A 288,358-nucleotide genomic window follows, 5' to 3' on the forward strand; every position below is an offset into this window, starting at 1 on the left:
AGGTGAGATCAAGGAATGAAATGTCCCAAGCTCTGGAACGTTCTGTGTAAGAGGACAAGAAGGATGGGGCACAGGAAGCACAGAAGAAACAATCAGGGAAGTAGGAAGAATCTTAACTAATGTGCATTCTTTATATGCTAGTAAATAAAATGCTTAGAAGAAGAGCAACAGTTCATCAACTGTGTACAATATAAAAGATTGAGCAGGCTGTGAACTAAGACTCAATTGTTGATTTAACAGTATGAAGTCATGGATGACCTTGACCCATGGTTTGGGTGGAATTGTGAGAACAAAAAAAAGTGGGAATTGGAATAGAGAAATTAGATACTAAAATATATACAGAATATTGATGTGTTTTGCTACAAAAGTAAGATGAGAAATGGGGCAATATTTAGAAAGAGAAGTCATATTGAATAATCTCATTTTAATAGTAGGAGAAATGGTAGCATGTTTGTATCCTAATGGAATGAGCCAGTAGAGAAAGAAACATGGAAAAGTAAGGGAAGAATTCTTGGAACATTGCTCTTGGGATGGCAAGAAGGTTGGAATCATGCAGAGCCAGGGGGAGGAATTTGCTCTAAGTAGGAACATGGGTAGTTCATCTCTCATAACAAAAGAGATGCTGAGTTCATGAGCACAGAGGCTGAAAAGCATGCCTATGTGGTGGTGGAATCTGTTGACATTCTTTCCCAATTACTTAAATGAGGCTTGAATTTTTCATGTCATCAACTGAGAGTGAAGATGGCAGAGAACATATGGAATAGTGAAGAGAGCAATACAGCCATTGGACAGGGAGTCGAGACTAAGTCCTAGAGCCTTAGTTTCTTCATCTGAAAAACAGAATTAACAATAATGTCTCATGCAAAATAGTGCTATTAAAACCCTTGAAAAGTGAAAAATATAATACAGATGTTAAATATTAACTTTGATCAAATCTATACAAAACAATATCAAAATACCTTCTTAGTAAAAAATAGTCATGAATACATATAACTTGAAATTTTCCTAAAAATATGATAACATGAAAAAATCATTTATCACTTGTCAATGGAAATGCATTTTAAATTGACCTATTACACATGCATTCTCCAGGAACATACTCTAGCAGTATTTAGGTTAAAATTAAATCATTACATGGAAATTCCTTTTAGTCAGAGATATCTTGGTAAGCCTTCAGTATTAAATGACAGCGTCTCATATGTATTGAATAGCAGGAATTCAGTACATATTTTGGAGTAAATTAGTATAACAATGATAGTCTGTCAAATGTTATTTATGAGATAGTTGGGGAGGGAAAGAAAAAGACAGAAGTGGAGGGAAAGAGAGAGAGGGTGTCTCACATTCTAGATATTCTAGGTATTATTGGCACATTCTAGGTATTATTGACATTCCTTTTCTGATGCAGTGAAATGTATCCTCATGTCCCTGAAGTTATTTCTAAGTCTTGTAACAAAATGTCTGACAACTAAATATATAAGAATTCTCCCTCTCTTTGAGCTATCATTGGATTTAAACTATGAGCACACAGGCAATACTGAATAATTACTAGTGAGATAAATTAATACTTCAGGTTTAACTTTCTCATTTAAAACTTCCTTATGAAGAGGACAGATTTTTTATTTTGTACATCTGTGTCTTAAGTGAGATGCTGAAAAAAATAGCAACTGAGATTAATGAACAAATCATAGTCTCTGTTCAAGAACTAACCTGGGAAGACAGTGTGACTGTTTTGATGTTTGGACTGTGTTAATGCTGTCATTTCTGCTAACTGAGATCTAGCTGCATAGGAATTATATGCTCAGTCTTAAGGCAAAAGGACTTTTCACAATTAATGTATAATTCTTAATATTTTTCTTGTTAGATGCCCCAGACCATGTCTATATCAGATTGTTCTTTGGAAAAAAAAATAATTTTTCATCGGATAATACTGAGGACTTGGATGAAAAAACTCAGGAATTTTTTTCTAAGTCATCTGACTTATTGTGTAGTATTGAAGAAAAAGAATGTCAAATATCTTTTATTTTTAACAATTGTATTAAAGTATAATTTATATGCCATAAAATTCACCCATTTTAAGTGTACAATTCAATACATTTTAATTTATAGGGCTGTGCAACTATCATTACAATTTTCAAACATATCTGTCATCACTGAAAGAACACAAATGTCATTTAGAATCAATTCCCATTCCTACCCCCAGTCCCAGGAAACCACTAATGTCCTCCGCCTCTATAGATTTGACTTTTCTAGACATTTCATGTAAGTGGAGCATATATACTCTTGGAGTCTTTTTTTGCCAGGCTTCTTTCATTTACCATAATGTTCTGAGGTTCATTCATTCTTTAGAGATCTGTTCATGCATATTTAGATTCTTTAAAGGTCTTTTTACAGGGACGTTATAGTACTTATTTTATTTTGATTCTCAGTTTTCATGCATTCAGAGTCTTCCTCATTGGATTGTGAAATCCTTGGGACAAGGACTCTATGTCATTCCTTGCAAAGTATCACAATTTAATTTGTATGTAATTGGCACTCAATTAGCGCTCATTGAGTTAATGAATGAGTGACAGAGAAGGTGATTTTTACCTTCTGCCATTTGCTCCTGGTTGCACAATGTGTACTTGGGAAGAGAAGTACGAGATGGAATTTAGCGTCCAGGATGTTTATTAGAGAATACCCTTGGAAGGAAGGCAGAGGAAGTGGGTTTGGGCCCAGCGAGAGCCGAGCTGTGATATATACCCTATCATAACCCCGGTCCACCCCAGAGGGAGCTCCGAAGCTTAAATGACCTGTCAGAGTTGTCTCATGTTGGGTTGAAATGGCCCGGCCCTTATAACCCCTTCCCATTAGTCAGTCATTGGACGTGGGCCAGCCTGTGAAGGGTGCAGCCTGGGCCCAGTGGCTTTTTGCAGCTGAGGAAATCCCTGGAGGAGCTGACCGGATGTCCTTCCTTGTAGGGGTCCTTGGCTGTGCAGCTCTGCATCCGTCGAGTCTCTGCATTTTCTTTTTGCCAAAACCTTAGTTAAGGCAATGTCATAATCCCATTTTGCTGTATCTTCCAGATTTTCTATTTCTATTACAAAAAAATCACTGCAATATGTATTAAATTCTGCTGCTAAAATAGTATTTTTGTGTTTAACAAACATTTTTTTTAAGTTGCATGAAGTCCTCGATAGGAATGTTCACTAATTTTAGTTTAGAGTTAAGAGCGAACGAGACTTCAGAATACGAACAGGTTTTTAAATAATTTTAGAAGAATCCTAAAATTATTCTGTTTCACATTTTTTGAAGGATAATTCTTCCCCTGTCAACATATGTGGGAGAAGTTGTTTTAGATTATTAAAATTCTTGGATGAATAATTTATCAAATTCTCAACAGCTGCTTTTTCTAACAATAGATTTGAATGGACTAGTCTTTCATTTTTCAAACTTTTAAACGATTTAAAAATTTTCCAAAAGTATATTCATGAACGTTTTCTACAACTGCTATAATATCAAATGTGAAGTAAGGTATCAGAGCTGAGAGAATTTTTTGTAAATATTTAATATTTTATTTTCAAAAAATAAAATTCCCATTTACCTGCAACCTGCTGACATTTTGACTTCAAAACACTTCTCCCTTTTCTTCATATATGACAATTAGTTGTAAAGTTATTTCTAATCCAAGGAGTGCTTTGTAATTCTTTATTAGGTGTTTTTCAAAAGTGGTAGCTAAGCAACAAAGAGAATTTTGTTCCTCTGGTGCCAACTCAGTGACAATGTTGGCCATTTCCTCCCCAAACCTCATCAGTTCTCTCAACTCAACGAGTTGGTGTATATAGAAATTTTTATGGGCAATATATTAATTCTCACATCAGCTTTGTAAAGACAGTACTGCACTCTTTTTTTCTCATGTACTCACCCCTGTATACCTACTTTTTAAAATGTATCTATCTTTTTTAAAAATTTATTGTTGTTCAAGAGCACTGACTCTTTAGATAAGAGAAATTTGAAGTTCAGAGAAAGGTCAAGTGATTTGTCCAGGGTTTTAGAATAAAGAAAGAGTAGTTCTATAGGCCAAAGCTGAGGCCAAACCTCTAGTTATCATGTTCTTAGAATTTGAGTTTAATCACTATAGTTACATTTAGAAAAGTTACAAGTATTGTTCTTGTCATAGCACAGTGTAGGTGGTAGAGCTTGATCACTTAATCCATTGAGTAAGTTTGAATTGTGTTTTAGAGGGTAATAAGAATTAAAAAGTAAATATAGGATATAGCACTTTGTTACTTAATTCAATCCCAAATTCCCATAGTATCAATTCTTTTGAAAAAAAAATGCTTTGATAAGGAGTTATACTTCAACAGGACCAATTGAATATGTGCCTTTGTTCTCCCTAAAAAGTCTACTAAAAAGAGAGTGAATGAACCAAAAGGTATCATTTCCTAAATAGAGTGAAGGGAATAGAATGATATATGGTAAGATACTATTTATCTTGTATGCCTTTTAACACTATTTGACTTTTTTTTAAAAGAATGTGCAAGTATTATTTAAAAAATGTAGGGCATAAGGGCTGAGAAATACCATTTTCAGGTAAGTTGGAAGATTTTACTGTGTAGATTTAAAACATTTCTATGAAGATTTAAAATAATTTTATGACTCCAAAGAACTGGGGCATCTTGTCTGGTTGTACTTCTATATTTGCTGAAGCTTCTCCTTCTCAGGCCCAGAAGAGACACAGTGTCCTCCAATGGCCTGAGTACTAACTTGGGACACATTGCATAGCAAGGACATTATGTTTCTCCTGGTGAAGCCATGGCCAGAGCAAGCAGCTCTTACTCCAGGGACAAAAGGTCAGGTGTCAGTTAAACTCTAAACATGACCTCAGCTGGTAGTCCATAGAAGCAGGTAGAAAAAGGTATTTTCTGTTCTCCACGGCAGGTTCTGGAGCTGGTTTCACTGAAAGTTCCAGCATGGACTCATTATTTGGATGGAGATTAAGTGCTAAATGCAATTGTCAGCTTGAGGTTTTGTTGGAAATCAGAGAGGGAGAGCTTGGCTTTGTATGTAGAGATTATAGAAAGAACTATGTGGAACTTATTTCACATCCTTAAGTGATAACTGGCAAAGCTTGGAGAAGCTTTTGCTTAAACAATCTTTTTGAAAAAAGGTGACTTTTGGAGTCGAATTAACTGACCTTTATTGTTGTTGAAGGGTTTTTTCCCTACATATTAACCAAAAGCAGTTCGGCATAGAAATGAGAAATTTTTCAGAGAAACAGAATTGCATAATGTATTAAGCGTGCATGTTTCATAAACAGACTCTCTTGGTTCAGGCCCTTCTGCTGACTTTTGTTAACTAAAGTTTCCCCAAATTGTTCCAGTTAAATATTCATTTCTCTTGCCTATAATAAAGTGGATACTCCCTATATCATAGTATTATTAGGAGGATTCAAAGACCTGATAATGCATATAAATTGCTTAACAAAATTTACAGTGTATAAAATGTTAGCTCTTATTACTATGAATATATTTTTTTTCCAAAATATATCATGCAATAATATATTTTATTCAACGTGAGGGAGAACGTGTATGTGCGCGCTTGTGGGCTTGTGTAGGTGAGAGCTTAGGAAATTTAAAATCATGACATGGCACTATTCAGACTCTTATCTTTTAGTGTTCTTTGAAGGGTAGATGATGGGAACACTGCACAGTTGCTGAAAGGAACAAATTAAGTCATATAAATAAAGTTGCTTTGCAAATCTGCGGAGACTAACACAATGTAAAGAGATCTTACAGAGTTGCCGTTGATAGTATCGAATCAATAGCATCTACTCTCTTCAACGCGCTTGAAAGGCTAGGATGAACAGTGACATAGTTTCCCCTTGGAGCCTTGAAGAGCTGGAAGGGGCAATGGTTTTAGCATCCTCGTGTGCCAATGCCCTGACAGGAATGACATGCTCATAGAATGCATCAAACAAATTATTATCATTATCATTATTATAGAACAGAACAACACAAGAGCAAGAATAAACAGAATTCTCATAGCCCAGATGTTTTCTTTCACTGATAAGCATGAGACTTGCTCAAAGTCACAAAAGAGTTAATCTCAGAGCCTGCAATAGAACAAAGGACTGCCCATTTCTAGTCTCCCCTCTTCTCCATGTTGATGCTAACCTACTCTACTACTTTGTTAAGGCTGCTGTAACAAAATACCACAGATGGGGCGGGGGCTGGCTCAAATGACAGAAATGTATTTTCTCATAGTTCTGGAAGCTGGAAGTCCAAGCGCACCGTGCTGGCGGGGTTGGTTTCTCCTGCAGCTTCTTCTTTTGGCTTGTACACGGCTTCTTTCTCAATGTGTCCTCCCATGGTCTTACGTTCATAGCTGAACGTAGAAATAGAGATTGCAGCAGTAGAGATGGAGGTAAGAAATAAAATAGAGATAGACACAGATGTAGATATTTCTTTGTGGGTTTAAAATTTCTATTGTACAACAAAACATTTTATTCTTATCCGTGAACATAAATAAAAGCAAGCCATCTCTTTTTACAAACTTATATCCACGACATAAGACAAGTTACCTCCAGAGCCTGCTGAGGGTCCAGATCTCAGACTTACTTAAGGAGAAATATACGCAAATGGTCTAACTGCTGAGAATCATTTTTTATACACAGTACGTATTTTACATAAGTAGAATAATTTATGTTGTATTTGAAATGCTTAGAGTTTTGATGACTTGGCCCATTTTGCAAAACAGGAAACTGAAACCCAGAAAGATGAGTGACTTAAAAACCAATTTAATTAATGAGGAAGTGCTAGAGATGGAGATGGAAACGAGTGTGCTGGATTCTCTCTCGCTAAATAAACTGAGTTCCCTCTCAATCCATGTCATTGAAAATGAGGGTCTGAGGAGAGCTAGTGATTTCTGAACTGGAAACTCTGTTTTTGTCTGGCTATGTTGAAAACATTGGACATAATTCTTTTCTCATACACAACTGTCAGAGGGTACAGAGATTCCCTTCTCTCTTTGGGTTCATGCCGCTAAAATATAAAACCAAAACCAAAACCAAATTTTTAGCGTCTTTCCCTGAAATGTGCTACAATTTAGTGCCATTGATATTGATTTCTTTAAGTCATGGAAGACAGATGTTTATTGCATAGGTGGACCACGTGAGGAAAGAAAGAAGAGTCAGGAATCTGCCATCAACCAAAGATACATTTTTAGTGCTTGGGTTTAACCTTCTCTGGTAAAACATTGCTCATAAATGCAGCCGTTCACCAAGAACTATTACTGGGCTTTCTCTCCCCCGCCCCTTTCTCTAAGCTACGTACTCTCTAGTGCAAATCCTGCCATCCTAAGATAGTTTAGCTTTTGGAAGAAAAGTTCTAGATGAATTGTAGACAGGGAAAAAGGAGCACCCCTACAAAAACTGGGTGTGATTTCAGCCACTTTGCTCTTTGCTTCTCTGCACAAGCTGTGTAGTGTTAAATGCTAATGTGATGCCAGTATTTTCTTTACTATTTAGACAAAAGAAATCCTAATGAGATATTTCTAAGCCTGCACATGAGTTTCCATAGCAATCCTTGCCTTGGAATAAAATTAGGATAAAGAGCTCCTCAACATAACTTTAAAATCTCAACTAACTCACAGCAACAGGTTTTCTACCACAAGACAGACATTTCTGTTGGGAATACTGATTTGATTAAGTGTCCGCAACAGAGAACTTTATTTAGCGGTACCATCTGCAGCCATAATTAGTTTGAACTTGTGAAAATGAAGAGTTTGACAGGAGATATGACATTAATTTCTGAGCAAGGAGGACTTCCCTGTTTTGCATGGATGAAAGCACAGAAATGTAATGAAAAGGCATTCACAGAGATGCTACAGGAACTCGTTAGGAGCTTTTAAAGGTTAACAGAGAGAGAGAGAGAGAACTAGAAAATTAACTTGGGACTGCAAGTCGAGTTAGCGAAGTAGCTGACTTAACACTTCTTACTAATAAGACAGCTTCTTTTCTAGTGGGAGCCAAATGGATGGTTTTCTTGTGAGCCCAGGAACTAGAGCTCCCCAAGGATGTAGAGGTGCTAACCAATTGTCTGAGCTCCCTTGGGCACCTGGATTTCCCTGATGCAGACCCTGAGAAGAGCTTTTGAGAAACAACTCATGGATAACCAGCTAGCTCTCCACCACTTCTGGAATTCCGATGGGTGCATCCATCACCTGAGAATCCTGTGAAAATGCAGGCCCTGAGTGGTCTGGAATGCGGTGCAGTTCAAATCTGCATTTCTGCCTACCAGGTAATTCTGGTCCCTAGTTGAAGGAACAACCTGGACCATTGGAAATAAGAGAACCAGGAGGCTCATCTACGGGCACACCCTTTCCCAGCCCTCACCCCAATCACCAAGTAGGCAAGAGAGCACTTTTCTTTTTTATCCACTTCTTACTCTCTTTGTGTCTTTCATGCCCCTGCCTCACTTGACATCTGTGCTATCCGGAGTTTTCCTGGGATCTCTGGGGATGGGAAGGGACGAGAGAGTATGGAAGGATCACAAGTGGTGATTCTCCGAAGACCCAAAGAACCCTCCCTAGCAATACTCAGAGCCCATTTCTTATCTCTTACATGTTTCTGGGGACATAAATTTTTGTCCTTGGATTTAATCTCATATGCCAGGATATACCAGGACAACACTCTGGACAACAATCCCCTCTAGAAAGAAATTCTGGTTCCTCTTTTAACATCTCATGCTAAGTTTCACGTATTATGGGCATTAAGTTCTGTGTTTGTTGTTCAGATAAGTCACTGCTTTAAGAAAGACGCATTTTCTTTTCTTCTTTTAAAATCATAGCTGAACCTCTTATGTGAGATACTTAAGTATTTTAAAAAAAACAGGTTATCTAATTGACTTTCTATTGGATTGGGATTCAGATCTGGCTTTTGTTCCTTGCTTAGTCTATCACTTCCTCCATGACCTGAGGGGAAAACATTTAACTTCCTGGGCCTCTATTTCCCTATTTTGCAATGTAAAATTTGGATGAGGTGATTACTTAGGTGCCTTCTGCAACTATAATTCTAGGGTCCTAGTAAATACAGCAATTGAGTTAATATACTGCAAGAGTGAATTTCATTTTTTTCTCCCATTGCATACTTTGGGGAATTACTAAACTTTTGCTGCCTTTACTTTCACATTCATGTGGAGAGCTTACTTAGCACTATGTGTAGCTCGAGAACAGGTCAGTTAATTCTGGTCTTATTATTTGACCATTTCTTTGTACGTGAGCATTCTTCCATTTTGGGGAGAAATGTGCAGAGTTAGGCATCATATTGTGCAATAATCTCCATTAAGAACCTTTACTTTAAAAAAAATGGCAGTTTTATTGAGATATGATTCATGTATCATATGATCATATAACTAACTCATCCTTGTGAAGCATACAATTCAATGATTTTAAGTATATTCATAGAGTTGGGTTATTGTCACCGCACTCAGTTTCAGAACTTTTATTTTTTTCCTCAAGTATGAAGTATTTATTGATAAATTAAGATAAAGGCATAAGTAAAATACAGTAGAAAGATAAAAATAAAGTGCTTTGTTTATGAACATGCGATATTTAAATATTCATAAAAATACATATTGGGCTTAAAAAACCTCATCTACCTAAGAAGTGAAGATTATGCATGAAAAAGACACTCAAAGACAAAAATGAGACAAAATGGCTGCTTACACCAAAGAAAATAAGTAAGAATTACAACCAAAATTTTATTCTTAAGGACATTGGGTATTCTTACTTTTCAAGTAACAATAAATCATCCCGCACAGAGGCTTCAGACCAGTCAGCAGTGACTCCTCCTTTTTCCTCAGGTTCCCCCAATTCCCACCCCTAGACATCCCTAAACTACCTTCTGTGTCTATGGATTTGACCATTCTAGACATTTCATATAAATGGCATCATACAGTATATGGTCTTTTGTGACTGGCTTCTTTCACTAATAGTACGATATTTTCAAGGTTCATCATGTTGCAGCATGAATCAGTACTTCATTTCTTTTTATTGCCAAATATTTAATTACATGGATGTACCATATTTTATTTCTCTGTTTATTCATTGATGGACATGGGGATTTTTCCACTTCTGGTTATTATGACTAATACTGTTATTGTAATACATATGTGTTTTTGTATAGATATGCTTTTATTTCTCTTTAATACCTAGGAGTGGTATTACTAGTCCTATTATAACTCTCTGTTTAACTTTTGAAAGAATTACCAGACTGTTTCCAAAGAGGCTGCCTCATATTACATTCCCACCAGCAGTGTACAGGATCCCAGTTTTCCACATCTTCAATAATACTTGTTTTCTGTTGTATTGATTATAGTTATTGTGGTGGGTATAAAGTGGTATCTCATTGTGGTTTTGATTTGCATTTCCCTGATGATTAATGATGTTGGGAATATTTTCATATGGTTGTTAGTCATTTGTATATCTTCTTCTGAGAAATGTCTATTCAGATGCTAGGTGGATTTTTAAACTGGACTGTTTGTCTTTTTATTGCTTAGTTATGAGTTTTTTAATATACAGTCTAGATATAAGTTCCTTATTAACTGTATATTTTCTCCCAGCCTGATGATTCCTTTTCACTTTTGTAATGATATCCTTTGAAGGACAAAAATACTTAATTTTGATGAAGTCCAATTTATCTATTTTTTCCTTTTGTTGTTTGTCCTTTTGATACGATATCTAAAGAAACCATGGTACAAAGATTTATACCTATAAATAACTCCTACTCTTGATAAAAACATTTTTCAAATCACCTGAGAATTTTAGAGTTCCAGAAACTGATATTGATAAACACTTCAGAGCAGTTTGACAGAAGGACAGCAGGTCACTTGGGAAAATTTTATATCCATAGGCCATATGACATTGTCCGTTCCCTCTGTCACATTGGTAGGCCAGACTGCAAAAACACATTAAAGATGTAAGCGTGTAATTATTTGGGGAACAACTTATCTTCTAAAGAACAGAAGTCCCCTGGAAAACATGCTGAGCACAAAATTCACAGAGCAGGCATCTTGAGTGTCGTTTCCCTGTGGCTGGCTTATACTGAGAATCTTTATCATCACATCTAGAACTTATTGAATGTTTTTAAAAACTTAATTAACTGAAGAACAGCTGGATGTTCATTTAATCCTGTCCCTCTCTTGAAATCTCTTAGACTTCTGTAAAGCGATACCTATTAATTGAGATTACCAGCATTATATCTCATAGTGCTTTACAGTGCCTAGCCCGCATGAAATACTTCAAATGAAAATCAAAGTTACTTTCTATTTTTTAAGTGCTGAAAGATTTTCTGCCCAGCTGCAAATGTATGCTTTGATATTCTGAGAGCCAAAAATTGATTTTTTTAAACTATAAAGATGTTATTATACCAACATTAAAGAAGGAAACGAAATATTTCCAATTTGTACAATCGGAACAAAATGTCACATTTTGCACATTGCCTTCCACTCTTTGCTTCATACATATGTGTATATTTTCACTCATTGTAACCACAAAGAACAAATTATTTTAAAACAGGATTTTAGGATATCGTCTTTCCAATACCCTAATGCATAGAGAGTCTGATGTCTACTTGTGTGAGAGGGTTGCAGGGTTGCAAAGTGACTTTGCTCAAGGCCGCACTGTCCTATTTTTAGAGATAGAGTCGAGGTGGAAGCTGTATCCGATGACCTCCTTCTCCCTCTGATCTGCATGATCTTTACACACCTTCAGACTTCTACACTCCTCCTATCCTTTTACAGAGAGGGCAAGTTGGGTCCATGTTCTCCCCTAAGGCTATGCAATTGGCCCCTGGCTACCTCTCAGATTTCTTCCCACACCACTCCCCCTGAGCTGGCTCCGCTCCAGAAACCATAGCCAAGATCCTTCTTTCCTCAGAGCTTTTCAATAGCTGTGCCTCCCACTAGGAACACCCTGTGCCTGGATCTTGCACATTTGGCACCTTCTTAACCTTCATGTTTCAGCTAAACGTCATCTCCGGCAGATCTTTTCCTCGCTGAGAGTTCTCTCCCTCCTCCCTCCAAAACACAGCACTCTGTCTTTTTTCTTAGAGCTTATTCTTGCCTATGAGAATCTATAATCTAAAATCTGATCTGTATGTATATTTATTGTTTACTGTCTATCCTTCTCAGGTGACAAATGGATACTACACAAAGCAGGGATCCTGTCTTTTTCTCCACTATAAACTGGTACTTATTGGCAGTCTTGGCATAGGAAGCCCTCCAATAAATATTTACTGAATGAACAAGTGAGTGAAATCGGGCACATAAGCAAAGTTTGTTCCCGTATGAGTGTCCTTTCTTCCTCACTTTCTCTTCTGAGCTGAGTGGGAGCAGAATATTTCTGTTTTTATTTTCTGTAATAGGGGTGGAAAAAAACACAGCAAAAAGGAAAGCATTGAAAAATACATGGATGGAGGGAAGTGAAGTGAACAAGTGGTCTTTGAGGAAAAGCTCTGATGTCATACATGGCCAGAACACATTCCCTTGGGAAGCATTTTTCAATACCCTTGGTCACGCCAAACGAGGGTGTAAGAGCAGCTTTCCTGACGGATGGTTTGCCTCACTAAGTGTTATGGTATGATGTAACAGTCTGTTTCAATAGCATTTGTTGCATTTTCTGCCTGTTTTTCAGCTGAGAGAAAAATTTCGGAGTGGTAAGAAAGAAAATGAAAACCCCCCTAGTACTTTGATTTAAACTTGATGGCAAAAATAAATTCAGTTGTGAGAGGGTTTGACTGGACTGAAGCTCTGTGAGTGGGTCATTGTCTCTGATAACTTTAGGTAAAGAATCATGTACTCTGATTTGGGCTCTTCAAAAACCAAATTGTCACTTCTATGCCAATTTTAACCTCACACTGTATAGTTCAATATGTTGTCATTCTAGATCAAGCGAATCTCTCAGAAAAAGGCTTACATTAAAAATGGAAGAAAGTGTCTGGTGTGGTCAAACTGAAAAAAGAGCTAACAGTAATTTTTGTTTTTGAAGAACAAGGTCTCCTTCCTTCCCCCTGGGGACCCTGGTTGCCTTTGAACACAACAATCATCTTCACTTTTGCCTCCGGAGTTCTTTCTTGCACTGAGTATTACTTCCCATCATCCTGTAAGCCTTTTCCTCTGCCTTATTCAGGCTCTTCAGTGGGACAAGGGACCAGTTGAAGAGAATTCTGCAGGTGTCTATTTCATCTTCCATTTTAAAGTGGGGGATCCGTGGCAACAGGGAGTACCCTACAGAGACTGAAAAATAAAATGGCAAATTATAGGTCTACATGCTCAGCTCTGACGCTCAGTTTTTCTAAACGTGGCAGCTGGAGATCAGAGAACAATTTAGCTGGGGATGCGAGGGGTGAAGGGAGCAGGGAGAGGGGAGAACAACATACTGTCGAGAGGCAGCAGGTAAGAGTTTCAAACCAAAGTATTTTACTCTGTTCTTGATCACATGGGATTTTAATCCTAAATTAGTATGTGTGGTACAAATGTAAGAATAGGTAAAATGAAAGACGAAAGAAAGAGAGAGAGAGAAATAGCTACTAGGAGGCCATTGGTATACTGAAATATACACAAAAATGAAGCCTCCACCCCATACCTTTTATTCAGAGAGTGAGTTCCCTTCCTGATATGTTATCCAGAGAGCATGAGGGAATGGAGCAAGTACCGTACATTGCACACAATGCTCATTTTTAAAGCAAATTTCTTCAGTTCTGAGAGAAATTTTCCAAAGACACAAGAGTTGGTTATTTACAAACCCATATCTATGTAACTATAACCCTAAAATCCTCTAATGTAAAATATTTAAATGTTATCATAATATTTAAATGTTATTAATTGTTTCTTGCTGTTTTGACAGTCCTGCTTGCATTACTCATTTATTCCTTAAACCTTCCCTACTAAGTAGGCCCTATTATTTTCTCCACTTTATAGATAACAACACTGAGCTATGGAGTAGATAAAGAATTTACTCAAAGATGATAAGTCTCTAGGAATAGAGAATTATGGCTATATGTCCATCAGGAGATAGGAGACATTATTGTATCCAAGAAATTTGACATTGCTCTAATGATATTACATAATATGCCATCTATCTAGACAAGGAGGTGAACTCTGGAGACAGAGTAAAGTTAATCTTTGAAATTGGCCAGGCACTGGATTTATTTTTTTCTTCGACTGGCTATATTAGGAAAGATTGTTTCTTAGAATCTGCTTTGTCGCACCCAAGTGTAAAAAGTGACCATCCAGTTTTCTTTTAATTTTTGGAAGAGTACTTTTCTTGTTGGAAAAATAGACACTCAGATTATCCAATGCTTGGTCACACCCATTCAAGAGCAAATTGCCTAACAAATGAGTCATTTCTTTCATTTGTCATGTAATGTTTGGACACATGTTATGTATGAGGCACTCTTTTAAGTAAATACTAGGAATAAAAAACAAATAACATAAACATATTTATAATTGTCATAATCTGTTCTCTTATAAAGCTCAGTTCACTGAGGAGATGAACTTGGAAACAAAAAGTCACCACAGAATTTGGCGAATATTTTTGTAGAGACAATGGGAGAATGAATGAAGAGTGAAGAACATCTGACCTCAACAAGAACGTCAGGGTGGTTATGAGAGGCAGAAGGCACTTTAGGGCATCAGGACAGTTATAGGAGAAGACAGTGATGAGAAACTGTGTGAAATGACTGGAGATCAGTTAAAAGGGACTCGGTAATTTTGGAGGTGACTCATCCATTATTGACATTAAACTTGGCATTCTAGAGCCCCACCTACTATTATCCTATTATATAAGAAACTCTATTTGAGACATGTTTGTTTTATCACCAATATTTCCTATCACCAAAACAAACCTGGAGCAGCTCCTTCCCTTCCCCACGGCGCCTTTGTTTCTAAAGTGCCACATCATTAGGGTCTCCTGTGAGCCAGGCACAGAGCGAAGCACTTTTACCCTTCATCTCATTTATCTTTGGAGAACCTCTAGGAGGTGGTTTTCATTATGATGGGATGATGGAGCTGAGGCCGAGCGAGGGTGAAGTTCCAGAGATGACTTAGGTAACGAATGACACTCCTCTGTCCTCCTTAAGAAAAAGCTGAACCTTTAGTAATAAATTGCAGCTTGCAGGCTATTACGGGAGAACAACTTCACAGAGGTCAGCGGGCAGCCTGAGAGCTGATGCTTGAAGAGAGGAGCAAATTCTCTCTTTTCAAAGAGAACCGTGTTGGGTTTTTTATCCAATTTTACCTGGTTAAACTATGGGAATGATTTATAGTGTAAATCTCTTCATGCAGCATGTCCCCACCAGAGAGGAGGGGCCCTGCTTCCCACAAGAAGACACATGGCAATTTTTATCTTATGCTTCATGCCCAATGTTCTTCATTATCTAATGGATAGTCTCTTATTTTGTTGTAAAAAATATATAGAGATTATAGATATAAATATATCTTCTACTTCTACTGTATCTTTTATTATCTGATATGTATACGCCAGAGACTCAAATAAGAGTGATTTGCTTTTGGGTTATCTTGAAATTCAAAGCCTCAAAAACTATTGAAGACTTGAAGTCAGAATATATTAATACAAAAAGAAAGGGAGACCTGAGTTCTGTGTCCAGATCTTCAGGTGACCAGCTGTGTAATATTAATTGGCTTCTTTGAGCATCAATTTCCTAATTGGTAGGAAGTGAAGAATATACAATTTCTAAGGTCTTTTCCATCCATATCCAGAATACAGTGTATCTAGTGTTTAAGTGGTTTCCATTCCCATGCTAGTAAAAAGAAATTCATAGCCTTTTTATTGCTACCATTGACAACTGTTAACTCCTTTCTTTAACCCTTAGCCAGAGTGGAATGAGTTGCTAGTATCTAACAAGGCTGAGACTGGTAAGTTTTAATAGGTACTGACCAGTCTATACAACCTTGTCTGAATAGGTCCTGCAGTAAGTGTCCTGGTGGTTAGCAAGCAGGATGAGGACGCTGGGAAAATTATAAATCTCTGCTTCCACTTGGTTGGCAAAACTACAGTGCTGCCCTGACAAGCCAGATGAGCAAGAACCCAGGAGCATTTATGTGCCTGAAGAGATATATAGCAGGTGCATCCAGAAAAAATGAAAGAAAAATTCAAATTAGTTGAATAGCGAGACTCCCTTTTAGTGAAGGGGGAGAAAAGTGAACACCCTTAAGTCTTTCAGTTGTATCCCAAGGCAAGGAGTATTTATTATGAGTCCAGGCAGAATTTCCTATCTTTATGCTTTGGAAAAAAATGTGCAACGTAAATGAAAGATAAACTCCCTTTCTCTCATGGAGATATATGCTATAATTAGTAAAAGTTGATGGAGCAGCCTTAAAGAAGTTATAATTGACCTGAACCAATAGCACATAAAGCACAGCTCCAGCTTCTATATCTATAACGTAATTATGTGATAAATTTCAGGCTCAGTGAAGAAGCTTGGGGCCATAAACAAGTATTGAGCTCAGTCCCATTCACAGCAGAGCTCACAAATGGGGTTTATAGCCCCTATGTAAAAAACGGTAAGCATGGTTTCTTGGTGCATGCAAGACATCATTCAGCAGCCTGAGAATGCATGAAATTCAGGCTGACGGCAGATGCTTAAGCAATGCACAAACAGTACCACAAATCCTTCATGACATTTCAGGTTTTGCATTAAGGCAGGATCTTGTTATTTAGTGATGTAAGTTTTAGAAAGAGACTATCATTTCCAAGTTAAGCCTTAAGGAGCACTTTCGTCGATCATTTAGCTTAGAGTTCACATTCAGAGACGTGAAGAGGTTCACTATTTCATAAACGTTGGAAACCAACAAAATGCTTTAGTAAAAATAGCAAATTACGCCCTTTTTAGGTGAATGATTTGACCAAGGTGAATGGGTAGCCAAAATATCATTGCCTGGTGAGGGGAACACAGTCTCTTGTTCCATTTTATGGAAATGCTATGATGTGGAGGCATTTAAAAATATGTAAGTTGACCTTTGCATAACAGGTTTGAACTGCATGAATCCACTTACATGCAGATGTTTTTCAATAAATACCTGTACTGTTTCTATCTGTGATTAATAATCCATGGATGTAAAGGGCTGACCTTATGCTTGTTCTACAGCATTTTATATAGGAGACTTGAGCCTCCATGAGCTTAGTTGTCCATGGGATCCTGGAACCAATCCCCCAGAGGCAACTTAAGTGTTGGGGGAGTCAAAAGCTTTATGGGAATTTTCAATTGCGTGGAGTATCAGTGCCCTTAACTCCAGTGTTGTTCAAGAGTTAACTGTATTTGTATGTGCTATGAGTATTTTACCTTTTACTCTACAATGATTTGACATTTACACCATAAAAAAGGGATTCACATTAGTATTATCGAAACAAAACATGAAAGTAACGGGAAAGAGAAAAACCTGTGTGACAACCTAAGGGTTAAGGGAGTTCATGTGACCAACTTCAAGTCAGGCACTAGCTTTGGGCACTGAGCTCTCTGGCTCCGCCGCAGGGCGTGCTTGCTGTCTCCTCTGTGCTGGCTGTGTGCTACCGCGTGACTGCCGCTAAGCGCCATTTGGCTTAGGCCTTCTCTTTTTGCCTCTGTGTAAATAGTTAGTTGTTTTACTCTATAAATACTGCTACAAAGAGAGTGAGGGTTTACAATAAACTATGTGCTGCACTAAACACTAAATATGCTTTGTTCTTCTGGAGAAGATTTAGCTTATTTTTGCAATAGGTAATACACGCTATGGCCATGTATTCAGGAGACACAAAGCACTATGCCGCCCAAATACCAGGGTTTTAAAATAATACTTTGAGGGATACTCTCTGCATAAGCAAACATATACATATGGGTGTATATAACCCGTTAATTATTTTGCACCGACAGTGGAATTCCACATATACATTCTATGCCTTACTTTTTTTCGTTTTAGCTTATATCTGGAGGACTGCTCCATGTCGGTATCCAGAGAGCTGCCTCGCTTTCATTGTAAGTCGCATCATATTATTAATACCATGATGAGACAGCATGATGTGGTGATCAAGCTCAGGGAGTTGGAGTCAGGCTCTCCTGGGTTCATCTGGCAGTCTTGTCCCTCACAGTGGGCATCGTCTTGGGCATCTTGCTAAACTTCTTGTCTCACATGTAAAATGTGTGGGTCATAGCATTGGTGGAAAACTGTGTAAGATTAATAGATGTAAAGCCCTTAGAATATTGTGTGGCTCAACCAAACACCATATGTTGTTTGCTTTCTTCATGGTATTGTAATGCACATGCACAATGTAATTAATTTAACTGCATTACCTTTGATGGATGCATAGCATTTTAAATTCCTCTGCTATTTCAATGTTGCAGTCAATATCCTTAGTCTGTTCATTAGCAGTGTATCTGTGTGTGTATATCTCAAAGATAAATTCTTAAGTTTGGATTTTCTCACTCAAAATTGTGTACATTTTCAATAGGGGTTGCTGCAATTTACATTTCTCACAAGTAGATACCAATGGGTCATAATAATTTTCCTCCCTCAGCAATGCATAGCAGTGCTGATTCCTCTTACTAGGGCAAACCCTGTATTACATGCACTTTGATCATTCAAATTTGACAGATCAAAAAGAATATTTCCTTGTAATTTTAATTTCCATTTCTTTTTTTAAAAGTGAGGGTCACAAAATTCTACTTTCACTAACAGTCTCATGGCTTATATCAGACCAAACTTTCCACAGATAGCAATTATAAAGTGTCAAAACAATTACAAAATCTGTAAAAAAAAACAAACCCTATAAAAGCCTATCTAAAGGCATTGGCATATTGGCATGTAGAAAAGCAGACAGAAGCTGGATGTGAGTGGATACTTTGGAGAAAGAAAAAAGCACAACGACTGTGCTGTACCTGGGGCTCTTTGACGTCTGAGACACCAGATAGTACCTCCCAAGGTAATGCCTCTAAGAAGCAGATCACATTACAGAATTAGATAGTCAAGAGATTTAATGGGTAAAATGCCTGTGAATGACAAAGGGGAGAGGAAGCGAGATGGAACTCTATGAGGTCCACAAGTGGCATACTTTACCATGACACAGAAATAATGTAAATAGGCAGAAAAAGATATATTCTGCAAATGCTAATAATAACAAAGCTACAGTGTCTATATTCATATTAAAGTAGACTTAGTGACAAAAGATTTTCTTCAAAAAAGGGATATTTCACACTGAAAATAAGTCTTCAGTAATATATAACAATCATGAATGTGTGCTTATAGAGTTAATAGAGTTTTAATATTTAGGACATACGTATTGAAGGAATTAAAATAGGTAAAATCAAATCCCTATATATTTGTGTACAAATCTACCACTGCATTTGGAGATTTTAACACCTGTCTCTTAGTAATTGATAGAATAACTAGACAAAACATTTCTAAGGGCATAAACAACCTTAACAACCCTATTAATCAAATCAGTCTTGCTGATATTTATAGAACACAAACACACAAAATATTCCTTTTCAAGGCACATAGTACAGTCATCAAGATAGAACACATCTAGAGCCATAAAATAAGTCTCAATAAATTTTGAAAGACTGACAAATTACAGAGTAGGACTTAGTAAAAGTGAGAGATCTGTACAGCCTCCAATATTTGAAATTATATAGTGAGCATCTATAAAAACATGAGTCAGAGAAGTGATTGCATGGGAAATATAAAATATTTTGAACTAAATGATAATAAAATACAATATAAAAATATAAAATTAATAATACAAGTTTCTACTTCAAGAAGCTAGAAAAAGGAGAGTAAACAAAGCTGAAAGTAGAAGGAAGAAAATAGGAGCAATAATCAATGGAATAGTAAAGGGAGATTGAGTATCTTTTCAATATGTGTATGAGTCATTTGAACATTCTTTTTTGCTCAGTTATTTATTAAATTAGAAATTTTACATTTTTTGACTTGCATGGGTGTTTTTTAAACATTAATAACCATCAATTATTATATTTATTGGTCTTTCTGCATTTTCTTGAATTGTATCTTTAAAGATATTTTTAAATGTTTCATTATTTTAGTTTTCTTCACTAAGAATACCAAATAACCATTTTTGGGAATACCTTTACATTACTTTTATCAATATTATTTTCTCTTTATTTCTTACTATGTTCACTTCAGTTTTTTCTTATTGTTTTTCATAATTCGCACCATCAATCTCTTTGCTTAATGTTTCAAATAAGTATTTGAAATACTTATTCTCCTCTGCTGCTTCCAATAAGCTTTGTTTCTTAGACATTCTTCTGCATCTTTTATGGCTGCTCTAAGTGCTTATTTTAGGACAGTATTTGGTTCATGACATTTATTTATTAAGTTTTTGTAGTTCATGGTGATAAATTTACCATGACTTTAATCTGTTCCATTTCCACATTATTCAGAATTTGCTATTTCTCATTTCCCAATTCTTTTTCCTTTGGAGGGGGCACATTAATATCTTTTAGGTAGGTAGTTTTTTGATCATTGTGCATAGTTAAACCAGTTAAATTGCTCCTATTTCCAGGAGGCTTGTGGAAATAAGTGCAACTTCCATAGTTAGGTCAGCAGAAATCCTTTTATGACATGCAGCTTTACTGTGGGAGTGACCTATGTTAGGACTATTTTCCCAGCTGCTAAAATTGGTGGCAGCAACATTGCTTCCTTGCAGAGTGTCTCTCCTCCCCCTTCACGGGCAGACTGCTCTCTGCAAATATGGTGGATCGGCGGTGATGTCTCTTCCTGCCCACTCTTCTTTCATCCCCTACGTGTCATCCTGGGTTTAGGGCAACCTCTGCCACAAGCCTGTTCCACTCCGGCTGTTCTTCAGTTGTTGGTTTCACTTTGTCCACTTTCTCCAGGTCTGTGTCTGATCTTCTCTTGGCTTCTTGCAGCGACCCTGTGTGACCTTCTCTTCATCTGGCTGTTCCTCCCTCGTATTTTGTCCTGTGTTATGAGAGATGCCTCTTGGTTTCTTCAGACATCAATATGTACTGTTTTTTGTTCTCCTGGGTGTCTGGCCAACATCATCTTTACCACCCCGGTCAAATCACAAGAGTAATATTTTTGTTGTTACTAATTAGTAATTCTGGCAAACAATTTTGATGTTGGCAAGTGACTCTGTGAAAGCAATAGTTCCTTTCCTTGTCAGCGTGAGCAGGCAAGTCTCATCAGATTCCCTTTTCTCTGTCATATAACACATTAAAGAAAAGGATTGCCTCATTAATCATGAATCAGTCAGCTCTAGTCCCATGTTCTGTTCCTTTCCTGCCAAGGGACCTCTGCCATGGAGACACTACCTCCCCTTGTCCCACTCCCCTACTGATGCAGCTATTTATATCTTGATGCAATATTTATAAGATAAAATGTCAGCGGCTTTTGATCTCACTCGCCCTGTAAAGAATGTCACCAAAGACTGGACAAATACCTCCTCAGGCCCCATCATGCCTGGCGGCATCAGGCTTGTCTGAGATGCCCTTCTTCCCTCCTCTTTTCCAAAGCTTCCCTATCTTTCAAGGCTCAGCAAACATCCTGTCATTTTTAAAAGGCGTCTCTTAGTGCCAAGCACACAACAAAGTCTCTCTTCTTAGAACTTTTTAACTCCTTTCTCTTCCCTTCTTATGGCAGTTTGCTGTGGGAGTTAAATCACGCTTCTGGAGAAGGACTGTGTGTGCTGAAGTGTCAGTTCCTTGAGCCACCAGTTGTGTGACCTTGGGGACCTAGTCTCCCAGTGTCTTAACGTAAAATAGAAGACACTTGTGCCTTATTTATTTTTAAAGTGAGTGAGGATAATAAAGTTCACCTTATATGATTTTTTATTAATTAACAAATGATGCTGGTACTTAGTAAGCAGTATGTAAGCGCTAACTTTTATTTGCAAATACACATATTTCAACAATGATACATTTATCACCAACATGTACCAAACACTGTTAAGTGTTTCAGCCAGTGCTTTTTCTTGAGGGAAGATAAGCTTCCAAAAGTTTTTTCTTTTCTTTTCTTTTTCTTAAGGTAAATTGTACAGTGTATCTTTTCTTTGACAACCTTATTGAGGCACAATTTTTGTACCAAGAAAATGTGCATATTTAAAGAGCACACTTTGATAAGTATTGGTCACCGTATACTCCTGCAGAGCAGCACAATGAGGAGAAATACTTGCGTCACTCTAAAAGGTTCCTCATGCATTTTTACAATCCATTCTTTCCTCCATCCCTTTCTCCAGGCAAAGACTGATTGGCTTTCTGTCCCTACAGATTAGTTTACATGCTGGAACTGCCTTAGCAAAATCAAGAATGAGCCTTACCAGCTCCTACTTGCAACAGTGCTGGGGAGCTAGCAGTAATGGTTGCTGGGGCTACCCATACATTTTGATTTCAAAATACGCTGTAAATAAAAATCAAGGTGAGTGCTTCAGTGTATAAATAATACACGCAGGCTATGTGTGCCTGGACAGCCTGTTGAAAGGGAGTAGTTCTGCACTGGATCCACAAATCCAACCATGTGGTCGTGGACTTCAGATGACCTTTGGTCAGTTAATTTGAGCTACAGAACAAAAGCCAACAGGGGCGGACCACTCAGACTTCTCTTGAGTGCTCCTAAGATGTCTGGTTGTTTCAGGATCTCATGTCTGTTTTAAAAAGATTAGTTTTGCAATCATAATAACAAATATAACTGTGATCCCTTTAAAAAAACTTGTGCTCTAAGAGATGTATTAATCTGGAGTATAATGAGCTTTTTATTTTAACATCACTCATTTTATAAAATAGAATTTGGGGCAGACATGAAAAAGTTATTGAACTCTATGTCCTGAAGTATACATTTAAACAAGAAAGAATCTAAACTTCATTATGTGAGGTGATACTCTGTTGCTTTGATATGGCATCTTTGTTAAACTTGTAAGCTTTCAAAAAGTTTTACACTTTTTACAAATCAATTGTGATGTGCTCCCTATGTTTACCTTATATAGTTCCTGTTTTTTAATTTTTTCTTCTTTAATTTAAAATTTAGTCGTGAAAACTCCCAATCCCTGTTAGCATTCATAGTAAACAGAAGTAATTCTATACTTAGAGTAATGTTGTTTTCAACTCTATCTTCCAAAAATTTTCTACTTAAAATGAAAAAAAAGTAAAGAAAGAATTTAAAGAATTTCCAGAAATTGCAACAAGGTCTACTTCTGTGCTGATGAATGGCTCCTTGAAGAAAATCAACTCTCTTATTAATATAACATCTGGCTTGCATCTTGCATAAATAAAAACACAAGAACAGGATAGAAGGAACGGAAGAGGGAAGTGGGAGGAAGGAATGTGGGTTTTCTAGAATAATAATCTCTAACAGCCAAGAAATCTAATTAGAAGAAATGTCATCTAATGAAACTCTAGTCAAGAAAATTCCACAGGAGAAGGCAAAGCCTCATGGGACCACGAGAAAAATATTGAATCAGTTAGGTAATTAAAAAACAAAAACTAAAACAGCATGCAGCGACTACAGGACTCCATTCAGTCAAAATGGTGATTATCAATGGCTTCTCTGGGGACCATTTATGACTTTAACCACAGAAATTCCATGGCTTGGTTAATCTGTTTTAGAAGAACTCGACTGTTCTCATTGGCACGATCAGATTTCTGTTTTTCCTTTTGTGTGTTGTCAGTCTGGAAGAAAAGAACCTGCCTAATTAAAGGTATAAACAGAGGCTAATTCTCATGCAAGTGTGGAATGGTTCCTCCTCTGCAGAAAATGTCATTTCCAACAATTTTGTTAGACATCCACTTGATATTAAAGTTGAGCATCACTGATTCTCTAAGTAAATCTTGTTGGATTTTTCCAGATCTGAAAACTGAAGCAGTGAATTCAAATTGTGTAACATTGGAACTGACTAGTGTCAAATAGTAGAAAAAAAAAAATCAAATGGTAAAATAAAATAAAAACTAGACTGAAGGTTTTTGATGGTATTAGTTTTGTTGTTTTAAGAATCAGTTAGCTACTTTCAGCTTGACAAGGTATGCCTGGTATTAATTTTCATCTACCTTAGCTCCACATTATCTGGGAAGAAAGTGTGGCAAAGGAAAAGTCAATTTCTGTGCTGCTTAGAGAATTTCCAAGATTCTGGAGATATTTAGAAGAGTCATACAAACTAATTCCTTGGAAAAATATGGGAAAATTTTGACGTCATAAACAAAGACACGATCTTAAAAGTTCTCATCACAAGAAAAAACAACATAACTTTATATGGTGATGGGTGTTAAATAAACTTATTACAGTGATAACTTTGCAATATATACCAAATCATTATGTTGCACACTCGAAGTTAATATAATGTTATATGTCAATTATACTTTAGGTAAAATAAACAAATAAATGAAAAGGAATAAATAAAGACAACTGCAATACTTCAAAATACGATGCCTATGTTCAAAGTACACACGTTTATAGGAATACTCAGAACAAAACCAGAGTGCTTCTTAGATGACATTTACAGAATCTGAGGAATCAGCCTCAGCCTGAAAGCTGGTAAATAACTGGAAGGAAGCATTTATCCTCTCTCACATGGGAACTGTCCTCAGGCTAATCATTTTGAGAAACCATCTTAGTTATAAAAATTTTTCTCAGTGATAATTGCAGAAGTAATAATGGAACTAGAATATAACCATTTTGTTTGTCCTAATGCAATATTGGGTGTAATTAATGATTATGTGTGGCTGCCCAGAGCATTAGATGGAAAGTGAATGGAAATCTTTATAATCAATGAATTGGGCTGATAGCACCGCAACTCACTGATCACTCTTATCCTTCAAAAAAGGTGCAGGGCATGGAGGGAAGACAACCGTCACAAAAGCTACCACATGAATTCAAACAGGAAAATCCAGAATTTGGGAATATTACAAAACAAAATACCCAGTTTCTTCAAAAAATAAATTGCAAACAGGATAAACAAGAAGAGAGAAAATGATAGAACTGCAGAGACGTATGAGACATACTAACCAAATGCCATGTGTGGAATTTTTTTGGATCCCTAATTAAAAAACTTAAACCACAAAAACATTTACGTGATAATATTCATGGGATATTTGGGGGAAATTTGAACACTAACTATTTGAGGATAATGGCTTTATTGGCGGTAATTTTAGGTGCAAAAATAATATTGTGTTTATGCAAAAAGAGTACTCTTATGTTTTATAGGTGGTTTCTTAATTGTCTACAGAGGAAATGCTATGATATGTTGAATGTGCTTCTAAATATTCTGGGGCCATAAGAGAAGTGGGTGGGAAGCATAATAAAACAGAGTTGACAATGTGTTGAAAGTTATTGAAATTGGATGATTGAAATTGATGTTTGGGATTTTCCCCCAGGAGTGTTTTTATGACATCCTGGCAAATCCTAAAATGGTGACTTGCTGTTCAGCTCACGGGCCTCTCTGTACTGCAAAGCCTCTTAGGGATTATTTAGATGATGATTATGTTGATGGGTGGCTCTATTTCCCCTCCTTCATTTAAGACAAGTTTTAATGACAGTTAAAAAAATATATATGGGCCATTGTAATTATTTCCAGGAGTCAAAATCTGTAATTAAAAGAAACCATTAGCATGAGCCATAGAAGGAGATGCATTTTTAAAAACAAGGTTGATTTTGGAGATCAACCAAAGTAGCCACATGCTTAATATTTTTTAAGTGTATCCATTTTCATGCATCCAATGCTTAGCATTTTAAATTTGGCTTTTAACATAGGTACTTTATTTCCATGGGTCACTTAACAATAATTATTTGCAAGCTTGTTTTGAGCAGCGGTCCAAATTTGGTAGAATAACTTTACTCCATTTATTTCTCCCCTTAGTCTTTGGTCTTTGCAAAAAATAAATAAATAAATAAAAATTAAAATTACAAAAAGGAAAGTAGAGCTAGTAAAACAGATGCAGTTCAATGGCTCAATTCTCCTTCCCTGTTGCTGCTGACCACACCCAGTGTGGAAACCATTGCCTTTCCTGGGCCAGGGAGGATTATTATTGTTCCATTTATTTTCAGTATTCACTGCAAATTGTTGGACTTGCTGCTTAAGACAACACCTCTTAAAACACCAGTCACCGACCCTACAAAGAGCCAGAGGGTATATCAGAAGGTACATACGCTTTCCCACCTTGGTGAGTAAGTAATGTACAATAAACTTTGGAAAGATTGATTTATGTTTTATCAAAGTGTATAAAGTATACATGTGTACTTTAACATGTCCAGGAGTACTAAAAGAATTTTAACAAAACCCAGTGGTTTTCCTCCCCATACTTCCTGTAATTAAGTGCCCTCCAGCCAAAGACCACCAGGAACACACCTGTGGTTGAATGAGGTGGCCTATTGTTCTTTGTAGCAGGGAGACCACACACAATGGGAATCTGTGGGGAGCTTCCTTAAGAGGGTGTTAGAAAACCCTGTAGGATTTGAGCTTGTGTTAGGTGATTTGGGGAAAGGTCTGAGGAAGCGAGTCTCTGCTCTGGATCCGATGTTATCTGCAAGTGGGGGCGATTCTACACCAGGCTGCCTTCATAATTTTATCTAGGAGAGAAGGCTAGAGGGAGGCTAATGCTGTAATTGGTAAAGGAACAGCAGTCACTACTAGTAGCCAGGAGCGGGGACATTCGGTCCATCTTGTAGCTCGAACAATGTCCATGCTGCGTCTCTGCTGAGACATGGTTGTGGAGTGGCCTTGTTTTTATCTTGGCACTTCACGGGCGCAGAGCGGTGCCCGATGTCGGTGTTCTGTGGAGTTTACGTCCAACGGGAGGGTGCCATGCCTGCCAGGGTATGGGGGCCGTTCTTCTTTTTCTCTCTCACTCCGTACTCCCTCGACTCTCCCTTGTTCCCGCCCCTTTTCTGAAATTCACAAATATCCTTCTGGCTCATCGGCACGTATAACCTCGCACTGACGTCCTCTCGTGCGCGATGGGAGCTTTAGTTCTCTCCTGCAGCCGCCCCTCTGCTTCTCTTTATGCCCTTTGCAAAAGATTTATATGATAATTTTTAGTTAAATGAACATTCAGTGTTTCTTTCATGTTTTTGCAAATATTATTCACAGTTGAACATTTCAGAGAATTACATACGATGTTTTCCTTCTTTACTTTGTGTTTTTCTTGAAATTAAAATAGTTGCTTTGTTGTTTCCATTCACTAGGCTTTCTTTGTACTTCATGCTAATTCTTCCAGACTTCCAACAGCTTCAGGGGATAGTTTTGCATGAGGTCAACGTGATCAATTCATCTCTTCAGACTTTTCTTTCTTCACAACCCCCATCCCACTCCTAGAGACCACGCCAGCCTCCGTAGGCTGGTTTTGCTCCAGGTCCGCTGAACGCTGTCGTTGGGCTACTTCTCTGAACTGTTCTCCCTGGAATTTTCTGAACTGCCGTTGGATTCCCTGTTTTATAAGTGACATGCCTTCTTGTTTCCTGGTTTACTAACCTGTGGGGGAGCACGTCCCCTAGAAGTGACAGCAGGTTAACAATGAAGCCTTCGCAGAGGGCGCGGAGCTGACAGTCCCCACACGCCTGCTCCCTGTGTCCCACTGTCCCAGGAATGCCTGTGTCGGCCTGCGGGGGCCTCCCTGGGAACCCCCCACCGTTCCCCTGGAGATGCTCACCCCGTCCCTCCTGGGCTGTATCTCCTCTGTTACAAAGCCCTCCGGGCACCTCTGTTTTGGTTTGTTCCCTTGTCAGGTGGGAACCGTCTTCCCGCAGCCGCTTTAGAAAGGGTGCACAGGAAGTAAATGGCTTGACAATCTGGATTTTAAAAATATATTTTATTGTACCCTGAAAGTTGACAGGTAGTTTTAATATGGGATATTAGATTGTAAATAGCTTTGCTTTGACATTGTAGAGGCATAATTCCATTGCCTTGTTGTTCTTCTTGTGGCTATGGAGGAGTCTAAAGTCACTTGGATTCCTGATTCTTTGTAGGAATTTGCTTAAAAAAAAAATAACAAAAGTGTCCCACCTGCGCCCCATGGGCCACATGCAGCCCAGGATGACTGTGAATGTGGCCCAACACAAAATTGTAAATTTACTTAAAACATTATGAGATTTCTTGTGTGATTACATGTCACAGTATATTTAATCTGTGGCCCAAGACAACATTTCTTCTAGTGGGGCACAGAGGCACCAAAAGTTTGGATACACCTGAGCCTAGAAGATTGTAGAATTGTTTTGTCCCTGCTAATGTTAAATTTCACAATTTATTCTTTTATGTGGATAAATTTTATTTCACCATGCTGCCCCATTTCCATCTGGCATTTCGAGTCCTTCCAGTATGGCAAATGTTAGTAAATGTTTAATTGGTAATAGTGGCCCCTTTATGGTTTGACTGTACAAAATAACTATCCTGTAACTTTGCAAAGCGTAAAGGACATGAAAATCAAGATAAAAGTAAGGAACTGCTGAAGAGACAGGGCGACAAAATGTGCAAATATTTTTCTGAAGCGAATCCGTTTGCTCTAGGTCACTTTACCAGGGTAATTGGCCAATCTTACACAGCGTATCAGGATTAGATTGTACTATTTTATTGATGTTAACTTTCTGATTTTGATGGTGGTATTGCCATTATACAGGGGGTGTCTTCCTTTGCGGGAAATACATCCTGAAGCTTTGGGAAGGGACAGGTGTCAGGCCAGCAACTTGCTTCCCAACAGATCCAAGGGAAAAAAGATCTTTATATTGAACTTAAAAGTTTTCTAACATTTTGATATTGCTGGGTACTAGATATAATAAGAAATATAAATGTGTATTTAACCCAGTGCTTTAACCTGGAAAAGTCCAAGCTGGATTTTTCATCATGATGTGATCATGTACACAGTGATATCTTTAGCTACTATTTATTAGTAGGGAGTGTAATTGCCAAGGTTTCCTTGTCTTCCCATGGCTGGGAGCTTTACGCTGCCCTGTTACCTTTCTTTCTTTCTGGAGGAGCTTTATCGTGCTACGACTCCCCTGCTCTGGCACATCATGAGAAGCGGTGTCTTTAGAGTGGTCCCATGGTGTCCTATACTATTTTGAGATAAATTTATTGGTGATGCTCAATTAAAGCATTACCGTGCCTCTTTGTTTTTTCAAGGATCTCATACTTTACCATTTATGGTGAAAAGCAGTGCTGTCTATATTAAGTACAGTGCACAAACGGTGGCCCAAAATGAGAAGAAAAGAGTTTGGGAACATAACATGTTTTTTTTTTTTTTGTCAGGAGAAAATTGTTTTCTATACTTGGTAGTTCAGGTATAAGTTGGCAAGTATGTGTTGACTTAGTTTTCAAAGATCTTTCAGAATTTTTTCAGTCTAAGAGATTTAAGGATTAATCAAGACCATATAAAAAAAGGCAAACAGGCACATAATTGGCTAATTCCCAAGATGTGAGAAACTAGGGGAAAAATATTTGCTGGACAATAATTACATGCTGACCACTATGAATAATGTCAAAATGACCTTGTAAATATTATTATCTCCATTTAAAAAGTGGAGAAATAGGTTCAGAGAAATTAAATAACTTATTCAAGGGCTTTCAGCTCATGCAAGATAAAGTGGTGATTTAAACTAAGGTTTGTGAGTCTCCCATTCCTTGTTTCCACCAAACCTTAAAATTGTCCTGCGCTGAAGAAAATGAAGTTTTACTATGTGGCCTAAGTTCCAAAACATGCCTGGGAGTGGGATAGGTTCCCAGCTTCTGAAAATAAATTGCTTGACATATGATTGAACCCATAATCTTTAAAATTGAAAATAACAGACAACCAATTAAAAAAGTAGTCATTTAATTGAATAAATTAATGTCTTTATTGAACATTTGATATGGTTAAAAGGCAATGTAATGGAGGTTATTGCTTCTACTTTTTAATAAGTACTCAAAATGAAAGTTACAAACATGAAAGATATATGTATTTTTAAAGTTTATATTGATATTACATATATGTACCAACATAGGCTAAAGATACTGGCAACAAAAAACTCCAGCATGAAAGAAAATCTTTGACATGTAAACCAAAATTAAACTTTGAAGTTCTATTTAAGTTACAAAAATGTAAACATATTTTTTAAATCCTCTGTTTACTTAAGCTAAATAATACATCCTTTGGATGGTGCTCTCTAGCAACACTATAATTGAGCTGAGGTATCTAAGTATTGTGTCTTGACTGACTACTTAGACCAGAATCTAGAGAGCCTTCTTTTCCTTCAGCCTTTGGAAAGAGTTTTAAGAGCAGATAAAATCAAAACTTTTAAAACAAGTCATGATCATAGAAGAAATGATGAAATAGGACTGGTCACACATTAGATAATGTATAATTTTATTTGTATGTGTGAATTATAAACTGTGGGACAGTTTTGACTTGTACTGGGCAAACACATTTTGTCCTTAGTTTGTGCAAACAATAGTAGAAAGCATAAAGCCAGGCTTGATCCCAGTTGGCCTGTAACTACTATTTTCATTTCCAAGAGGATTATGATCTTACATTCTTGGCTCTGAAGCCAGCACAAATTATGCTCCTTGTGATGAAAAGAAGATATTGGCCATCTCTCTCTTAGCCTTGAGGTCACCTTGTCTGGGCTGTAAGCATGAGACAAAGCTTATACTCATTTGCATTAATATTTTACCATTACCAACACACTTTTTTGTCTTGGGAGAAAAATGGCAATAGTCTTCCCACCAGGTTAAAGGACAATTACAGATGCCAGTGTTTCTTTTTTGAAATAACTTTGAACTTTTTATTAGAGAATTTCTATTTTAGATTCAAATGAGCTACGATGGGTCAGTTAGATTAATTAAGACCAACTCTAAGGATCTCATTTTAACTTAATCACTATTTTAAGATTTTATCTCCAACTAGAGTCACATTATGAGGAACCAGGGATAAGATTTTACCAAGTGAATTTTGAGAAAGCAACTCACCCAGTAACAATTGGAATGCCCATTTTTCAAGTCATGTGAGCGATACTGGAACAAAATCACTTTGAGTCTCTTTGACAAAATATTGGCAATTCCACCAGAGTTTAGCCAGTAAAAATGTTTCTAAATATATCTGTATGTTTCCTTATCAATAACCAGTTACCTATATTCTTACTTAATCCTTGTAGTGGATTTATTCTCCCAAAAATTTTGTAAATTTTTATCAATGCACATGCTCCATTCTCCTCTAATCCCATCCCACCATTTTGTTAACACCTTGTTATTTAAAGTGTGGTGGGCAAACAGAAGTCTAAGTAAACAAAATTCCAAACAGAAGATAAACCCTTCATAGCAGAAGAAAGAATAGCAGCTACTTTCATACATGGAACCATTCCCAGTTCTTGGTACTGATTGGAGCTAGAGGCCTGTTCTAGGCAGAAGGACTTCTGGGAAAAGTGGAATGAGCTAAAGTTTGATTGACAGAATGTCTTGACATTATACTGAGGTCTGGAGAAGCACAAGTACAAAAACAAATCCCCCATTCTGAAAATTCTCATACTTTGGGAATCCTGCTGATTGAGCAATCGTGGGGAAATAGCTGGGGAGCAGAAATAGGCTTTGTATCACACGTACTGGAATTTAATCTAGAGGTGGACTGAAACTAACCCACCTCCTCCTAGCTCAGATTCTGACAAGACTCAGAAATGAGCACCCCAGAAGGCAGTAAGGGAAGCTCAGGAACTGGGCCCTGAAGGCAAAGAGAGATATATGTAATTTCAGTTGAAACCAGATAGAAACTGAAACTAATTAATGTTATGGCCCATGATGGTATCTAAGTGGTCAGTCTTCACCCTCACTACCTAGCAGAGAAAAGTGTGAATTCCCTCTCAGAAAAATAAACAAAACAAAATGTGTCATCTACTTTAGTTTTTACTGTTTTTTATACAAAATGTTCAACATACATTGAAAAATGACGAGGTTTACAAATAAACAGGAAAATATGACCCATAATAAGAGAAAAGATGATCAACTGAGAGAGACTCATGGGTTACCCTGATTTTGAATAAACAAGAAATTTAAAAATAATGATTATGAATTAAACATTTTGAGGAAAGATGGATAAATTGAATCAAGAGATAATTTCAGCAAAGAAATGAAAATTTAATATCATACCAAGTGGAAGTTCTAGAACTGAAAATTAAAATATATGAAATAAAGAATTCATTGACTGTATTTAACATAATTCTCAAAGGCATAAGAAAAAAACCCTGGAAATCAGATATAAATCAATAGAAATTCAAAATACACAAAAATGGACCACAACTAGGCATATCAAAGCAAAGCTACTGAAAAACAAAGAAAAAGAGAAATATAATAAAAGCACCCAGAATAAGTAGTGACTACACATTCAGATGAACAATAAGCAAGATAACTGGCTTCTCAACAGAAACAATGGAAGCCAGAAAACAGTGCAAAGCAACAACAATAATTAACCCATGTTCTACATCTAATAAAAGTATTCATCATAAAGATAAATAGAAACATTTTCTGGCTAACAAAAACGAAGGCAAGTTATTGCCAGCAGGTCTGTATTAGAAGAAATGCTGAAGGAAAATAATTAGACAGAAGGTAAATAATATCAGGAAGAAATGAGGAGTACTGGAATTGGTGAATATATTGGTAAATAAATTTATTAAAATAGAGCACTGATTGCTTAAAGGTAAAATAATGATCTGTGGAGTTTTCAAAAATATAGAAGTAAAATATGTAACAGTGATAGCAGAGTGAGAGTGTAAAGAAAAAGATATTTTTATGAAGTTCTTAAATTATACATAGGTGTTATAATATTTAAGGTGGAGCATGATGATTTAAGGCATGTACTGCAATCTCTAGAAAAACTATTAAAATTGGCACAAAATGGCAAAGCTAAAAAGTCAATAATACAAAAAAAGAATTAATGTTTAAAGAAGAGGAAAGGGGGAAGAAAGGAACAGAGAATTAATGTGAAAGATAATTAACCAAATAGTTAGATGATAGATTTAAATTTAATTATACTGGTAAGCACATTAACATAAAAGAACAAGCACTTTAATTAAAAGCCATAGACTTAGGAGTGGATTAAAAATACCCTTACATATGCTGCTTGTAATGGAGACACTTTAAATATAAAGACATTTACACAGAATATAAAATTATGGAACATTCACCAAAGTAAACTCATGTCAGGTCATAATGCAGATCTCAATTTTAAAAAAAATGAAGAAAGTACAGATAGGTATTCTGAGACCAATGAAATTAAATTGAAAATCAATAAAAAAAGATAAGCAGAAAATCCCCAAATACCTATAGATTAAAACTATACTTCTGAATAGTCCATGTGTCAAAGAAGAAATCCTAAAGAAATTAGAAAATATTTTGAACAGATGGTAATGAAAATTTTTGCATACAGTTGGATTAGTGCTCTGTGGGAGGTTTATAGCTTTAAGTACATATCTTAGAAAAGTTTATGAATCCAAAATCAGTGATCTTAAAAACAACAAATTAAAACCAAGTAAGTAGAAAGGAGGGAATAATAATAAGAGCATAAAGCAATGAAATAAAAATAAAGAGGACTTTAGAGAAAATTAAAAACAACTACAAAAACAGAAACACAAGCTGATTCTTTGAAAAGATTAATAATATTGATAAACCTCTAACAAGAATGATCGCAAGAGGAAGAGAACACATAACGCATAGATACTATTTTTATCTGGGATGAAAGAAGGGTTTTAATACAGATTTCACAGATTTAAAAGGGTAATAAGGAGTTATTATGAACAACTTCATGTCAATAAACTCAACAATTAGATAAAATGAATGAATTCTTTTGAAACCATCTTATAAAACTAACACAAAAAGATATTGAAAAATTGAATCATTTTATAAATTGTAAAGATATTGCATTTGCAAAGACCAAATCATTCATTGTAGAAAATTCCAGGTCTTGGTGACTGTTGGTGAAATCTCTACTCAACATTTAAGGGAAAAATAATAACAAAATATCAACAATAAACATTTGTAGAGATAGAAAAAGTGGAAATATTTTTCAGCTACGAAGACTGTATAAGCCTGACACTAACACATGTGTAGAATATTCCATGGAAATGACATTATAGGTCAACAACCTTATGATCATAGGTGCAAAATTTCCTTAAAAATATTATTCAACTGAATCTAGCAACAAGTAAAAAGGGTACTATCTTACGATAGCCAAATAATATTTATTCCATCAGTGAAAAGCTTTTTAGGGGTGTGTGTGTGTGTGTGTGTGTGTGTGTGTGTGTGTTTTGGTAAGGAACTTTTTTTAGCATTAAAAAATTAACTGGTTGAAACCATCACACACACACACACACACACACACACACACACACACACACACACGACATCTATCCAGAATGTTTCCAGCCATGTACTATGAAAAACAGAGACATTTATTGAAAAAGATACAAGATACAAGAAACATTGTACATAGGATAATGATGCCTCAGTCTCTTTCAAAGTAGGCACCTTGGGACCTCACAAGGTTCTCTGGATCACTATCAGCTGCCCCATTGTATTTTCCTGAATCTCATTGACAGCCTGAAATCTCTTCCCTTTCAAAGGTGATTTTAGTTTTGGGAAAATCCAGAAGACTCAGGGCACCAAATCTGGGCTGTCAGAGGGCTGAGTCACCTGGGTGATTTGTTGTTTCACCCAAAAACTCTGCCTGAGACATGATACATGAGTGGGCACATTGTCATGATGGAACGGCCAATCACCAGCTGCCCACAGTTGCAGTCTTCTGAAGCATCTGAACGGTTTTGGTGGAGGAAAGCTTAACACAAAATTTGATGCAGACTCATTGCTCTACTCACTCAGTCATTTTGAATGAGACAGCCACCCAGTGCACAGGCTCACTCAACAGCGTCTACCGCTCCCACTGACCAGTACAGTGAAGTCATCGTTATTCACACATGCACATTCCAGTCCACTCTCCTTGGCTGCCAGGTTTTATCAATGTCACACACTGTTCTCATTATATTAACAATGGCTGGATTTTCTATGGACAGACCTCAAATACACACACACCCCCATACACACCCCCACACACACCCACACACCCACACACACCAGAATAAGTGAAATAAGTGTTCATTTCACTAGATGCAAAAGATCTATTTGATAAATATCAACACTCATTTATGATGAAAACCTCTCAGAGGGATAAATGGTAATGGAAAAAAGACAATAAAAAAAGAAAACTTCTCAGTAAAGTATAAATAAATGGGAACTTCCTACTCTGATAAAACATATCTACATAAAACCTACAGCTAGGATCACATTTAATGAGAAAATATTGAACACGCACGCTTTCCTTAAGATCTTGAACAAGTCAAGGGAGTCCATTTTCACCAGTTGTATTAACAGTAGGCTGAGGTCCCAGGACTTCAATGAAGAAAGTAAATAAATAATAAGCATGGAAATTTAAAAAGATGAAGCAAGATTGTATTTATTTGTAGACCGCATAGTTGTATATGTAAAAAATTCAAAGTAATTCTCTAACAAAATACTATAGTAAGTGAATTTCATAAGGTCCTAGGCTACAAAGTCAATAGAAAACATGTATTTCTATATACTATCAAGAAGCCACTGGAAAAAGAAAGTTTGATAATGAAGCCATTTACTATGTCATCAAAAAACATCAAATCCTAGGGGAAAAAATAGTGAAAAATGTTACATCTCTATATTTACAACTGCAAAATATTGCTGAGAGAAATTGACGGATACCTAAAGAAGTGGTTTGGAAGAATCAATATTGTTACAGTGTCACTTTGACTCAACGTAATTCAAATAAAAAACTCCCAGCAATCTCTGTAAAATTCAATATACTGATTTTAAAACTTACGTATAATCCCAAGGATCTAGACGATAAAACGATCGTAAAGACAAAGAACAAAGTAAGATTTACTATACCTGATTTACTCTGATATCATTTATAAATTGAAAAAATGAGAAATCAGAAGAATGGTTGCTTAGAGAAAAAAAGAAGAAACATTGTGGGATGAGCCATATAAACTTTCAGTCTTGTACACCTAAAATTAACTTTTTCTTCCTGTCTGGGATTAACCCAATAATTTTAAAAGAAATGATAAGTAAGGAAATGATAAAGAACAACCACAATGCCTTAGTTAATAGACATGGTTTCAGTGGAGTCCTTGTTTTCTTTGAAATGTGCTCCAGGACTACTTTCTCTCTGCACCAGTTTGGCCCTTTTTAGTCTTTTGTTTCAATGTGAGGGAGAAGAGTAGTTTCTCTAACTTTCTGAATCTCTTTCTCGTCTGATGTCTTCTAAAACAAAGTAGGCTTTTGTGAATTTTCCTGTTGAAGTATTTCAATCGAAGGTGAGTTTTATTTATAGCAGACTTCTAGTAACCAATTAGGGCTGAATGTAGTATTTACAATAGCTATTATTCAATGCCCCTCCCCACCAAGGGTAAATTAACATACGATTGTACATGCTCATGGCAAATCACAGGTTGAACTAAGACTTAAATCAAGAGTGAGGGCAGGGAGCAAAAATTATATATGAAATTAACATCTGACCAAAACTTAGGGAGTGTACTAAAGGAATTACAATAAATGTTTTGTTCTGTTTTTAGGAAAGAGTTTAGCAGAGTTAAAAGTTTATATTGTCCTGCAGCTCTAGAAAATGTCCTTGGTAACTTTTTATTAGTGAATGTATCTCCTTGGTGGTGGTCAGTTGCTGTACATCACCACCAACACTTTTATGCTTGGCCTGTGCCTATTTGTAACAACATCCTTAAATCATGGTAATTGGGTTCTCTGTGTTTTCCCTCAGAAACCTTGTACAAGAGAGCACGATTCCCTTACTTCCACTCATGTCTTTCTTTAGGCCATTCTTATCTCAGGTTAGACTAGATAACTATCCCAAAGATTTGATTTGGAAATTTTACATTATATATGTATTATATACATTATAATACATATTTATTCTTGGCCAGGAAATACTTGGGCATTTGACAATCAGATCTTTAATCTCTTCCGTCTTGCTCTAATTTCTTTAGACTATCCAAAGCCAATGTTTTCAATCAGGGGTCATGCCTAAACGTTACGATCGGCGCTCTGTTTCCTTTTTTTCACATAAACTTAAGGACTGATATGAATTCTAGTGAGCAAGTTAAAGAAAATAATGAAAAGAAGAGCATCAGGCACTCCTTATCTTGAATTCTGAATAATAGAATCATTTGACAAATTCCATCTAATGAATTCTTGTCCAGATTATGTGCTCAGTGAATCGCAGAAAGTGTAATCCATTATAATAGATGCCAAATGACTGTTAGAGATGGCATGTGCTGTAGTACGATTTCAATTTTGATTTAAAATACCGCCCAATTTACGTCCCCTCATGGTATCCTGTTTCTTCTCTTTGCTGCCTGTCTATAGTTGAGATCGCAGAAAAGCCCCTGCTAGATAAGAGGGGGAGAGCTCAGCCCTTCCCTTAGGGATCTAGTAAGAAGAGAGACAGGTAGGGAAGAAAAGACACACAGTGACCTAATGAGGTGAGGCCTTTAGAAGAGGCCCCCACATAGCCATGAACATTAAATCAGGGTTGCTGGCAAGAAGAGGTTGACTCTGAGCCTGAGACAGGGCTGTTGCCTTTTTCACGGCCTATGAAGGGAGGTCATGGAACTTAAAATATACTGACTGCTCTGGGAGGAGGTGCAGAGAGCTAGAGAGAGATGGCAAACCAGTTGGAGCCTGGATCTAGGACAAGGAAGTGTCCACTTGTGAGAATTTACAAGTGGACAATCAATTAGCCAGGATCACAGAATCTGGTAGCATGTGCCCCGCAAAATCTCAAAGGCCAGCCCTGACCAGTTATCTCCCAGTGCCCACCATTTCAGAGAGCAAACTAGACCAGCTACTCCCCCACTACCACTACATGGGACCTCAGCCCTAACTCCCACAGACAGCCTGACATCATCTGGAGAGGACAGGGCAGGAGATAGAACCAAAAGAAACTGCTTGAGAGCCAGAGAGAGGGAGACAGATTGTCTTAGAAGACATTGAGATAGTATATACAGGCAATTCTAACCTCTTTATTGTTCAGTGGGGTGGGGACTTGTGAAAAAGATCAGTAAAATTACATGAAGTAAACAAAGCTATATTTTCTCTGGACAGCTAACTATAGCATGAGTGAACTTATGACCTGCATGTGTAGAAGAGAAAACAAAAAACGTCCCCAAACTGGTAGACAATAGTCCACATTATTAACACAGTAAGTATTTGGCCTGCAGGTTCAGCAGGGGTTTTTTTCCCCTTCAATTTTTTTTCTAGAGAGTGAGGCAATGCAGCATGTAGAGGCTGGCGGCATGGGCTCTGGAGACAGTTGCCTCATCTGTAATGTGAGGCTACAACGCTATGTATGAGAATAGGAGGAGTTAAAATGTGCACAGAATATAAAAGTCAGTACCTGTAGTAAGCACTCAATAAATATTAACTGTTGACATTTGCAAACAAGATAAATGCTCTAGGAGTTTAGATGACTATGAGGTCGCTATAGAGTGAAATGGTTCAGGAAGACTTCCTAAGGGTGTGGAGCTTAAGCTGTACTTTAAAGAGGGGAGGATACATGGGCAGAGTTGGCAGGAGGGGAAGTCTTTCCACTCAACAGAGAGCTAAGACGTAGGCACTGGCGTGAATAAACAGTCTTTCGGAAAGACAAGTGCCACAAGTGTCTGAATCTTCAACTGCCTAGGTATACAATGGCTTCTGGAAGAATGTCATGGCTTTGATTTTTTTCCCACCCATTTGTCCCCGAAGCCTCAGAACATATACCCTAGAAATATTTCACTGGATCAACAGGGACCCTGGGAAACTAAACCTCTGAAATAAGAGTCAGGCTGAATTTGTCCCACATTATCCGAGGTCTTAGGGTAACAGCAGAAGTTTTCCCACCCCAAGGTTTTGTGGTTCTTACCGTGCCCCACAACCTGGAATTCTACCTGTACATAAGCCAGCAGGGCATGTCCGCAGGTGATTGTAAGGTCATCTTTTCTGACAATTCAAGGCACGCATAAAAGGATTAAGAACAAAAATGGAATAAATTCATTAAGAATCAGGTTAGGCAGAAAAGGATCTCTGTTGCTTCATGTTTCTTCCTCATCATTTTTTCTTCTTCAAATTATATGCTGACACAGTGTAATGAGTATTTGTTGGATGAGTGAATGAAGGAGTGGGGGGAAAAGAAAACCAAGATAGGAAACAGGTCTCATGAATCTAGTATAGTAAGTCATCCTATTTTACATTCAGTTCAACTTGCCTTTATGGATGCATACTATGGGCAGGTTAATAAGATACACACAGTTCTGACCTTCAAAGCTCTTGCAGTTTGCTCTGCCTTGGTCTTGGCACTTTAAATGCAGGTCACGCACACTAGCAATGAGCTCTCTTTCTCTGGGATTCAGCCAGGCGATCCTCCCATGAAGCCTCCTGTGCTGCTGCTCTTTGAGTTGATCATTCTGCCTGTTCAGTCATCTCTGGTGTGTGCCCTGGCTCCTGATTTCATGACCTTTTTGGACATAGGTATCTCAATTTTTGACCTTATTTCCTCTGTACTCAACTGCTGATTTTAAATGACATTTGCAAATATAAAGAAAATAAATAATGCTCTGGTGAGGAGGGAGTGAAGGATATAATAAATGACAATTTTTTAGGATATACAGGTTGACTGGACATGTAGTATGAGCATTAATGAGCTGTGCAGCATTTAGGAGCCTTATTGATAAGAAGATATTGGTAAAAATAGGAGGAAATGTTTGAAGGTAGGAAGAGATGATGGGGTGGGAGAGAAAAAGAGGGAGAGACTAATAATCTGATGCAGGAAATAAATTATGTCTCCCCTTGTATCATATTTTAGTTAATCTTTTTATATGCATTAACTCATTTCACAATGTTTGTGTGAATTCAACCACGTTGTAACTACTTTATAAAGGAAAAAACTTAGGATAAGAGACCTTAAATGATTCCAGGACTAGCAAGTAGTAGATGCAGGTTTTATTTCCCCTTCATTGGGTTGGCCAATTGACTCCAAGTCAAGTACTGTAGTAGGTGTTTAAAGGGAGTAAGGAGCTTATATCTCTGTTCCAACATCAATTCACATCTCTCCACCAGTTCAAAGATACACAAGGATGTGTTGGAAAGAGTTAGGAAACCTGGTTTCCTCTTCAGGCTCTCTGCCCCCAGAGTGTTTGATCTTATCATTTAACTCCTCGTTCTGAGCAGGAGAATTCTAAATGCAGCCTGTGACACAGCTCTCCTGGACTCCCTTATCTCCAAGTCCTCTTCCTGTTCAGCAGTCCCAGATTCATTAAGCATGATGTCCAATAAAAGTTGTATGTGCAAGAGCCAGCATACCAGGCAGGAGAAAGCTCATCAGCAGGGCTACGAAAGACCTCCTTGTAGTTCTAACATTGTCAAGACATTAATAAAGATCAGAAATCCCTAAATAATAAGGAAACCCATGAGAGGTGAGCGACTTGTCCTGGATGACACTCTAAGTCAAAGGAAGAACTTGGCACGCAACCCGAATCAGAATTCAGAACCCTGCTCTAACCGCCGGAACTCACTACCACTGATATATTAGCCATCAAAATAAAAGCAGCTGGAATCTATTGATATTTGGACTCAGTTTGGAATTCCTTCATTTCTAATGTATTCTAAAAGTATGTTTTGAAAGCTCTCTTAATAATGCAGTTCACTTAAAATGTTTTCTGTGGCCTCTTTGTAAATGTGAGTTATATGTTACGCGTCTGTGAGCTACAATGATGGAGTATTTTGTATTGTATGCTCCACATTTATCATCTTCGTAATCTGATGTTTTTGGGGGAAAAAGAAAGGACTGTGTAAGGAGGTCTCATGCGTTTGCTGGTGCTGCTCAGCTTGCTTAAATTATCAGATGTTTTCACTAAATTATAATTACCTTTAATTGAGGCCAAAGCACAGTTTGGCTTGCGGCAAGCTTCATCTGGCCAGTGAATCACGAGGACGCGCTTTGATTCAATAGATTACAAAGAAGCCATTTATTTACAATCATCGTAACTCACACATTTGGTATTCGTTAATAGCATTGATAAGTTAAAGTTTGCAACTTATGAGGTGTTAATGTGCCTGAACTTTATGCAAAAGACTTGTTCTAAACCCAAATCATACTTGTTTTAAAACTCTAAAGATTTTTAAAGGTTCTGGCAGGAGAATGAACCCACTCTTATCCTTGACCGAAGAACAGTCCTTTAATTGAGGAGTCTTTGTTTGCTCGTTTTGTTGTTGTTTCATTTTATGAGGAGCAGCTTCCTGAGTGCAGTATGTATGCAAACAGTGTCGCGAGACAGCAACCCGTCCCCTCCAGGCGGCCTGAGGAGCCAAGTCAGGTCTGGCAAGGAGACGTGAATCCTAGCCTTGGAGTCAGCTTTTGTACAAACATGTGTACACGGAGGCGGCTTTCTGTCCTTGTTAGGAAGTCCTTATCTCATGCATTTAGTAGGTATGTGTTGAAAACAAAGTATAGGTGAGGCATTGCGACAGGAGCGCAGGGTGAAAGAGGTGTCGGTATTAGCCTGGAGGGTAAGAGGATGACTCCAGGAGAAAGCAGTAACAAAAAAGGCCAAGTCACAGGACTACATGACAAGTCAGAAATGTATAGTAATAGTAAACATTTTATTTTGCTCATAGATCTCAGTTCCTTTACAAGCACCCATTGCAGCTCAGCAATGAAAATCATGTAGAATGTAATCTTAGGTAAAAATTCAATGCAAAGTACCTATTTTTTCCAGTCCCCTTCAGTCTGCCGTTGAATTCCCAGCTCGCTCAGGCCTGGGCTTGTGTTGTCCAGATGCCTGTGCCCACTGTATTCACTCCTGTGTGAGTGAGAAGGTGTCTGGCATTCACCTTTGCATGGGGCACATTAAATGACCTTGAACCCAGCCAGATTCCCATCAGCTTCCTGGGGGATAGGTGCTGTCTCAGGAAGAATCGTTTCTGTCTTCCAACCCCAGCACAGTCCTTCCCAGGGCTTCCTGCCGGGCTATGAGCTGGTTCAGGATTTTAGCCAACTGCCAAGGTCCCACATTTACCCATGGAAAGCTCTGAAACCCCAGGGAAACTTGACAAATACAGCTTTCTGGAAATCAGGGCCCAACCTGGCCCTCCCCTACCTACCTAGGCTACTCTTCTACTTCTCTGGTATTTCCCCCTATATCCAAGCTATATCCAAGCTATATCCAAGCTCCACCAACTAGGCCTCTGCACCTCCAACCACTCGGCAAAATTGAGACATGAAGTAATGCTGAGTCTCCAACGTTCAGCGTCACTGTAAAAGGTAAAGGGAGAGTCTCTCAGAGGCCTCCCATGCCTCTGTCATCGCCAAGGGGGAGGACAGGCATGTTGTTGTCACTCTCCTTCACACATTCTTCTGTTGCTCCCAGAGCAACGTTCCTGGTGGTGACAGAGAAATTGTTTTTGTTGATTTCTCCTTGCTGGATAGGTCTTTGTTAAATGTAGTAGTTTTCGTTCTTGGTTTTGGGTTGTTGCCATAGCAATCACAAACATGTAGCTTGTCTGCCAGAATTAGGTGAGTGGGAAGATAGGGTGAGTGGTAGAGAGAAGGGAACAACCTTCTCTCCAATACAGGGAGCAAGATAGGGAATCCTCCATTGATATTTCACAGGATTGTGTTATGATAGTAATTTCTTGGGGCTCAGTGGTTGTGTGGTCTTACATTTTTATTTGCCTGGGAGAGATGCAGCTTATTGTAGCTTTTGTCCCAGTATTTTCTTTTATTTAAAAAAAAAATGTTTTATTGTGGTAAGAATGACTAACATAAAATCAACCCTCTTAAACTTTTAAGTGTACAATACAGTATTATTAAGTATAGGGGCGGTATTATACAGCAGATCTCTAGAGCACATTCATCTTTCATAACTAAGGATTTATGCCCATTGATTAGTAACTCATTTCCCCCTCCCCCAGTCCTCATTCACTGAGCGCTGCTGTTTATAATTTACATGGCTTTGATCCCGGACAGTCTGATTTGAAAAATATTACACGCAAGCGGGGATTGATTCACATGTATTCTAAGCTCAAAAGCTAAAACTATAGAGACAAACTTAAAGTCTCCTTTCCTACTGCATCTAACTAATTTGTCCATCTAGCTGCCCTACTATTATATATGTGTGTATGTATGTGTGTATATATATATATATATATATATATATATATATATATACGCATTCTATCTACCTATTTATCATCTGTCTTTCTATCTGTCTGTCACCTATGTATCTGCTGCTTTATTTCTCCTGATTAAGGGCAACAGGATTCACCCAGTCACAGAAGTCTAGAAATCTGGAATTATTTTCTACTTTATTCTTTCTGTCATTCCAGTGTCAAGATTGTCATGATGGCCTGTGGATCTTTATCCACAATTAGGTGTATCAAGAACTCACGCTCTGTTACGCCCGTCTCAAAGACACATCCAGCTCAGACCCTAATATCTCTCACTAAGACCGCTGGCAAAGGCCTTCAAAATTTTCTCTACTCCCTCCCACTATAGAATTCTTTATACAACCTATCACTGAAGTGACCTTTCAGAAACAATCCTTTTTATCTCATCCTCTACCTTAAAATGTTTAGAGCACCGCAAATGTACAGAGCGGTGGTTCTCAAAATGTGGCCCTGGACCAGCTGCGGCAGTGTCTCCGGAAATGCAGTTTCTTGGCCCCAGCCCAGGCCTACCCCGGCTCTGTGCCCGGGGGCCCAGCCATCCAGGCTCCAACAGGTTCTCTGTAGAATTCTGATACACACTGGTCTACATGCTAAACTATCCGCTATACAACCTCCCCCAAACTGTTTTTTCCTATTTTTCCTGTTCTTACAGTGAAACTTCTCTATGTATTTGCACATGCTGTTTCCTTGTATAGAATGGCCTTTCCCTCTGGGTCATCCACTACCGTCCTCTCAGATGAAATATGATTAGGATCCTCTCTCATTGTGCAGTCCTTGTGGGCGGGGGGGTGATGCAGTCAACGTAAAACCTCTCCTCTTACCCTCCCCACGTAGCTGTCCTCTGTCTTTGTGGCCCAGTGGGTGCTTGAGCTTCCTCCCCAGGTTCTGGGATGTGCGCAGTGGTGTCTTGTCCGTGGAGAGTTGTAAGTTGGTCTTTTTGTGAGAGGGCCTGGAGTTGGGAACCAGCTCTGTTGCTATCTTGATGACATCACCTTAATCTAGGTTCAGTCCGTTTGAGTCTCTTGTCCAGGACTTTGCATGGGGAGCCAAGGATGTAAACACATAAGCCTGGGGAAGTAGTAGCTGTAGCAGCATTTGTGGCCCAGAGTCGCGGGCCATAGGACTCATGGGAGAAGCCGTGGGCCATACTTGCTGCATGGCGAGGCTCAGTGTGGTGACAAAAGCAACCTCACAGGCAGTTCAGTGGAGTGACTGAGGCTGTGCTTTGTCTGCCTTCCCTTCTTTGTTCTTGCTCATTTGTCCAGCCTGTTCCTCTAATTCACCCAGTGATACTCTCTGAGTCTGCATGCATTCTTTTACAGCTTCAGTTGACCAGTTATTTCCTATTACTTGCAAATAAAAACCCTGGCCAATATATTTCTCACTGAATGTTTTAGGATATGTACTTATATTTTATTCCATTATGTGTATTTATTCACTTTTTAAACTTTTGCATCTTAGAATGGTTAGCAGGTTTACTTGGAAATGAGAAATGAGGTAGGAAATCCATGTTTTTCTTCTTTTATTTTTTATTCTATGTCAGCATTGTCCCGGCTCCCCTTATTAAACATTACATTTTTGCCCATTGATTTTAAGTGCAAATTTAAACATATGTAAAATCCCATATGTACTTCTATACTCAGTTCTGTTTCATTGATTTTTCTGTGTGTTCTTGTAAAAATATGTAAATTTTCCATCTCTCTGTCTCACTCTCATACTTTTTAGAATTCTTCAGGTTATTCTCATTACCTTATATTTCTCAATATGTTGCTAAATCCTTTATGATTTCACATAGCTCTTTATATGAATTACATTCTTTTCATAGATTACAGTAATAAAGATCTGAAGACTTGACATCTTTATAAATGTTTAGTCTTATTTAAGTGCAAGATAATCCTATTTATAACTCTTCTATTTAAGTACAAGGTAAGTCCTTTCATATTCTTCTGTAAAGAACATTCTTCTTCATTACTCAATCTACCCTCTCTCTTTCTGATTGTAACAATGGACTCATGGGTTTTTAAAAAAATTATGTGTGCTGTAATCCATCACTATCATTCTATTTGACACATATAGTTCCCCATTTGGCCAATGGGAGCTCCTGCAAGCCAGTCCCTGTGTCCTTTTGACATCATTCCATTAATCTTTGAACACTGGTTCCATTAATCCTTCAGGCAGCATTCCTACCATGGGTGGGACGTTGAATTATGTATGACTGAATTAGAGAATGGGGTAAAATGAAATTGGCTCCTCCTGTCACCTTACCTTGTATAATACCACATCTAATACCCTCGCATGTTTCTCAAGATGGTCGTATCCTATTGGGTCCTAACAGCTTCAGCATATTGAAAGACTGAGATTACTTCTATTTTTGCTAAGATTCACTATATCTAAGCAGTCAGCAATAATACTAACTTCTCATTTAAAGAACTTTGTAACTTATAGAGCCTGGATTTCCTGGGATTTCCCCTGATGTAGGGTCAATCTAATCATCGTCTTCAAATTTGCTGAGAGTTTTCTGTTGGGTAAACTGAAAGCTGTAACTTATATTTGTACATAGTGTAGAAATCTTTTTAATAAAATCAACACTTGTTTACATAGGACTTGAGCCCCCTACCCCCAATAACGCTGACTTGAATATTTTTACATTAATTATAAAAATTAGTTAAAGAAATATATGCCACAAATTAAAAGTTCATTCATAAGGAAAGAATAATAATGAAAAGCAACATTCCCTGCCCCATTATTTCCTACCTCACGTTCTGTCTTCAGCAGAAATTGAGTCTGTGTCTGATAATTATGAAAGTTACTCCAAACTCTCTAAACATGGGTTTAATGCTGCTTCTTTGTTTATCAATGTTAGGTATTTTCTCTTGGCTTTTTTCTTTGACAGAAAAGGATCAAGTGACTGTAAAAGCACTTCTCTTTTTCTCTACTTTATCCCAATTCAGGGACACCACTGCTCTCAGGTTCTCTATCGGACCAATTTATGACTTAAAGCAAAGTTGGCTGAACTGGTTTCTTAGGGCTGCTATAACAAAGAACTACAAATGGGCAGCCTTAAGCAAAAGAGATTTATTGTCTCAGAGTTCTGAAGCCTAAAAGTTTAAAATTAAGGTGTCAGCAGCGCTAGTCTCTTTAGTTTGTAGATGGTCCTCTTCTCCTTGTGCCTTTTCACATCGTCTTCTCTCCACTGACTTTGTATGCTTTGGGGTCCACCCCGATGACCTCATTTTAATTTGATTACCTCTGTGAAGACTCTATCTCCAACTAAGGTCACATTTTGAAGTACAGGGAGTTATGACTTCAACATGTCTTTTTGGAGGTGACACAGTTCAACCCATAACAATGTTTATATCTTTATTTCCCATTTCGTCAAGCTTAGAAATTCTCTCTGGACACTCCACTTTGCAAGATGACAGTGTTAATATCCTGCCCTTCTCTTAAGTTCTTTTAAACTCTCCATCTCTCACCATCTGCCTTCTGTATTCTACCTTAAAATTGCTAAAGATGATTAAGTTTATAGCCTGTTCTATAAACATATTTAACTTCCACGTTATGTCTATAGCTTGACTCCAAAATTTGAAATTTCATAAACAGTATGTTTAATATTGCAGTCCTATAAAAGTTATTCACTGTCCAACCAGGGAAAGTGCTGTGATTACAGGTTCTGCTGGGCAGGTTGCATTCCAGGCTAGTTGCAGCCTTTCTGCATGTTTTGTAAGACGTGGCTTCCCTTAAACTCTTCACATCAGCACTCCTCCAGCCTTCAACTTCTTGCCCTCAGATGGCTATTCTCTAGCACTTTGTATTGTTGCAGGTTTATAGCTTTTTTTTTTTCATCATCTACTCTCTTCATTTTGCTGCTGTAACCACCAACCACACTAATTCATCTTTTGCAACATAGGCTTACTTCCCACTTATGTTGTATGAAGGTTTGGGTCAGCTCCTGTTCTGCTTGACAGCACTGGCTTGGCTGGCTTTCCCAAGTCTGCTCATGGTGGCATCCAGGGTGAAGTATCAGCTTGTTCTGGGACATACTATCCTCGAAGCAGACAACAGGAACACAAGAGAGGCACTGTCATACCCTGTAAGCCCACTTACAGTCTCTGCTTGGAATGTGGCATTAAAACTTCCACCCATATTCTATTGGCCAAAGAAAATCATATGGCCTAGACCAAAGTCAGCAGGGAGGCTAAATATATTCTATCTAGAGGGAAGCATTGCCACAGCTCAGCTGGGAATAAGTAATTGTGTACAAATAATAAAGATTTTTATATCATTTTAGTGAATCTTGGGAGGGAAGGAAATGAAAAGAGTATGCAATCCATGATTCATATGAAATTGATCAAGTTACTTAATTTCTCTCTGTCTCAGTTTCTTTCTATGTAAAATAAAAATGAAAATAACTTGTTCATCAAAGGGAGGGTGTGAAGATTAAGTAACTAATGTAGGTAAAGGGAGTAAATAATGTTGGCAAAGGACTTAGTACAGTGCCAAGTGCAGAGTGAACTCTTAAGTGTAAGCTGTCATGATTTCGACTCTGACCATAATTGCTATACCCAAGAAGGTCTTTTTGGGAACCTTCAACCCTTTCCTTGTAACAGATATTCCTCCAAAAGGACAAGAATGCATTTCAATAGTGGAAAACCATACCACTTGAAATGTATATAAAGCATGCATGCATGCCCGCACTGTGAAAGCCGCTCTGCTTTCCGTCGCCACTGGAATTACAGTGGGAAGCACTAAAAAAAAAAATCTGGGGACTATGAAGATTTATATCTATTTTCAGAATGTGCAGTGATCAGTTAAAAATGACTCAGATTCAGAACCCTAGCACTTGCAATAATTTTGCTTCTTTTGTTTGTGTTGTATGAAACTTACATATTAAACAAAGTTGACAGTTTGGCAGGGAAGCAAAGCTTTATTCTGCATCTGGCTTCTCTGAACAAAAGTATGTAAAGGAAAAGGAATGTGATTATTTTTTGCTCCATTATTCTTGGAAAGATAGTATCAAATGTTTGAGAGTTTAAAATGATTTTTCCCAGCTTGAGGGTATATTTGCTCCTTTTCATTTTTTGTTTGCTTTTGTTACGTAAAATGTATTTATTGTATTTTAATGAGTTTACCATTTTTGGCATATGTTTTAGGTTATATACACAGATATCTGACTTTGTGATAAGTCTCTGGGAAAGGTGTGTTCTTACCACTGCCTACTGCAAAGTTCAAAGAAACCATGAAGCTCACAAACCAAACGAAAACTCTACACCTTCTCTAATTCCTGCTCCAAAAGGAAACATATATTTTTAAACACTATATGTGTGCATGTATATGTGTGTGTGTGTGTACACAAATGCTTTTATGTAATAATAATAAATTTACATGTGGAGCCCTCCCAGATAGATTTGCTTATTCCTGATAACACATTATTTTTTCTTGGGAAAGTATGATAAATTGTTTGTAAATAGTCTAAGTTAATAATGAAACCAAATATCATTAGCCTTGGAAGTCATTGTAGATAGGGCTAAAATTGATCTTCTGGTATTTAAAATCCAGAAGATTTTTCAGTAGGTTTGGAGAAAAGGAGGCTGAATAAATGTGGGGGAGAGAGAATCTGAAATTCGAAACAGCAAAAACCAAGTCCTAATTTAGCAATTTCTGAAGTCTAGAGATTATTTCATTCACTAAATATCCTGAGGAATTAGCTAAGAAAAATTAATAACAGCAGAAGCTACTGACAGCATGCAAATCATCTGATCAAATCTCAAATTCTGTGAACTTTGAGTTTTCCCTGGAAATGATCATGGTCCTGGACCCCAGTAGAAATTAACACCAGAACATTTTGTTTGTAAACATGAAGAGGATGGGGGAAGAGTTGAGGATTATATCTGGGCAAGGACAACACAGCTCTGGTCTTCATACTGAACTGTCTTGCTAAGCAATTCTCATACTTCATTCCTCAGCTGTATTGTCAAACATGACCATTATTCACGTTTTAAATTATTACAATATCAATAGTACTTTCAAATGTCCTACATGCCATGTAGCTTAATTTTTTCATTGCAGATATGAGTTTTACTTTACTAAGAAAATCACTAAGTTACGTGGATTCATAGTTTTACTTAGTTCACAGGCATACCTAGCATATGTCATTCTGCACTACTCATTGATATCGCTAGTATATTTTTCTTGACATAAAATGTGCACTTTATTATAAGCTCCGTCTGTCACAGGTATTTAAGTTAAGCTGGTTACAACAGTGCTATCATCACATTTTCTCATGCACACATCCATTACTCCCCTCAAATGAAAAGATACATATTTAAAATAACCACAATCAAGGAGATACCACACTCCCCCTCGACTTGAACATTTCCCTCAGTTGATAGGGACAGAGAAACACGTTTGAGTTGGTTGTCGACATCTGGTAATTTGTAGAGTCTTGAAACAATCACATGAGCCTCGCAGCAGAATAATTGAACACAGACAGTGTTCTCTCACTGCACAACTATGCATCCCATAGTCAAGTTTGCTTTGCAGAAGAGGATTCTGGCAGCTTCCGACCAGGATGAAGCTTGTCAGCTGCACTTGTCTAAGTGCTTTGCTAATGGAGACCTCAAAGACAGGATGGCTGCCTTGGAGGCTAAGGATGTGGACAATCAAAGAAGGCAGAGCTACTGTACTTAAAGAACATGGAACACAAAGTGCCTCTTGGAATGGAAGGGAGAAAAAAGAAGCTTCTGTTTATTTTATACCGTGCTGGGTCTACTTGAGAACTAGCCCCCTGATCCTTTGCATGGGTCATGTGGGACAAGGAAGGAGGCTGTGTGCCTCTGCTTGTAACATGTGTCCCCATTGAAACACCCAGCCCTCAGGCTAAAGCTGTTTGCTTCAGGTGATGAGCATCTGCTGAAGGCCCACTATGTCCTAACAGTGCGAGGCTCAGAAGGGCACAATAAAAGAGACCTAAAAGATGCTGACAATATGAAGTATAAGGCACATGGCGCTGTCATCCACTGGGGGTGGAAATACGTAGGATGGTGAATGCATTGTAGAGTGGCTACATCTGGTAAAACAGAAGCGTGCCCATGTACAAAGGACCAGATATTTCATTTTTAAGGGCTTAATCTAGAGCAATTATTGCATCTTTAGTTAAGGAAACATGGACAATGATACTCATTTAGCATTATTGGTATGAGGGAACAATTTACATGTCTTTATCTAGAAAATGAACAAGTAAGACATGGCATTACTAGGTTTATAAGTAGCAATGTGGGTAGATCTCAAAAACAGGATTCTGAGTTAAAAAGAAGTAAGATGCATAAAACAATATTAACGTAAGGAAAACTCAAATCAATACTGGATAGTGTATACAGATAACCTTGTATAAAAGTATAAACACTATAACAACGACTACCTACTTCATTATTCTCATTGTCTCTCATGGTGGAAAGATGTTGAATGAGACAGAATTTCAAAGCTTAGATTGTTTTATAATGACATATTTATTTAAGAAACAATGGAAGGGGAAGGGTCAAATCAAGGAACATGTATAAAGGACCCCTGGAGAAAGACAACCGGGGCAGGGAGGAGTGAATGTGGGAAGTGGCAGCGGACAGGGCAGTGAGTAGTGGGGGGAAATGGGGACAATGGTGACCGAACAACAGTAAAAAATTTAAAAAAATGAAATAATGGAACTTTCATACTTGATAATCCTGTGTTATGGTTTTGTGGTAGTATTGATAGCAAGCTTTGCACTCTTCTGTATTTTGTAAGCATTCTTTGTGCCTGCTCTCATAGTATTGAAAATATAGGTTGGGAACCATGTCTACTATACATAAAACAATTGGAGAATATTCAAGTGGTAAATTCTGTCATCAGGTTTCCTAAACAAAGGCATTGCAGAGAAGAAAGAGAGGGACCCCTGAGAGCCCCCAAGATCCTTTCAGGGGTGAACAAATTCAAACCACTTTCCATAATAACATTAAGATGGCATTATTTATTTTTGCTCTCCTACCCTCACAAGTATACAGTGGAGATTTTCAGAAGATCTATGACGTGGGATATTGCAACAAATTGAATGCAGAATCAGATAAGAGAATGCAGCTGTTGTCTATTAAGCCAGACATTAAAGAGATTTGTGAAAATGTAAAAACAATGCCTTTCTCAGGAAAAATGTTTTTGATTTGAAAAATAGAGATTTTTTCCATAAAACTATGTTGTTTACATTCATATGTAATGGCTTTTACTGTTAAGGAAATAAAAGTGTATTTTTTAAAAATTTTTCTCACTTTTAATTTAGAACATGATAAATTAACTATAACTCGTATGAACAAAAGCTCTCTAAAATTCTCAGTAATTTTTAAGAGTTAAAAGTGGTCCTGAGCCTGCAAGATTTGAGAACCCGCTTGGGATAATTATTCTTAAAAGAGATTCTAGAGGAACTGATAGGAAATCCATCAGAGGGAAGAAAGGAGCGCATTTCAAATGGGGAGAACAGCAGATGCAAAACGCGTTAGCCTGAGGAGCCCGAGAATGAACACAAATTAAATTAGAAAGATAAGGTAAGTATCATATTGCTTGATGGAATTTTGTACCTGAAGAAGTAACCTAGAACAAATATTTTCAGTAGTGATTATCCAGCAAATTTCTTGTTTTGAAAGTTCTGTGGTAGGCACTAGGATATCTGTAAAAAAAGGAAAATTCTCATTCCCTGTCCTGTAAAAACTCGTAGTTTAATACATATTGAATTACTAAGTGTGGTAATAGAGATAGGTACATTGTGAAATGAAAGAATCCAACACATTATGGATTTTTTTTTATTTTTCCACTAGTTTTTTTCATTACTTTATAAACATTTCTATAAAAATAAAACCCTATGGTATAGCTTTGAAGATAGGAATATAAAGTTGCCTGTTTGTTGCAGTTCATTTGCTGTATCTCCTTTATATAAATCTGTTGCATTCCCATCTATAGCTATGAGCATTGTATCAGTCAGGACAAACAAGACAAGTTAGCTGTGGTAACAAACAACCCCCAAATTTTAATTGCTTAAAACAACAAATGTTTATTTCTCCCTTATGCTGTGCGTCTGTCCAGTGCTGGTTGGTGGGAGACTCTGTTCTATTTATTCACCCATTTTGTCACTACAGTCTCAACATGTATCATCAGGTTCCCTGTGACCGGGAGAGAGAGGCTGGAGAGTCAACCTCTAGCAATTATGCTTGTTCAAAGTTTTCCTGGAAGAGACACATAAAGCTTCCTCTCCTGTTTCACTGGGCAAAGCTAGTTTCATGGTCTTGCCTAAATCCTGAAAGCAAGGGGCAAGGGTACTAACAGGGAGGTGGCGTTTCATTTAACTGGAAGTAGAAGTTCACCAGATATGGGAGAAATCTAGAATTTCCCACCACAATTGCTGCTAAGAAGGATAAGCTAGAGCAAATGTCTAATTCTAGACCAGAGAATTTCTCCAGTTTACTCAAATTCAGGAAGACTGTTTTGCTGGCTGAATTACATTTCTTCAAACTGAACCAAGCTCTCTATAGGGTCCGTTTCCTCGCTTCCCTAACCCTTTCAGCTTCGTTTCTTGGCTTTCTCTTATGATGTAATCACTCTTGGATTTATTAGTCCAGTTCAGATTATTTACGCTTGTTCCAAATGGACAAATTTTTGTGATACTTTTTATGTTAATTGCCTCCCAATTCTATGAGTTAAAAATTGTGGGCAAGAGGTACTGAGCTCCCTGTCCAAGCCGAGCTCTGTGTAGCCCCAGGATTTCCCCCAGCCAGAACCATTAATGCCCAGACTCATCCTGATCTCATGGACCAGAGATTAAGAAGCTTCTAAAGTCACTGGTGCATATATACATCAATTTGTCTGGAGGTATGCACATTTAATTAAATACTTCCAATGTGGACTTTTTAAAACATAATAATGAAAGCATATCTCATATTTAATTATGGCTAGAGCCCGAGAACCTTAACTATATTTTTGCTTATATACCTTCATGGTAAATATGGGTCAGTACCTATTTGCTGAATAAGGGGACAGGCTGAGAAGTCTAGCTTCTAAGCCAGTCTTGCCTGGCAGTGGACAAATACATCTGGAAAGCTGTGTGGGGCAGCGGTTCAGTGCAAAGGCTCTGAAGCCAGATAGACCTGGGTTTGTCACTTGGACCTGCTTTGGATTTTCTCACCAGAAGTAAGAGAGCCATGTAAAACTGCCAGTCTCTAGTGAGCCTAAACAGGTCGGCCTTTGCCAAACTGAAGCTACTTTCGTTGGGATCCTCTGAACCTATCCGTTGAGCTCCTCAGAAAGGTCAGCTCCATAGCTGCTGGGCAGAGAGGGCAAGTTGCTGTTGTTTTCACTTTTTATTCATTCGAGGAAAAACTAGAATAAAAACTCCATCCAGAAAGAGGGCATGAGACATGAATCACGGACCAAAATAATTGAACTCGAGGAGAGGATCTTGAAAGTCAATTAGTCAGCTTCCCAGCTGAAGCTTGGATCTCTTGTGCATTATTCTGTCCAAGTGATCATGAGGGTCACACTCGCCGATGGCGGCAGTCACGACTTCCCAATGCCACTCACCCTGTACTGGAAACCTCTGACGGCTGGAACTGTATTTTATTCCGTGCCAACACCTGTGACTGAGTAATAGAGATAGGCTTTCAGAGTGTAAAAGAACTGTGCTATTCTGATTCCTGGAATGATGCATTTCATTATCCTGTTTGCTTCTCTCATCAGCCCCAGAAAGTAACTGTTAGTATTAGACAGGTGAGAAAACTGAGGCTTGGTAAGGCGGCAGTGCTGAGTTACAAACTGGGAATGAAAGAATGACTATGTTTTTAGATATCATTGTGGTAGAAAAAAAAATACAGCATTAATCTACTCCGCCTGAATACACATTTTGTGCATGACAACCCTTTGCTGGTAATACAACATTTTATCAAGAATGTGACATGGTCTCAACTAGACCTTACATGGCTACCATTATTTTATCTCCTACTGTTGGCTAGCTTTTAGGTTTCCTGTGGATAATTACTATCTTTCCAATCTTCTGGTGAAGCTCAATGCCAGCCAAACAAGTGCACAAAATACTGTAGATTTGATGAATGAGTACATGTTTAAACATTCTTCCCATACACTTTAACCAGGGGGCTATTATTTTTGCAGGATAATTTTTTTTTTACTTTAATAAAATCAGAGCCCATACTTAGTCTGGGGACCATGTGTCCCAGAGAGCAGCCATTTTCAGCTAAATATGTATGAAATCACCAAGAGATGCAGCCTTCTCAGGGGTCATTTCTCTAACACAACATGTCCAACAAACCAATCAATAACCAATCAACCAACCAAAAAAACAAACCAAGCTCTGGGCCGCAGAGCAATTCAATCTATTAACATACTAACCGACCGCCCTGTGCTCCTTGCCTATGACAGTGGCATTTTGCTTTCCTTGAAACACGATATTAAATCAACATTCTTATATTAAGGATATTTTTTAAATGGTGGAAAATGTAAAGTCTGGCTTCCTTTTCCTGGGACAAAATCATTTTCTCCCCACTAAGACTTAGAAATTGGATCACTTTGGCTAATTCCCCAGGAAAGCAACAACAGGTGTGGAAGGGACCCGCAAAAGGAAAGAATGTAACACACATCCACTTTATTCTGGCATGCAAGGAAGGCTCTGGGATTCTCACTTCATTTCTTCTTGTTTTTATTACTTCTAACATTCCTCCTTTACAAATTCAAGTTTCTGCCATGAATTACACACTCCTAGATGCTTATATTCAGAGAGGTTTAGATTTACATGCAATAGTGACCCAATGTTTCGATTTCATCCAGCACAGCCTGAGCCTAGTGAATGCCTATATTGTCTGGAGCCTTTTGAGCCCATGAACTTCTCAACAGAAAAAGCCAGGTTTTTCCATTGTTCTGGACCAGAGGCACCGAATCCTGTAAGTATATGAGGCCATAGCTATTCTCTTTACTCGTGTCCTTTTGTACCACAAATGATCCAAATTCAATACCCTCGAAGTTTGAACAAATGCCAAGGTGAATCAGAAAAGTACACAACATTTCAGTCCCTATCGCCCTAACACTCCTTTTGAAAATGAAGATGGTTTGGGTTACAGAAAGCTATAATCAATAATAATAGAGAAATTCCACTTAAATGCTTATCTGAGCAGAAATAAAAGGCAAAATATATTCTAGCACACACTTGATCTACATGTCAATGCATGGGGTTCTTTTTTTATTTTTTATTTTGTGCCCACACTTTAAAGAATATTTTTTTAAAAGCCATATAACCAATTATTTTCTTAAGATGACAATCTGTAAATAGCAACTATGTTTTACTATCTTAATGTTCTTCCATTTATCTAACTCTTAATGTCAGATAACTTTATAATCTAATACTTGCTTTCTCCTTTGTGTATATATATATATATATATATATATACCATTAGTTGCCTGTATTTTTGTCCTTTGGAGATTTTTCTCATTTTCCCTCTTTCCCTCTATCTTTCAACTGTCATTATGTGCTAAACCAATGCTGTAAGACCTCCAGAATTCACTGACAGGCTCATTAGAGAAAATAGTTCAAACAATGAAGAGATTTGTTTTTACATGAACAAATTACTTATTTTCTCTTTATGCCTTTGGTTCCTAGTCTGTAATTAGACTAATAATAGCATCTATCTCAAGGGGTGAGGCTTAAATAATTTGTATCAAGTGCTTTGTATAATGCTGGGGATGTAGTAAATGCAGATAACTATCAGGCTTACTACTAACATCATTTTTGTCTTTGTTATGCAATAAATGCAACATAAAGCATTGTGAGCTAAGTGCCATTAGTAATACAAAAGATCAATAAGTCATGGCTCTTGCCTTCAAAGAAAATACCATCTAGGGGTAAAGGGGAGACCAATACACAGGAGCAGGAAATGCTGGCAGCTACGAAGTGCTGGGGGGTTGAAAGAAGGGTTAAGAGTCATTGAAATCTTTAACAAAGTGATGACATTATTTATCTGAATCTTCACAGAGAATTTAAAAACACCTTAGTATTATTATTATATATCATCTATAATTTTATAGTACTACATGCTTTAATTTGTATTATCTTGGTTTACTGAATAAGGGTTGTCTATTTTTCCATTGGTTATTTGTATCTGTGTGTCGGTGTGACTTATCACTTTATGTCCTTAATCTGTTCAACATGAGATTCTGCACACTTTTCTATTGTTTTAAAAATCGCTCTAAATTTTATGGGTGCCAAATATTATGTTAGTAGGTTTCTAAACATCAACCCATCCTTGTGTATCTAAAGTGAACTAAATCCAGTAAATTTGGCTATATTTCTCTATGTGCTGCTGAATTCTACTTTCTGATTAATGAGATGTTTAAGGGAGACTGTCTGCATTTCAGTAGTCTCCCCAAGGGCCAAGGGTGAAAAAATTTTTCATCCCAGAACTCCCAAACTCAGATGCTACACCACTTATACAAGATTTGCAAATAAAGACCTGTTTTGTCTCCTTATCCCCATGCCCACTAAGACACTCAGAAGGTTAATAATAATAATTAATAATAATAATAATAATAAACCCAACTTGGAATTGGAAGGAAAAAGACAATTTCTTTGGAGAGTGTTGATATTTGTGGCATTTTTTCCTCCCTGCACTCTCCACATGGAAGAGAGTGTGGAGGTACATTTTCTTACCTCAGGCTAAGTAAGAAGAACTTCAGTATGTGATATCTTTCCCTAGAAGTTTGGGGAGGTGGGATAGGAATTTTGGGCATATTGTGTTTTCCTGAAAAGGCCACAGTGATATGTTCTTCCAGAACATGACCGGTTGCCAGGCAAGGGAAGGGTCTCTGCCCTCCCATTGAACCCAGATGGGATGTGACTGCTGTGTTAGGCTACAGAGTGATGTTTTGTGACTTCTGAGGCTAGATTACAAAATAGTGAAGCTCCACCTCACTCCCTTTCCTTGAGATGCCTATCCTGGGGGAAGCCTGACCCGGGCAGTGAGGAAGACCAACTTAGAGCCCACACACAGAGGCTGCAATGGAGAGCCAGGCCAACAGCCTGCACCAGCCAGCTAGCACACGTATGTGCTCTGCATTATTTAGCTGGGGCTGCACAGATTGAGTGGCTTAAGGAACAGAAATTCATTTTCCTGATGTTCTGGAAGCTGCAAGTCTGAGACTGGGGGGCCGGTGTGGTCGGGTTCTGCTCTCTTCCTAGCTTGCGCATGGATGCCTTCTTGCTGTCTCCTCCCAGGGCAGACAGAAGGAAAGCAAGCTCTCTGAGGCCTCTTCTCACAGGGGCACTAATCCCATCAGACCAAGGCCTCACCCTCAAGCCCTCATCTAATGCTAATTACCTTCAGAAAAAGCCCCATTTCCAAATACTATCATATTGGAGAGGTAGGTCTTCAGCATATGCATTTTGGGGGGATGCACACATTCAGTTCACCATGTGCAGGTATACATCAAGGATGACTCTCCAGTAAGGTGGCATTTGATTGGGCTAAAAGAATTCAGATAGTGAGTCATGCGGAAATCTATGGGAAGAACATTCCAAGGAGAAGAAAAACAGGCTCAAGGCCTCTAAGCTGGAGGAGTGCACTTGGTGCATTTAAGGAAGAGTGCAGAGGCCAGATGGCTGGGTGGAGTGGAGAAAAGAGGGAGGTAAGGGCAGCAGATGAAGAGATTAAACAGCAAATAGAGACTGGATCATGTAAGACCCTGCATCTTTCACTATGTGAGAAGGAAGTTGCGGGAGGCTTTTAAGCAGAGGGTTGATATAGTACAAAAGACAATTTTACGCAAAATGATATGACAATTTCTGAGCATATAGCATTATAATATGGTACTTTTGAAGCACTTTAAAATAGAAATATAGGCGTTGTGTGTTAATGGAAATGTTTATGGAGTCACAGCTTATAGATATTCAATATCTTTGCTTACAGATAATCCATGCTGACGTTTAGCCACTGTTCTCTTTGTTAACATAATGCACCCTGCAATGTACACTCTCTACACGATCTCTTGCCACTATTGTGAGATTTTATTACCTAAATGCAGTTTGTCAGAAGTTCAATGTTTAATTTAAAATAAATGAATGATTAACCTCTTGACATAAATATTAGATATCGATTCAACTGTAAAGATGAAAACTATTTAATTTTATAACTAATTGCCTACATTTTATCATAAGGAAAAACAGAGAAATACTCCCTACAAGAACCCATTCACCTCGGCCATGCTCTTGGATAAAACCATGCCCTCTGGTTTTCTGTTTACTTTTAGCATTCGTCGGAGTATTGCCCTTGTAATAGCTACTTCTCAACATGTTTTTAAAGGGAGAGGGTCAGAAGGCAGACTCACAAAAGAAACCCTTCTTGATTGGATATGATTCTCCCACGTGAGAGCACGGAGCTGGATGGGACACTGAGATGGAGCTACTATTATATCTGGAAACGCTCACTGTTAATAAAATATGAAATCCGCCGCTGCCGCTTCACTCTCCTTCTTGTCCAGGTTCCGCAGGTGTCACCAGAGATGCAATTCTTCTTTGTCCTACAAACCAAAGAGGACCTGGAGTGTTGACTTAAAAGAAAAAGACAGTTCTCTTAAATACGTGATAAGAAAGAAAAGATACATTGTAAACATTTTATTTTTGATGTGCGTATTACATTTCATCACTGTGTAGCATATTATAACAGGGTCTGATAGCTGCTTTTCTTTTTTCTTAAATACAGTTTGGATGATATCATTCTAAGAAAAGGGTTATAAAATTCAGCATCATTCCTCTACTCAAACAGCACTGACTAAGTTAACCAAATTAGTCTGATAGACAAATAGTTACAGATCATACAGATATTCATTTCATAGTCTTCTGTTTTTATGAAAAAAAATGGTGGCAGCATTTTAACAATGTGATAAAACAGGCTCAGATGACAACATCTTTGTCCTCTGTCAGGAGATGACATTTTCTCTAGCACCACGCCTGCCGGGGGTCTCCAAAAATACTCAAAACCTGGCTGCCCTGTTGATGAAGGCTTTGCTGCTCAGAGGAGACATGGGTTAAAGATAGTGTGTTTGTTTTGTTTTCCAACATAATCAACTTAAAGAATTGTCTGTTATTTTCATATTACATGTTTCCTTACATTTTTTTGGTATTAAAATGTCTTTTTCCTTTAGAAAATAGTTAAAAATAATTTTTCTTTGGAAATTTTTCTCAGCTGACTATCTCCAAGTTCTCCAATTTGGTAAGATTTTCAGTGAAGACCATCTCATTAGTAAGGTGACATCTGGGCTTCCACTTTTGTTTACAATCTCCTTTGCTCTGCTTCCCGGTAGACCATTTCAGATCAGGAGCCTGTAAGAGTGAAGGAAAGGTAACACTCTTATCTCTTGTCACCCTGGATTTCTTGTCAGAAGATTATATTTCTCTTGGTAAAATAACAATTTTCTCTCCTCCTTCTTCTTCTTGTCTCTGTAAAAGTTTAAACATTCCTACCCTGCTAAATTCAGAAGAAGCCATATGATTTACTTATATCAGTGGAAAGTGAGTGGAGGTCATATTTGTTAGTGAGAGCCATTCCCTGGTTAACTTTCTCTCTCTCCCCCTCTTCCTAAAGTATAGTTTATCATTTTCTTTTCTCTCAATTTAAAAAGTCTTTGCCTGAGTTACAATAGCTCTGCCCCCAGGAGGCTCTGCCCAGGCCCAGTAGTGCTAAAGCCTGATGGGCTGAGTACAGAGTGGCAGCCACAGATAGTAGATCCCTGGCTAAAGGGGGCACAGAGTGGTCTAGAGACACTTGAGGAGAGACTGGAGATAAAGGCTTTGGGGAGAAAATGTAGAAAGCAGTCAGCAGGATCCTGGTGCTGACTCATCCCCCTTATAGCGGCAGCCATCTGGCTCAGGCAGACCACGCCCCTGAGTGGCAGCAGGGTGAGAGGACACAATAACCCTGCCCCCAGGAGGGACTCTGTCCTGCACTGTGGTGTCTCTAAGTTGGCCTGCTGAGTGCAGAGTGACTAGGCTAACAGCTAAAGGAGAGTGGCTACAGATAGTAGATTCCTGGAGGACTAGAACAGGCTGCCTAAGCTCAGACAGGGTCAACATCTGACATCATCAGAGACAGATCCAGAAAGTAAAAACAGCGGTCTCCTACCATAGAAGTTCACACCACAAAGTCAGGAAATCCAGACAGTACAATCTAAGAAGCAGAAGCAAAAAACAAGAGTCTCACATATAATGGGAAGACAAAGAAACACCCCACAGTCAAAGGGAAAGGATGAATCCCCAGAAAGAGAACTAAATGAAATAGAGGCAAGTAAACTATCAGATAGTGAGTTCCAAACAATAGTTCTAAGGAAGCTCAATGTGCTCAGTGAGCTCAGAGAGAATAACTACAGAGAAACTACGAGGAACTTACTGTAAACTATACCAGCATGAAAAAGGACATAGAAACTATCAATAAGAGACAAGAGGAAATGAAGAATACAATTTCTGAATTGAAAACCCCAGTAGAAGGAATGAAAAGCAGCCTAGAGGATGCAGAGGATGGAACCAGCAAGCTGGAGGATAAGGTAGAAAAAAAGCTCCCAGAAAAAGCAAGAAAATGAAAAAAGACTCAAAAAGAATGAAGAGGCATTTAGGGAAATGCAGGACAACCTGAAACATAATAATATCCGTATAATAGGTATACTAGAAGGAGAAGAAGAGGAGCAAGGAATAGAGAACCTGTCTGAAAAAGCAATGATGGAAAACTTTCCTAATTTGAGGAGAGAAAAAGTCACACAGGTCCAGGAAGCACAGAGGGTCCCATTCAAGAGGAACCCAAAGAGGCCCACTCCAAGACACATCATCATTAAAATGGCAAATATCAAAGACAAACAGAATCCTAAAGGCAGCAAGGGAGAAAGAGCTAGTAACATACAAGGGAGCCATGGTACAGCTAGCAGCTGACTTCTCTACAGAAACACCACATGCCAGAAGGGAATGGCAAGAAATATTCCAAGTCATGAAAAGTGAAGACCTGCAACCAAGACTGCTGTACCCAGCAAGGCTCTCAATTCAGATGGAAGGTGAAATAAGGAGTTTCCCAGACAAAGGAAGGCTAAAAGAATACACCTCCACCAAACCAGCATTGCAAAATATGCTAAAGAGACTGCTTTAGGAAGATGAAGAAAAAGAGTCTATGAATACCCAATTCCTCTCACAGTCACCATTACCTGATATTACCAATATTTTTAATACGTCGTAATCTGATTGTGACAATGAAGTTATTTTAATTGTTCCTTTATTATTTGTTGAAACTAAACCTGTTTTTGTATATTTCTCACCTATTTCTATTATTTTTAAAAAGCTTTAAATGACTTTTTTGTATTCTTTATCCATTTTTTGATTAAATGTTTGTAGAATTTTTTCCCTAAAAAACCCCCACAAGCTATTAACCCTTTTTTAAATGTGTGGCAAATACTTTCCTATTCTATTACTTGCTCTTTACCTTTTTTTACATGTATATTACTATATAGTCTTAAATGTTGAATATGGTCTTATCGTCAATATCTTACTTTATAGCTTCTGGGTTTGAATATATGACTCAGAGCAAGAAAAATATTATTTTGTATTTTCTTTGAAAACTCCTTAGATTCTACATATTGATTTTTAACTCACCTGAATATTTTTCTATACTGCGTGAAATAGGGCTCTATATTTGTTTTATTTCAAGTAATAGTAATCCATGCACCTTATTTGATGAATAAGCCTTATTTTCTCCATTGATTTGAAATATCATTTTAATCATATATTACATGGTTAGACAGATATATATGTTTGTTTCTAGAATTCTCATTTTATTTCATTATCTACTTGATTTTTTCTGTGCTGGTGTCATGTTTTTTTAATTGCTGAGACTTCATAATAATTTAAATGCTTTAATATTTTATAATGGATCTTGACATTTAAAACATAAATAAATAAAATCAATCTGCATTTAAAAAGAAAAGAAAGAAAGAAAGAACTCCTACCTTTCGCAACAACATGGATGGAACTGGAGAATATGAGAATATTATGCTAAGCCCATTGGTGAAAGACAAATACCGTATGATCTCACCTCTAAGTGGAATCTATTCAACAAAATAAACTAACGAACAAAGTAAACCACAGGTATGGAGACATGGAGCAGACTGAAAGTGACCAAAGGGGATGGGGAGGGAGGACAATGGTGGAAAGAAGGAGAAGGCACTAGACAAAGAACATGTGTGAATGACCCGTGGACATGGACAGCAGAGTGGGAACTGACTGTGGGAGCGGGGGGCTGGGTGGGACGGGGGGAGGAAGGCAAAGGGGGGAAAACTGAGACAACTGCAATAGAATGAACATGATTTAAAAATAAAATAAAAAAGTGTCTTTGCCTGAGTTAAAGTAGCGAACACATTACCCTATATTTTCTTCTAGAAATTTTAAGTATGTTTGGGTCTATATCTGAAAATTTTTAATTTAATTTAAATTTAATGTTGTTATGGGATGAGGTAGATGCCAACATTCTTTTTGTTTATATAGGGATATTTACATGTTCTAGCACTATTAACTGAATGTTATTCAGGCCTTGCATTTTCCTTGCATCAGCAAATAAGAACACTATATAAATCCTCACTTTTTTTAGCAATAGCATTTTCCTTTGGTTATACAAATTAATGATACACAGCTTGGCATTATTGGATCTCGCTTCAATACCACGGGAGTCTTCAGTAGAAAATGAATTTCAGAAATTGTGTCAAAGTAAATAGATTACGTACTGCAGTATGAGAGGAGAGAATGAAGAAAAAAAATTGGAAAGAGTAATTGTATAGGAAAGCTAGGTGTTAATCTACAATAATAGGAAGTTGGTAGACAACATCTAAAATAAATCAATAGCCAGAGAGGAGGAGTGTTGGCGGACTGGGAGAAGGAGGTGAAGGGATTAATTAAGAAGTACAAATTGGTAGTTACAGAGTAGTCATGATGATGTAAAGCAAAGCACAGGAAACGTAGTCAATAACATTGTAATGCCTATGTACGGTACCAGGCAGGTACTAGAAATATTGGAGGGTACACTGTGCAAAGTATATGATTGTCTAACCACTAAGCTGTAAACATGAAGCCAATACAAAATAGTATTGAAAGTAAACTGTAATTAAAAAATAAACAAACAAGCAAATAAATAAATGGTATGAACAAATGTATGGTTTAAAAATATAGACTTAAGTGGTAGAAAATATAACTAAAACTTGAAAGATCCTCCTGCTGCCTATGAAAATCAGAGGCAGTATTACTATTTTTCAATGAACATCTTACAATATGTTGACATTTCTATGGCCATTTGCAAATAGTTTTCAAATGTTTCAAATATTTTCAAACATTTGCAGGGATGCATCCCACATTATCAGAAGTGAAGTCCTGTGGGGATGTGAGGAGAGAGACTTATGGGAAACAATATTTTGACTCTGTTACATCTGTTGCTATGGACTGAATTGAGTCTCCCCCAAATGCATATATTAATATTTTAATTCACAAAGTGACTGTGCTTGGAAAAATGGCCTGTGAGGAGGTGATAAAGGTTAAATGAGGTCAAAAGGATCGGGTCCCAATCCAACAGAGTCAGTGCCCTTATGAGGATAGAAAGAAACATCAGAGCTCTTTCTTTACCATGTCAGGGCAAAATGGGAAAGTGGCCACCTTCAAACCAGGAAGAGAGCTCTCACCAGAAATCAATGCTGCTGGACTTTAATTTGAGAATTCCATTCTCCAGAACTGTGAGAAAATAAATTTCTGTTGTTTAAGACACCCAGTGTATTGTATTTTGTTATGGCTGCCTGAGCTAAATGGTTTGTTTACATGTAATTTTCTGTTTCCTTCTAACAAGCATATATCATTCTATGATGAAAATATTTAACTGTAGGAAAAAAAGAGTTATGTTATAAGAGTAGCATCTCCAGATTTCAGAAAATTGGGAAATTGAAAAAGGAAGAAGAAATCCTTTATTTCTTCTTAGTCCTTTGTGTTGCAAATTTATATCTATCTGTATACATTTTACATAGCTGTCATTATATTCTTTTTGAGTTTGATACAAGATTTTATACTTTATATAATAAGGTGAATATCAATGTTTTTACTAATTTTTAAAACTATCATTTAAATGACTACAAAATATTTAGTTGTGTTGACATATTTTGTTTAACCAATTTTTTATGGCTGAACATTTTTGTTGCTTATACTTTTTGGCTATTATGAAAAACAGTACTAGCTATAGTCATGGAAATGGCTATTTAAAGTTAGGCTTTTTTCCTTGGGATAGATTCCCAGAATTGAAACTACTGAGTCAAAAACTACAAACATTTTTTAAAATTCTTGATAAATTTTGCCAAATTGCAAATTTGACTGTATTAATCAATTCAAAATTCTAACAGCATTGATGAAAAAGTTGTTTGTATTTTGGGCATTATTAAGCATTAGGTATTGAACTTTGTCACTATTTTCATAGACAGAAATCCGATTTCAATTTTTAAACGTGCATTTCTTTTATTGCTGCTCTAGTACAGTTTAGGGTGGAGTTTCTTAGAGATTAGATCTTTGTGGTCTCATTTTATTTTCCCTTTCATAAATGTGTATAAGGCACCAAAGGTAAGCTTTGTGTTTTATGTGAAGGGGTATCTGGTTGATAAAAGAATGTTGGCAAGTTAGTCATGCATCTAAACTAACCCTACGAAACATTGTGAAGGAGATTAGAAATGACAGTGGAAGTACTACTTTCCTTCTTAGCAGTCCTTCCCCTGAATTATCTAACAACATTTATGCTAGTCAGTCACTCTATTTAATATCACACCCTGTCCTCACTTCCCTGTTGAGTTTAAAATAAGTTGAAGCTGCATCATGAAAATTGACATTCTTTCCAATATTTTAAGAAGGAAAAAAAAATTACCAAGCTATAGATGTTTGCAGAACTATCAGAAGGTTTGGGGAAGTGAAGGTCAAGGACAACCGCCACTAATGTTTAGGAAGTCAGGAACTTTAGGAATCATAGGGTGTTCCCTCCAATTATCTCAGCTGCCTGCTGTGGTGAGTCATTCGCAGAACACCTGGAGCTCCTTGGGACTGCAGTGGTCCACAAGGCTGCATGCAGCCGCTGCCAGGGGAGAGTGATAGCTCCTGCTTCTCCTCTGCCATCCGCCTTCCACAGCATTGTGTCCCTTTGGAAGAATTAGTACCAGTATCCTATGAATGAGGGTTTCTGGGAAATGTGACTATAGGATTTTAACTTTTGAAATGTAGGGAAGAGATAAAGAGACGGGAATGGTGCTGAACTGACATTTCATTTATTTATTTTAAAAGATTGCATTTATATATTTTTAGAGAGAGGAGGAAGAAGGGAGAGAGGGAGAGAAACATCAACGTGTGGTTGCTTCTTGTGCCCCCCGCACTGGGAACTTGGCCCACAACCCAGGCATGTGCCCTGACTGGGAATTGATCCAGCGACTGGTTCTCATGTTGGCACTCAATCCACTGAGCCACATAAACCAGGGAGGGATTTTTAAGTGCAGTTGCCTACCTATTAACCTTTCCCATTTCCTTCCTTATAGCAGAACCCTAATTGTGTTCACATATCCACTCCACCCTCAGCTTTAGAAAAAGACAGAATTCGGTCGACATGGCATACCTCTGTGACAGGGAGTGGTCTAGGGGTAAGCACATAATTTATAACCTTGAAGTTGATGTGTAAGGAGGTGTGTTTCTATGCCTCTGCCTTCTATTTAACATGCGCAAGAAAGCATGTAACTAAAATTTTGACAAGCAGCCATTCTGAAACCATGAAGAGACCATCATGAAGTTGATGCTAAGGGGAAAATATAGAGGAGACCGAAATAAAACCTGTTTTAAAAAATAACACAATGGTGCAAATCTATATAATATGCCTGACGAATGCCCTACTTGTGAGTATCATATGTGTATAATAATTTTCAGTATTTTTTAGACTAGTTTATATCCTGGTTTTTGTTTCTTTTGAAAGCACCATAGCTAGTACACCTGACAAGTTTCTGTACTTTGGAACCTGATAAACTATACTCCAGGTGATAAAGGAGGTAGGTAGACAGGTATTTTCAGGAATTTCTCCAAATGATTATCTTCATGATGGAAAACCAGATACTACAGCAAACCGAGCTTTGTGGGGATCATTTAGCTCCTTGGTGCTCCTCATACTGTATCTCACAGGCCACTGCCGGCTCCAAGTGGACACAAAGTCACATCCCTTCATACCTGTGCTTTGAAGAAGTTTCTTCTATGAAATCTCCTGTGTTCTTGCTAAGCGGACTGAGCTTGAAGGCATCAATGAAACTTCAAGGGCAAGATCTGATGATAAATGTCACCAACAGGAGACTAGAACCCAGTCATTTATGGAATGCCTTTATAGATGTCCTATGCCACCCGTGTTGTGACACTAGAAGAATATTTTTATAGTGTTTAGGTGTGGTTTAGGAGTTAGACATTAGGCAACCTAGTCCAATGCATCCTGGTTTGCATGAAACTTTCTTGGCTTTAGCAGTGAAAATTCCAATCCTGAACAATCCCTCTATTCCTGGCAAACTGAGATGGTTGGTCACCCTACCTGGGTCATAGTCCCATCTGTCATTTGCCAATCATGAACCTTTGCAGACACGGGTTCACCTCTCTGGGTCTCCACTCCTTATCTGTTAATTAAGCTTGAAAACTGGCCTCAAGATTCACTACTAACTCGATTCTTGAGATTCTGTACTTCCTTGAAGTATTGATTACTCTATGAGAATAGATGAAGTTAGACTCTTCACAATCACTTAGACATAACCATCATATTTTGTAAACAAAGAGGCTGAGGCTTGGGATGTTAAGTGACTTTCTCAAAGTCATTTGGTGGACGTAGTGACTGAGCCTTGGTTTTTGCACCCTCAAGCTGGCATTGCCTTGATTCCAAGCTCTTCTGTCTCCATACCAAGTAAAAGTTTAGAGTTGAATCATTATTCCTCTGACAAATACTCATGGACATAAAAGGCTGTTCAACTGTGCTGAACACCTCCACATTTATCTTCAACTCCTTAAATGCACCTCCTCTCTAGGCTACTCTTCGTGTGGTTGCCGATCATATTTACTTCCTGAGTGACACTATCTTGACTCTTCATGTGGGCACAGGCTGACTGAAGTCAGCCATATGACTGTGCAAAGAACTATTTCCTTCTCTCTCCAGGCTTCTTGTAGCTGTCATTTAAAAAAAAAAATATATATATATAGCAGCAAAACACCCTGCATAATGGCATGTATTTTATTTCTTCTGAACCCCTGAAAGGTTTGACGTGCTGTTGCTTATTGTACCTCACAGTTTCCAGTTTCCTTTGCTAAATGTCACAAATATGATGATGCATTATGTTAGTGCATTTTGCCTTAAAAAAAAAGCTTCATTAGTCATAGTTAATTTCAGGAATGGAAAAAAGTTTTCTAAGTTTTTCATATTTTATAACAAAATCTTTAAGATGTTAGATGTTTTCCTGTGAAACAGGAAACGTGGTGCCTGTGAATATAATTCTTACTTGGAGTATTGATGAAATACATTCGGCTGTGGGTGACAGAGTTCCTGATGCACACGGCTTAAACAGCAGTTATTTCCTAACCTCACATAACAGACTGTGGGAAGGCTGGTCATTCCAGGTTGGGTGCTGGAGTCTGCCACTTGGGCTCTGGATGTCATCCTGTTCTGCGACCTTCAGTGGTTTGTCCACTTCGAGGCTTCAGGATGGCACGTATTACATTCTCTGGGACATTCTGTGGTAAGCAGAAAGGAAGGCAGCAGGAACAAGAGGGCTTTTACTTCTTGTTTTCTTTGTATCAGAAGGAAAGTACTTCCCAGAAACCTCAAGCAGACTTCCTCTCACATCTTTGCCAGAACTTGGTGCCTTACCCAAACCGAGACCAAACGGAAATCGACTCACCACAACTGGGCTGGGATGACATGCAATTAGGGTGGCTATTGCTATCGAGACAAAATTGGGGGTCAGTTGGCAAGTGAGAGTAACAACTGACAGCTATACCCTTTTGGTTTTCAACTATTCAAGCAGAAATTGGGGCTTCGTGAGCCTTTTGATCTAACCTCATCAGGTGACTTTTTAAAAATGTGTGTAAACGTCTACTTTTCATGACTGGGTCAAGGCAAGTATTTTGTGTGCAAAATGTGTTGTGATTCAGGAGCGGAGACCATAGTAAACAAAGAAGTTTAGGGCTCCAAAGTCAACATGAATGGGTACTGCTGGTCGCTTCAAAAATACATCACTTATCTGAACTCTCAGTGACTCCAATTCTTTATCAGGAAAACAGTTTCCTTTATCATCCCCCTGAAGAGTAGTAAGGGATGCCTAATAGTTTTGAAGTGCTATGTAAATGTTCATAGAATGAGGAAGAGGAGAAAAGCTTGCGTTTGCAAAGGCACTGGCAAACTTGAGTGTAAAGAACACAGGTGGAGGGCCAAAGGCTTTCGACCCGAAGCAGGGGGCTGGTGCTTTCCCATGACAACTGGGGTCCTCCTCCCTCTCCCTCTTCAAGTCTATGTCTCCTAGAGCTCATTTGCATTTTGAGCCCAATGGTCAGATGGACTTCCAAACCGATATTCAGAACAATCCCAAGTTATTGTTATTACTCATAAATAATCAATAAGAGCAATGATAAAAAACCCAGTGGGGTGCTCTTTCAGGCAGCCACTGCCTTCAGTTTCAGGGCAAGGGCTCAGCCTTTGCGACACAAGGCCATTCCATCGTGGGAGCGTAAACACAGGTAAAACGGGGTCTCTCAAGGGAGGGACTGAGGCTTTTGAATGTTTCTTAAATTACTAACTTCAGACTGACCTCTTAAGGATGTGTAGCATCCTTATCAGCCTTGTTTTAGAAACCAGCAAAATGAGGTATGTGTTAAAATGCATCTAACAGGACTTACCACCATGCTGGGAGCCCTTCCTTCTAACAGCCGTGCCTCTGGCAGGACATCGCTCCCCACACTGTGCTGGCAATTACGGAATCTGAATACCACATTTCCTTATGCAAAGTGCTTCTCTTCCTCACTCTACATATTTATTAAATCTCAAATTCCCAGAGCAAAGGCCACGTCATCCCCCTACCTCTCTATTCCCTTGGAGGTGGCACATTTGCCTGGAAGCCTGCTCTCATTTGGAGACGGAAGAGTCTCAGCAGAGTATCTCGCCAGCTTTGTGCCTCTGAAACCTCTTCAATGGCCAAACGTTGGTGTGCATCACCCAGAGAGCTTGTTTCGTAGGTCCTGTCCCCAGAGACTCTGCTGTAGTGGGACTGCTGGGGGGCCTGAGGGACTGAGTCTCCAACAGTTCCTCGGTGGTGCTAACACGAACTGTCCAGGAACTGTGGCCATGGAGGTCACAGACTGACTTTCCATCTGGGACTTGAAAGGGTACGGAGCTGGTGAGCCCTTTATTCTGAAGTGAGCAGAAGCTAGTCCAAGCAGCGCGCACTGGCACGGCTGCACTGGGTCTCTTTCTGTGCCATCCTGCACTGCCGGAGGCAGGAGCCAGTCGTGTGAATGTGTATCTGCATCCGCATGACCCCAGCCAGTTGAGTTCCAGAGCTCATGGTGCGTTGTGGGACTCTCTGAGCTCATACTGGGACTCAGCGTTGCATTTTTATTTCATTGGTGGATAAGTCAAAAAAGTAGCCAAATGCAGAAATAGGGATGTAGACTGCTGGCGAGTGCTTTAAAAAATTAAATTCTTATTTTATGTGTGTGTGTGTGTACACATGTGCTTATACATATATAAACAAATATATATACACATATATAAGCATATATAAATGTGTATGTGGTATTGTATATATACAATGATCTATAAAATGTATAATCACATATAAATATATATAGAATCATATTTATAAATATCTACATATACAATCATATACATATGCAGTCCTATATGTGTGTATGAAAATGTACTAATGGGTTGATGTGTGTGGTGTATATGTTATACATACATATATAATTGTGAACACACACAATATACAGCTATTTTAATTGCCAAAGCACAATGTAATCAAAGTATTTCCATAGAGGAAAGAAGCAAATAGAGATTTTCTCAGATTATTACTAACTATTCTTCTACCCGTTTCCTCTTGTGAAAAGTTCATTTCGGCAACAAAAAACCATGGGAGGGAGAGCTCTCAGTTTTCCTTGACACTTACAAACTCGGCTGCTTTGTGGAAAATCAGGTGGCCTTCTAGTCAGGTCTATGGCTTTATCCATCTTAGCTCTCAAAAGAAGCTCTCACCTGGGGTTTGGCTCTGCTCCCCAGGATGTGTCAGGGCCTTGGACCACGAAGCCTTGATTCTCAAAGCCCAACTCAGGGACTCTTATCTGAGAACCTTCAGAACAATATGTTTTTTTCGTTATCTTCAGACTCTTGAAAATCTATTGTTGATATACTAAAATAAACAGAGAGCCATTATTACATCAAAATACTGGTAACATGACTTCAACCCAACAACACTTTTTATATGCCACACATTATTTTATTTTCTAGTTTGGGATACAATAATAAGATCAGAAAGGGTCCGTTTAACCCACTAGTTGCATCAGCATCAGTGAGAACAAAGTTCTGAAGGGCATCCTGGGAGCTCTGCAATAGAGTATGTTCTCAGGGTTCTCTCCTTTTGATTGGACTTTTGACTTAATAAGACTTAATTTTTTATTCACATTTCTAAGCCCATCATGTGAACTTTGGTGAAGGCAAATAAACCCATGGGAATGGATTAGGAATTAATAGTATTTTCATTACGCAACTCATGAAATCCAGGGCTCCAGAAGGCCCTGAGTTGTTGTGGAGCCGTGTTCATGGAAACTGAAATGTGCCGTAACGCAGGTAACGGTAGAAATGCAAATCTTTTAAGTCTTTTGGGAAAAGACCTAAAAGGGAAGTTTGCTCTTTGTGCACTGTACACTTTCTCCCAATCTTTTTTCTGTCTCAGTATTTCCACACTCTTGAAAAAACAGTAGCGACAACAAACTCTCTCCACTGTCCTCTTCTGTTTCTTTCATTGCCACCACCCAGGTATGAGGCCTCCTTCCCTCTCTTTCCCATAGAACTTCTCCCCACCACACTGTGCCCCTCAACAAGGGGTCCCTGGCTACAGGACGTTCCAACACCTGGCAACCTGCCCCCATTGGGTACAGCCTCCTGGGAATTGTAGTTCCTTCCTAGTTCCAACTGCTTTTCAGAAAAGAAAGCCCCTCTGGAATGCTGGAGTAGCATTTTCCCTGCGGAACATTCTGCATGTCCAGCCTGCTGAGCTGGCTTCAAGACTGTGCAACTAGGTAGGTGCACGGCACTCACGCTCAGAAGGACCTGGCGCTTGGTTTAAGGCTCTGTTGCCACCATCTTGAAATTATTAAAAATTGTGAAAATAGGGTCCTGTATTTTCATTTTTTTTACTGTGCCTGGCAAATTCTGTAGCTGGCTCTGCCAACGTGGCCTCCTTGGATCCTAACGTGTTTGAGCAGTGAGTTAGCAACCACGTGTTTATGAGGCAAGGGAGCTGGGCTGGAAATATCACCAGCTCTGGGTTCAAGGAAAGGGACGGAGTGGGGAAGGGGAAGATTTGTCCATGTCTCATCATAGCCCTCCCCTACAGCTCTCCTGAGCTCCCTTTACGTGCTTCAAGGACTAGAACACGGAAGTTTTTTCTCCTTATTCTGCATCTCAGGCTGAATATTTAGACATTTATCAAGAATTATTAGGATGTGAGAGTGACTTGGAAGACTTTGAAGTTCTTGATGAAAGTCTCCTAGGAAATGCTGGTTTGAATTTTTACTGAAAAGGCCGAAGGAATCTAGCTTCCTTTGGTATTTATCCTTCCAGCTCACATTACAAAGCGCTTAAACATCATAATAAATTCTCTGTAAGCTTCCTTTCTTAGAAATAAAACCAAGCAATTCCTTCACCCCCAAATTTTATTTGTGAGTTGAAATTTTTGTTCTTGTTCCATTTTTTTGGAAGGAGATTAGATGTAGATATAAATATAGTTATATAGGTATATAGATGTGATCCTGAAACAGTAAAAGGACATGTGGTTAAAACTAAAACAAATATCTGAAAAAGTTAATAATGTATCAATATTGCTTGATTAATTGTTACAAATGTAAGATGTTAAAGTAGGGGACTTTACTTATGTGCTTCATAGGAACTCTTTGTACCGTCTCCGTAATTTTTCTGTAGATTTAAAACTCTAAAATAAAAGGCTTCTTTTTTTAAAAAAAAGTAAGAGTAAGTCTTAACCTATATTTAGTCATATTAAATTACTGGAAATCTCTCTTGATTAAGTTGTTTTGGCTCAGAAACAGAAAGATGTGCTTGGTGAACATTTCAAAACCAATTTAATGATGATTACCTTCTATAAAATGAGAGAGACCAGGCTGTCCCATAATGAACCTGCGGCCTCCAGTAAGCACTCACCTCCAATTGGGCGCAGGGAGCCAGAGGCATTTGGAGCAGCAGATGGTGTCTGATAACCAGGCTGTGACTTCAGGTCCCTGGAGCACCCAGCTGCCCCCCGAGTGCCTACCCTTCCTGAGGCGAGGGCTGAAAGAGCCCGTGGCATTTAATTATTGTGCTCTAAATGAGTTAACGGGTGACGGGTATCAGTGAGTGGATTCCATCACATGAATTTTAATGTATTCTACTTGTCCAATGTGAAAGATTCAAAATGACCTTCCAATGCTTCTAATTAGTGCTCTCAACTTCTTTACTATTTCTTAAAATTGGCTTATGTTTCCAATTGTAGCAAATATTACAATTTATAATTTTTGCATATGTAATTGGGAGTTGAACTAGTGGATATCCATGTGAAATCATCATAAGTAAAATAATCCATTGAAGTAACAGAGTGTTATAAAAGGTTTCACGTGACAATCTTGAAGACATATACATACCTTGCTGATAGAACAGCGATTGAAAGATCTATGCAAAATGCAAGATAAGAAAGCTGTCCATGTTTTTAACATCAAAATCTAAAATTCACACTGACATGTCAATAATCTCAATTCTAAAAACAAATATTGTACTTTTGTCAGATATTTAAACATTATTTTAAGAATCTTTCAGTGACATCTTAACTCCCATGTTGTCATGCCTTGTACTTCTTTCTAAACTTTTGGAAACTGGTTGTCCTCATTTTTCTGTGGCTAAAAGAATACACATCTTAAAAACCCTGATTTTGGTTATCAATATCAGAAAAAATGCATGGTCTGGCAGTAAGTCAACTCTTTGAAAACTGATCTAGTGTTTCCCATTTTTTCCTGTTCCTAATAACAATGAAACATAAGCAGAGAGAATATTCTCAAAGGATACAGACCTCAGCATCTTCATGGTGATTATGTGTGAGTTATGTGGTTAAGAATGATTCAAGGTAATTTTTGTACCTCTTTTCTTAATGTTATCTCAATGTTTTTGTGACGAACATATATTACTTTAATAATTGTAAAAAACATCACTAGTTCCATAAATCACAGAACATATCACAACTGAAATTTGTGCTATTTAATTAAACATTTATTCTTTGTTATATTTACCATAAGAAATACCAGGAAAGTGTGAGTTTAATCATAACAAGTTATATTACTAATACAATAGTAATTATTACGATGAGCTGGTATAACCTTATTAACCCTGAATCAATTATTTTCACGTTAGCAAGGAGATTATCTTTGCCTAGTTTTTAATAAAAAAAGAATTTTCTAAGCAATCTAATAGTATTCCTAAGTTAATCAGAGGATGCTAATATACTCAAGAGAATTTTGGGCTTATTAAAATCCTTAATAACCCTTATTTGCATGTAATTATTGTATGTACATTTATTTTGTGTATTGAAGAGTATGCCAAAACACTTTCCCAAGTCTCATTTTTCCCATAAAGTGCTAATGACTCTGAAAATGTGACAGAAAATTGTGATTTTTCATATATTGTAATTGAATAATAAAGGGTCTAATTGTACTTACGCATGGGCCATGGAGTAATTTTTAGGTTTCCAGAAAATTTCCCTTGCCTCCAGCATTATCTTCTACTTCTGCCTGATTTCTTTTCTACACGATGATTATCTTTCATCTAGAATTAGTACTATCGTTCCAATTGTAACTCTCTCAGGGACAGTAGATGAGTAGGAAGCGTAGCAGAAAAAATACAATTAGGGAGGAAAACAAAGGAAAATTGGCAATTAGCATAAAGAACACATTTAGGCTTCTGCACAGGTTTACTTGGGCCTAACTGATCGACTTGGAACCGAAAAACGCAGGTTCAGCTGCAAGGAAAGAAACTCATGAGACAGGTGCTGGTGCAAAAGGAAAGGGGTTTATTTAGGCCTGTGACCCAGGAGAACAACAGACTTGTCTCAGGGACCATCCCATCTTCCTGCCCAAGCCTCCGGTACTTACAGGAATACGGCTGTTCTTCTCTCCAATTACCTTGCCAGTTCTTGGTGTGTTTGGGCCCTATCCACTCATCTTTCTTGCCTTTGGCAAGGCTCAGTGTAAAAACCTCCCCCTGTGCCCTCTGGGCCCATGGAAGAGACTTCCCAGAGCTCCCTGACTATCTACAGTAACACACTTGCTCAAGAATTCAAAGCAATTGTTAAATAAAGAAAATGGAGCAAATGCGTATTTATTTACTCCACCTTAAACTTGTGCCAAATAACAAATAATGGAAAGTACCAACCTCAATAAAATAAGGAAATGATCATAACCCAAAATCATACCCTTTTTGAAGACTCTCTTCCAAATAATGTGAAATCTACACAAAACATGGAGAAACTCAGCACCACACATACATGTTCAGATCCTGAGCAGGAACAGAATCAAGTTCAGCAGTCATGATCGCCATCGTCAGAGCATCGGTTAGAAAACGGAGCTCTAGAATCACTGTCATCCTTTGGAAGAACTGGGAAGTGTCCTTCTAGATACCACAACACTGGAGGGGAGGTTCTACTAATGAGAATACACATCAGTAACGTAATTTCTACCTGTGTAGAACCCAACCATAGGAAGAATGACAGAAGAGGCAAAAATAGCAGGGAAGAGGTGGAGTCTGTCATCTCAAATACAGTACTGGCTCTTGGATGCTCTAAATTAGGAAATACCTCTGTAACTCACTGAAAAAAACAAGAAAAATAAAAATGACATTTCATCATCTCAGAGTAATCACAGGCAACATGATTCACTGCTCTAGTTTTTTCCCTTGGTTTCACTGTTGTGCAAATACAGTTCCCATTTCCCCCCATTTTTCTCCCCTGCCCTACCCGTCCCCACCTCCCACATTCAGTCCTTCCCTCCACCCCATTGCCCTTGTCCATAGGTCCTTTATTCACATTCCTTGACAGCCCTTCTCCTTCTTTGCCCCATGATCCTCCTCCCCTCTCGTTACTGTCAGTTTGTTCTTTATTTCTATGTCTCTGGTTCTATTTTGCTTGCTTGTTTTTTTGTTGATTAGGTTCCACTAACAGGTGAGATTGCATGGATGGAAATGGAAAGCTTTCTGCTAAGTGAAATAAGCCAGGTGGAAAAAGACAAATATCATTACTCTAGTTTTTAAAGGTACAGCTCAAAGAAAAGACTCAAGGATTTGAAGAAGAGAATATAATACAACTCCAGAAGATAAGAATCAAATTGGCTGTGCACTGAAAAGCCACAGAAGCATAAAGCAAAAAATATTAGAGAGATGAAAAAGTATGCTAGAAGCAACAGAAAATAGAACAAGTATAACTAAAACCTTTCCTCTTAACCTCTCACTGCAAACTCAAAATGAATAAAGAACGAAGACATAAAACTCATTATGGAGAATCTATAAATATATGACACAAAGATCCAACACATAAACAGAACAAAAGACCTGGATAAATATTCTTAGGTAGGAGAAAATTTTCCTGAAATATTTTTGTAAAAATGTAGACTGAAAGTACCCGGTGTCTGGGAGAAAAATAATTGAAACGGGATGATCAGCAAAGAGATAAACCCTGAAATCTGAGAACAGAGGAAAGCATTATACAGACTTGCAGGCTGAACACAAAAAGTCACCTATGGAAAAAAAATAAAAGGAAAACTATCAGATTGATTTCAGAATTCTCCACAACTGCAGTCACTGCTGGAGAACGGCGTTAATATTTATAAAACAAACTCTGACCATGTGGGAAGGGGGCAAGGAAAAGTAAAACAAGAATTTTATAACTAACCAGGCTTTCAAGTATAAAGGCAAAGGACGGATCCTTGAGCAGGGAATAATTCAGGGTTCGGGGACTACAGCACCAAAGTGCGTTTGAGAAAGAATGCTGCTGGTAGACGGACGCCAGTCAGAAGTGTTGCACCAAATAAGGGGTTCAGGAATGAAAAAGATGAACAGTGGGGATGGGCTTTTAAATGTAGCTTTAGGTTTCAATCACTTTGGGAATTGCGATTACAGAACAGAATTTAAACGCTACTGATAAAATCAGGATGGGGAGTGGGAGAAGAAAAATACCTTTATTTCCTCTTCACTCACAGCAGGGAATCAACTGATATGCACTAAAATAATAAACGCATGGCAACCTCTTAATTTTGTCATGGACTCCTTTTTACTTAAAGTTCAGGGACACTTTCAGGAACAATTTTTATCACTTATGATGAAGGAAGGTGTATCTGCCTTTTAACAAGTCCTTTATTTTTACTTTAACTTGTTTTTTTGCTTCTGTTACATTTAAGTACAGTTGAATTTAAGACTCTGGAAAGTAAAAATGGCAGGGCTAGCTTGATCTGAGTTTCTGGCCAGTCTTTCTGCCTTTGTACAGGGGGCCTTGGGATGCCGTGGATAATGGCATAGAGGCCGGAGATGTTCGTCTTCTTGCACAGCTACTTCACCTTGCTGTGTTTCGGTGTCCTCGTTAGAAAAGTAGGGGTCGAGAGAGTACTCACCTCATAGAATTTTTCAAAAGATGACAATATGCTACCATCATGCCTGGCTTTTTATAAGTGCTAAATATGTCACTTTTATGTGTTGTTTCACTTTTTTTAAGTTTAGCTAATACATATTTGGAAAACAACATCATTATTTATAGAAAAAAATAAATATTTTTAATCGAGTGAGAGGCTGAACTAAACCGCCACCAAATCTCCTGGCACTAGGGCTCCTGCTCTATTGCATTTGTAATCCTTCACAGAAGCCGTCGCCAAGGTTTATGGGTACACAGCAGTTCAGCACAGTGGGAAGTGAAAAATCCCTCAGTTTCATAATTGTTTCTTTTGATCAATTGCATGTTTTCCATCCATCTGTATGGTTGAGAATTTAACAGAAAGTCAGTGCTTATTTTGGAGTAGTTTACTTTGCATTTATTTTACTTTTATTTTATATTTTCTTCCTCATAGCACTCACTAAACTGATCCCCAGTGTTTTACAAAGATGAGAGGTAAACTTTGAGACAACAAAGTTAATGGAAACCTTAACTCTCTGTCTACATGATGGGTGTTTGAAAAGAAAATAATTCAAAACTAACTTAAAAGCCATTTATAGTTCAAGTATAGCTGTTCATTAAATGAGACTTTGAGATAAATTCCTTTTCTTTTAAATTATAGAATATTTTTTAAGATTTTATTTATTTAGTGTTGGAGAGAGGGAGAGAAACATCAATGTGGGGTTGCCTCTCACGCGCCCCCTGTTGGGGACCTGGTCGGCAACCCAGGCATGTGCCTTGACTGGGAATTGAGCTGGCGACCCTTTGGCTCCCAGATGGGCATCAATCCACTGAGCCACACCAGCCTAGGCTAGAATATTTTTACTTTTATTTTCATTTTTATTTTTATTGTTAGTCAATTACAGTTGTCCCCATTCCCCCCCATTACTCTCCTCCACCCTACCCACACCCATCTCCTGTTCACTCCCCTGTTGTCTTTGTCCATGTGTCCTTTATGCATGTTTCTTGACAAAGTGACATTGGTTAATGAGATTATATAGGTTTCAAGTGTTTCTTTCTTTGATGCATGGACTATATATTGCATTGTGTGCCCACCACGCAAAGTCAAATCATGTTCCATCACCTTTATTTGACTTCCTTTACCCTTTACTACCCCCACCTCACCAACTATACTGTTGCCTATGTCTGTGAATTTCAGTTTTATATCCCACATATGAATGAAATCATATGGTTCCTAGCTTTTTCTATTTATTTCACTTAGCATGATATTCTCAAGGTCCATCTATGTTGTTGCAAATACCAGTATTTCATGTTTTCTACAGCTGAGTAGTATTCCATCATATATATGTACCACATATTCTTTATTAATCATCTATCGAAGGACACTTTGATTGTTTTCATGTCTTGCAAATTTTAAGGGTACATACCCAGAGAAGGGGTTGCTGGGTCATGTGGTAACTCTATTCTTAATTTTTTTGAGAAAACATCTGACTATTTTCCATAGTGGCTGTACCAGTTTACATTCCCACCAGCTGTGAATGAGGGTTCTTTTTCCCCACAACCTCTCCGTCTCTTGTTATTAGTGATCTTATTGATAACAGCCATTCTATCAGGTGTGAGGTCGTATCTCCTAGTTTTGATTTGTATTTCCTTAATGGCTAGTAAAGTCCACCACCTTTTCATGTCTATTGGCCATTTGTATGTCTTCTTGGAAGAAGTGTCTGTTAGATCTTCTGCCCATTTTTTAATTGGATTGTTTGTTTGTTTTGTGTTGAGTTTTTCGAGTTCTTTATGTATTTTGGATATTAACCCCTTGTCAGAACTATTGTTTGCAAGCATCTTATCACATTTGGTTTGTTGCCTTTTGTTTTGTTGTTGGTTTCATTTGTTGTGCAGAAGCTTTTTAGTTTGATATAATCCCATTCATTTATTTTCATCTTTACTTCCCCTGCCTTTGGGCTCAAACTCATAAAATCTTCTGTAAGACCAAGGTCCATAAGTTTACTACTTATGTTTTCTTCTATGTAATTTGTTGTTTTATATTCTTATATTTAGGTTTTTTAATTCATTTTGAGGTAATTTTTGTACATGGAGACAAATTATAGTCTGTGAGTTCAACTCTAATGCTGAGAAATTTCTATTTTTCTAAACAGCACAGTATCAAATTACTGTATTTTGACAGCTAGGGACATTTCAAGAATGGCACCATCATTCTCTTGCTAATTAGATATGAAACAACCCACATATGTTTAGCATTTGCAGATACCTGCCCATCTCATGAGAAATTCTAGAACTAATAATTGGTTCAGCTTGGAACAGAGTATTCATACAGGCTAATGGTATAAATAGATGACAAGGGGTGTAAGTTTGCTAGCCTGACAGTGAAGCTGTAAAGTTCTGAAATAAATTGAAATTGGAATGAATGTGACAAACCATAGACCTTAATGTTTCATCCCGTTCAACTCTAAATGCTCTGAAGTAAAAAGGTCTTGGTTGCATTGATATAGTAGAATTGTACTAATGGACAAAATATAAAGAGGCACAGTTAATGAAGGAGAAATTGCAGCAGAAGGAAAAAAATGAAAACTAAGTAACAAGCAGTTTCACATCCTAAAACTACTTCTTATCTTTTTTAACTTTCTCTACCTTGAAAGAAGTTTAGGTGGGGAAATCATAATCTGAAGTATATAATGGCCTCTCTGCTTTAGAGAAAAATGAATAAATAATGGAAAAGAGTGACCCTGGAAAAAAACAGTGGAAAACCCATGTAATAAAACAAAACCTTAGGCATCTGAGCCTTTCACAGGAGGCATTTAGATTCTGAGCTGGCCTTGTTATTTATTATACTTTTTAAACGGACAAACTTATTTTTTAGAACTTGGCAAACCTGTGTACCCCATTTGATGGGCATCAAGATTAGTATCTTTCGGTATCATTTCTAAGACGCTTATAAGTATTCACAAAATCACCAATGTTCAATTAACTTGGCACCTTTCATTGAGGATCTGAACTCTCCTCTGCCTAGACTGGAAGCTGTAACTCCTCTCAACTGTCTGGAAATGCCCATATTTAGTTTTCTATCAAGTATCTTCCTCTAATATCTCTCATGCCCATATGGTATATCAACACCAGAAAAAAAAAAAACAAAACAAAAACCCAGCCATCTCTGTGGAAACAAGCACAGATATTTTGAAATACGCCTGTAAAAAGTATTTGCCAATGAACAACACTGTATTTTTTTAAATTAATTCAAATATTTTGCTGTCAGCTCTTTCACTTTGAAGCCACAGATTGTTTTTCATTCTGAGATATACTTTCTTCTTAATGCCAGAAACAGATATGTCTCTTTGGTCCTACTGTCTCAAGATTCAGAAATAAGATTCCTCTCGAAAATCCCGGGATACAGAGTAATTCATCTGTAATCACCATTTAGTGCCTTTTATCCTCTCAATAAAGGCCATGTCATAGTAATATGAGTACCATCACTCTTCTTTTGCTATATCAAGCATTTTCTTCTAGAAGCATTTCTCTTATATGAGCCAAAACATACATTTCCATTGAATAAGTGTTCAGAATCTTACATAGCTCTGTTCTATCAATTATGCAAACACCACTTATTTTTCTTGCATTCATGCAGTATGCATGTTTTCCTCCAAATATTACTGCATACCACTATACGACAGAACTTTTATTTTTCTCTTTATTTTATTGCTCATGTGGATATAGTGTCTAAAATCTGGCATGAGAAAGATTTTACCTGCCTGGATTCTACTTTGAGAATGGATTGCATTTTTTTATACCAACTCTTAACCTGTCTTAAAGAAATATTAATCAAGCTATAAGACAAGTTGACTGAATCTTAACACTGAAGGAAATTACCATCTACATTTATTTTATAGCATGAGAAAGTTATTTTAGAGGGAATATAGTTTTATTAGTAGTCCATTAGAAATATTAACATACAACATTGATTATTTGTAAAAGTTTACTGATAAAATTTACATAAATTAAAATGAACTTGAGACCCCTAGATGTCACATGAATGGGGATAAAAAGAGGCTTAAAGATCATGCAGGTTAATGTAACAAGTAGTATAAAGCTTAAATAATGTCATTCTCTTTGTCAGATTGTAATTTTCTGCAGGACTCAGCAGTAGGAAGACAAGCCGCTCAAACTCAGAGTCTAAGAACACCCCATCATCTGTTCTCAGTCCCGAGATGAGTTGAAACAAAAAATAAGAAAAGATAAAAGTCAAGTCATGTTTCTCCTGTGTGGCTGGTTCCTGTGCTATGGAAAACAAAGCAAAGCAAAACAAACAACAAAAAACGAAGGGCACAATTCCAGGTTATGAATTTTGTTATGTGGTAGAGAAGTTGAAATCTAATCACATGAATCAGACTCATAATACTTTTTTCTTTTCTTTTTAATTATTGGTCAATTATAGTTGTCCCACCTTGTCCCCCATTGCTCTCCCCTGCCCCACCCCGCTCCCGCAGCCAATCCCCGCCCTGTTGTCCGTGCTCTTGGGCCCTCGGTACAGGCTCCTTGACTTGCCCCTTCCACGTCTTTCCCTCATTATCCTCCTCCCACCTCCCCTCTGGTCCATTTGTTCTTTATTTCCATGTCTCTGGTTCTTGTTTTGCTCAGCTAAATATAATCATGGTACTTTTAAAGTGGAGATGTTTGTTATAAATTATAACCCATTATTTATATAATAATTCTTAAAATTTTCAGAATTTGGTATAGTAACTAAATTCTTATTAAATGAAAGGTCATAGGTCTTAAGGCAATCTTATAACTCAAATTATTATTTCACTAGAAGAAATCTTATCTTCAAAGTATATAAACAACAGTTTCAGTTTGGTAGGACAAAAATGCTGACATGTACTTATGGAGTTTTACTAATATAGCTTGCGTATAAGTCAAAACCCAGAGTCAGTGGTATTTAGGAAAGATGAGACATAATTCATTCTTTATTGAGATTTTACCCCACAATTTCAGTGCTGTCATGATCAAGGAATCCGCAAGTTGCTGCCTTCTGGGGCATCAGGAACTATAAGTCACGCTTCTGGATTTGATTCCTTAACAAATGTCTGAAAATTGTAAAGGCCATTGTATGACTATGTCCCAGAATTTCTAAATATTTAGCTCCCAGACGTCTATGTACTGACACCACACTGATTCAATGGCAAACAAAGCCTAACCCTGAGAATTCTAGGAGATCAGGCAAAGATGAAAACTCTTGTAAGGATTTTCATCGTTTGAACTCTTCCTATTGATTGAAAAAAGATACAGGTTATGTTTACTATTAAATGGCCATGTTACAAGGCCAATACAATTCATGATGAATAGTTAGCACTGACACTTATTCCACATAGTCACATCTTCTATCAAGAAGTGAACAATCACTATTTACCCCAGGTTTGGGGACTGAATTGAGAGGAGAAAGATGGATCATGACTAGCTAGTAGTGTCTGAGTAGATGGAAATCAGTGTGACCACAGACATGATAAGGAAGCTGGATGAGGTTGCGGGGGTGAAGGAGCTGCCAAATTAGGTTTGTCATGGGAGAGAAAGCTCATCTCCAGTCAGCATGGTCTGTTACGGTGGCAGGCGTGCAGAGAACATCATAGGCGAAACTTTTCTTTGACCCTGAACTATCGGCCAAGGAGCTGGGGTCTAGAGTGCTCTGGGTCCCTGAAAGAAAGTTGTGGCATGCAGCTGTCTTGGCTGGGGGATAGTGTTGTCCACCAGACCAAACAGACATTTTAGAGCATTCAAAAAAACACCAATTTATCCGAGGCTGCAAGATCACCTCACTGGTGGAGACATGGAAGTAACAAACTACAATGTCCTAAGCTAAATAAAGACACTGACTCTGGAGAGTTTAAATACCCAGCCTGCTTCCACTCTTGCCTCTACTCTCTAGTCTGTTCAAGGCAGTAAGAGAGATTCTTTGGGTTTGTTGGTGGTTTCTTTTGCAGTGCTGAAGCTTTTTAGTTCGATATAGTCCTAATCATTTATTTTTGCTTTTATTTCCCTTACCTTTGGGGTCAAGTTCAAAAAATCCTCTCTAAGAGAAAAGTCATTAAGTTTACTATGTAATTTATTGTTTCAGGTCTTATATTTAGGCGTTTGATCCATTTTGAGTTAATTTTTGCACATGGAGAAAAACACTAGTCTAATTTAATTCTTTAGCATATGGCTTTCCAATTTTCCCGGCACCATGTATTGAAGAAGTTTTCTTTTCTCCACTGTATGTTTGTCAAAAATTATTTTCCATATAGATGTGAGTTTATTTCTGAGCTCTCAATTCTGGTACATATATATAATGAAATACTACTCAACCATAAGAAAAGATGAAATAGTGCCATTTGTGACAACATGGGTTGATCTTGAGATTATCATGCTAAGCAAAATAAGTCAGAGAGAAAAAGTCAAGAACTATATGACTTCATTCCATATGTGGGATATAAAACCAAAAGCAACAAATAAGAAAACAAATAAGAAAAACAAACAAAAATTCAGACACAGACAAGAGTATGGTGGTTACCAGAGGGGAGGGGGGCGGGCAGGCTGGTAAAGGGTCAAGGATGTCAAATATATGATGACAGAAGGAAATATGACTTTGGGTGGTACACACACCATGGAATTTATACTGATGTATATTCATAGAACTTGGAACCTATGTTTTTATTAACCAATGTCACCCCAATAAATTAAATTTAAAAAATAAAAAAAGAAAGAGAGAGTCTTTTAAAAATTTAGACCTGATCCTGCCTCTGCTTAAACCCGGCAATGACTCCTTGTTCACTCAGAGTCGCCAAGGCCTCCACATGAGCTGGCTGCTGCCCCTCCCCCACCTAGATCAACGTGCTTCTGCCACTCTTTCTGGTTCCCAGGTGACCAGTGCAGAGCTTTTGCAGGGTTTTTCCCCTTTGCTTGGGCTGCTCTTCTCCTGGATATCTGCTGGCTACATCCGTCACCTTCTGTGTCTCTACCCGAAGGGCACCTTCTCAGTCATGTCTAACCTGCCCTCATGTTTTAAAATTGTAACCTGTACGCCCTTTCCCCTTCCTGTAATTACCTCCTCTGGTTTTCCTTCTTTCTGCCAGCTTACACCATCTTCAAACAAACTATGTAATTTGCATATTATGCTCGTTGTGCTCCTCCCCTAGAATATAAGTTCCCTGAAGCTAGAAATATCTATTTTATTAATGTTATCTGCAGTACCTGGTGCTTAAAAACAAAAGGGACAAAAACGAAAGCTGAAGGAATGGGCCCTGGCTGGTGTGCCTCAGTGGACTGAGCACAGACCTGTAAACCAAAGGGCCGCTGGTTCGATTCCCAGTCAGGCACATGCCTGGGTTGCGGGCCAGGTCCCCAGAGGCGGGTGCATGAGAGGCGACCACACATTGATGTTTCTCTCACTCTCTACCTCCCTTCCCCTCTTTCTAAAAATAAATAAATAAAATCCTTAAAAAAAAATTGAGTGAGTGGAATGGATAGAATGATTACCCAGTAGGTGAGTGGCGGCCACAGGGTTCAGGCTGCTTTCCTCCATTCATTCATTACATGTAGGCTCTGAGCTATGCTTTCTGGTGCTGGGGAGAAAAGAGAGCCAATGCCTAGCCTTTCCTACTTCCCCTGAACACAGCATTGGCTACAAACTGAAAATATAGCAGCTTAAAGAATGAAACCTTTGTTCTTGTCAAAGAGTATGATTCCTTTACGAATCCCATGTAGTCCTGTTCTTTCCCATCGATTGTACTTGAACCTTATCAATCAGAGGCATTTCTCCCTGGCAACTCCATTAACTAATGACATTGGTTCCAGATGCAATAATAAAACTGTCATCAGCTGAAACCTCCAGGCTGCTAGTCCGTGAGTGCCTTCCTTCCAGTGTCTCCTGGTCACTGAGTCAGCCTCCATGCCGTCCAGACGTGACGGTGTGCGTGCATGGTTAGGTGGTGGACTTCACGAAACCATTAACCTTCCTTGCCAGTTTTTTTCAAACTAAGAAAAAAATTCCCCTGACATGTAATATGTTGTTAATATGAAATATGGACCTTTTAAGACTTCCTCATTCCATTTTTAGAACACAGACATACTACTCATGCCTAGCTGAGCATGCTCTGGAAGGGGAGCTAATGATGGCGCTAGAAGGCATGCATAATTGGGATTAAGCTCTTTGAGGAATGTGAGGATGATTTTTCTAATTCTGCCCAAGTGTGAGTCTCTCCCTGTCAAGCCAGGGAGCCCGCCTCACAAGGCCTAAATGAGATTACTGGCTCAAGAAAACCAAGGCTCCCTTGCCAATAATGCTTAAGTCACTTAAGCCATTTGGAGACTCTTCAGCCAAGGTCGTCATCACTAGAGATGAAATTTCACCTAACAGAGAGGTCTAGACCTTTGATGAGAGAGAGAAGAATACGATGAGTGGTCACCAGCCAAAGCAGCCCTGCTGAGTTCAGGCTGTGTAAAGGCAAGGAATCCCAGCCAGGATCCTGCAACCTATTCGCAAAGAGGAGTCTTAAGCACCAGGTTTTCCCTTAGGCTTTCTAAGTGTTAATTTTGGGGATCTGTGCTGTGAGATTAGAATAGAGAAAGCTATGAAGAGGTGAAAATAACTGGCAGTAAAACTAGAAGGAAGGGTTGGTCTGGTCGCACAGACTGAGTGTGCCCCTCAAAGCTTCGTCCAAACAGACGGATTTCTCGGTTCCATTCCTCTAGCCTCATGAAGCAGAGATTTATTTAGGCTGATGAGCATCCACACTGCAGAATGCAAGCACCTCCAGGTGGTTTAATGGGCTACAAGTCATGCATCGATTTTAGGAGATTGCTTCGAATGTCTACGTGAGCTTACATGCATTGGGGGGTTGGAGTCAGATTTGGACAGAGAGGGATTTGAAGCATGAAATACACTGAGTTTCAGTGGAATTAAGTGGCATACGTGTCCCCAGCCCCAGGAAGGCTCTGCCTTCCCAGGAGTAGCAATGGTACATAATACCTGTAGGAAATTTGTAGTCAGAAGAGAGTCAAAACATATTTGGCCTAGCAATGGTCAATGGTCTGGCATGAGAAAAAGGTGAACCACCTTTTCCAAATGAGGAAAGAAGCCACATGTCCTTGGGCCTTGCATGGAGCAGTGCTGTCCACACATTGGGAGGATGACTGCAGCAACCGCTGACCTTGGGCGCTGGCCCAGCCCACCTACTTGCATAACCACCAGCCTTCCGTATCTTAGTTGCACAACCTTTGCTTTTCTCTCTGTAGCTTCAAGTTCTGTGCCTTCAGGCTCAGGCCCCCAAAGCCCACCTCCCCTCAAGTTTCATTTCTGGCTTCTGCATCTTGGCCTGCTCTGTTCGGGTTTTAATTTGCTTATACCCTTGATTTGAACATACCGTGCCAGAAGACCTCCTGAGGCAAACAAACTTCAGCCTTACGACCGCTTCCCCGTGCCATCAGAACTTAACATTTCCCAACAGCCAACTAAGTCCCAGTCTTCCCCATGTGAGGGTAGAAAACTCTGCAAGTTCTCTTTCCAACTAGTTCTCTTTCTTCTTCCAGTCCTTGTTACGTGCCTCCTTTGTCTAGTTCCATGAGTACCTTTCAGGCTTAAAAAGACTTCTGTGGCTCACCTGGGAATGAAGTGTTTGTGATTCTATGGGGAAATGTGTTCCAAGTAAAAATAACTGACATTGAAATAATTTTTCTGATAAACCTGGTTGTAAGTCAAAGTTTATCTGTATTCATTTCCTAGGGCTGCTATAACAAAGTACCACAAATTGCGTGGCTTAAGCAATGGAAATTTATTTTCTCTTAGTTCTGAAGGCTAGAAGTCCAAGATCAAGGTGTTGGTAGAACTAGTTCTTTCTGCAGGCTGTGAAGGAACGACCTGTTCTAGGCCTCTGTCCTTGATTTGCATGGCAGTCTCACTGTGAGCACTGTTTTCATGTCCAAATTTCCCATTTTTAAAAGGACACTAGTGATATTGGATTAGGGCCCATCTAGCAACCTCACTTTGGCTTGATAACCTCTGTAAAGACCATATCTCTAAAAAAGGTCACATTCTGAAGGTACTGTGGGTTATAATCCCAACATGAATTTTGGGAGGATGTAATTCAACTCATAAGACAATCTGTTGATGATACAAGTGTCTTCACTCCAAATTATGGATTTATTGATGGTAGAGAACAGCAATTTGTAGATGACAGCTATAGAAACACCTTAACTATAACTTGCCACCTTACAAAGAGATCAGAATTTCTCCAATACTTATGTGTAAGAATGGATTTGATCCTGCATTTTTGTAGAGGCAAAGCTTGTATAAGTAGCATAAATAAATATCCATAATTTTACACCAAAATATCTTCTTTATCTTCTTTGGCATCCTCTCATTTGGGGATTCTTTTACAATGTTTTCCAAGGTCTCAAAGAAAAATTCCTTCTAGGTTAGTATTTCCCAATCTGGCTGCACATTAGAATCACTTGAGAGAAAGTGTAATTAAACACAGACAACCCGAGATTCTCATGTAACTGGTCTGTGGTGGGATGAGGCATTGGTATTTTTTTAAAGGCTCCCCAATTGATTTTATTGCACAGGCAGTACTGAGAGACAGTGTTCTAGCCTAAAACCATGTAAAGCTAAGCATTAGTTATTGAGTAAAGGATCAAAATGTTGTTTTTAATCCAGCCTCAGCATGTGAACCTAAAAAGTGCAATACATTTCCTTTGTCAATGGAGAAAACACCATCGTGGGCAGGGGAAATGTCAGTGCTTTCAGAATGCAAGAGGTGGCACCCAGCGCTAACAAATTATGGCAGAGGATGTTGGGGCAGATGTGCTTTTGATTAGACTGCGTTTTCTAATCATTGGGTGGAAATTGTGTTCAGCAGACTGTGTCTGACTATATCAGAGGATGGAGTGGTACGTGGAATGAATATGTGAGAATCCTGCCTCCAGGAAAGCCAGAAAAGAATGAGACATACAGTCAACATCTGGGATAAATGTAAATAATTGTGAAAACATATATATATATGTATATGTGTATGTGTGTATACATAGATGTATATGTATATGTGTATGTGTATATATGTACATACACACATACACACCTCTATATATATACATGTGTATATGTATACATATATACATATACATGTATATCTCTATATGTGTATACACACACACACACACACACATATATATGTATACCCCCATCTGATACCACACATAGTTATTGAAATGTTATTGACTATATTCCTTTAGATTTATCAGGGGCACTCACTTTACAAAGTACATAAATGTCTAATCACTATGTTGCACACCCGAAACTAATATAATAAGTCAACTGTAATAGAAAAATAAATTTTAAAACTGTATTGAGGCACACATCCTGTTGTTTGGGAGCCCTTCCGTTACTGAGGGATAGACAACTACACAAATAAAACATAAGGTAAAAGAAAACATACTACCTGGAGACACACAGAGAGAAATGAAGGAATAGTTAGAATGCTAAGAGAAAAAATACAGAGAAGCAGCTTCAGAGCCACACACACCTATGCTTTTATCCTGCCAGTTTCAGACACTTAGTATATATGTGGCCTTAATTAAGGCAATTAACCTCTACCTGAACCTCAGTTGTCACATGGGGACAAAGAAACCAACCTCAACGTACTGTTGTAAGGATTCGTAATCGTGGATGCGATATGCTTAGGCACTTTGGGAACGGTAACTTTTGGGTAAACACGGAAAAAGGGGACTAGCATAAAGTTCGTGTGACCGATTTATTATTCAAATTGGGATTGTTTTCATTATAAAAGAGGATGCTTTAATAATTATGCTCCAATAATAAGCTAATTTGGAAGATCCTAGACAGCCAAGACACACAGTCACCCTATAAATGACACTGATGGGGCGGCTGCCAGGTATCGTTTACCAGGAATTAAGGGCACAGGGTTTAAATCAGACTGCCTAGGTTCAAAGCTTGTGTATATCACTCAGTAGCTGTGTAACCTTGAGTCAGTTAATTAACCCGATTGAACCTCAGTTCCCTCAGTTACAAAAGGGGGATGATAATAGTACTACTTCATAAATACGTATGCACATTAATTGTATGATACGTATAATATCCTCAAGATGATGCTGTAAGATATAATAAGCAGTCAGGAAATTTTTAGTCAATGTTATTACAACCAGGAATGGTGAAAGATTTACAGTCAGGAACAGGAGAAGCAGAAGAAAATGGAAGTCAATTGTTGCAAAAGAAATAAAAGATTCAGTTCACCAGATGTGGAAACTAGCAGAGCAATGGTGGCTTACGAGAGAATAATATACTGGTGTAATGGGATCTAAAGACTGATTGTAAACATTTGCAGAATGAGTGAGCAGGAACGAAATGAAATCTTTGCCTGTAGACAGGTCATCCCAAAATCGTGGCAGTAAAAAATAGAAGCCAGATGGTTGGAAGCTGACGGGCAAGGTAGAATTGAGGAAAAGACAGTAGGATCTCTTAGGCTTTTGTGAGACCAAGAGAAAAGTATGAATGAAGTGGGTGGGCTGGAAGACCCAGGAAAGGGAGGGGTAATTAATGATCAAAGTTCTTGAGGCAGGGAAGAATCAAGGTCAGGTAGATGGGATCTAATCTCAGAAAGATGGGAGAAACTGCCCTTATGTCTTTTTGCTGTGTTTTCCACTATTGGAACAAGGAAGCAAAGAAAAGGAGTGGACACAGAGACATGTTCGTGTGGAAGTCTTTCTTCCGTAGGTTGCTGATCTTCTGCTGCTCTCTTTGGGAACAGGGAATGTTTCTCCGTAACCAGCCTGATTGTTATCGTCTCCTTCTCCACAGGCAATTTTATACAGTCTATTTAATTTCTGTCACCCTCAATAGACCCATAGATGAATAATTAAAAGAAAGAAACTCCTTCGAGTTCTACATCGTTTAGCAGTCATCTTGTCACTCTCCTTTTTTTGAAATTGAATCCAAATTTGATTTACCAGTTGGCCACTTCCCATTTGTTTCCAAGTCTGTTGCCACTTGGCTTCTGCCTCCTCCACTCCCCCATGTTTTTGTAGATATATTTTGATGGATCCCCAAACACATTCTCACTTGGAAGTGCATGGTAGCTTTTCAGTGCTTATTTTTGCCAGATCCTCCAGCAGCATGAGCTCTCAACTCCCTTCTAGAAACCTTCTCATCTTACTCTCTTGGTTCTTCTTCTACACCCCTGACTGTTGCTTCCTCCTCTTTTACAGGCTCACTTATTCTAACCATACCTTCAATGTGGCTACTCTGCAGGGTTCTGTCTTCAGCCCACTTTAATTCCCACTCTCCACAGTGCCCCAGCTGATGCCACACTCTCGTATTTTCAACTTCTCCCCTACTATGTGAACGATTCTCAAGCCTCTCAGTGTATCCAGAGTTTCAAACTTTCATCTCCGACTCAATGCTTAAGGAAGACTCTAGAATCCCATACAGGTACCTGACACCCAGTATCTAGAAAATGGAACTCATCCTCAGATCTCTCTTTATCTCCCCACATCCACATAAACCCTGCTTACTAAAAGTCTGAGCACAGGTTTTGGAGCCAGAGTGGCCTAGTATGAATTCCAGCTCCATGATGTCCCACCTGTGTGACATGTTGAAGCTAGTTAACATTTCTGTACCTCTCATTTTATTCTGAAAATGAAAATAACACATTTTATCCTCTTTGAGATGTTGTGAAGATGAAGAGGAAAAAAGGATCACGTTGAAGAATACCTGGTATGTAAGTGCTCAACTAATGATAGTTGTTACTGATATTTCAGCATAACTCTCTCTATGTATTGGGGCTCCACTGCATACCCACTCACTGAAATTAAAAGCCTGGGGGAATGTTTCTGATTCTGCTTCCTCACTTTCTGTGTCTAATCAGTAACTAACTCCCCCTGACTTTACCATCTAATAAGCATCTCTTAGTTTTGCGCTCCTTTTCATTTCTGACTACTCCCTTAATTTAAACCTTTGTCAAATATTTCTTGGATAACTTACAGTCTCCCCATGGGCCTCCTGGGGTCCAGACAGATCCCTCTCAAATCTGCTTTACACCCAGCCTCTAGCATGATTAACTTCAAAGTCAAACATGATACTGTCACACTCATGTTTTAAACCCGTAGATAGTTCCCATGTCTATGTAAGTAAATTCGACCCCCAGCCTGGAGTAGGGACCAGGAATTTGAAGGCAAATCCCTGATGTACCTGTAGGAATGGCATGGAGTCGGAGGCCTGAATAAACAATGCAACTAAAACAAGGCTGATTCAGGTAGAAAAGAGGCTGATGGTTGATGTAGAAAGTGTACGAGGGAGTCCAGCCTTTTGGCGTCTCTGGACCACACTGGAAGAAGTCGAGATGTGTTGGGCCACACATTAAATACACAAACACTAAGGGAAACTGACAAACAAAAAAAGGTCCATGCATAATTTTCATGATATCCGCCACAACAGATAAGCCAAAAAGTCCTCGCTTGAGACCCACAGGCTGCGGGTTGGCACTCCTGAGGCCCTTCTTGCCTCACTTTCTTCCTCGTAATTTCATGCCCCACCCCCCACACGACATGAAGTAGAAACAGTGGAAGATGATCACTCCAACTGATAGTGAGAGTAGTGATGTCACGGCAGGTTTTGACTAAGAAAAAAGGTTAAAACAAATAAAAAAAACATTGGGAATATAGGAAAGTTCATACTAGAAGCAAAAAGAGATGGTGGAGTGAGATCATTTGGAAAATAAATAACGATCATTTCTGGCCTCAGAAAAACTTTTAAATATAAGATATACATATATTATGTATAATATAAACATAAATCTGAGGAAAAAACATAGTAGATAATTTTTAAATAGAGTTTTCAAACACAGAGATGTGTTATCTAATCATTGATTTTAAAATGCTGTAAGAACAGAATAAGATTTGCATTAAAACACCCTCATGTAGATCAAAATAACATGTTGGAGACCAAGATATAAGAAGAGGAAAAGGAGTTGGCTCACAGTTTTAGTTGGATAATTAATGAACACCTAAGACAATACAATGTCAAGATTCATGCTCTAACAGTAGTGTAATGTCTGGTTTTAAAAACTCATATCTCAGACAAGTTCTGGTTAAAGGTTTATGATCTTCAGATACTGTTATGTGTTCTGGGGTGGAAGCTGAGGACACAGAGTGCTTTGGATACTGCCAAAGTTATGAGTCAAGCTCAAAATTGGGAACATATCATGCTGGTGTGTGGACGACAATGAGAGGAGACCACATCGGAGAGTCTGGGGTTGTATGAAGAACTAGACAAACCAGAAAGGCAAGGGGTATGGTACACAGAGGTCTAGGGATGCGGTGGTGATGCCTAAGGAAGTCAGCAGAGGCAGCAAAGAGACAGAGGTGTTGCTCCTGACTCAGGGGGCCAGGAGGTTTGTAGGGTTGATGGAGCAAGTAGCATGAATGGAGCTCTAATTCTAGGATACAGTATGTTGCTATTTTTTTCTATATTTATGTTACTTTATATCTCTTTGAAGTGAATCTGTGGGCACTCGCTTCATCAAGAAGCCAGTCAAAGGCCTGCCAATGAGCCCTATTTTCATGAGAACAAAAGGTGGAAATCGCCTCCTGTAACATTGATTAAGCGAAGTGCAAGGTGCTTTCGGCTGCAAATAACAGTAAGTCTAGATGCAGCTGGTTGCACAATTAGTTTGCTTAGCAATATGACAACATCAAGGACCCAGTTTCTTCATATTTCTACTCCACTGTCTCTCTGTCTTTTACAGAAGCTGTCTGCATTCAGCAGAGCAAACCTCAACTTCTCCATTTTATAAAGGATCAAACAGAGGCTTGGGTTGAAATGCATTTTTTAAAATTATACAACTACTAATTGGTAAAATTGAGGTTTAAGCCCAGGTATTTTATCTCTAAATAAAGAATTGTTTCCACTCATGGCAGAAAAAATCGATTTATACGGTCCAATCCCAATGTTACATGTTAGGTTGAAATTACCATAACTGCTCCCAAACTTGTAAGAACACGAACATGATTTCTTTAGAATGCAGAAGTGCTGTGATAATAAGCTGTCACTCTTCTCTTTCTCAAAGCATGGGAGAATTTCTACCAGAGAAATCAAGGAGGTACTTAATTGAAGTGTTGTCTCCCATTACCTCCCACCGCTTTCGTGGTAAGAGCTAGACATTGGACAGTTTTTTGTTTAAAGTACATGGAAATTGGAAACACAGCAGCAGGACTGCACGGAATTCAGAGCTCAGCTTTATAGCTACCGAATGTCGCCCAACCCTACACCCCCAGCTAACTTTGCCCCACCCCCACCGCTACCCCAACCTAAATACTCCTGTTTCATCCTCACAAAATTCAGCTAATCATAACCAACCTATTGTGCTTCGATTCACAGCACTCAACCAATGTAGTTTGCATATTAGCACAAAGGAGTTGAAGCACATGGACTAGCCTCCAACTGCAGGAAAAAAAGCCATCTGATAAAAATTCCCAACAAATCTACCACCTTACCTGTGTTTGTGGTGCACCCTTTCTTCCGTCTCTCTGGAAGTAGTATAAAAGCTATCGTTTTATTTTTTAATGCTTATCCTTCTAAGTTTCCAACTCTACCTCCTTCTTCCTTCTCAGAAACCTCTTTTTAGACATCACCTTTTCTTTGTATATAGGTTCTATTCTCTAAGGAACATTAGCACAGGGTCCTTTTAAACCCCCCCCCTGCCCCGCCCGTGACTTCCTCAGCTGGTCCCCTTCCCTCTCTGCTCTCTGTCACAACCGGGTCAAAGAACCATCTATGCTGAGTGCATTGCTACTTTAATTTCTACAGCTCAGTCCTGTACCTACTGCCTGCTAGTTTTTGTGCTACCCCACTAAAACTAACCCTACCGCTTACCATCCAGAATAGGACATTTTTTGAGAATGAAAGCTACTCTATTAATAATGATACCTTTAAGACATAAATCAGGATTTTCCTGAGAAAACTGGTACTTAGAGGAATTTTACAAATAGGCTCCTCTCAGTTCTTATCTGACTTGATTATTTGGGCATATGGCACACTTGACCCTCTTTTTCTTCAAAACATTCTTTCCTGCTGCCTGTGACAATATCCCTCTGGTTTTCCCATGTACTTCCAGTTGTTCTTTATCATTATTTTGGGGCTCCTGCTCTTACAGCTGTGAAGTTCTATGTTTCTCTGGGTGTGTTGTAAGTCTTCTTCTCTCCCTCTGCCCCGGGGAATGACTGACGTTCCCTCCCATGATTTAAGTTGCCATCTAAAACTGATTCACCAATTCGCCACTGACACTCAGAAGGTTCTTTTGATATTCAAGCCTTCTTTTGATAGCCTACTGTGTGCTTCATTCAACTCTTCTTTTGGCTTTCCCACAAGTATCAGAAATTTAACACGCCAACGTCTAAAGCCATCTTTCCCTCAAACATTACTCCTCCCCCTGTGTGTTCTCTCTGGGCCTCCCAGCTAACCCATCGACCAGGTCACAAGACTGGAGATTATGCTTCAGTCCCTGGTCTTCATGTCCGGCACACCCTGCACACCCTGCACGAGCTAAGCCTGTGTTCCATAATTCAGTGTCTCAGGCCTCCTCAGTTCCCTTTCTTGCCAGGCCACTTCTCCAATTCAGGCCAGCATCCTTTAGCATTTGGTCTTCTGTAAGAACCTCCTACTCCAAGTTCGGCTTCCTTTGATCAGATTTCCTCACAGCAGTTGAAACTGGTATCTCACATGCAAATCTGATACAGACACCGTTCTGCGTAAACTGTTTCAAGGGCTCCCTGTTTCTTTCAGGATGGAGGCCCTGCTTGATCTGATTTTCTCCCAGTTTCCAAGCCTCAACTTTGCTTTAACTTAGCTGGTCATTACTAAGTGTTTTTAGTTCCTTAAAAGTTCTATGCTCTCTCAGCAACAGATTTCTCACATAAGCTTTTCCTTCTGTTTGGATCATTCCCCTGTGTTCCCTACCTTCTTTCACTTATCTCCGTTTCAGCCTAAATGTCAGTGATTCCAAAGCCTTCCTAATTCTAACAAACTGGTATTCTCTCTCTTATGGAAACTCAGAACACCCTAACATGGTAATCATCGCATTGTAATGCAACTGCCTGCATATTGCTCTTTCTCCCCAACTAGAAATGTAAACATGATGAGATTTGAGAATATATAATAATATGTATAATACCTAATATTATATATAATATTCCTGGGCCCTAATAGAGAGCCTGGCATAAAAGCGTTTCAGTTGACCCCTGAAGAATTGGTAAACTTTAACACTGCAAGGTAGGCAGGAAAGACATGCCACGAGAAAGGAGAGCATGTAGCAATGCACAGAGACAGAAAATTTGGGGACACAAATAAGAAGCTGTGAAGACTCTATTTTGACAAGTATAGTAAGTGGGCTAAACTGCAGGAGGAAGAACCCAGTCAGGAATCTAATGGAGTCATAGGGGTGAGAAGAATCGACATTTTTTTACAAGAATCTGAATATTCCACAGGACGTTGGAAAACATACAGCCATTACTATAGGTAAGACAAGCCACTCTGACTGATATTCTGAATATGCCAGTGAAAATAAATCAACAGACAAAACAGCCAAATCATTTATTTTTTGTGGTTCTCTCCTGGCTGACAGCTTGACGCACTGATGGAAGCTGAGAAAGGACAGTCTGTATTAGCTAGCAAGTATCCAGCGACTATTCTTTCTTTCTTTCTATCAGCGACCCTTTCTTTCTGTCAGCAAAAGGCCAATGAAGTAGTTTTGTTTTCCAAAGTGCAAGTAAGGTGTTAGAAATTCATGGACAGGTAGGCCCAGGTGATGGGTTGTGTATTTTGATAGCTGGTTTGCAAAGACTTGGACACAAATGATATTATTGTAGGTTTCTTCATATGTACATCCATCTTCCTTCTCAGGACTAAACTGAAACTTGAAAGGCACACAAGTTAAATGAATTTATTTCAATTAGTTAATAACATTCTTAACAAATTACTTTTTTTCAAGTCACTGAAAATAATTCTAAAATAGCTTCCTTTTTAGATAAAGTGCTTTTATTAGAAAAAAGGAAATCACTGAAAAGTAGAAAAGAGAAAATAATCACCTAAAGTTCTTTCTTAAAGAACAAAAAAACAGGCTTGGCACATGCTGGACACTTGATACACTTCTATTAAAGCAGTAAATGGAAATCATGATGATTTTCAGGTGTCAGAGATGTGGTGAAGAAAGGTTTGGATTTCCTGGTGCTTCTGAAATTGCATTGCACACAGGAAATCTGTGCACCAAAATCACTGATTATGCTTGCCCAACCCAATCCCATCCCTTCCAAAAAGGCAAAACTTCACTACCAAAGGATGAGAAGGGTAAGGCAGACCCACCATCACTCCCAGAATATTTCCCCTCACATAGTTTCCAAATGGAGGCTCATGTCCAATGCGTCTGACCTCATCATCTTCTATTAAAAAAAAAAAAAAAGAAACTGAAATAGAATAAAATAGAAAATGCAAACCCGAATCCTATGTTATAAGGCCAAATATTGCTCTATAAACCTTTGTTTCAGGAATGTGTGTGTTTGTATCTGTGTGTTGTGTGCATGGTTTTATTGGGTCAGAATTCAAAATGCAATGTCAAATACATTTCTTTCCGTCAGTCATAGTAAAAAAGGTTGAAAGTCCTTGTGCATCCCCAGCCAGCTCCTTGTCCTGCTTCAGATCCAGCAGAGTGTGCTGCCGCCAGAAATTTCCACCCCCATGGAAACATTCCTGTCTGGTGTCAGTGTCCCTGAGCCCTGCTGATGAGCACGGGCTCGCTGTGCGGCGCGTCTGCCTCTGTGTGCATGGACTAACAGGAGCCAGTCAGCTTTCTGTTCCTCCCTCCTGTGTCCTAATTTGATCATTTTCAGCCTTTCAGTGAAAATGTGTGCAAATGGCCTGTCCTTGCATCAAGAGAGTTGGTTGTCACAGGATTTTACTCTTTGATATTTTTAAACTTAAACAAACCCTACACTGTATTTCTATTTGCTGCCTGCCTATTCTCCTCCTTGCTTCCTCCATCCATCCATTGGCTGGCTTTGTATAGGCTTTGTTATTCAGTTTCCAAAGACAACTTGGCCTTGAAGATTGCAGTGGCACAGCCGCACAAGCTCTCAAGGTCATGAGGAAGAAAAATACAAATTACTAATGGGAAAATATTTTTTAAACACTTAAGAATTTGAGGTTAAGGTATAAATTGCTTTATGAGTGGCATAATGGCACAGAGTCCCATTCTCCTAATAATGGAGGATTCCGTTAGTTTCCTGATTCATAAAGAATTCTGCTCTTTATTTGGTATAACAGTCCAATTGTGAGTGGCCACCTTCTCTTTGTTTCCCTGAGTTGACCCTTCAAGGGTGTCCAACACGCGGCCCAGGATGGGTATGAATGCAGCCCAACACAAAATTATAAATTTACGTAGAACATTTTGAGATTTTTTTTTGTTTTTGTTAGTGTTTGTGTATTTAATATGTGGCCTGAGACAACTCTGCTTCTTCCAGTGTGGCCCAGAGATGCCAAAATGTTGGACCCCCTCCCAGGTCATTTTGGGGGCTCTGCCCAGCGTGCCAGAGCTGACCCAGTCATGGGCATCTCTGAGCCACTCCTGCCAAGCCCCTTTCCGGGCAGAGGTGCGTCTCTGTGGAGCGGTCCATGAGCCTATCTGCTGTGCCGATGGTCTACCACCTGGCTCTCTTCCTCTGTCTTAGTCTGCTCTGGCTCTTATAACACAATACCACAGACTGATATCTTATAAACAATAAGAATTTATTTCTCCCAGTTCTGGAGGCTGCAAGTCTAAGATCAGCATGGTCTCTCTTACAAGTCACACACTTCTTGTACCCTCACATGGTGTAAGAGAAAAGGGATCTCTCTCGGGGCCTCCTTCATGAGTGCTGGTCTCCTCCCAAAGGCCGCAGCTCCAAACGCAATCGCCTTGGTGGTGAAGTTTCAGCTTCTGCATTTGAGAAAGGGGACACATTCAGACTATAGTGCCTTACTCATGGGTTCTCTTGGCTGTCAACGTAGAAGAAAGCCAGCTGGTTCACCAGAGAGTGGCAATCACCAAAGAGTTATAGATCCCTCCTTTAGCCCACTCAGACCAAGAGCACCATTTGCAAGTGGGAATGAACACTACAAACAATGGAAATAAGTTAAAGAAAGAGCTATCGAAGCTGCAATGATGACAGACCATGTGAGGTGACCCACCTAAGACCTAGGGAGTGATGAGGACAGTGTTTGCACCTGGTTCTTCACCTACAGCAACCACATGCTTGTCTCTTTGCATTCTAACAATTACATCAGAATAGTGCTTTAGTTTGCAAACAATGCTAACACATTTTATTTATTTCACCCTCTCAGCAACACTGGGGAGCAACTTGAGGATGGTTCTACCCAGGTTTTACAAACTAGAGAGTGAGAATCTAGAATCGGAGAGATTCAGCAGGTTGCCCAGTGTCACAAAGTCCGTTGGTTTCAAAGCTGAAATGCAAATGAGAAGCTACGTAAAGTGAAATGCCTTGCAAAATACCAAGGGAGCAAGGATGCCAGAGTCATTAAGATTGCATTCAAATACAGGACAGGTTGATTAAAAACTCAGGAATAGCCGAAATGGGCTAGGAAAAGAGGAACCTATCTTATCACTGACCCCTGGATAGGGGGTCAGATTGAGGAACAAGTTCAGAATGTGTAAGAGTAAGAGAAATCAGAAATGAGCCACATGCTAGAGAGAAGGCATGCCAGGTTAGCCATCACTCAGGTAATAAAATGCTTCAATTATTCAATGCCAGCTTGGATTTCCCTCTACTTCCCAAAGCAGCCTGACAACAGAAACCTTTCAAATCAATCCAACTCTCCTGAAGATCTGTCACGGTCTCATTACAGATGGCTGAAACGGCAAGCCTACCCCTTTTGGGCATTCAGTGCTAATGAGCAAAAGCTTCAGCCCCCTCATGGGCTCAGCTTCATACAGAAGCTGTTATACTAAAAGAATCTCAGGACCCCAAAGCTGCCCACTGGAGGACCGTACTGCATGTCTGAAGCTGAGTCCTCAGCCAGCACCACAGACATTCCCCCAGCGTGGAGTCAAGGAATAATTGCACAGGTTCATGGTTCCTAAATTTATCAGAAGCAAAGCCGCTTCTGGGAGTGGATGTGTGGAAGGAATAAGGAGGGGCTGGTTGCGTGTGTGCTTTGTGTGCACGACTTTCATGTCATCAAACATTTGTAGCACTGGGTATTCATTACTTTGAGAAAAATGTAAAATTAACTGTAAAAGGTAAAAAAAAAAAAAAAAAACAAGGAGAGTAGAGGGCAAATGAATGGTGAGGTGAGTGAAAGAATTCATCACGGAGCAGTGCTGGAGAGCAAGTTCTCGCCGTCCCAAGTGCAAATCCTCAGAGGACAGAGGACTGTAGGACTGCAGTCTTGAAGGAGAGAGGAACGGATGTGTGGAACTTCGTATTCTTGTGGGGAGAGTGTGGGAAAAGAATACCTTATTAAGATGTAAAAAAACCAAACCAAAACCTCGCATTTTTGACTCCTTGTTTAATCCTTCACTCATTTATTTGTTAGTTTACTCAATTAACTAGTATTTATTGAATGCCCAGTATGTGCAGGCACATCTTTGTGGGGGACAAGAGAGACAGAGTCTCAGCTCCAATGAAGCTGAGATGCTAATGGGAGAGATAATTAAAAAATAAGTAAACAAAGAAACGATATGCTGTGAGTCAGTGAATACTACGAAAGCAATTGAGCTCCGTAAGGAGGAGTTTTGTCTGGAGAAGGCCTCTCTAATGTGGTCAGAATGGTGTGGAAGGCAGAGTTCCAAAACGACCCAAGACCCCCGTCCTGACGCACACACCCTAGGTTACCTCCTTCCCTTGAGTGCTGCTGGGACTCGCGAGAATAACGAGATTTCACTACTGAGATTATGTTACATTAGATGGTGAAATGGACCTTGGAGATATCATTAAGATCCCGAGCCAGTTGACTTTGAGAAAATCAAAAGGGAGGTTCTTCTGGATGAACTTGACCTAATCAGGTGAACCCTTGAAAAGGGTCCAGGCCTTTCCAGAAATCAGAAGTCCTCTCCTGCTGGCCCCAAAGGAAGCAACAGCCATGCTGTCAACCAGCTATGGAGGGGGCTGCATTAACTAGGACCTGAGGGGGCCTCTGGTTGTTGAGTGCTACCTTCGTGGGAGGACAGTTGAAAGGGGGAGAGGTGGCCCCATTCTACAGCCATGAGGACCTGAAGTCCTGAGAGAGGACACCAGTCTCCAGTGCGGCCACAGCCAGCCGACGCCGTGATGTCAGCCCTGTGAGGCGCCGAGCACAGAGCCTAGTTAAGCTGTGCCTGGATTTTGGACCTAGAGAAACTGGGATTATCAACGGACATCATTTTAAGCCACAGCATTTGGGTGATTTGTTATGAAGTGATTGAACATGAACATAGCATTATATTAGCAGGTACCAATTTTGTTTTCCCCCAAAAAGCAAGCCAAACAACTTCACACTCCCTGCCAAACGCCACCTCTCCAAGCTTTCAGAATTTCACTTTCAAGAGAAAAGGCAGGGCAGGCAGAGCAACCAGAGCTCTGATGGCATGCGTTTTCCATCCCTGCCCTGGAGGACACTGGGTGATCAGTGTCCTTCTCCTGTGAAAGAAGCCCTGGCTCCCACTTCACGGGGCTGGGCTGGTCCTCAAGCACAGGAGCACAATGATGTCACGTGGACCCGAGCTCCTGATGCGAGGAGAAGGTGTGTTGGCTTCCTTTGTCTCAAAGCCTCTTAGTCTAATGATGTTTTATGGTTCTTTATGACAGCCCATTACCCCCCAAAAAGGGAGGACAGCAGAAAATGAATATTTTATTGGCTTCCATACAGTGGGCATGGCCTGAAGTAAAAATAAATGTTCTATGACATTCATCTTTATAAATGCATTCTCTCCAGCCATAAAAGGGATCCAACAATTCATCTTTTTACATGACTCTCAGCTATAATGAGAGTAAATAATTGTGGTCATAGTCTTAGACAGCCCTTGTGCTGGGAAAAGTTTTGTTCAGGGAGTGACAATTTTCTCTTATACAAAGAAATATAATGAACATACTGGATGGGGATCTGCTTTATTTCAATATTGCTGTTAGATTTCCTCTGCCAGACAAGGATTTAATTTCTTTAAGGGAAGATTTAGGATTTTCTGCAGAATAATGACTTTTAGAGCCTCACTAGCTCAGAAAAAAATATAAAACAATCAGTTAAATGTTTCAAACATTAGATATTTATTTTTCTGCAAGTGAGTTACAAAAGACATTGAGAGGGTGTAAATGATACTGTGGTGGCACCAGTGACTAACTGGCCATGACATTGAGAGGATTATCCAGAAAGGTGATAAAACAAAGAAAAAAATAGAGCAGTAAAATCACGGGAGAAAAAGTAACATCCAAAAGGCATTTATGTTGCAGGATGGGTTGAAGATTTCATTGGAACAGATTTTGATTTTTTATTCCATGTCTGATCACCTTACTGAAATCTCCTCTACATTATATTAATTTTTACTTGTTGATCTTGTATTTTTAGGTGAAATATTAATCATTTTTATTAGTTTGTCAACATAATTTGTAATGACCGACCACTCTTCTTTGTTGAAATATCTCTTTTCTCCTCTCTCCCTCCATATTGTCATTTTTTTCCCCCAGCATCTTTGGTTATACTCATTCTCATTTATTTCTTCTAGCACTTTCTCCTCTAATCAATCACTCAATTTTAAAGTTGCTAAGGATTTGTCTTTGAATATATTTGCTTCTTGCTCTGCCTTCTTTCTGTTTCTCCTACATTTTATCCACTCCCTTCACTCCAATCTCCACTTACATTAGGAAAATAGTGGCAATATAATTCTGTGTCTCCAGATACATAGTGGGTCCTCAGGCAGAAAGGAAGTGGAAGGGCAAGGGGGCAAAAGACTAATGCATGTGTCATGAAAGCAAAGACCTTCCTTGCAGTTCCTCAAAACGTCCCTTTTATGTCTCACTGGAGCTAATTGAGTCATGTCGTTAACCCCAAATGATATTAGGTCCAAGAAGGTGTGCATTTTTAGTGGGACATATTATCTCTTTGCACAAAATTAGAGTCTTGTTAGCAATGGAGAAGGGGGAATAAATATTGAGTAGACAATGTCTCCCAAATTTGTATCTTCAGTCTTGACCTGATTTTGGAAATCCAAACCAACATATCAAGTGGCTCTTTAAGATGTTCAGGTACGATCTTTGAACATCTCAGAATGAACTAGTTCAAAGTGATGTTTCCCATTCAATATTTTCTGCCTTTCATGCGTCCAGTGTCAGCAAATGACTGTGTCAATTGTCTAACAGAGAAAACGTTAGCATTGTCTTCACTTCTCCTCTCATCAGTTCCCTCCATCCAAAAATTACCAAGTCCCGTTTCACCCTGAATATGTCCACTTCTCCCTAACCCTAATCCCCCTGCCCCACTCCAGGTGACCATCCTCTCTTGCCTAAAACATTGTGATAGTCTCCTAATTTCTTTTCATCAATTTTGCCCATCTCCAATATACTTTTTTATACTTTTACTTTCAATAATTTTCAAAAGCGTGAATTTGATCTTAACTCTGCCCTGGCTGAAGTCAATTAATAGTTTGCCAAATCCTTAATGAAGCCTAAAACTCTGATCTAATCTGGCTTTTACTTTGCTTTCCAAACTCTTACGACCCTATGACTTACTTTCTCCACTTGAACTACATGGGACTTTCTAAATTTTTTAAACATGGTATGAAAGGTTTTATTAGTAAGCTAGTTACTATAAGAACTAAGGATATATGTTTTGTAACCAATAACTATACATATTGCTATTGGCAGCTTACTATTGAAGTACTCGCTTTAACTCACTTGTGGCTGTCCCCTTGTGGGCAATCTGCAGTCCACAGTTGAAGCAACACTCAACATTTTGTCATCTAACCACACCTTCCACAACCACTCAAATATACACACACACATTTGCTCACACTTATCAAAAAATTACTGAACAATATATATTTTTGAGGAGAAGTATGAGAGGACATACACTGACTACCACACAGGAAACTGCTTAAGAAATACCCTAGATGTACATGTCAAAGTTGTGTCATCTGCAACTCAGGAGTCCTCTCTGACTAGGAGACCACGCTGCACTCACCCAGCTTTACCTCCCCTTCCTCCTTTGACTGTTTACAGTGCCAGCCTCACCCCACATGAGGCTCATCATCTCAACAAAGCTTTCTTTATCTTGTTCTTCATGGTCACAGTCTTGTTCCAGTAACGTCTAAGTTGTTGTGGATTACACTCCTGCTGCAAAGATAAAGTCTTCCTGGAGGCTGCTCCATGCACATTGCCCTAGCTGCCTTTTCTTGCTCAGCTAAGAAGGTGAAGGTTCTTTACATGTAGTGCTGGCCATAAATTATGTGAAAGATCTTTGCAGTTTTGATCATCCAACTGAGGCTTATGAAATATTCAAAAATGGTAGACCAATATTTTAGCTAATGTCTCTAACTCCCTGATGAAGCACCATACAGTTACAAATCAATGGCTAATTGTAAGCTAAAAGATGAGTTACCACTTTCTGACAATAAAATAGGTCATGGGCCGTATGGGTGGGATAATATTCTATCCAGTCGACTATACTTCTAAGCTAGTTAAAAAAACACAATTGACTTTATTATATTTTAAAATTCAAGTAGGAGAAACAAGCTTTAAAATAAGGTATTTTTTATTTAACTTGTATATCCTAAATCAAGTGAATAAATTAACTTTTGGAGATATGGAGGAGCAGATGGCTGCCAGCATTAAGCCAAGGGGAAGGTTGGAAGTACTTAACTAGCAATTAATCTTAACTCTAAGCTCAGAGTTTTAGGGGTCTGATAAAGAACTATATGAGGATGTCTAAGCAAGGAGTTCAATGATAGATTACAGGGTGGCATCAAAGGTATTATAAAACAACTTTCAGAGAAAAGAAACTATGTAAATAAAGGCATCCTAAAATATTAATGTTGACATTAATGTAGGTTTGAGATATTGTTTAAGCTGAACGATTCTGAGGAGTTAATTTGTGCTGAAATAGGTATTCACACTCATGATTATAAATCTCTGGAGTTTTCAGTCTAGGTGGAACATACCCATTGCTCATGCTTTGGGACCTAGATCATAAGACCCATATGGATCCCAAAGCATGAGCAACATGTTACCAAATTGTAAATTCAAAGTTCTTCATCCAGAACTATATTTCTGTTGGGAACTGACAACAAACATCTTATTTTAGCCATTCTTCTCCAGTTATTTGCATTACTAAGAATGTTTGACTTTATTTCCCCACTTACCTCTTTTTTTCTCAACTAAATACTTCATGTGCAACTAAAAGATAACGTTTTCAGACACTTTTCTATCCATACATATATCTCTAGTGGATGTAGGTTTTGGGTTCTTAGGTGGTTTCCCTAGAAGGTCTCCATTCTAGAAATTACCTGACACTCAGCCATTTCAGTAAGTGAGAGGTTAGCATTTGCTTAAGTAGTGAGACAGATCTGACAGACCCTTGGACACCACCATAACTTTAGTCATCTAAATGCTCAAATGAGTGGTCTTCTTCTCCTCATTGCCCTTTCATTTTCTTCCACAACCATTTCCTCCCTTTAACGATTATTTTTAGTGCTGCTTTTAAAACATATCCAGACTATGGCATTCCCCATCACTCACAGTGACACCACCCTTATGTAAGCCACTGCTCATACTGATTATTGACATAGCCACCTCCTGGGTCTCCTTCCTGCCCTTGCCTCCCCACAGCAGCCAAAGGGATCTTGTTAAAAGAGGAAGGCAGATGATACCACTCCTCCATTCACAACTCTTTGTTTCCTCCTCATCTCATTCAAAATAAGAGCTCAGTCCTTATCATGACCCGATCCACTGCTGCCTCCTGGACCACATCTCCATCCGTCACCAGAGTCTTGGTAAGAGACACTGGGCTCTTGTGTTGGTTCAGTTTCTCCTAGAAGAAAACACCAAGATGGAATGAGATGGTCAAGAGATTTATTGGTAGAAATTATCAAAGACAAGCCCAGTGGGATGTTAGTTAAAGCAGCGAAAGCAGGTTTTACTCAGTCACTGCTGACCATAGGGGAAAGTGCTCAGCTCCATTTCGATTTGTGCAGAGGTGCCTTGAACTTCATAAAGGGACATTGCGAAAGGGGAGAAGCGGTGTCCCCCAGAGAGAGAGAGACGGGAAGGGTTACAGAGGTTTGGCTGGTGTCAGTGTGACTGGGCCAGCCGTGTGTGCTAGGCGGCAGTTACTGAGGTTAGAATTCTATCCTCCCACAGACGGTGGGAGACAGAGCCCATGTGTTTCCTGATGATAATATTTCGAGAGAATGGTTCTCAGGTCCTTGGGAAAGATGCTTCTGAGTATGAAGAAACATATTCACAACTGTAAGTTCTTTTTAGTAAATGTTCTAAGAGAAGGAAATCTGGGCTTATTAGTCAGAGGTTGGCTAAAAAAATAGCAAATTTTCCTGGCAGCCTTGAACTTTCTTAGGGAGGCATTTTAACAGAGTTGGGGGCACAGGGGCAGGGCCTGGGTCATCCTAGGACACAGCCTTATGTGGCTCCAAGTCCTGCTAGAATTTGGTCAAGTTGCTTCATGCAGAGGTTTAAGCAGTTCGGGATGTGCCAACCGCACTCTGCGGTTCTCAAAATGCCTGCGAATGAGAGGGAGGAAGTGGGAGAGTGTTCACAGCGCCATGCGGCTCTGACCCGGGACAGGGTGCAGGAGACAGGGAAGGAAGGAAGGAGGGCCGGGCTCCAGCAGGGTCAGGCTGCCGCGTCAGCCTAAAAGTTTTGACAAAGTTAATGGAGAATTCTGGAAAGTCATTAAATCTCCAATGTCACGATGAGAGGTGTCCCCTGCTCCCCAGGAAATGGCCCGCCCTAGGGCCCTCGCCGTGGCCCGCGTTGGCCGGCATCAGCCTACGGGCGGCGCGGCCGTGGCGTGACCTTGGTAGTGAAGCCAGTGGGACTGACCACCAGGGATGCATAGCCCGCGGTCCCTCCCACACCAGGAAATCCAAGCGGTGTGGTGTCATGGCTGTCGCACCCCTTGACTGTTGCTCGAGGGCACTCCAGAAAAGGCCAGCCTCGGGGCCCCTGCCCTGGCGCTTTCCTTTGTGTGGAACCGACTCGTGCTGACCTAAAGCTCGTTCCACTGGAGGGGACTCAGGCTGTACTCAGAAAACCCCGTCGCAGGGAAGCCTTTAATCTACCCTGTCTCAGAGGTTACCCACTGACATTTTGTATACCGATTCCCCGATGCATTTTTCCTTTCTTAGCACCTATTAACATTTAATGTATTTTATATATTATTGCTTTTTTTCTGTCTTCCCCTGGCTACAATATAAGGGATTTTTGCTTTCATTAGGACTATATTCCCAGCCCCTAGAATGCTATCTCACACATAATTTGTGCTTAATAAATGCCTATAAACTAATTCTAATGAAAGCAACATGATTGTACTCTTCACCTCAGAGCATTCTGGTCCTCCTTGTGTAGTTTGGTGAAAGTAAAGTGGTATTTCCTCATAGATCTCAGTGTTGGCACTGAGATTACTTTCAGGCTAAAAACTTTGGCTGTGTCCTAGGTAGGATCTTTATTACTTAAAAAAAAAAAAAAAAAAAAAAAAAAAAAAAAGATTTATTTTTATGTTTAGAGAGGGGAAGGGAGGAAGAAAGAGAGGGGGAGAAACATCAATGTGTGGTTGCCTCTCGTGGGCCCTCTCCTGGGCACCTGGCCCACATCCCAGGCATGTGCTCTAGACTGGGAACTGAACCAGCAACGCTTTGATTCACAGGCCGGCACTCAATCCACTGAGCCACACCAGCCAGGGCATATTACTCTTTTTTAACCTTCGGATCTGTCTCACCAATTAAGCAAATGCTAACCTCCCACTTAATGAAACAGGTGAGTATCAGGTAATTTCTAAAATTTCTAGGGAAGCCAACTGAGAATCCAAAACCTACATCCACTAGAGATCTTATTCTAGGATTATTCCAATATTTGTCATCTTCTTCTGATATTAGAGGTCAGAGGCAGGGTGGGGAAGGTAATTTCAAAATGCTTGCTCAGTTTTACAGTTCGCTTGCAGTTCTCCATTTGCTAGGCTTTGCACAACCTTGTTTGTTAGGTTGTTAAAAAAGAAAACCTACAGAGGCCTGAACAATTATTCCACAGAGTAGTGCTTTATGTCTACTGCTATTTACTACTTTAGGATCTGCTGACATTCAGCATCGAGGTTTAAAATACTGTTCCATTTAGAATTCAGAGAATACATACATAGCTGACTGGCCCAGATAATTGATGAGAAGAACAAAAATAAATAAATAAATAAAGCCCAGAACAGTTGGAAGAACTCTTTTTCTTTTTCCTAATTTCCAGAATGAAATATGCAGAGCAAAATTGATCTGTGCCAGACAAACGAAGATTAAACAGTGACCTCTGGAAGAAAATACTGTTCTTTCACATTTTATTCTCAACTTCCAAAGCAGAATTGAACCAAGACAATAAAGTAAGTTTGACATGTATACTACCAGTCTGTTTATGAATCCCAGTTTTTTCACAACCAAAGTAGATAAATAATAGAAGTCCATAACACTTGTCTCTGAAATAGTAGTTAAACAGAAACTCAGTATGCAGGAACAAAAGATGAATGGTCTTTCATAAACATGTTTTGATAACATAATCGGCTCATATAAACAACTGGCAGTGCATCCTTTTGGGATTCTTGTTAGCCAGGATTGTCAAAGCTACAATGAATGGATTGAGTTTCACAACTATTTCTCAATTTTGGGCTGTTTAGAGGAAACATCTGTTTACTGTACATAAATAAACAAGACATTCTGTTCTTTTAGGGACCCAACAAAGAGTCCGTAAAGTAGGTCATTTTGGCAAATAAGGAAATACAACCTCTTGAAAGGATTGCAAATGAAGTCTAGCAAGAGATATATTGTGACGATCACGGTTATTTTTCTCTCTTGAAAATTTCTATATTTGGATCAAACAAAGAATGGGCATTTCGCTTTGATTAAAATCCTGTCTGGAGTATTTTGCCCTCTCCTTGCTTCTTCTTTGCTTCTCTACCGGTCATCAGACAGACTGAAGTCAGAAAACAGATGGGCCTCATGGAAGAAGCGTGCGGCAGACAGTGAGGAGCAGCCAGGTAGTAAATCTTAGTTCAATTAATATGTCCACATGTCTGGCAAATACCCTTGGAAGGCCAGAAGTCCAGACAGTTCGAAGGTAGCGCCTCAGCACGTGCCTTCCCTTCCATTCCCTTTGACCCCTTTGCACCAAATTGATGTGCTCGCCTCGTACATACTAAGTTTTCATAAGCTGAGCCTGGCTTGGGGGCACAGGGCAGTCCTTACTGCCGCTGGCTGCGGACCTCCACGGGAGGCTGTGGGAGTCGGGCAGCGAAGGCTCGCGCAAAGACTAACAGAAAACTCTCACAGAGGGCTTGCAAACGCGGTTTCCTACCACAAAGGTGGCTGCTGGCTTTCTTAAATTATAACTCTTTGAAAAAAATCCTAAAAATTAATATCATAATGATGCCCAAGAATTCTGACCTATATTCATTACATATAAGTATCTCAATTGCTTTTTATATATTTTTTAAAATTTCAATTACAGTTGATACTCAATATTATATTAATTTCAGGTGTACAGTATAGTGGTTAGACATTTATGTAACTTAAGCAATCCCTCCAATAAGTCATTACTCTTAATATTTAATATTAATATATGGATACTTCTGTGTTCTGAGACTATAGACACTCTTTTATATAATAAATACAATGTACTATAATGAGAAACTTATAACACTTTTTCAACAAATATTATGGGTATCTAATTGATAATTCCCTGGTTTTTACATTTAAGAAGACAAGTTTGGTGGCCATATCATAGAATAACATTTTATTCATGGTTTCATTTTTTAAAAATTATTTATTTATTTATTAGGCATTTTTTTAAAAAATTTTAAGTCACGTTTATTCTATTACAGTTGTCGCAATTTTTCCCCCTTTGCCCCCTCCACCCGTCCCACCCCCATCCCCCGCTCCCACAGTCAGTTCCCACTCTGCTGTCCATGGCCATGGGTCATTCACACCTGTTCTTTGTCTAGTCCCTTCCCCTTCTTTCCACCATTGTCCTCTTTCCTCCTCCCCTCTGGTCACTTTCAGTCTGCTCCATGTTTCCATGCCTGTGGTTTATTTTGTTCATTAGTTTATTTTGTTGAATAGATTCCACCGAGAGGTGAGATCATATGGCATTTGTCTTTCACTAACTGGTTTATTTCACTTAGCATAATATTTTCCAGCTCCATCCATGTTGTTGCAAAAGGTAGGTGTTCCATCTTTCTTTCTTTCTTTCTTTCTCTCTCTTTCTTAAATGCAGGTTGATTTTATTTATTTTTTTAAATGTCAAAGTTAATTATAAAATATTAAAAAATTTAAAACCATTATAAAATCTCAGCAATTAAAACAACATGACACCAGCACAGAAATAATCAAGTAGATCAATGAAATACATTGAGCATTCTAGAAAAATATATATATATATCTGTCAAAAAATGTAATATATGATTAAATTGATATTTCAAATCAATCAGGTAAAATAAGGCTTTTTCAACTAATAAGGTACATGGGCCACTATTATTTGAAATAAAACAAATATAGAGCCCGATTTCACACATTGTACAAGAAATATTCAGGTGAGTTAAAAATCAATATGTAGAATCTAAGGAATTGCAGGGGGAAATACAAACTAATATTTTTCTTGCCCTGAAGTATAATATTCAAACCCAGAAGCTATAAAGTAAAATATTGACAATATGGCTATATTAAACATTTAAGACTACATAGTAATATACATATAAAAAAGTTAAAGGACAAGTAATAGAATAGGAAAGTATTTGCCACACATTTGAAAAAGGGTTAATAGTTTTTTTTTCTTTGTTTTTTTCTTTTAGGGAAAAAAATTCTACAAACCTTTAATCAACAAATGGCTAAAGAATACCAAAAAGTCTTTTAAAGCTTTTCTAAAAAAATAATAGAAATAGGCAAGAAATATACAAAAACAAGTGTAGTTTCAACAAATAATAAAGGAACAATTAAAATAACACATCATTGTCACAATCAGATCAATACATATTAAAAATATTGGTAATGTCAAGTAATGGTGACAGTGAAAGGAACTGGATATTGATAGACTCTTTTTCTTCATCTTCCTAAAGCAGTCCCTTTAGCATATTTTGCAGTACTGCTTTGGTGGAGGTATATTCTTTTGGCTTTCTTTTGTCTGGAAAACTCCTTCTTTTGCCCTCATTTTAATTGAGAGCCTTGCTGGGTAGAGCAGTCTTGGTTGCAGGCCTTTGCTTTTCATGACTTGGAATATTTCTTGCCATTCCCTTCTAGCTTGTGGTGTTTCTGTAGGGAAGTCAGCTACTAGCCATACCGGGGCTGCCTTATATGTTACTACCTCTTTCTCCCTTGCTGCCTTTAGGATTCTCTGTTTGTCTTTGATATTTGCTATTTTAATGATGATGTGTCTTGGAATGGGCCTCATTGGGTTCCTCTTGAATGGAACCCTCTGTGCTTCCTAGACTTGTGTAACTTTTTCTCTCCTCCAATTAGGGAAGTTTTCCTTCATTACTTTTTCATATAGGTTCTCTATTCCTTGTTCCTCTTCTCCTTCTGGTATCCCTATTATATGGATATTATTACATTTTAAATTGTCCTGTATTACCCTCAATGCCTCCTCATTCTTTTTGAGTCTTTTATCATTTTCTTGTTTTTTCTGGGAGCTTTTTTCCTATCTTGTCCTCCAGCTCACTGATTCAATCCTCTGCTTCATCTAGCCTGCTTTTGATTCCTTATACTGTGTTCTTCAATTCAGAAATTGTATTCTTCATTTCCTCTTGCCTCTTATTGACAGTTTCTGTGTCCTTTTTCAGGCTGATATAGTTTACAGTAAGTTCCTCATAGTTTCCCTGTAGTTTTTTATAATTTTCTCTGAGCTCACTGAGCTCATTGAGCTTCCTTAGAACCATTGTTTGGAACTCACTATCTGATAGTTCACTTGTCTCTATTTCATTTAGTTCTCTTTCTGGGGATTCGTCCTTTCCCTTTGACTGTGGGGTATTTCTTTGTCTTCCCATTATTTGTGAGACTACTCTTTTCTTGCTTCTGCTTTTTAAATTGATCTCTCTTGATGTCCTGACTTTGTGGTATGAACTTCTATGGTAGGAGACCGCTGTTTTTACTTTCTGGATCTGCCTCTGATGATGTCAGATATTGACCCTGTCTGAACTCAAGCAGTCTGTTCAAGACTTCCAGGAATCTATTGTCTGAGGCTCTCTCCTTCAGCTGTTATTCTAGTCACTCTGCACTCAGCAGGCCACCTTAAACAGCTCAGGGTAGGGCGGAGCCCCTCCTGGTGGCGGGGTTATTGTGTCCTCTCACGCTTATGCCTCTCAGGGGTGTGGTCTGTCTGTGCAAGATGGCTGCTGCCATATGGGAGATGAGTCAGCACTGGGATCCCGCGAGCTACTCTCTCCCCAAAGCCTCTGTCTCCAGTCTCTCTTCAAGTGTCTCCAAATCACTCTGCACCCCCTTTAGCCAGGGATCTACCATCTGTGGCTGTTACTCTGCACTCAGCAGGCAGCTTAGACAGCACAGGGTGGGGTGGAATCCCACCTGGTGCCAGGGCTATTGGGCCCTCTCACGCTGCTTCTGCTCAGGGGGAGTGGTCTCTGCCTGAGCAAGATGGCTGCTGCTTCATGGGGGATGAGTCAGCACCGGCATCCTGCAGGCTACTTTCCCAGTTCTCTCCTCAAAGCCTCCTTCCCCAGTCTCTCCTCAGGCATTTCCAACCCACTCTGCCCCCACCTTTGCCAGAGACCAGGGTAAGTGGCTGCAAATAAAAATTTATGTGTTGGTTCTTTAAACGGCCTTTTGCATCTTCAGTCTCCCATCTCTGGCAGAGAGCAACCCTGCCACTTTTCAGAGCTGGCTGTTTTCTGTGTACTTTTTGGGCTCTGGTGCTATAGATGGAGACCCTGCTTTTGGCTTAGACCCCTCTCTTCTCAGGGGGATCCAACTGGCCCTTTCAATATACCTCTGGTGCTGCCACCCATGGGTGCCCTGACCACCTTCTTGAGTCTCTGCCACACTCCTTATCAGTTAGGTTGTGCTAAAGCTGATTCTTCTCTCTCCGAGGTTATAAGGCTCCTCTCTCGCTATTTTTCAGTTGTTTTTTCCAGGTGATTTCTCCAGATTGTTTAGTTGTAATTCCGGATTGGCCCTGGGAGGAGGTCAGTGTGACTTCCACTCACTCCTCTGCCATCTTGCATGGTTTCATTTAAATTGGAGGTGATGCGTGTTATCGGTGCCCTGACAATTTTATGAATTTTTCTGATAAATGTCTCTTGTTCTGCCCTTCCTAGTTGTCCTGCCCCCAGCACCACTTTCTTTTGGAGCTGACTATATGAAGAGCTCTGATTATGAGCTTCTGGATTGACCCCATTCCTCTGTGATTTAGACAAGTGTTCATTCCTTTTGTGGTACTGGAAACTCACCCCAAGTTATATTTTCTTTCCATATTGATAAACTTGACAGATCTCTCATCTTTTCATGGCCACATTCCATGACACTTAACCTAAATTTTGGTCTTGCTATGTATAGTTTTTAGTTTCTAATTCTGAATCTCTTCTCTGAAGGAACTGTATGAATGATCTTAAAACACATGGATATCAATGATGAACCAACCAAGAAAGAGCATGTGTATAAAATAAGTAGTATACATGTCTCCTGCACCTCAAATAAAAGGTAGAATTTGGGTAGAGAGGGAAAAATGAGCAATAGTTGATGCACAACTCTCTAGAAGTGTATGTGTATTTAGGTGTTTTGTTTCAAAGTTCTGCTATGACCACTAGTTTCCCAGAAATATTGGGAAAAAGAATAATGACCTTTCTTTGTCTTCCAGGAAATATATGCCAGTTTTGAATACACAGAACTAAGAAGGCCAAGTTAAAGGTGGTGCCATCTTTGTATCAGCTGTCATAGTCTTGTCAACAGGTGGCGCTTGGTTATCAGAGTCTAGCCCTGGTCATTATCCTTGTCTTTCTATCTAGAATTCATGTACCTGTCAATTTCATTTAGTTCCACCTGAAGCCTTGAATGCAGATCCAGACAACCTTATGAAGAGATAACATTCCTTCATGTGTCCACCTTTTATTCAGAATTTTGCAGGTTGATCTTGCCCTCTCTTTCAGAGTCTATCCCTTCCTGGTGCCACCTGGTTTTTATAAATGATGAGGTCTTAGTGCCAACTATTTATAGGATATTCTTTCTGCTTCTTTGTTTTCTGCTTTATGAAAATGCAGAACACTTTGACTCAGGCACATTGATTTTTGGATTTTATGAACATACCCTTTTCTATGTTAATTGATGTAATAGCTAAACAACTTTGCTTTAGCATCTTATTTATATGGCATTCTCATCAGTCTAACAGATCCTCCTAATTTTGTAACCTTGTATAGATAGCAAGTAATGTTCTGTGAACTGGAAAAAAATCAAACTAACTTTAGTAGCAAAATTATACTGAAGAGTAATGGTGTATATGATTAATGCAATAACTTCAACCAAATTGGGGTGAGTATTGAATGCTAGGGTTAAGAATTCAAATTTTATCCTGACAGAAAAAAGAGGATGACAGAATGAAACCAACACAGCACAGTAGAGAGATCAGAATAAATACCAGGCAATTTATTCCACAAATGTGATTTTGAGGAAGTCATTTCTATTGTTTTAATGCTCTATTCTCTAAAATTAAAAGTTTAAATCAGATTTATTTCTAAGGTCCTTTGCAGAATCCAGTGACTGTATTATATTTTATCCTTGATAAAGTTATAATGTAATTAATCAAGTTCATGATTTCAATTGGACAGAAATAAGTCTGGGTAAGCACACCATGTGTTTGGAAGGAAGAGCAGAAGAAATCTTTTTAAAAGTAGAGAAAAACATAAAACCCATTGCATGAAAACACTTGTTGATGGATGTACCTGATATCATAATTTCTGCATCCAAAAGCATCACCTCTAAGTTGGCTTAACTTCAGGGAAGTTTTATAAGCAAAAACAATGCATTATTGTAGGAACAGTGATTGCTCACAACTTTTACAGGAATGAGTCATTGTAATTAGAGGGCCACTGGCAATCTAGCTGAATTTGAGCAGCATAAAATAAGTTTTCTTACTGATTAAAGATGCACTTTGGTGATGGTTGTAACCTGTATAATAATTATTATTGTGTTTGGTATCATCAGCAGATAGTTTAAAAATAAATAATTATGTGACCTTGGGTGAGCTACTTACTGAGTTCATTTAACACAACATATTTTAGACTAAAATATTTCCTATGGTTTATAGTGTAAATTATAAATTGAGATACATATTTTCATATGTCATAATATGTAACCTTTCAATGAATAATTTGAACTTTAATGTTGATTATTCAGACTTTACTTATCAAATAAATGGATTTATTGAGAAAATGGTCCATGTCTTAAGAGGCTTCATCACTTAAAAAACAAAGATGTTCAAAGGCCACCTTCTCTCTTCTCATGTCAATAAGTGAAGATTTTCCCTTTTTTGAACCTTATTTTTAAATGTATGGAGCCAATACCATTCTTTTTAGAGGATACATTCCATTGTTTATTTGCAGAACTTATCTGATTTTAAAAGGGAGCATCTGTGGAATTTCCTCTTACATGAGATGGGAGTTATTTTCCAATGACTACCTTAAACCATCCTCTAAATTTCTTTCAAAATACATATTTCATAGATACAATCATGGAACCTGGATAGTGATTCTCATACACCCTGTTTTTTGAGAACCACGGCGCTAAATTAAAGGACAGGACAAATCTACACGTCTGGATGTATTAGTCAGGGTTCTGCAGAGAACAGAACCAGAGGAATATATAGAGATACATAAGAAGAGATTTATTATGGGAATTGGCTTATGTGATTATGGAGGCTGAGATATGTCATGATATGCTGTTGGCAAGCTGGAGAACCAGGAAAGCTGGTGGTATAATTCAGTCCAAATCTGAATTGATGGTGTAAATCCCAGTCTGAGACCAAAGGCCTGAGAACCGAGGATGGAGGGAGAGGTTGGGTGCTTGGTTAAGCCCCATAATTTAAAGGCTTGAGAACCAAGATCTCCAATGTCCAAGATAAGGAGAAAATGGATATCCCTGCTTGAGAAGAGAAAATGAGGATTTACCCTTTCTCCACCTTTTTGTTCTATTTGGGTTCTAAATGGGTTGCGAGGTGCCTACCCACACTGGTGAAGGTGGTCTTCTTTACTCAGTTACTGATTCAATTGCTAATGTCTACAAGAAAGTCCCTCACAGATACAGCCAAATACAATTTTAGTAGTTATCTGAGCATCTCTTAGCCCAGTCAAATTGACACAAAAAGTTTATTATCACACTGAGCAGTTGAACAAATGTGCCCTTAAAGCAATTGTCAGGTACCTAATAACAAATTCAGATACAAAAGCAAATTGACTGTAAGGCCAATGAGATACAGGATACACCCCCTTCCACCTGCAGGGGGCACCCTTTCAAGGCCCTGGAAAGAACCTTGGCAATATATTCATATAGTTTTGTATAGTTTTTCCATGTAAGATGTTTCATTCCAACTGGTCAAGACTGCTGCTTCTTTCCACCTAATTTATCCTCTGTCACACTTCCCCTATCACTTGGAAATATCAGAGTGGCCAAGGACATTTTTGAGATTGGGCTAAGGGGAAATTAATTTGGGGCCCGTAGTGTTTGAATTTGTCACTATGTAGTTATTATGGTGTTCTTGGTCATTTCTGGGGTAGAATCAAGTTATTGCCAGCTATTGCAAGAGCAGGAATGGCTTTCAGGAATTGTTCTACCATTCATTGAGCCAACTTACCAAGCATCAGTTATCAGCATACTAGACCAGAATATGCACGTGAATATGCAGGTAAATGTGTATGTGAATCGTGCACCTGGCACTATGAAAAAGTAAATAAAGGAGGGCAAACAAGGCTTGATGTTCACAAAGCCTGGAGTTAATCTAAATAAAATCCTTCCAGTCATCAGACATGTAAAATTTTAAGCAAAGCATTCGTCTCTCATTGGCACTTGGTCAAAGAAGTGTGTTTAAATACACACACAAACATATACATACATGGAACTCATGTGAAATCATGGGCAACAGCTCCACATAATTTTTCTCAAATTCAGCAATACTAAACGTTTTCATCACATTACCAATGATGAGTTGCTAAGTTAAAAAGCATGTTTTCTAAATTCTCTGTCAGAAAAAAAAGTGGTCATCCTAGATGGATTGATTTCCCAGGACTTCCATAAGAAAGTGACCCAAACTGGGTGACTTAAAACAACAGGAATTGACCGCCTCACAGTTCTGGAGAAGCTCCAGAAGCCCCAAATCAAGGTGTCGGTAGGGCCATGCTTCCACTGAAGCCTCAAAGGCAAGATGCTTCCTTGCCTCTTGTAGGAATTGGCAGCCCCAGACTCTCCTTGGCTTGTAGCAGCATCACTTCGACCTCTTCCTCCACCTCCACATGGTCTTCTCCCTGCATCTGGTGTCTTCACATGGCTGGCTGGACTCTTGCCTTAGGGGTCCACCCTATTCCAGTATGACCTCATCTTAATTAATTACATATGCAACAATCTTATTTCCAAATAAGATCATTTTCTGAGATACTGCGGGTTAGGATTTCAACATACTTTTCTTGGGGGACACAATTCAATTAAAAAAACTAAAGAAAAGACTAAATCATCTCTTAATTCTCTCAATAGAGGAAATGTTACTAAGTTGTCACGTGAGGTGATCAAGAGTATTCAGTCAAAAATACTGTTCCCCTTCCCCCCTAAAAAGTAACAAACATGTGTCTCAGGCACTTAAGAAAGTGATCTTTTAAAAACCATTTTTAACATTTGTGTTATTCCAAGCCTTCCAAAGTCTTACAAAGCTGTTTGCCATCTATTTTCCACCTTTAGATTTGTGCTCAAGTGTGCACTCATTCCAGGGTGACATTGGAGCCACCCCATGCCTGAGCCCTGCGCCAGCTCACTGTGGCCCTACACCATTCGTGCTTTAGCCACAGGCATACCATGCATCACCAGGTGCAGCACCGGAGGTATACCATGCTCTGGTTTGTGTCGCTGGGGACAGTCTCTCACCCGCTGCCCTGCAAGTGCCATGAAGCAGGTCTGCCGGTGCCTTGCAGAGCAGCGTGAGATGCATATTAATAGTTGTCGATGACTGAATCATAGATGTTGTTGTTGGGACTGTTGCTAAGACTAAACCAGGGATAGTTGCTGAGGACTGAATCACAGACTTTGTTGTTGTTGTTGCTGCTGTTAATATTAAATCAGAAATAGAAGCCTTATCTTATGTGGGTATTAGGTCTAAAGTCAGAAAATGAGTTGAAGTGAATTGAGATGTGATCTACACGATGCGATCTCATTGTAGTCACACTCCACCTAAGCTGGGTGTCATAGGACTATTCCTTTTCTTTGTTACAGGGGTTTTATTTTGGCACTTTTCTGTAACATTATTATTTTTTATTATTATTATATTATTATTATGTGTGATGTCTGAAGGGAGTCTGAAGCAGAATAGGGTCCTGGGCTTCCCGGAAGGCAGGAGTTAATTACCAGAATGAGTAACTGTCACTACTGGAAGCCGAGACTCACACAGAGAGCAGGATTATAGCTTCTCTGTGCTGCTCACACTCCCCAGGAGAGCTCTGGTCCAGGATTTGTGGCCGAGCTGCCTTAGCAGACACAGTTGTCTGAAGCAACAGGGCTCCCCTAGGTGTGGCCTCTGGCTAGTGTCCTACTGACTTGAATCAGCATTAATTGCTTGGAAAATGAGAGTTTGATTTGAAGAGAGACCTGCAGGGTTTCTAATGCTCATTTTGGTACCAACTCAAGCTGCTTTCATCCCTGGATTCCAGAGAATAGTTAGGCTTCCATGCGTGGTCAGGCTTCACCATCATTCATAATGCCAGGAAAGAGATACAGTATCTATTTTTGCAAACACTTTTCATCCCGGTGCAAAGTCGTCCATCTTCTAAGCACTGTGACATAGAACTGAAATAAAAATTTTTGTATGATGAACACCCAGTCTCCTGTGATTATCCCAACTCTGCTTTTTTGCTAAGACAGCTTTGTATCAGAATCATGGATCTTTAATGCCTGTGAAATGAAAGAGATTTTGCTTTCATTTATTTTTTCCACCCTGGGGTCAAGTTACTTAATTTTCCCTGCTCATGCTGACCAATTAATTTTGTGTCAAGTTGTCAGTAGTGTGTACATTTATTTGTGGTCCCTGCGACTCCAATTCCAAACCTTAATTGCCATTCTCGGGTATCGTCTCTGAGTGAACCAGACTGAGACAGCAGCAAGAAGACTGGGAGTGCCCTGTGACAGATTATGCTCCTAGAAGGGGCCTGCTCATACTAACGGTGGGGAAGAGCCAGCTGGTAGCACACACAGGTATCAGAGAGAACGGAAGGGGCCCACTGCATGAATCCTAGGCTCGAGATAGGGTGTTTGGTTTGTTTTGATCACATTCTAAAATATTTAACTGAAACGTACTTCTACCTTTCCAGAATGGCTGGTCTCACCCTTCTTCAGTTGGTTGGAGTGTTGTCTCATACACCAAAAGGTTGCAGGTTCTATCCCTGCTCAGGGCACATACCTAGTTTGTGGGTTCCATCCCCGGCGGAGGCACATACAGAAAGCAACTGATCAATGTTTCTTTTTCACGTGATTCAATGATTCATCCTATAGCCAAAGTTTTTTTAAAAAACTTTTAGAGTTGCTAAAACGTTTTGAAAACCTGGATGTGCTTAATGTGGCACCACTGCAGTCCAGGCTGGGATGACCAGTCAGGAAGTTAGTGGCCTGTCACTGAGGCACCTTTCCTGATTTAGGGGCAAGAAATGGTCCCCAGATTTGTTAAGATCCAAATTTTATGCAGCATGCACTATGTCTGTATAGTGCATGTATGTATGTATTTTCCTTTTTTATTTTCTGTGAGGAAAAGGAAAAGAAAGAGAAACATGGAAACATAGTGATCATAAAAGCCAAATGCTTTAAACACTCCCTAGAAATTAGCAAAGCTATCCATTCTCTGTTAGAGAAACTTGCCCCACAACAGTAGAAAGAACTGAACCGTCCCTGGTAAAGCCATCAACAGCCATCAGTGCAAACCACGAAAAGGAGAAACTAGCTGCGCCGAGGGCCAGGAGATCTGGAATGGCTGTGAGTGCACTTTTATAGACAGGGTGGGTGAGTGCTGTTGGGAAGGGGGTGGGGGAGGAGAACCTTCTCAAGAAGTCTCAAGAGCCCCTGCTTTCTTGGGCCGATCACTTTTAGGAAAGAACTCACTGCGAAGAGTCAAGGAGCTGGACGTTGATTCCATATGCCTGTCTGTGTTTCTGTCAGCCTTGGAAAGTTTTGGTATATGAACCCCCAATCTAGAAGCCTGATGTTACCTATTTGGTAGGAGCCCAGATACTCATTTAACTGGATGTAGGCTTTGATCTGACCCCTGCCAAATTCTCAGTCCGATGTGTTGAATAACGTATTTCATTTCTTTAAGATCAGTGAAAAGGAGATGGTGATATCCACCCCTCAGGATTGTTGGGAAGTTAAATGAAACAATCCACATAATACATTTAGCACAGCAAGTGCTCAATAAATTGTTGTTAGCACAAACAACAAGTAAAACTATAAAGAGAGACAGGTAGACACACACATACAAAGTGTGTATATTTATGTTGGTATATATATAAATTCTTAATATGCCTCATATCTTCAAAAGCACCTGTTATCAATCAGAGGTAGGCCTGATATACAAGTGATTTTACATTCACTCATGTTTTCTAACCAAATGTTCCCAGAAGACTGGCTGTAGCTTTGCAGAGTTACACTGATATTCTTTTCATCTGTGCCTATTTTGCACAGCAAATCCTAGCATTGACCCATAACCCTTTAAATGTTTATGCAGAATCAGCCTCAGCTCTACCTACAGGCCACTCAGAGGAAACAGCACAAACACACCCTTATCTTTTGTATGACAGCATGTTCTTTGCAAGTTATTACACAATGTGCAATTCCCACAACGTTTCACCGGAAATGGTTCTTATTCCAAATATTTCAGATAGCCAGCAGTGATATTAAAAGGATATACTTTAGAAAAAATACCCTCGTATACTGAGTCCAGCTGCATCAACATTGCTGACTTACAACTGCTTGATTTTAAGTGTGACAAAAGTTTTCTTGCAGCAACGAATGAAGGCAGAATGTGCTAGTAAAACAAATGTTATGAGAGAAAGTCATTCTTGTTTTCTTTGTGTGCCTGCTGTTTCTAAGTTGCATGTCTGACTTGAGTACAAGACTTAAGGACACTTTTGGAGCACCATTCCCATCTGCTGCCCAAAGGCACCTTGAGAGTAACAGTCAAGGGCACCATCAACCGGAGGCCCATCCTGGAGACCCCCCATTCCCAAAAGTGCCCCAGCATTGGGTAAAATCATAGCTTTCGGAGTGGATGAAATCTCAAGGCCATCTGTTTTCAAGTAAGTAAAATATTTTTGACTCCATCATAAGGCCTAATCAACTGAGGCTCTCAGAGAAATGATGGCCAAGTGACATATGCTATCCTGGATGGGATTCTAAAGAAAAAAAAAAGTAAAAAGAAAACTAAGAAAATCTGAAAAAGCATGGACTTCAGATAATAAGAATACATCTATATTGGTTCATTAATTATAACTAATGTGCCGCACTAGCTAAATTGATACTGACAGGGACATTTGTGTGGGATATATGGAGCTCTGTACCACATGGACATTTTTTTCCAGTAAATCTAAAATGTTCCTGTAATACCATTACTCAGTTCTGGATTCTGAAGTGGAATCACAGAACTGACCTTTTCTTCTAATTTGTCAGAGCTTCTTTCATGTTACAAATTCTTGAAAATATCACATGTGCAAATTCCTTGCTTAACAGTCTGCAATCTTAATCCCTGCTCAGACATCTCCGTGCCGTGTACAAACAGGATCAGTCCTGAGCTGACTGCGCCCAGGAGGGGGTCTGTTCCCAGGCCCCTGGCTTCTGGGGAGAGCTTCTCACGAAAGCCTCTCGCCCCCTGCCGCTCACCAGGCCCCACTGCAGTCGTGACCCGCGCCGGGTGCCCCAGCCAGCGCGGACCAGAGCGTCGGTCCTGGTGGGCGCAGGAGAACCCTCAGGGACGGGTCCTGCGGACAGGCTGCTCCCTGAGGTGCAGAGTCATCTACAAGGTCTTGAGCAGTTCTCTGATCTCCACACAACTTTGCCTGGACCTGTGCCTCCCCATGGCCAGGAAATCCCGAAGCACTATGTTGCTAGCGCTTGCGCAGCGTGACCAGAGAAACTGGGCCATCTTCTCGCCGTCTCACCGCACAGCAGAGGAAGCACGTTCGCCAGCCAAGGGTGGGGGTGCGGACAACGCCAGAGTGGGCCCCGCAGCTCCTCTCTGAAAGCAAATGCAGAGCTGTCAGCTAGGAATAAGGACAGAAATGGTGGCTGTTTTTGTTTCTTTCCTTATTCCTTATGAACTAATGAATCACTTTGCGAGATGCCGTGTTAAATCCCCCTGGAATATCAATTAGAATTACACTAAGGTCACAATGATTTCTGGGGAAAATAATATTTTGTTTTTCTGCTAATGTTAGGTTTTTCCATTTATTCCGCTGCCTGACATCACACACTTATGAAATGAAGCTAGATACTTCTATATAATCCATGAGGCAAATAAGAAATTGTAACTGAAATGAGGAAACGTTTTGAAGGAAATGACAAGAATGTTTGACACATCAAAACAGGTGGGGATGCAAGGAAAGCGGTGCTTAGAGAAAAATATGTAGCTCTCAATGCTTAGCAGTGACATCTTCCTGAAATGTTTTACAGCGTTACGGCTGACGTGTGGTTTACCAGTGCCTCTGTGTGCCGGCCGGCTTTCCTCTCCAACGTCCGTTTCGCGAAGTCCCGAGTTTATGCTCAGGTAACAACGCTGGACCGGAGCCTAAGGCTTGGCTGAACAATGAAATATGGGTTGACATAAGTACTGCTTTCCATACCGACTGCTATTTCTGATCGTTTGTCTTAAATACATATAAATAATTAAAAAAATAAGATTACCATTGTCTAAAAGCACAGAGCAAATTTGAGGTCACTTGAAATAATGGAAGAAGATTACATTATTTTATAGTCTCGTGGGTTTTCGACATGTTTCCTTAAGTTTACTACCTTTGGGTTCCCGTGGCTGCCCTAGAGATGGCGATTAAATTATCCTGGGTAATGTGTCTATCATTTGGGTATTGTCCCCAATGGCTTATATTGATAATGGTGACACGTAAAAATTTGACTAAAAAGCAATAGTAATATTCAAGTCACATACTATTTCCTACAAATATACAACTTAAAATCATTAAAAATTACCTAGGCAGTAAATTTTGTTTTAAGAAATTGAAAAAATACACACAAGCAGAAAAAGGCATTTATAATTCCATCACATAACGGTAATAAACTTTGATGATTTGTTATCTACTTTCCAGGTTGTGCATATATTAATCTTCAGCAAAGCACCAGATTATCTGTTTAGTATAAAATACTTTAAAATGGCACTTAAGTTAGAAAATGATTTAAAAAAATACCCAGGCAACAAACTGTTACTATGTCGCTGAACACTAAACCCTGCTGCTATGAATTAAGTTTTCATTAAGCTTTTCTACTTTAAGCAAACTTTTACATATCAGAGTTATTGGCTGCAAACAGTTTAGCATAAAGGTAACGCAGTGCGCCCCCTTCTCTGTGGGAAATACTTCACAGGACCCCAAGTGGATGCCTAAAACTGCCGATAGTACCAAACCCTATTTAGGCTGTATTTTCTCCTATACATACATGCTTATGTAAAGTTTAATTTATAAACTAGATACAATAAGAGATGAACAACAACAACAATAATAAGGAGGAATATAACAATATTCTCTAATGAAGCTACGTGACTGTGGTGTCCCTCTTTGATAATCGATCTGATTGGTAACCAGGATGACTACGCAGGGACTCATGAACGGGCGGCCCACCCAGCGTGGACACGCTGGACAAACGGGCTGAGTCACACCCGGGGGGCGCGATTTCATCATGCTACTCGGGAAGGCCAGCAATGTACAACTTAGAAACTGTTTATTTCTGGAATGTTCCATTGAACGTTTTCTGACTTTGGCTGACCGGGGGTAACAAACTGTGGAAAGTGAAGCCACAGATAAAGGGGGTTACTGTACGTGGGGAGGTTTTTAGGAAACATCCAGATAGAGAGCCGGACTTGAAACTCGTTGGCAGGAATCACTGCGAGATCGTGCTGAGGATCCCGTGGGGCTGGGTGACACGCTGTCACCACTGCATTCAGGACCCCTCCGCGGCCACCGCCATACCTGCACCTCTGCTGCGCACCAGATGGTGCCAAATCAGACAAGGAAAAGACTCCATCAGGTTTAAAAAGGGCGCAGCAGAACGACTGCAGATGTGAAGAGGTTATTGGAATGTCAGGATGTCATTACAGCTAGACAGAAAATTATTTACTACGCCAGAGCCATAGAAATGCAACACCATTTAACAAAGGGATGTGTGTGTGTGTGTGTGTATCTCATATACACCCACACTGTAGGTGTGTAGTGGGGCTTTCAGACGTTCACTGGCAGGTGGGAGAAATAGATGATTCTAACTTTTAATTTTGGGCACAAGTACTACATGGACGAGAACAGCAACCCTCTCTTAAAGGCTTGGACATAGTGACTATAAAAAGAGACTCAGCACATATTATGGGAAGAGAAAAAATTCCTGTGCTAGAAAGCCCCAGCCTCAAACTCACCTGAGTTCTCTGGTCAAAAAACAACTTCAGTCAGCAGGATTCATGCCCCTCTAGGTCATAAGCATATTATAACCCTGGGAAGATTTAATCTAGGAAAACATTTAGGGGAATCCAACTGATAGTATTTGCATTTTCGTGTTAAGAAGGATTCTGTGCAATTTAACATGTTAAATATTTGTAACATGGAAGATACTATGCTATGATACAGTAATTCAAATTAAAACATGTTGAATTGGGTGACTTCCTTGGTGGAATATTTAAGTAGAAATTTACTATGATAATGGTCCGTGCATGCTAATTTAAGATTCACTTTCTTGAGAAAGAGCAGCGTTCCTCTGCTGAGCTGAGGCGGAACTCTGGGGTGTGATGTGACCAGAAGCCACATAATTATTAACACACATGATAAAATGCTTGAACAATTTTCTGACAGACATTAATTAGCTTAAGAGCCTCTTCTAAGAATCCTGCAGCTGACTTTCTACCTGGTGAAATGCCTCAGGACATTTAATCACTGTTTATCCAGTTGTGCAATGTTTCCTTCACACGAGTTTAAAAATCTAGTGTAAAATAATACTCCAACCACTTTTCCTGTTAGAAATTGCTACTAAGGTGAGCTCTTTGAATTGCTTAAAAGCCTGTTTCCTTGCAGCAAAAGCTTGACTCAGGCTGTGGATCAATTTTTCTGAGAAGTTAATTTCATATTTATGTTCAATTCATTACCTTGAAAATTTACCATACTGTTGGAGACTTTTTTGTTCTGTCAATCAAAAAATAGTTCTTAAAAAGAAAATCAGCAACGCTAAATTTGTATATTTAGTTAAAATTGTTTCAAGGAATGTACTATATCTAATTTGTAAATAAGACCAAGTAATTACCCCAGGCTGCCTTAAAAACTGTTTGCCGAAATTCTGTTGATTTATAAATAGAATAATTAGATTCATAACTTGACGTCAAAGTATAAATATAAATTAGGTTTTTGGAGTTGGAGTTTTAATAATTAACAATTAATTCTTTTTGAAAAGGTTTTCTTCTGAGTAATCTTTTCAGCACACAAAGGCCTCCTACAAAGGCATTGCAAATCTCACATTGATCCCACTGAAACGCATAATGAGGGATTCTGCAAACATAGGAGCTTGGGCACTGAGAAGCCAAAGTAATAACTAATAGTTGTGATGAGAGATTTTTGTTTTTTTCCATTGAGGATGCTGCCCTGGCTCTTTTTAAATGTTAGTGAAAGCATATTCATTCCTTCAGCCTTTTTTAAACAATTACCCAGAATGGATTCATGAAGCAAATCTTTTCCTAAAATTGGTAGTTAAACTATTCTTTTCAAATGAGGCCCTCCAAGGAAGAATTAACATAATCAGCTTTATGTCTCAACCCTGTGGGATTTTTGCTTGTTTGTTTGCTTGATTTTTGTGTGTGTGTGTTCACTCTTTCCCCCCTTGTATGGGGTAGAAATAGAGGTTTTTTAAAAAGGAAGGCACACAATGTGTTGTGTCTTCAGTTTGAATGTCTCCTAGTATTAAACTGTAAGTCCCACAAAGACATTTTTGGGGTTTTTATCTCCTCACCATTCACTATGTTCCTAAAATTTACAACATTGTAGTCACCCAATAAATACTTGAGTGACTGAATGACACCAAGAATAAATTATTAAGAGAGTCCCTTAAAAGCTTCCATCTTTCCACTTGCTCAAATTTATTTCAGTCTTACAAGGTCCAGCACCTCATTTCCCCATTTGCGGTTCACCTTACAGAATGGCGATACCTAAATTCACCACTGGCCTTAGAATTGGATCATTTCCTGAATCCTAAGGGCAAAACTGACCTCAGACAGGACAAAACTGGAGAGGTTTCAAGCAATGCTGAGCCTCTGAGTCAGAGGGCCGGGTTTGGCATTTAGAGAAACTTGGATGCGTGTGGGCCTAGAAGCAAGTATCTGCAGATTTGAGTCTGCAGACTCAGGAATGCAGGGAGCTTTGGCTGGGGATTAGCTCAGACCAGAAGAAATAGGAAGGAAAGAAGATAAACCTGGGACTGAATGAGCTCTTGGAATCTGGACAAACACATTGCATATCCACACAAATGCATGAATGATACATAATGGTTGATGCTAGGCGTAGGCTGTCTGCTTCCTGCTCTGCAACTCACAGAGCATCCTGTTTTCTGAGGGAATTTTCTGGAGAGCAGGCATGGACCAAAGCTGGGAGGGAGGCAGCCTCTATGGTTCAGTTCCCTCCTGGATCCCAGTGCATTTCCTTGCTCAATAGCAAAAACTAAGAGAATAAGGGACCACATATTTTGATGACTATTGTCCTGTGTTGTGGCATGGGGAGAGAATCAAAGGATGTACCACAGAGGTTAAAACAAGTAAATACAGTGAAAAGTGCCAAACTTCAGTTGTTTTTTTTTTTATGAATTACTAACTTGACTTTTTAGTACTTAGTTAACATGGAGTTGAAGCTATGTTCACAATTTTTGTAGTATTAATTTTCTAGAAAGCAGTGATGTAGAGCTGCCCTCTATAATTGTGTTTGACACCCACATGGTTGGACAGGACCAGTTTTATAACTGGGGGGATTCAGTGCAAAATAAATAAATAAATATACTGGAAGTTCCTTTTCCCCCCAAAAAGGAAAACGGTCATTAAGGTACTAATGTATAAAGCTTTGCTTCCCCCCCGCCCCGCTTGATTTGACATGGTGTTTTGATTTGTTTTTTAATTGTTATTCAAAGCAAAAAATATTGAAAATATAGAGTATTAGTATGACTTTTTCAGTTCATCTTTATATGTGCAAGACCAGCTTTAAATGCATATTTCAGACCATTTAACTGGTATATAGAATTGTCAAAATGTCACAACTCTTGTTTCTTAGCATGCACATACCTATTTACTCCATTCTTACCATAATACTAGATGGGCAGCCTTTTAATGGGTATTTTAAGGTGAGTTCCTTTTCCACTTGTATCTCTCTCTGAGTAGAAACTTCCACGTTTTCATGCTGTTATAGAGCAATATCATTAAAAGATCTGTTGCTCTGAGAATGTTGGAGAAGTTGAAATATGTTAGCTTTTCTGCATAGTCCCTCTGTAGTTATGACTTGGTAATAAACGTAGAACTACTTTTTTAAAAACTGACCCAACAACTATAGTTCTAATAAGACAAAAATAAAAAATAAGAAGTGAGAAAGTGATAGTTGAATGTATCAAGAGATTGAACTATCAATAACCAGAACACTAATGTTAATAATAATACCTGACATTTATTTAGAGTTCACTCAATTCACATAGGCACTGAGATGCACCATTTCATCCTCTCATCGATCCACTGATGCACATATTATTACGTACATTTTAAAAGTGAACTTACGGAGCCACCAAGTTGTGAAGTAACCAGACCCAGACGGCCCCAGTACTGTAGGTGAATCCGCCCTCAGAGCGTCTGACCACAGGGCACCCTGTCTCAAGGTTGGTACAGGTTTATGTTCTTATTCCTGACATACTTCTACATGATGGATGCTCAGAACTGTCAATGCTTTGCTGAATATTCAATATGAAAGTTAGTATTTTAATTCCCAATTTAAATACTGCTAAGGAGTATGAGGCAAGGATGTGTGTTCATTTAAAAATGAAATTTACTGACATGTTATTAATAACTATAAAACATCTCATCTCCATATGATAGAGTTAGAGATGTTTGTCCATAGTGATGTTTGACATGATAGAAAATTAGAGATAATGCCTATTCATCTCATGTTAAAATAATTTAACCTTCCTCTCCCACCTTAATGCCTTTTTATTAACAAAGAAGAAAAACACATGTTAGAATTTTTGGTTAATCTATACTTAATTATCTAAAGGGTGATGTAAACAAATTTATCAATGCCATATAAAATTATATTTTCTCTTAAATTTATAAATAGCTTGCAAACTCTATGCCTTAGAAAAAAAGTATACAGCCCTGGCTGGGTAGCTCAATTGGCTAGAGCAGTGTCCACCCTGGTTGCAGGTTCCACCCTGGCCAGTACACCAAGGTTGCAGGTTCCACCCTGGCCAAGGCACATCCAAGAATCAATCAATGAATACATACATAAGTGGAACAAAAACTCAGCATTTCTCTCTTTCTTCCTCTTTCCCTCTCAAATCAATAAAAGAAAACATATAGCAAGCAAAGTCCTCTACATACAGTATATCTCTAAGAGATTGTTTATGAATCAAATAAATTAATCATTGCATATTAAATATAATGCATAATAATGCTAGAAAGGAATGCAGAGAAATCTACATTTAATATTTTATCACTGCTTGTGGCAAACTAGAAGAAAAAATAAAAATATCATATTTAAGAAGGAATTTAAAATGAAGAAAGAGGAATATAAGCTGCAAACCACATAGAAGTAACTATTTGAAAGGATTAAGATTTAGAAACAAAGACAGAAGGCTATATAATGAAATAGAAAGATGTTTCTCTCAATTGTAATGGATAGTGTGGGAATGTGCATTGAGATTTAAAGTAGTTTAATCCAAAGTAAATATAATCATGCAGTGGTTTTACTGAGAAAAAAATGCTTTTCTTAAAATAAAAGACATCCTTTATAATAATGATATTAAACCTTAATGGAGAATAAGGGTGCTTTTTAGAGAACATCACAGAATATTTTTCTTGTCGAGTCCAAGGATGGTTATTCTCTTTTAAACTAAATCAAAAAGATTCATTGCCAGAGAAAGACCTAATTTTATCTGAATTTCATAGATAAGACATTGTTTCCTCTGCTATTTCAAAGTGGATATAATAAGGTGTGTTTCCTCTTATTCTAAAGTAAAAATAATATTCAAAGTATAAAAAGACTATTTAAAGCATGCTTCAATATTTAAAATTAAGTTATATATCACTAGGGCTTTTATTTTTAGATTTTCACTGACTGTATCAGATATGCATGTTTCAGTGTACAAAAATTTGTTTATGTTAGAGAAAAATAGTAATATGTTTTATGGATCTCAAGTGCCTTATATACATACTGGTTTTCTTTTTGTGTGTTCTTTTATGGTTCATATTTACGTTCACAACAGTAACATTTTATTTATTGCCCTTTATGGAATTTTATATTTGAATATGTTAAAAAAATGCTCCTGTTAAAAATCTACTGTAATCTTTAATGTTTTGGCTCTTGCTGTTTTGCCACCATAACTCACCATTTTTCCTCCTTTCTCCACTATATCCCAATGGCTTGAGAGCTTTCAGTTGGAAACCGATCTTCACCTCACATCTCTCAGTTTTATGGAGCAAGATTTCCTCTCCTGAGCACCTAGAATGGTAAAAGTGCATCTCGGCTTTTGAAAGAATTCATTTCTAGTTCTAGAAGTTTCATTTCAATTTCACAGTTAGCTTGGGCTCTTACAAAATGGGGAAGGTGTTTACAATCTTAATCAAAACCGCCGCTGAAATAAAGCAAACTGATTTTTTTTTTTTTTTAAGAAGAAATAATCTATTAAAGCCAGGAATGTGGTTTGAGAATCGGACTTTACTCCGGTATCCTACGGAGGTATATGAAATTACAACCATTTCAGAATGCTTTCAAAACACATGAAGAAATGTACGCATTCAATCCAAATAAAACCTGGGAGGGGTAGACTAAGACACGTTTGCAAGTTCTAATAGAATATAAAAAAGGTTGTGTGGAGGTGGGATTCTCAAATTCTATAACCAACAGAGCAAGCCTTTCACATCTCCAATCTGCATTTGTGATATCATTAAAAAAATACATATTTTGGTCTTTCTCCATGGCCCCTGTCCAGAGCGCCTAAAGCGTCTGTAATTTCCTAAATGATAGAGGTGTTAGGAGCATCTTTTGTTTGAATATTTGGTCTTTGGCCTCAGTTCCTGACACAGAGCTCCAAATGCCTTGGAATTTCCTGCCTTGTTGGAACATCTCTCCGGGGCGGGCGGGGGGTAGGGAGGGGCTCCTAGATGGTTTGAGAATGGGGGCTGGTCCCCAAAAAGACCAGGCCGTGATGAGAAGCTGAGAACTTCCAGCCCCATCCTGCATGCTGCAGAGCGGGCAGAGGGGCTGGAGACTAAGTTAGTGACCGATCATGCCGCCCTCGCTGGGGTGGCTGGGGTGCCGTCCAATAAACAGAGAAAGCCTGTGGGTTCACTTCCCAATCAGGGCATGTACCTAGCCTGCAGGTCCGTGTGCAGCCGATCGATGCTTCTCTCTCTCTCTCTCCCCCTCCACTGCCTCCTCTCTCCCTAAAATCAATAAGTATATACATTTTTTAAATTTTAAAAAACTGATCATGCCTACAGGACGAAGCCTCCATCCATAAAAATTCCCTAACTACCGGGTTTGGAGAACTTCCAGGTTTGCGAGTACATACATGTGCCGAGAGGATAGTGGACCCCAACTCCTTGGGGACGGAAGCTCCTGCGACACTTCCGGACCTTGCCCTGTGTAGCGTATTCTCTGTTACATAATACACGAGTATGTGTTTCCCCGAATTATATCCATTCTGTCAAAACCCAGGAGGATACATCGAGAGGAGGGAATATTATTCAGCCCTAAAAAGAAGCCAGCTCTCAAAACATGAAAACATCTGCAGAAACCTCAAGAGCGTATTATTAAGCGAGAGAAGCCAATCTGAAAAAGCAACACACCGTGCGATTCCCGCTGCAGAAGTGCCCCTTATCCGCGGTTTCACTTTCTGTGGTTTCAGTCGTCTGGGGTCAGATGCGGTCCGAAAATATTAAATGAAAAATTCCACAAATAAACAACTCCTCAGTTTTCAATTGCATGTCATGGCGAGTGTCACAATGCAATCTTGCACCAACCCACCCTGTCCTGCCCAGGACATGGCTCATCTCTTCATCCAGCATGTTTGCATCATACACCCCTCACGCACTGGTCACTCCGTTGCCACCTCAGTTATCAGATCAAGGGTCAGGGTACCTCAGTGCTCGTGATCAAGTTACCATCGTTTTACTTAATAATGGCCAGAAAGCATGGGAGTAGCGATGCTGGCAATTTGGATATACCAAAAAGAAACCACAATATGTGTGTGTATGTACAAGACAAAAAAAAAGGCATAGTATATAAAGGGTTCGGTACCATCTGTGGTTTCGGACACCCCTGGGGGAGCTTGGACTGTATCCCCTGTGGATTAGCAGAGACTTCTGTATGTGTCCTTATGGAACAGGCAAAACTATGGGGACAGTAAAAAGATCAGTGGTTGCCACGTGTTGTTAGGGGAAAGTGGGCCGAGAGACAGGGATAAACAGAGCACAGAGGACTTCCAGGGCAGCGAAAATACTCTGCATGATACAGTTATGGTGGATATATGTCATTATGTATCACCGAAGTGAACTCCCCTGTAAACTATGGCCTTTGGGTAATTATAATGTGTCATCACAGTTTTATCAGTTGTAACAAAGGTGCCACAGGGGGATGTTAATAGTGGCGGAGGCGCTGCATGTGTGAAGGCAGGGGGTGCATGGGAAATCTCTACATCTTTTGCTCAGTTTTGCTGTATACCCAGAAGGGCTCTAAAAATAGTCCTTAAAATGAAGTGTCATTTTGTATGGTACTCACCACAAACTACCATATGCTGATGAACTTATTTGAAACATGACAGTATTATGACAAGATATTATGATCCTTAATCATTCTCTCCTTTTATAAACATTTAATAGTCATCTGTAAATGTCATTTATATCATAGTGCTTTATAAAGAACATTTATTACCTGCATTAATTATGGATTTTATGGCAGACGGTGCTCACTGCCTATAAAATACCTGCTGACCTTCCCCTTTGCAAGAGAACCTTGATTTAGTTCGGAGTGGTCACGGGTCCAGCCCCAGTCCTGCTCATTTTGTAAGATGTTTGATTTCCTTCCTCTTCTGCAACTAGGGATGCTCACATGATCCAGTGCTGGCCAATTAAATGGAAGCAGGAGGCTGCTTGGCGGAGGAGGGGGAGAATGAAACGACCATGCCTACCAAAACCTGCCTTCCACAGGACCAAGCTCATGCACTAGACCTCTGCCTATCCTGCAACAGAAGCACTAAGCATTTTTTAAGGAACCACTGTAATTTTTACCCATTATGTGCAGCACCTAATCAAAAATAGGAAACATGCTAACATACAGAACAACAAACGGGAGACAAAGGAAAATAGAAGTAAACAGAAAACAGGTCCATAGATGACTCAGGTATTGTTGTTTTCAGACAGGATATTAAAATAATTATGGGTAACATATCAAGAAAATAGAGGAAAAGTTGCAGAACTGCAGGAAAGACTCAGAATCCATCCAAATTGTTGAACAGAAATTTGAGAACCGATAAATACAAGGGTGAAGCTAACACTTTATTAGATGGTTGGAATAAAAGATTATAAACAATAGGGCAAGGACTAGTGGCCTGGAGGACATGTCTTTGGAAAGGACACCTATTTATTCATGAAGAAAAAGAATATAAAGGATCTATTGGACAAAACAGAATTTCTTGCATACATGCACTGAAAGTTCTACTATGGAAGGATGAATAAGAGTAATATTTGAATTAGATAAAACAGCAAATCAAACCCATAGAAAGTAGAAGGAAGGCAACCAAATATAAGGGCAAAATTCTAAGAAATAGAAAATGCAAAAAATAATGTTTTTGAAAGAGCCATGTTTGTTAAATCTCTAGCAAGACTGATCTGGAAAAAGAGCAGAAAACACAAATCAGTCATGTCACATAACCACACACACTGTATCATGAAGCAAATCATGGAGTTTTCTTTTATTGACTACTATAAAGTAAGCCATCCCACAAGTCAGTGACTTAAAGCCACTGTGGCATAATCCTTTATCCTCTCATCTGTCTGGAAATTTCTGGATCTCAGCTGACTAGGCTGTGCCCAGTTAGGAGGCTGAGACAAGCTTATAAAGAGAAGAACAGGGAAAGGAAAAATGGGGCCACAATGAAATCTACCACAACTGTCAACTACTTTATGCCCATAAATGTCATGATACAGGAGATACACAAATCACTTGAAAAATAAAACTGAAAGAATAATAAATATGAGTATTCCTATATTAAAGAATTTAAATGTGAAATCAATATTTTTTTTCACAAAAACAGTTCCTGGTAAGGAGAGCTTCCCTGAATTTTTCCAAACATTTAACAAAAGAATAACACAAATGTTATATAAATATTTTTACAAAATAGAACAAGATATGACTGCCTGTTTCATTTTTGAGGTTTGCATGACCTTTATAGTGCAACTGAAAAGGTCATTGTAAGAAAAATTTCAGGCTAGGATTTTTCATGAACATAAGCAAAAGTCCTAAACAAAATTATAATGAGTCAAATTCAATACTATGTACAAGGGATAATATATCATGATTAATTTGGTTTATATCAAGAAATATTGCAAAGATTAGTTGCATATTCAAAATCAATAAATGCAGGTCACTAAAATTAACACAGTAAAGAAAAACACCATATGGTTCTCAGTAGAGATTCATATTAAAAATCAGGGAACTCGGAAGAGAAAGAAACTTTCTTGATTTGATTAAGTGCATCTATCAAAGACCTTGAGCTAACATTGCATCTGCTGTGGAAATACTAAACTCTTCCCCCTTAAGCTGGCAACCAAGTTGAGGATGCTCACCTCTGCTTCTTTCCAACATTGCCCCAGGGGTCTTTGGCAGTGTAAGGAAGCAAGAAAAATAAATCACATGGTCAAACATGAGATAAGAGGAAATAAATGCACCAGTATTCGCCGTTAGCACTGGAAGCACACAAATATTATACATAAGTGTAAATAAAATTCCATCCAAATTATTATTACTTTGTGTGAGGAAAACAAACTTCACAAAACAATACTGAAACCTATCCTAGAAAAAAAAACAAAAGCAAAAATAGGTGGCAATTGGCAGGAGACTTTAGGGTAGAGGTGGGAAAGTAGAAAAATTAGTGGTGACGTGGTTGAACATTTATTAATGTATATTTTCAAAGAATAATAATTAAGACAATTTATAATTTGTAACATTAAAAGATACCACAGATATATTATTAAATTTTTAAAAATGTCATTTGCTTTTATTTTTTTAATGTACTTTTTTTGTCAGTCTAAACACACTCACATGTCATTAACTGTTTTTAATAGTAAAAGTATAATGACATTTTGTAGTAAAGTTATGAAGTATTGCTTTTTGTGCTTCTGAATACATAGCTCTAAGAAACTAATGTGTTCTATAAAAAAAGGAAGGAGGTCGACGAGTCGATCTAGAATGATCTTGAAGTGACATCGTTGCTTAAATGGTCTATATAATTCTAGGCCTGCAGTAATGAGGTGGTAAAGGTATATATATATATATATGTGTGTGTATATATATATATGCACATACAATAAATATATTTATATCTACATAAAACATTAAGTGAATAAAATCAATGGCTTTTTGTTTTGGTGTGGTTTTCAGTTTTCATAAAATACATTTTATTCGTGAGCTCTTTTACTACCTAGTCCTTTGAAGCCTCTTTCAGAAATCCTGCCTTTTGCGTAGGCATCGTCGGCCAGAGCTGAGTGCGCTCTGTACCCAGGGCAAATGTCCTTTCTGACTGGTGCATAACTGCAAAACTCTTTGAGGATTTTTGTTTTTACCAAAAATATTAAATTACTTCATCACTGGAGGGCCCCTGTGTACTTTCATATTCCAGCAAATAGCCCAGTAACCTCACAGGAGCAGGAAATGAACTGAAATCATAAAATGTAATAAACATTTCAAATGAGTTCGCCTCTCTGTGCTCAGCTTGTGGAAGCGCAGAGCCCCGGCCGCTCCCGCCAGAAGCGGCTACACGACTCCATTTGCCTCCTGGCGACCAGGCAGGAAAGTGGCTGGAATGAGAGGCTTCATGGAGTTCAAAACAAGAGTCTTTGTAGATGGATAGCAGGGGAAGCTGGAAAGCGTGCGAAGAATGCAGTCCTTGCGCTAAATTACCTAAATGGAAATTACTCGCCCAGGAGCTCCATCCTGCTGGAAACTCTGATCAACCTCTGAGGAAATCAGCAGTTAAAGAAAACCTCCAGGCTAAACATTTTTTTTTTAAAGTTTTATAGTCATGAAACTGGAGGGGGAAAAGGTGGATTGTTCCTTCTAGAATTAAAATGAATTTGGCTTTACTTCTTTGTTTTCCTTTCAAAGCATCTTAAATACCATTTTTAATGGCTTTTAGAAAATAGCAGTTGAGTCAGTGCGTCTGGTTCAATCCGAGGTGTGCTGACAGGTTAGCTGGAAGCAGTGGCGGCATCTCTTCTGTCATTTATAAAGTGAAAAAAAAGGGTATTTGCACTTGTTTTAAAGGGAAGCAAACATAATTGTAAAAGCAGAACAGGTAGGCCTCAAATTTCAGGCAAGTTCTTTGAAATACACAGGAGTCACCATTTGAAAGTTGAATCAGTTTTTCTCATAGAAAGAATGTGAAATTGTGTGAAGGTTCAGAGGGTAGCGCTATACTATGACCATTATGTAGTTTCTATTGTAACATTTGGAGAAATGTATCCTGGGAATCTCAGCCAAGATTCTTATGTGCAAGTAACAGAAAGCAGCTCGCTGCTGACAACGAAATGAGAACTCATTAAAAGGAAGCAGGCTATCTCTTAGAACTCAGGAATGCTGACTGGCTGCGTGGGAACTAGGACCAGGAGCGACCTGTAAAACTGTCTCATCTCTAGTCCCATCTCTGTGTGCTTCCCTAACCATATGCAGTGGGCGGTACACAGTCACCCAGTAACTTCTGAGGCTCTTCTGCTCACTCTGGAGGCTCCATGTTAGGCTCACCGCACTGGGTCTCGGTTTTAATTCCAAATACCCATTTAATCGGTCTAGTTGGGGTCAGGTGTCCATCGGAAGACTAGCTGGCTGCCAGGATTGCCATCCGTGGTAAGGATGCAGTTCTTGGAGAAAGTAGCAGTCTTAGTGCAGAAATCCAAAGAGAGTTTTAACTCATGGCATCTGAAGGCGATACCAGAGTCCAAGGTGACTCCAAGGGTACAGTCGGGGTTGGAGGTGGCAGCGTGGGTGACAGAGTATGGCTCGAGAGAAGAGTGGGTAGAGTCCTTTTTTGTTATTGTCGACAATGGTGTTGGGAACTGTCATGTGAATGTTTCCTTGGGGTGTTCGGTAACGGCTCTTAAGGGTGTGCCTGGAAGTCACATCCAGGAGCACCTTTATGTTTGTGAGACCAAAATAAAATGTCACTGTGTTAATGTGCTTATTTCACTGATGATGTTAAATAAAGAATTTCCTTTAGTTGAGATTATTTCAAACATTTGGTAATATTATAAGGTTTATTTATTACCAATTGGATAAATGTGAAATGGAATTCTTCTATGGTTTTGATCTGGATTTTCCTTATTATTAGTGAGGCTGACAATTTTTGCATATAATTAGCCATGTAGGTTTACCCTCTCTGATTAGCTAATTACATGTTCCCATTTTCTATGAGATTGGTTGTCTTTTACTTATCCGTTTACAAAATTCCTTTAAGTGTCCTTTTAAGCTTTTATCTTGAAGTTACATGTACATTTTTAATTTTAAAGGACTGTAGTTTGAAAGGTTTTGAAGGCTATATACTACTTTATATTCAGTCATAAAATCAAATACTTTCATCTTACACAAGCAGCTACTGAATAAACAAATAATCTTCCCCAGGACACCTAGACGTTTGGCGGCGGCCAAGCCAAGAGCCCGTGTCTCCTACACGTCACTTAGGCCTGTCCCCTGTTCTGTCCAGCGAAGTCCCCAAGGACACTTCCAGGTCCCCCCAGCACTAACCACCAAGTGTGTCAACATGAGGCAGAGCCAGCCCTCATCACGTGGCCCTTCCACGCAACGCTGAGCTTCCGAGCGGCACAGACAATGACAAACACTTCCAGTCTCAAGTCTGCAGTGCCTTCCTTCTTCTGGAGCTTCAGCATGGGTGTCATTTTTCTGAAACAAACCTTCTTCTCCCTCTTTCTTTCACCTTCCTTCTTACTCTTCCTTCCAGCTTCAGCCCAGCCATGTCCCCATCTAGAAAGCTCTCCCTTCACTGTCTCAGGGAGTGCGTCAGGCCCTTCCTCGGGCAAACTGCTCTCATGGCCTTTATCTGCCTTCAGGACCTGCAAATACTCTGAGGCTGGAGGATGACGTCCCTGTGGTTTACGTTCCCAAGTACTGGACGCGTGACAGGTTGGTAACAACGGTTGGTTGAACGCACAAATGGTAGAATAAAAGGAAAGCTGGGAGCCAGGGGGGTGTCAGAGCCTCTCCGGACAACCCCGTATTCCAGTATGCTAACTAGGGTGAGTGCGCTTTAGGTTACCATGCGCGCCGCTCTGTGCAGATAGGCCGTCACTAATAAAACGGTTCCTCCTAATTGCAGAACCTTTAAAGCCTCTCTGCTTCTCAGGGCCTGGCACCTCTTAACATGTTGGAGACGGATTTCTAATGACTGTGATCTATGACTATTTGACTTATTGCCACAAATATAATTTAGAAAATGGTTAGCTCTGGAAGACAAGCAATTACTTTAAACTTGCTTTAAATTTTAGGATTTAGCCTCGTTTGACCAGAGGTGCTTTGCAGAGACAGGATCAGCAAAAATGTTAAAGATGACTCCACTTGAGCAGAATTCATTTTCTACTAAAAGCGCGCGTGGCAGATGTCTGGTAAAGTGAAATTCATCACCTACTTTTCCCAGCACACTAGGTGAGAAAGTGACAAATAGACCCCCCAAAGGATTGTGACACTCTCGATACGTATAAACCTTTTTAGATTGCTTTCCAGCTTGAGAGTCATCAAGAACATCCTGCTACAATTTATTGTGAAATCAGGAGTCACACAATAACTTCAAGGTCAAATTCACTTTAATTCATTATTGCTTTTATTATATCTAGTTTACTGCTGTGAAGCATTTTAAGTAGTTTAGGAATTACAAGCATTTCCACCAGAATATATTAACTGGAAGTAATTTTGCCTTACTTTTTTTTTCCTTCTCAAATTGCAGGCATCACATAGGCCTTTCTCTAAAAGGAAAACAATGGACTCGCCTACAGTGCGCACCCCTCCACAGCCGAGCCAGAACGTCCGAGTGTGTGCGGCTACTTCCTGCTTGAAAGTTAAGCCCCTTTGGTTGTTCCACAAATAAAATTTGAACCCCAGGATGAGTAACATGTTATATTGTTTACTGTTCTCTGCTCTACCTTTTGTACGTGGAACAGAGCCTGGAGCCTACATGTATTATTGGATGAAGCAGGTAACAGTATAAAACACACCTGAGCCGAAGAAAGCAAAGTTGAGAGAAATGAAATAATGTTTTCAAAGGTCAGGCCCTAATGGCAACCCAGGAGCCTGATTGGAGGTCAGCTGTGTTTAGCTCCTACATTCTCCTTGAGTATTGTGATATGTTTTATCCAACCAAAGCCCAAATCTGGCAATTCTGCCATCTCTCAAATTCCCTTTTACAGCTCCTTTGGGAAAAAGGTTCTTTCCTAGGGCAGTCTCCTAAGACTCTTATTTTAAAGGAGCATCCTTCCCACTCCTCCTAAGTTATCCCTCATCACTAGGACAGAAAGAGGTGACCGGCCTTGGCCCAAGATAAAGTATCCACAAGGTAGCATTAGCTCTAATGCTAAGTGCTCATAGTGGCCCCCGGACACCGTCTCACTCATCAGCTCTCCCGTCACATTCCTCCTTGTCCCCTGCATGGTTACACGGGCTTTCCCCCAGAGGCGGGACACTGCTTTTACGCTGAGCAAAAAGAGGAACCACTGCAGGGTGTTGAACTGAGGGCTGGTGGAATCTGATACACTTCCATGGCCTGTATGTGTGGTCTCTAATATTTCAGAATTCTCACTTATTGGGCCATAAGGCAACACAGTTTTAAGGACAGACATCGCTCACACTTCTGGATCAAAGAAAAAAAGTCGTAATACCTAGAACTGAGTCAAAATGAAAATGATAAATAAGATGCACAAAAAGGAGCCCATTTAAAAAAATATTGTCTTAAATATATCAGAAAAGGGAAATAAGCTAACAATAAATGAGTTAAGTATTCAGCTTAAGTAGTTGGGAAAAGAGCATAGAATATATTTAAATAAACTAAAAGAAGGTATACGACGTCTGTTGAGAAGGTAACTGGCCATGTCCTATGAAAAATAGAGACATTTATTGAAGAAGATACAAGATATAAGAAACACTATACATAGGACAATGATGCCTCAGTCCCCTTCAAAGTAGGCACCTTGTGACCTCATACAGTTCTCCCAGGTACCATCAGCTGCCCCGTTGTATTTTCCTGAATCTCATCAACAGTCTGAAATCCCTCACCTTTCAAAGGTGATTTTAATTTTGGGAAAAGCCAGAAGTCACAGGGTGCCAAATCTGGGCTGTAGGGGGCTGAGTCACCTGGGTGATTTGATGTTTCACAAAAGTGCTCTGCATGAGACATGATGCATAAGCAGGTACATTGTCATGATGAAGCTGCCAATCACCAGTTGCCCATAGCTGCAGCCTTCTGAATCATCTGAATAGTTTCTGCAGAGGAATGTTCAAGCTTAATGCAAAATTGGATGCAGATTTGTTGCTCTACTTGCTCAGTCATTTTGAATGAGATGGCCACACAGTTCACAAGCTCATTCAACGGCATCTACCATCCCCACTGACTAGTACAGTGAAGTTGTCATTGTTCACACATACACACTCCAGTCTACTCTCCTTGGCTACCAGGTTACATCGATGTTATGCAAATCATTCTCATTATATTAGCAATGAGTAGACTTTTTCCAGACAGTCCTTGTATAATAAAAGTGAAATCAGTAAAATAGAAAATGAAAATCTAGTCAGATCACTAAAACCAAAAGTTGATTCCTTTAACAGACTAATAATAAAATTTCTGAAAGAACTGATCAAGAAAAAAGAGAGAAGTTACAAATATATAATAGTATAAATGTAACACAGGAGATAACTGTGGATAAAATTAACATATAAACTATATAATAAAAATATCATCAATTTTTAACCATCAGATATCAAACTACAGACCAAACAGACACACTTCTAGAAAACACATCTTTCTGAAGCTGGTCTAATATGAAATAGAAAGTCTCACTAATTTTATAAATATTAAAGTAATTGAAACAAGAGTGTGGTCTGTTAAAATAAATACCAGGCCTGAATAAATTTCACAGATATTTTCTAATAACAGTATAGTTTTTAATCATTCTTCTTTGGAAATAAGAAAGAAGGAAAACTCTCATTTCATTGGTATCACTTTGACACCAAAGCCAGAAAATGCAGTTTAGGAAAAAGAAATCACCTTCCTATATAACTTTTGGCTATAAATATAAAATTCCTAAATAAAATATTACCATTTCAAACCAAACAATCCATAGAAAATGTAATACCCACACTCAATGAGGTATAATTCAGGAATGCAAAATTCATTTAATTGTAGAAAATTAAAAATTCAACTCACCATCTAAACAAATCAAAAGATAAAATCTCTATATTCACACATCAATAGCAGAAAAGCATTTGATAAAGATCAACATACATATGTGACAAAAACGCCTTGTAAATTAAGGATAAAAGCAAATTTTATTTGATAAAGTATATCTACAAATTACCTACCATAGCAGCGTCCTAACTGAGGAAACATGAGAAACATCACCTTCATAACCCACACTATGAAAACATTTTGAATCAAGGACTTTGTGCACCTGAGCCAAAGCAAAATCACTTCACCAGCGGAGCTTTCCTGGTGCTAGAACTCAGGGCCCATGACGGCTGATGCCCTCGCAGCCGGTGCGGGACTGGCAATTAGAAACCTCAGATGCCACTATGTCACAAAGTAAAAACACCTTGTTCTCAGTTCGGTAAAAACCTCCACATTGCAGCTGTTCCTCTAAGATAACAGTCTCTCCTTCCGTCCTCCCTCGGTGCTTCCTCTCAGACCAAAGCAACGATTCAGACGGTGGTTTGTCCTTCTGGTGCTTTGCAGCCTTTCACTTAAAAATTAATGTAGAACAGATGCGTAAAGGAGTTAGGTTTATGTGTTAAACCTTTCCTGTCTTTTTTCTTTTTGTTTTGTTTCTGGTGTTTTCTGTTTTAATTTTTATTTCAATGACAGTTGACATGTTGCTAAATGACTGAGCAAGTAGAGCAACAAATCTCCATATTCTATGGAGCACAAAAGGTAAAGGGATTAAGACACAAAACTGGTTGTTAAAGAATAGTCATGGGGAGGTAAAGTACTATGTGGGGAATATAGTCAACAATAGTGTAGTAACTATGTGTGGTGTCAGATGGGTGCAAGATTTATTGGGATAATCACTTATTAAGTTAATGCCTGATCACTGGGGATTGCACCTGAAACCAATATAATAATGCATTTCAACTGTAATTGAAAATAAAAAATGATAAACTTCTCTCACATTTCCTTGAAGATCACTCCAAAGGAGAAAGAAAGGGGGTGGAGGATAAGCAGGAAGAGAGGCCATTTAACACATCATTTTCTAAGGGAAAGAATGGGGGGTGGTGCTCAACAGTGATTCAGTGAATGGAAGATTCACCAGTTATCTTTTGCTTTCAGTGGTTCAGCCACCCTAATCTTCTCCTTCCTACTGAACTTGGAAATACTAAATCCCACTTATCCAGGACCGAGGCTTCACCATCAGAAAGGCCTGGGATCCAGTTCTGACAGCAACCATGGGACTCCCAGCAAGTTAATGTATCAGTTGCCTGTGGCTGCTGTAACAAATCACCACAAACTGGCTGACTTAAAACAACAGAAATTTATTTTCTCATCATTGTGAAGGTCAGAAGTTCCAAATCAAGGTCTCAGCAGGGTCACGCTCCTTCTGGAGGCTCCGGGGGAGAATCTGTTGCTCGATTCTTCCAGCTTCTGACAGCTGCGGCCCTTCTAGGTTTGTGGCTACATCACTTCAAGGTCAGGAGCTTCTAATCTCCCCAGTCACTCTCGACAGCACAGTCTCCTCTGTGGATGGTTGAATCTCCTGTGTGATTGCATTTAGGGCCCACCTGGGTAACTGAGGCTAGTCTCCCCATCTTGAGTTTAAATCCTTAACTTAATAATGGCTGCAAAGACGTTACCAATATAAGGTAACATTTACAAGTTCCAGGGACCAGGGTCAGATTTGTTTAGAGGCCACTGTTCATCCCACGACACTTAAACTCTCTAAGTTTCAGTTTTCTTACCTCCAAAACAGAGATAAGAATACAAAACACATAAGGACGTGGTCTTCTAATGGTTAAATAAGAAACATAAATATATACTAATATAAACACACACACAAAATCAGCATGCTCAACAGATAGAGGCTTAAAGAAAACCATAATTTGTCTTTATAAAGTTTTGTGAACTATGCACATTCTTTAACTCTCTGAAACTCTTAAATCCTCACAGATATAACTAAATTTACATTGAGATTTATTTTGTCTCACTATGTAGCCTTTCAATTCTTTCCCTGGATGTTTTGCTTCTCTGTCTCCAAAAATCTTAGCTAATATATTACATGTTGTCCTTGTTATAAGGCATTTCTTGCCTGCAAGAGGAGACAACTATATGAGTTGATGGACACTGTATTTTTGAATGAATCTGACATGTTGGGAGAGGAGAGAAGGTGGTTATTAATTCTGCCTGGATTTTCCCACAGGAGATGACTACTTAGCCCAGCCTGCCAAGTGGCTACTAGGTCCTACCTTTCCTGTAAGGCAAGCGTTGTCCATCTTTGCTAGGTTCACTACAAGAAAAATCTTAATTTTGTTGACATCATCTTCAAAAATTTTCATCTAGGCACCAAAAGCAAAAGTAACCGGACCCAAGTACTTTAGCATGTTTAATTGTTTCTTTATTAATTTTCTGTCCTTCTGTTTTCAGCAGGTCACTCCTCCTGAGAGGCTGGTTTTAGTGCCCAGGACAAGAGTGGCAGATGAGGCTTCCTGAACTGTGGGCTATGGGCCCACTCAGCCTGGCCAGACATGAGATGGAAAAACGGCCGCGTGCCCACCAGGAGACTACAGGAGTGCTGCTTGTTTTGATTTTCTTTGATGCAATCTAAAACGTTTCCATGTGAAAAACATGCACATCCAGAGAGTGAACGGGTCTGATGATAGATGGCTGCTAAAATTACTAACCAGCCATCAGCATCAGCGTTTGTGCATCCAATCCACCATCTTCCTTCTTCTGTAAGCATTTTCCGCGCCATGCTCCACGCTCCTGGAGGAAGAAAACAGAGTGACCTCTGGGTTGGTTGATAGCTTCCTACTGCGTCTTGTTCTTATGGAGTGAACACCACCACTGCTATCGTCAGTGGAAAATGGGCTCTTCCGTGGGATGACGAGGAAAGCATTCCAGGCACCCATGAGCAGGAGATTGTGGGGTGGCAAAATGTATTTGAGTGGAAATAAAAGCTGCCCGCTGGGTTTCCAATGTCTGATCTCCTTCTGTCTCACCTTGGAAAATCAGGGCCAGGAAAAGCAGAGTCAGTGTTCAGACATCCTGTGCCATTTTAAGGCTCAGTTCAGTCCAGCATCTGGCTAGTTGAGCTTGTGTTCTTGGCTGCAATCCGTTGCTGGAGCCTCCATGGGGAGTCCACATGGCCATTGGCCAAGTGGCTGCTAAGGCCATGAAGATATGGTGAAAGGATGCACAAGTGTATGGTGCAGGTGTGTTACCAGGTGAGAGAAAGAAAGAGAGAGAGCTCCTTGTTTTCCCAGAGTTATAACCAGGAGCTTGGGTGTGGGATGGACCAGGTGCCTTTTCAAAATGACCAATCAACTTCCCAAGCTTTCATGGGCTTTTGATAGGTCCACCTCCTAGTGAGACTGACAGGACTCTAAGTTCAAGCTCCTCCCACTGTGCCCCCTAACAATCCAGTACTGGAGAGGGAAGGGAGGGGTGTTCATCTCCCTGTTGGAGCAATGCTATGATCCCCTGGGATATGAAGCTGTAGCTTCCTGGTGAAGCAAACAGGTTTATGCTCCCCGGTTTATTAAACTCAATGTCTAAGTCCCTTTGCATCCCTTTCCTTTATTAATAATTAGCAAAATACCAAAGGTAACAACACTTCACCATCAAACTTCCTGAAATAATGATTAAACCTCTCTAACTCTTACTTGCATTGTAAGATATTGCAATCTGAATTATTCTACTGCCATTACCAAACTAAAACCTATCCATGAAAATCATCATATTTAATGATCTTTCCAAAGTCCTTCCTCTTTAGCATTAATGTGCTATATTTTGCACGGCTTCTAACTCCTCTCCATTCCCTCACATTTCTCACTCCTCACTTCTGTTTTCCAAGCCTCCAGCTCTGTTCCAATTCTATTTCACTTCTTTCTTTCATAGATTTTATTCCTCCCTTGGAACATTCCTTATGTTGTTGTGGCTTTGGTGTTCTATCTTTATGTCTCTTTATGTCTTTTTACATTCTTTCCTTTACTTCTAGTCTGTGGTTTCAATGACCATGGTTATTTTGGTATTGGGCTTCTATCTCTCAGCCACTGCAGTCATTTGGTGAAAGGGAGGCTGATGGAAGGAGAGAGAGATCTTTTCTCCATCTCTGATCTTTTTCTTATATACCCAGACACCCCCTCACATCTCTGATATGTATCTCATTGATATCTCCCACTCAATATGCTTAAAACAAACCTTACTTCCTTGACCTTCAAATCAGTCTTTTCTTTTTCTCCTTGTCTATTAATACCCCAGTGTATCAATCAATCAATTAACCTGATGTAAGACCATTTATTCATCTGTAACTTTTTCCTTCAACTTCCAATCAATCAATACAATTTACAAAATCTGTCTCCATGTGGCCATTCACCAAATGGCCCAATCTACTTTTCCAGCCTTCTTTTGTACATGCTTTAAAGATAAAGCTAACGTTTATCTCAAGTCTTACAATGTCAGAGTGCATAATTACTTGATTTATTTATTAAAAAAAAAAAAGGAGGGTGAGGTTTCCATTATTTTCAATTATCAAATGTGCTTTGGAAAGATTAAACAGCTTGCCAAATGCCACACCTCTAGTACATGACATGGCCAACAGGAGGTTCCAGGTCATCTCATGCCAAACATATTAATTTTTTAAAATGCAAAATGCTGTGTTCTAGAGCTTCTCCAAGCTGCTGTCTTGCTCCTGGTATCCTCTCACAAACAGTCTTACATAGAGACTTCCTCGGGAAAGCAAACAACATCTTGAGCCTCTCCTGGAATCATTCCTGCACTCAACCATTTCCATGAAAACCGTTCTTGTCCCCAAGTCCCAGGGGAATTGACCACTGACCCATGCAGTCCTTTCTCATCAGAAGAAACACCTCCTACTCAACATCGATTGCTCTGTACTTACACTGCTTTGCAGGCACACAAGACACGTGTCAGAATTATTTGAGTGCTTAGCCCCATTCCTTTCATAGTGTTCAAATTCTATTCTTGTATCTCTTCCTTTCCCACAGAAAAAATATGTCTGTTGCAGAACCTTGACCACGGTATGTGCACAATGAATCTTTGCACAATAAATCATTCCTTGATGGTCTTTTGAGTACTTTTGTTTAAATAGTTTGAAAGTTTAAATCTTCTATGAAATATTTTAGACATGCAAAATATATGTACAATGCATACGCTCCAACAGGCACACTATCCATCTTAGAAAATTAACCATTTACTGATCAGAGTTTCTTATGCATCCCTACCCATTCACCTGCGCCTCCATCCTAAATCTGATGTGTCTAAGTCTAACTTATTCGGCTTTTCCTTTTGCTACTTATGTACAAATTTTCAAAAATTAAACATTCACTCCCTAGTAAAAGTGAATTCACAAGGAAGCAGGAGAAATGGGTGATATGTTTCCCTAGGGCTCACTGACTCTCTTGGATCTGCAGCTGGATTTCCCTCAGGGCATGCTGGACTCACATCCAGTTGAAACGTGAAGTTAATATTTATTTTTAATCTAGAAAAACATATATGGTCAGCATCTCAGTTCCCTAGAGGAAAAACAGGAAAACTTCTGTGGTACCAGCTGTTTCGTTGAGCCTGAGAAGGCTTCCTTAGTCAGTTTCTGTTCCTCACTAATATATTTTCACCCAGAAATGATGTATCTGTGATAATTTCTTCCTGTGTGAGAAACCAGACATTCTATAGGATAACATTTTTAAAACCTTTTTCTTTCTCTTTGTACTTTCAGGATATTGTTGTAAAGTACGAGGACATTTTTTTCATGGCATTTAAGACACTCTTTACAAAACGAATTACAATGATACTAAGGGAATTTGCGGGTCATAAGATATAACGTAATATGAGACATTTTGGATTTTGATGTTTTCCCCTTTAATTTAAAATACTTATGTTCGTTTTAAATGGATATTTAAAAAGGAATAATAAAATGAATGTTTATTCAATGACCACTCAACTTAAGAATTAGATTCTTATTAATACATCAACCTGTGACTCTTTTTTACACTATTTTTTCATTCTCCTTATTCCTTAGGTTTTCCATTAATTTGTTTTCATTTTTACAGTTCCATCACATTTATCTATATCTCAAAACAGTCTATTGTAAACATTTGCTTGTTTTAAGTTTGTAGGAATGTTACCACCTTGTAGGAAGTGAGCTATAACTATCCTTTGTTACCAAATGTTAAGTACTAATGTGCGCTCCTAAAATTCAATTTTCATTGCTCTACAATATTTTATTTTTTGATATAAGAATTTCTTAATTAGTTCTCCTATCTACATGTTTATTTCAATTTGCATTTTTTGAAGTTGCAATTAATACTTATATAAAAATTCTTGTCCATGTCTGCAGGTTCATACACGTAGAAGTTTGTCTATGGGTTAGTTGTCTTTTCGTAACAATTTTTAGGAGTTAACTACCTATTTGTGGTTCTTTGTCTTAGCTAGTCTTTGGTGTTACAGGTAGCTCCTTTTGTGAACTGTCCTTTTACCTTTTGTATAGTATCCTCTAACAAATGGACGCTCTTGATTTTAATTTAATTAAACTTCTAAAATTTCATGCCCCATTATAAACATCCTCCTATATTTACTCCCAAGAGGTTTGAAGTTTGCCTTTTATTTCTAAGTAATTGTGCCATCCAGGATTATTACTATCTATGGTATGAATAAGAATGTGATTTCATATTTTTAAAGTCCCAAGCATGTTTATTTTATTCAACTTATATTTTTCCCATTATTCTCTAGAGTCATCTCGGCTCTCTGTCAGCTTTGCATACTTCCTGCACCTTCGCCTTACACCTAGCTTTCATCTCCTTGCTACCAGTTATGTACAGGTGTCCTGCTGCCACCTCAAACACATGTTCAGACTCTAACCCATTTTTTGTTATTTTTCCTTCAGACTTAACTAAAGTACTTTTTTGCCTAAAAAATCTACCAGGTGGAGCATCATTCCTTACTCCTTTCAATTTAAAATTTTAGCTTGTTTAATAAAGTTTTATCTTTTTATAGTATTGCAAATCCATTCTTTCTTTATAATCCTTTTGAGCTTGTCTGATTTCAGCCCCTTCTGTTGCTCATGATTATTGCCACATCTTAATATCTGGTTCCAATTGTGTGATACTCAAAAATGGAGACAGATGGAGGGGTCAAGCAGATGGAGGTCAAAATATTGGTTGCTACAAGGAGTCTGTTTTTAATATGGTCAAGTAAGTTCTGACCAGACTGACCCTACCCCAGATAACAACCACAGACTCTGGGAAAAAAATATGAAAAAAGCTATGTGAAGGCACTAGAGAGTACACAAAAGTGGGCAAATTCCAGAGGGGATACCAAATGGATACTTGGTATTCAAGAAAAGCTAATACCAACCTAAATGTAAAATCATGGATAAATATAAAAGACAATATTTTCCTTTCAATTTCTTTAAAGTGCATGACTCTTTAACATCAAAAGTTGTAATTCTTATGTGGTGTTTACATTGTATGCATTTTAATACATATGAAAAATTTAGCATAAAGAATATGGGGATCCATAGGCTTATAATGTTGCAAGAGTTCTACATTTAACATGAAGTGGTATAATATTAATTCTAAGTAAGCTATGAAAAACCAAACATTAAACACCAAAAAATCATACAACAGACCATAACTGAAAAGCAGGTAAAGTAGAATTCTAAAATTATTCAAATATTTTAAGAAGGAAAATCAGCAAATACACAGAGAATCAAGAAAAGAGGAAGAAACAGAAAATAATGAATAAAAAGTAGACCTATCCAACCATGTCAAAAATCACATTCATTGCAATGGTCAAAGACAGGAATTGTTATAACTACATGCTGCCTATAAAATGTGCTTTAAACACATACAGCTGGAAAACGCAGACAGCCTAAGGAGGGTGAAGCAGCCACATTTTCATCAGATGAAATGGACTTGCAGAAACAGAGCATTTCCAGAGATAAAGAGGGATAGGTCACAATGACTAAAAATGTTTAATTCTTTATAAACATATAATAATCATAAATATGTGTGAATTAAGTAATAGTGCTTCAAAACAATAAGAAGCAAAAATTGACAGTGTTCTACAGAGAAATAGCCAATTTTATGAGAGAACAGATAGACAATATCAGAAAGAATAAAAGGTAATCTAGACAATGCTATCAACTGCCTCACTGTTGGTATTTATAAAACATTGCATCAACAATTGCAGAATACACATTTTTTTTAAAAGCAGGCTTGATAACTTCTCCACAATAGGCCATATGCTTAACTATAAAACATGCTTCATTAATTTAGAATAACTGAAATCACACAATCTCTTACCACGATGTGATTGAATTAGAGATGCATAATAATAAGATATTTAGGAAAATATAACATTTTTAAATTAAACAATATAAGTGGATCATAAAAGACATCACAAAGGAAAGTAGAAAACATATCGAACTGGGCGATAGTGCGCACACATTTCAACATTGGTGGATACAGCTAGCTGGATGGAGAGAGGTGTACATCACACGTGACCTGCCTCGGGCAGAAAGCAGTAGGTCCTTGCTCAGTCAGGGTCTGGAGGGGGCTCTAAGCATGGCCTGGGGTGGTCCTGAAGGGATAAAGAGCAGGAAGTCACCAGCTCACCACAGCTCTCACGAGGAGGTGTGTCTCCCTGCAGGCAAATCTCCAGGACACAAATAAGGACCATCTGCAACCGCTCCTGCAAAGGCTGCCACCCTAGGGCGGACTTCAGCAGTTCATTCCAGAGACCACAGGAGGCTCTGGCTGGTCCCCTTGGATCATAAATGAACTTGAACTAGAAGACTCTGGAAGACCATCAGAGACAGCGCTGGTTCCCAGTCAGTGAGAAAGAGGATGTGCTTACGGATGAGCATCCTCCAGGGGAGGAGGAAGTCACTGACTCTTCGCCCTGCGTATAGCTGGGCTTTGTGGGTTTGGTGGTAGGTGTTCCAGGAGCGGGGGCTTATGCTTATGAGATGCGTAGGACTCCCTCTTGTCCACTTGCGTGAGCAACCTGCTCAGTGCTTTTCCTCTGTAGGGACAGCTATGAATGTGATGTTGCCTCTGAAATACAAAGTTCTGGTAACTCTGGGGGAGTCAAGAATGCCAGTCACCAACACCAAAAGAGTTCCCTTATCCCTCCGCAGGTAGGATTCCCAGGACTAATCACCACGGGGAAAACTTAGAGCCACGAAGTGAGCTGCTGTGTAAGCTCAAGGAAACAACGCTTTCCTTAGGAAACACATTGTCTAGTACCCAGAATGCCTGGCGATGACTTGCCTTTTGATATTCCTATATTTAAACAAATTATTTCTTAGTTCTATTTTTACTAGAAAAGTGTGATGATTTTCTAGAATGCAAGGTCAAAAATAGTTCCATTAGTCATAATACTTAACAATATTTAAGGTGAATAGTATCACTTTGAAATGTAATGTCTAAAGGTAGGATGGATGGAAAATCGGAAGTAAGGGGTGTCTCAGGTTAAAATCACTAAAATATTATAAGTGTGTTTTGTCACCATTTTTATTCTACAATGACTAGGCAAATCCTTATCCTTTTAAATTTATTATGAGAATTATTAGGGAAGAGAAGCAGGCACTGAATATTGTACCTATGCATTGACTTTGGGCAATAACAAGTGAAAAATCACCTCGGCTCCAACAGCCAACGGGACTTCCTGAAAGGTGAGTGCATTTCTGTTTCACACCCTTCATGAGGATTCGTGTTCTGATGAGGGAACCCTGTTCTCAGAAACAACAAAATCTGTTCCCAGCCCCTCCCCGGTACCTTTCCTCCCGCTACTCCTAGTTTTTCCTGCCTCTCATCCTCTCTCTTCTGCTTCCCTTCTATTGTATGTCTTGTCTGTTTCCATCTCTGTCACGGAGGGCCTTCCGTAGACATTGTGTGAAGTGTCATCCTCATGGAGAAGTGGGAATGGAGCCCGAGTGGCCTCATTGCAGAGATGAAGACAGTGAGGTGCTTTCTTTCCTGCCTCCTCACCTCTGTTTTAGTTGCCTTTCATACTTACCTCCATTTATAAAAGTAGAGCCAAAAGTCAACTTTAAAGTCTCACAGGGGCAATTTATTTCAACATTTTTCTGATTTTTTAAAAACTAATGATGGAAATTAGTGATGTGACTAATGGGGAGTGAAAAAAGCAAAATTAAAAGAGGAATAAGTAGATAAAAAGAGGATGACTTAGTCTGAAATGAAGGATTACTCAAGGTGATTCGAAGCTGGTACATGAATATTTCTAAATGAAAGAAGCTACCAGTCTGGAAATGCTATATACAGAGTCATATGATTCCAATTCTATGATATTCTGGAAAAGTGAACAACCACAGAGAATAAAACTGACCAGTGGTTGCCAGGGGTTGGGACAGGAAGATAAATAGATGGAACACAGGACAATAAAACTTCTGTGTGACACTGTAATGGTCAATACATGACCTTGTGCATTTCGCGAAACCCATAGAACTGTTGTACAACACCGAGGGTGAAGCCTAATGCAAACCAACTATGGATTTCAGTTAGTAATAATGCACCAATATTGGTTCATCAGTTGTAACAAGGGTGCCACTTGTACCAATGCACAATAATAAAGGGGGGGCTGAGGGGAGACAGGGAGCATATGGGGACCCTGTATTTTCTGCTCAATTTTTCTGTAAACCTACAACTGTTCTAGTAAAGTGTATTATATTTTTTTTAAATTTTAAAAGTTGCTGGTACAGGAGGAGAATTGGTCAATACCCAGCTGTTACAATATAGCCCAATATTGGAACATAATTTATTGCTCTTGGATAGGTTGCTTGCTAAAAGCCTGTGTCCCAGTGCATAATGCTGAGTGGATTTAAATCATGAACAGAGAACAAAGAAAAACAATTCTAATATAAATTTCCATTTTTCTCTATTCGGTGCAGACAGCAGGCTCATGCCTTTAAGATGGGGACAGATGGCTCAGTGACAGGCGGTGCGTATTCAAATAGGCAGGACTGAATCTCATTATACTCTAACAAGATCATAGCAATCAAAACCAATCCTCTGCCAGCCCAAAGGGGGTGCTCTTATGCAGGGCCTGCGTATCAGAAATGACCTGCCTTGGGCAGATCTGGTTAATCATATGCACTGAATTATTTTTTAAAACTAAGGGCAGGGACATTTTCATGTAATCTGAGAAATCTGATGATGAATGCTACTTCCATTACCTTTTATTTATTTATTTAGTTTTTGGGTCCCTTGAAAATATAAGTAAGGCAATTCAACTTAAAACCTAATTTCCAATTATATTAGTTATTTTTATTACTGTTTTCCCTCAATATAACATAGGAGAGACCATCTCCTCTACTTGCTTATTATTATTATCTTGCTATAAGTCCTTGAAAATGTCTGTTATAAACCATGTTCTACTCCCTAAGGCACATGCAATCAATAAAGAAAAGGGTCTCAGCATAATCTGCTAATCTCATCATCAACAATTCACCAAATTTCAATCGGTAGCAAATTACACAAATCTCTATTTCAGCTTATAATGTAAACTACATGATATGGACCAGACTTGCCTAAAAATGCATTGAAAATACTAGCAATCTCACGTGTTTGTGGAACTCATTTAGTTAAGAATATGCCTTCATGCAAGATTGTTCCGGGAGTAGAAGTAATGTTTGTTGTTGTTGTTTTTTCAAAATTATTAACTACTTTAAAAATTCAGGTCTTTTTAAAAATAATCACCCTGTGGCCTGTAAGAAACCTGGGCCAGGTGGGGATTTCAAGAAACTCTTTCATCCATAACAGAGAATAAGCTTAGTAACCTGAAAATGCTAACACTCCAAGTGCTGCGGATATTTGCGAAAGAAATGGAATTAATAAACCACAAGCGAGGTGCAGGGACAATGAATGCTTCTCGGAGTAACTGAGGAAACCAGCAGGATGTCAGGGGCTGATGGAATAGATGAGGCTGGGTGAACATTAAAGACAGGAAACATTGCTGAGCATCTGTTATACACAGTGCATTGAGGTGGGTGGGGATAAAGTGGGGTTAGTTTACACAAGAAGACAGGCTAATCTGCAAGTCGCTTGAGACAAATTCACAGAAATGCCAGGTTAAGTGATTCAAGCCTTACTTCCAATGCAGGGCTGAGGATGCCACCAAAAAGGGAAATCTCCGAGTGGCAGAATGAAAACCCAGGGGAAAAAATGTGAGTAGGGGTACAGCTTTTCTGGAGGGCTGTCAGGGAGAGAGGGTGGCCAAAGTACAGCACAGGGCTATCATTTCTTTGTGGAACCAAGAATAGAGGCCTTCAGCCTGCACAAAGCAGGCCGCGGTTAAGAAAGCGTCCGCACTTTCAAGGGAAAGGATGGGTCTGAGGAGTTCATTCACCCACACCAGGAGGCAAGCAACAACCTGGTCTGCCTTTTGCCAGCTGCAGGGGAAAAAACATTTCTTATCCCCAGCTCTGCCTATTAAGGTAGTTTAGAAGTATTTGTGATCAAGGAACAGAAAATATGATAAATTTACATAAACCAAAGTTCATTGGCCTACGGAGATGCCAATGGACATTTGGCAAAAGAGAAGGCAAAATTTCCTGAGATCGATACTGTCAGAATTCTTAGATAGGGCTCCGAATAAGTTGGATTCACAATCCAAAATTATAAAACACGTAAGAAAACAAGCCTCCAGAAGCAAGAGACAGCATATGTAAAAAAAATTAGCAGTGAATTCTAAAATTTCTGAGAAAATAATCATGTAACTGAAACCAAGGTTTGGCTGCCTGCCTCCACAAAAGCCAAACCCATGAGACAGGTGCTGGTGAAAAGGAAAGTGATTTATTCAGGTGCTGGCAGGCTCATGCCTCAATGACCATCTTAACATTCCAGTGCAAGCAGGGATTTTTGTAGGGAAGGAGAGGAGAGGCAAAACAAAGAGATCAGGGGGAAGGCAAGTGGATGTCCTTGCTGGTCCAATATGGATCTTTAAGGTCAGCATCCTGGAACTGGTCATTGCCAGCTGAATTTTTGCATTTGGATGATCTGCATCAACCAAAGTCATGGTCAAGGCCGTTTCTTGTACAAACAGGAATTTAAACTGCTGATGTCTGAAATATGCTTATAAGGAAACTATCAGTATATGAGTTCTCTTTATAAATTTGTTAGTATCTTTTATTCTAATTCCATTTCATACTTAATCAGAGTAGTATGAAGTTTTTACTCCCTGTTACAATTCCCCACTGTCAATTCTTTCTCTATATCTGTGGAGCTATTGATGTCTTCTGAATTTTCTGGAGGAAGGAAAACTTGAGCCAGTCGCAAAGCAAAAACCCGTGAGTTAAAAGCAGATATATCTCTAAACAGTACCCGTTGAGCAAGTGCAATTTTTCCATTGTGAGAAAAAATAGGTCATAAGGAGGTCTAAGACAATAAAGACAAGCATTATAATGGAAAGAATTGTTAAACCTAAATTAAAATTCCTCCTAATAGGGACCTGAGCTTTGTGGTGTCCATGAAAACAGATTCACAAACCAGTCTCCAGAATCTTCAAAGAGTAGGCGTGAAGGTCTAATGTTTGTTTCAGCCAGGTAGCATGCTGTCTGATCTTGATGATGCGTGTCTCTACCTGAGCTGGATGTTGCTATACATCTGCCATTTTCTCAGGTTGCCAGCACTTTTCTTTTCACCAGCACCTGTCTCACAAGTTTGGTGTTCGTGGCGGCAGGCAACCGAAGCTTGGTTTTGGTTACAATCATCCAAAAGAAGCTGTAAAATATTTCAATGTAAAACAATGAAAGGCTCTTAGAGCATTAAAAATGGCATTAAAACCAAAGGGCAGATTGACTTAAAAAGGAGAAATATCCTAAAAATAAAAAGAAACCATAGCCATTCAAGTTAAAATTTCGACAAAGGGGTAAAATTGTAGATTAGATACAGATATAGAAAGAATTGGTAAGAGGGAAGATTAATCTAGACAGTAGCTCTCAGTCTTGGTTGCATGTTAGAATCTCCTGGAACTTTTACAAATCCTCGTTTTAGTTCTATATTTTCTGAGTACCTTTTCTCTGCTAGACACTAGACACAAAGATCAATGAGACACAAGAACTAAGAATTTCAAGTTGCATCGCATCGTTAAACACAGTTACCACAAAATTCAAACCAACTAACGTGCTACTTCTTATCAGAAATTAGATGGCAGCAGCAACTGAGCTGTAACTAAGAGAAAGGAGCTGTGTAATAAAGGAGCATTCACAAATTTCACCTCCTTGGGGGTGCACACAAAACTTGGGAATTTTCTCCTAGTAATTTCCCCCAGCTCTGTTATACTGAACCTTGTCTGCCTGTGATCCTGCACAATCTTTGCTCCCTCTGTTGTGGGGGTCCCAGCAGCAACGGCATCCCCTGCTGCCTTTTGCATCTCCCCTTTCCTGGTGAAAACTCACCCCTGTTCCCACTGGGAGATGGGGGAGTGATCTCCCCGTGAACACTGCGCTCACCGCTTTGTCCCAGCCCCCTCCTGACTGCCTGGCATTGGAAGGAAAAGGTGGTGAGGTGGGTGGCGTTCACGTCTGAACCCGAGCCTTTCAGGGACTCTGCAGGACATCGCATGAGCCCCGGTGAAGATGATTCACGACAGGAGAATGTGTCGTTTTCTGCCTTAGGCCATTTCCTGAGTCTGCAATCCCATCCTACGCTATGGCAAGAACACCAGACCAATCTTAAAAATAAATTAAAAATGAACCGATTAATAAGGGTATTTCTATATTTTCCTTACAATTAAGAACTTGTAACACCTTTTTTTAAAAAAAAGCATTGTGTTTGATCTTTATAGTTTTTCATTAACCTTTAAAAATTCTTGAAATGTTGAGAAATCCCAATATTTCAGAATTATTTCTTGGAAGGAATTTCACCACAAAGTATACAATGTTGTTTGTCTTTAAAAAGAGTCAGACAGGGATATTAACACCTTTCAGTTCATTAGTTTGATGTAATTTATATTGATTAAGTAATTCATGTTGACAATAGTGTGACAAGGACATCTAGTTAGGTCTTCAGCTACAGAGTCCCGATTTCTACAATATTTTGCATTACACTGCCACCTAGTGGCTCATTTTATTATGCTACACTAGCTAGAACACTGCCATCATCAGTATTGTTATTTAAAAAAAAATTAGAGCAATAATAATACAGACGATACCACCTGCTCACTCTTATGAAGCACTGTTCATCTATTTTGTCAAGAGGTTCACAAAGTTATTTTTAAAAATCACAATAAAAGAGAAACTCACAATAATTTTATTGACCTTGATGGATTATCCCTAAAAACCCCAAACAATATTATATTTAAAAAATATTTTGGTAAAAATATATAAAATTTGAAAGGTAGGAGTTTTCCTAAAAAAAATTTGTTATTCTACAAATGAAAAACTTAGGCCCTGAAAGGAAAATGTATTAAAGGCATTTGTTGAAGCTCTCAAAACCAGTTGGTAAATTCAGATTTAAACCTCAGTAATTGTGACTCACAGCTAGAGATTTTCCTGCAATTTAGCTTTCTTCATTAAGAAGACAATCTCATTAATTTATTGGAGAGGGCATCAGGAAGTCATGGAAATAATTAGCAATATGAGAGAAGCTCAGTCATCGTTTTATGGAATAAAATTAAATGTCCATGAAACAACACTATGGGTATAAAGTGAGACCTGATGCTTAAAGAGCAAAAGAAAGTCTTGGGGGGCACGAAGTCAGGGCTCAAAGTGATCTCATTACAGTCTTACGACTAATGGTTTTAAGACAAAAGATATACATCATGGTTGCTGTATTTTTTAGTTATGTGAAAGAACAGTACTCTCTAAACCTCAGGAATTATATAAACAAAAGAGGGATGGGTTGAATTCTCTTCGATCTCAATGTCCGATTCTATGTTGTAAGAAAAGGAGGTCGCCAAGAACAGTTTTTACTGCAGTTTTTTTCAAATCTTTGTGTCCACGTCTACATCACAATTTCTCAACATAAAAACCAGTCTGCTGCAATTTCTTGAGGTTTGTCAAAATTGGTTTTAGTGCTAAATCATGTGTGAAATTGACAATTCCAAGTCCTTTTTTTTTAAAAAAAATGATCTGAGAAGTCCTTTAACCAGAATAACTGAGAAAATCTTACTTATCATTTTATAACCTGTTCAGAAAAAAAAAATCCCAAATTAAAAAGAGATAATGATTTGTAAATGATTAAATATTCAACTGGATGGGGATGATCTTATTTTAAAAATTCCAAGCTTGTGCTTTTAGCAAGATGGTGGCTCCCTGCTGCTTATATAGGATAACTAAATAAGGGAACAAATGGACCAACCCAAGGCTGCTTGTGTGCGGCCCTGACCGTAAAACCAAGGGCTGAAAATGAGGTGCTCTGCGGTAGAAATAAACCACCTAAAAATAAAGGGGGAAGAAAGCTTCACTTAGTACTGACATCCTCGGCATCCCCGGGAGGCTAGCAAGGAAGGTAAAACGACCAGGTGCTGTCGTCAACCTCCTGCCTCAGAAATTCCCAGAACAGGGCCCAGAAACCTGCGGTGCAACGCGCCCTGCAGGTGATCCATAGGCCGACTAGCGCTTTCGATGCAGCGGCTCATTCCCACTGCAGACCGTGTTCCTTTTTGTCTTCAGACAGTTTATCTCTAAAGAGCAAATAGAAAGAACACTCAGTATAGTAGTATATTCTAAGTGTACCGATATACTCTAAGATCTAAACAAAACTAGCAATTATTTTAAATGTGGTTAATGTTCTTCTAACGCTCTGTCTCTATGCTACCAGCCATTCAGAGAAGCTGGGCTTTCGGGCTATTATGTGATTTGACACAAATGTGACCACAAAGCAGCAGCCTTCCCACTAAGGTGATGGGTTATCGGCGGCAGGGGTGAGGAGGACGCTGAGGGGGGCAGGAATGAAAGTGATAAGTGGGCTCCGGCCGCCCTCTGGTGGCCGTCAGGCAGAAATGCTGGAGGAAGGGGCCTTTGTTCTTGCTCACTTGCCCACACCCACTCAGGTTTCCAGCCCAGGCCAGTGTCTCCAGGGCGCCCCTGGACTGCGTGAAAATCCTGTGGGAATAGGATCAGAGAACACTCGCGGCGCGAAGTCAGGCCTCCGCGCGTCTCCTCCCCAGCTCCGCGTGTGCCTGCACGATTGGTCTAAGGCGGAGCTGAGAGACTCCTTCGCGTCTCTGACCTTGCCTTTCCACGATGCATCAGTACACCTCCCCTATGTTCTCAGAGGGGAGGTGCACTGGGGGTGCAGTTATGGAGGGCAGTGCGTGTCTACAGAGCCCTTGTTGGGGGTGACATTGTGTCCAGGGTTCTGGGAACGAAGCACGTTTCTCTTAAATTTCGTTGAAGAGGGAGAAACATCCAGACTCCAACGGCCTGGAGTGCTCAAGCTGAGTCAGACAGGTGAGCCCAGGGGAGCAGGGAGTCCAGATAAGGCAGCCAGACCCCCACAGTCTGGGGGATGCTGAGGGTCAGGAGGTCCGCTCTGGGAGGAGAAGAGGATTTGAGGAGAGGTCGGTAAGACGGGGCCGGGGTGGAGTGTTTAGAACAAAAAGAGTCTATAGTACAAGTGGATGCAGAAATAGAAGAGTGATCTAAGAGACCCAAGAAGAAATGTAAGGATTTGCTAGAGATCGTGTGGCATTTGGGGTGACGTCAATTACTTTAATGAATGCCGAGAGCCCAAGGTGACACATTGAGGGTCTGTCTCTCAGTCTAAGTTCTTCCTATCACAACAGGCTTCAACCAACGTGGGCTGCCATTGGTGGGAAACCCTTCCTTCCTTCCTTCCTCCCTCCCTCCCTCCCTCCCTCCCTTCTTTCTTGCCTTCCATCTTTCATTCGATAACTACTCATGTGGGTACTTGGGGGAAGAACATTCCAGAAGGAGGGAGAAATCAAGGACAAATGCCTGAAGGTGTGCTGGGCTTGCCCATGGAACAGCAGGGAGGCCAGCATGGTCAGCACAGGGCTCTCCAACCCAACACAGAGAAGCCTATTCGGGGTCCTCGAAGCCTCTGCACCACTGTTGTTTCCATGACGCCCACCAGACCTGCGAGAGGATGACAGACAAGTCACTCAGGAGGCCAAGCCATCCGCAAAGAGCCATTGCCACGGTTATTGTTAGATCATAACAATAACAAGAGAGCGTTTGTGCTGGAAGGATATGTATTTGCTTGTTTGCCTGTGTTTAATAAGGTCATTTATTTCCCTGGCTCTCTGTGACTGTGGACGCGAGGCCCTTGCCTGGTGCTGAACGCAGAGATCCCTGGGCTCTCGGGCCGTGGGTGGCCCCATCGCAGAAAGCGGGGAAGACCCACCATGCGCGATGAACACTTACCGGGGGCCGCAGGAATGTTTTCAGATGCCCGGGGTCTCGGGGCAGAGGCCCTGGTGTCCCACGCCCAGCACTATGTCCAGCACAAAGAGAGCCTTCCAATAAATTGGAAGTGAACTTGGTTGCAGCAAAAAGGAGTATGTTGTTAATCCAACATGAAGCCGGCGGTGCAGCTGCGGGTTCCCAGTGAGCGTTTGCAGGCGGGGGTGTTAAAGAGCTGTTTGTGCTGGCCTGCCCGGCTCTTTACAGAAGCTCCCAAACACAGCTGCCCGCTTCCTCACCCAGTGCAGCTGGAGTCGGGGCCTGGGATTCCCGCCCTTCCCCCTCCTCCTCGCCCGCAGCCGCAGCCGCAGCCTCACAAGTCGCACCGGTGCGACTCCCCAGTTGCTCCAATCCCCCCTGGTAACCACCAGCAGATGCCTCAAGCCCAGAGGGCTTGTTTGGTTAGGTGGGTAAACTCACGTGGTTTCTGAGCTTGCCATCCCTCCCTCTCCCCTTCCCTCCCGTGGGAGACTGGATCGCCCAACTAGTAGCAGAGCAAACAAGAGCCAGCAAGCTGCTTGTGGGTCCCGGTCTCCGGGCTGAGCTCCCACAGGAAAAACTTGTAGCAACCGAATGAGTTACAGACACACACAAAACGGGGCTTTTTGCGAGCTTGGTTACGGAAACGCCAGACCCAGTCCACGCGCTCACTTCTGGAATGACTGGTCCAAGTTACCACACGGGAGGTTTGGGGATTTTTCATTACAGGGTCATCATGTTTCATATCATTTTTTCCCTTCAAGCTGTCCGTCCCAGATGCTGATGTCCGGTTGGGTCTCCCGCCGGCGCTTGGAGTAACGCAATGACAGGGCGCTCTGCCCTTCAGGGCTGTCTAACCGTGGCAGGACATGGCCCTCCTGCGACCCACTGCCACATCCGAAAAGGCATGATAAGGCCTCCTCCCAAGGTGCTATTGAGGATGCGTGTGGACATAGGAAAGTGTCGAAAAAGTAAATTAAAAGCTGTAAAGTTTCTGAGACGGTGTACGATGGTCAAGCAGTTCTGCGGTCTTGCTGCCCTGTTTCTTGTAAATCTTCCTCGATTTTAGATTCTTGGTCGTTTTCACCAGGACTTAGAGCCCAAATACTGAAGTAAACAAATACACCAATGAAAACACAGCATAGATCCACAAATACTATATACACATATTCCTAGTAAATTGGAAAGATTAACACTACTTATATCAAAGCTGAATGACTCACCTCTCTTTTCTGGGTCTCAGTTTCCCCGACTGTAACAAGAAAGGATTCAGTCACAGGACCTCAGAAGCAGATAGCCAACCCTGCCTGTTACAATTAAATATGGAACGGGCTCACCAGGCAATTGTGCCCAGCATTTCTCAAATGTAACCATAGGGTTCTCCTGTCTTTAAAATCCAGATTCCCAGGCTCTGCTCCAGACCTCGGGCAGGGGACCTCAGAACTTGTATTTGTAAGTCAGTCCCTCAGCTATTCTCAATATCAGGAGTGTTTCAGAAGCAGAGAATTTATTTAGAGCCTCGAAGCAATCAAATTTCAGTAGATATTTGAATGTCTTCCCTGTGCTCAGCTCCATAGATTATAACATTTTTCTGCTTACACCTCCTTTAAATATATCTCTGTTAAAAATTATAGGGCCAAGTGAGATTGTCCAGGAATTTAGGCATTGGCTCTGATGTGAAAGGAGACAAATGACAATTTTGTGGTCCTGTCCTCCTTCTGTGGAGACCTACCCTCCTTATTTCACAAGATGGGGAGACATGTATCACTATGTGAATGATAGGCATCGAAATCCAAATTTTCAGTACGTCTCTCAATGTCATGTTGAGAAAGCCTAGCAGGCAACTGCATTTGATTTTGAAGTTTTGAAATCTCTGTGCAGAGTTCAGTGACCCACAGACAAGATAGAGAAAAAAAGGCAGCCTTTGTCGCTTATATACTATATGACTTTGGCCAATTTACTTCAATCTTATAAGCTCCAGTTTTATCACATGTAAAATGAAGAAAATCATTTCCTTATGCCCCAAAGATGGTATGAGATAGGAATGTTTACGGGGTATGAACTGCTGCATGACATTCAGAGTTCATTTCATGGTGATTTTTATAACTTTTAAAAAAGATGTTAATTTTAAGTTGTGTTCACAAGCTATGGTGTGTGAGGACATTCAGGATAAGGCTGAATTTTCTCTTGACTCCTTCTTTTCTTACTCTGGTCGTCAGGCTGAATTTAATAAAATAGAGTCCAATTTTGAAATTCAGACACCGAGCTTCGCCCAAGGTTAATGCCAGGTTTCCCTGTCTTTTCTGTGGATAAGAACCTGTGGGCTTGCTAGGTGTGGAAAGCGGGTGGCGTGCTCTTTCTGCTCCCTGCCCCCTCACAGAACTGCCAACCCCCACCCCCAGCTCTGAGTCAAGATGCCCTGGCAGTCGCCCCTCCACCAGCAGGACCTGGGCATGTCCTTCGCCCAAACTCCCAAGGTCACGGCCCCAGTTGCTGGACCTCATCCACACAGACCTTCCCTTCCCTGCTCCTGTCACCTCAGCGAGGAGGGGTAACCCACGGCTTGGTCTCTGCTTCTGTGGAAACTCCCACCCCGCCCCCTCAGATTGCTTCTGCTGAGCCACTGCCCGGTTACACCCCCAAGCGCGTGCAACTCCAAACCCACCCTTTCTCCCGGCCACACTCCCCATTGTGTCCCCTCCCAAAAGGCCTGAGCAGGTTGCTAAAGGACAAAAAGCATTGTTTCTAGTAAGCAACTCCTGCCAAGGAGCCTGGAAGAACAGAACACAGACAAAGCCAGGCCTTCTCCCTGTCTCCAGGAGATGTGACAGGTTGGTATGTTCCACAAAAATCATGCAAAACTAATGCACAGGTTAATGTCTACACATTGCCTTTGCCCAGAACTAACGCATGGGGAAAAGAGACGTTCCTGGTAATAGATATTGCTCAACATGGCAAAACTGCTATTTTTGCTTTTATCTGGAACCTTCCAGTGTTGTACTGGACTGGGCTGTAAGGCATAGATAGCTCCATGAAACCTTCCTTTCTCTGGGTATCAGGATTGATTGCTAGGGGAGCCTGTAGGATTCCTGTTTCTTTTGTTTTACTTCCCTCTAGCGGTTAAAATGAGATACTACACACTTAGTCCTCCCCAGCAACAAAGAGAAGGGTGAATCACAAAGCTAGAAAAGCAAAATGTGTCCTGGGGTGTCTCACAGGTCCCTGAGGATACCCGTGCTTGTAAACTGTGACAGGCACCATGAAGGAGAAAAACAAAAGGTTGTGGCACTTTATCTCTTGCTATTCTAACTCTTGACATCAAAACTCAACACATTTCAACACATTTTTAGATCTATCCCTTGCATTCAGACTTTTCCTTATCACTATTCAAAATGTAGAAAACTAATAAGTCCAGCTAAAAATAATACCTCCCACTAAAAACCTCATGAATAGAATAGATTTGATTTTAAAAGATATTTGTTTTATTGTTTTTGTTTCCTTTTTTATTTTGTCTCCCTCCTACGAGGGCAGGATCTCTTGTTTACTCTTGCATACTCCATGCCTTGCAAAACAAACATCTGAACACATAGACAGATGAATGATGCAAGCCCAGCACAGCCTTCTCCCACCATGCTAACTTTCCTCAAGACTATCCCTTGTCTAAGTGACAAGCCTTGGCTGCACTATGCTTGTTCTATGTTCCTTGGTTTTCTAGTGTGTTGATTTATTGATTTTAGAGTCAGTCACTTTGATCTCTGAATGGATGTATGGTGATGGGATCTGTAGGGATATGGGTGGAGGGAAGTTCATAGTTTCAGAATCTACTTAATGTTCATTTATGTGAGATCTAGCCAGTTTCGTGGTCAATGCATGCTAAAAACAGCCCGCTCTTCTAACCTACTTTTTGGGGACTGTTTTCAGTGATGCAGAGTTTGATGCACGTGGCATGTTGTTCAAGAACATCTTTCTCGTCCCACTCCATCAATATTTCACATAGTTCAAATTTGCTCTGGAATTTAGCATATGGCTTTTTCTTATCCTCATAATACTGCTAGTATATATGTATATGTAATTTTTTTCTTCTTCTTCTTCTTTTTTTTTGGTAAAAATAAGCTAACAAGGAAGCTTGGAAGACATATATTAGGCATATTCTAGTCCACCATCACACTATCACCAAATCCCAGAATTCAGCCGGAATTGAACTGGGCTGAGGTGTGTGTGACCTTAGAAACTATTTGTCCTTCTTTATTATCCAGCTGAACTTTAGGACTGTCTTAGCTCGGATATGAAAGATGGGATGACATGACTTGCTTCCCAGGGACATGGGCCGACCACAGAGGTCAGGGCTGACTTCCCACCATGTGCCGGTTGTCTGTGCAGATGGAGCATCCCTGCAGCTGCACAGGAGAGACTGCAGGCCAGCTGGCACGTCCTGAGGACCTAGAAAGAGGCCAATCTTCTCGCCCCATTAAAGTTTCCGAAAACAGAGGGAAATTGGGGGTTTTCTTAAAAAACAGTGCTATGTAGAAAGAGGCATCCAAGCTGCCAGATCCTAATGAAGGGTACATAGAGTCACACCGGGGAGAAAACTGGGCCCAGATGGAACAAGCACCCTGGCGATCCCGGTCTGGGTCAGAGCACCAGAGCCATTCAGGCAGAAAGGCCAACTGTGAAAGCAAAAGGCTTTCATCTGGATAAGCACACATTTTAGAGCAGCGCTGAGTGCAACTCACTAGACGCGCTTCCAAAGAGCGGTGGTAATAGAATCCGGCAGATCTGCAAATCTCCTTATGTGAACTGACATGGGCCAGTAGGCTGTGAAGAAGACTGGGAAGTGGAGGGGTCACCTAGGTTTTCCAGGAAAATGTTACCACACAGCTAGAAGCTGAGTAACAAGAAAGCCTCTGGAGAGAAGGAGAAAGCGAAAGCGCCCAGAGTGGTATCTACTCGATCAGGGATGATTTTGAGATTTTCATGGTTTCCAGAAGGTAATCTAAAGCAGCCAACATCTGCATTCAAAATGTGAAAGATTGGCCCTGTAGAAGTTAACTGAGAAGGTTATTTAAAAATATAGGTTTCTGGCTCCCATCCATACTAACTGAATTAGAGTTGTCTGAGATGCGGTCTTGTTATCTGTTTTATTTTTTATATTATTTTTTTATCCTCACCGAGGACAATTTTTCATGGGTTGTTTTTGTTTGTTTGTTTGTTTGTTTAGTGAGGGAAGAAGGGGGAGACAGAGGGAGATGAGGATAGAGAGAGAGAGAAACATCAAAATGAGAGGATGTGAGAGAGAAACACCAATCAGTTGTCTTCCATCCAGTCCCCGATTGGTGATCAAACTCATGACCCCTCCATCTATCGGACGACACTCCACCAACTAAGTCACACTGGCCAGGGCTGATATCTGTAAATTTTTTAAAAATTAGCCAATGATCCTGTTTTATAGCCAGTCATGGGGATCTCTGATATAGAACATAAAAGTGTACAAGAACATCTTTAAAATGGGAGATCACATTTATCAGATACATTTTAATAAAAGAATTTTGAAACGTTCATATTAAATTATATATTCTCTGAGGTCAGGGGTTGATTTATACTCCCTTATATTTTTCCCACCATTTTTGGACCCTTTTTTCAAACTATTGCTTTCCCAGTATTACTCCCCTCCTTAAAAACTTACTATGCTTTAATTTCAGACCACAATGAAACAAACTGTACCAGGCTTATGCTCTGCTGTAAACAACTAGAAGACAAGACAAACTATATAAAATAATTGTTTCCAGGGATTGATGAACAGGTATAACAGAACAATGTCCCCAGGAAAGAAAACACATGAGGTGAGCCTCGTCATAGTGTTGGTTTCTTGATACACACCCACCCTGGGCTATGGTGCTCAGCAGTGACCCCAAGCACATCTGTCTTGTTTAGCTGAGTAGAACTCTTAGTTCAGAAATCGAAGTGACTAAAAACTGTAGGATAGAGTTTAGGATAAAAGGGAACTTGACAGGAAAATAGTCCCAGAAAGTCCACAGAGTTCCCCTTGAGTCTGTGGCTGAATACTGAGCCACACATGTCTATGGGGAAGCTCCAGGGGCTCAAACAATGAAGAACCAGGATACTATAAGCCAAACAATTCTGAGCTCATATAGAGCAGACATATATTCCAGGTCTGACAAGCCAACATGGGCAGATCTTGCTAATTTCTGGACATCCAGGGAAGGCTCCAGAAAGGAGATGTAATGAGCAGTGGTGTTAAATTATCTCTAAAATCAAGACTATTCTAGTCTCTACTTAGTGAAGCTTAAACATGAGCCTCAAATGTTCAAGCTATTAAGGAATTTATTATTCAGGAAAAAGAATTCAACACTCTATTTTTTTAAAAGTCCAGAGGCTCAAACACATAATATTTGGAATGCCCAACATGTAATAAACTATTAGAAGACATACAAAAAAAAGAAAAAGAAAAAGAAATCTCAGGAAAATGTGAACCATAAACGGGAGGAAATCAGTCAATATAAATTGACCCAAAATGGCAGAGATGGTGGTCTTACCAAAGATTTTTAAGCATTTGTTATAAATATGCTTAATAGAAACAAGAATTGCAAGGAAAACAAATATCATGATGAGAGAAATGGTAGCTACAGAAGGGAATTAAACAGAACTTCTAGGAAGAAAAATATAACATGAAATGAAAATTTCACTGGATATTTAACAGTAAATTAGGTACTATACATAGGCTCAAAGATCAGCAGACTTTAGCACTGAGCATACAGCAACTAAAGTGCAATGGGTCTCAAACAGTGTGTGTAGAATAGTTATGTCTTACTTGAAATAAAAATTGGTATACCTGACCCCCAAAAAATCATCTTGATTTTATCTCAATTATTTTTGTTAATCTGTTTTTCCTTTTTAAAAAAATTTTCTTGACTTTTTTCCAATTTGTTTTTTAATTTGAATGTAATGTTCACATATTTTCATTCTAGAAAGCTAGATAAAGGCAAGTATGTTCTAGGGTCTTCAGAATTTCATCTCTTTGGGATTTCAAATTTCTACAGTACCTCTTTGATTCTCTTATGCTCACCCTATTTTTTGTAGATTTATATTAAACCTTAAACAAACATCACAATCATCGTTTGTAGGTATGCCCCCACCACCCCACAAAAAAAACACAAACTGCACCACTCTCTAAGGTTCCATCTTAGTTCTGTAAATGGAGAAAAAAATTTGCAATAACATTTTTATCTGGCTTGTATTTTCTTCTGATAGGCAGACACACAAAGACTTTTTTAACCTGGAAATGTTATTTTGCAGGAAATGATGTGGAGAACTTCATAAGATGGTTCCTGGTGTATATACAAGTTTCTTTTCAAAAAGCATTGTGAATAGTTACAAAAAAACACTCTTGCATTTGAGAAATCATCTTTTAAAATAACTATGCCCTTATCCTTGAAGAGCCTTATGATTTCTGAATCAAAATGTCACGTTTTGATAGCTGGCATTGAGAGGCCGTCTTTGGTCCAACTGCTGATGGAATCCAGGGAGACAGGCAGCGGAAGGCGTGCTCCCAGCTGGTGTCCGGGTAAACTCCTGTGGAAAGGCTCGCCGCGTCTTTGGAGGCTGCAAGTTCCACATACTTTGGGCAAGACTGGCTGCCAGGTTAGAAATGGAACTGAGCCCTTTCAAGGAGGCAGAGACAGCGAAGATCTTATTCAAGTCTCTAGTTTGCCAACGCACAAATGGCATCCTGGCCAACATCCCCATCCACTAGCTGTGTAAACAAGAATCTTCATGTTTCATCCCTGAAGTGCTGGGCTTCTTAACAAGATTACTGTTGATGATGCAGTGAATGCTTTAAAATGAAGCTCACAAGTTACATGCTCCTCATCTCAAAAGCTGAAGTTTTCCAGAAGAAAATAGAACATAGTACGTGACTATCTATGGAAAGCAGCATGATTCATTAAAAAGATACAGATTTCAGAGATATATAGAAAATACTAGTGTTTCGATCTGTCAGGTTATGATTTTCCTACATTTCAGTTTTCTTATCTCTACAACGGAAAAATGCATTTGATGAATTGATTCATAAACTGCTTTGCAATATTATGCAAATGTTAATGAAAGGAAACAAATACTTTTTAAAACTATAGTACTCCCAAACAGTAGGTGTTTTTAGTTCATGATAATGAGGAGTCCAACCCCAAATCTCAAAAATCTCTTTGGCTATGCTAATTTTTCAACAAATTAATTTCCAGGCAAGAACGTTCTCTCCCTTGGTTCTGGTCCACCGTTTCTCAGTCTATGGCCCCTTCTCAAAATCCTGTTAACCCTACGGAAGTTATTGCAACAGTCTTTGTGCTTTCACTGAGGACTCTCTGGGAAAGTCAGTCCTAGATGTTGCATTGACAAGATAAGATCAAAAAGGAGTCAAACACTCAGCTCTTTCCCCTTCACCCACGTTTCTGTCTGCCCCTTCCATCCTTCTTCTCAAACACCACGTTTGGTGGTTTGGCGTTGTCTTCATGTGCAAAATCAGACAGCCTTTGTCCCACTTGTAAATTTAGCTTTCAGGCCAGTGAGGTCAAAATAGCACTGCGGCGGTGTGGTCACCTGCTTCATACTTTGCATCCAGCAAACAGAATATCCTCAGCCTGCGTTTCTGCTCAAGCCCGCTCTCTTACTCAGCAGAGCTCCGACATTCTGTTCTTCCTGGGTCAATCATTTTGTGTATATTTCCTTCAGTGGGACTGTTGGCTTCATTTTTAAAAAAATTACAGAAGTAATATCATATTTTAAATTACAGAAGCACTATCAAAAAAGATCAAGGTAGTCTAGGAGCTCTTGATGTGCTACTGATATCTAGATGGCATGTTTTAATTCAAAGCATCTCATAATTTTAGACTTGAACAAACTGCATTTTTATGAAACGCAGAAAAGGTCAAATTCCAGCGGGGTTTTATTTTATTTTTCATTAAAACATCAATTACCTGACTGAAAGTTCAGATTCCAATCTTAGAACCATTAGAAAATTTCTTTTAAATGGCCTAGGAGAAATGTGTTTGAGGCTTGAAGCCACCCGCTGTGTTCAGAGGACCGGATGGATGCACACGGCTTTCTGCGTTGCCATGGAGGAGGTTGATTCTACTTGAACTCAAACAACGGTGAAAAACCTTAGTGTTTACCATGTACTGTGGTGTGTAGCCTTACTGTTGCAAGTTTGGTCCAAGATTTGATAATAACAGCATCACCTGGGAGTTTGTCAGAAATGCAGATGGTAAGGCCCCTCCCCCTGACCTAAGCCTGCGTTTTAACAAGACCTCCAGGACGTCCGTACATTCAAGTCTGCCACCTACTGGTCTGGAGGACTTTGTTTGTAAGTGAGACACAGGAAATTCTCAGAAAATTGAGGTAGAAGGGGTACAAGTGTTAAAAGTCCTGAGGCCACTGGTGATATTAAAAAAATCATTAAATATGTGTCATTTCAGTTAATGTAACTCAATTTAAACCCAAGTGCTCAGGCTCCATGTCTTGATTGGGAGGACTACCGTGGCCTATGCCTTTCAGATATTACCTAATTCAAATCTAGGATAATTCGCTTTCATTTATTAAAAAGTGATAAAACTGAAAAAAGTAGTATCAAGTGAGTATAATTTCTTCATTTACTAATATAAAATATTGAGCTCTTTTTATGTACTACATACAAGGTTAGGCATTAAAAATAAGAAAATGAGTAAAATATGTCGTCTGTCCATATTCAACTCATAGTTTAGTTAGGAAGTCCAAAGGTAAATGGATAAATAAAACACAATATCATAAATTCCCTTTTAGAGAGAATCATCAAATGGTTAACTCACAGGATACTTATTATGGGTCCGGATAGGAGGGGTCTCACAGCCCCATGCTGAGGTGGGGAGTTTGGGGAGTCCACGTGAATAGCAGACATTGTCAGTCTTCACCAATGAAGACCACAGGCTTAAAAGGGGCTTTCAAAATAGATGGAGAGCAGGATGGCAGCAATGGGTGGTGGAGGGGGAGGTGGGGGGCAGAGGGGTTGAGCACAAAGGAAAAAGGACTCAGGGACACGGGCAACAGTGTGGGGATTGCTGGGGAGAGGAGGGTAGAAGGGGACTAAATGGTAATCGAAAAAATACAATAAACATTAAATTAAAACAAGAAAAATAATGATTGTATTTTTGAAAGCAACAACTCAGGGCATGTAATTCATCAGGTACCATTACTTGTCTGGAAACAAAAGTGCATTTTCAAAAAAGTTGCCCCCTGTATATTGAATTTGACCCAGTTATGGAAATGTTTTATAGGTGTTTGTCTAGAACATTGGAAAAGGGGGGTGGTAATTTTTTTATGCAAAAAGAGTATTTTAGTTAAATGCAAGGGGTTTGAAAGAATACTCCTTCTTTCCTCCCTCCCTCCCTCCCTTCTTGCCCCCCACAGTCAAATGTTGAAGACCACGGGTTAATCTTCAGGCCCCAAGACCTTTGCACCGCACGCCACACACACAGCACATCTCACCTCATCAGTGAGAGCCAGGGGGGAGGGGGGGTGATAGGAATCAAACGAAAGATTTGTCACCAAGAATAATTAAGAGAGAAAAATAAAATCTTAGCTTGCACTTCAACACAAAGGAAAATGAGCACATGTCCACCCAGAGCAGGACTTTGGCGGTTTCCCTGTCACGGGTGTTCCAAGAAGGAGGGACCACAAAGCAGGTTGTCACGCGACCTACACCCACTAAAGGGCACACAAATGGTCTTTAAAACCTTAGGCCAACAAACTCAATAGTTTTAATGAAGTGGCCAAATTTCTTTAAAAACACAAATGTTGAAAATTGATAGAAGAGGAAATAGGAAATGCAAATAGTCCAATATCTGTTAAGGACATTGAATTCGTAATTAAAAACTTTCCCCAAAGAAAATTCCAAGCCCAGATTGTTTCACCTGTGAATTCTATCGAATATTTAGGTAAGAAATAATGATGATCTTACATCAACTGCAAGGGAAGAAAATCATTATATATTTGACTTCAGCAAAGTTTAAAAAGTTAACTCATCAAAGGACACAAATAAAATGGATAGGAGAGTCTCAGAGCACCGAGTAATCATACATCTACCTGACAAAGGTCTGGTGTCCTGAATGCGCGTGCTCCTACCTGAGGGGCAGATTTTCTCTGGGCTGGGAGTCCCTGTGGCAAGCTTTTCAGCCATTTCTCATGAAGTTAAACATACATTTACTAAATGACTCAAAAATTCCACCTCTATGTATTTACTTGAGCAAAATGAAAATGCATAATCACGAAATCGCAAAAGTGTTTATGGAAGCTTTTTAAAAAAGTAAAAAACACAAACTGAGAAGATGAGAACAACACATGGTGGCCCATTCACAGAATGGAATACTCAGCAATAAAAAGGAACAAATTACCAATCTATGGAGCAACAGGAATGTATCGAAAAACATTACACTGAGCAAAGGCCCCAGACATATAGAGTAGGTGGTGCATGAGTCCTATTTGAAGTCCAAAAGTGGAGAAATGCTGGTCTCTGGTGCAAACAGTTGGTAAGCTGTGCCAAAGTGGGAATTAAGGCGGGAGCAGAGGGGAACTTTCTGGGTCGGTGGAATTGTTGGTTATCTTGTTTTGGCTGGTGGTTACATGTTTTTCTACAACTGTCAAAACTCATCTCATGGAACACTTAACAGAAATTCTTTTCTTTCATTGTAAATTAAACTTCAATAAAGAAAACAATTTTCCTTCATTCCCCATGGCATCTCCTTTTCCCTCCTCAGCTCGCTCCCCCACATTCTCTGATAGAATTGCTAAATAAGTAAGTAACAACCACAAAAAGATCTTATCGGTCAACCACAATATCATCATTTTCAGCAGAGTTGTCATACTTCTCTATTTGTGTTGCAGATAATAGATTCTGAGGATTTAATAATTACACTCTCTACATAATGAGATGTGCAATATTAACCACCTCATTAACAGCTACTCTCAAAGGCAGCTTCTGAGCTCTCAGGGAAAGCAGGCCCCATGAAAGGGGTCACCTCCAAAAAACCTCAATGGGAATGTAGGCAAGAGGGTCGCATAACAGGTTCTGCGCGCTAACGCAAGTGCTCGTTGGGACCCAGGAGTGCAGTGGCCGGTCTAAGTTCTGGAAGGCTGGCACCGACGGGCCTGTGTTTGAGGATTGTATGAAGAAGGGAAAAGTATTGTGTGCAAACATTATGAGGAAATTAGTGCGTTCCTTCGCGTTCACCCTGTCATTCCCTTTCTGTCTTCCCCTACTTGAAATTTTGCCACCAAACCTCAAGGAGGAGCTATGATCACATCGTTTCTCGCTGGCCGCTCTGCCCTTGCAAACACAAAAATAGCATTGCAGCTTTCGCGCGCCTCTTCTTGGAGTCACCCCCCAAGTTGCACTTATTGTTTCAGCACACAAAACATGTTTTCCATAGCTATACTATTTTAATTAATGTTATAACATGCTGACATAAAGCATGAAATTGTTTTCAGAACCTATTAAGGCATTTCAACCTGCTGTTTAACAAACATACCCTAAGGCTTTGCTCTCCAATATGGTACCAAGCAGCAAAATACGGCTGCTTAAATTTTGACTTGAATTAGTTGACATGAGATTAAATCTTTAAATTCAGTTCTGTAGCTGCACTGTGTACATTCAAGCACTCAGCAGCCGCAGGTGTCTTAGTGGTTCTCATAGCAGAGAACGCAAATATAACACAGAGATCCCATCATCACAGAGATTCCTACTGGCGAATGCTCCTCGAAAGTAATGACAGTTACATTGTACTTACTTTCATTAGATTTACTGAGGCAACCTTGCATAATAAAATTATACAGGTTTCAAGTATACAGTTCTATAATACTTCACCTGTGTATTGCATTGTGTGTTCACCACCCAAAGCCAAGTCTCCTCCATCACCTTGAATGGTGACCCCCTTTACCCTTTCCCACCACGCCCCACCCGCTTCTCCTCTGATAACCACCATGCTGGTGTCTGTGCCTGTGAGTGTGTTTGTTTGTTTGTTGTTTGTTTGTTGTTTTTAGTATAATATCCCACATACGAGTGCAATCATATGGTTTCTCGCTTTTTCCATCTGACTTAATTTTGCTTAACAAAAATAAATGAGTGGGACTATGTCAAACTAAAAAGCTTCTACACTGCAAAAGAAACCATCAACAAAACAAAAAGGCAACCAAGCGAATGGGAGAAGACAATCACTTTCAAAGGAGAAGACAGAACATGCTGATCATGATATTTCAGGCAGAAAGCAAAGGCCTTGGTTAGAGAATCAGGCTTTACTTTGTTGCACTTAATCCTGCGCATTAAGTACTAAGTATTTTTGCGGACTTTTGGGGTCATCTTTGTATTTAAGGTCCCCATGTAATTTTATTTTTTTAAAAACACTTTATTTATTTTAATTTTAGAGAGGGGGGAGGGAGAAAGAGAGGGAGAGAAACATCAATGTGTGGTTGCCTCTCATGTGCCCTGTCCTGGAGACCTGGCCTGCACCCCAGGCATGTGCCCTGACTGGCAATAGAACCGGTGACCCTTTGGTTTGCAGGCCGGCATTCAATCTACTGAGCCGCACCAGCCAGGGCTCCCTGTAAATTTAAATGCTGCTGTCCACACACAAATGTAACTGCAGGAACACTGGGTGAGCAGAAGCATGTCCTGTGGTCAGATATGCTTCTGAATCACAAAACGTTGCATGTGATTCTGTAACACAGCATTCACGAACTCAGTAAGCACTGTTAGTAGGAAAAGAATTCACATAAAAGAGCACATGAAGTCATTATTAAAGGATGAAGCTCCAACACTTACATTTGTTTAAAAAAAATAAAGGGTGTGGGGGTTGGGCGTACTTATTAAAATATAGTGGTACCTGGGGGATCTGTTTTTTCATTACTTCTAGGTGATTCTATCTGCCCTCTAGTTTAGCCCCCACTGATCAGATATATTTATGTGGCAGAATGCATTAAAGTGACTTAAAACTAGAAAGTCCTGGGCAGCTCTTCTTGCTGGAGAGCAATGCTTATCCCGCTTCCTCCTTGTTCCTTGCAGGGGAGGAAACTTCTCTCCCCTTACAGCGCAGTGAATGGAGGGACACGTCTGTCTCGCATTTTACTCCCTTTCTCATTTCTCCCTGTGAAAGGAGGAACGACTTCTGACCGGTGACACTTGGAGAAAAAAAACAGCTTCCATGTCTCAGCCCCTCTGAGATTTTCTATCGCTTTGTGAGAGGCTGGCCTCTGAGGATACAGATCTTCTCCGGTGACCTGTCCAGTCATCGCCTCAGGGCATGTCAGGGAACCCCACAGGCCCCGACGCTCCAGCCACATTCTCCATGTCAGCCTTAGGAGGCTGACCAATCACCAATAGGAGGTTCACTCTCTCCTCCTCCTCCAGTTGGATCTACACCCAGGAGCTTAGCTCTGGCAAGCCCTGTGTAGTATCCTGGTGCCGTGGCCAGAAACGGAACCCAAGTCAACTGCTCGGAAGGCAGCAGGCCCACCTCTATGCTTTGTCTACGCGCCGTCTATCTTCTCCCACGCACACCCATGCCGCCGCCATCTTGGCGCACCATTGCATCCTATACACACGAACTCACCACACGTTTCTTCCTTCTGTGCTCCTCAAATTGAAGACGTGCACTTGAAGGATGGAAGCGTGCTCCTTATGGTCAACGGAGGGCTGTGCTTTGGAGGGTGGAATGGCTATCAGCTGGGACATTGAAAAGGGAAGATCTCCCCTGGTGGACACTGGGACAGACATTTAGCGCATTCAGTGTGAAAAGACTTCTTGTCTCCCAGTAGCACTCAAGTGACAGAGTGGGTTTGTCATGTTGCTTGACAGTGTGTTCCCGATATCTTTGTAGAAGATGTAGAAATATTTTGTTTAAAAAAATGCAGAGGGACCTGCTGGCCCAGAGTAATAGCAGGATGTGCCACTTGTTGGCTTGGAATCGTCTGTGACCAAATGTCCTCCAAAGGCACTGTGGTTATTTTTCTTTGTTTAAGTGTATGGTGGTCTCCAGAAGGTACACATTTATTTCTATGAGCACATCGAGGTAGATACAGCAAAGTGAGAGTAAGCTAATTTGCTTCAAACAAACAAAAAACAAAAAACAAACCATAAGAACAGAATGGACTTATTAGCCCTTCTTAATCATATCCAATCATGAAGTAGAATGCAATTTTAAGATGGTGGGTGAGCCAGAAACCTCAAGAATAAGAGCCAACTGTTCAGCTTCAGCTTCCAGATGCTGGAAGATAAATGTCTGGGTGCTTCTGCCAGTTTTAAAGTGGTGGTAATTAGTCACAATCAGGCAAAGAGTAAAATCTGGAGGGACACCCTGTGATCAGGATGTAATGCACGAGGGAGCAGAGGAGGGAGGAATGAGTGAGGAGACAGAGGCAGAGAGGGTTCGAGGGCTCACCCGCCTACTGCATATTAACTACACTCCCTTTATGGAACCGGTCTCTTTTTGATTGCAGCGTGTTTAAGTGTGCAACAACAGTGTATGTGCGTGACAGCCCGAAGGTGCCTCTCTCTGATTGTGCTAAGGCAACTTGAGCTGAATTAGCGAGCCCAGATGTGTGCCAAACACCCTCAGAAGACCCCACCATTCTTGGACCCCAATATTGTCACCCTCTGTTATCACATTCAGAAATGAATTTCGATTTAAAAGTGTAGTGGGGCCTGAGGCATATATTTTTTGAAAAGTTCCAGATGGTTCTTATCCACCCTATAGTTTAGCCCCCACTGATCGGATATGTTTACAAGGCAGAATGTATTAAAGGGATTTAAAACTAAAAAGTCCCGGGCAGTTCTCCCTATGGGAGAGCCATCCTTATCCCCCTGTCCTCATGTTTCCTTGAAGCGCAGGAAACTTCCATTCCCTCAGAGCGGTGACTTTCCACCGTTTTCATCTCATGGAACATGTAAACAAATTACTAAAATTCTGTGGCACACCAAAAAATGTTTTTGCTGATCTGACAGAAGAGTAAATATAATTTTGATTCATTCACATCAGATGGCTATTGGTGTGCTGGCTGTTGTCACTGTTTTCTATTTGACAATCTAAGAGAAAAGAGGTCTGTGCCCCTAAGTAGTCAGGTATTGCATATTTTAAAAATTCTTGTGGCACACCAGTTGCAAATCGCTACCTTAGAGGGTAATGAATGGGGGGAAGGGTAGAGAGTCTGTTCTCACATTATGTGCTAGTTGAGTCCAAAGGAGCACATCTGTGGTAGAGGAGTAAGACCAAAACAGGAACATCAGGCTCTATTCTGAAACTCATATAAGTGGAGTCCATTCAGAAGAGAGTGTATAGAATGTTAAGGGAACTCTAAGTTATGTTTTCTGAAGCCTTTTCTCAAAGATCTCCCTGTATTTTGCCTGAAGAGAGGTTCATAAGGAATAGAAGAGTTGTCTTAGAATATTTGAAAAACTATCATATGAAAGAGAGACTAGATTTATCCACTGGGGTCCTGGCAGGTGGGCCTGTGGTAGAAATTATGCGGAATCAGATTTCAGCTCAGCATAAGGAGAGGCTTTCTGGCAGCTCTGGACTTGGAGCAGCATTCAGCACAGGTGAACGTCAGTACAACCTTCATGTTCTTCCTTTAGAAAGTCACTTCTTAGTTCCAACTACTACAAGCCATTAGTCACAGCAAGAGCATATGCATAAAGCAGTTGGATTTTATAACTTCTCATAACATCACCATACAACTAAGCACGAGACACTCTGTAAAGTGGATCAAATAGAGAGCTGACATCAAAGAGATATATAATCATGGAGGCAAACCTGATTCTAAGCTGGTGAACGTCTAGTATACAGCTGAAATACACAGGCATTTTTAGAGCGTCAAAAGTCTCCTTTCCTTGACTCCTTTTCTTGAGGCCATATTGCTTATGCCTGAGACCTTAAACAGCCTGTCAGGCAAAACCTGAATCCAAGATGGTGTTTTCATAAAAGGTTAACATCGAGTCATTGTTAAGACCATGTGCATTAAAGTTTTTCCTGAGAGTGAAAATGTATTTTCACATGGTCATTAATTCAACTTCACAAGAATGCTCCCAGGAAAAATAGCCAGCATAGAGAGAACCTGCCCCACCCCCTGCCCAGGTCTCCCTCCCAGACAGGCTTTCCTGTGGCTCATCACTCAGTGTCAGTCCTTTCGGTAGGGCTGTTTTGGCATTCAGTTCGCACCGTGCACAGTTTTAACAGCAAGAGCGTCTAAATGCTTTATGTGACAGCCCTGATAAGACGGTGCCCAGAAGGTAGACACGTGCGTCTCATGCTTCACATTTGCTGTGCCCTCTGCAAAGCTTTATCAGACAAGAGCCCAAGACCTTGCACCCAAGTCTGTGTGTTCTTTTTCCTTTTCTGCACAGAAAGTCATAGTAGATAGCAGCAGAAAGTTTTACAAAGCTTATCTGATTTCTGTTTCAGAGGCCCATTATATATTAAAAAAAAAAAAGATACAGCAATCGATTTTGAGGAAGGTCAGTACAGGACATTGACAAGAAGAGATGCTGGGTGCCGAGATTAGACTTGAAAATTAAATGAGAAGTGTCTGCTAGGGAAACGTAGTATGTATTAATGTATGTTTAGACCATGTACACAGCTTAAATATAGTTATCATATAGTTGCCTGTCATACCTACATGACACATGTCCAAGTTATAAATACCTTTACATGTCTGTTTTATTCAGAAGTCTAATATATGGAGCAATTTTGAACTCAATTTTTAAAAATGTCAGAAGTAAGCTGATGTTTCTTGTTTTCATTTTTCAAGCCCAGTGCATTTATCAGCTCCCTTTCTGCTACTACCCCCCAAATTCTAAAAATATAACCAACATGAAAAGATTTTATAAGGATTATATTGAGACAAAGATGTAAAACACCAAGTTAAGTTAGATTAGCACATCATACATAGTATTCATGCAATAATTTTTGTTGTGTTTTTTTTGACATTTAAGAAGTTTCAAGGCAAAAGAAAAATCAATATTAGGTCATCTGGATAGAAAAGAATGTTTTTCATTTAAAAATGTCTTTGTAGTGGGGCTTCTGAAAAATAATATCTTAAAGTTTTTTGTTTGCATTCTATAAAACCTAAAGTTTTCTGTACTTTCATGATTTATGATAACAATTTTCTGTTATTATATTATACCTTACTGTACTAATGATATAATAATTCAACCATATTATATCAATTACTTTGATAAATTTCCAATTGAAAAATTATGAACTTTAATAAAGTTTTAAATTTGATAAATGTAGTTGGGCACAGTTTTTAGCTTATCATAGTTCTGAGATATTTTTAAAAATCTATTCGAATTCTATATTAAAAGTAATCTCCTTTTAGATCCACTAACATAGATTTTAAAAATTTACACAGAAGTTGAAATTGCCTTTTATCATTTTAAAGCATCGAAAAATTTATAAATATCAAAGAGAGTCATAATAACCCAAAGGATTATCTAATGAATAGAGGGAAGAGCATTCTGTTTGGGAACCTGAAAACTAGACCCCAACCATGGAAATAAGTCAGTATTAAACTATGACTCAGCTATGACCCAAAACAGGGCAGCTCTAAGGAAAATCATGAGAACATACAGGTTCTATTTCACATCCTGATGGTCTGTGTCTTGTCCTTCAAGTTCCTCCTGTCCTGATACCTCACCCTTCTGGCTATTAAACCTGCTCTCAGTAAAGGATCTAAAATAAACTTCTATCTATAGTTACCAATTATATTTATTGACTGTAAATTAAAAATGAGATGCATATTTTGTTTTGGAAGCATATCTGGTAGGTGTCCATTGCTCTAGATTTCAAAAGATCTCATTTCAGATCCTGGACCTTCTACTTATCAGCTATCACTTAGGTCTTCGGATTAGTGAACAGACTCACAAAATTCCTGAAAGGGCATTATTGACCTGTGGTTGGGAATTTGCTTATGTGGATAATCGACTTAAGTTATGTGTGGATTTTCCATTGTGGATGATTGGCGTCCCTAACCTCTGTGTTGTTGACACAAGGCTGTGATAATAGCAAAAGATGAGATAAAGCCACACGGAGCCACTTTTAATACCAGGCATTTTGTTTCACCAGGTAGTTATTTAATTCCTTCTAATTCCTTAATTCAAAGGAATCCCTTTAATTCCTTTGCTAGCCCCTCAGTGTGCTCATCGGATGTTTTGCAGATGCTGAGGTGAATGATACAGTCCCTGTATATGATGTTTTGTAGCCCATTACTGTCCTGCATCTGCAGGAAAATAGGTTCCTTGCTCAGATGTCATCTAAACAGTAGGCCCCAAATGAAACATTTCTGTTTTGATTTTGATGCTATTTAGTACATTTTCTACTCAAATCAGGACGGCAAATCTGAATTCAGAATAAATGTCCATTATTCTGAGCCGTAGCCAATGTAATCCACTTGCCACCTAGGAGTGGCTCTGGGACCCTTCAGTATCTAGCCACAGTGTCCATCGGTCTCTGATGTGCCTCCAAGACCATTTCCAAAGAAGGGATGATGGCATCCACTTGTTGGTTCTAATTTCCTATTTAATTTGAGAGAGAATTTTTCTGATGAGCATAAATATTTTCTACTTTAATTCTCCCTTTCCATAATTACATTTCCTATAACATTGCACCGTAACATGGGGTACTTATTACCTAATTATATAAGGCTCATATACCAACGGGCTTATTACTAGCCCTTTCGTTGTGCCTCAATAGTTAGTAAAATTTTATCATCATCATCACCATCATTAATATTAGGAATCTTCCACTCGTACCACAGTATCGCAGTGCCAATGTGATCACCAGCTGGGTGTAATGTAGCTACCTTCCAGATCAAGTGCTGACCCTCTTATCCATGAGGTGCTATGCATATAGTTTTTCATCATTTGATAATTGGCCAAAAGTCAGTTCTCATTCGCCTATGGGTTTATCGAGGGGATTTAGGACAGGGCTTAAAAACACAGTTACCACTGTGTTTATATCTGCAAAGAATGCCTCATATGGCTACTCCTGTTATAATGTTTCATAATATACTAATTATATTTAATGAGGAAACATCTTTCTGCATTGCCCTCTTTTTAAAAATGTTATGCTGTCATAATCCATGACTAGATGAGCATTTCAAGTCTCAACAATTTTTTGTTTTCATGTAAAAAAATACAATTTCAGTCAAAGCCCCCAAAAATGATCTCTTGAAGAAAGTGTAACTGCTAAATGTCTTAGGAAACTTCATAATCTAAAATCCCAGCAGTCATTGCTGGGTGGTAGTCAAGGACATTCTAGTAGACGGTAGGGGGATTCGCTGATGCAGGTAATGCCGTCTGAGCAGGGGTATTTTAAGCTTTCAGTGTGGTTGATTGAGCAATGGCTCTTTAGAGTTCTGATAAGACTTGCTGTTCAGAGTGACATATTAAGTTTTCTTCTGTGTTGTTTTATGGTTGGAGGCTCGTGGAGTCCTTAAATGTGGGAAATAAAACCGTAACAGCCAATTAAGCTTTCTTTTCAGTTTTGGATCTAGCAGGTAAAACAATTTAATGTTGGTCACTTGGGTGAGATGTCTCTCATGGATCCAGCCCAAGTTCTTCCTAAGAAATCATTTATTTGTGCTGAGAACCATTTTTGCTTTTTAAAGCAGGATTAATCATTCATTCCCAGTGGTGCTCATATAATTAAACAGAATTGTTTTTCAGTTTTAGCTTGACATTTAGATCCAAACATTATATTGTCAATAACAATTGACTGTGCTCTCAAATTGTATCTAATCTAAGTCTTTTTTCAATGTTACACAATAAGAAGGAAATTTTAAATATACTTGTGGGATAATTCAGTAAACTTGTATGGGTGTTTATTCCACTTAATGGAAATTGGCATTGACATTTTTTCCAAAATAGGGTTAGTAAAAAAAGCATCAGCTAAATTGATTACCAAGAGCATTCTCTCTTAGTTTTTTGCATGGCTGAATTGTCAGCCTCCCTCTGATACAGCTGATAGTATTGAAATCAAAACTTTTTGTCTTCCTCTTTAATACACTGATAACCTCCAAGATCCACCAGTTTTCTTCCAGGTCACATGCAACAAATAAACACTGTAAGCACTAGTTCCACTGCACATAACATATCTGCAAGTAAGACTGAAATGTTCTAATATCCCCAAGTATTCTGTTTCAAATTCACTACTTGAGTTGGCTTGGGTAATTCCCATCACATCACATTCACACCAACAATACATTCAGGACATGGTTGTGCAGCTATGAGGCATAACCTCTTTTCATAAATTCTCATTTAGAGCCACAGTTTTGCCTTTAAATCTTCTAGCTGTATCACAATATTTCCCTAACTTAATCATAGTGGTCTTTAATTTTTAGTGGAAGGCTTATAAATGACAGTAAATTGCGCACCACTGCCTAGCAAGCACAATAAAGTTTCCTCATCAACTGTAGATAATTTACAATTTAACATCTACACAAATGTTAAATTGTGTAATTTAACATCTACACAAATGTTAAAGCTTCCTATCTCCAGTGAGGAGTTGTGACAAGAAATCTTGGCTACTGCCTCTCAAAATTGAAGCTACTTCCTCATCCCAGACTATCTGGTTCTAAAGAGATTATGGATTCATTTCCCCTATTTCCTTCAGCTTTTTAAAAATTCATCAAGGCTAGGCTAGATTGAGTTGATTTGCCACAGTGCCCTCAGAACCTGAGGGGCTCCCCTTCGTCCTCAATAGTGGTCCATCAACCCCTTGGTGGGCACCCTGTCAAATTTGTTATTCTCTCTGTTCTGACTAACACGAGCCTCCCATTTTACTCACTGAACTCGCTGGGCCAGGGCGGCGTCCTTCACAATCTTCCCTCTTGTAGCAAGGTTACATTTGGAGCACATACTACAGCAGCAGAGCTCTCTCTATTACTGCATTATTACAAACTGAGTTAAGACATAAAATTAAATGAGGCTTTATCATCATCATATAGCCAATCCAATGTGCAACACATTAACATCCTCAGTGGGATATTCCATTTTGTAATCAAAGTGAAGGAAGAGAGAGGAAATTTCCCTTTGTGCTCAAGGTTGCTTGAATTCCCGTTTTAATACAGGTTAAACAAATCTGGCATAGGACCAGGGGAATTTGCATCCACTTGCATACTGGTAAAGGTGATAGCAACTGGGAGTCTTACAGATTCGATTTTTATATTTCCTTCGGGTTTCTTAAATTTCTCAGAGCTACAATAATTTGGAACCAAATATCCCCTCCTAGTCATTGTGCTCAGAGACAGTAAAATAGCAAACATTATACGTAAAAACCAGTGACATTAAGGTTCTTTTGGGTGCTGCCTATATCTATTCATAAAATTATAATTGTCCCTTGGTATCCAAAAGGGATTGGTTCCATGACCCCCCTGAACACCAAAATCTGAGGCTGCTCAACTCCCTTGCATAAAATGGTACAGTTTTTGCATATAACATACACACATCCTCTCATACATCAATACTTTAAATCATCTGTAGGTTATTTATAATAGCTAATACAATGTAAATGCTATGTAAATTGTTGTTATACTATATTGTTTAGGGATCAGCTTTATATATTTTTGAATGTGAAAGATTTTTTTATTGTTGACACTATTACACATGTCCCTCACTTCTCCCCCCACCTATGCGCCCTCCACCCAGCCCCAAACCCTTCATCTGGCCTTCACCACATTGTTGTCTGTGTTCATGGGCCATACATGTATGTTCTTTGGCTAATCTCTTCCAGTCCCCCCCACCCTACACGCCTCCCCTCTGAGATCCGTCGGTCTGTTCTATGCATCCATGTCTCTGATCCTATTTTGTTCATCAGTTTATTTTGTTCATTAGATTCCACATATGAGTGAGATTTGATCCAGGGTTTGTTGAATCTGCAAATGAGAAATGCATGGCTATGGAAGGCCAGTTGTAGTCAATTTCTTGATAGAACATCCTCCAGTTTCAATAGTCTCCTGGTGAGAATTTCCAAATGTATAGCTGTTTAGTGATGAGGGGCTAAACAAGAGTCACAGCTGTGGGCTACTGGCATGTTTCATCTTTCATTGGGACCATTTTTCCATTCCTAATCCAAGCAACAACAAGCTGAAACTTGATTCTGCAGCTGGATTTCTCTGGAAATGATTCTGTGTTTACTAATGAGTGCTCATTTGTTCTTATCTTACATTTTATTTCTTATCCATTTAGTTAACCCCCCTCTTCTGGATATATGACCTCTAATTTCCACTGAGAAGCCTTTTTAGTGAGTATCTTAATACTTCCATGACCTCAAAGTACAACAGGCACAGCAATCGGCGTTGTCCCTAAGGTTCCCTGTCCTTCTTTCCTCATCTTCCTTCCCCCAGGACAATGCATCAGCCATTTCACTTGAAGCAGGTCATATCAATTATCCTGATATTAAACTGTATAAATTGTGTCTTGGGGGAGTTATTAAAAAGACTCATAAAACTCCACAGAATGTGTCACACAAAGCTAATAGCCTCCAGTGAAACAGAAGCAAATTGGACTGAGGTTCCTTCCATGCTAGATCTGATGGGTGCCAAGCATGGGAGACCAAACACACATAAGCAATATGATAAAGTAAAACCTGTACTGGATTTAAACATTTAGAGTGATGTTTTTATGTAAACATACACAGATGAAATGGTCTTGTTAATTTGGAACCAGGAGTCCAAAGTCCACCCCTCTGTGCGCTTCAGTTTAGAAAATACTGGAACTAGAGCTATTAGAGTTACTCTGAGAGATCAAATTCTAACAGGAAGAAAATAATAATACTAATAGTGATCATGATGCCATATTATCCTATGCCCTCCTCTAATCATAGAGCTAGAAGGGATCTTAGCGGTCATAGTCCAATGGTCACGGCTCACACTCCTTTAGCATCATGTGTGTGACATCAACATGTTCCACTGAGAAGTGGCAGGATCTGGGTCCCCAGTGAGCACACCCCCTGACTGAGAGTACCCCAATACACTTTTGTTAACCAGCAAACAAAATATGAGTGGCCCTAAACTAGTGGCCAGTTTAAAGCCTTAATTGAGTTCAATCTCCATTAAATAATAAGGAAATGCAAACCTAGAGAGATTAAGTGATACATTTTCAATCTCTCATGTCCATGACTTCTTCCAACTTATTCATTTCATGACTAAAGAAAAGAATCTCAAATTATGGAGAAAAACTACTTGATACATTATATTCTACTTTCAATTTGTTGAAGACTCAAAATGTGTAAGATTTTTTAAAAAATGAGTCACTTAAAAAATAAAATTTAACAAAGACCTGCAATGTGGAAGCCCCGATTTTAAAAAATTATTAGAGTCAATGCACATACAATCACTATTGATTTGGTTTGGAAGCTTCTAAATGCTTATTCTTAATAGCTGTACTTAGCTCCTTCATGCACTGGAAGAAATGTATGGGAACTGGTACATGAGCTACACTTTTAAGTATCACATTCGTAGAGGGTCTGGGTTTGAACCATAGGTTTAATGTCAAATTCTTTTGTAGGCATTTGCCTCTGTTTACCTAGGTGAGCCCACAATCAGGCATATCCTATAAACAATGATTACCGACTTCCATTTGATTCAAAAGTGCCTGTGAGAACTCCACAGCTTTCTTAGGAAGGCATTTTGTAAAAATGTCATCCACTGCCTTCTATTTTTAAAACTCTTATAAATAAAAGGTATAAGGTCGGCTGGCACATTTCCTGTCCCTTAGAAGCAATTACAGATATTAGAATGCAGAAGTATTTAATTGGCGCTTCCTTCTATGTTCTCTTCTCTTTACAGTTAGAAACAACTTCAGTTGGGACAAAGGGTCTTGCTTAATTAGTTGCTATACAGATAGGCTAGAAGAAGTCAGAGAGATTTTCAAAAGCACAAAGTAACACAATAGCAGTCAGTCTCATAATTGCACATTTTTTTTTAGTCCCTGTTTTTAACATTCAGAGTTAATTTGAGAACATCCTTTATGGTTAATTAGCAATTAAAGTGAAGCAAAACATAACCCAATAAAGTCCTTAAGGAAATGCTTTTGTCTAAAATGAGTCATTTTAAGTTTCAGTTTTTATATCTTAGTAAAATGTTCATGAGTGGAGAGGTTTGAATGTTTTTAAATAATGATTGTTGGAAAAGAAGAAAAATGGATTAAAATATTTGATATTTTATTTCTTTATTTACCTATTTATTTATTTGAACAATAGCATATGAACTTGGCATCTTTGGAATGGATGCCATGGGAAAATCAATTTTCTGATGCCTGGAGGCACGTTAAATTCTTCCTGATTTTCAGAACTCAGGTTGCTTCTAGCTATGGCTAGAAATGCCCTTTCTCCTACCTAAGACATTTTCTCCCTTCTCACTAAGAATCCAAGCACTTCAAAAATACTGATTATTCAGGAGATCAGATTGACATGCACAGAACATCATTAGAGATGCCTTAGTATGGATGTTAACATAACAATATTATGTTGATGCCTCGAGGATGAGTAAGTATTTTAGACAATTGTTCAAAGACAATGACTAATATGTGCTGATGTCCTTCTCCAAAGAGGACAGTTACTCCTCTTAGAAAGCAGAAACCTTGACACTGGGTCAGGCAATCAGTGCTCCTGCCGCCTTTCCCAGCAGCACCCAAGTGCAGGTGTGAAAGACCTCAAGAAAAGACCTGGAGACCTCCTTGCTTGGAGAAAACTGCCAACATGTTTTGAGATCCACCATCATCAGTGCATGGAAATTTGGAGTTAGTCTTGTGGCCCTAAGAATGTATCGGGTGCTCTCTCTCTCATTGGTCATCTTTAGTTGAATGTCCCGTTATTTATTTCAAAGTCAACACATTAAGAGAAAATAACCATTGTTTCCCTCCATACTTCCTGAATGAGGACCTCTGTCAATATTCTCCTGTATACATCTATTAGATATTGCTCTAGACACCCAGTCGCCCAAGTCTTATGAATGATCTTCCCTCCATCCCAATACAACCTGACACTGACTCTCGTTCATTCTATCTCCTTTATTTTTGCCATATATTACGTTTCTCCTTCTCTTTAGTTGCAGCCCTCCCTCTTTGTGTCTCTCCGGGATTGTCATGAAAACATACCTACTGTCGTTGCAATCAAATCTTACATCATTGGCTGTATCAATCTTTCTAACATTTAGATTGCAAATTGACAATACTGCCTCATGTAAAATCCTTCATGGTCAGCTCCCACAATCTTTTCAGGGTGAAATCAAATCACCTTAGTGGAGAATGGAAGACTTTTTCTAGGAACCCCGATTTTGCTTCTGGCTATAGTAGGGACTCATAACCATCCTCCATTTAACTAATTCACTGCATTAACCCAATCAATATATCTATACTCTTAGAACCAAAGACTGGTGAATGAATAAATTTACATGACTTAAGAAAATTTAATTCTTGAATGTATGTTTTATGTACCTTTCCAATTAACTGACTAACCAGCAGTCCCAGTCGCCTTACATAATATATGTTTAGTTTCCAAATTTGCTCTATACTCACCTATTAATTTGTACTATTTTCTAGGTCGAGAACATTTGCCTTCTGTGTGTCTGTCCTTCCCCTTTGCCTTCAGCTCCTCATTCTCCATGAATTAGCTTAGCCATTCTCTTCTACCAGAGCGACTGGTCATGTCATCCAGGTAGGTCACCTTTCACTGTTTGTTAAAATACAATTTTATAGATTCTTATTTGAGAAAAAGTTTAAGAGAAAATAAATCTTTCTAAATGTGTATCTAGCTTTTCTAGACTAATCCATTTTTCCCCCCAAATCAATGACTGAGTGCCCAGCAGAATCTGATGGGAGAGACAATCCAGTATGTGTTTCTGCTCAACACTCCTCAGAAGCATAGAGGACTTTAATGTTCAGTCTCAGACACCTTTGTAAGGGGGAGCAATTAACTTGACCTTGGAACAGCACAGTGAATTGTGAATGATAGAGTCTTCACAGTCACTGAAGAGCCCAGTAATCACCCACCTCAACCTCTCTGTACAATATTCCCAGCAATCACCTTTTTCAACTCTGACAGAGTGCCTTCAAGAGGGAAAATTCTTTCATCAAATAATAGTTCTTGGTTGTAGCTTTTAAAGATTCCTATCAACCCTTTGTTCCATTGAGGAATTAAATATGAAACCATTATGCTAAACCATAGCTAATACCTGTATTATTCTTTGCTGGGCGCTGGTACAAATGTTTTATATAAACTATCCTTGCTCAAGAGAAAGATTTGATAAGACATAAGCAAAAGCAAAATAAAGCACAAACTCTAACTTCCCTTTTCTTCATTGTCTGTTTAAATCTTCCAAGTGGGATCCTTGTGACTCTTTCCTGGAAGGCATGTTAGATAAGTCCCTTACATATTTATGTCATTCTTTGAGAATGCAAAGTCCTCCAGTAATTTTTGCTCCCCCAAATAGTCTCAATTTAGTCATTAAAATGTTCATTTCTAATTAATAATGATATTAATCCATTCTGGCTGCTGAAACAAACTATTATGGAGCAGGTGGCTTATGAGCCACAGAAATTTATTTCTCACAGTTCTGGAGATGCCATGCCCAAGATGAAGGTGCCCACAGATTCATTTTCTCTGAGGGGCTGCTTCCTGGTTCATAGGTGGCATTTCCTCACTGTGCTTTCATATGGCAGAAGGGAGCTCTTGGAGGTCTTTTTCATGGGGTACCACCCCCATTCATGAAGGCTGTACCTTTACTTATGACCCAATTACCTCCAAAAAGCTCCATGTTCTAATATGACTTAATTGGGGGTTAGATTTCAACATACAAATTTGAGGGGACAGAGACATTTGAAATATAGAAATAATGAAAATGTCAAATTTCATTTAGTCAACCTTCCCTTGTATCAGCTTTAGGCTGAGAAGTCCACATTAGTGCAAATGGTATGGCCAACATTTTCTCTTTCCCACCCAATGTCTCCCTCCTCTTCCCACTCCCTCCCTCTCTTCTCCACTTCAGCTTCTTAGCTTTCTCTCTGAAACTTTGTTTTCGACCTATAGTAGAGCAAATCTGGGATAGAAAAAGAAGGAGAGTACAGGGCAGGAGACTTTTCATCTGTAAGGTAGAACGGTGAGCTGGAGTTGGTGTTCTCTGAGAAGAAGAGCTTTTGGTCAGAGTCTCCTTTAAACTCATCTTCTGGCCGTTTCTCCGTCAGGCACACATCTGGCAATGAGGATCATGAATCTCTGCCTCTCATGTCTGCCTTGACACCGTTGGAAGCAGCTGTTTGCCTTTTCGACTTATTAGGAATGAGTGTTTGACAGAGTTTTCATGGGGCCTTCCAAAGCCCAGTAGGCAGGTATCAAACATGCTGAATGGTTCCCTTGATATCTTTCTCAATTTTCCCACTGTGCTTTTGCCTTTTGAAGCAATGAGTAGTGGCCTACCACCATATTCTGACATTTATAAATTAGTAAGGATTCAATTGACCTACTTGCCCTCTAAGCCAATATAAATTTATAGTTAAGAGCCCAAAGTTTATAGTCAGACACCTGGATTTGAATGTTTGTTCCATTACTTCAGAGTTATGTGATCTTTGGCAAGTTGTTAAATCTCTCTAAGTCACTTCTTTTTTCAATAGTAAAATGGAAATAATCGTTGGATCTACTTCACAACATTGAAGAAGAAGAATAAATGATGTAATTGATATAAAACCATTAACACAGGACTTCGAAAATAGTAGTAAATCAATTTTAGTTGTCAATAAAAGTCCTTAAACTAATTATTACTATTAGATGCTTCATCTCAGGAATGTTGGCTGCAATCTGAGTGTTTTGCTTCATATCAAAGCAGTTATTAAGCTTTCAATTAACTGGCAGTTGCAGACAGCTAGCACAGCTGTGCTAGTGAAATGCAGGGGATAAATGTAATATTGATCTGGTACCATATGTTCTACTACACCTTTCCTTCAAGTGTTCACATCTTTACTATCTTTTTCTGACCTCAGAAGGGCATACAAGATGATTTTCTTTCCTCCAGTCTTTCCTGCACCGTCCAGGAGAGGCAAAATCTGTTATTTCCAAAGAGTGACATATGCAGTTTTTCTCTACATCTCTCTTTTTGTTTTTTAAGTCTGTACTCATAGCAGTCTAATTTAGAGGTCTGGATTCTCAGAAAATGCACCAAAATATTTTCATGTTTTCTTAATCTGTGCTGGTATTATTTTTTTTCTCTAAAAGCCTATACAGGTCTACAAAGCATATGCTTGTTGTTGCATGATATATTCCTTTGACCAAATACTAGATAGTATTCAGAAATTGATCATCGAATGTAGAGTTTTCTTGTTACTCTATATAGGTAAGGCCTGAGACTGCTTTTGTATTAAGCCTATTTATTATGTTTTCTTAGGTGGTTTTTGAGCTCTTACTGCTGTGGCCAACTACAGAAGGGGAAGGTTGAGTTTGGTACCAGAACTAATGCATTGTTCTGAGTCTCCTAACAGTGAAGTTTGGCCTTGTGATCTGGAGAGTGTAGAAGACTGAGAAATAAACTAATCTGATGTGGTAAAGTCATTCATAGAAAAGATGTTTCTGCTTTATTCTTCCACCATCCTAAGTCAACCTTCACAAGGTCAATGTTGAACATGCTGAAGTGCCAGCAAAGCCAATGGACAGATGACTTTGCTGCAAAACTCCTAGCTCTAAAGTTGCTAGACCAAAGTTCCTAAATATTGTGAGTTAAATATAGGTTTATCTCCAATTTTACAGGCAATAAAATTATTCCCCATGTCATTTTTTTTTTTGTGGTCAGTGTTATAAGAGGATTGTATGTCCCAAAGGCCTTGTGTAGGAAAAAGAAAGAAAGGAAAGCAAGAATAAAAAGCCTTATTTTTACCCCAAATTCATAACTATTCATTTTTAGGAATATGTCCATTCTGAATTGTTAATTATAGCTAAGTTGACTTGAATATTGAATAAAATAGATAATCTTGAATTAGATATCTCTTTAACTGCTTGTGGAGAACATGTAACCCACAATTCTAATTCATAGAATCATAATACTGTGTTATTTTAAGAGGGCTTCAGATTGTTTTCCCACTTTCTAACTCCCAAAATTAATGCTTACTCTTGTGTGTAAAGTTATTTATGCTTTGAAATTTATGACACATTTTAGGAAACACCAAAATACTTTATGATGCATGAACAACTACAAACACAAGATGATCTATGTAACAGTTGATTCAACATTCAATAAATAGGTGTAGATTGCTAAGTTTCAAACACTAAAGTATGTGATAGAGTTATAAGACTAGAAGTGTACTCCCTACCCTCAAAGGAATTCTTACATTGTTAGAGAAGTAACAAAACTAAAGTTTTCATGTAGTAATCTTCCATTGCAATTACACATCATATTATAATGGTATTTTTATATCCTTAACTTCTCTATGAAACTGAAGACCTCAAGGCAATTATTAATTCATATTATTTCTTGATGCCTATCTACACATGACAGCTTATTTATTTATAATTTCAGAATATTAAAAAATATTATGTTACTAGATTTTTGGTTACTTATATATTTTTGGAAGTGAGTCCTTGAAACTATAGAAAGCAAAAGTTGAATGGTAAGCTACTGTAAGGAAAAAATAACACAAAATTTAAAAATATTCTTCATAGTATAATTTCTCTAAAATAAGCTATACCATAATCTCTGAAAATAGTTCATTCTGAAAATATCTAAGAGTTTTTTAAAACAAAGGTTTAAATTCATTGTAAGATATATAATATATACATTGCAACAACTGGTACAGGTGAAGATTCTCTGAGAGGTGGCAGGCTGTGACGAGTAAGGACATTTGTCCTGCAGCCATGGTGCTTCAGGTTGGATCCTGATGCTCCCACTTTTAAACTCTGTAACCTTCGAAAAGTCACTCAACCTCTCTCTGCATTCATTTCACAATTAAAGTATGGTTATTACAAAATAACTGTTTTCTCATTACAACAGCCCATATGTTCCTAGGCAGGACAGTATCATAGCATCTAACTCATGCAATTGTGAGGACTAAGTGCTCAGAGTATTAGCTATGATTACCAGCATCATCAATAGTAGAAGTAGAGGTAGTAGTAGAGAGTAGTAATGGTACTAGGATTAGGAGTATTAGTATTAGAAAGTGCTGCATTCATGGTTATAGGGTACAGCTGAAGAGAAAGATGTTTCAGCATCTTTACTTTTCATGAGTAATTCTCAACTTCCATGTGAATAGCCCAAAGGAAAGTGTTTACTGTCCTTATAAGGAAATCGTATTTGATTTATAGAAATGGCTCAACCTCATAAATGAGATAACTGTGGCGATAGATAAAGAGCTTCTCTAAATACCTGGATGTTCATTTTTAATTATGTAAAAGCTCTTATGTAAAAGATAATGGCTGCTTTTGTGGGTCTAGCAGAGCAATAATTATTTCCTGCAAAATGTGTTTGTTAATCTTGTGAGGAATAGAACATGAGACTAGCTTCCACCCACAATGGCAAATCATATTTTCCTATCTCACAGATATTCATCTCTACTTTGAACAAAAAGGTTTAGCTTTGTTTACATAATGTCATTTAACTGAAGCTTTAATGATAGTATAAATGTCTCCAAATGGAACTCTTTAACATTGTAAAACCAAAACAGTCGAATGATGATATTTTTCCTGTCGTTCCTTCAGTGTCATGAAGACCCAGACAGCCCTCCATTATGAGGCCATGACTTCTACTGTGACAATGTATTTCAGGAAACGGAGAGATGTTAAATGATATAGTTTCAAATAGTGATGGAGGAAGGAGGCATGTTCTTTATAACTTCCAGTGTACTCATTTTTAAGTCCATAAAATAGAACTAGTCATTTCCTATGAGATATAATTCCCATTAGAAGCTAAAATTGGTCTCTATTATATTACAGTTTACTCATACGCTTGGCTCCATTGCCAGAAAATGAGTTCCCCAGATAAGGATCATGTCTTAATCAATTTTGATTTTCCACAGCATAGTACCTGACAATTAATATGCTCCTCCCAACAACCTTAGGAAATAGTCCTTATTTATTGGGAAACACACAAGCAAGTGATGTAATTCAGACGTGGAATCTCCCAGGCTTTAGTCTGCCGTGTAATTAATGTCATCCCCACGTCCTCCTAAGCAAAGTAGAGTGGAAAGCTCGATAAGGATCCCGACGACTGTAGCTGTTTAACGGATCGAGCTCATCGACTCCATGGGAAGGGCCGAGTTTCTAACTCCATGCTGCGCCGGTCCCTAAATACCCTGTCTAAGTACATCCCTGGCTGCGTTTGAACTCCAGCATGCGCCTGGCTCACTGCGCCGTCGTATGAGTCACCACAAAGCCGGTTTGCTGGAGAGACTGCAGAATGGACAAGGATAAAGAGGGAGTTTTCCCAGGAGGATCAAGAGGCATGCATGAAAAAATTAGGAAAACTATGTTCATTCCTTCATGATGGCATCAGTCTGGCTCCGAGGAACTTCTATCACGTTCTAGACATTTAGAATCTTGTTTTCCCCCTCTTCTTCTCATTTTGTCTCAACATCTGTGTTGAGGAAGCAGCTGTAGCTGGTGTGTTAAATTAAGAATATGCAGATTATGATGTGTGGAATGAGGGAGCACCAGCCTCCCACATGGGGTTGGCAGGTAGCTGTTTCAGCACCTGAATCCCCACTTTGGGGAAGTCAAAACAGCAAGGTCATTTTGATGGAAGGCAGAGTTTCAGTACATGCACACAAAGGAAGTAAAGTCACAAGACTCATTACTTAGTGATCCCTAAAAGGAAAGAAGAGAGTGTGGGCACAATGACCCAGGGGAAGGGCAGACCTTCATTCCAGGTCCCCAGCCAGCAGGAATAGAGAGCAGAGTAATAACTACCTGTTATGGTGGCTGGGGCAAGGGTAACTAACTTCTCCTGGGCTCACCTCTCAGTGATGGTTTTAAAAGGTGCCCAGAAAAAAGCAGAGTGGGAACTAGGGGCAGAAATCCTAAACTCAGGTCCTTATTTCAATGTCTAGACTGTGGGTGTGAGCAAGGTTGTCCTTCTGTAAAATGTCTAGACAGCAACTCAAAATAACTGTTTTCTCATTACAACAGCCCATATGTTCCTAGGCAGGACAGTATGAGGACATGAAAGGCATGCTTTTCAAAGTTGCATGTCGCAGAGATGCCTCAGGTCATAAACCTGCAGGATTTCAGGGTCGAGATCCAAAAGAAAACTGACAGAAAAATGAGAAAGTGACTCTAACAAGATCAAATGCAAATGAAAACTGTACTTTTTTTTCAAATTAAAAATAAAATGGAGAAGAATTGCCTTAAAAGCCATGCATCTAAGGTTTCTTGAAAGTCTAGCTGTCTTATCTAATTAGGAAGGTATGTGAGAGAAAGGAAGTGGCATGAGCTCTATCCACGTAGGCATACTATTGGTAATGAAAAAGGTATAACTTGCACCTGACCAACCATGACTGAAAAATATGTATTCACTCTTAATATACAGACCGGAAGTGGATGTATTGAAAAACTGGAACTTCGCTGGTTATTGAGCCGTCTGTATTGTAACAGGAGATGGAAAGGGAGAAAATGACATATGGCAGTTAATGAAAGAAACAGGAATGTTTAGCCTGGTGAGAAAGATTCAGGAAGAAGCTATTTCTATTCTCAAGTATTTGGTAAAAGAAATGGACTGGCTGAGAATGGTCCCAAAGAAGCAGAAGTAAAGCCAATGGGATGTTGATTTGTCCCCAAAATGGGAGATTAACTCTATCTCAATCTATATTAAAGGAACAAACTGTCTTGACAATGGGTAAGTTCATCCACAAGCATTTTTGAATGTTGTGAAGGAGGTTGAAATAATACAACATGCTGTCAGTTTAGTTTATTATCAATCAAACAGAGCCACTTTAAAAAGTCAATGGGGTCAATATTAGTAGTTACACCAGGACAACAGGCAAATGTGAGACTGTCTGGAGCCAATGTGGAACGTGGTCATCTTGCCCTTGCGATTTTATCCAAGTCCACGGTCCTGTGACAATGTCGTCAAGGAGTTTCTCTCCACTGGCCTCCCTGATCACCCAGGGAAAAAGGGTAGCAAATGTGAGCTGGTCTCCTGAGAAAGAGAGGAGTGAGGAAGAAAAACCCAAACATATATGGAAGCAGAAAGGGTTCCCTTTTTGACAATCTGCTCAACTCTGTATTGTCTCACCACCCCCGATACACACACACAGGAACACACACACAGGAACACGCACACACTCCATTGCCTTCCCACTTCAACTTCTCAGGGGTCATGGTATGAATTCCTCCTGTCAAGAACCCTCATATCAGCGCGGCATTCACCTTAGCTTGTGGGGCAGTGCTCCTTACCCCAAAGTATCTCGTGTCCTAATTCCCGTTATTCTAATGGAATAGATTAAACGAACTGTGAGTTAGAAGTTCATGCTATCTATACAGAGATTTGATAAATACTGCTCTCTCTCTCTTAGCCTTTCAAGGGGTTCTTGCATCTGAAAGTGATGTTTCATATCCTAAACTTTTCCAATAGTTTGCTCTTTAGTATTTTCCATAGCAGCAGCTTAATTTGAAACAAAATTGGGATGGAAAACATGCCAACCCACAAGGATAGAGAAGCTAACAGGGAGACAGTTAGGCACCAATAGCAGGCAAGTAGACAGTCACCACTAAAGGTGCTGGCCAGGAGGCTGCTAGAATTTAGCCCCAGAGAACAGAGTTCTGGGACTGAATCCCAGAGAAGCCAGATCACTGAGCATGGAAACAAACTGGAAAGAAAACACACAGCTCAGCCAACAGAGTTGGAATGGTAGACAAGGATGTAATAATCAGAAAACAAAGCAAAAGTCTGGACAATGGAATTAACAAACAAAAAAAACCCCAAAAAAACGAAGGTAGCACGGGGCACCCGACAAAGCTAACACAAAGCTGGCAGCTGGCTGAGGAGCTCTTGTCCTGGGGATACTTAGGTCCCGCTCCCTGAGGCCAGCACCGGTCCCAGTGTTCCCTAGTTCAGTGGTCCCAGCTTCGAGGGGAGGGCGGTGCAGAACTGGGTCCCTCCTGAAGCCCTGGAGGGAATTCTGTTCCCAGTCCTTTTCAGGTTCTGGGGGCCGCGGACCATCCTGAGCTGTGTGTGCATGGCTCCAATCTCTGCCTCCTTCTTTGGAAAGTCAGATCTCTGTTTGATAAATTTATCTGTCAGATCTCTGTCCCCTCACCCTACCAAGGACTTGTCATTGGATTTAGGATGCACAAGACAAGATTAGCTCATCTCAAAATCCTTCGTTAATCACATCTCTGGCTATGTAAAGTAATATTTACAGATTCCACAGATGAGCATGTGGGCATACTTTTGGGGGGGCTTGCCATTCAGCCCACAACCATCAGCAATTAATGGCTTATTTAATTAGAGAGCTTTCAATTTTTTCCCTCCATCTCTGATTTGGCAAGGGAACTGAGGTTTGCAATACAAAGGGTAATTCCACGGACGTTCCTGGGAGTCCCCATTATTTCTGGGGTAAGTCTACTATTAATGGGGTTGAAACAAATCTTGACCAGTGTCAAGAAACTTTAGTTGCCTTGTGGACGGCTGCTCATTGCCCTAACTCAGCGTGGTAACTGCCTAAATTTCTCTCTTCCCTCTAGTGTGCTCTGCTCTTTTTGATGGAGGAGCCTGGAAGAAACAGCCTCACTCTCTGCCCCAGCAAGTTTACCAGGTTCTATGTTCTGAGCTGTAAATGCCTTATTTCAGGAGAGCAACCAACCTCATATTGTCCTGCCAAAAGTAGAAGCTGCCAGGCACAGGGACAGGGCCCACATCCAGGATGTTGTTTTTTAAGGAAGATATTGGCTGTGAGAAATATCAGTGCTTTTTAACCCAGGGAAGAGGGAAGAAAGTATTTAGCAGGTGATGGGCCTGGGGGTTTTAAGCTGCAAGTGTGAGTACATGACTGAGGGTGAATGCGGAGGCACGTTTCACCAGCCAGTGACACAGGCGCTGTCCCCAGAGCTGGCTTCATGGGTATGGGGTCTGCACCTTTGCTAACCTAACATTTCGGGGCTCCAGGGCTCTACCCAGACGTATTAACTGCAACCCTTTGGGAATAGGTCCCAAGACTCTGGGTATTCAGCAGCTTTGCTAGGTGTCACTGTACAATGTGACCAAGGCTGGCCTGGAATGAAGAGGACAAGGTCATGAGCTCAGAGGGCGTTTGCATTTGGGAACCCAAGACGGGGGAAGCAGAATGAGTGAGCCAGGTGGGCACCAGGTTCCCTTCAAGACGGGCAGTTTGTTTTCACATTGTACATACAGTTTTATTTTCATATTATGATCTTCTGACATCTTAAAAAAACCTTTTTGCCAGGGGAGAGGCTGCCCCTAGGGGGCTTGCCAATTATTAGCAATGACAGAGGGCTTGGCTAGAGAGTGTCTGTGATATGCAAATTGACCAGTCCTGAGTCACACCTCCTCTCCCGGCCCACCACCCAGGAGGCAATATTCTTCCATTTTCATCAACTCAGGGCAGCTAGAGACCCCTTTGTAGCACAAGGCTGCTGAAATGATTCCAAGTAGCCCACTCTAAACTCTTTACCCTGCCCTGTCTTGCCTTTCCCTCAGAAACCACAGTAAATGTTGTGGTCTAGGCACATCCCCCGACTCCTGTTTCCTGCCTCCTGACCTCCCTGGCGCTTCCCCATGCGGCGCTTCACGCTGTCCGGGTGTGTAGCGCCTCCGCTCTAGGACTGGCGAATATAATAAACTGTTTCTTTCCTGAGCTTCTCCTGTGTCTTCTCTGGCGGTTGAACCTGACCGACCATCACATTAAAGAATAGAAAACAATTTTCAAGAAGCAAGTCTTTTCTTCTGTGTGTACAAACTTGATTTGTATTGGAAGATGCCCATTGCAGATAACAGAACTGAATACAAAGGGAAGATTTTGGGCTCAGGGAGGCTTGCTTCTGATGTCATGGGAATCAGAATCTAGCTAGACCTTTTCCTTCTGTGACTTTCCTGGGCAGGTACAGCTACTTCTCCAGTCAGTTTGCAGGTGTGGGCCACCCCGCTTTGGGATCTAACTCTACACTGCCAGAAACCGAGCGGCGCTACTGGTGCATTTGCCTTCATGGGATCAGGTCATGGTGGGGCCAGGAACAAGTTTGCTTCTCTGCTCACCCAGGTGGTCTTTGTCTCAGATTCCTTCTTGTCCCTTAACCAGAGGTCCACTCACCGACCTGGGTCACAGGACTTCTCCCTGGTAGATGAATGTCATTCTACATTCACAAAACCATCAGATAAAATGGAAATTACGCCACTCAGCTACTTATAAGCTGTGCGCCCATGGCAAGGTTTTTAGCTCCTCTAAGCTTTCACGTCAACAGGGGAGATAATGTAACATCACAGTGCAGAGTGGAAGAACTGATGCATATAAAGTGTTTATTGTAAAGGCAAGCAGATACAGGTATTCAGTAGATGTCCGCTATTGTTTTTGTTGTCATTACTATTTATTGGCCTGGGTAGCCCAGGTGGTAAGGCTGAGTTGAGCTATTTTCGATCTGATTTCAAAAGCCATGTTTTTTGTCTTCACTCTAAGAGAGTGAGGATGTGGGGCAGCTGCTCCGTTTCAACTAAACCCTGATTATGGTGGGCACACATTTGAAAGGTATGAGTACCCACCATGCACATAAATGGAGGCCTCTTTGGTGTGATGACAGATTCCTAACCGCGCCATGTGGGAGGAAGCATTGTGTGTAGTTGTTGATATATTAGTGTCCAAGGTATGTAAGAACCATCATTTTAGCTTTCTTTATTTACTTTAGCTAACAGTCAATATTTTGTCAAGTAAAGTGCTAGTCATTATCCTTTAACTCATATCATCTATCTTTATAGAAGAAAAAATAAGGCAGTACTATTAAAATGTCATTTAATAAAATATTCTTCAAGTTGATATTCCTTAGGAAAAAAAATTGACTAAAATCTTTCCAAGAGCCACATAGTGAAAGAAAAAAAATACCTTGATGTGTTTATCTGACTCCAATCCTAGAGGAACTATTGAATCCATTTCTAAATTGAAGTTATTCTGCAATGTTTTAAAAATACCTGTGGTAGGAAATCCATGGAAATGTCTGTCAATAAACCATAAGAGTAAACTTTAAAAAAATCCATATTAAACAGCCTATTAATATTTTATTGTGGAAATTTTCCAATGCAATTTAATCCCTTCAAGATATGATGCAAAAATATCTTTAAAAAAAAAGAATAAAAGTTAACATCTACCAACTGATGACAACTTCCAAAATTTTTCAGAAGGCAAAAGTAATAATAATAATTCCTTATCTGCAAAAACCATTTGGAGGAGAAAGAGAATATGCTTAATGCCTTTAGGATTTCAAATAGATGAAAGTTTGTAGTTTATTCCATCCACCTAAGAAATGTGCACTAAGGATCTAGAAATGTTTGGCTCTCTCCCCACCCTGGACACTGAACTTCATGGGCGGCCTCCCCTCACTCTCTAGGAAATATCCTGCCATTTGGTAGAAACTTTGTCAAAGCTTGCCAATCCAGGGTAGCTCTATAGATAGAATGTTATGTAGATCCAGGACAAGGGACACTTCTTTCTGAGCAGTCAACAAAATAAGATTCTTTAGTTACCTCTTTCTCAGTGTTGCTGGTCCAGCCTGGGCCTCAGGGATGGGCCTTTCTTAGTGTCTCTGCCCCTTCCCTTCTTCCACCAAACTCTGCCTTTGCTGTGTGGCAGGTCCCAGGCAGGTGACCCACCTGACCTCCCTTCAGCTTTATGCTAGAGCTGAATCTCTTGGGTCCTCTTTGGGCAAATGACCTTAGTTTCTACCTCTTTCACGGAGTTGTGAATCTTTTTCTAGAGTTTGGATCGGGAGCGTTTTCTGATCCTCTTGCATTGGCTGGAGTTTTTGCTGGTAAGAGAGAAGGATCTGGAGAAGTAGGCAGGTCTGTCCTGTCTCCTAGCAGTAACTTTCTGCAGCCTAGGCAGAAACAGAAGTACCCATGTTATACTTTTTAAGATAGCTTCATTAAATAAATTGCAGATTTTTAGAGTGTATAGTTTGATGCAGTTGATATACGTATATACCTCTAAAACCACTATTACAATCGTGATAGTGAGAATATCCCCAACCCCTAATGTTCCTTTGTAATCTTTTTCTCCCATTCTTTCTCTCCTCCCCAGGCAAGAAATGATCTGCATTCTGTCAACATATATTACATTGCATTTTCTAGAGTTTCTATGTACATGGAATTATACAATATGTACTTCTTTGAGAGGGCCGATTCTGGCTTTTTTACTCAGCATAACTATTTTGTGACTCATTTATTTTGCATGCGTCAATATTTCATTCAATTCTACTGCCTAGCAGTATACTATTATGTGGGCATGCCACAGTTTGTTCGCCCGTTGATTTATTGAGGGGCATTTGGGTTGTTTCCAGGTTTGGGCCATTACACTGGGACCATTATATGCCATGAGCATTGTTTATATCTTTGCACGGCCATTATTTTCTTTTCTTTTGGGTAAATATCAAAGGGTGACAGGTCTATCTTAATATTTTTTAAATCTCCCAAACTGTTTTCCAAAGAGGACGTAACATCTTACATCCCCATTTTGGTATATGAGTTCTGTTTGCTCCAGGTCTTCACCAGCACTGAGTGTGGAGAACATCTCTGAAAACTTGGGCTAGGCAAAGATTTCTTAGATATGCAATACCCAAAGTACAATCCAAAAATAAATAATTAATAGTTTGAACTATTATGAATAGAATGAAAACTTCTTTTCAAGAACACTGGTAAGAAAGTGAAAGGTCACAGATAGAGAATATTTGCAAAGCACCTATTTGGTAAGATCTTATAGCCAATGTAGTTAAGTAAAACCTAAAACACTCAATACTGAGAAAACAATCAATAAAATATTTGAACAGATACTTTTCCAAAGGAAGTGTGTAGATGGCAAATAAGTACAAATCATGCAAATTAAAACCGCAATGGGATACCAAACCACACTTACTAGAATGACTAAAATTAAAAAGATTACACTGTTTTACTTGTTTTTAACTTTTCAATTTTGTAATAATTGAAGATTAGCATGAAATAGTAAGAAATAATACAGAGAGATCACTAATACGACTTCCCCAGTTTCCCCTAAAGGGTAATAGGTTGAGAAACTACAGTACAACAGCACAACCCTAAAATGATACCATTTGGGGATTTTATTTGGATTCCAGCTGCTCTGCAGGCATTCATCTGCATGTGTATTCAGTTCTCTGCAGTTTTGTCACATGCGCACATTCCTGTGTCCACCAAGATAGTCAGGAGACAGCAATCCCATCCTAAGTTTCCCTGTGTTGTAGGCATGCCCCTCCCCACACCCCTCCTCTGGGAACCACAAAGCTGTTTCTAACTAAAATTATTTTCTTTTCTTTAATTTCATTATTTTGACATTTGTGTTTTTTTGAAGTTCCTATTATTAGCTATTCATTATCACACCACAGCTGCCCCCATCTCTTGAACTTTGTTTCAAATTATTGGTACTGCTAAGAATAATCATGGAACAAGAGAGAAGGCTGTTGAGAATCTTTTCCTTTGTGAAATTGGCAGTGAAATTTGAGGAGTGCTTGGGAAGCAAAGTCAAACTTGACAACTTTGTTATTAACAAGCAGACTTGTTTCCGATGCATTAGCCAAAATACTACAAAAACTAAACATCTAAAACTGTTTCCTAGTAAATGTGCTTAACAGAATGAAATATAATCATTTAATAGAATTAAAAAGCACAAGAATACTGGAGAAACAGTAGCCCCCCAGCATTGCGCATCCGTAGGATATTTTTTTCAGCATCACTCTATGGACAGGCATTTGCCTGCATGCCCTTCTGGGCCCATCCTCAATTTCCTCTCTTCTTTAAAGACATTGTCACATATACTTTTCGTGTCATTTTATTTCCATACAATTGATTAGGAATAAGCATTCCATTATTTGCTGCCCTCACATAAAGCAGTGAGGCCCTTTTCTAACTAAAATTTATCTTCTTTTTTTTAAAAAATAGGACAACAGATATTGTAGTACCCTCCAAAGAGCCACTTTCTCTTGCTCCTACATAAGTTTGATTTATAAAAACATAATGTATTTTTCTTGGTACCTTCATTTATGTGACTCAGGATGTGAGATGATGGTATCCTTATATACCCCTTGATTTCGGAAGTCTGTATTTTCATAAGTCTAAAACTGAAGGTTTAAACTCGGAAAACTAAGGGGTGAGGTATTATCTACAAGTGCTTCACCGTAGAGCACCGCCTCCCCGACACTTATAACTTGGGCGCACACGCACCTATTTCCTAAAAAATAAAAATGTCACTCAGCAATGTGCTCTCCACTTGGCAAAGAATCAACAACATCTCTCCACCAATTTTAATACTTATTTACAAACTTTAAATAAAAGTTTTTATCTGTATGTGGAAAAAAGAAAGAATTAATGGCTAATCTCAAATTTTCCTAGTTCAACAAGCTATACAATATGGATTAATTTTTAAAGCATTTTAATTTTTAAAAATGAAATTAAATTAAAAAAATGACACATTTTGAAACACAACTCTGGACCATTCCTCAGCAGTCTCATCTGAAAGTGAACAAATCATCCCTATTCCACCAACGGGGTCAATTTAAAGGTGAAATAAAAATCAACCCAGAGATGATGGGGTCTCAAAGGGGTCTGGACTGAGTGATACATTATACAAGATTACAGTGTTCTGCTGTGGTTAGTAAACCAAACCTCCTGCTGAAAACACTAAACATAAATGATAAAATGTACTTTTAAAAATTTTCTTAAAAACATCAGTCAAGCAGCAAGGAGTTATCAGGACACCCTATCAATGAGAAATCAGAGAAGTAACCCAATTAAGCAACAACTTTGGCCCTGAAAGGATATGACCACCTCAGCAAATTTAAGCTTTTATTTGAAAGCTCTGTGAAGAGAGAGCCCAATCAAAACCCAGGGCACACATGAGGCAGGGAGTCCCGGGTAAGACTCACTTCCACAATCAGCTGGAACCTGAACAGCTACTCTCTCAAAATAAATGGGAATAAGACAGAATGAAGTGGCTCCAGAACAGGCAGCAAAGGCTCCGGCTCCTGAGTGGTCCAAGGAACCTCAGCAGGAAATTTGATTTAAGTTGCTCCTGGGCGGTAGTTCCAGAGAGAATCCAATCAATTTGCAACTTAAAAAAATCAGGGGTGTTATTTTTCTCCTATAACAATAAATCCGATGGTAGGAGGTTGTTAGCACGGGTTCAGGGCTGAGCTGTCTTTGATTCGTTTCAGTTTCCCTCAGGGTTGCACGGTAGCTATTGCAGTTCCCAGTCACATCTGCATGAGAGATCGGAGGGGAGGCAGCACTTCCACACTGACGCTTCTGCCCCACTCAGTACCTGGCTGTTGTCTCGCTGACAAAAGACCCTAGGGAGGGAATTTCCTAGGGGCCCAAGCTCAAGAGTTGATGGGGATGATTAGGAAGGGTTTGGGGTGAGCGCTTGAGTTCGTCAACCTGCATTTTTTTCTCTAAATCAAGTTATCTGAAGTACAATGCTAAAGATTGGAATTTAAGGCAGCGAAGAAATTTCTATGAAGGGTGTCAATACAAGTAGCATGTTAGACCACTTTGATGCTTGCAAAATGGAGCAGTCTACTGAGGTACATATCATTGTCCTCATTTCCTGATGAGGATTCTGAATTTAGGAGAAGCTGTATTATCTAGTCATAATAGCTCAGCTAGTGAGTAGAGGAGCTGAAAGTTAAACCAGGTCTTGATTTTAAGTCTAATGCTCATTATACTTCAAAAAAACAGCCCCACAGTATTTATTTTAATCCTCTCATTTAGAGAAAAACACATTTGGGTCTCATAATAAAACATTTCTGAAATGTATTTTATTACCCTTCAAGCCATTATGTAATATGGCTATGATTATGATCTTTATTAGTTTTTGTTCCTTTTCCATTATTGCTTTGTATTTCAGCTTGCAGAAAGTGAAAAAAATGAAGGAACATGCAAAAGTAATGAGCCAATAAAGTATGATGCTTGGTAATTAATAAAAATGAACATCAATTTGGTCCTAATAATATACACAGAAACCTTCCTAATAAAAATAAATGTTAATTCTTGATTGAAATTGTCTGCATTGATTTAGTAATTCAGTAAATATTTACTGAGTACTTAACTTTGGTTACTAAATATTGAGATAAAGTATTCACCAATAACAATGACATAAAATCGCCTAGATGTATAGCTAATTCATTTAGTTATTTATATAATTTAGGTGAATATATTTTTTTCAGCTTTCTATTATCATGCCATCATCCAGTTCAAAACATAGGGACTAAGAACATCAACAAATTTATTATGTCTTACAGTGTCAGGGCGTGGGCAAACAGGGCGGTCTTGTTGCTACCTTTCCCTAGGAACATTCAGGCAGCTGTCTTCATCTGATGACCTGCCCGGGGTTAAGGACACAAAATTACCCCACTGACATGGCCAGCCCTTGATGCTGTCCATTGGGACACTTTCCTCTAGGAGGGCAGACTGTTTTTTTTTCTTTCCTACAGCATTTGGTCTCAGAATTCTAAGATGGTGAAAGTGGAGGCTGCCGAGTCTCTTAAGAACTATCCTTAGAAGTTGGACGCACGACTCCACTGCATTCTATTGGTCAACGCAAGTCATCCCGTGTTTAAAAGGGTGGGAAAACCCACTCCACCCCTTGGAAAATATGGCAAAGGGTTTATATAGAAGAATGGGAGGGAGTTATTGTGGCCATTCAGAGTTCACCCTCTGGCTACAACAGTTTTCATTCTTCCTTTATGCCAAATGCACTCAAGCTTTCCCCCAAAGTTGTATTTCAATTTTTATATTAGATTTAACCTCCAGATCCTTGCCATTTTAATCAGGTCTAAATTAAAATCCTCAGAAGCAGAAGCAGGTACTCTTGATCCAAATATCTGTGAACAAAAAAGACCTGCCCCCAAGTCCCCAAAACTCAATATACAAAAGGTAGAGCCCTTAAGCTGCAGACAAACACTGGTCTCTGTTAATTCTGAAATCCAGCTGGAAACATGCCTCCTGAGCCTTACGCCAAGGGCAGGGGACATGACTGCTTCTGCTTCCTGGGAGTGATTCCTTCTTTGTCCATTGTCCTTTCCAGCTCTTGGCTCTACTTTCTGGGCATTTTGTTCCACTCTCTGATCACAACACTTGGAAAGAGTCTACCTCACTTTTTAATAGTCTAAACTATTACAAAATATAAGGAAAAACTTAGGAATACATAAAGTAAACATAATTTTAATCTTAGTTATATTTAATGATATTTAATTGCCTAGACATATGTCAATGATAATTTCAATTTCAAAAATAACTTTAGGTTTTAGTTAAAACAAGTGTCTAGTTTCTCATGCAGTATTTTCTAAAACGGTGTTGGTGTTCATACTTAGCAGCACTCTTGCCATATGGATACACTGCCCTTTAAATGACAAAATAAAATCTATCTTTCAAACTATAATAACTGGGACAAGTAATTATACCTCACTAAATTGTTAACTTCATGAATAATTTCCAACTAACTCAAGTCAACTCAAAGAGCATTTGTTGAGCCCCACAGAGCTTGGACAAGTGCTCACCACTGTCCAAGTTCTATAGAAACACAGTGGGGCACTTAGCCTGTTCATTATGGATGCAGGAAACTGTGATTCATAAAAGGCTTCTTGGAAGAGAAAATAGTTGAGCTGGATCTTGAGGCATGGGAAGGAGTGCCTTCCAGGAAGAAGGGGCAGCGTTATCAAAGGTATGGAAACTTGAATTTACATGATGTGCACAGGCAACTGATATATTCTACTTAGTATTAGATTCAAATGCTAATTTCTTCCAGAAACATTCTCACAGACACACCCAGAAATAATGTCTAATCAGACATCTGGGTTTCCTGTGAGACAGTCAAGTTGGCACATAAAATTAATCATCAGTGCAGTTAACCTTATAATATAGAGGAATGGTCCACTTAGTATTCATAATAGGAAAAAATGCATGATAGGAGTCAAGTGCTGTTGTTGTAGAAGCTGCCATAAATATGCTAACCCAGAACCCAATATATGATGTTGTTCTTCCCTTAACCAGAACACACAGGTCCAGGAAACACAAGTTAGAAATAGGAATAGCATGTTTCATTCTCATTCCATAGTAGTTGGCTAGGGCTGCTATAACAACGTATCATATCTTGGGTGTCTTAACCAACAGAAATTTATTGTTGCACAGTCCTGGACATTAAATGTCCAAGACCAAGTTGTCATCAGCTATCTTTTGTGTTCTTTGGCTTTGTAGAAGCATCACCTCTTTGCCTGCTTTTATCTTCACATGATGTTTACCCTGCGTGTGTGTTTCTATGTCCAAATTGTGCCTTTTTTATAGTGGTTTAGGAACATTATCTGTAAAGATATGCAAAATATCTGAATTGGATACTCCTAATAAAGCACTTACAAACAGTAAGTAGCTAAGTGAGTTTGTATATGATATTTGAGAACATTTTTTGAAAACTAAGGAATGTAGTGATATTGGTTGGTTGCTCCTACTTCCCCTGGAAAAAATAGTGAAAGAAAAACAAGCTCAGGTATTTAAATTTCTAGGTCAAGTGCTACATCAATGATGTAAGAGCTTCCAGGAGCACCCTGCAGTATAACATTATCTCCTGAAGCCCTAGGCCTGAATTTGCTGGAAATTAAACACAGAACTTATCCTGCAGTTGGATTAATTACAATGCCAAGGTGAGCTCCCAGCCTCACAGGATGTCTACTGTTAAAGTGAGGACATTGACTGGGGAAGACTGGGATCCTCTAAGCTGGGATGGGGCATCTGGGGATGTTCACAAATGTGGGGACATTAAGTCCCTAAATTTTGATGATTCTTCTTTGCCAGTGAGGAAATCCTCCCCACTTCCCACAGGATAGGCTCTTCAACCCCAACAAAAGTGTCCTCTCCAACCACATTGGAGGGTCGTCTCCAGCCACAGTGGTACGCCCCTTCTCACCTACCCGAGGACACTAACACGCCGTTGACCGAGGAAACCATGATGGCCTCACCTGATGCGGTTTCCATGTACAACAACGTTGAGTCTCCTCAGGACCCACCCCACCACCCTATTGCTGCTAGACCTGTGATTGAAGTCAATGTTCAGCAGGTCCCTAAAGGCGAGGTACAAAGAGTGACCCATGGGGAGGTGCAGTATGCCCCAATAGAAGAGTATTCTAATTTATACAAGCAGAAATTAGGGAAACACCTGTGAAAATGAATATTACAATTGTGGGATAATGGTCGAATGAACAGAACATAAAATTGAATGCGGCACAATTTACTGATATGGGCTCACAAAGCAGAGAGCCTACATTTAATGTTGCAGCTCAGGCAGGTAGGATGGTCCCTAGTGGTTTGGTTGGTTGGCTGAAACATGAGTCCAATGATGACTCATTGTGAGCTAACTGGAAATGCCTGACATCCTTGGTTTAATGTAAAAGAGTTTCAAAGGCTCAGGGAGATGGGAATATTAGAGTGCATTCATCATCTATGACCCACTCACATGGAAGGGACCGGAAGACTTATCTTTCACCAATACTTGGAGAGTTAAATTTGTGAGGGGAGCTCCTGCACCCTTGAAGAGCGCTATAATTGTTCTTCTCTGCGGGCCAGACCTTACGGAGGGTACCGCAGGCACTCACCTGGAAAACCTAAATGCAACGGGAGTAATAATTGAATCTCAGCATGAGAGGGGCCACGAGGTACTCAGCTACCAAAGGCAAGGTGGGTGTGGTTACCATAATGGAAAGCAGAGTCAAAGTAGCAGTAAGAACAGTCTGAATCTCAGAGCCATGGTGCTGCCTAGCTAATCACTGTGTTTCTACAAGGGAAATAGATTGGAAGCCTACTGAATTATTATGTGCAGTAAATTATTATGTGCAGAATTATTATTATAAGCAGTAAAGTTCTATATCAAAAGAATAAAGGTCTAACTCAAATTATAAAAACAGAGTCATGACTTCTCAAAAAAACTTCCAGTTGGGAGCCAGTTTATAAATCTAGAGCCCCCTCAATGAAGGGGAGGCCAGAAACCCTCAAGACAGGACCCAAATATGCTACTGAAAATTTATACTGTTAATCTTTCTCCAAGTCCTCCCAAGGGACCTTCAGCTTTTTCACATGTGCTTTGGGCAAAAGGAGGTCATCAGATATTTGGGGGTTCTACTGGACACTGGCTCTTCACAGACATTGATTCCAGGATACCCGAAAAGTCACTGTGGCCCTCTCGTCAGAGCAAGAGCGGATGGAGGACAGGTGATCGAAGGAGTGCCAGCCCAGGTCCATCTCCACTAGGTCCAGTGGGTTCCCCAACATTTCTATGGGCATTCCCTGCATCCCCGAGGGCAGAACTGAAATAGACATACTTGTCACAGGCAGACGCCCCACACTGGCTTCCTGGCTCATGGTACGAGAGCCATTACAGTGAGAAAGATCGAGCTTAGCCAGTAGAGATGTCTCTACCTAGAAAAATAATACATCAAAAGCAATAATGCATCCCTGGAGGGATTGCAGAGAGTAGTGCCACTCCCCAGAATTCAAATTGCACTTTTCAAAAATGTCTTCTCTCTCCTTAAGTGACATTTCTTGTAAAGTATAATAAGTGTGGATTACTGAGGCATTTTATGTATCTTTTCTATGTCAAGACAAAAATACAAGACCATTTTGTAAAGTTATTAGATAAAATGGACCAGAAATTACACTGCTAAATTACTATAAACATTTCCAAACCTGTCACAGCCTGGAATTACCTGAACGCATCCCAGCATAACGGCGTGCAGACAGGCGGCTTGCACGGCACTTGAACGTGCTCCAGGCCGCTGCCTGTGGTTGGGGGTGGCAGGTGCCCCAGGAAAGGCCTGTGAGAATTCAGGGCCCTCCTGATGCCTCTCCCTCACTCTGGAGTTTTATGCCCCCAAGAGCTGATTGTACTTCTTACTCTCTAATCTTTTCAAACAGCAGGCTTTTGCTTTTATTTTATTTTTCAATTTAGGTTTCGGTTTTTCTCAGTAGGATTGTGAATTGAATACTACCTATGAGGGAAGACCCTATTCAGATTTTAAAAAAGTTTTTTTTTTTCTTATTTCTCTTCATTCATTGCCCTTTTTTGGAGACAATGATCAAACTTGCTCAGTTTTAGAGTCAGAAAACTTACAACCTACTGCCCACAGCTTTAGTTTGTTAATAAAGTTTTATTGGAATACATCTATACCCATTCCTTTGCTAGTTGTTTGTGGCCGATTTCACTCTATGTTACCAGAGTTGTGTACTTCTGACGGAAACTGTATGACTTGGCTGGCCTAAAATAATTACTACCTGCCTCTTTACAGAAAAAATTTTGCCAACCTCTGCTCTACTTCATTCACACTTTGCCGTAGCTCCTGGGATAATTAGGCATTCCTGCACTCATTAAACAAACATTTATTAAAGCCTGCCTATGTACCAAGAACTAGGCAATATTTCTGAGATACAAAGATAAAGAGATACCATCTTTTTTATATGTGTATTGCATGTAATGAATTTTTCACAATAATTTTTATTCACTGAGTTTTAAAAGACAGTTCTGAGTGCAGCTCTTATTATTCTGGGTGGAAAGGGTGATTAGTCTCTTATCTAGGCCTTGGGGTCCCTATTTTGATTTTTATCTCTGATGCTCTCAGACGGAGATGAGCTCTAGAACACAGCGCTTGCTCATTCGGTTTTGACAGGTCGTGGCTGTGACTTCCTTTGATCACAGTGACCTTTTATTTAAAAATACCCTTATATTTTTTCATTGAAACAAATACAAATATTTCAAAGGTTGCACTTTTTTTTTGTTAAAGATTCTAAAAAATACAGAATCTTTTATATTCTTATCTGTTTGGCGAAAATAGAACTCACTTTTTCCTTCCAATATTGTTCAGACTTGAGTGTCTCATCTTACTAATAAACATTCAAATAACAATTAGCTGTGATGAGACAGAAAATTGCTTCTCATTTGCATGGTACCCTTCTTCATTTCATAAATTATTTCAAATTAAGGATATATTATTATCTAAATGATCTATTCGTGCTTGATTTTTTTTTAATCCTCTCCGATTTTAAACCCGTCTGTAGTCACATCACAAAATGAACAGTCTTCAGTGCACCATGGGTCCACCCTGACATCGCATAAGCAAAAGAGGGCACCTCAGTCTCTTGTTTCTTCTGGGAGCATTTTATTCGCAGCTGTTGTCAACAGAGCTGTAACCTAATAAATAAACATAATGACAGATTTGTGAATCACTCTATCATGAAAAAGTGTTTTTGGAGCAGCAGAAATGAAATTAACCAAAGCTTTGGTAATATCTGGAAGGAAAAAAGACCTGTGGCCACATTTCTCAGGCAATGCTAAATATGTACGAAACGCTCCAACTTTTCCATCTCACACTAAAATATTTCACAGAATCCTTAATAATTTGGTCAAAGGCCCTTGTTCTTGATACCCTCTTGACATCTAAATGTTTATTTATTCTGCTTGCTTGTCAAAGTAACATTTTACCTCTTAGCTGAAATTTAATTAATATTAATATTGGATTTATATTTATTATTTTTTACAGATTTTCTAATGGTGGCAGAAGAATTATCCAGGAGCTTGTTAGAAATCAAATTCTCAGATTCCACACCAGACCCACTGAATAAGAATCTGCTATTTAACAAGATTCCCCAGGAATTCATAGGCACATTAAAATTTGCAGAATGCTGGTTAAGTTTTAAAAGCTGGTGGAGCATGGGATAATTTCCAACTATATCAAGGCAAATAAATCCCTAGGTTTGATGTTCCCGTAGAGCAGGATCGATGGCAGTGGGGGTGGGGATAAGGGAAGCGGCCGGGGGTGGGAGGTCAGGGACTGGAGGAAGAGCTGGGCGTGGCTCCTGTTCGCCAAGAGCATCTTCCCTTGCTTCTGCAAGGGTCTCCTGGTAGAAGCCATGCCCTCTGTTAAGAGGATGCTTGAGACGAGTGCTTATTTCTTTGCTGCTCCATTTTTCTCCTTGAATTTTTTAGTGCACATACAATTCCAGCAAGTTTCTACAACCTCCATGACACTTCAGTTCTTTTATGGTTATTTACACTTTCTATATATAAGCACAGTGTGTAAATGTTCAGTGAATGGTAGCTGTAAGTAAAAACGTCTTTTTATCAATTACCTTGACACTTTTGTAAAATTTTTTATCTAGATCAAACTTACTAACTAATCTTATATGTGAGACCTTTCCTTCCTCCCTCCCTCCCTTCCTGCCTTTTGGTCTTCTAGCTTTCCCTAAATTTCTCTTTTCTGTCTTTCAGCATATATTAGTTAGGGCCTACTATGTTCATACTTACACTTGGCCATGTGGAGACTTAAATAACATGGGTCTTGCCTTCAAGTAATATATCCATCTTGTGGGGAAGGTAAAATTTGCCTATACAAGGTCTGTCCAGAAGGTATCCTGCCATGTAATATGAAAAATAAAGGCTTGTATTGAAGAAGATACAAGATACAAGAAACATTGTACATAGGACAATGACACCTCAGTCCCCTTCAAAGTAGGCACCTTGGGGACTCACACATTTCTCTGAATCGTCATCAGTTGTCCTGTCATAGTTCCCTGAATATCACCTATGGTCTGAAATCTCTTCCCTTTCAAAGGTGGTTTTAGTTTTGAGAAAAGGCAGAAGTTGCAGGGCACCAGATCTGGTCTATAGGGTTGAGTCACTTGGGTGATTTGATGTTTCGCCAAAAACTTCTACATGAGACACGATGCATGAGTGGGCGCATTGTGATGATGAAGCTGCCCTGCACCAGCTGCCTGTCCATTGCTGCGGTGATTTTCATCATGTTGCGTTTCTCAACTGATGAAGAACATTGAGGTAGTACTCCTTATTAATTGTTTGGCTTAGAGGGGTATATTCAGGATGGACAGCACCTTCCCAATCAAAACAGTTAACATGGTCTTCATTTTGCTGCCACTTTGCTGCACTTTCTCGAGGCATGGAGAACCAGGTGACTCCTGTTGGAAGGACTGGGCCTTTGTTTCTGATCATAGCCATAGACCTACCATTCACGGTAAACTGAATGGCACAAATTAATTAAATTTCTTAATATCCTCAACAGTAAAAGAAGAGCATTAGACTGCATGATTTTGAAATCCACACTAGCTCTAGAATCTAATAAATCTGAAGTATGGAAATGCCATTTCTCCTGCAATGCTACTCCTTTTCAAGGTATTGGGACCATGAGCCCTGGTGAGCAGAGGTATCATGTTAAGTAGTGTCCATGGGTCCACACACCTGCTTAGGAAAATGGCAACAACAACAACAACAACAACAACAACAAAAACTTTGTGTCCCCAAAGGGCTGATAAACATCATGCTTTCAAATGGAAATAATTTAGCCACGATATAAGAATTTAGAGGAAAAACATGTTTTTCTTCCCTCTGGAATACTAGTCTATCAATAAAAGTTACCTGAGTAAATGATGATGGTGAAAGATCATTAAAAAGGATTAAAAATTCATTTCAGAAGGATTTTATAAAAAATGAAGTTGCAATGTGGACTAAAAACATCAGAAGCTCAGATTATTTTTTTTCTACAATTACTGTTTAACATGAGCTTTTTCATAGACACTGATTTATTACAAGTAAGAAAAGGGAAATTATTGGAATATTGGGCTGCATTACAGCTAAGATGATAATTAACAGCTGAAGTGCTGGTGACGTAGCTGTGTTCCTTGGCATCAATTTTGTTATTCATTTAGGAATGTAATTTTAAAGGTTGTTAATTGGCTATTGATGGTGTATGGGCTGATTGCAATAAACACATTGCTTTACATCATGATGAGTCAATGTTCCTAACTAAAGATATCTTGTGGTCTAATAATTACATTTGGTTATTAACTGCTTCTTTAAGATCAAACCAAGTCTTTAAGAAAAAAATATAATCAAATAATCATAGAATACTAGAGTTAGTATTGAATTTTGCAAAACTCTATTTTATAAATGAGAAACTGAGGCCCAAGTTAGTTAAATAACTTCCCTTTGATCATTTAATTTTGGACAATATAGGATTCCAAATAGTGTCATGCTTTATCTTATATTTATTACACTGAAAATAACACCACTGTAATTATTTGCCTCAGTTCTGAATTTTTACAAAGCTGTATTTTTACATTTTGGCAGTTAACTCACCATCCCTAAATGCTGCACAAAACAGCCCCTGAAAAATCCTGAAGCTACACTTGCTTTTCCCGCAGTATTGACTGTCAAAGGCAAAATTGCTGCAGACACAGTTAAACAGACAAGAAAGAGACTGAAGACTATTTCAATAGGAAGGAGCATCTGGAGCTCAGTCGTAGCTCAGTCGTAGCTCAGTTCTACTGAAACAAGGGATGGAGGAGTTTTTAAGAGATGGGTGAGGAGGATTGCTGGCCATCTGTTTTTGCTAACTGGCTTTGCCCAAAAGAAAAGTAAACTTCCTCCTATCTTCATGACAGGAGGTATTTCTGTGACAGGAAGTATATTGATACCAGGAAGTCAGGCTCCTACACCTTCCACAGATAAGGCATGATCTTCCTTGATGGTTACATTTCAAAGGGATGAAGCCCAGGTTCTTGACAAAGGTTGTCCAGTATGATGAAACCAGCAAGAGGCCTCTGAAAATATTTTCATCTCAGGGGGGCAGAGAGAGAGTTTATAACTCTACTTTCTAAAGTAAATACTAGAAGGATAGGGAGAGGGAGGGACCCCGTGGTTAGGCCCACAGGTTTTGTAAGGGCTGAGATGAGAACAGAATCAGGGCCCAGAGGCGGGGAGAAGCCTGATTATAGGTCAGTCACCCTGAGGTGAACTTTAAGCCTGTGTTCATCATGCCCAAGGATGGCTCCTCAAAGTAAGTTGGTATCTTTTGTTTAATGCTAACTGTATCAGAATCATCTAAAATCATCCAATAAGGTTTACACATTTGTAAAATTTTATGTTCTCTTCTGACACAAAGAGCTAACCATTCTCTATGTACCTTGTGAGGGGAGGTGAGGATAAGTATGCTAATTCTTCTCTTATACTATCTCATAACTTCTAATATTTAAACTCACACTCCCCGGCTCCAGAGTAATTTTTTTCCTTTTCCTTATTTACAACCCAGAAGGGTGTTTATACAGAGCAGATCAATAGATAATTAATATAATTCAATATAATTCATAGAATAAAGATGGAATAACTCAAGAATCCAGTGTGTCCAGCAATTTACTAAAAGGAATTTCAGGAAGATGAAACAGAAGAATTACAGAGAGGGAAACGATCAGAAGTCTAACATGAACACTGACTTACATAACTCACAGGAGTGTTCTAATAATGTAAACAGTGACTGTTGATGCAAACAAACTCTAATATCACAACACTGAGAAGATCAGAAGGGACACCAGGTTCATCATATGTGTGTTTGATTGTGAGATAAGGACACTAAAGGGAAAATCAAGAAATGTTACCTAGAACGATGTCACCTAGAAACTGTAAATCTATGGTACATAGAATGTAGAAGAGTGCTTCCAGCTGAAAGTTAAAAATGCTTGTCCTTAGATTGCATGAATTGATAGTTGAAAGTGGTTGAATGGGTATTTCTGTTTTCAGTCATAAACCTTGTAGTGCCATTGAGGTTCTAAAATGTGTGTGTATATAGGTTAATTTGATAAAGAATTAAAATAATAAGTATAAATTTGACTTGCCATCAGCTTAAGAATTTGACTGATATTTTTTATTTGTGGTAGGGGGAGGTAAGAAAGAGACCAATACCAAATTGCCTCTTTGTTCTTGAAAAAGAGGGTCTAATGTGAAATATTAAGCCCCAATTACAATTGTATTAACTTAAAAGTTAATCTTTCCAAAAGCTGACTTTTAAAATTAACTGTGTGAATTTGTTCTTGTTTTTTTAATGCAATTTCTTAGCCCATGAATCTACTTACTTTCTCCTAACCTTGTCATATTAAGGTTAACATTGAAGGAGCTACTTATTACTCTTTGATTGAACTCTAATTCATCGACCTATCACCATTTTCATCATTTTGAAGAAAACAGAAGCCAACACTGCTGTGCATCAAGAAATGGTTGCTATCCCAGCCCAAATGTGCAGTGACCACAATTTTCCTCCTGACTGTATTCTCAGTCACTTTATACTAACAACTACAATGGCCACTTAGTGACAAAGAGTGTCAGGACTAGAGACCAAGAGAGAAACAAGAAATTTCTGAAGCTGTCCTCATTGCAGCAGAGTAAAATTCAGACAGTAGCACCTTATTAAGTCCGTGGAACTTCAACATTCTCATTCAATTCTACAATAATTGATGGTGGAGAGCAGAATACGGAGGTGAGAAAAATGTTACCTACTGTTTCTAAGACAAGTCAGTAGACTGAGCTCAGCCTCTCTGGGTGTCTTTTGAACTGCCAACAGCCTGGGTCCCCTCTGACCCCTGGAAAAGAGAGGCACCAGGGCCTGAATGTTCTTGGCTTTGTGGTTACTATTCTGACAGCCATTTTTGCACCAAGTGTATAAAAGCAAAATGAACCAAGCTGTTTATTTTCACATGGTAGCTTTTTCCTCTTATGTTATTTGTATTTCTGCAACTGATACTGTCTACTTAATTTCTAATGATCTTGTTGCCAACTCTTGGGAGTGAGAGCAGAAACGAAATAGATTCTTTTCGTACAGAAAAAGGAACTGTCCAAGGTATTTTAAACTCTAACATGTGTTACTGAATAACATTTAACAGATTAAAACATTTATTTGATCAAAAATAGTTTGCTTGAAGATACAGAAAAGTAAAAACTACAAGTTAAAAAAAAACAAAAAAGAATTAAAAATCACTACATTCTCAGAAGTATGGAAGGAATTTTTCCTTTTCTCTAAGCAAGTGGCCTGATGCTGTCTATATGCACTACAAAGACAAAGTTTTGAACTTTATGATGTACCAATAATCAAAAATAAATACGATTGACTTTGATGAACCTGTTAGCTGAATGTCACTAAATATCTCATTTTAAATTCATCTCTTTCTTCTGAAAATTGGAGACACATGTATAGCTATGTAATTTTTTGAAGTGGATAGACAGGTTTTTTGGGCTATTTTCAAGGACTCTACAGAGTTATGACAGTTCATTGTCTTTGAAAAGAAAAATGTGCGGATCCTTGTCTCATAATAACTTCTTGTGGTGTTTGGGTGTCTTATATGTTACTTTCCTAGCTACAAATCTTTTAACAGAACAAATGTAGGGTGTTCCTGTGACATTTCTACTGCTACTATATTGATAACCAAAAGTCAGAAGACATTTAAATTCAGAGCAATAATTCAAGAATCTTTTGGCTACTTTGATAAATGTTTCTTAAGAGGGAAATATGTCCTTGCACTTTTTTGAAAGGATCCATGCCGATCAGAAAAATGATATTTTGGGAAAGAATTAGGTAAGAAAAATACACCTCGCCCAACTAGCTTACTGTTTAGAAAAGCTGACATCATTCTCAGCTGCCATCTTCTGCTGCCTTTATTGCCCAAGAAATGCTATTATTTTTAGATTCCCCCTGTGCCTCATCACTTTGTAATAATACCTGTATCTGAAAGAGTCCCTTGTTTATCACATGCACACTCCAAGGTCAACAGAATGCAGTCATTTGGCAGAGAGTGGCTTTTAAAATCTGAGCTAAAAAAAAAAAAGAGAGATTTTTACAGGGATTGTGTTCTGTTCATCCAGGAGTCATTCAGAAAATACCTGTTACTTTGTGTTACTTCGATATAAAAGAATGTTATTAAGTTTTCTAACTTAAACATCTCTATCCCATACAGGCATCAACTGGGATTTTGGATGAAAGTTTTGATGGTAAACATACCAGTGTTTTTCTGTATCACTGCTCTGGCCACATCTGTGGGTCTTATTGATGAGAAGGTGGAAAGTGAATGAGAAAGGATATTAATAGGTCCAATATGGAAGTAGCTGTGTGGCCAACCTCCAGTTTGAGAGTCCTAAGGACACCCTGCTTTTGGTCAGGTTCCATGTGTAAATGATGGTAATGTCGATGAAGCAGTTATTTCATAAAGTTCTCCAAAGAAGCTCTACAGAGAAAATGCTGATTAACTATCAATATTTGCTCTGCAATGTGGTCCAACCTCACTCAACTAAGGAGATTGCTCCTGAGACTAAGAATAAGGAATGAGATGAAGGTTTTGCATTCATAGCAAGAGATAGAGTGATTCAGCGGCTGCTAATTGGCGCTGAGGGATGTGTGAAAAATCACAGGCCAACACCTTTCACTTACTGTATCTTTTGCAGAAGTTATTTCCAAAAGTTTTATAAAAGTCTCTATATTCCTGCTCAAAGACTTTCTTTCTAAATCATAATCTTCATGGAACCAAAGCAATTTTCTGTATCATACAGTTAGTGGGAAATATAGTATTCAGGTAAAGGGGTTGGTTTTCAAACTTCCAGTTGGTTATTATCAGACCTCTCTGCAGCTGGTTGAAGTTAAGTTGACTGCATTCTTAGTCTATATATATATATACACACACACACACTTTTATACACATACACACACATATTACATTTTAGCTATAAAGATCAGTAAATGTGACTTGGGTTGAAAATAGGACATTCACTTTTCCTGCTGAATAATTAAGTCTAATCTAATGCATTATCAAACTTGCTGGGATTTGTGCAGAGTCCTATACATGCACACATCTTCAGTTTATAAACTTAATTTATATACTCAACCTTGACAAAAGCTGTATGTGTGTGTAATCTTTGTCTTGTCTGGAATAAAACAATAACATTTCCTCTGTATGCTGTGTGACTTTGCAGAGATACAATAACCACAGTAAAACACCCTGCACAATGGAGATGTTGCTCTCCAGACTAGACAGGATCCTGGTCCAATCACATTGTGGAGGTATTCTCCTTTGTGTTACTTTCCAGTCTATCAAACTTTGTAACTGCTGTTTTCAAATATGAGCTATGAAGTAAATAAAACAATGAAATAGTCTGTCCTGAGTTCTGTGGTTGCTGTTCTTAACCATGAGTGTGCAGCAGTCTCCTGGAGGGCAGGTTTTGGAGGACAGGTCAAGCCACAGATCAGTGCCCTTCACCCCCAAGTTTGTAATTCCGAAGGTCTGAGGTGCATTCCTAACAAGTTCCCCAGAGATGCTGATGGGGTGGGTCTGGGAACCTCTGTTCTACAAGGTTTCTCAAGGCACTCGGAGGAGTTCCAGTAAAATTTATTTTCCTTATAGGCTTAATTACCTAGGTTCACTTTGGATGCTCCTTACCATGGTGTGGAAATAGCACATGGGCTTGACTGAAGAGAAAACCAATTGGAGAGCCAATGCTGTCCTTACATCCTGCACTCGGAGTGAAGATACAATCAAGCACTCAGGAGCATTCCACCCTTCTTAGTCATAGATGAGTTAACACCAAAGTTAGTAAATTCAACATAATTTTAATTGATTATCAACTAGGTTCTATGCTCATGAGTACACAGATTTTCATTTAAGCCAATGGTGTAGACAGTGGTAAAGTTCACAGAGAAAAACACTAAGAGTGGGAAACAGACAAACCCCAGAATGTCATTTTAACCACAAAATTAAACTCTTCTGAGGAAGCAATGTTTACATGTAATCTAAAAATAACGCAGAGGGATCATAGTCAAGCAATTTGCAATTGTCTATTTTAGATCATAGCTGTTTGTTTAATTTTGAACTGATCAGCCCATGGAGCTCAAGCACTTGAAAAGTGTGAGCTGACATGTGCTGTAAGTCTAACATTCACCCTGGATTTTGAATATGTAATATAAAAACAGAAAGAATGTAAATATCTCATTAATAATTTTGCTTTCATATATATTGCATATTGAAGTGATGACATTTTAGATAAATCTGTTTAAATAAAATGTATTATTAAAATTAGTTTCAACTTTTTTACTTTTTAAAATGTTGTTACTAGAATACTTCAATTTATTTATGTTGCTTATGCATATCTTTGTTGGGCTGCTCTGGTTTATATCTTTAGTTCATTTTAACCCATCTCAATCCAAAGCTTTTCACTTACTTTACCGAAGGCCGAAGGCAGAGTACATCATGGCGTTAGCTGGGTTAAGGCCAGTGGTGGCTCAGACCACGTCAGTATCCAGTGCTTGATAGATAGCATCTCATCCTCAATGCACTTTCATCTGCTAGAGGCAAGAGATCCAGTGTCTCTTGTTTGATTTATTATTTAGTAGCTTATCTATTAAAAAAATACTATTCAAGAAAGTGAGTCTTCTGCTCTTGACTTTATTCCTATGATTTTTGAGTCATTATGCTTACAATGGGATGTTATCTATATACACCATCTCAGATATTTATTATACAATGGAGTGAAGTGAGGACACCGAACGTTTTGGGGAACTGGGTTAGAGAGATATCATTGACAAGCAAGCGAGAAACACTGTCATCAGGTTGTTGTCAACAAATTTGGATGTTAAAAACAATTGGACAATTTAAAATTCTTTAAAAAGTTGTGTAAGTTTATATCTAGTTAAAATAGGTATTATTTTTTGAGATTTAAAAATCAAGAACAAATCAACTGCTCTGAAAGGAATTGGAAAAATAATCCCATTTAACAAGAAAGCGACTTGGTAATAATACATGACATCCTGGGTAAAAGGAAGAAATCGGACCTGAGCAACAGGGCATCCAATAGAGAGGGCCCTGGGGATGCTCTGATGGTGGAGGCTGGTGCCCAGAAGACAGAGTAATAATTCAAACTGACTTGAGAAGGAAAAGGCTTTGCGAAGAAGTTCTCCAGGAGTAAAGAAGAACTAAGTTTAAAATATGATAAAGACAATTTTTAGAATGCTGAAAACAAAGAGTATCTATAAGTATGAATTGAATACAAAAAGACACCTATTTGGGGGTTTGGCATGTCTATAATAGTATAATGCTTATAATCGCCACAGGCGTCAAAAATAACTTGACAATCCTCTGCTTGCAGATTCCTTCTATTTGGATTAGTTTAACATGATTAATCTGTCCTCTTCACAGACTAGGATTCAATAATAATAAAGCATACTTCAAAAATTGTTTTGATGTTGTTGTATGTTAAGTTTTTAGAGTAATGACCTTGATTTTTGTTATTTTAATTAATTTTTATTGTATTTTTTCCATTGCTGTTTAGTCCCCTTAAACCTCCACTCCCCGCAATCACAACTCTGTTGTCTGTGTCCATGAATCCTTTTTCCTTTTTGCTCAGTCCCTCTAGCCTCTAACTTGCCCCCTTCTTTAGCAGTCATCCCACTCTCTATCTATGAGTCTGTCTCTATTTTGCTTGTTACTTCAGTTTGTTCATTAGATTGTACATATGAATGAAATCATCTGTTATTTATCTTTCTCTGGCTGGCTCTTTTCACTTAGCATAATGTTCTCCAGGTCCATAAAGGGTAATTTTCTTCCTTTTTATGGCCAAGTAGTATTCTATTATGGACATGTCCTATAGCTGTTTTACCCACTCATCTACGGATGGACACTTGGGCTGCTTCCATATCTTGGTGATTGTAAATAATGCCACAATGAACATTGGGGTGTTATGTTCTTTTGAATTAGTATTTTGCATTCCTTTGGATATATTCCAAGATATGAGATTGCTGGGTCAAAATGTAGATAGACATGAAAAGATGCTCAATGTCACCAATTATCAGAGAAATGAAAATTAAAACCACAACGAGATATCATTTCACACCTGTCATAATGGTTAGCATCAATAAATAAAAAAACAATGTGCTGGCCAGGATGTGGAGAAAGGGGAACCATTTTGCATTTTTGTGGGCATGTAGATTGGTGCAGCCGCTATGGAAATCAGTTTGGAGATGCCTCAAATAATTAAAAATGACCTTTACTTTAAAAAAAAAATTACACAATTTCATGATAAAGAATAAGACATACATGATTTATAAATTAAAAAAAGTAAAAATGACACCTATAAAATTTTTAAAAAAGAATAAGACACACAGAAACACTAAGTGAAATCTAAAATTTAGTTACTCATAAAAAGTTATTAAGTAAACATCAGTGTTTATGCACACATAAAAAATGATAGATGTAAGAATATAGACTTAAATGAGTAGATAAAATACTCTTATTAAGAATGATATCATACATTCTACATTTTCAAAATAGCTTTTTAATTATTTTTAATGAATAAAAACAACTATGCAGCAGAAACTGAGTTGCTGAACTGAAGATAAATATCCCTTACTCCTAGGAGTCATTATCTTCTTATTCATAAGTCAAATTTAAGAATGTTTCAAGGTTTCAAGGGCTGACTAAACTGATTGAGGACAATGGATTGGGCTTTGGTGTAGGTGAGAGGTGATGATGGCTTGTTCAAAGGTAATGTCGGCGGAGAGAGAAAGGGACAGACTGGAGATGAAGCTGGGAGCCAGAAAAATACATATAATATGTGGAAAGCAGGAAATTGGCAGCAGTCTAAATTATGGGTCTGAAGAAAGTTACCTAGAGAGTGGTCAACTTCTTAAAGGGACAAGAGATAATCTATTAATGAAGCAAAGCCAGAATTTTCTGCAGAAAGAGAGAATACCACTCTTTTAGCAATGAAATCTTAGCAACGTATCAGAAGGGGAAGGCAGAAGTGGAAGATTTATAGGGCTTTAGATGCCATGCTTCGGTGGTTTTAAACAGATCTTTCAAGCCAAGAAAGCCAATCAGCACTGAATTAATATAGTTTAGGAGACAGCGGACTGAGGGTCTTGAAGAGATTCTTAAGTACGCTGTGGTTGGAAAGTAGGTAGTTTGTACAGGTGAACAGTACATTATCTCATAAATTAATCTGTGAGAATTTTCCCAAACAGACAGCCTTATTTGTTTCTAGGAACACAACTAAGTTTTGTTGAAACAGGTAGTTTTATCTAAGTGATATTGTCAAAGAAGGTCTCCGTTCTCAAGAAAGAATGTGGAAGGAACAAGAAATGTAGCTGGAACTGAGCCTGCAGAAATACCTACATGTAAAAGAGTACATCTGTAAGTGTCAGCAATAAAAATAAAGTTAAAAACAAGTAAAAATAAAAGCAAGGATGGGAGGATGCTTCCATAAAAGAATAGTCAAAGAGGCAGGAAAGAAATTGGGGAGATGGGGGTTTATTATCTTAGAAGCCAGTGGAAGAAATTGTTGAACAGTTGGAAGAGGAAAATGAATATAAGAACTGACAAATTATTACTGGAGTTAAAATATGGAAATTGTTGGCAATCTTGGAGAGAATCTTTCAAAGGCACACTTGAATTTTTAGTTTACTGCCATTTCAAATGTTTGCACCCTGACCTAATGTGTATCAATGGAACACCAAGCTTCCATCTGCTTTCCTGTAAATAACTAGACTGTCAAAGTCACTGCTACCCACTCAGTCCATTTAGCACAGGAAAATATCCACGTAACTATTAATGAACCCCTTTTCAGGGTATCATACCAAAAAAAAGCAGTACTTGCAAAAATCACTGTATTCTTCTGTTTTGACCCCATGGTTTAGCAATATCCATGACAGACTAACAAAAAGTCATGTTGGAAGTCAGCAAAAAACATCGAGCACTTTTATTTTCAGCATGGTTTAATTTTTCCTTGAAACATTCTCTTAGTTTAAATTGTCTATTTTTTTAAAAAAAAATAAGGTTTGGATACTTTGCCAATTTTTAGGAAAATTTACATTTACTTATGAAGAGTCTCTGGTACAAAATATGGTATGATCTGTTTAAAAATATTACTTGTAGAGTTGTTTTTACAGTTAAATATTTTTTATCGCTTTGGATATACTGAGCCTCAAAGTATTCTCGAGTTCTCTGAGTACGGGGAACAATACAAACTATTCTTTCCAGCGTTCGGCCCCCCTCTGAGGAGGTCCTGTCTTTCTGGATGCCCCCCCCCGCCCCGGCCAGCACAGTGCTGCCGGGCTCAGAGGCCTGGCTCCCTGGCAACCCTCCATCAAAGCCAATGCCAGCGCCCATCAGACTATAGAGCAGCCCGGGAATCTGTGGCCTCTCTGCCCTTTATGTGAGGGGTGGGGGGAGGAATTGTAGCCTTATTGGTTGCCAAGTGTACAGTAGCAAAAAAGATATCACTAATTAATTTTTCAAAGTTTCTTGCATTATAGAATATAGCATATATACAAATAGTGTACAGTTAAATTGCAGATGGGCATTGAGAAACCCTGAGACCATCTTACTCATAGCTGCTTGATTCCTCAGCATTTTCAATACGTGTGTGAAAGCCGGAAGACAAATTCTTGTGCTTACAGTCTCCCAAGAATCTGCCAAAGTACTCAGTTTTTGAGGAGCAGCAGGAATTCTTTACTGTTCTGGCTTCTGGCTGGAAACAGAATATGTCATCCCCAAACACGGGTTTTTTGGGCATAAGGATTTTTTTATGCTGATTATAGTAAAGAAACAGCAGACACAAAAGAAGCTCTGAAAACCTAGTGGAAGTTACTCTTTTATAACAGACATTTACATTTATGAAGTAAATCTTCATTTATAAGGGAACCTCCCTTGTGATACTAGCGAGAGAAGAATAATTAAATTCCTAAAGCTCTTTTCAGTGGAGAAAGCAGAGTCTTAAATTTGCACGACAACCATGTCCTCTTTTTCTGTGCTTTGCCCGAAAACCTTCTACAGCTGTCTCCCCATCCCCCAACATCTTTCTTCAGCTAAACACCATTACCTAAAGATGGTATTCAAGGTGGTGGCTTGGGCCCTTTTGGGGAGTTACTCAGTATTCCTGGGTGTCTCCCACGTAAACAGAAGTTATATGTGTTATTAAACTTCCGTTTGCTTTCCTCTTGTTAATCTGCATTTTATTACAGGGGATTGCAGCCAAGAACCTACAAAGGTAGAGGGAAAATTGTTTTTCCTCCCCCTCGCTTCTCACCTTCAGCCAGCATCTCCCTGTTCCTCCCCATGGCCGTGGGCCACCCACTTTCCTGGTTTCACGCAGTTACGGTCACTTCATTTCTAGACCCCTGTGAAGCCATCTGCTGGGTGACAGCTGTTGTCTGTTCCTCTGAGGAGCGGTCTTGAGGAGAATGTCCATGCATCCTCTCCAGGGCTCCTGTGGATAAAGTCTAACCCTGTCCCTGAAAGTTGCCCTCTTTCATATTCTTTGCTGGATTATTTCTCCCCCTTGTGTAAAAAAGCACGCACTTGGTTTGCTGGGTGGACAGTGTCCTTTCTGGTCTTATACTTTGGTAGACTCTACAGTTAGCATTTGGTAGTAAACATCTCATTTGCAACTTCATTGTTGTCAAGCCATTTCTAATTATCAAGTGAGGAAAAAATGCCCAACTGGCTGGTTACGGGGCCATACAAAGACTTGCTGTCAGTTAGGAGGGACGAACTTGGACTTCCTCAATTAACTGCTTGAAGCCAGAAAACTACATACCATCCAAAGACAAGAAGTTGCTGTTTCTAGAGAGACAGGTTTTTACAGACTGGGTTCTTTTCTGGTGGTATCATAACACTTTCATCCTTTTATTAAAAAACATCACTTAATTTTTAGGCAGAAACATAAATTTAAAATAAATGAAAAGCCCAAACACAACATTCTTGAAGCAAGTACAGAAATGAGTGCACCATTTAAATGTTAAATTCCTTCCGTGAGCCACAATTTGGTCAATGTGTTTGTGCCTTTTATAGGCTTCAAGTTGCACGATATTTTGAGAGCAGGTGAAGGCTAAAAGAAGAAAGAACATTTCTCTCCCACCCATAGGTGACCGATTCGGTTAGCCTGACCTCCTAAATGACGTGTGTACTGTGTATCGCACAAATGGGGCTCAGCGGGAGGACGCTCCTCAAAGCGCAGAGTCAGTGCAGCAACCGAAAAAGGTCATCGGAGTTTTAGTCAGCTTCTGTCTCAAGGCTCCCACTGCCTGATGGCAGAAAATGTAACTTTCATTAACTGGGGGTAAATGCGTCCATTTTGGGATCAGCAGATTTCCCCTCTCCTTCTCCCTGCAGTGATGACTAAATTTGGTAGGTTGGGTTAGGAACACAGCATTAGGGAAGACTCCTACCTGTTCGCGTTGGCAGCATCTGAAACGTAGCAATTCTGGTCTGGTCCACACACATCGTCATTTCTCCACACTAGCGCCCCAGGCTCTCTGCCAGCCTCTCTATTCTCAGCAAACAGTTTGTTCTGCTCTCCTCTGAGGAACCGTCCAGCCAAAATTCTAGATAAATTTCTTGATGCTTCTTTCTTTTCCTATAAGCCAGCATATCTTGGTAACTGTCGGCCCAAAACCATACTTCAAATGCACCTGCTTTTGCACACTTCCCCCCCTCCCACCACCTGTTGGAGGCCATCAAGAGGATGTGACCACTGTCGGACCTGTGAATTGGACCCAGCTTATTGGAGGCTCCTTTCCCATTCCCTTGTCCTTGGAATGTACCTTCACCCACTATTTTCACACTAGGAGGCACTTCCAGGACAGAATGAAGACAAGGTAAGATGTTGAGAGGGTAAGATGTTGATGAGACCTCATATGTAAGTTCCCTTGCTTATTAAAACCGCCCCCTGCCCATCTGGAGTGGTCTGCCTCTTTCCCTGGCCTTTCCTTGTCCTCCATGCCCGGGGGATCAGCTCCAAATTCCGCCAAGGGCGACCTCACGCTTACAAACCAGCTCTGTCCTGATCCAGCTGCCGTCATGTCCCTGGATTTCTACAGTAGCCCCCGACCGGTGGTGCTGTTTTCATTCTTCCTCCATCACCTTCTAATTCACTACAGTGCGGCCAAAGTAATCTTTAATATGCATAAATTAAGCATGTTATTCTCCTACTTAAAACCTCTCAATTTCTTCCTATTTCACATACTATAAAATATGATATTCTTTCCCGGCTATACCAAACTCTACATGTTCTGGGTTCTTCTTATCTCTCTGACTTCACTAAGTATCAATCACTCATGCATATTAGGTCTCTTTTTCTTTTTCTTTTAACCTCTTTATTGAGGTGTGATTGACATGTTTGGATAAGCAGGGAATGGATCATGTAGGATTTTATGGGTTATGGTAAAACATTTATGTGGTATCCTAGTTGCAATTGGAAGCCATTAGGAGTGTTTTAAACAGAAGAGTAACATCTCTGGTTTTAAAAATAAAATCCCTTTTAAAATAACACAGAGAATAGACAGTAGGATGGATAGAGTAGAAGTAGGAAGTATCTACATATTGCACATATTCAGACAAGAGGAGACAAAACAGTCTAGGAAAGTAGTAATGGAGATGGTAAAGAAAAATCAGATTTGAGACATATTTTGGAGGTAGAGCAAACAAGAATTTATGTAGGGTTGTAAGGAAGTAAAAAAAAATCACCAATTTGGTGGTCACTGAATAGAAGGCTGAGAATGAAGTGGGTTTGGTGGAAGGTATAGGTGATGTTGTGGCCTGGCAACATTCCTCAGAGATGTCTATCAGGCAGCCAGCTGGGCTGGAAGAGGAGGCAGCTGGGTATTTGAGTGCAGGGCTCAGAGGAGGCTGCATTCAAGTAATACGCATTTGGGAATCGCTGGGGTATAAAGGTGGAAGGGCCTATACTCGCCATGGGAGAATGGACCTTGGCACAAGAAGTCCCCACTGAGCCCTAGGCCAAATAGTAAAAGAAGAAGCACAAAGAGGACACGGCAGTGACTGTCACTTGCTGAACACTCCCTTTGCTCATGGTTTAGAAAAGCCTTCGCCATCCTGAAAGATGTTTACCAGTATATGACCTTCCATGCCTTTTGTGTGTTTATTCATTTAAGTCTTTAATATATTTCATTCAAGATAATGTTGCAGGATACATTTATCTTTATTACATAACTCACCATTTTCTAACTCATTTAAAATGGCAACTTGATTATGAGTTAAATTGTTTATATGTTTCAGTTCACTTTGGCCTTTCTCTTCAGTTCCATTGTTCTATTCAGGCACCAATAATAAAATTTTATTTGTGGTAACATTTTAATACTTTTTATTATTTGATCATGCAAATGTTCAGTTATTGAGATTTCAGAAATAGCTCTTGATTATTTAACCCCATTTACTTTTCAAGTTAAGATTTCAGATCTTATAATCTGTCAAAAACTTCTCTATTATATTTTTAATTGGTGTTAAATTACAGATACACATTAACTTTAGAAGAGTCACACATTTGCAATGCTTCTCTTCCCATAAGAAATCTGATTTATCTTTTCACTTATTCAAGTCTTTTTTAAATGCCTCTCCGAAAGATTTTTAGTCCAACTTACATAAAGATTTCACATTTAATTTTATTCATTATTTGATTCCTGTTCTCAGCTATTTGAGGTTAATATCCTGGAATTTAAAAAATTGCACGAAATAATTCTTGGGGCTAGTCAGAGAAACAGCTGAAGTAGTCTTTCATTATGACATTTTAGAAAGCCTTAGGATATGAAGTAGCTCCAAGGTAAGTTCGTATAATTATAACACCTTACCATGGAAAGAAGCCACTCTGTAAATAATAGTATAGTTCTGCATAGATTCTTTAAAATGCTCTTCAGGAAAGGCCACCAACAACTGTGTGAGCAGGGTGACATACTCTCCCTTAATCAATGTTGGTTTCCTTCCAAGTAAATTGAACATAATTACGAGTCTATGGTGTTGGTGTGGATAAAGCAAAGTAAGCTATGCTTAGCAAGCTGTGTAGACCAAACAGGTGGTAAGCACTCAACAAATGTTAGTTCTTAATATGAGAAAGTTTCTCTGGTTTATAATTAAGGCCAAGAAGTGCTAGAGTTTTGGAAAACATGATTTTTCTTTAGTAGTAATCTTTTCTCCTCTTCAACTTTACATTGTCAAATGACTACATTTTAAACCATGTCTCTTTCTAAAAGAGTGTTTTACTATTATGTTAATTTCATATGGCTGCTATACTACAAAACTAGTGGCTTAAAAATTAAACATAATTAAATTCAGTATCACTGGCCTGAATCCAGGTCTCAGCAGAACCGCACTATCTCTGGAGGCTGTGAGGGAGAATTTCTTCCTTGCCTCTTCCAACTCCCCATGGCTGCTGGCCATCCTCTGTTTGTGGCCATATCACTGGAATCATCCAGGCCAGCCAGCATCTTCTAATCTGTCTGCTCATCTTCACATTTCCTCTGCGTCTTTGAGCAAATTTCTTTCTAGCTTCTTATGGGGATGCATGTCATTGCATTTATTTTTATTTTTTTTATTATTTGCCATGGTTAATCAGCCTCACATTGATTATTTTACATTTTTATTGAATTTATTGGGGTGACATTTGTTAATAAAATTATATAGGTTTCCATTGCACAATTCTGTAACCCATTATCTGCATATTGCACTGTGTGTTCACCACCCCAGGTTAAGCCTCCTTCTACCACCATTTATCCCTCTGGACCTTCATCTTCCTCCCCTGTCCCCCTTTTCCTCTGGTCATCACCAGACATGTAATTGCACTCAGGGCCAACCCAGATAATCCAGTATAATCTCTCAATGTACGGTGACCCTTAGCTAAATCACATCTGCAAAGGCTTTACCCTTTGAGGTAACATTCCAGGAATCAGGACTTTATATATATTTTTGTGTGTGGTGGGGGGTAAGCATTATTCAATCTACTACAGTCATGTTCTGCTAAAGTAATTTAAAATAATACAGAAATGCTAAAATAAACTTAAATTGAAATTGGAAAAGTTCTTGTCAAAAATAGAAAAATCTTATTTTGAAGGTTATATGTTTTTACCATCTTAAATAAACCCTCTTAAAGATAAAGGAAATTACTGCACAACTTGGTTGCAGTGATTCTTGAAACGGGTGCAGATGGCGTGGCAATCTTATTGGTACCACGGCAGGTGGGTGCTGTGCTCAGTGAAAATCAAAACCTCATACGCTGGGAGTCAATGTTTTAAATTATTTTTTCAATTTCAGAGACTCTGGAACAAGCTATTCAAAACCTTCAAAAACAACATAACCAAGTGAGCAGAAGGGAGACACTGGGTGAGGGGTGGCTTGTTGCCAAGGCCCAGGCCCAGGTGTGTGATGATTCTGCCACCTGAGGCGGTGAACCTACCAGGAGGTACAGGAAAGGGCTTCCTCCTGGTTTCCTTTGTGATGGTAGAAACTGCAGAACAGCTTCAGCTTGCCTGTGAGGGACTTGGACGCATGAGTGGGGACCCTTGCAGTGGGGGAAGCGAGGCACCAAGCAGCTTTAGTGTTTCCCGCCCATGGAGGGACATTAGCGTGGATTAGCCAAGACAGGTGAGGACGCCAGGGGCTGGCGGAGGCCAAGTGACCTGACTCGTAAAAGCGAGAGGCTAAGAGAGAAGTTAACACAAATTTTATATTGTTCGCAGGAGGGTGGTAAAAGTTATAGTAATACTAAGACCACGGCCCTCTTGCACACAACACGCTTGATTATGGGGTTGGGTGGATGGGCGCGGGGAGGGGGCGATGGCTCTGGAAGGAGCAGGGAGAGACTGGCCCAACCCCTTCTCACAGGTGAAGAGGACTTCCGGGGAGGGGTTGGGGAGAGGCTGAGTGTCCAGGGACCGAGGGACACCCTGCATTGCTGTCAGCTATGTTTGCAGCACAAGGCCACCACCATGGCCATGGCGGAGCCTCCCACCCCATTCCCCAGCTGGGGATTCCCATACAGTGTCAGCGAGAGGAAGCGACCCCTCCATGCCAAATGTGACTGGGACCAGACAATTTCCAATACCTGATGAGGGAGCTGAGAGGAGGTTTTAGTTTTACTAGGAAAGCAAAACAAATCCAAACAATGTGAAGTGTCTCCTGTTGAACTTCAGTGGTGTGCCTTCAAGCCTACAAACGATATAAGCAAATGGCAAAAGTGACAAAACTGGGACCAAGAATGACTGCACTTAAGAAACTTATTCATGATGGAAAGACAGATTTTGTAACTTATCAAATGTGTTTCAAGAAATTAAACTCTCTAAAACAATACTCTTGGGGGAAAAAAAAACAAGGAAAAGAACAGTCCATACAAAATTCTTTTATTTGTGCAAAATAGGGGACATATTAATATGAGTTTGCCTATACAGGCAATAAATATCCATCAAAGGATGTACCTGAGATTTATAACCCTGATTTCCTTCAGGGAGGGACTCTCGGTGCCTGGGGGCAAGAAGTGGGAGGGAGGCTGGTGGAGTCTATGGCAGGTCATGGCCTCAAGCTCTTTGCGTTTGCCGTTCTTCTGCCTATAGCAGCCTCCTCTCCACATATCCACAGGCCCCGTTTGTCGCAGCTTCCCTGTGTCACTCAGATGTAACCTCCTCAGGCCACCTGTTTAAAATTGCACACTCCCTGTTGGGGCCACACAACTGATCGATGTTTCTTTCCCTCTCTTTCTTCTTCCCTTCCCAAGTTTCTAAAAAATAAATAAATAAAATCTTTCAAAAAATTGTACCCAATCTTTCCACACGTTTTTGTCCTTTGTTTTTCTTCATAGCCCTCAGATGTTAAAACACTATCTGGCTCATTTGTTTTGTTTATTTTCTGTCATAATGGCAGGATTTAGTTTGTTTTGATTCCCGTTTTACATGTTGTGCCTGAGAGAGAGTAGGTGCTCAGTAAAGGCGTGCTGGCTTTATGGACAATAAGTTATACAAATTGTTCTTGTGTGGCTTTATTTTCTTTCAGAACAAGAGTATTTCCATATACTTTGAAAATGTACTATGAATATGCATGATAATACCTCTTATCTGAACCCAAAGACGCTTAATTTGCACCAGGTAGAATTAACAATCATTTTCATCAGCCTGGTCACGTGGTTACTTTTTCTTCTCATCTCTAGATAAGAAGTTCGAGACAATCTGTTTCTGAGTTATAAAAAATACATTTTAGGAGAACCAGTACGAAGATAAAATAGTGAGTGATACATGGCACAGGTCTTTTTCTTTTTTTCTTATTTTGCGCTGACCCTCAGCTTTAAGGTTTCAAGCAAATGGAAGTAAAATTGCTGAGAAAAAGAGAACCTTGAATAATTATGTTTCATTTCGAATAACTTAATTGTCATATCGTCTCTGGAAAGCAGGAAAATTTATAAAAGTGTCTCTTCTACAGATGAAGACACAGGTGCATGGGGGTCGGTTGGTTACGTCCTTCAGCAGCAGGCTAGAAAAAAATGCTCAAACATGGCAGACCCATGGTTTATTTTCTTACATGTTCTCATTGCCGGGTAAAGTCAGCCTGGAGCTTGAATCAGTGGCTTTTCCTACAGATTGTCTGTTCTCTTTTGTAACCTTGGAGGTCCCTCTCATAGCATGGGAGGCAAGATAATCTGTGCATCATTCTCAGGCTCACGGGGCATGTCACCCTCCTTGTTCCCCTCTGTGGCCCTGTGCCTGGGAGACATGCTCACCTTCTGTCTCTAAGAACCGGGTTAGGAAAGGAGAGATGAGACTCGAGTACCCCGATTTCTTTTGGTCTCATCACTAAAACCATCCGAGGAAATGATATTCTGCTTCTCTTCCCACTGTTATAGCCCGTCCTCCACATTTATACCAGGTTGGTGATAACACAAAGAACAACCTCTATTTCTCCCTTAAAGCTTCTGATATGCTCAGGTGCCCCTCTCCTCCCTGACTCAGAGAGCCTTCCTGGAGAGCGGCAGTGGAGGATGGGGAGAAGGGAGGGGTCCTGCCTATGCATATCCTTGCTGGCATATTCTATTGTATACCCAGTGGTACCTTTTGTACTTAGAAATTGTATCACTGGCATTTTTGTTATTGCCATTCATTGCTCTGTGAACCAACTGCTCCCTCCCCACTGGTGATGATGGCCCAGCATCTTATAATTTAGCTGGAGGAGGTTGTTGAACCATTGGTTCATGTCTCAAACAATCATTCTATCACAGCTTTCAGAGTCTCTCTCTCTCTCTCTCTCTCTCTTTTTTTTCCCCTGAAATCAATTTGGGCCACAGTTATGCTAGCCGGCTGTGAAAATACTTAGACTCTTCTTAGGCACTCCTATAGGTCTGTGCTCAACACTAAATACTATGCAACGCTTTGGTTGTTATTTCAGAAGAGGATGTGGTGGTGAGCAGGGGGGAATAAACCCACCAAAATGGGATTATGGGTCATGGAGAGAAAATGAGTTACTTCCTGAAATCTCATTTTAGTGTCTTAGAATTTTTCAGGCTCTTTCACATAAAGGACATAGTGGAATCATTTGTGTTGACATCTCAAATTAGGAGGAAATCTAGTTCTTGAATGAAAAGATAGATTTGTAATTCACTGATTCTGTGGCTGATTTTTGTGGCTGATAGAGGATGTGGTTAGAGAGTCTCGGGGTACAATCCTTGCCTTCTTTATCACTGACATCGTGAACCTGTACTGACGAGGCACACTGCTGACTTCCTAGCCGATGGTCCCTTCTAATGATCTCTACATTCTAAAACACTTTCTTGCCCCAGTATGGCCAGTTCATGTTTAAGTGTGCTGCTCTGTCCAATTATTCTTAATAAAGAATCATAGATGTTGTGTTGGCTCTTTTGTCCAGCATTAGAGCAAACACACATGTACGCGTGTATGCGCACATATACACACTCACACAAGTCCCACAAGTTATATGGCAGTAACAACATTGTGTATGGTTTCTAGTTGTGAAAGGTCAGGCAGCCTGTGTGTTTGATCTAAGTGATTCCTTAAATTCTCAATTATTGGAGGCAAATAGGAGTGATTCAAAATTATGTGACATTTCTAAAGATCGCTGTTTATGGTTTTCACAGATTCTCACATTGCCTATACTGTGACTAGCTGTTTCAGTACACAGAGTTCTTTTTATTCTTTCCTTTCCTGCCTGATATATATATTATGTAGTAATGCATATTTTTTTTATTTCAAGTGAAATTGCTTTGCAGTTGGGAAAATCATCATTCTGGAGATCAGTTGATGCTATATTTACAGAAAAAAAATGTATGAAAGAACATCATACATGCTAAAAACAGAAAAAAAATACCTCTAGTTTGTATCATTTAATTTATTCTGCTCACTTTTATTTGTTTATATTTCTTGTAACTGTCCATTAGCACCATTTTCCTGGAAAAAGCATGTTTGCTGTCTTCTTACAGAACACTAGGAACCCTGAGGATCAGTTGATCACAAAACAAACTAAAAATAACAAATACTGTCTAAATAAGAAACTGTTAAATTGGCTACAAAAACTATTCAAACCCCAATCTAACTGCAGAGGTCCAGAAAACAGGCACAAAGCTCATGTTACTGAATGTTTTCTCATCTCAATTTCACATTAAAAATGTCTTTATATTGAACAACAATAAAAAATTAAAAAATAAATTGAAAAAAAGAAAATGTGAGACACACACATACACACATACACAATAGGGCTTCATAAAAGACATTGGGAGTAGGTCAGGAATGTGGGAAACAATTGTTTTCTATCTCCTGATACCAAAGACAGTCTTGTTTGTTTATCTCAAAAGATTCCTATTTCCTAATTTGGGTTTCTGTTTTCTTGACTCAATCTTATAAAAGATGCCAAACACCAGAATAGGGGGAAAAAAACGGAGGGAAATTATTCTTCCTGGCATATGATGCTTGAAATTCTTACAGAGCTACACATCTGTCACTGGAGCACAGTATGACAACTCCGTAAAGGGCATGCGTAATGCCAGCAGCGTAAGTGTAACACAAGCCATCGGAGGAGACGGGGAAGGAAATCAAATTAGCATGGTGAGCGAAGAGGAAAAGGGCTTTCACTGCCCCAAGCCACTGTCAGAGGGCAAACAGCAAGTAGATGGGAAAAATTAATCATTCAAACTTTAAAGTGCTGTTGATATCTAGTGGATACAATGAACCAATGTGAAATGAAGTTTTGTTTTTAGCCTGGGACAATTCTCACAGGGAGCAGACAGAGAATAAAAGGTTTTAAACAATGAACAGTCATTTTATTATATAATATTGTGTAAAATGTTCAAATACACTAGACATGGAATACAAGGAATGAATATATTTTTAAAACGAAACTGAAGGCTTTTTAAAAATTCAAAATGATACACTTGGAATCAGAAAAAAACATTTTTAGAAACTGAAGCCAATGAAAAGTTACTTTTCATATTAATAAGCTATGACATAAAAATTAAAGTTACAAAGGGAAAAACAAAAGTCAAATAAAATCAAAAGCTATTCAAATCAACCAATGACATTAGTCTTTAAAGAATTTGTTTTTGTCCACTCATTTCATGGACCAAATTGGCCACCTCGAACAAGCATACCAGGACATCTACTTACCAGTTGTAAACATGATCCAGCCTTGGAAGAGGGTTCTATGTAAAATCTGTGAGGGTAACGGCTGTGATTTTAGTCTACATGGCAATATAAGCAACAATGACTAGTATACTAATTGAGCAGAACAGATGCTCCCTAAATGTCTGACCTTTCGATTTTACAGCTGAGAAATTAGAGGGAGGGCAAGGTAAGTGGCTTGCCGAAGGTCACAGGCTTACTGATAAATGAAGCCACATTTAGGAGCCAGGGTGAAGTTGTAACAGCCGTTATCTGTTAATGGCTGTCTTCACGCCGTTATGAGTTATACTGCCCCATAGGGCTCCCCACTCAGAAGGGCCCTGCACTTGGCTTAGTGCTCAGCTGTGCTGTCTTGATAGTGTTCATTTTTTGAACAAGAGGGCCCACATCTTCACTTTCTATTGGTCCCTGAAAATTATGTAGCTTTCCTGGACCAGCACCCAGTTTCACATTCATCCTTCAAAGCAGATTGGCGGCTCCCAGGCTGAGAAAAGGCTGACACTGATTAACACAGTTGAAAACACCCTGGGATCCTACTGTACAAGAGCAGCAGGGGAAAGGCTGTTTCCCTTCAGCTGTTCCCAGGGCTGTGAACTTGGGTATTGGCAGGGGAGAGTCTGGCCAATGATACTGCACTTGAGAGAATTATATTAGCAGCTCCCACGGCCAGAGTGAATTGACAGTACAATTCTCTCATCGGACCCCTGAGGCTGTCCCCGCATGTGTGATATTTAAATAATAAATAACATCATCCTGCACAAGAGACTCAAAGCAAAATCTTTAGCCATTGCTGCATCCTCCTCTCTTGAAGCCTGTCTGTCCTCTGGATGTAGAGGCTCCCTGGTTTCCTAAAGCCTCCTCCTCCCAAACAGCATCGGGGTGCGCCTGCCTCAGAGAGTGCCCCGAGTGGAGCTCGGGTCTCTTGGCTGTCTCTCATCCCATCAGAATCCTCCGAGGCTCCTGCAAAGTCCCTGAGAAGGCAAACTCGTAGACGAATTCAAAGTGAAGTGTGAACCATTGTCGACAAGCCTGCTTTGGCCAGCCTTTTATCTGCTCTGGCCTGCGGTGTTCCGGCCACAGACACACCCGCTGCCACCCCCAGCCCAAATACCCGGCTCGGAAGCTGATCGGTTTTTATATTTTCACCGTCTTGAGGTGGATAGTGGGCTTATGATATGAACCCCTTCTAGAATACCAATTATCAGGGCAAAAGAGCGGGCTAAGTCCAGTGTTAGACCAGTTGTTCGCCCTCCAGGGAGGGTTTTTCAGATGTTTTCTGGAACCTAGATGCTATAGCGATCGTAATGCTCAAAAGAGGGGGATGGAAGAAGGAAAGAAGAAGAACTGAGCTTTCAACACTTCCCTGGCAATGCAATGCTCAGCCTTCTCTCTAAATCTCCTATATTATAAATCTCCCATCATTTCCTTGCTCTGTGCACTCCCAGCATGCCTTCCTCGCCTTCCCTTGTTCCCTGCAGAAGACTGTGGCTCTTCTTTCCAAGGGAGAGCATGAGCTAACGGGAGGATCTTGTGGTCACCAAACACACACACCTACCTGTAGCTTCATCCTCCCATTCTAACGGAGACAGTGTCTCTTCTGAAATGTCAGCTGTTTTTCCTCTGGAACCTTCATATAAACATGTAAACGTTCCCAACTTGTCCGGTCTTAAAAACAAAAACTCAGAGTGGAAACCATACTCTCAGCCCATAACATAAGGCCCTAACTCTATCTTCCAAGGTCAAGTGCTCAGATAATTTCTCCCCACAGCTTTGTCCAGTTCACCCCTCCCACTGCCACATAGACTGACTGTTCATACCACTCACCATCTGACAGTGCCCCATCCCCTATGAGCCCCCACTAAGGTGGCCTGCATGTGACTCAACAAATGAATGCTTTTAGCTTTCATTTACTCTAATTACTGGGCAGAACTCATTAAGCAGATTCTCCTTAAAATGCTGTCATCTTTTGACTTTTCCTTGTGTTTTTCTGGTCAGTGTCTCATTTCTCTGCAGTTCCACCTCTTCTACAGAAATTTAAAATGGAATTTTTCAGGGTCCAGCCCTAAGCATTCTTTTTCTCCATTTTATTTTTTCTAGCTCATTTTAACACAACCACTCCTATGACTTAATTTACTATTTGTTATGCTAACAGCATAATATTTCTACCAAATATAATAATTCAGCCAAAAATTTCTTTCCACAGCAAAGCCATCTTCTATATTCTAGGACTATATAAAACCCTGACTACTCACGTGCCCACTGAGGAGTCTCCAAACACCAGAAACTCAGTGTGTCTAAATCTGAACTTGTGGTCTCACTAAACATCTTTGCCTGTTTTCCCTGCGAATTACTGACCTCAGTACATGGTGCCACCATCAACTTCATTGCTTATGCCAAATATATGGAAGTGACTCTTGACTCTTGACACCCTTTCCCTCCTGCATCTAATGAATTACTAAATAATGGTGATTCTAACCTCAAAACATCACTCAGAGAGATCTATTTCTTTTCCATATTCACAGTCAACACCTTCGCCTGCACCATCGTTTCAGCTCACCTACTGCAATGGCCTCTAGCTGACACCTGAGCACATACAACCTTGCCCCTCCAACCCAATCTCTGGGCAGCCAGGTAGATGCTTTTCAAGTGCTAATCTCTGACATGTCCCTTAGAACTCAGCTCACTTTGGTAGCATCCTGGTACTTTTAAAAATGGTCCAAGGCCCTAATCTGAGCTTTACCTCCTTGCGTGATACAGACCCAGGACTGCCTGTTTCATGTTTTTCCAGTTCCCTGTGTTTCAATCACAATGGAACCTCGGGCAGGGGGTTCAAATTTGTCTCTTCCTTTCCCATGACCCCTGAACTTAACCTTGTATCCTAGACAAAGTGGGAATTTACTAAATGTTTATGAACAGGCCAATAGAAACGGCAGGTACTACAATCCTCCTTTGGAATCTTGCAAAGGGAGACCAAGGTTGCCTGCAGCTGGTCTTTGAACCTCTGTAAATAGCAGAAGGAGCATTACACAGGCCTAGAAGAAATGAAATATCCGGTTTCATAAACTTCTGTCCGTTTAGAAGTGGCCCTATATCCATGGTTTATGGGTACACAGCTGCGCGGAGAGACCTTTCCAAAGACAGGACCATAATAAGGCTGCACTGTTCAGGCAGCCCCTGCGGTTAGTTTCTAGGATGAGTAGGTTTGCGCTGCTGCTATACCTGTCAGAAGGGTAAATCCGTGGCTTCCCGAGCTCAGCCCGCCCCACGTCCCACCTCACAGAAGCACGAGGAGACTGTCTTATTATTCACAGTGCTTCCACTCATGTCATCTATTTCAGTGAGCGACAGGGGCTTTCAAAGAATTTGCTGTTATATTTCTTTTCTCATTTTTTTTGTTATTTTTGAGATTAGAAGTGCCAACAGTTATGCCACCTCCAAAATGTTCTAGCAATAAAATAGCTTTTTTTTTGTTTGTTTAGAAAGTATAAATATTTCCCTGCATGAGAACAGATGCTGTAAAGCACTTAGTCTCCCATTACATTTGTGTATGTTATTTTCCTGCAGGCCTTTCTTCGAAGACTAATTATATGCGCTGCGGAGCACTTGCAGGTTAAACTGTATTGACTTGTTTTCTGTGGTGCAGTGATGGTGAACAAATAATGAGGAAATATGGTATTTTACGGAATTGCTTCACTTTCAAAGAAGGAGAGAGATGTGGCCCTTGGGAAAAGCAGTACACAGTATATTAATGAAAATATAGGACTAGACTATGTGTGCCCGTTAATTTAGGTAACAATGCTTGTTCTAGGAACTCTCAGATTACTGTTATTAGAGGACGGAACAACAGCAGCAGAGAGTTATTAACATGATCTTTCCATTTCTCTCATACCCTTGTTTGTTCCCCTTTCTCTTTAGTGAAATGTTGCTTGCTTGTGAGCATCGTTTCCCAGCTTTATGAATAAAAGCTTGGACAAAAATAACCTTTCCTCTACTTGTTTATATGAATGGTGTTCATATTCCTAATGTTACTTTTAAAAGGGTAGTGTTGATGTTGACCTATGAGGGTTTATAGCATTCTACAGCTTTTTCTCATTTCTAGGCTGAATTAAGAAACTGCATATGTGTCCACAAAGATTAGAGCAGGCATTTTTCTTCTTCTTCCAAGGAAGACTGAGGAATCTTTAGGTAATTTCCTACATCACTGAGAACACTCAGAGTTTAATTCTATATTCTATTATATTTTTCTTTGGCTCTATAGACAGCAGAAAAATGGACTGTAGGCAAGAACAGGCCACTTATAAAAGAACACAGGAAAACAAAAGTATGCACAATGAATTCATGATTATCCCAATAATGAAGAACTGTTAATAAAAGTTAAATAAAACATTCAGCTATTCTACTGACAAATCTTAATACAAATGGCAAGGGAAGAACTTAGGTGGAATACAGAGATTCTGGAAGGATTCAGAGAATGCATTATTCTTCTCCATCAGCAGTCCATATGGCTCTGGGTGGCAGTAGATTTCTGGGTACCAGAGCGGTTGTTCAATCTGGGGATTGAAGAATCCCAAGGAAGAATCTTGTGAAGAGCTTTCCTTCCATGGGCTTGGTGAGGAAAGATTACGGGGGATACTGAACATGACTTGGCCTACAGAAATCTGTGGACCCTTGGGGGTTTCGTAGGGTCAGCATGGGACCTGTGTATGTGAGTGTGTGTGTTGTGTGTGCAGGTCTAATTGGCCTTGGTCTCTCCGCCTTCAAAAGAGAAAGCAGAGCCAAAAAAGGTGGGCTGAATCCTCCTTACTTCGGAGGCTGGGAGAAGATGAAGAAACTGAATCACAGGTAGGATTTGCCCTGCTGCCTGCCTGTTAGGATTAACTTTAAGCCACAGAAGCAGATGGGGATTCAACTTCTAATCCTTCTGAGAATTCCTCCACTTAGGGTGTTTCAGCAACCAAAACTGATTCCCAGAGATCACAAGGAAAATAACCACACAGCTGAGGGAGCCAAACTGCCAGCAAAGGGAGAACCTATAGCGCGGGCACCAGGCAAAACAGAACCACTGCGGGAGACAGCTGAGGACTCAGACAACAGAGGGTGTCACAACAACATGGTGAGGGACAACTATGAAGATTCCAGGTCAGAACGCAATGGTACTGTCTAAAACTAAAACTAAGTGTTTGAAGTAGAACCTTTAGTAAATGAGTTCAAGTACGGGATGCTTGTTATTAAGACTGATGTCAGGGGCCTAGAAGAATAGTGCAAGAATATTATCTCAAAGTGCAGGCCAAAAATGTGGAAAGAGAGAAAAATTAAAGGGAAAGGTATGAAATCTGCAGAATAGAGTTCAGAAACTGAGTGTCCAAATCACAAGAATTTCAGAAGGAGGAAAGAAAATGACGGAAGATACATAATAATTATACTAACAACCAAAGAATGTTTCTCTGACATAAAAGATTGGCTTCTACAGAAAGAAAAATTGCTCTAAGTTTCTGGAAATGGTAATGAGAAATACATATGGTAATAAGATGTCTGAACTCTTTAGAGTAAACAGAAAAAGGATGGTTTCTATTAATTTTATCTATCATCTGTATAGTAACTTGGTAGAGATAGGATGAAGAAACATTTTCATGAGATGCGATATTTAAATATTCATTTAAATAACTTTCTGACTATTTCTCTATATGCATTAGTCCCACAATTTCACATGGAAATGTATTTATTTGCTGAAAACAGTGATTAAAGAATATTATATAATAGTAATCTAATTTGAAAATTTCTCACCAAAGAGAACTTTAAGTTCTACCTCATTACACTGGCAGCAACATTTTTTCTTGAATTTATAGGACATATCTTTTATTCTAATACATCAAACAGTTTAATAAAAGAAAATGAAATGTCTCCAAAAAGTTTGACTATTTCACATATACAGCTTCCAATTCTCTTGGAGAAATTAAATCACTGTCCTAAGGGAACACCTAAGGGTGCATAGTGTTTATATGGGTTATTTTAGCCACTTACCATTTTAGAAAGAAAAGAGAGCCTGAAATTATATAGGAGAGAGGTTCAAAAGCCCAGCAATGATGAGAATGATAAGACTATTTTAGGTCAGCAGTCTATTCATGATGTGTGGAATAGTTTACACTGATACCTTTGGTAGAAAGAAAATTAAATAAGTTGGTAAGAAAAGCAAATGTGCAATGATGATTAAAAAAAAGCAATGATGATAACAAAATTTGAAAGAAAATTTTGAAATAATTATCACAGTGGCTCAGTTTTGGGTCATTTCCTTGTACTGCCAACAAAATTCTTTCGCATGCTGAGATATAAACTGGACAAAATTGAACTAAATTAAAAGCTCCAAGAAGCCCTCAGATAGAGCTTTCATTAAAATCACATCAGAACTGGGAAGCCTCCTCAGGGAATTTTACACTTAGCAGTTCTACTAGAAGGATTTGAAACAAAAGGTTTTTTATGAGGTAGGACTAGTGGGGGTTGAGGGTGTGGTCTCCAGAGTAGGACTGCCTGGGTTCAAATCCCAGCACTGCTACTTCTCTCTAGTGGACGGTGAACAAATGTTCTGCACCTGTTCTCTCATCTGTTAAGTTCAGATAATAATAGTAGATTCCTTGCAGAGTCGTTATGAAGACCACATTATTAATATACCTATTGTACTTACACCATAGTGTTTTATAACCTTTGATTATTCGGGTACTAGTGTTATTATTTATTATCTGCCGATAAAAATACTTACTGAATTCACATGTGTATATCACTCCAACAAGCAGAAATGGCAAGTAGAAAAATGAACACTAATTTATCATCAGAAACCTGTGTTTCATTCTGGCTTTCTCTTTTAGTGGGTACGTGACTTTGGACATGTCACTTAATCCCTCTTTTAATACTGATGTCTAAACCTTCCACTGAAAAATGGGACCAATTCACCTGATTTTGTTAAAAATCAAGTGCAATTTTACAAAAAAAAAAATCAATACTGCTATTGAAATGTTATATTCAAGCAAGAACAGTAGTGATGATAAGAGAAAGTATAACAGTAAAAATACCTCATAAGAGTAAGAATAGTAATTTGTGTTAATTATAGAGACAAAACAAAGCACAGAAACTTAGAGAAAGAAAAACCAGTATTTCAGAAGTCATAATGTTAACATTTTCAAAGAATTTAAAAATTTCCATCTGCTTTCTTCCATGTGTTTTAAACAGTTGCATAAAGCATATCACACTATACTTGACATTTTACTAACTTTTTTACAGTCACTATGACATTTTTTGAGATTTATTCAACTTGATACATGCAGGGCCAGTTCATTTATTTTAAATTGTAAATAGAATTCTATTGTATTAATACAACCACTTTATTTATTTTTGACCTTGCCGAGAGCTCATTTTGTTTGCTGTTACAAATTGTACTGCAGTGAATACACTTATACAAATATCTTCTGCACATCTGTAAGAATTTTATTACAAGTAAATTCCTAGGAATAGAATTGCTGGACTGCAGGGCATATGTTTACATCCTTTTATTAGATTTTACCAAATTGCTCTCTGAAGTGGTCATCTGACTAACGGAGAGAAATATGTTTTGACAATATCGAGACAAGCAGAAATATTTTAAAGCTTTATGATTTTTTTCCTGTATATTTATCCTTAAATGGTAGGTCATTGTCAACACTCAGTCCCCTTCACTCTCCGCTTGAGTGTTAAATGTTATAGAACACATGATATGGTTACAGCTCTGCTTATTAGAAATATTGTCATTACGGAATAAGTATAAAACTTGGTGATTATTTTGAGCACATGTAGCCCTTTCTATAGCATGCATCATTAACCCCCCCAGGGGCATAATTTCCTACTCAGTTTTATGACAAACCAGCTTTAACTTGCATCATTTCACTTTACGGTGCCTTTTATTAAAGAATCTTAATCATCTGTAAATGTGATAAATTTATGTAGTTAAGAAATATCTAGTGAACATAAAAATGCAAAATGGGTAAAGAGAATTGCAACTTAAAAATTCAAAAAGAACACAAAGTTAATGGGAAGGATGGATGGGTGGATAAAGAGAAGCATAGCAGACGTGTATTAAACAAGCATAATAAAATGTTAAAGGTAGAATGTAGATGGTTGCCTTAGAGGTATTTACCACAACTTCTTTCAATTATTCTATATGTTTGAATATTTTCTTGATAAAATGTTGGGGAAAAATAAAAAGGTAATTGTCAAAAAAAGAATCCATCAAGAGCATATGTGCTATTGAAGCAGATAAAACTAGCCCTGACTGGTGTGGCTCAGTGGATTGAGTGCCAGACTGCGAAGCAAAGGGTCACTGATTCAACTCCCAGTCAGGGCACATGCCTGAGTTACAGGCCAGATCCTCAGTAAGGGGCATGTGAGAGGCAATCACACATGGATGTTTTTCTCATTCCCTCCCCCTTTCTCTAAAAATAAGTAAATAAAATTTTTTTAAAAAAGTTTGAACTGAAGTAACTGCAGTATCTAAACGAAATTTAATGAGTATCAAAAGAAACCATGTTATTTTTCCCTGTTTCCCAGGTATATGCATTTCTGTTCATTCTATATTCTGTTCCATCTCAATTCTACCATTGAGATTTTATTAGACTTGTTCTGTACAAGTCCATTATTCTTCTATGTATTCACCTTACAAACACCTTCCAGTGATTTTGATTGTCCAAACCTATAAGACTGTAAAGCTTAGCAGGATGGACGCAATTTGAGTATGTAGTTATGAGATCAAAACTAGCCAACACATAGATCTTATGTATTAAAAACAATTTTGTCCTTTTAAAAATATCACATACATCTTTCTTTGTTAATACCTTTACAAGAATAGATAATGACCATTTGTTATATCTCTAAGACTGCTATTTTAAAAATATAAATATGGACCAATGATTTTTTGTTCCTTAGAAAAAAATATGACTATCTGATTAAGTAAACACTCTCAACACTAGCCACCTAAAAAAAAAATCCTACTTTCTGGGTCAAGTGCTCGCAAAGATATGGGTGGCAATAGCACCATCAGAGAATGGGAAACTGATCCTTCTGCTTCAAGGTCATTTTAACTGAAAACAGATCTTTTATTTTCTTTAGCTTATTTAAAACTTACCACATTTTGGTAAGTTGGGATCAGTTATTGGTTATACTGATTTATTTCTCCTTTGGAGACATATTCAAAGTATTAAATGTAGATGTAGCCAAATTGGGCTAAGACTACAAAGTTGTATCTAATTCATCTCTAATATAAGCAAGAACATACACAATATCTACACTTGAGCATATTCAGTAAGACTTTCCTCTTACTTTACAGGAATTGGCATAAAATTAACATTCTGCACAAAACTTTATAAAATAAACATATGTACTTATTTTAATGTGTGATTTAACAAAAGATAGGAAAAAATGATTTGATTCTAAAGTTATTGTATGTCTTTTAAAATATATTATTAAAATACCATTTATGTTTGAAGACCTACTTAATACCCAAGTATCCTTATACTTATTATTAAGTTGGAAATGTGAATTGGTGTAGCCATTTAAGAGAATGACTCGCTGGTACTTATGAAATGCTATAAAATAGCCATAAACTTTAACCCTCTAGTTTCACTTCTGGGAATTTACCCTAAGAAAATAACTAGATGTTTAGGCCAAGATTTATGCACAGAATTGTTCATTCATAGATAAAATGGATGGGAAAAAGTTACCAAAAGAATAATGCAGGACTATTTTCCAGGGCAGAAAGTAAACTCAAATTGTCAAATTGAAAAGAATGTTAAGCAGGATGAATAACAACTACTCAAACCTAGAGATATAATAAATTTTCACAGCTTCATGAATAAAAATAAAATCCAAAAAAGTTTCCAAAGAGGAAAATGCTGTCACCTTCAAAAGAATGGGAGTTAGACTAGGTTCACACTCACTAGAAAACAGTGAGTGCCTGAAAATAATAGAAGGGTCATTTGAAAATTCTGAGGCTATGTAACTCTCAACCCATAATTATATTTAAAACTAGATTTATTTTAATTAAATGGGAGTATAGTAGAAAGAGAGTATAGACAAATGCCTATCTCTACTTTCTGACTCTCGGCACTCTGAGCACCACTCAGGAAGAAGACAGAATAGAAAACCATGCTTTGACTTTAAACTCAAAATGACTATGAAAACTCATGAATGTCTGATTTATGTGAAAATGCCCAGGTTAATCCTTCTGCTATCATACAAATAGAAATTCAACTATTGTTTTTAAAAGATTTATTTTCTTTTTACACCTCGGTATGTGGCTTGTGAAATTCATAACTAGTACCATGAGCATTTGTAATAACAATTACTTCTAAATGCTTCACTATTTTCCAGATGCTTTGTTAAACCCTCATGCTTTGTTATACATATATAATCATTTAAAATCCTCAGGACTTTTATGAGATTTGGCTGTTATCTCCATTTTATGAATGACCAGTTGAGGTTCAGGGAAATTAAGTAACTTTCCCTAAATCACATGTGTAGCAAGTGGTAAAATTGGAACCCTAACCAGGTTTTTGTGAGCTCCCTTATTTGAGGCTGGAATTGGAGCACATTTCCTGAAGTGGCTACTGATGGTTCATCCTAGACCCATATGACCCTTGGCCATTTTTTTGTTTTTTGTATCCAGGCAATACCATAAGCATCTCACAAGATTGACATGTCAATGAAAACGTGCAAACAAATCTATCATACTAGGGCACACTGATTAAGAATAAAAAACAGTCCTACACAGCGTCCACAACCCAATTAAGTTGATTTGCCAACATTATTAATTGTACATTGGGATTGTATAGTATTGGGTTCCGTGAAATTACTGATCCTACAAATAAGAACAATAAAGAAAGGAACTTAATAAACCTGTAAAAAGAACAGGTTGATTATTCTGATTTGGGTGGGTTGAATAGTTTTGTTTTCTTGCTGTTGTTTTAGTGCCACAAATACTAGGCATATTTAATTTACAGTAAAGAGTAGGGGAAAATGAAGGGGAGGTGGAAAAGGGGAAAAATGCCCTTAGGTTTCTGGAGGTATTTAGCCTTAAGAATGAATGGCTGGGATGGCTTTGCTTTGCTGAACGAAAGGTAGGGGGCATGGTAGAGGTCCACTTGGCAGAACTTTCATCACTCCTGACTGTTGCAATTGTCTTTTGAAAGGATGAGCTATTGAAAGTGTTATATCTAGGCATCATACAGAACTTTCTTACTCCTCTTCACCTGAAGACCTCAAAATCTTTTTGAAATTAAACCAAGTTCCAATGTCAACTTATTTGAACAAACAATTATCCAGCGTCAAGCACTGTCTTGAAATTATCTTAAAGCTCCAGATCATTCCATGGAGTCAGTGGGAAAAGTCTACACTAAAAATAGAACTAATACCTGCTGACAACAGGCCCAGGTCTGGACGATGACACCGACACTGTCTCTCCTGTGTTCCTTCAGAAGGCAGGCAGACAGTCCCTCTGGAAAGACTGACACTACTCTGGTTTGATAAGACACAAAAGAATTCCAAAGGTAAGCAATTCAATAATCTTACTGTTCATGTTAACCACAGAGTATGTATGTTTACTTGTTGCATTTTCATTTTTAAAGGACATTTATTTATTTTCAAATTGGAGTGAGAGAGGAATGCTGCTCTTTACCATAAGCTTTCAATGGATTGTGTACACAGTTGGATTTGGGGTTTTCTCTCCTCCCTCAACTCATGATAAAGGTTGACAGTTGTTCATATGCTATTGATTTATAATCCAAGCTCAGAAAGAAGCTTGTATTTCCACATGAAGATAAGGAACCAACATTTATTTTGTACTTCTGTGCCTGTTTTCTTCCTCTTTTGCTTCACTAAGCATTTGTACTCAAGATTTTGACAAGTGAATAAAAAGAAACAGATCTACAGAGGTAAGAAACTGTGAGTCTGTAACATAGGCAGACAGGATGAACAGTATCCTGTGGGGATTTTGCTGAGGTGAATTTATAACAAGCCCATTATTTATTTGGGAAGAGAGAAAACAAGTGCAACAAAGGAAGACTGGGTTGTTTGGTGGGCTTGATTTTACTTTTGTCTCCCAATACTCTTCCTTATCCCTAGAGACAATTATGTACTTCTTGAGAAAGACAGATGTGAGACCTATGAATATTCACTCTGATGTCTGCACTTGTGGTAAAGTATCTGTACACACATCACCCACAGAGAGTAGGGTGAGTCACCAGCTCTGGTCACACACAGCAGAAATTGACTGACATTTTCTAATATCCACTTCCCTCTCCTCAGCACCAGCATAAAACCTCCAGGACTGAGTGTACCAGGCCCCTGAGCCACCTCAGAGTTGAGGTTTATCTATTTAGTAGAAAAAGTCCACTCCAAAAACCAGGTGGGAGCATTATACAGCCTCACAACCTTTGCACATTGTTCCACATGAAAGATAGTAAGAAATAACTTTCTCAATAATCAAATTCTTACTGAAACTGCACACTTTCCTCACATTTATTGCTCTGACTCTCCACAACTCCTTGCGCATGTTCACTAAAATGAACAAAACAAATGTCTTCCACTCCAGCAGGAGAAACCTGACTTGGGGAAAACACTTATCCATGAGTGAATGGATTCCAAAATGTGATATGAGAATTGCTACAGGCAAAGTGTAAGCAAAATGCTATGGAATATGGAGAACTGGTTGATGACTCAGGACTGGAAAGACCAGAAAAAGTTTTATGAAGGAGGTGTCAGCCTCTTACACCTATCTTTAAGAGGTGCAATGCTATTCACATTAGTCATTCATGAGCGGATTCTAGAAGGTTCCATCTCCTCCATCCTTGGCTTCTTCCATATCTAACTCTTCCCCCACCAGCACTCCTCTTCCTTAACACAGATACAAAATAAATATTGTATAATAAAGGTTCTGACTTCATTTTTTGATGTTTAACTACTAAACATCAAAGAGTTTTTAAGTGTCATCCCATCCTCTTCCCCTTCCACCCAACCTATGAGTAAGTCCGGGTTCTCTAACTTCTTCAGGGCTGATGGGAAGTGCAAACCAGGCATGGGAACCCTGACCCCAGCCCTACTCCTAAATCACCATAAAAGTCTCAAGCCAGTCTCCTTTCCCTACCCTCTCATTTTTGGACTAACTTGGGAAGCTGACCCAGATCTCCCTAAAACACCTTGCCTTGTAAGGAGAAAACCTTTTCCTAACCTTTTGGTATGTGTATGACATCATCAGTCTTGACATTCCAATAAAATCTGGGGATGGGCGGGGAGTTATGCATCCAGTTATTTAGGGTAGTTGTACCATGTTTTATGCATGTTTCCCCATTTGCACTGGCCTAACCTGATATTACTACAGAGACAGAGAATGGTAGTCCCGCAGGCACAAACAGGATCTAATCGACCTCTTTATTTTACTTTGTCTTTAATTTTTAATTTTAGCAATGTAAACATAAACATTGATTAAAACTCACCTAACTGGATAAAACATTCAATGCAGAAGTCATTACCTGCCCCACTCTTCACAGTCCCAGGTGGATATTCCACAACAATTCATTACTTTAAATTTAAATTTCAACTCTTTCCTCTGGAATGCAACTCAATCACTATTTCTAAATAATCTGATTTTAAAGTTATTATTGTTACTATTATTATTATTATTACTATTATTATTGACTGACATAGAGACTCAACTTTCTACTACGGAAGATTAAAATTTAGGATTTTTATTTCCTCACCCTACTCTTCCTTTATTTTTTCTTTGAATGGCTATTTACGGTTGCATTCATAACAGCATCTTTAGTAATTCTTTGCCTGTTTTGATTTTTAACTTGAGGCCTCAGGTTGAGAAGAAGGGGTGGCAGGTACCTGTAGTCTAAAGAGCACCTGCTCACAAGGTTTTGTGGTCCCATAGCGCATCTCAGGGGGACATCACCATGGTCTATCGCTTCTCGTTAGAATATGAGCTACTTGATATGCGCTGTTGTTCTCAGGGTAATCTAACAGTTTGTGAACCTGGTTTTGTGGCCCTCCTCTGGCGTCCTCTTCCATATACAATGGGAACTTATACAACAAAGAGGAGACTGAGGAGTGAGGTGGTGGCTCCCAACCCCACGTCAACTGTAGGAAACTTGGAGAAATAAAGAACACGAAGGAAGTCCAGGAGACTAGAAAGGTGTGTAGGAAAGAGTTCTTATAAAAACTTGCGTATTTCCGGGGCTTGGAAGAGACAGAAATTCATGTGTGATCTTGTCAGGGAAAGCCTCCTTTGTGAGCGAACTCTGAAAGTGCAGGACACTGCCTCAGCTCCCCTGCTGTTCATTCCGTCACTACCTTCCTCAGGGACTGGCTGCAAAAGGTTCCCAAGGGGTCTGGCTGACATGGGGGTGCTCTGCTTACTTCTCCCTTCAAAAGAGAATCTGCTTCCAAGAGCCTCCAGCTACGGGTGCTCTGAGTTTCAGACTCACGTTCCAGCATCTGTCACTCATTTCCTGAGAAGTCTCAGCCAATGGCCGGGTGATAGCCGCACAAAGACTCTTCATTTCTGGCCAGCAGAAAATTTCTCTTTGGGCCAAGAGGACCAGAGAACCCCACGGAGCCGGACAAAACTTTCTCAGGCTGTGCCGAGGTCTCAGGTTGTTCCTACACAATTCCATATCCTTCCCCCTCTCCTGTGACGGGCGTCAGACCTGAGGGCTCTGCCTGCTTACTGAAGCTTCTCAACCCCAATGCATCTCTTGCATACTCTCCTTTGTCTTGGTATCTTCTTCTCAGAGGACTCACCCAACACAGGAGGCAGACTTTTTGAGACTTTGAACATAGGAAAATGTTGTTCTCCCATTATTTCAATGGAATAACCATTTGGTTAAATATGAAAGTACAGGTTGAAAGTCATTTCGCCTCAAAATTTCTATGCCATCATTTCATCACCTTCTACCTTCCAGTTACTGTTGGAAGGTTAATGCCACTCTGACTCTTAATCCATTTTATCTGAACTGACTTTTTCCCACTTATTGAGTTATGAATGCAATTGTTCCTTTAAATTTGAGAACTCCTTTTCTTCAGTCCTGAGAAATTGTAGGAATGAGAATTCCATTACTCACTTATTGAACTTCCTTGACTGGCATATATTTTTCTTGTTTCCTTTACTTTCTTTTTTTTTTTCCTTTTCCATTTCCTCTACTTTTGTGCAATGTTTAAAAAAGTGTTCTTGGATGGATCTCCCAACAGTTATTGATTCTTTTAAAATGAAATTTCAAAGTACATCCACTCATTTTCTGTCTTCAGCTTCTCAATGTTCACTTCTAAACATCCTGTTCTTGTGTGAATAATTCAATATCTGCTCATATCTATTTGGAGATATTAGTTTTACTCTGTAATTTAATATTTAAATTCCTTTTTACACTGCTGTGTCATTTAGTATCTTTCAGATTAATAGAGATTTACCTGAATAATAAAATGTTTCTGCTAAATTTATTCTTTTTTAAATAAAATGTTGATTAAATTACAAACATTTTATCTTTGGGTTTATTTTAATTAAATTTAATCAGGCACAGAATTATCCAGTGAGAAAGCTGAGAAAAATTATTAAAAAAATTATGGGTAGATTTTGTATTTATAAAAACTTAAGATTATAATAAATTTTCTTTGCTTTTTATTTAAAGAAAGTATGTGCCTAAAATTTTAATTTTAAAATAATCAAAATAATTTTAAAAAATTGTTATACAATATTTGAGGCTCCTACCTTTAGAGAAAAGGAGCATTTCCCATCATTTTAATTGCGTCATTTTTAATGGTCTTTTAAATAGCATATGATTGTATCACTACTTATTGAATCTACGATTCTCTGTCTTTGAGTGAACAAGTTTGATTAGTATGCTTGTATTTGCTTATAGTGAATTAAAACTCAAACTCATTATACAGGCATGAGAAAAAGTGGGTTTATAGTTTTGAGTACATAAAACCCAGTTTACTCTTGTTTTATTACTTATTAATTATTGTATTATTGTATAAATGAACAACTATAAACTTACTTCTGCTTACCTTTCTATCTGGGATCTCTGTTTTCTTTTCTTTTTTTACAGAGGTTTCTTATTGCTATTGCTTTTGTTGGTATTGTTTTTGCCTTTTGGTTAAACTGATGGAGTTTTTGTCATTAAATTTATTCCCTCTAGGCTTTGAAAGATAAATACCTTATTTCTATTCATCTAGTGATTGCTTCTTAATTTTTAAATAACATACTGAATCAAACATTTTTATCAACATGTAGGTAAAATCTCACTTCTATCCTAAGAAAATAAATAAATGTGCATTCTTTTATTTTTAAACAAAGATGTTCATGGGAAACTGTTAACATACTAAAGAAAAATAGAAACAACTTACATTTGCAACAGTACTAAAACATCCTAAACAAATATATCCTCCAATTAAAATAAGTTGAAATAAGTATTCATACATTTCTATGATAGATATAACCAGAACATCACAATAATTTTCTATAATAATTCTGGGGAATCACTTCCAATAAAACATTAAGTGGGAAATTCAGGACACAAAATGGCACATATGACTTAATCCCAAATATGCGTATATGTGTCTATATCTTTCATATCAAATTAAATACTTTCTTATGAGTAAAAAAATTGAACTAAATATACCAAATGTAAAAATGATCCTTTTTTTGGTGAGACTTTTTCTCTTTACATAGTTTTCAACTTCTCACATTGATCATGTGCTACTTTCACAAATAGAAAAAAAATGATGACTGTAATTCAGGGAAAGACCAAGTTAAGGGAAAGTAATGGGACAGCTACTTATTGTGACTGCTCTCATTCCATCAACACAAGAACCGTTTAGCCAAGAATGACTGGTACCTGTCCGATAATTCAGACGATACTCATCAATCTCCTGCTTTATGGCGTCTTTATTAAGGATTCAAGATATACCAAGTAAGGTTGACCACCGCAGTGCGATGCAAGAGGCAGTGGACCCTGGTGGAGTCAGACAGGTGTAAGTCCAAACTAAACCTGGTGTTCACCCTGGCAGTACTGATGAACTGGCAAGATCCTTAACCTCTCTGCATTTCAGTTGCCCTACTGCAAGACGGAGAAGTGATATCTATCTTGTAACCTTTTTGGAAAAATAATATAAAACAACATTTATATAAAAAATAGCTTATTATCTAGCACATAGTTTCCATTAATAGTAATCTTAAAGTAAGTTTGTGTTATCATTTTTTGTACTACAGCATTAGCTTGCTACCATGTAGCCAATTCTGCCAGAAAGGAGAGGTATAAGTAAAAATCCAAATGATTGTCATCATCATAACAATAGTAATAACAATGTTAACTCTGTCAGGATTTTTGCCTGAATGCTTCTCTATGTTGGAATGTTCTAGATACAGCACAGGGAATTAACACTGCATTTTTAGTCACTGGATGAAAATAGGTAGTGCTAATAATAATCTGAAACCAGATGGTTATAATTAAAAAAATTCTGGTATTGTGGATTTATTTGAATAAAGAATTCAGTTATATCAGCCCAAGGAAAAGCAAGAGAGCTTTTAAAATATTAGTAGCTCAAATCTCATGTGATGCAGTGGAAATAAAACACAAGTGTAACCACTAATTGGAAGTTATTTCAGCGAGAGTGCTTAAAGGTCTTCAGTGATTACAGCATTATACTGTACATGATCGTTCCACGTGAGAAGGAGGAAACCTTCGGGGACTTCCTGCTGGGAGCTGAGGGCATAAGACAGAGCCTGTCGGTTGCTCAACATTTTGATTTTATCTAAATTCTTACTAATGTCTTATCAAATGGTAACACACGATATACTATTTTGTTACCTCTTATCTTCTACATGAGAACAGTAAATATTTTGGGAGGTGATTTCTGAGACCAAAAACATAACCTCTTAAGAAAAAGATTTTCAAAGCAGTGAAATAAACAATGTACAAGCAATGGCAATGAAAAGTAGAGTAACATGTATTTAAAAAAACAAACAAACAATGTTACAACATGAACTACACCCTAATTTTGTTCCAAGTTCTTTTTCTACCTAGTGGCAGAGAGAGGATTCTAATATTTATTACAAAGGGTTTGCCTCACTACAAAAGTCCTCATTTTGTTTTTCACAACTAAAGTATAAAATGCTCAGATTCTTCCTATTTGAATTGCTGACAGTTTCAACCACAGGGCTCCACATTTACAAATATGTGAGATAGTGGATAATCAGATATAGTCAGCAGTTTTCTAGTCTGCTTAACCTGTCAATTGTTTTGCAATATTTAATATGCCCCTAAATATCTTTGGTACTGGTATTATTAACTCAAAAATTAAATTGCAAGGAAGCTAAAGTGTCTTCAAACCCAATAAACAATAGCTTCTATTTCATTGCCCACACAATCTTCATAAACTATTCCAAGTATAAAGCAAATTCATACTGAATATCACAAGTAGAATAATTTGCAACTTCGTGGGATTTCCTTAGAACTCAATGATTCATCTGTGGCCACGCACAAGGACAAACTGTGCTTGTTGTGAACACATCAACAGGGCAGGAAAAGATCCAGAAGATCTGATGATACGTCTAATTCTATTTTCTAGATAGTGGAAATTATCTCTTGAGAAAAAAGTGAAAAGAAAAGTGCATGGCAGCTTTTAAAATCCAAACTGAAACCTTACTCACTTTGATTAACCTCTAGTTGTACACTTGAGCACAGTCAGAAAAATATGATTCTTCTCAAATTCTCTTGAATTGATGCTTTTCTTATTTATACTACATCCCATCTCTTTTTATCCTTGCTTTGATCTCCTGAAACACAGATGTGATGGTTCAAAGAGACTTAATAGACCTCTGATTTCAAGAGAAAATAATACTATAAACTACTATTGTTTGGGTTTTATCTTACCTGAAGTAGACCATAGCAGTAAAAAGCATGACTTCTAGAGTCAAACTGTCTCTGTTTGAATACCATTCTGCAATTTACTAGCCGTGTGGCCTTATGCAAGTTACTTATTTGCACATTTGTTTTTATTTTTTCTGATCTGTAAAATGGAGATAATAATGTTGTGAAGATTGAAAAGAAAATGTTAATATTGTGTATATTTAAACATTTAGATTTTCATTTTTTACTATGACAGTATGTTTGATGTCATAGTAACACCCTTGCTGAGAGCAACTATAAAAGCTGGATAAAATTAATGGAAAAACTATTGCAATGTGTCAGAAAGCAATATTGGAAGAGGGGACTTGAGAGGCCAAGATCCCAGATAAAAGGGAAGCTCGCTGGTGTGAAGAAGCCTTTCTGCACAGCTTTTAACAGTCAGCATTTGCTGATTCACGGCACAGGACACAGAAACCAAAAAGACAGCTCTCTTTGTTGGAGTGTGTGGAGGCAAACATTGGAGTTCAGAACTTCCCACACAGCCAGGACTGAAAGGTCAAGGTCACAGCAGAATGGGAAAGTACAGAGAAGTGAGCAGCTTTCTAAAATCAACTCTCCCTTGAAGTACTTTAAAAACTCTTAAGATGTACACGTAAGAAGAAATGAAAAAAAAATCATAGAATAAATACTCAGAAAAGATGCAGAAAGCTAAGTGACTAACTAAGCAGAGTTTTAGGTCTTACGGTGCTAGGAAAACAAACATTGAAGTTCAGGGCTGCCAACAGGAAGGGTTTCAAGGTTTCAGCTGAGGCTTCCAAAGGGTGTCACTGGTAGTATGGGCAAACCAGAAATAGTGAGCTTCAGCTAGATCACAGTTATATGCCTGGCTTTACTTATATATTAGAAAAAGCACATTTATTTATTTATATATTGGAAAAAACATTTCTAATATTTCTATATTAGGGAAAAAAAATGGTATTCAAACAGAGACAGTCCCTTGAGGAAGAAAATACCTTCCAGGTCATGGACAAGTTTTCACAGTCAGTGTTCAGGATTACATTTTTAAAAAATAATAGTTGTGCCAGGAAATACAAACAAAAAACTAAACACTGATAAAAAGAATTATAGATGTTAGAAACATCTACATGTAAGTGATCTACATATTGTAATGATCAGATGTAGACTTTAAAATATTGGTAAGTGGTATTTTTTAAAATAAATATAGAGAATATTGCCTCAAAGCTGGAAATTATTTTGCAAAGTGGAATTCCTGAAACTAGAGAATACAATAATGAATTAAGAACTGAATAGATAGAGCTTACTAAAAGAGATGTAAAGCAGCGGTCTTTGTCACTAAGATGAACACCTCTACCACATAATTTCATGGTGGCAACTGGGACCTACAGGAAAATTCAGCAAGTAGCTATGATAAAAAATGAAAGGCAGAAAAACAAACAAAGACCAGTCACTTGTTTGAGATGGAAATATCACTGGCGCAGCCATGTCTTCACTCCACATCTTCTAACTCAATTAAGAGGGATTGGGGTGTCCTTATAAGAAGAGGAAGAGATACCAGGAATATGTGCACACAGAGAAAGGCCACATGATGACCCAATGAGAAGACAGTCATCTGCAATCCAAAAGGAGAGGCCCTAAGAGAAACCAAACTTAAGAATCAAGATGGAGGAGGAATGAGTGGAAGTTACCCTGACCTCCTCCCAGGACCAATCTGGAATTACAACTAAATTGTGGAGAAATCACCTGGAACAAACAACTGAACAATAGTGAGAGAGGAGCCTTATAACCTCGGACAGACAGAAGAATCAGCTTTAGCACAACCTAACTGGTAAGGAGTGCGGTAGAGACTCAAGAAGACAGGCAGGGCGTCCATGGGTGGCAGCACCAGAAGGACATTGAAATGGCCAGTTGGATCCCCCTGAGAAGAGCAGGGTCTAAACCATAAGTGGGGATCTCCAGCCTACAGCACCAGAGCTCAAAAAGTACACAGATAAGAGCCAGCTGCGAAAAGCGGCAGGGTTGCTCTCTGACAGAGACAGGTGGCTGGAGACATAAAGAGCTGTTTAAAGGGCCAATGCATAAGTTTTTATTTGCAGCCTCTTACCCTGGGCTCCGGCAAAGATGGGGCAGTGTGGGTTAGAGACACCTGAGGAAAGACTGGGGAAGGAGGCTTTGGGGAGAGAACTGAGAGAGTAGCTGGCAGAATCCTGGTGCTGACTCATCCCCATACGGCAGCAGCCATCTTGTTCAGGCAGACCACTCCCCTGAGTGGCAGCAGAAAGAGAAGACCCAATAGCCCTGCACCTAGGAGGTACTCTGGTCCAGTAGTGCTGAAGCCTGACTGCTGAGTACAGAGTGTCAGCCATAAATAATAGATCCCTAGCTAAAGCGGGCACTGAGTGGTCTGGAGACACTTGAGGAGAGACTGAAGTTGGAGGCTTTCAGGAGAGAACAGAGAGAGTGGCTGGTGGGATCCTGGTGCTGACTCCTCCCGCAAATGGCAGCAGCCACCTGGCTCAGGCAGACCACTCTCCAAGCAGCAACAGTGTGAGAGGACACTATAGCCCCGCCCACAGGAGGGACTCTGCCATGGCCTGGTGATGCTAAAGCCTAACTGCGGAGTGCAGCATGACTAGATTAGCAACTGAAGAAAACAGCCACAGACAGTAGATTCCTGGCAGTCTCAAAAAGACTGCCTAAGGTCAGACAGAGTCAGCAGCTGGCACATCCAGAAAGAAAAAACAGCAGTCTCCTACCATAGAAGTTCACATCACAAAGTCAGGAAGTCAAGGCAGATCAATTTAAGAAGCAGAAGCAAAAAAGAAGAGTCTCACACATAATGGGAAGACGAAGAAACCTCCCCCAATCAAAGGGAAAGGAGGAATCCCCAGAAAGGAACTAAATCAAATAGGGGCAAGTAAACAATCAGATATTGAGTTCAAAACAATGGTTCTAAGGAAGCTCAATGAGCTCAGTGAGCTCAGAGAGAATTACCAAAAACTACAGGGAAACTATGAGGAACTTACTGCAAACTATATCAGCATGAAAAAGGACGTAGAAACTATCAACGAGAGGCAAGAGGAAATGAAGAATACAATTACTGAATTGAAGAACACAGAAGAAGGAATGAAAAGCAGGCTAGATGAAGCAGAGGAACAAATCAGCAAGCTGGAGGATAAGTTAGAAACAAGCTCCCAGAAAGAGCAAGAAAAGAAAAAAAGGCTCAAAATGAATGAAGAGGTGTTCAGGGAAATGCAGGACAACCTGAAACATAATAATATCCATATAATAGGGATACCAGAAGAAGAAGAGGAGGAAGGGTTAGAGAACCTGTATGAAAAAGTAATGATGGAAAACTTCCCTAATTGGAGGAGAAAAAAAGTCGCACAAGTCCAGGAAGCACAGAGGGTCCCATTCAAGAGGAACCCAATGAGGCCCACTCCAAGACACATCATCATTAAAATGGCAAATATCAAAGACAAACAGAGAATCTTAAAGGCATCAAGGGAGAAAGAGGTAGTTACACATAAGGCAGCCCCAGAACAGCTGGCAGATGACTTCTCAACAAAAACACTACAAGCCAGAGGGAATGGCAAGAAATAATCCAAGTCATGAAAAGCAAAGGCCTGCGACCAAGACTGCTCTACCCAGCAAGGCTCTTAATTAAAATGGAGGCCGAAATAAGGAGTTTCCCAGACAAAGGAAGGCTAAAAAAATACACCTCCACCAAACGATTATTTAAAAATATGATAAAGAGGCTGCTTGAAGAAGATGAAGAAAAAGAGTCTATGAATACCCAGTTCTTTTCACAGTCACCAATACTTGATATTACCAATATTCTTAATACTTATTAATGCTTGTGACAATGATATGTTATTTTAATTGTTACTTTATTATTTGTTGAAACTAAACTTTTTATATATTTCTTGCCTATTTCTATTTTTAAAAAGCTTTAAATGACTTTTTTGTATTTATCCATTTTTTGATCTAATGTTTGTAGAATTTTTTCCCTAAGAAAAACAAAACAAACCATTAACCCTTTTTTAGATGTGTTGCAAATAATTTCCTATTCTATTACTTGTCCTTTAACTGTTTTTATATCTATATTACTGTATAGTCTTAAATGTTTAATATAGTCATATTGTCAATATTCTAATTTAGAGCTTCTGGGTTTGAATATTTTACTTCAGAGTAAGAAAAATAGTTTGTATTTTCTCCTAAAACTCCTTATATTCTACATGTTGATTTTTAACTCACATGAAATTTTTTTTTATAATATGTGAAATAGGGCTCTATATTTGTTCTATTTCAAGTAATAGTGGTCCATGCACCTTATTTGTTGAATAAGCCTTATGTTACCCATTGATTTGAAATACCAGTTTAATCATATATTACACTGTTAGATAGATATATATGTTCATTTCTAGAATGCTCATTTTACTTCATTGATCTACTTGATTATTTCTGTGCTGCTGTCATATTGTTTTAATTGCTAGGACTTTATAATGGATTTAAAATTTTTAATATTTTTATAATGTATTTTGACATTTAAAAAATAAATAAAATCCGCACTTAAAAAGAAAAGGAAGAAAGATGGAACTCCTACCTTTTGTGACAACATGGATGAAACTGGAGAATATTATGCTAAGTGAAATAAGCCAGTCAATGAAAGCCAAATACCATATGATCTCACCTCTAAGTGGAATCTATTCAACAAAATAAACTAACAAACAAAATAAACTAGAGGTATGGAAATATGGAGCAGACTGAATGTGACCAGAGGGGATGGGGAACGAGGACAATGGTGGAAAGAAGGAGAAGGGACTAAAAAAAGAACATGTATGAAAGACCCATGGACATGAACCACAGAGTGGGAATTGACTGTGGGGGTGGGGGATGGGCGCCGTAGGGTAAAGGGGGGAAAAATTGAGAGCAACTGTAATAGAATAAACATGATTTTTTTAAAAAGAACTTAATAGACAGTGTTAATAAGAAAATGCATATGGCCAGAGAAAGAATTAGCAAAATAATGAACGTAGATATTTGTTTGGGCTGCCTTAATATAATACCACCGACTAGGGGGGCTGAAACAGCAGAAATTTATTTTCTCACAGTTTGTAGGCTGGAATTCCAAGATCAAAGGGCCAGCAGCGCCAGGTTCTGGTGTCGGCTCCCTTCGGGGTTTCAGACTGCTTTCTTCTCGCTGTACCCTCGCAGCGTAGAACGGTTAGCAATCTCAGCGAGGGGCCTTTCAAGGCACTAATCCCCGTCATAAGGGCTTCACCCACACGCCATAAGAACTCCCCAGAAGCCCCATTTTCTAATATCACCTTTGGGGATTAGAGTTTCAACACGTGAATTTAGGGGTAAGAAGGCTTGAGCGTTCAGAGCATAGCAATGGATATTTTCATGAAAGTCAGGCAGTTCGCATTGATTTTGTGATCATTATAGTATGTTTAGGGAACACACCCTCTCACCAAGCATGGAGCGGAAGTGCTGCACAACTATTCTATTACCCAGGGGGGTGGATTGAATTTTGGCATCAGCCGTGACCCCAGCTGCTCTTTCTGGAGCCAGGAGGGGCAGCTGCTCACAGAGCCCCGCCTCCGCTCACCCGAAACGCTGCAGCGTTTCCGTGGGTGGCTGCTATGGGGACTGTGCTCGCAGCAAGTGCAGCCTGGCTATCGACCTTTGAAAGCGCTTTCCACTGACATTTCCAGAACGGAGAGTGCCAGGTGTCAATATAAAATACGTGGAGCCTGAGACGAAAATTCACAAAGCAAGAGTCACAAAAGGCTTGCGTGAGAAAAGGTAATCATTTGGGGAACAGGGGACGCAGTATCAGGACACGGCCAAAGTCAAAGCCAGTGGATGACCAAAAATCGTGACGCGGCGATTCGGTGCCAGGCTTGCAGTTTGAGGAAAGATAAAGCTGGAGCAGATGAGCAGCCGGGAAGACAATGGAGAATCGTGTTAAGTGTTAGGGCCACCATTTTTTTTCTGTAAAAATGTGAAAATGTGACCCTACCCTCCGCTTTGAGTTTGTATAATGGGGAAGGAGCAGGGGGCAAGGAGTGTCCAGAGCTGACTCTCGGGCGTAGACAGCGGGTGTGTGCTGCATGCGAGCCACCTGCTCCGCGCTCTCACACAGGCGGGGAGCGGGCAGCAGGCGAGGACGGGCGATTGGTCTAAAGACTCTGCGGCAGCGCCCCAGGCCCGCTCCCCAGTACCAGTCGTCTCAGTCAGCTCGGGCCGGCATAACAAAATACCGCAGCCTGCGTGGCTTCAACCACAGATATTTATTTCCTCCCAGGTCTGGAGGAAGGAAAGACCAGGAACAAGGTTCCGGCAGGGTTTCTTTTCCAGGGAGGCCTCTTTTCCTGGCTTGTATGTAGCCACCCTCTTACAGTGTCTTCACATGGCAAAGAGGAAGAAGCTCTGGTGACTTTTGCTGTTCTTCTGAGGACATCAGTTTACTGGATCAGGGCTCCATGCTCCTGACCTCATCTAACCTTAATCTACTCCATAAAGATTTACTGCCAATACAGTCACAGAGGGGCTTAGGGCTTCAACATATGAATTTGGGGGTGGCAGTTCCGTCTAGAGCACCATGTAGCCACTAGGCCTCACTTATCCGAACCAGTGCACATAACGCCTGGGTAAGCAAGGTCCTATATTGCTTCTCTGTCTGCTTGGAAGAGCTACGGTGAATGACCCTAGCGGTGACGCAGACGATCACAGTCACCAAGGAGAGTTCGCGTGAAATGTGGGTTCTGATTTGGCATGTCTAGGGTAGATCCTGTCTACCTGTTTTTAGTGGGGATTTTTGTTTGTTTGTTTGTTTTGTTGTATGACAAAGTGCATCAGGACCTTCTAATGGAATCGGTTCATGGATCACATTTTGAGAAAAAATTCTTTAAATAGGTTGAAAGTCTAAAATCTGTTCATATTACAAGCATTTTGGTACGACTTAGTTGCCCACAGTAAGTATAAGAAAGTAAGCTTTCTCCACAAATTGTTTAGGTCAAGCAATTAGTCTGAGAGTAAGTGAATTTGACTGATTTACAAGATGAAATCATGAGTTGTGCAAACGAATTGCAGGAAATATGTGTGATGCGTTGACAAGCTAAGGCTTCACTCAGTCAAGCCTCTGATTCCAAATGGATGGAAATTCTTAGACAAAGACTGAGAAGACTAAAGAATAATTCTTTACCGCTTTTCCCAGACTCCCTTTCCAGCTAGATTCTGGTTTGATTTACTAGTGGGATGTATAGTAAGTCCTCATGTAACCTCGTGGATAGGTTCTGCGACTATAATAAGCCCAAAGAAGATAACAAAATCAATTTTACTATAGGGTGACTGATACAAATGAGAATTAAGTTCCCGTGACATCTCATCCATGTTATAATGAAATAACATTTAACAAAATAAATTTACTTGAGGGCCTGCTTTAACAGTGGGGCTTTGGAAGGTGGAGGATAAGACAAGTACAGCAGAGCTTCTAGGAGTTGAGGACAGGAAGTGTGCGGGCTCCTGTGTGTGTCTGTTCAGTGGCATTGGTGCAGTTTCAGGGAAGCAATACCAGCAGCAGCATTGCCTCCAGCACAGACACAAATCAGAGCTGGACTCCAGCCCAGGAACGGCAGCAGCTTCCATCTCTCTGGAGGAGGCCCTGCTCCCTTGGGCTTCTCATCAGCCTCTCTGTCTCGTTCCCTCCCCCAGCCCGTCAGACACTTGTGTTAGCAGCAGCCTGCGTTACACCTCTCTCTGATTGAAAGACATGGAGCGGTTTCCTCTTCTCCCGTCTGGATACTGTTACAGTTGGTAAATTACTAAACAACTCCAAGCTATTTTTCTCAGCATTCTGCTCTATGCTTTTAAGAAAAACCAGGAAAACAAAAGTAATATACAAGAAAAAATACTATTTTATTTCTTTTTGAAAATAACAATGCCGTGGAAGCATCATTTTGCAGCTTGTAAATTATTTCCAGGAATTATCTTATTCATTCCTCTTATTAATACTGCAGTTTAGATTTTTAAAATAACCATTTGCTTTATAGACAATGGAGAGTATATGCTTGTGCAAATTAGTTACCTACACCACACCTCAGATTTTCTGTTGGTTATTTGTGCAAGGGCATATAAAAATGGCAGAAATACTACTTTAACTCAGATCTTTTGACTTTAAGAGCAAGCCCTTTGTCTTGAAACTCCATCACTAATTTAAGAAAATCACATTTGAAAAATAAATCTTCAGGTTTTGTGAATTTTGTTGATCCAAAAGAAGAAAATCCATATGCCAATCCCAATGCACATGCTTCTTCTATATAGACAGTTACAGAATTTTATTTTTTGGGCATATTCAAGAACAAATTCTTGCCCTGGGTGTTAGCATCATCTTAAGATAGATGGATATAACTATGACAGAAAAGATTCTTCTATTCCTTGCCTCTAGCCAGTGAGTCTTAATTGTTCATCTCAATGGAGTGTTGTTGGGTAAAAGGCAAAATTTTAATTATTTGGTATAATGAGAGGCAGCATGTGGTCTCCACAGATAGTGTCCTGAGCGTGCAGATTTTTTACACAAGATCACACTTATACATTGTGACAGGTTACACCATTTCCCAAGATGATACACCATCTGGCTGAGAAGAGAAAACAAGTATGGGCTCTGTTGTTGCTTAAATATGACGTTGTTTTCAAGCTGAGATTCAATAAATATGTACCAGGTCATACCAGAGACTTAGAGGTCCTTTTAAATTATAATCTTTATTTAGATTTTTGGTAAAGCCAGGCAAAGACATAAAAATCAGTGATTATATTGTCCTAAAATTGTTGAACAGTCATTTTGTTTTTCAACCATAATAATATTGATTTAGAAAATAAAGACATAAAACCTTAAAGGGAAATGCTCTTGATTTTGGTTTTGATCACTATAGCTTCACAAGATCTCTTGCATATTATTAAGACATATAAAAATGTTTCCTCATGAATTGTTACTGCAGATAAAGATCTCTTGTAAATGATTTAACCAGGTTATCTATTTTTTTTTTACAAGAACCCTATCTTGTGGTTATTTTCTATAGATACCCTATCAGGAACAGCTTATAAGGTGATTTAGAAAACTTTCTATTAGTGAAAATCCAATAGAATTAAGCAAATAATATTCCACTTAGTTGTCTTTGTAAAAGTGTTGTTATGTTTTTTGTTCCTTAATTGTTTCTCTTTTCAATTTGTAAGAATTAAAACCACATGAAAGTTCAAAGCTTATTGAGGAAAGAAAATAAGAGGGATTTGAAAAGACTATTCCAACCAGAGTTAGTTTGTAAGACAGGTCTTGAATTTAGACACACTTGAAGAAAAAAACATGGGAAAACAGGGAGAAAAGAACGTACTAGGTCAATAAAAATAACAGACTGAGATATTAGGTTTTTCATTAGTGTTCTAAAAGGAGCCCATCAGTCATAGACTTCTTGGGGGCATGAAGTCATTGCATATTGACTTTTAAGAGGTTCATAGACCCTGCATTTGGGAGTGTCCTGCTGGCTTTTGGAAGCTAAAGGAAGGTGGTACAGACTAGTAGTTGAAAAGGTAGGTTGAGGAGTCAGATCACCCCACTAACTGTAGTTGACTCTCTCTCTTGGTCATTCTTTGAGCTTGTGCAAATTAGTTACCTACACCACACCTCTGATTTTCTGTTGGTTACCTTGTTTGGGGCAATGCTGACTGATGTTGGCAAAGACCTGGGAAAAACTGGCAGTAGGAGGCTGCCACATTGCTACTGACCCAAGATAACTTGCAAACACTACCACACCAGAAGGTTGAACTCAACAGTCTCTCGATTCTGGTATTTCCTCCAATATGATATTGGTCTTGTATTCAGACTACACAAGACAATACAGAGACTTAAAGCATTAACATTTTCTCAGTGACTAAATTGATGGAAGACACACCAGGTCTACGATGTTTCCAGACTTGAAGATGAGTTAGTTGTTTTATTTGCAAGCACCCTATTGTTATCTTCAAACTATATGGATTTGTCCTTAAATACACCTTCATAATAAAACTAGCTAGAACATAGGTTTTGTTTGTTTTTTGCTTCTATTAAGCACTGGTTTTATTTGCATGTTGCTTTTCATGTTATATTATTAACATGAAATGTGTTATTATTTTATACATGTTATATTATTAACAATTAGTGGGAGGTCAAGTAATGGTAATTGCACAGTTTAATATTTATGTCTTTCTGCCCTGGCTGGTATGCCTCACTGGACTGAGTGCCAGCCTGCAAACCTAAAGGTCACCAGTTCAATTCCCAGTAAAGTCACATGCTTGGGATCCAGGCCAGGTCTCCAGTAGGGGGCGTGCAAGACACAACCACACATTGATGTTTCTCTCCCTTTCTCCCTCTCTCTCAAAATAAACAAATAAAAATCTTAAAAAATATATTTATGGCTTTCTTTGTTCTACTTTACTAAATCCCAAGTGTATCCCTCATTGTATTGCAAATATTAAGTTAAAAAAATGTCATTGAAGTGGACCCTAATTCAATATGATTGGTACACCTATAAGAAGAGAAAATTTGTATAAAGATACGCATAAGATAATGTAAAGATATGAGGGTAAAGACAATAATTTACAAGTAAAAAAGAGAGGCCTGAACAGATCTTTCCTTCACAAATTTTAGGAGAGATCAACCTTGCCAACACCTTGATTTTGGACTTCTATACTCCAGAACTGGGAGAAAATAAATTTCTGTTTTTTATGCTACCCAATCTGAGGTACTACTACTACTACTACTACATTTGGCAAGTGATCTGGCAATATAGATATAGAATAATACATCACAATATAGTAATATTTATCTCACAAATGAAAGATTGGTTGAACATGACAAGCAACCAACATAATTCAACATTTTAAGAAAATAAATGACAGTAACTATGTGGTCATTTAAATAGATTAAAAATATTATTAGACAAAAATTAACATATGTTCATGATGGGAAAAGAAAACTTCTCTTAGCAAACTAGGGAAGTACCTAAATATTATAAAGGGCATCTACCAAAAATCTACAGCTCAAATAATTCTTAATTGTATCACGTGAATTATGTACCTCAAGATAAAGACAAAGGCAAGGATTCTGCATTGACCATTGCTAGTCAACATTTACTCTGAGGCCCAATCCAAGGCCATAAGTTAATAAAAAAATCATAAAAGGAAAAACACTTTCCAGTTGTTTGAAGGAAGCCACCATACGTCTAATATCAAAACTAAACAATGACATTATGAAAAGAGAAAATTAAAGATTAATTTCTTTCATAAATATAGAGTCATAAATATTCAGCAATACATTAGTAAATTGGGTCTAACAATGAACTATTGAAGTTGCATGAATACACACACACACACACACACACGGTTGATTCCAGGAATACATGTTGAGCTTAACATACAAAAATCAGTCAAAGTAATTCACTCCTGGGGGTGGAGGGAGAGAAAAATAAATGATCATCTCAAAAATGGGAGATAAATTATGTGGCAAAATAGAACATATGTTCACTCACAAGCACAGAATATATACACGGAATTTATATATATCCATTGGAATATATCCAATGGACTATATCACTAGGAATTTAAGGAAAGTTCCATCTGATAAAGACATCTAAGAAGAACCAGGAGCTATCATCATAGTTAATAGGAAAATATTGAATGTCTTCCACATGAGAAACAAGTCAAGAATATTTTTTCCCTGAATTGTACTGGAAGTCTGAGAAAATATACTGATGGTAGAAAAATAGGCATACATAATGACAAAAAAAAGTTTATTCTCAATTGATATATATGCAGAGAATATTCAAAAACAATTTAAAAACTAGTTTAATAAAAAAATTCAGCAAGTCTCTTGGTACAAGATCAACATTCAAAAATCAATTGTATTTCTATATACTTTAAATAAGAAATAAAATTACATTAACAATATTATTAATAATAGCACAAAAATTAAAGTTGGGAATAAATATAATGAAAAATATAATAGATTGCTGTACTAAAACACAAAAAAACTGCAGAAAAAATTAAAAAACTAAATAAGTGGACAGATATACCATCCTTCTGTGTTATAAGACTAGGTGATGTGATATCAATTTATTCAAAATATTAAATTATATTCAAAATTCTAACATTTTTTTAATAATTGACAGCCTGACAATTAAATGTATAACTGTAAAATTAATATACACTAAGCTTTCTAACAAAAGAACAAAGCTTGAATTTCATTCATATTGTATCTGCTGTAATTCTCAATTTATATACCCAACAATTTAATGTCTAAGAAATTATCATGTAAATATGTGAGCACAATGTACAACAGTATCAATTATGTTATTGTTTATAACTTTTTTCAAAATGCTTAAATAATACTACTAGATTGTTTAAATAAATAATAGTTTACAATCATGTAATATATTAGCAGTTAAAAAGAATGATGCTGCTTTTTATGACAATAGTGAAGAGTCTCTGTGAAAATTCACTTAGTAAAGAAAGTAAAATATAGAGCTGTGTGTATAGGAGGCTACTATTTATGATATATATATTTAAACAGAAGCACACCTGTACATACACACAAATACCACACATGTAAATACATATAAACTTGTAGCAGTCCACCATACACAGTATGCTGGTCAAACATCACAGAGCTACACACAGATGGAACACACATACACACACACACACTTTTGTATAGGCTTAGAAAATTTCTGCCCTGGCTGGTGTGGCTCAGTGGATTGAGCAATCGCCTGTGAAGCAAAGGGTCGCCGGTTGGGTTCCCAGTCAGGACACACACCTGGGTTGTGGGCCAGGTTTCCAGTAGGGCGCCTGTGAGAGGCAACCACGCATCAGTGTTTCTATTCCTCTCTTTCTCCCTCTGTCCCCACTCTCTGAAAATAAATAAATAAATAAAATCTTTAAAAAAAAAAAGGGAAAATTTCTAAAAGGATTTTGAAAAGACTATCAACAATGGCACCATGAAGGGTTTTTGTATTATTTTTCATCGTCATAAAAAATTTAAACCCAGATGATTGTGAGTGTTTGAAAGGATGCAAGAGTCATCATGAGGCCAAGAAACAAAATCACCAGTGACTTCTCTTTTTATAAAGCTAGTACCTTCTCAACATTCTTCCTTAATTAAAAATATGGTTCTTTCTGCTCATAGGATTAACAGTTTTGTCAGTCTCTGGCTTCTTTGGGGTGTTTCCAAAATGTCAAGTACAAAGCAATCAATTGAAAATTAAAACTGAAAGCTTGTAAATGGTGCAGGATTTTCTGAATCAATGCAAATCAGAGTGAAGGCTGATTATATGAAAAAAGAAGTCATGAAGAGTTGAGGATTTAGCAGAGTTTGACTAGATAACCACTGGAGAAAAGAAAGGGGAGATGGGAAATACAATTATCAGTGCTTAAAAGTGAGACAATTTAAATATTAAAAGGTAAAGAATAGTCATATATTAGTAAAATCTACCCATGTGATGTTTTATTTTTGAGAATAAGATGTAAAGTAAAAGACATCTTGTTATATTTACATATAATTTTAAAGTATAAATTACTTCAAAAGAAAAAAATCAATATATGTTTTATTTGAAAAAGTAATGCATTATTATGACTATAGTTATATATATATAATTGTATGTCTCACACAATGTCTACATGCTACATACTAACGCTAAAAATATTACCTATTGTTTATTTGATGTTTGACTTTAGCTGGGTGCCCTCTATATTTGCTAAGTCTGGCAGCTTCAATAATATACTAGTTTTCAATTTTAATTAAATTTTGTTTATTCCATTTTTCTAGTAATAATTATGTTGGGAAAATGGGAACTTTCTAAATTGTATTTAAAGGCTAGAAGAAAATATCATCAGCTTTTTTTGTATGTTCCTACATTCTCCAAAGTTTCTACAAAGAATAGATATTACACTTAAATTCAGAAAAATGGTGCTTTAAAGCAAAATAACAAAACAACATGGAAGACTATCCAGAAATGCCTGGATTCTAAAGGGAATTGGTCAAATTATAAAGACATATGCCTAAAAGGGAAGAGAAGAAGCTGGGGGTTGGGAGATGGGGCAAAAAGCAAACATTTTTTTCTTTTCTTTTATTAAATTTTTGTTGTGGTTTCAGGAAGTGTTTTGATTTGAACTCTCTGCAAGTTTATAAAATGTGTTTGTCCTTTCACCCCCTAATAAAGTAACAAACAGAACCAAACAGATTGATAAAGGGTGACATTTTATGTGAGTCTAAGCATTTAATGAAGAGTAAAATTGTATAGACCAGTATTTGTTAAATATATGTGATGAGTAATAAAAATATGTGAAGGAAAATGATGTCTCCCAAAGAGCCAATGTTTGTTGGTATATGCAGTTATTATGTTATGCCTGTAAATTGATTTTAATGTTAACTAGTTTGAAATGACCAATGGCTTCCTTGAGTGCCTTCAGTTATGCTTAAAACAGAAATGGTTCAATTAATGCTTGCTGAATGAATAAATAAATGAACTAATTGCATAAAAACTGGATGTGTGTCTGGTCCAGTGTTTAGATACCAGTGCCAGAGAACAGCTGCTTCGCATTTTATATAACCTATGGCATCTCTGCTCAGCACAATTGTCATGGGGTGCAGGATGCTTTCACAGAAAACATTGCTAAGATGTACCATTGGGTTGTATTTCCAGATGGAACTGAATGTTGAACAATAGTACCTCAATTACACTCAAATTAATATAACAAAATACCTTTGAAGACTTTTCAAGCTGCTCATATCATAATATCTAGAAGTCTCCTTGAAGGCTTGCTTTAATCCATTCTTCTGATGGTCTGTCTCATATCATGCAATACAGTTTTTTATTTTGTGGTATGATATGTGCCACACTAAGAATCACGGGCTTATTTTTGTCAACCTACTTGGTTTGCATTTTCCCTGCTACGATAATTTTATTCTGTTATCATCATCAATAATCGTGTTGATGTTCATGGCTGATATAACACAGCTGGTACTGAAGAGGTCTGCAGAACTGGAGTGGAAAATACTGTATTTGATGATGTAAATGCAAACTGAAAAATAATGTTTTTTGTGAATTCAAATTACTTTTACCAACTTTCCACAATTGAATTTTTCATCTATTTTGTTCCCTCTCATTAAGCCTGATTCTAGTAATTTGAGCAAGAAGACATACTTCTTGATTATATTTTAGTGAGCAACCATTAAGTCAGAAGTCAACTAGAAAAAAATGAAAATGTATCTTCTTGCATCATAATTAGCATGTTTTCCCATTTAAGTAGTGATTACTTGAATATAAAGTGGGAAAGTTTTCATGTTGATCTTTCTTTAAGGTATTTTTAATCATTTATATGTTAAATTTGTTTTTTGCTTTAAAAATATTATAGGAAAGGAATAATCTGCAACTAGGTTCCAAAAGTATCATATTTTTCTGTTTTTGGTGAGTATTTCTTTTTTGTTGTTGTTGTTTATGCAACTTTATTAAAGAAAAATAAATCAATTACTAGTAGAGCTGTTAGTTGAAGCAAGAAGTCACAGTGTTCTTAGACTATTGAGACAAATGCTGCCGTTACTGTTAATATTAGGATGATAAGTTCTTATTGTAAATGTAAACCTCAGTGGCCTGAAGGGATAGTCTGTAGGAAAATGACTTGTCAAAAAGAATGCATCGCCTTGATATGAGCTGTTACCAGGTCCCATAATTGTGTATTGCCAATGAAACATATCATCCCCAACTGGACCTGCAGAACATTGTGCTGGAGGCTCATGGCCAAATCACTAAGTTATTTACTAGTTTGTTTCAGCACCATAGTTTGTGCTTTGCATCTGGCTCCTCACTATCTGGTGTGTGCTCAAAGGACTGGCCAAAACTCTTGATTATCCCAGCTCTCCTGGGAAGGATTGTCTCTCCTCTCGGTCTCAGACAAGCGCTGCCAGACATAGGTGCCTCTTCATCTCTGCAAACACAGGTCGAATCTGAGGGTGTGCTTCCTACATCTGGTACTAAGTGTCTGTACTACCCTTTCTCCTTCTTTTCAGAACAGCACCTTCTTACTAAACAGATCGGAGTTTGGACTGGGAGGGCAGGGGTCAGAGGCTGGTCATATTTCATACTGTTCCTTAAAAAACATAACATTTCATGGATAGCATTTTGAAGGGATTCATTGCTTAGACTAGCGCTGCTAGTTTTCTTGATGCTATTAATCCTTGTAAAATTTCATCTGAAGAAAGAAATCCACAAAATCATCAGACTTTCCCTCCTTGTTTTGATCTCAGCCTCACAATCAACAAGTAGTTTTCTTTGGAAAGGTTTTTTGGGGGCTGGGGGAGGAGGTCAAGCTATGCTAGGCTATAGGCCGCATGGAAGTGGCCAGTGCTCTAGCGTCTCATGAATTGGACTATGTCCAGACTACGTCCTGCCATGGTGCCAAATGAAAACCACGTCCAGGCACTCCTGTGCAACAACAGGGAATATGAAAGATGTAAACAACAACCATGTGCGTTCCTAAGTATAGCCATTAAATTCACAAAATATATGTAAAAGCTTGTCTTCATGGAATGCTGAAGGTAAGGCCCCAAGGTGGACTTGTTGATACAGGGAGAGAGGGAGCACAAGGGAGGTGAGGTCTGAGCTCATATCCTTTGTAACCTTTACATCAATTGCATTTTTCTTACCAACGAGAATGTGTCTATAAACACAGTATTTTTTTTAACTGTGCCTATAGTCTGTGATTAAGTCAGATATTATCTCAGCTCTATTTTTTATCCTCTATATGTTGAATTAGTTTTGTGGGGAGATTTATCACCTTCTTGCTTGGGAATTAATGGTGTGTGAAGGACTTAACAGCCAAAAAGCATTCAATTCTCTGGCGGATACTATGTTGAAATAAAAGCTGTTTTATTTTGGAAATCTGTTGCACTGTGTGAAATGACTGTGCCTAGGGTGTTTTTTTTTTCCTGTCACTTTAATCTATCACATAAATTAGTTTTTCAGACACTTTAAGTTAGCACAAAAATAGAACTATCTCATCGTGAGGGACAGCTGACTTTTAGATGACCCCGAGATGCAAGGAAGTCCCAGCTGAGTCTATGGGCGGCAACTCTGGGAGAGCAACAGTTGAACTAGTATTTTACAAATTCAGTAAAAAGGACACAAGAAGGTGCAAAATAGAAACAACAATGGTAAGCATGTGTGATATTTCTGCGAGATAATATGACACACTTTCACCAAGTAGACATGTGTCACCAGGTAGATAACACTCCTCCCGTCCTTCTGGTTGAAAAAGGCATCTGTTAGGATAAGGGACTGTCTTTCCTAACTTCCCACGGAAATAAAAAATCCTGACCTCTCAACACTCAGAAGTAGGATTCAGAGTTAATCGGTTACCAAAATCTGTAGGAAATTTAGAGTAGTCACCAAAACCTGTGGTCTGGCAAATGGCACTCAACTGAGGCATGCAGTAGTTGACTCAGGTGTGATAAGCTTCCAGACAAGGAGCAGAGCTTTCATCTAGAAAAAAGAGAGAGATCTCATGCACTGCCCAAAGATTTAGAATATGCTTCCTCTGCTATTTTCAGGCTTTCCTATTTGAGAAATGTAAAGCTGGCCCCATTTTTATTTCATAACTGTCATCTGCAATGAGGCTTACACTGATGCCTCTTCATCCAACTCCATTTCTGTAAATACTTATTCTCCCACTATCTCATACAACTACTCTATATATCTTCTTCTCAATCCCCAGTATTCCCTCCTCTCCTCATTCTCAGATGGCCCTTATATCAAAGAGAAAATGGAAATAATGAGAAAAAAACTTCCACACATTTCCACACAAAATGGACTAATTTACCTATAAAGGGTCTGTCGAGAAAAAGTCCAATCACTGTTGATATAATGAGAACAGCTGTGTGACATTGATGTCACCTGGCAGCCAAGGAGAGTGGACTGAAACGTGCATGCATGAACAATGATGACTTCACTGTACTAGTCAGCGGGAGCGGTAGATGCCATTAAGTGAGCACATGTACTGTGTGGCCTTGCATTCAAAATGACTGAGTGAGTAGAACAACAAATTCTGCATCAAATTTTGCATTAAGCTTGAATATTCCTCCACAGAAACTATTTGGATGATTCAGAAGGCTGCGGCTATGGGCAACTGGTGATTGGCACCTTCAACATGACAACACGCCCACTCATGCATCACATCTCATGTAGGGTTTTTGGCAAAACATCAAATCACCAGGTGACTCAGGAGCCCTACAGCCCAGATTTAGTGCCCTGTGACTTCTGGCTTTTCCCCAAACTAAAATCGCCTTTGAAAGGGAAGAGATTTCAGACCATTGATGAGGTTCAGGAAAATATGATGGGGCAGCTGATGGCGACTGACGGAACTATGTGTGGTCCCAGGGTGGCTACTTTGAAGGGGACTGAGGTGTTATTGTCCTTTGTACAATGTTTCTTATATCTTGTGTTTCCTTCTATAAATGTCTCTATTTTTCACATTATATGACCGAATACTTTCTGGAGAGATGTCATATGGGTGCCCATTTTCTCTTCTTGCCCTTGTGTTATACTGGGTGAACTATTCATTGTTGTATTCTGGGCTTCAGACACTCCCAAGGACCTTTGTTTGCAATTAACTCTCCTCTCTCCTTCATTGTCAAGTCTCTTGCTGCCTAAAATTCTCATCTGCATTAAAAAACATACTGTAAGAGCTTCTTTAAATACACATTGCACACAAAACCTCCCTTGATCTCACCTCTCATCTCCAGCCATCATCACATTTCTAGGCCCTTATTCAAACAGCTCTTCGAGTCAGCTGTTTACAACTTGTCTCCATGCCTCCTTTCCTTCTCTCTTCATTGCGTTTCAATTAGCCTTTAGTTCGTAACAGTCCAATAAGACCAATTTTTTAAGTTTCTCAATAGTTCCATATTGCTGAAACCAATAATTAACTCTCACTACATTCATTATTCAAGTCTTAATTATTATACACATGATTTAAAAGCCACAAAATATGTTATAATTTACAAATATGTAAATGTGTAAAAGTTACCAAAACTAAAAGGAGAAATAGAAATATTCATAATTATACTGGAAGATTTTACTGCATCTATCTCAGTAATTGGTAATTTAAGTAAAAGAAGAAAAAGCAAAAAATTGCTATTTAAAATTTCAACATTTCTGTTCATAAATGTAACCAAATTAAAATTGTATAGTGTAGAATATAAATTATTTACAAATGCACAAATTAACATTTAACAAAATCGCCCATATGAAGTTCAATAAAGAAAACTTTAATAAATCTGAAAAAATTACAATTCAGAGTATGTTTCATACCACAAAAAAGAAATCACTAACAAAGAAATATTTTTAAAAAATCAAATGTTTGAACACTAAGAAATATACATCTAGACAACTCTGGATGGCAAAAAAAGCAGTTAAATGGAAGTTAGAAAATACTTAACACAAATAATTGTGAAAAAATATGTATAGAAGGTATAAGATGCAATTAAATCATGCTAAAAGGAAAATGCCTAAGGTGCATTATTAAAAAAATATAAAGCTGAAAAATCAGTGATCTAGGTATTTATTTCAAGAATTTATAGAAAGAACAAAAAGTTAGAAAATGTAGATAGAAGAAACTAATACAGAAACGAGTAGAAACCAATGAAGAAGAAAACAAATACACAATGGAGAAAAGACATAACTTCAAACATTATATTTTAAAAATACTAATAAATTTAATAAGCTTCTGGAAAGATTAAAGACAGAAGATAGAGGAAAAAGTGAAGAAAGGGGAAGAAAGAGGAGAGAAGGAGGGAGAGAGAGAGTATGAGAGAGAAATGGAAAAGATTAATAGTATTGAAAATAAAAAGTGCATGTCTACCTGGGTATGGGTATATGTACTATGAAATACTTGAATAGAATACATACAATTATATGTCAATAAATTTTATAATTTAGACAGCATGTTTAAATTCTCAGAAAATATAACAGCAATACTGATCTAACATAAAATGTAAATAAACTTTTATATATAATGGAAATTAATTCTGAAATATAAATCATTGCACAAGAACTGAGTAAAAGGAATCTAGCAATGTTTAGAAAGAATAATCCACCATGACAAAGTGGAGTTTATACATCAAATGCAAAGCTATCCTAACAGTTTACAATCTAGAGTTATTCTTCATATTAACTCAATAGAAAAGCTGTGCAATCATCTGAAAAGGTGCAGAAAGGGTCCTTCTAGTCACCAGAAAAGCCCTTAACACACTAGAAAAAAAAGATAGCTCTCTAATTTCATAAAGAATATCTAGGAAATTCTATACAAACATCATACTTAATAACAGTGAAGCATTTGAAGCCTTCTCATGGGACTGAAAATACTACATTATCACCACTTATATTTGACATTATGCCAAGGGTCTTTTCAATGGTATAAGGCCAGAAGAAGAAATTAAATTTATGATTATTTTACAGAAAATATAATTTGAAGACTAGTATCTGAGTACCTAGAAAGTTGGAAGAATAATCTATTAAAATTCATATGCAACTTGAGCAAACCCACTAGATCTAAAATTAACATGTAATAATGATTTGTGTGTATACCAGCAACAAATAACTAAGCAAATATTCAAAATATTATACTTTAATAGCATATAAAAATCCATCAAATATCTAGTAATAAATCTAATCAAAGGCAACAGTTCCATTTTGTCTGACGTATCTGATGGCTGGAAAGGCTGTCCCTCCCAACATAATGATAAACAAAGTCAACAAACTCCAAAGTCATAACTGTTCTTGCATCCACCGGAGAGCTGAAGACACAGGGCTACAAAGTAGCATGAACTGCAGTAAGGCACATGCATACCCAAAGGCAGGGGACATGTACCACCGGCTCACCTGTGGCAGACATGAGAGGAAGAGGTATGGCCATCACAGAGGAAGCTGGTAAGAAAAAATCAGCAAACCCATTGCTACTGAGGGAAAGTTAGAAAGAAAAATATATCCTCGACATTTGGGTGAAGGACAGGAAAGGGTTCTGGACCCAGTGCCCATCTAATGTCATATGTGATCACCTGATGCTGGGAAAGAGGCAGGAGAATCTCTCCTGCATAAGAAATTCCACAGATAGGAGTCAGAGCGTCACTGATATAAAGAGGGAGAAAGGAAGGCGACAGCTGCCTTGCCTACAAAGCCCTGGTGCACAGGATCAACCTAAGTTTGAGGGTAAACCAAGACAGCAGAAAACAGCCCGGTTGCCCACCAGCAGCATGCCCAGCACAGAGAGCAAGAACATGAACGCACACTCCCTCTGACGTGTGGTCATCCAGTGAGGGTACAATACAAACAGATGAAAACCCTCTGGTACCTCAGCCCGCAGCCTCGGCACAAGGCAATGCTGAAAACATCAGAAGTCTGTGTATGCTGAAAGTTACCAGAGCAATACCAAAACTCAGACTCAGCATGGCTCTTAACTATTCAGTACCCCACACAAACAGCCTGAAGGAAGAACAGAAAAGCCCCTTTCTGGGTATAAGCACTGTTTATCACAGTTCTTACCATTTAATACACCATGCCTGGGATTCCATAAAAACTCGTAAGATGTAAGAAAACACGAGGGAAAAAACCCACTGTCAAAATATATGGCCATCAATATAACCAGACATGAAGATTATCCTGATGTTGGAATTATCGAGGAGGGAATAGAAAATGATTATGATTACTCTGCAAACGATCTAGTGGAAAAAGTAGATATCATGCGCAGTTTGGGAATTTAGCAGAGGGATAAAATTATAAGAGCACAGAGGGAAAAACAATGAAGAATTTCTTTCATGGCTACACATGAGATTTGACAGTGATGAGGAGGTGTCAGTGAACTCTAAATATGTTACTAGAGTATGTTACGCATGTACTGACAAATAAATATGTAAATACCATACCACTATTATAAATAGTCAAATATGCATGCAATTGGTGTCCCAGAATCAGGAAAGAGAGAGACTAAGGCAGTAGAGAGACAATTAGCAGTAAAGGTCAGTGGTCCCTGAGAGCAGGGAAACAAATGAGGTGAGCCCAGATGCTGCCCAGTGCTCTGCCTGCTGGATGGAGTTCAAGCTCCCAGCACAGAGGGGGCGCTCTTGCTCAGCTGGAGTTGAAGAAGGCTGAGGAGGCTGTACTACATGCACAGGGCAGAACCCCGGAAGAGGGGTGGGGGCTACTGCCCTGAGGGAAGCCTGGGAGGATGCCTGAAGTCTGAGCTCTGATCTGCACATGCATGTGAGGCAGCAAATCAAGGCTGGGAAAAGACCCGCCCCACATTTCCAACACTTCCTCTGTCTTTCTTACTCTTCTTGAAGCCCCTGAACTCTAAGTTTTCAGCCCAGCAAGACTGCTGCTTTATGTCTGAGCTCTATTCCTCTCACTCCCTGATGGTCTAGGGAGAGCCCTTTAGGGAGAAGACCTTTTGAATATGGATTTCACCCCTTGGCTTTTCCTCGTTTCAACGTTTGCAACCCCTCTGGTTTCTGCCTTCCCTTGGACACCCTCCAGTGCCTTCAAATGTTGCTTTTTATATTTTTTCTTAAGTTTATCATTTTTGCCAAAAGAAGGGTTAGTTTGACATCAGTGCCTGCACTATATAATGCTTAAAACACGGATTCACTATGTTCCCTTAGCCTGTCACTGCCACGTTATTTACTGTCATGTGATTTAACCAAGTTGGAGCCCAGTGACATACACGTTGTTGTCATTCCTTTCTTTGTTTTTAGGGGACTTTCAATAAACAACTGTGGATAAGTCAAGAACTGCCTCTAATTTAAAAGCCTTCAGCCAACAACAGAGGCATTGTTGAGGCTCCTGGAGTTTTCCAACTGTGTAAATCCTGAAGTAGATATGACTGCATTCATTGTAGGCAAGACCTGAACATTTTATATCCTTGGGGACACTGTTGGAACAATTTTCTAACAAATCAATACTTACAGCAAATGTGCTTCCACTGCTCTGAAAGGTTTCTATTGAAAAAATAAGACAATTTTTTATCCTATCTTGCGCCTGCATAAAAATTCCCTGATTCACCTCAGCATGCTTTCATGTATACAAGAACAACGTATAAAATCTGGTGAGTGACTCATTTATTTTGCATCCATTAGGCACCCGATCTACACCAGGAACCACAGTAAATTTCACAGTGTATTTGTGCCCAGGTCCTCTGGATAAAGAATGTCATCTTGGAGCTCAAGGATTTCACTGTTGTGAACTTGCTGTACAGCTATTGTGAACCTTTCACTGAAAAAGAGAACTTTTCCATATATGCAAAATTCTTCATGACTTCTACAAATACACATTTGTTGAGAGTTGTGAAAGCCCGGATTTTCACTGAGTTAAGAATAACAATGCAATAAGAAAACGGAGGCCAGCCTGTGAATATAGCAGAATGAAAAGTTGAGTCATGCATTTTTCCAAAATGTCCAACTTCCTTCAATTAGCTTCTATTGTGCAGGAATTCAGCTCAGCCACAGAACTGAGCTATAATGTGGACTTAGAATCTGTTCTACATTGTATGCTAGGGTAAAAGGCAATAATGCCAAAGTAGAGGGTCAAAAATGAAAATGTTGAATGAGAGTAATAACCTCTGAATGTTCTTAGGACCACCAAGAGAAGCATTTCCTTTCCATCACATTCTTGTGATTGCTCACTTTAAAGACCAACTCTTTGTTCTAAACATAGCTTCAATGGCTTAAAAAAGACAATTAGGGTAATTCAGGAAGGATAGCCCACAGAGATAAATAAGATATGCAAATTACTAATAAAGAGTTTTTAATTATGGAAGATCACTAAATTATCTAATGTTTTCATGCTAATATTTTAAAAATTTCTGGCTAAATTAAAACAGTAAATGATACCAAATAAAAATTGCTTAAGTATAGCTCCATTCATTATAAAATATATGAAACAAGTAAATGAAAAACTGTCTTTATTAAACTCCTGATAGAGAATGCCTTCTTGAGTGTTATTAATTGCTTTCTAGGACATGTGCTAGGCTACTTAAAATTCTGGTGGACAGGGTGGCCGATCAAGCAGTACCTCTCACCCAGACAGGGCTCTCCCAAGGCTCACCAGTGCCTGAGAGGTTCACCACGGCAGTCTGTGGCCTCAATCAATCAATGGCCAATGACTGAAAGTGCAAATGTCTTAAGGTGTCTTCATGGCAGATCACACAAAAAGTATTGGAGACATATCTGCTGTTAAACTTTAAACTATTTATGATTTAATTATATTTTAGCTCACAAACACGTGCAAATTAAGAAAAAAGCAAATTCTATCATAATAGAGACCTCTCTAGTAGAAACATACTTATTCATTCTTGCAACACATTTGTTGAACACTAGTGTGCCAAATTTTGTGTTGTGTACTCAAAATAACACTGTGAACCAAACATTATCCATATCTTGAGTCCATAATTTGTATTCCAATTGTTGTATTACTTTGTACTTTGAATTTCAACATAAAGATCATATACCACAACTAAACAACGTGTAGTTTAAAAACAAGTGTGTTAGAAATGAGAACTGAAAAATGAGATCAACACTAACACTGAAACTTATTTTTAAGACCCTTTGGGTAATTTCAAGGTGAACTTGTAATTTAGTCTTTGATTAATTAAACCAACATTTCTTCAGCACATACAAAATACCAAATATAAAATGAGTTGTCACAAACCCACCTCTGTAAGGACTCAGGCTAAAAAGAAGGCTAATATGCGAAACGTTCACTGTGGCAATTTGGGGAGGGTTGATAAGCAAAGAGAAGAAGGAAGTTTATTTTCATAAAAGAAAACTTCAGTAAAGTTTTCCCAGGGGAGAGGGGTGAAAATTGAGTTGAGCCTTCACACTGAAAGGAAGTCCAGCCAGTGAGTAAATGGAGGAGAAAGGAGTGTGATGGTAGCCGGAACCAAAAGCTCGTGGGAAGTGGCAAGGAGGAAACTTTTGCTTGTTGGGCTTCCTGGTGAACAGGGTGTTAACACCCCTTTAGTTACAGGCAAACCACAAAAAACAAGAAGTTCCACATATAAGTGAAATCTTATGGTGGATCTAATGTACAAAAAAAACTAATAAAATTGAGACAGATTCGTGGATGTAGAGAACAGACTACAGCTGTCAGAGGGGAGGAGGCTGGGGGCTGGGTGAGAAGGATGAAGGGATTAAGCGAAGAGAAAGGAGAAAGAATCCTGGACACAGACAACAAGGGGTTAACAGAGGGAAGGGGAACGGGGAGAGGCAGAAGAGGGTAAAGAAGAGATAAATGATGATGGAAGGAGACTGGACTTGGGGTGATAAACGCACAATCCAATATACATAGGAGGCATTGTAGAATTGTGCACCTGAAGCCTATATAATTTTATTAATCCATATCACTCCAATAAATTCAATTTTAAAAAAAGAAGAAGAAATTCCATCCAGAGCTACCTGAAACCATATAACTGGCAAAACCCCTGCAATTTTGATTAATAAAAAAATGTGGACATATTTATAGGGCCTTAACACATTGTGGCTTTTTGAGTATTGGTGGAATAAAAACCCAGAAAATATGTGATTAAATATCAAAAAAGTTTGATCATTCTAAGTGGTAGACAGAAAAATGGCCCCCAAAGAAAAGATACCCATATGAATTCTTAGAACCTGTAAATATCATACCTGGCAAAAGAAACTTTACAAATGTGGTTAAATTAAGAATTTTGGGATGAGGGATTAGTCTGAATTGTCCAGAAGAATCCATTATGATTACAAAGATCCTTATAAATGAAAGAGGGAAGCAAGAAGGTCAGTACCAGAGTAAAGTAGCTTAAGAAGGCATTGACCACCCATCGCTGCCTTTGAAGGTGGCAAGGCATTCAGAGCCTGGAAAAACCAAGAGAGCAGATTGTGCCCTACAACTTCCAGAAGGAACTCAGTCTTACCAATATTTCCATTAGGTCCAGTGTGACTGTTTTAGACTTCTGTCCTCCAGAACGGTAAGGTAATAAAATCGTGTGGTTGTAAGCCACTACATTGGTGGTAATGTTTTACAGCAGCAATAGAAAACTGATATACTCTACTATGGAGGAAGCTGCAGAAAAAAATTACAATATAACTAAAGGCAATGAGAAGTATTGATACAATCATTAGATTTTTATTTTTCTAATTGCATTCTAATTTTTGTAGTTGCATTTAGAGAGGTCAAATAGTTCAAACTTCAAGCCAGTTTGATATTGTCCTAGCTGATAAATTTATTTTATTCTTTACATTTATTTAAGATTAAGAGGTTACATTATTAGCTAGAAAAGGGGAGCAAAAGGAACTAGGCATTGAGTTTAATAAACTGGGAAGCATGAGCCTGTTTGCTCGCTCAGCCAGGAAGCTGTAGCTTCACATTCCAGGGGACCACAGGATTTCTCCAAGGGGAGTAACTCTCCTCCCCTCCCCGCTCTGGTACAGGACAGCCAGGTGGGAGCAGGAGAAAACAGGCACATGCACAGTAGAAGTCAAAATGGCACAGGGAGAGGCGCTGGACCAAAGAGGCCCGTCAGTCCAGCCTGAGGAAAGAAGGGGTTGGTTGGCAGGTGGGCCCACTCAAAGCCTGCAGAAGCTCGGGAAGTTGATTGCTTCTTTTGAAAAGGTACCTGGTCCTTCCTACACCTACAGCTAAGCTCATATAACCCCCAGGGAAACAAAGAACCTCTCTCTCTTGCCTGGGTGGCCCAGACTTGCCCTGTGAGTTTACTCTTCCTTTCTCCGTGGCTGTGCAGTCTTAGCAGCCACATGGCCCATGACTGTGCAGCTCCACACATGGGCTCCAGGAGGGATCCTGAAACAGACCACCGCTGGCAGAATGTGCTAAGCTAGCTGGGTGCTGGGCTGGCCTGGACTTTCAGATGGAGCAGAAGTCTGGGAAGTGGCCTTCATCCTCGTCCTACTGAAGACAAGAGTGGACTTTTTCCATGATAAGACAGATGGAGAGGGGACACGGGAAGCCAGGAGGGGAACCCCCTTAATGTTACATCATCAATAAACAGAGCCATATCCTCCCATGTGGGTCTCCAGAATTATTTTCCTTTACATTCTGCAAGACCCCACTTCCACTGCTGGCAACATGACCTTAACCTCCGAAAGACAAGATTCCTGATGGAGTCTTGACTTCAATCAAAAAAGAGACAAAACAAAAACAAAAACAAATTCTACTCTTGGTTGTGACTGGTTTTTTCCTTTCATTTGGGTAGAATTTAAGTTTTTCCAAAAACACTGGCACTGTGAAATCGCTGTAGCAAGTTTAAATGGAGTATGAAATAACTCGGTGCGTTTGGCCAGCTCGGCTCCCCTGGGTAGGAAACTCTTGGAAGTGCTTTTTTCAATGACACCAAATAAAAACACCAACATGAAATGCAGCTGTTGTTTCCAATGGAAATAAGACAAATATGAGGTAAATACCTGTTATAACAAAGTAATCTTTGTCACATAAACTCCCCCTGTTCTAAATTGGAACTAACAATAGAATCATTATACTAAGTTTTGATTGACTCATGATAATAGTAGCTGGATTTAAATAAAGTCTTCACCTTTCTCAAGCATCTTAGAAAAGAAGAGGTCAGTTTATTCGGCATAAAATGCAACATGGAGATGTTTTTATGGGTGGACACTGATGTGTCCCTCCCAAACTTGTATAAATCCAATGCCCAGGCTTCACCCCATCCCAATCACATCAGCATATCAAGCCATTTAATGGTTAATCGAGCTGGTATATTTACATCTCCCTAAATGATCTCACGATGCAGCCAAGTTTGAGAATCCTTGGGCTCCCCAACCCATCCTCACATGATGAGAAGTGGTTATAAATCAAAAGAGGAATCTAGCTGTACATCGCCTTACTGTGCAGAGTAGTGTTGGTGTCCCAAAGACCTTTCTTTCTAATTCTTTTTGGCACAGGGCCTCCCACATTTCTCCCGCATTTGATAGCAAAAGGCCTAACCCTTACATGCAGTGTTATATCCAGGGTTTGGATTGGATCCTAGTGTGAAGAAAAGGACATGAATGGCAAAACCTGGTGAAATTCAAATAAAGTCTGTAGTTTATTTGCTATTAATGTATTAATAATAGTGTTGTAACAGAGTTATGTAAGGTTAGGGAGGACTGGGTACAAGGTCTTCGTACAATCTTTATTACCTTCTAGTAAATCTAAAATTATTCCAAAATAAAAAGTGTAATCGCAACCAAGCCAAGCCTGAACTAATTGCCCCGTAGTGGCCCCACGACCATTTCAGATCTTACCGACTGCAACAGAGCAAAAGCCTTGAGCGAGTCTGGACATGGCTGCCACCCGTTGCCCCTCTCTCTCATAAAAGAATTCTAATTTCTTAAAAAAATTGGTAGTTCTAGATGCTGGGTTAACTAACAATTTAAATTTGCTTATTTAACTAGGAGATTTTCAGATTGATTTAGCAAAGTCACATGATGCTGCTTAAATCAAATCATCTGCTTAGAATCTTGTACAAGAAACCATGCATGCTTACAGCAATTATGATTGTAAAAAGCTCTTCCGTTTTGTGGCAATTGTTCAAGAGCCCAGGAAGCTTAAGTCTGGCCCACCGTCATCCTTTGCCATCCAGCTATGCCGTACTAGGTGGGTTATTCTGCTCATTCCCAAAGGATGCCTCTCCCTGTGGTCTGGCTGTACTAGATGTCACAGTAAAAAATAAATGAATACTTTTTTTTTTTAAAAGGAAAGGAAAGCAGTCGAGCGCTGTGATTCACTGATAAGATGGCAACAGATCTCCCAAAATCCGTCACCACATCACCACATGCAGGAGTTTCCTAAACTCACCGCTCACCCACAGGTTGCTTTATTTGTAGCATCTGTTACAGCTCCTCCCCCACCCCCGTCCCCATGAGATGCCCACGCTCCCTCCCAGGTGATGGTCCCATCCACTCGCTCTTAGGAGGGAGCTCTCACAGCCGTGGCCGGCACATGAGATCCTCACTGCTGTGGCAAGTGTTCCCACAGACATGCCCTCCCTGTTTTTCAGGAGCACCAGCCCTTCAGAATTCTGGCTCCCTCCTTACATTTCATTGACAGGGGCTAGAATTTGGGACCACCCTATAGCGGCAAGTGCAGCACGTGGGAGGTGTTCATCGAAACTGCTTTGATGAGATAGTCCACAGAAAACAAGCTTTAATACCCTAAAGGGCCCTTTCAAGAGAAACAAGGCTAGGCCAAGCGTAATTAGATTTATAAAATAACAACGAAGGGTACTCCACCCAGTTAAATTGGAATTTCAGACCAAAAAGAAATTCTTTTTTAGTTTTTTGAATCAGGCCCAAGGAAGACGTTTCTGTGTAGCCAGTGTGGAAGGCATCCTTTTCAAGAAGTCAAAAATATATAAGTGACCTTCACATTAGATGATGCCTTCTATGTCCATGAGTAATGATTCTCCTTTCTCCCATACTTCTTACAGTGTCTTTCCATAAGTGTAATTTACTTTTGACATTTATCAAAGTACTATAGATAGTAATTTTGAAGAATAATAAAATTATTATTATTTTTTTATTTTTTTGCTTTTCCCTGCAGCCAGCAAAGACACTCCAGGGGAAAAATAAGTATTGTACCTATCAATAGGCGATATCAAAATAGCACAATCCAACTCTGACTTTAAGAATTGGGTGATGGCATCCTCAAGCCCTCTTGGGTGAAATGTGTATGCTGCAGAGAGGTGTTGCTCCTGCGTGCCGGAACTAAATTAGTCCTTTAAAAAAATGACTTGTCTCAAGTTTGCTGTGATAGAAAATGCCATTTCTGTGATTGTTATGAAAAATGACCATTGAAAAGTAGGCCATCATGTCTGGCTGCAGCAGATTACTGTTAGCCTTCTTTTTGACTTCAGAGCTTCACAATTTGAGTTTTCTGGCTTTTTGATAAGAATCTGAAATTAGTTCTTTGTAATTGACAAATGTATTTAAATTGGAAGTTTAAACAAATGCCTTCATTTGACTTTAAATTATTTTTCCTGATATTTTTCTATTAGCTTATCGAGAAATGAACTATTCTTTGAGTCCACACATTGCATTTGAAATGTACAACAATAAAGACTAGAAAAATATGAATATAAAATTACCCTACCAAACAATCTTCCCTGAACCCACCACATTACCTTTTCAGCTTTATAATATTTGAAACATTATGTCTATGTGTGTGAATCTCCTGTGTCATTGATTTTTTTTTTGGTTGTTTTATTTTTATTTTTTCATTTTTGTCCTACATTTGCCCCAGTTTTTGCCCTGACCCACTTATCCCCCCTCCCTCAGTCAATCCCACCCTGCTGTCCATTACCATGGGTCCTTTATAAATTACTCCTTAGAACTTTGTTAAAATGTATTAAAATAGAAAATTATATTTCTCATCCACAACCACATTTAACCATTCTTTTACCTTTTTAACAAATATTTTTTTTTAATTTATTTCTAGAGAGAAGGAGAGACAGGGAAAAAGAGAGGGAGAGAAACATTGATCCATTTCCTCTTGAACACATCCCAACCAAGAATTGAACTCACAACCCAGTCACGTGCCCTGCCCGGGAATCGAACTGGCGATCTTTAGCTTTGTGGGACAATGCCCAACCAATTGAGCCACACTGGTTAGGGCCTTCTCCTTTTTTTTTTTTTTTTTTTTTTTTTCTCCACGCCGTCCAGACCCATGTCGATGTGCGGGCTGTGCGGCATCCAGAGCTCCTCGCAGACCTCGCAGCCGATGCAGGTGTCCCGGGTGGCCAGCACTGCGTCTCCAAAGGGCACGGTCTCCTGCTTTGTCAGGTCCTGGAGCATCCGAGGGAGGAAGTACTCCTCTGTTTGCCGGCTCCGGGACCACGGGGTGAACCAGCGCAGCTCGCGGTAGTTCCCTTCGTTTGCCAAGGCCATCTTGGGCCTGATGAGCAGGATCTTCCTGTTGAGAAATATCACCCTGCAGTTGTAGCGCACGTTCCGGTGCATCACGGGCATTCCCACGTCACAGATGATGTCCTGCGTGATGGGAGACTCCAGGAGGGCAGCCAGGACTTGGAGCGAATGCAAGAGGGTGTCCGACTCGTGGTAGTGATCCCAGCATCCGTAGCCGCATATTTCCAGCTCTGGCCCGAGCCTGTACTTTGCTCCCTTCTGTTTGGCGATGTCGATGCTCTTTAATATCCTTTGCAAATTGCCCTCGAAGTCCAGGGCCCACTGGTTGAGCGCGCAGGTGGCCACGGTCACCTTCCGGCCCATCCCGGCCACAGTCGCCTGGGCAGGAGACCGGCCGTACTGTGGGTCCTTGAGTCCTACAAAGACTAGCTGCGCCGGCGCGAGCCCTTGCCGGCGGTCCCGCCCCGCAAGGCGGACCAATGTCAAGGAAGACCCTGACATTGATGATCCATCTTCATGTTTATTTTCATAAATAACATGTATGTGAAATCGCCACTTAGTTCTAGCTTCCTATTTGTATATGAATTGCCAAACAATCCACCTCCCAATGGTTTAAATCTGGGCACCCAAGTTTGAAGAATAAATGACAGCATAATCACAAAAGAGACAAATAACATTAAACCAATAATCATAATAACAAAATTCCCTTAGGCCCATAAAAATTGACAGTTAGTTCAGGCATTGCCACCCATGACTTCATTAGCTACTCATAACAATCCTATAAAACAAATAATCAGTAATCATTATTTCATTTAATACATGAAGACACAGGCTCAGGGTGGTTAATGGCTTGTCCCTGAGGTTACGACATTAGCGAGCGACAGGCAGAGCCGGGACTAGCGCTCATTAATTTTTGAACACCAGCCCACAGTCTCTCTGCTATTTGCAAGGGGAAAAATTCTCAGAGGAGAAATAATCATGAGGCCAGAGAGAAAGAAACCTGCTGCAATCCACCTGGATAAGAGCGTGATGAGAAAATATTCTCTTATGCAACCCTTAAAAAATGGAACCCTGATATTTTCAGTAAAGCCTGTCTAAGAACTCGCGCTTTGGTTAGCAGCGGGCACTGAAAGCAATGGCCAAAGCCACCAACACAAAAATACGTTGCACGGGGGTGCAGTATGGGATGTCCGCCTCCAGCATGGACTCCGCTAAATCCCCGCAATTCCTCTCCGCTCTCGGCCTGCTCCGATCCCACAGGATACCGGGCTCCCCTTAGGCTCCCTACGTGCCCCATTGTAATGGCTGCTGACTGGCCTAACTTGTCAATCCTATGTCCAGCTTTTGAAACAATATGCATTTTTGATACCACAGTCTACCCTCTGAATCAGATTCTCAGAAACAACACATGCATGTGGATGTATAAAAGGTGCTCAGCTGACCCTAAGGCATAGTTTAGTTTATCGCTATGCCTTGAATTTATAATTTGCTAATTACACTCAAGCAATGTTTATTGAACACCTACTGCATGTGAGGTACAGAAAAGAGGATCTGAATAAAATATAGAACCTTTCCTCAAAGGGCCCGTGGTCGATTAGGAGACAGAGGTCCCCACTGTAAATGTGACAGTAACGCAGCTACTATGGCAATATGACTGCGCTGTAGGTCCTGCCTCTGCGAACCGCAGTGGTCACATTGGAGTGAGAACTCGGTAGAGGCCATGCTTACTCTTCTTTATTCCACACCACACTTAAGGGACATAAATGTTCCATAATCTTGTGAGTTGGCATGACTGATGGCCTCATTGTCCTTAAAATCTGACTTTTATTTTTCTCTTAAGGTTAATTCCACATCCATAGTAAAAGACTTGTTTTGCATTTTTTTAAATAAGAAACAAGGTTCTTTCCCAACTCCTCCCTGATCCTGATTGCTATTCCTCAAAGGAAACTCTCCACATCTTTTGAAATCCCACCTGTTATTTAACTCCTGGTTTCCAAATAACCTGCTACCAAGGTGTCTCTTGACTTTCAGATTTGGACACTATCTGTTTGTGTCTGCACGCTGTCATCCTCTTAAATCATTCACATATTCCTCTCCCATCTTTAATATACTAATTTATAATTATTTGTTAAGTCAATATGCAATTATTGGTTAACAATTGTTTTGTTAAATCAATTGTTAAAAACTAAACCATCCATTCTAAATTTATGTGCATTTTTAAAATTGTTTCTTGGTTCAATTACCTTTTCTAAATCCTTAGCTTTATATATATATTTTGTATAAACATATATATATATTTTTTGTACTTGTGTGTATATATGAAAGTTACCGGTTTCCTCTTTTTCAGTCCCCTTTCCAGAATTTGAATCTTGGTACCTAGAATTTGAATGTTGTTGGACTTTCATTGTACTGAACGGTTCATAGAAAATGAATCATTCAAGGTGCTTAAATAGAACCACTAATGTTCATTCCCCTCCACCCATACCCCAAGATGCTAATTTAATTCTCTGAGTGAGCCCTGGGCACCATGGTAGAGCTCCCTAGATTTGTGCTTTTCAAACTTGAATGTGCATACAAATTACCCAGGATCTGATTAACATGCATTTTTGACTCAGAAGATCTGGGTAGGGGGCCTAAGAACTGGTATTTCTAACAAGGGCCCAGGTGGCACCAAGACCAACAAGGCAGATATCCTGACTGGGGACACACTTGGAATGAAGACTCTATTCCCTGACAGCTTGTTGGGGGGTGGGGAGGAGGGATGTGCCTTAGATGACAACTATATGAATACCTATCTGTTTTTTATTTTGATCTCTTGGCGACTTTTGCGCGCATTAAAGTTTGAGATGCTCTGTTCTAAGAAAACAACCTTGGAAATAAAGAAGAAATGATTCAGAGTACGCTGACTCCTGGCATAGTAATGAGATTTAATTAAGCAACAGAACTTAAATGTTATTGAGCTAGGGAGGCCATGCATGAGGAGATAGGGAAGATATAGGAAATCTCTGAACCTTCTACTCTATTTTTCTGTGAATTTAAAACTGTTTTTTTTTTAAGTATCAAAAAATCCAACTAAGGGTATGGATATGGATTATAAGGAAAAAATACTTCTGATTTCTGGACCATGATTTATTTTTCTGAGAGTCTAATGAGGACTACAGATACTTTTTTCCTGAAAAAAAAAATTCTACACAAAGTTTTGCATAACATTGGGAACTCTTGAATCCCCTGAGGACTATGGTACCTCCAGATTAAAAATTCCTGGATAATTAGCTGGTTTGCATTTATTTCACTCAACAAAAATTTATTGAGCAGATATGATGTAACAGAAGCACTGCTTTAGGCTCAGGGGATAGACCTGTGAACAAATAAAGAACGCTGTCCTCATGGAACATACATTCTAGTGAAGGGAGACAGACACAGGAATACATATGATGAACAAGTTAGCGGCATGAAGTGGGAAGTGCCATGGGGAAGAGAGGAGACCAGCAGGGGGAGGCTTGACCTCACACGGGAGGTGTAAGCATTTTCGTGGACGTAGAGTTATTTTAAAGGTGGGACTCAGGGAAGCCTTGTCAAGAAAAGGCATTTGAGCAAAAACTTATTGCAGGTAAGAAAGTCATGGAGATGTTGGGGCAAATGATGTCTCCAACAGAAAACCAGCTGTGCTAACCTACTAAGGCGGGAAGGCTCGGTGAGGCGGAGGAAGAGCGAGGAGGCTGACGGAAGCAGAGTTAGTGAGCAGGAGGAAGAAGGGGAGAGCTTGGAAAGTTGAGGATGCGTAGGAGGGCTTTAAAATTACTTTGGCTTTTACTCCAGGTGAAACAAGAATCCATACATTATAGGGTTTTGAATAACCGGACTCTGGAAGAATTAAAGCGGTAGTTGTGTTGAATAAAGAATGTTGGGGGAAGAAGAGGGCAAGAGTGGAAGATCAGGCAGGAGGGGTGCTAATGGCCCAGGTGGAGGGGTGGCTATTGAGAAGGTGTCAAACTCTAAGCTGTCTTAAAGGCAGAGCCAATAGGTATCTTTATTTTTTGTAATAACAATTTTATTGAGATAGTATTCACATGCCATAATGCTCGTCTTTTAAAGTATACAATTCAGTGGCGTTTAGTATAATCACAAAGTTATTCATCGATACCCACTATCTAATTCCAAAACATATGCATGGTTTTGTTCCACTTTCCAATGTATGTGTGTTACGAGGAGCTTAAGTGGAAAGGGTGTAATGACCAAAAATATGGCACAGGAATGGCTATCGCGGCGTCAACTCTGCTCAGTTTGTAGTTGTACCTCGAGGCCTGAGTTGGTCATAATTCAGAGGAAACATCCAAAGTGCATAGTGGTGTGGACCATGGGATGAGGCAGTGGTGGCATGCTGTCAGCACTGGAAACATCTCTGGAACAGAAAAGAGTCCCACTTGCTGCTCCATATGCCACACAAAAGTAACAATATCATGATATGGGACTTCTAATGACATCGGGATAAAAAGTATCACCACCTCTAATACATGTTAAACTTTGACAGCTTGCAGTGATTGGTTCTTTTGAAAATGTTTCAACTATGATCCAAGCACTGACTGTGTTATTCTCATCCTTTTATCTAATTTTCCTTAGTTGCAGGCCCTCTCTGATCAAATGCCAAGTTGGGTCTTAGCTGATGTCTGGCATGAGTTTGCAGGAGCTCAGGTTTCTGCCATTTGGGCTGAATACCATGATAATTTCACCCAATTGTGTAAGCTTTGTTGCAAATGTTAAGTAGCATGGAGTAAAAAAAGAGGGGCAAAAATATCATTAATTTTAGAATTCTCAGTATATTTAAGAAAAAGAAATGGTGGATTCTACCAGGACATGTTAGTATGAGAGTTTATTATAAAATTATTAGTATTTGAGAGCCATATTGAAAAAGGCAGAAAGCATATCTGTGGTTACCAAGGACAGAAATATAACAAAGTCCTAGTGAATTAAATACAAATTTTATCCACAGAAGTATGTGTATCTCAGAAGGAAGCATTCTCAAAATTACTCACTTACAGAAACTTTCATCCCATCACAAATTGACTGAATGTCAAATTTCAATAAATAGCAATTCAGCTCTTTTCTAAGACATATATTGAAAATGTAACTTAAAAAGAAATCATATTAGGAGAATTTCAGTTACAAAAAGCTAAGAAATGCAGCTGTAGAAACTTACTTCATCTGAAACCAGTGAGTCCTCTATAAGACCTAGATAATATTTATCAAACACTCTGGAGGACCCCTGAGAGCAGAATTACGTTAAATGAGACAAAGTTCTTAAGATATCCATGACCATAAACTTAAAATTCTATCCAGTTCCTGATGATTACAAATTATAATTTTCTACTTTTGAACAAAATTGTGATAAAGGTTGTTGTGTCTCAATCCTAGCAGATAGTGAAGAGGAAACTATATTTAATTTCTTGTGATTAATTATTAGTAGAAGTACTTTATCCTACAACTATTTGTATAAATACTACTTTCAGGCATTGGCTAGGAGGACAAAATAAAATGGAGAGAAAGGGAGAAGGAGAAAAGAAAAAGGAAGAAAAAATGGGGGGAAAGAAACAAGTGAAAAAAGAAAATGAGCA

The sequence above is a fragment of the Pteronotus mesoamericanus genome, unplaced genomic scaffold, assembly GCF_021234165.1.
Source record: "Pteronotus mesoamericanus isolate MK-2021 breed Mesoamerican mustached bat unplaced genomic scaffold, CSHL_Meso_final contig_90, whole genome shotgun sequence".
NCBI lineage: Eukaryota > Metazoa > Chordata > Mammalia > Chiroptera > Mormoopidae > Pteronotus > Pteronotus mesoamericanus.